The following is a 280,610-nucleotide window of genomic DNA, read 5'->3' on the forward strand; positions in this document are numbered from 1 at the left end:
CTCAGCTTCAGTGAGGAGCAGCCACCCTGACTGACCAGTGAACACAAATAAACCCTGCTGGTGGCCCAGGGGGCTCTGACAGTCAGCAGCCTTCCAGTCTGACTGGAAAAACTCCTGGGAAGTGTTTTTGGTTAAAACCAGCACAAGGCTGCTCTGTCTGCACCTCTCCCTGCTCTGACTTGTGCTGTTTTCTTTACTCTTTGCCTGTACATATTATTTGCAGCCCACTGCACCCAAAATACCAACTGGTTGCTCTCAGAGTGTGAAGCAATTGCTGAATGAGTAGCTTGGATAAATTTCTTTTTTCTCATTTAGACAGAAGAAACCAGTTCAGCTTTGACCATGCATGTTACATTTTAATTTTTTTTTTCTCATGCCAAGAAATACAAAGAAAGTATATAAGATATACCATACCAACCTGCAGAAAAAGAAACATTTGTCAGCAAAGAGAAGCACCCAGCTGCAATTCCTGGTGTGTTCATGCTGTGTGTGAGCTGTGGCTCTCCCAGTGGGGGATGGACCCTGCACTTCCATGCCAAGGATCAAGTCCTGGCACCTTCTAAGGGCTCCCAGGTGGTATCAGGGCTGCCTTGGTGAATCCTGCACACGTTCCCTTTCTGATGTTTCTTATCCTGGATGGGTATTTATAGGTTGGAATTTTGCTACCTACTGGTGTCAGCAAATGCTTTACAAATATTCCCACTTTGAAAAGGCTGCTTTCCCCCCACGCCCCCTTGGCTTGTGCCCAAGCAGGGGAGTTTTTCAGTCCAAACCTAACTGGTTTTTGCCAAAATTAAAGGCTGTATACTGAAAGGAAAACGAGCTTAAATCTGAATAATTTCAGCTTAAAGGGCAACCCTGGCCGTGGTTCTGTGACGAGTAACAAAGAGACAGGGCAAGGGTGGGGCCAGCCCAGCGGGTGCCTTTCTGCAGCCTCTGCCTGGGCTCAGAATGGGCAGAAATGGAGATTCCGTTTTCTAGAAAAGGCAGGATCTGCTCCCCTTGTCTACATGGAGAAATCTGGAGCCGGGTCAGAGCTCCCTGCCCTCCCTGCCCCCCTCCAGCAGAGCCCAGAGGTGAGATCCCATTGCAGCGAGCCCTGTCCGGGTGAAAGGAGGGGCAGAGGGAGGGAGGAAGAGCTGTGGGACAGCAAAAACCAGCAAAGAGCAGGGACAGAGGAGGAAACTAGAACAGGGTGAAACACCGGCCAGAAAAAGCAAACCCATCCTTAACAGAGCAAACTTTGAAGTCCTTTGGTGGCTTTCTTTCCCCTGGTGGTGCTCAGATCCCTTTGGTGCCTGCAGGGTGCTGCTGTGACCCCTCTGACTCGGGCCAGACCTTTCCTGACCCTGGCTCACTGCATCCCACGAGGGGCTGCTACAAAACCAAGCCAGGTTTGTTGCTGGTTCAGCTTAAAGCTTCAATCCAGCAGCCAGCAGCCCTTCTGTGCCACCCCACAGAGCCCAGCTCTGCCCCAGATCCTGGCAAAGAAGCCCAGGGACAGCAGTGCCAGGGAGGTGCCAGCAGCCCCATGCTCTGCTGGGAGGCTCCTTCCCCTGGATTTCCATCCCACCAGGACTTGTCGATTGTAACTCCCACTCCAGCTCACATTTAGAGGCATTTCCCACCTTCTCCATCCCTTCAGAGCTCTCCTCCCACCAGCTCAGCTCCCCTGGCAGGTAGGGCTGGATTGTCACCGTGCTCTCACCTTTCCTTCACCAGGGGGGAAAAGTTGGCCAGAGCCTGAGGATTTCGTGCCTGTTTTAGTTGCAAGCACGAAGAATTCTGATGTGTGTGCTCAGAGGAGGCTGCAGCAGGTGGCAAAGAGCTGGGGATAAGGAACAGGGCTGCTTGGAGGGGCTGGAGAGGAAAGGGCTCATGGCACAGCAATTGTGGTTGCCCTCCTGTGTGCTAAAAGCTGAGTTAAGGAGAGTTCCCTGGTGGCCTCAGGGTGAAGTTCTGCCATCACCAACCTCACTGAAACCCTGCTCAGGTGAGTGTGTGCCACGGGCTGGGGGCTCTGCAGCCTCCTCCTTCACAAAGAGGAGCAAATTCCACCCAAAAAGAGCCAAAGAGGGAGCTGAGCTGGGATAAAACCGTGGGGGATGGCGAGAGCAAAGTGGCAAAAGCTTTGCAAAACAGGCTGCAAAATGTGGGGAGAAGTTGATGGGGGAGCAGGGAGAGGGACTTTGTGGGTGTCCCTGGGGAGTTTATTCCTCCAGCATTGGAGGGGCAGGTTACAAGCAGAGTAAATATTTTGTCAGGGATAACTTCAGAGGGTTTCCTCTGGATATAAATGCAGGATAAGAAAAAAAAAAAAAAAAAAAAAAAAAAGCTGAGTTCAAGGGTGCAGTACAATTGTATCTCTTCAGGAAGATTTTAGAATGAAAGGGATTCAAGTGTCTTAGTTCTTCTTTTGTTATATTTAATAGTGAGGTGAGAAGCATCACCCGAGCTGTCCAGTGAGACAGGAGGCACAAACAAATCATCACCCTGGGGTTTTTGGGGAAACCTTCTGCCTTCTCCTGCATCCAGGGGAATCCTGGTACCTCCTGTGCTCTGTGCTGGCCTGGCCTGGGACCTCTCCTGGCAAGGAGCACTGCAGCTGCCTCACAAAGCCCCTTCCTCCCTCTGGCTGCAGGAATCCCATTTGGAGCCACAGTGGGGCCCAGTTTGTCTAGATCCCACTGAAAAAAGAAAAAAAAAACCAACCAAACAAACAAAAAAAAAGCCCCACCAAACATATTCCAAGGAAATCTGTGCTCATACCTGGTTCTGTTAAGGAGGAGGAGGAAAAGGGGGTTGGTTTGGGAGCTGCTCAGTGCCTGAGCATTTGCCATCCCTGCAATTAGAGCAGTAATGTGAACCCACCTCGTGGGGGGTGGCAGGGTTTAATCCTTTGGATGCAGAGAAGCACTTTAGATGAAAGGCTTTATATAATGATAAAAGAGCATTTAAATCCTTACTTAATAAACGTTCAGTGCTCTCAAGTCCTATAACTCCCTCCAGCACTTTTCCCTGAAAAAGGGCCCTTCCTGCTCAAGGAGGAGCTTCCTGGGCTCTTCCATCAGCTGAATTCCAGCAGCTCCAAGGGCAAAGGGCAGGAGATGCAGGGACAGGCAGCACTGCCCTTATTTAGCTCCAAAAAAATCCCCCAGCAAGCAGCACTTGAGTCCAAGAGTTAAAGAAAGAAGCATTTTGGGGATTTGATGGGATTTCAATAGCCCTAAGATGAAAGTTTGAACATCCAAGGGAGGGTTTCTGAAGGGCTCAGGAGGAAAAGATGCAGCTCCTGGACAGAGGATGGAGGAGGGAGCTCCCACCCAGCGATGCTCAGCAGTCCCTGTTTGCTGAACTCACAAAAGATAAATTGCAAAAGAAAAACTGCAGATTTGGTCCATTTTAGATGCCAGCAGTTTGTGATGGAGTGCTGGCAAAGGGGTGGATGGGAATGGAGCCCGAGAAAGTGCTGTGGTGATGTGCTATTGCTGTGAGCCCCTGGCATCCCTTTTAGAGGAGAGAAAAATGTTGAGAGCGTGTCTGGGGGATTTGGCTTTCTCACCCCCTGGATTCAAACAACATCTAGAGGAAAAAAACACTTGGAAGAGGAGCAATCCAAAAGGTGACAGGAGAATTTTCACAGAGATGCCCAAGCTTTGCACATTAGCTACTACAGAGTAACTACAGTGTGGATTTACACTTCACCCCTACCCTGTGCTAACCCATGTGCCCACTCAGAGCCCAGGGAAGGAGTCAGTGCCAAGCAGTTGCCGTGTTGTGAGGTTTCTTTTAGTGGATTCTCCATGTAGACAAGCCCTGGGAAGCATTGAATTTGCTCGAAATTTGGGATGTTTTTCAGGAGATTGGTGTTAGGGAGCAGAAGTGCTCTGCAGGACAACATTTCTCAGTCAGTCCCTGCTTTTAGGTCGCAGGTTGTCAGCTGGAGACAACAGAAAGGTCGGGCAGTGCAGCTCTTGGTCGTGTGTCCCCAAAGTTTGGATCAAAGAGACTCAGGGAGCCAAGGGACGTGGCCAGAAGTCACAAAGCCTGGCTGAAACAACAGGCAATGGAGCTTTGCATAGTCTGGCTGGGTGGGTAGAGGGCCAACCCCAGGAAGTCCCCACAGCAATGAGGGGAGAGCGGGGAGGAGAAGGGCTGGGGCTGGATGGAGCCTCCAGGGAGCGTGTGGGGAATGGGCCGAGGGAGCCGTGTGCTGTGGAAGACCTGGCAGGGCCTGTGGTACCTACAGACAGAGTGGGAGGAGCAGAGTCTGTTTTCTTGTTGTGTTAAATACAAAACATTAAAAAACAATACAACGACTCGAGGAACTGACCCTAGGCAGCTCCGGGGACGCCGGAGATTTTCAGAGCTGCAGAAGAGCTCCGTGAGGGGTGCAAGGAGAGGAGCAGGAGTCTAAAACTCCTTCATGGCCCTGAAAATCTCCTGGAAGGCCCTAAGCTGAAGCCTCAGAGGGTCGGGGGGATGAGCACTGGCAGTGCTGGGGGCTGGATCACGCTGAAGCCTCTGCGTGACGGACGTGCCGTGGCGTCGGGGTGTGAGTGGCTGGAAGGGGCTCTCCGTGCCTTGGTGCTGCTGCTGGGCATTAACCAGGCTCTTGTCTCAGTGCCAGGGGTGCCAACCTCCCTTTGGGTGCACAGAGAAATGCGTGGGTTCACAGGGAACGCCTGATTTCGCCTTCCTTTAAAAAGCCCACCATGGGATGGGGGTGAGGAGGAGTCTGGGGTTCTCATGCAGCAACATCCTCCTCTGCCAGCTCTGAGATCTGCCCTAAGTGGTAAAAGAGCTTGTAGGAACAGACATGGAGAACATTCCCAAAGGCATGCAAATGGTCATTGTCTCTTTTTTTTTTTTCTTTTTTTTTTTTCTTTTTTTTTTTCATCAAAAATACAAAAGCACCCACCACATCCTCCAGCTTTGGCGGCTGCGTTTCGTTCGGAGCAGAGCCGTGGTCCTGCTGCAGCTCCGCTCTCCCTCCTCCTCCGTGGAACAGCTCTCAGCTCCTGATGGCAGTTTGAGCTTTGTTTTGTTTTGTTTTGTTTTGTTTTTTTTGTAGAGACAGAGAATTTGACGATTTAAAAACCAACAACCCCCCAAAAATCACGTGACTTGTGCCAGAATTCTCAGGAGGACTCCTCAAAACGTCCCGTTCTCGCCTTGTATTTTCCTTCCAAAACCAGCTTCCTTCTGGAGACTCTCTCCTCCTCTTGCACTTTAGTTGTCTCCCCACTCCGTGAGTTCTGCTGGAGGGGAATGAGGTAGTGGATTTCCCCCTTCTCCTCTCCGTGTGGCCTCTCCCATTGCTACTCAGGGTGATTTTTATCCCATCCCTCGCACAGGCTCATTCCCAAAGGCGGTGAATCGAAGCATGCGTTCCTTCCGACGGCGCTCCAGAGCAGACTGTCTAGGGCTGCCCACCTACACTGTGACAATTTTTTGTTTTGTTGCAAGGCTGAAAGTAAAAACCCCAAAAGGAAAGTTGTCTTCCTCCTCTTCAAGGTATTTGCATGCTGAAACGTCTTCTAGGAAACTGTAAAAGAAAGAGTGGCTTAGGGCAGCTTCCAGCAGCCAACAGATGTTCCCCTTACGCTCCTGGCTTGGCCTTTGGGTGTTTCTGAGGTCCCTGTTTGCCTGAGCTGTGCTGGTCATGCTGGTTTGGCAGGTGTGGTCGTGTTTGGGAGGTTCCCAAGACATTTTGGGATTGTATTTCTGGGCAGGTTGATTTGTGTCCTGAAACCTTTCTGTTTTTACAGCACTCCACTCTTCTAAACCCAACCACAGGCTTTGCCGGGGAGGGACCTTTCCCCAGGGAGACCTTGTGTGGTCACCAGGGCCCTTTGGACAGCACAGGGAGGGCTTTCCATGCTGGTCATGTGGGCAATGTGTGTTTCCACTGGAAGGAGCCCGTTCTCTGAGGTGTTTTTTACGTGTGTGTGCAGCTGGTGATGGTGAAACCAAGCTGGGGTCAGCGCCCTCCCACCGCACTTAGGCTGGGAATGAGGGGCAGGTCTCTCCTATCCCCTGGGCTGGAGCTGGGAGCCAGGTGAGGCTCCTGCTGGAGCTGGGCTGAGGGAGGGAGAAGGAAGGGTTACCTCTGACGCTGAGTGAAATGTAGAGCACGATGATGATGGTCCCCAGCACGATGGAGACGATGCTGAGCAGCCTGGCCATGCGTCCGAGCCGCCGGGCGCCGTCCGTGTCCCCTTGCTGGCCACTGTTCCTCGACTGGGGAGACACAAAATGAGACCCTTGAGAGAGGCAGCAGCTCCAGGGGTGACTCCCTGGCTCTAGAGCCCCAAACTGAGCCCCATTTTCTTCCCTGCTCCTTTAACTGGCAATCACTTGGTTCCCAAGCACAAAGTGAGGATTCCTGGTGAGGGAGAAGCATCGCTGCTGGGGGCAGAGCCTCCTGATCCTGCTGGGAAGGATGTCCTGGGCGTCCTGCCCTTGGCTGGGGGAGCACCCAGCACTTAGCAGAAGGGCAGCTGTCAGAGGGCTTGTGGTGGAATCACTCACCGTGCGTCAGCGTTTGCTGCCAGCCCGGCCCTTGGGACCAAAAAGCCTCCCCATATTTGTGCAGTGCCCTTCTGCTGCCCCCAAAACCCATTGGGAAGGGGCTTTGGAGGGAGGAAAAGTGGGTGAGGGGTTGTAAGGCCTGTTGGTGACATTTTCACCTGGTTGGGAAAGCTTGGAGTGAGGGGAAAGAGAAGCAAGGTGGGATAGGGGAAGAAGGGAGCCCAGAATCCTTGATCCAGTGGAGGAGTTGGGTAAAAGCCCCCTAAACTTCACTGGGAGTGGGGTTTTATTGATGATTTAATGGCTTTGAAGCAGATACTCCTCCTTTGGGGCTGCTTTTATGTATTTAACACTTCAACGTGGGTTAAAGGCTTCTTTCCCTGGCCCATCCATCTCCAGCCAAGCTGCCTTGGAGGAGAAGAGGGGGATCTGGGGCAAGCTGTGGGGCCAGCAGCTCCCACAGCCCTGTGCTGTGTGACAGCTCCTCCCTTTGGAGCATGGCTGCTAAAACTGGGGAATTCTCAGTTAAAAAAAAAAAGTGTACTAGTTAAAAATAGTTAAATGTGGAAATGGATTAAAGCAATCTCAGTTTCCTTTCAAAAAATGTGTATCTCAGAAATAGCTGTCATGGAAATGATCCCCTTCCTCATGGAAACAAAAAAAAAGAGCAGGGAGGTCTAGTCCAGCTCTAGCAATAATCATGAAACATCACAGAGAATCTGAACCAATACTTGATCTTACTGCCCCATTTCCCATTCATCCTGCTTTAATTCCACTGCCTCTTGGCAGCACCAAAACATCCCCAGCCCAGGCTGTGCATGGGCAGCTGCTCTGTAGGAAAAACGCAGCTTTGGATGTTTCCATGTGCTCCTTTGAGTTTGTGTCACCACGAAAATAACACAGCAGAGCCTCAAACGGGAGGGTGGCTGCTTCCTCTGCCCCCCTGCCAACGTCCTGCCCCACTCAGGAGCCACCCTGGGCAGCACTGTCCCCACCAGTGACACCAGGAGTGCTCAGGACCTTGCTCCTCCTGGTCTCACCAGCAGCTTTGCCAGACCCGCTCTGAAAGCGATGGGATGCAGCCAAGAGCTATTTTCATCCCAGAACAGGAGGTGACAAAATGAAGCCTCATGGGTTGGTGGTGAGAGATGGGGAGGATGCAGGAGCCCAGGGATCGACAGGATCCCTGCCCTGCTCACTGACGGCTCCAGCTCTGTGGATTTGGTTTTTCAGTCTCTGGTTTTTGTAGCAAGTGTAAAATTTTGGCAGGGTGTGGGTCAGATTGCAGTGAAATTTGCAGTTTTAGCTGTCTTCAAGGCAAAATACATAGGGTAAAGGATTCAATATATTTATCACTACAGCTTCTGGAAGTGTTTACTGCTCATTTATCCTCAACAATTATGAGAAACACATCAGCATTGGCATGGGGTGTTTAGCAAGAATTTGGTACTGTACATATATTATTAATCAGTGTGGAACAGTTTGATTATAGCTCTCTAGTATCACTAATCCCCTGTTTTGCTTTCCACATAAAAACATTAACATCTTGTTTATTAATCGAGGCTCACCAAGGCAGAACATCTCCGAAAGGCTCGAGGGCTCTGGGGGAGTGAGTCACTGTGTGAGTGCCAAGGGACTCCCTGCTCCAGCCCAGAGCTGGAAAATCTGCAGGACCTGGGGAGTGGGTGCTGTTCTGCAGCAGCCGTGGGCCAGGTAAGGCTGGGTGACTCAGGAGTTATTAATTTCACCTGTTTCCCACTGCTGTCTCTTCCAGTTACTGCTCCAAATGGGTTTTTTCCCTAAGTGGCCTTGTTGCAAATGAAGGCAATTACTTTCCTGTGCTAGGAAATACACAGGGATGGGGAAGACAAATCATCCCATCCTCTTTCCTGCAAGCTTTCCCAATTTATGAACTGACTTTGGATGCTCCCTGCTGCTGTCCACCCATTACTCAGAATAAATCATTAATCCTGGACACTTGGTAGTTTTGTTGAAGGAAACATTCCAAGAGAGATATCAGTCAACTCCAGAGTGAGACAGATGACTGTCATGGGTGAGGATAGTCTGACTTCTCCCACCTCTTTTGGCAATGGCAGAAGTTATTTTGGATACCAAGTGCTGTGCAGAACCGCCTTTGATGTTATTATGTGGTGGTTCTGGCTGGATTTTTTTCATTTCCCTTCATTTATTTGGAGTTTTGTACTCTGGGATGTGGCTCCTCTGCTTCTTGCCCCACAGTGGCTGCACTTTGGTGGGAAGAGGAAAGGATTCACAGCAGGAATGCAGGGTGGGTGTGTGGTAGCCAGCCCTGCCCTGCACTCCCAGGGGATGGATCACAGGGGAGGGACACATCCTTGTCCACCAGTCCCACTCTCTCTCTTGGGGATTGACCTGAACCCTTTAGAACAGCCAGATCATCACTTGTTGGGAAAAACACATCCAAGAGTCTATGGAGAAGCCTCCAGGTAATTAATTTCCACAAAACCAGCGTGAGCAGGAATAGGCTGGGGGGGCTAGAGCAGGCTTTTTTTCCACCTCTGGCCATAGGCCCTGCTGGGATCTGGGAGCAGCTTTTGAAAAATGATTTATGAGGCACTAAGCTCAAAAGCATTCATTTACTTTCCTCTCTGGACGCTGCTTATTACCCAGGAAAAAAAAAAAAAAAAAAAAAAAAGCTTTCATGTGCAAAAGCTTTGACTCAGGCAAGAAAAGCACAATTGCAGAGCTAAAGGAATGTCAGCACATTGTGGAATGGTCCTCCTGTTTCCCCAGGCGATGGGAATCACAAAAACCTGGTTCCTGCTCAGATCTGTGCACGATCAGGCACACCTGGGCTTTACTCTGAAGAAGACCTGAGCCTGGGGGGTCACGGGGAGCTCAGTTCCTCCCTGCTGTAAGCAGGTGAAACATCAGCCCGTGCCCTGAGAGCTGCTCCTGCTGGCAGGAGGACCCAGCCAGATGTTCCCTGGCTCCTCAGGGAGGGAGGGAGGATGGATCACTCCTCATCCTGCTCTGCTGGTGCCTGTGGAGGTCCCTGGCTGGCAAGTGGGTGTGTGGAGGAGGTGATGGTGCAGGCAGGGCCGGGACTAGAAAGGGCTGTACTAATTAATTAAACCACAGGACAGAGAGTGCAGGGGCCACTGTGCAGAGGCCAGAGGATGTGCCCTGGCTACTAATGTGCTGTGTGTGCCATTAACCTTGTCCTGGAGAACAAGCTCAGCTGAATGCACCTTCTGCCTCCCCTTCCCCAGCTCTGGATGAGCCCTGGGCAGTGCTGCCGGTGCCCTTGGAAGCCGAGGGCAGCCCAATAATCTTATTGCCTTGCTGGTCCTGCCTCCCCTTGGGTGTGACAGTCACCACACCCCGGTCCCTCTCTGCCTGGCAGGATGAACCAACTCCTGCTCTTTTTCCACGGTTAACTCTTCCCCACGGGGCTCGTGTGGCCCAAGGCACACCCCCACCACCCTGGAGGCTCTGACGCCTGCAAGGGACAGTGTGAGGATCTGTTTTGCATGAAGGCTAATGTGGCTGGAAAATCCCCGTGAGAGACCTTGTTTATTACCATGGATGTGCAATACCCAGCTGCTTTCCCTCTCCTTGCAGTGCAAAGCCAAACAAGGCTGGCTGCCTTCCCTGGATGCTGCCTAAACAGGCTGTGCCACACAACTGTACTACGCAGATGACAGCTGGCACTGGCAGAAACGATGATTCCTCCTCAAAATGGAAATTGGTCTCCCTAGAGGGCTTTTTGTGGCAAGTGCCTGTGCCTGCCTTCAAGTTGTTGGTGGTTTTGGGGGGAAGTGCTGGCTGCAGGTGCCCCTCAGTGTATTTCTGTGTGGTAAGCAGGTAATGGAGGTGATTTTCAAAGAAAAGGTTTGCCTTTGTTGCAAATCAAAGGCATAGAAGGTGCTGGGTGTGTACAAGAGAGCAGCATCTGCTGGGGAGGGGGGTGGCTGTGCTTGTAGGGCTGTGCTGACTGAGCCACCTGTACCCAAGATGGGTGGGAGGCCGGGCTGGCTTCATTCTCCCCTGCTCGGCTCTTGGTGTTTTTGCTGAGGTGTGGGGCATGTTTAATGGAGGAAAATTGCTTCTCCAGGGCGACTAAAGGAGCTGCAGGTGCAGTCTGTCCCTTTGAAGTGCCTGAGGCCAGGCACCAGCCTCCAGCCAGGATCTCCCCAGTGCTGCAGGGCTGGGCTCGGAGGGGCGGAGGGAGATCCTGCTTCGCCCCGCAGCTCCTTCCCGGGGAAGCCCGCCGAGTGGCTCTGGACCGCTGCCTGGCGGCAGGGACCGCGCTTCCCGGAGCCCTGCCCTGGAATCCCACCCTCCTCTCCATCTCCATCCCGCCGCCTCCTTTTCCATCTCCATCCCGCCGCCTCCCCGCATCTCCATCTCCATCCCGCCGCCTCCTTTTCCATCTCCATCCCGCCGCCTCCCCGCGCGCTGCCCCGGGCTCGGTGCCGCTCCCCGCCCGCCTCCGCCCGCCCGCGCCCCCCGGACCCGCACCGGAGCGCGCTGCGGGAGCCGAGCAGGGCGGCACAGCCCGGCCGAGCCCCCGGCCGAGCGCTGCGGGAGCGGAGCGGGCTCCTCCCGTCTCTCCGCGCCCCGGTGCCGGTGCCGGGGGTGCAGCACCGCGGACAGCTCCGGGGCGGCCGTCGGGGCGGCGGCGGGGGAAGCCGGAGGCGAACCGGGCGGGTCCGTGCGCCCGGCGGGTCCCGCACTCACCATGATGGAGAAGACGAGGGCCACGATGTTGATGGGCCAGACGGGGCAGAAGCACGAGAAGATGGCGAGCACCAGGTAGTCCCGAGGGCGGCCCTGCTCCGGGGCCGCCGTGCTGGTGGCCGTGGACGAGGCTCTGCCCAGGCTCAGCCGGGACGGCGACAGCGGCGGCGCCTCCAGGTGCCCGACCGACACCGACTTGTAGCCGAGCCCGTGCCCGTTGCGCTCCGTCTCGCCGGGCAAGGCTGCCGTGAAGGATTTGGAGCCGCGGAGGCCCTTCTCCTCCCGGCCCTCCGTGGCCGACAGCAGCTTCTCTGTCTCCTGGAAGCGGGTGGGCAGCGCCGTGCCCGAGCCCGGGCCCGCGCCCCCGGGCGCGGAGCCGGTGCTGGCCATGGCCCGGCGGAGCGGGCTCCGGCAGCGCCCCGCCGCCGCCGCTCTGCGCTCGGGGCCCGCCGCCCCGCGGGAGGCCGAGCCGGGCTGGCCCCTCCTCCGGCTCGGCCCCCGGGGCAGGATCGGGGCCGCGGACCGCCCCCGGGGTGTCCCCGGCCCCCCTCTCCTCGCCCCCTTACCGCGCTCTGCCTCCGCCCGACCCGCTGCGTGCGGCGCCGCGGCCCCCGGGGATGCTGGCGGGGATGCGGCGGGGCGGGGCGGAGCGGTGGGAGAGCCGGGGAGTCCCCGCCGCCTGCAGCCGAGCCCAGCCCGAGACTCTGTCCCGCCCCACCGACCCCCAGCTCTTCCCAGGGGCTCCCACGGGCTCTGCTCCGCTGCAGCGGTACGTGAGAGCCCAGCCCCGACCGGGCTCCGCCCGTGCCGGCGGGGTTCGGGGCCGCCTCCAGCCCCGGAGGTGCGGGGGATGCCGAGGGCAGCGCCGTGCGGGGTGCACACAGCCCTGCTGCCCCTGCTGGCTGCCGGCTTTTCCCCAGGCGGGTGGGGGACATGCGACACGGAGCAGACCCACGAGCCCCTCATCGCTGCGGAGAGGGGCTGGAGCTGCCCTGGGTCTGGGCAGGGCTGCCCGGAGGGTGGCGGGGTCTGGGCAGTGTGGGGGTGCCCGGTGGCCCCTCTGGCTCCAGCCGCTCTGGGAAAGCATCGTCCCCGCGCACGGGGTTGGGGGAGGCTCTGGGCACGCTGTGCTGAGCTCGCCCTGCCCTCGCTGTGACCGTGGCGACACCACAGCTGGGGACAGGGACACCAGATCAGTGCATACCGCGCCCCTACACAGGACCTGCAAAGCAGAAAGGGTGCTGCTGCACTCAGTTACATCTTCTCCATCCTTGGGAGCAGGGATGATGTGAGGGGCAGGAGGGAGGGCTAAAATAACCATCATAGGCTGGATGCCCGGAAAAAATGGATGTTTTCCATCCATTGTGTATTGTGCTTCGGTTCCAAATTTGCCAGGGGTTTCCCTGGCAGTGAGTGCCATCTACGGGCACACCCAGCACCTTCTGCCTCCCCGAGAGGTGCCCGAAGAGCCTCCTGCCAGCCGGGACCTGCTGCCCAGAGCTTTATCCCCTCCTGCAGCCTCCAAATAGAATTAGGAGCTGCAGTGTGTGAATGTGGAACTGAAAGCAGTGGGGTGGCCCTGCTCGGCGGGGGTCTCACGGGGTTTTGCTTCCCTTCCACTCCTGCCTCTGTGACCATCTGTTTCCATCTGCCTCACTTCAGCTGACCACCACAGCTGGTGTGGGAAAAACAGGGAGATGCAAATTCGGGAGGAGGGTTCCTGCCTGAGTTAGGGTGTCACTGAAACATTCTTTGAATGCTGCTGTTGCTGAGCTCTCACTCCCTGTGTGACGGCTGCTGACAGGGCAGGGCAGGGCCATGCACTGCTCCAGGGAGAGCCAGAGCAGGGAGAGCCACCCAGAGCTGCAGGGAGAAGCAGGATTCCTTCAGAGGATGTGGCTGCAGGCCTTCTTCTGGCGAGGGGAGCACCTGTCGGAGGCTGAAGCCAGGATGCCTCACACCATCAGCACTTTAAAGAAGCTCCTTTGCTGAGCAAAGAGCTCTCTCTCCTGGCTGCCACCAGTTTTCCTCTGCTCCCAGACCAGCTCCCTTGTCCCACCAGGGATTAAGGAAGGAGGAGGAGATCCCGGTACTCAACAGCAGGAGGTTGGGATGGTTGTTCCAGCATATGTTCGCAGGCAGGGAGAGAGCTCAGACTGCCCCTGGAATGTTGGTAGCAGTGGGGTGGGAGCAGAGGGGCTGGAGGAGCTCTGCAGGGCTCAGCACAGTGGGAATCACACGGTGCAAATGTCCTGTCCAAAAACCTGCCAGCTGTGATGTGTGTGGCTGTAAATCCCTGCCTGATTCCTGCAGCAATTCCAGTTTGCTGCGCCTTGGGCAGGAGGGAGCCCTTGCAGCTGGTCCAAGCTCTCTAAGCCAGAAGGAAGGGACAAAAGGGACCTTTTCAGTAAAATTCCCCCTTCCTCCCCTCCACGGGACTTGGCCGGGAGCGCGCTATTGGCCTGTCCTAACAGAGCCACTTCACCGGGACCAGAAGGAAACCGCAGTCGGATGGGTGGGTTTTATGAAAGCAGACATCTGTCCCCCCTCCCGGCCTCGCAAATCTGCCAGGCACAAACGTCTGTACCAATGAGCTTAGCGTCAAAAGTCCCAGGGCAGTAACCTTTCCCTGCTCCTGCTCCCCTCCTTCACCGGCAGCAGCCAGAGCCTCCCGCCAGCCAGGGGCTTTAGCGTGATCCCCACGGCCCATCTGTCCATCCCACACATATTAACAGCCACTGCCCTGCTGCTGGGTTTGTAACTCGTGTTTTCTCGCAGAGCAAGCAAGAGAGAATAAATAACAGTGGCGATCCGCAGCAGTGAGACCTCTCGACAAGAAACACAGAGCCGGCACTTCCAGAGGACTTCCCACCTTTCCGCAGTTTTCCCGCAGAGGGGAGACACGCAGCAGGGTCCTGTACAGCGTGTCGGGGGCTCTCTGAGCCCGCCAGCATCGCAGCTGAGCTGCACATCCAGCAGCGCTTCTCTCCCTCACCCAGCAGACCCTTCCCGCTCCCCGCACTTGTCCCACGGCTCCGTTACCTGCCCGGCACCGCCCTGCCGCCCCAGCCCTGCAGGTCAGTGCATGGGGAGGCACTGCTGGTGTCCCCAGCCCTGGCAGTAGCCCAGCTGCCAGGGGACAGCCCCGGCCAGGGGCTCTTGCAGGCTGCCCGTGAGTCGCTGCTGGCCGGCGCCGCGGAGCGCGGGGTGCGGGATCCCGCCGGAGCAACAGGCGGGGCTGGGCACGGGGCGATTCTCCTTCGGGCTCTCGTAGTGATGGAGCCGCCTCTGAGGGGAAAACGCAGCGCAGAGAGGGGACGGAGGGCACCGTGTCCCTGCAGAAACGGGCTCCCAGGGCAGCTGGGGGCGGCTGACCTTCACCCCCGACTCCTGCGCAGGGACCCCGGCCCGGGCGCGGCACTCGGAGTGGGCACAGGGCCAGCAGCACCCGGCGCCGTGCAGGGACAGCGACAGAGCCGTGATCCTGTTGATGGCTCGCCGGAGGGTTGCGATTTTAGAAAGCCTTTTGCCACCGAGGTCGTGCTTGAGGGCCAGCCGCAGGGCGTTGAAGGCTTGGTTGTAGTCCAGAATCCTCTTACGCTCTCTGACGTTGGCAGCCATCCTCCTGGCCTTGGAGCGCACCGGCCTGCTCCTCTTCCTCACCTTCATCCCTTCCGTGTCCCCTGGGCTGGCGTCTCCTTCCGTGCCTTGGGAGACCCACAAACCCTGCCTGTAGCACGCCTGGGATGCGTCCCTCGCTTCCAGCTCCTCCTCGGAGCTGTCGGGCTCTGGCGCCCCTTTCCCCACGGCTGCTCCGGCCATGGCAGCGGCGAGGGGGAGCGGGAGAGGAGCTGCTGTGATCCTGCCTCCTGGGAGGTGTGGGTGACACTCCTCCAGGGACAGGCAGCCGCCTCTAAAAACCTTCAGCAGGGCTCGTCACGTGGCTGCCCCGACCCTCCTCACCTGCCGCAGGTGAGGCACAGGGAGAGAGCCCTGCCTGCCCCCTGCTCTGAGCGTGAGGCACCAGTGCTGGGGTGCCCAGAGCTTCTGGTGGGATGCTCACAGGCCCCTGAGAAAAGCACCTCCATCAAGCACACGTTGTTTTAGTGTCTGCTGAGAATCTGGGCACTGCAGGAGTTCCCTCACGCTGCTCTGCCCTCTCCTCTGCTGGGCAGGCTGGTGGCTTTACCCTGGGACAGGTCATCCCAGGGCTCTCCCTGGTGCCCTGTGGGGCATCACCACCCTGGCTCTTCCTTCCCCCTGCTCACGGGTCCTGAGCACTGCTGTTATTTCTCAGCTAAGGGAAACTGAAGCACGAAATGGTGCCATTACTGAGGAAAGCAGCAAGTCTTGTGCTTGGGTACAGGAGAAGACCCAGTCCTGGTGAGCTGAGAGCATCCGTGGGGACAGGGGGAGGTAGGGCCTGAGCAGGAGCAGACCCCTGCAGGAATGTGCAGTGCTTGGCACGCCTCTGCCCTGCGGAGCAGGAAGCAAGAATGTGGCAGGGGGGATCGGGGCAGGTGATAAAAGAGCTAAAGTGCTACCTGCCTCCAGAGCCTTCCTGTCCCTTCCCAGCAGCCTGGGGGCAGAGCTGTCTGGGCCGGCGCTCCCGGGCCTGCCCGGCACTTAACTTGGGGAAGACGGTGCTGAAAGCAGCTCCTTGTTTCCTGCATCCCCGAGCTGGTGGGATGAGGGGCTGGCCAGGTGCAGCAGGTCCGGAGGCCATGGGCAGGGCCAGGTCCCCAACCTCCGAGCAGTGGGGGACAGCCACGTGTGTTTGCGCATCATCTCATTAGCGAGCAGTTGCTAAATGCCTTCCTGTGCAAGGAGTAAGGCTTTGAAAAATGGCCCAGGAGTGGTTCTGACAAATTGTTGGGGTGTCTGGTGCAAAAGCAGAGCCCTGGGAGAACATGCCCCTCCCTCCTTGATCCATCCCTTCCTATCTGATCATCCCAGCTCTTGTTTGATCAATAGCCACAATTAGTGGGGGGCTATTTGTCTATTGCCCTTCTCCTCTCCTGGCTCTTTGAAGCTGGAGCTAATTTAGGTGCCTCTGCTCCAGGAACCCAATAAATCAGGAGCCAGGGCCTCGGGGACAGGGGAGGATGAGGCAGCAGGACTTCAAAGGCAGGTGAAGCTTGCAAATATCTTTGAGCACTCACCTGTGCTCACTATGACCCCCTTGTTCTCCCCAGCATCCCTCTCACCTCCCAGTCTTTCTCTGCCAGGAATGGAGGCTCCCAACCACTGATTTACCCAGCAAGCTCATCTCGGGAGCCAGGGTGGTTTTGGAACGCTTGAATGCCAACAGGACATAGATGTCAGACCCACCTAGAGATGTGCCTGTCTAAACCCAGCTAAGCAGGACAGATCCCTGCCACGGGGGTGTTTTTGCTGGTGCTGGAGGTCAGGAGGTGCAGACCAGAGCAGACACGGGGGTGGCTGAGCTGGGCACAAAGCCAGTCCCAGCTGGGTGGTGCCTGGGCAGGGGCAGCAGTCCCAAAGCTGTCCCCATCCCACCCACAGCCCCTGGGAGATCCTTGGGAAGCACTGCCAGGGCTTCTGGGAATCTGGGCAGCCCTGGCTGCAGGGATGCAGCCCCAGCTCTCGGAAGCGGGCAAGGCCAGACCATAAATCATGGGGCATCTGATGCCACCTGCCACCTGTAATTAGCACATCCCGCTGGGCCATCCCCACCTCGTCCTGGGCGCTTCCGACCTAGGTGCCCATTACAGGTTGGGAGGTCAGCAGGAACGCCCACCCAGGCCCTGCTCCCCGGTCCCTGCTGATTTATCACCGTGTGCTGGAGAGATTTATGGGCTGAGATGGGGAGCCAGAAACGCATTGTGAGGCTCTGCTGGGCCCGTCTGCCTGACAGATGATGAAAGAGCCGTAATTATCTGTCGCCACACATATATCAGGCCATTCATGGCACTCCCCAGCCTCCAAGGAGGGCTTTGGCCCTCGGGGACTCCCCACCTCCCAGCCTGTGTCACTCTGGACTGCAGCACTGCTGAGTGCTGGGTACCTGCCTGTTGTCACAGCTCTCATGGGTCCCACAGCCCAAAGGTGTGTTTTGGGTGTGCACCCCTAACACTGCTGCTGAGCCAGGCCTCAGCTCCTGCAAAGAGCCCTGGACTGGCTGCCACATCCATCCAGCACCCCCAAACTTCCAGGTGAGAGCTGCTGGAGCCATCTGGGAGCACAGCCCTCACTGGAGGTCAAGCCCTGATGGAGTGAAGAGGCAGCTGATGGCCTGGGGGGGCTGCCCAGCTCCTGGCACTGTCCCAGCACCATCCATCCTCCTTGGCAAGGCTGCACCGAGAGGCACGGATGTGCCGGAGCAAAGCAAGGGAAGGATGAGAGCCGGGAGAGGCGTGCAGGGAGGTGCCCATTCCTGGTGACAGGGGAAGGAGGAGGCGGCTGTTGCGACACTGCCTGGGCCCGCGGGTAAATAAATAGGGCGCTTTGTTCCTGCTGGGACACGGCCAGGTGGCACAAGGGACACGGGCTGAGTCATCCATGCCCAGGCAGCCACTCTGCAGGGCACAGGATGAGGCAGGGAGAGGCACTGAGAGGCCTGGAGGCGCCTGTGGGTGAGATCCCTGCTCCAGCACTGCGCAAAGCACCAGGGAACAGCCCTGCCCTGGCACAGGTCGGAAATCCACATCCTGTGGAGCGGGAGTGAGCCATGGGCACGTGCTTAAACACAGCACATGTGGCGGGCAGTGGGCAAAAGGCTTACTCGGGCCTTCACAGAATCCCAAAGTCATTCCAGGTGGAAAAGCCCTCTAAAAGAATCCAAACGTTAACCCAGCACTGCCTTGTTACCGCCAAACCACTAAATGCCACATCCATGTTTTTTTAACGTTTCCATCACTTTCCTGAGCAGCCTGTTCCAAAGTCTGACCATCCTTTCAGTGAAGACACTTTTCCTAATACCCAGTTTAAGCCTTGAAGCCATTTCCTCTTGTCTTGTCCCTTGTTCCTTGGAAGTAGAGACAAACCCCCACCAGGAATGGGTCAACACTCCTTTCAGGGAGTTGTAGGCCTTCGTTGCCCACCACAGGAGCCTGTGCCTGCTGCTCCATGTGCCAGGAATGGCTCATCCATCCTGAGACCCACAGGGCTGCCAGAGTTTCACTGGCCAGAGGATGAGGATAGGACACACAGAGCTCTGCAGTCAAGGCCAGGGCACGTGGCAGCTGTGGAAGGCACAGGAGCCACCCCACGCACAGGAGCCTTTAAGGCTCAGTTGTTCCTAGCTCGGGATCTCCCGGAGCACCTGGGATGGATCCTGGCACTAGTTATCATGCTGTTACTGCCCTGAGCTGCACGCACCGGGCATTCCCTCGCCCACATCCCCGTGCTCGCAGCTCCTCGGGGAGACCCGGAGAGGGCAGCGGGACTCTGTGAGCTGCAGGAGCGCAGCGCCCGCACCCCGCTGCTGTCCCCATCCCGTCCCCGCCCGCTCCCGCCGCGGGCCGCAGCCGGGGCCGAGCCGGGGGGCGGTGGCAGCGCTGCCCCCGCCCCGGCGGGGCCGTGCCGAGCCGAGCCGAGGCGGGGCGGGCCGGGGGCGGGCACCGACGTCAGGCCCCGCGGCGGCGGCGGCGGCGGCGGCGGCGGGGGGCGGAAGGCGGCGGTGCCGGGGGGTGGGGGGAAGCCCGGCTTTGGGGCGGGGGATGGCGGCGGGCGAGGCGGCCCGGGCGGACTTCGCGCGGCACTGGCAGGCGCAGTTCCCGGGGGAGCCGGCGCCCCGCATGGAGCTGGGCTCGGTGCGGGCCATGGAGCGGGAGCTGGAGCGCTGCCGCCGCCACCTGCGCCGCCTGCAGCGGGCGCTGGCCGAGGAGCGCTTCAAGGTGGGCTACCTGGAGGCGGCGCTGGCCCGGGCCCCGCCGCCGCCGCCGCCCGCCGCCCCCCGCCCCGCCGGCAGCTCCCCGGAGGGCGGCAGCGCCGGCAGCTCCGACGCGGAGGACGCTTCCTCGGCAGGTGGGTGAGGGGGAGCCGTCCCCACCCCGCGCCCCAGGGCACGAGGGTGTCCCCAGCCCCTGCGCCGTCCCCGCCGCACGGTCAAGGGCGAATGTACACGGCCGAGGGCATCCCCGGTCCTGCGCTGCCGTGCCGTGCCCGGGGCCCCCGTGCCCGTGGCTCCGTGCCGTGCCACGGGTAAAGGCAACCCCAAGCCCCTGTGCCATCCGTGCCACACGGCTGTGACTCGGCACGGGAGCCCCAGCGCGTCCCCAGCACGCAGCCGGGAGCGCCCCATGCCGAAACATAGTAGAGAATGCCCAAACTCCTTTTGCCATCCCCATCAAACAGCTAATGCCGCCCCAGCCCTTGTGCAGTCCCCGACCAACCACTAAGGTCACCCCAAGGCCCTGTCTCCTCCCTGTCCCATTCCCAGGGACGTCCCATGCCAAGGCCCCATCGCTGGATGTGCGAGGAGGGAGGGTGGCTGGCTCTCGGTGATGGGCCAGTGGCCCACGAGTCACCTCTGGGGCTGGGACGCTGCGCAGGAGTCACTTCCTCCCGGCGGCGTGACCTGGCTCACGGGAACACCTCTGCTCAGGTGACACCCTGTGACCTCCTGTGGGGAAGTCCTGGAGGCTCTAAAGCAGAAGCATGCCGGGGTGGTGACACGTCCCGGGGCGTTTCTCTAGGTGGATTGAGGACGATGTTATTTCACAAGTGCCTGGCTGTGTGGTGGCACTGAAGGCACAGCCAGCTAGCGCTGTCAGCCGTCACACTGTCCTACTTCCAGTGGCCTGGAAGTTGTTATTGCATCAGCATTAAACTCGGTTCAAACACAGTCCTGGCAATTAGGGAATGTCACTTTAAATTCTGCTAATTCCACAGCTAACTTGTGTTAATTTTGTTCTTGCTCAATTGTTTGGGGTGGTGGTTTCCCCCCAAGGCTGTATCGTGCTGGTTTAAGATTGTCTGGAGAGCAAGTGCTCTGATGTCAAATTATGCTTAATATTTAGTTCATTTATATTTATTGCATTAGTCTGCACTGCTGGAGGAAGTTTCCACTTCACCTTCCTGAGCTGCCTGGAGGTGAAATGTCCAAAGTACGTGGCTGCTCTCAGTGTTGTCACCGTGCTGTGCCAGGCTGCACGTGTGAGTATTTGTCTCGCTCTCCAGTCGGCCGTGGGAGCCTGTGCCCAGCCCTGCAGCCAGGAACAAGGACATTGGGAATGCTGCCTTCAAAGGGCTGCTCCAAGCCCCTCTCCAGCTCCCAGCAGCAGGCACGGGCTGTGGTTCTTGGAGAGCTGCTCTGTGGCTCAAGTGGCTTGAGTGCATCAGAGTGACCAAGCACAAATCCTTCTGATTTACACTCAGACCTGTGTTTTGTTTATGTCTGTGTTTTGCTCTTGGATGTTTCCAAAACCAGGATGGTGCAGGGCTGCTCTCAGCTTGGTGGGTGATGTTAAAGGGGCTTTCCTGAAGCACAGCACAAGCCCCTGAGGGTCCTGGGGCCTCAGGGGGCCCAGCCCTGCACCATCCTTTGCAGCTGGTGGGGGTGAGTCTTTTGGCAAGACTTTGAAGTCCAAGGTTGCATCAGCTGTGGTTGAATGTGGCCTCTTCCTCCTCCTCCTCTTCCTCCTCCCCTATATGGGTCTTCCTCAGGGTCAGCAGCTCCAGCTGACCAGAGGAGGAAGCATCCCCTGTGCTGAGTGCCTGGCTCCTTGCCCCGTGACACGGCTGGGCTCTGCACGGAGGGCTGGGCTCAGCCCTCCCCAGCCTTGTCCCGAGCCTTGTCCCAAGCCTGTCCCGAGCCTTTCCCAGGCATCAGCATTTTCTTTGTTGGGCGTTTTAAGGGCCCCTGTGTGCACGGACTGGGCTGACATTTTTAGAGCAGAATTTGAGAGTGCAGTAAGAGGTGTGCAGTCGTTGCCTGGATCCCCCTTTCATGGACAGCTGGCTAACCCAGTGCTCCTGTTGTTTTCTTCTCACTTCTCTATGTTTCAGATGCAATTGAAAATTCATGATTGTGGTGCTGTTTGCTTTTCTTGCCAGCACTCTGGCGGTGTGTAACCTGGTTAGTGCTGCTCTGCCTGAGTCCTTCAGTATTTTAATGTGAATTTTGAAGCTTAGTGGTGCTGTGGCTGTGGCTGAATGCAGTCAGTCCCCAGCTGTATCAGCCTTGGGAAGCAAGTGGAGGAGTGTTGAATATCATCTTTATGGGAATTACCAGGGAAACACAGTGTTTTCCTTTAAGTAGCTTGTGATTAATCTGATTTAAAGGGAGGAAATCTGCAAGATGCCCGTCTGCGGCTATCGCACGAGAGCGGCGGGTGTGACAGCCAGATACATGATCCTGGCATCTGAGATAACGCCTGTGCCAGCTCTCCGGGGACCAACGAAATCTGAGCGTCAGCGAGCAGATGGCTCAAAACGAAGCGTGGAAAGGACTGAAATTCCCCTCATCTTGGCCGTCACCTGTCCCTGTGGCTAAACACGCAGCTGGCCTCGCAGCTGAGTGTGCGCCGTGCCGGGCTGTGCCGGGGCGCAGCGACGCTCAGGCTGGGTGCTGCTTCCATCTCCTCCTGTTTGCCACGGAAAGGATGGAGTGCTGTAGGTTGGTGCCAGCCTGGAGAGGGTGAGCTGAGCAGGAGATGGTGCTGGTGGCTGAGAGGAGGACGAGGTGACGCTCAGTGGAGATGCTTTGTGCCCGGCAGCCAGGTAGCGCAGAGGTGGAAGCAACTCCGTGCTGGGTTTCCTCGCTTTGTCCTTGGGAAAGCAGAGAAAGAGGCTGGCTTTGCCGTGGAGCTGAAGCTCCTCTGGAAGGCTGTGAGGTTTGGGAGCCCCTGAGCTGCCCTGTGCAGCACCCTGTACCCCAGAAATGTGAGCTCTGGGGTGGGGAGTGCTGGCATAGCTGGAATAGTCCATGATGGCGTGAGCTGGTGGATCTGGTTATGGCAGGATGCTGCGGCTGTGAGATGTGCTGTAAGTGAATCCCCAGCCCTCTGTTTAGCTGGAATTACAGTTTCTCTCAAGGAAAGATTCTGGAGTCACGTGGGCTCTTCTCCCTGCTCCGCTGCACTGCCTTCACTGGTACCTTGGGAATGGGGAGGGAGCTGCATTGGCCACCTCACCCCTGCATGCCCAGATGGGGGCTGGATTGGCATGGATGTCATGCTGGGGGCTCCTGACATGATTTGGGTAAAGTCAGGGTTTGTTCTTGTTACTCCATCCCTGCTTTCAGCTTGTGCTGCTGCTGCAAAAGTGGCACCTCTGTCTGTCCCAGAAAAACTCCCTGCAGCTATGGAGGAGCAGCTCTGTCCTCCTGTCCCAAGCTGCACTTAGACCCTGCTTGTTCCTTGTCCCTTTCTTGGACTATTCTGCAGAAGCAGAAGGGAAAATAGTGAGCAAAGTCCAGAGTTTTTCCTGGTGCATCTCTTTCTGCCTGGGGCAGGCCATGGTGTGCAGGAGGGGAAGGAATGGGGATTCCACAGCCCAAGGAAGGTGAAATATTGCATGGTCTGTGCATCCATCTCCCCAGCCTTTAGCACCTGGATGGGATCTTGGCACCAAAGCAGGGAGGTGCAGTGGGAGCAGTTGTGTCTCCCCAAGAGCCCATCTACCACCTCTGTGTCCTTGTATTTAGTTTCTAAATTTTTACTTTGTTATATTTTCCCCTTGTTAGAAAGTGCTTGTTTGGCTCTGAAGAGGCTGGAAGTTCCTCCTCTGGCCAGGGCAGGCCAGGCAGAATCTCAGTGTTTAATTTTAACTGTTCAGGCAAGGACAAAACCGCAGAGAGAGAGTGTGTGTGTGTGTGTGTGTGTGTGTGTGTGTGCCTGCGCCTGCTGGGGACCTTTGAACTGTCTCCATCTGCTCTGGGGCCCAACAGCATTTGGGGAGGTGATTTCTCTCCACAAACCCCCCTGATGGCATTGTGACAGCAGCCCCTGAGTGATGGCAGGCTGTTTCCTCAGAGAGTGATGGGGATGGGGACTGCAGGGTTAAGTCTGGAACAGGTTGTCACTGTTAAAGAAGATCATAAATAAATGTAAAGTTTATGAGGCTGAAAAGCCTTTTAGTAGAAGAGTTGAAGTTTAAAGCTTTAAGTGAGAGCAGAAAGTGCTGCTTGTTGGAGTTTGTCCTGTGGTGGGCAAATAGTAAAGGGCTGCAAGAGCAGAGGGGGAACCTGTGATCAGCTCTGCCTGTGGGCACCACCGTGGCAGCAGCTGCATCTTCTGGGTGGGGGAGCAGCCCTTCCAGGTGCCAGGGCCCTGCAGAGAAGCAGGATGGGTGCACAGAGGGCTGGGAGTCCCTGTCAGTCTCACTGGGCAGGGGTACTCCCCTGGCACGCAGCGGTGCTGCTCTCATTAGCACAGAGATGCCAACATCCCTCCTGGAGGAGGTGGGTCTGGATGCAGCATCTCTGTGTTCTGTCAGCTGGGCACAGTCCCACTGACTGGGTTTTGGCCCCCAGAATTTGGGGCCAAGCTGATTTTGCGCTCCCCCAGCTCGGCAGCATTCAGGGCTGGGCAGTGGTGCTGGGGATGGAGTTTGCCCTTCGGTGCCACGGGCTGTGCCCACCGTGGGGACGAGCACTTCAGCACGGAGGTGGCCCCCAGGCTCTCAGTGGCTGGTTGTGCGTGATCAGTAGCCCCAGGTAGAAGCAATGGCAGCAGCAGGGCAGGCAAGAAATCCTCATTAGGTGGCTGGATAGAGCCAGAAGTGCCCTGCGGGGCTTGAATACATTTGCATTGTAAGGCTATTGAAATCTGGTTGGGGTTTGTTTTCTTTCTGTTTCCCTGGGAAGACACTTCTGTGCAGCGGGGCTCTTTGTTCCTCGGGTTCCTCCTCCCCTCCTGCCCACAGTTGGGATCCCAGTGGATGGCTCTGCTCTGTCTTCTGCTGGGTGCTGTCTGCAGCAGTGATCACAGGGAGAAGCTTTGCCCTGTGCTGGCAGGGAATTCATATTCTCTTGGGTTAGAGAAAGGAGCCTGGGTTGGCCAGGGCAGCTCACTCAGTGTCCATCCATCCCTGTTCCCCCTTGGTTCGTGGCATTGCTGGATTTTCCTCCCACTGAGGTCACCTGGAGCAGTGGCCGGGAGCCAGCCCGAGGGAACACACAGAGCTCACCCCATCCCCAAGAGACATCTTCGAGCAGGCTTGGCTTTCCCACCCCAAATGACTTGATCAGTGATTGCTAAGCAGGATAACTGGTGTGTGTGCATCGGTAGCAGCAGCACTTCTTGGCTCCCTTGGCTGTAGCTGGAGCGGAGCCTGGCCAGCCTAAGCAGAATCCCAGAGGACTCCTGCAGATCTGCCTCCAGATAAGTCCCAGCTGTAAAGTTCAGGGATTGTTTGAAGATCTGGCAGATAGGGAGACCTTTGTGCTGGGAAGGGGCTTTCTGCCGTGGACAGTTTTTGTTCCATGGACGATTTTTGTTCCGAGGCTGTGAACCAACACCTCCTCCTCCTCCTCCACAGCTCCTGTGCTGGGAAGCAAACCTGGCCCAGCCACCTCAGCACCAGGGCTGGGGGCAGAGGAGCAGCTGGGGGCTGTGGCAGACACAGCCACAGCTGCCCCCTCTCAGAAGAGAACCACAGTGCAATAGCTGGCCCAGGCCTTCACCTGAAGTAAAATGTTTTTTTCTGACCAGCCACTACCTTTCATTCCTTCTCCATCTGGTATTTTGAGAGGCCAGGGGCAGTGCTGCTGTGGCTGGCTCTCTGCCCTCCTCCCCACACTTGTTTGGCTCTGGCACCCTGTCTGGCACTGCCCTGAGGGCAGGATGCTCCAAGGGACCTCCCTGTTCCCCAGGCACCTCTCAGCTGTGCCCCAGTGAGTGCAGCTTGGGGCTGATGCAGCACAGACCTCAGGGTTTCAATTCCACTGGGAAGTGATACTGGAAGAGAAGTTCAGTGCTGGACTGAGGGCCTGCTGTGCTCCTTGGCAGGGAGGCTGGAAACATTTTCATTTATTCCTCTCTTCCCTCTCTGCAACCTCTGGCAAGGGGAGAGCTGCTGCTCTGCACCAGTGAGGGTGAGCCTGGACCTCCTGAGAGCCCAGCAGAGCAGGTGCTGGAGGAGCTGGGGAAGCCAGGCTCTCCTCTGGCATCTCCCACCTCATCCCCAGACTCTGCAGCCCTGGCTGTGTTCCTGCCGTGGCTCCAGCACACAGAGGTTTTCCCTCTCCCAAACCAAAGCACTCTGGCTGCTCTTCCAGTCCTTAGCTTCTTTAGCCTCTTGCATGGTGCTCCCCAAACTCGCTCTCCCATTCCACTCTTCCTGTGGGAAAACACCCCCAGTGCTGGAGGTGCAGGTGGCTCTGGAGCTGCTCTCTGGTTGCTGGCAGGCCTGGGTGCCCACCAGCAGCCCTGGGTGCCCACCAGCAGCCCTGGGTGCCCACCAGCAGCCCTTGCCCAGCTCTGGGCAAGCACTGGGGCTCCTGCAGCTCCTGAGGCTGCGGCTGGAGGACTCTTGCACAAGAGCCCAGAAATAGCGATGCGTGGGCTGGCGGGCAGGGGCTGGGCAGATGCCAGGCAGACAGCCAGACACCAGGCAGGCTGTGCAGGGCTGGCTGCTGGTGGGGAGGAATGGTGGAGCTCAGCTCCCGGCTCTTGCCGCAGGGATGCTCCCAGCTGGAGCTGGGGGCGGCTGGCGGGGGTTGAGAACATGGTTGGCAGCATCTCCTCACCCAGGACTGGTCTCTGTCACCGAGGGCTGATGGGTGCCAGGGTGGGGGTGGGTGCTCCCCCCAGCCAGAGGGAGAGAAGGAAGGTTCAGCTGCTTTGCAGTTTTGAGGTTTTGTTGTTGATGTTTTTGCAAAGGTGAAAAGAATATGAAAACCAAAGTAAAAATACCGCCCAGGAGTTTGGTGGGGCTGGTTGGTGTGGGCTGTGCAAGGCCACCTGCCTGGGTTAGTGGTGCAGCACGGGGTGGCCCTGGCTCGGCCTTCCCAGGACACTCACCCAGCTGTGGGGCACTTGCCCGCCTGGTCCTCCTGGCCATGGCACTGCCAGGACCTGCTGTGTGGTGTCAGGCTGGGGGTGGCCAGCCTGGGGAGGGCTCCAGGAGGTCTGGCAGCTCGTCCAAGTGCTCAGCTCGTGCCCCGTGTTGGATAAAGTAGCAGATGTGCAAAGGGGGCGGGGAGAGGCTGGTGCTGTGGGCGGGAGTGGCCAGGAAGCGTGTCTGGCTGAGGGAAAAATGTGGAAAAGCCCCTCCCTGCCTGTATGCAGGGAGCTGTGCATGGAAAGCCAGCTGCCTGCTGCCCCCGCGGCTCTGCAGCCATCGTGCTGAGGATGAGCAGCTGCATCTTGTGCTGGTGCTGCTGCAGGGCTCCCCAGGGCATCGGCGGACTGTGGTTTCCTGCCATGAACAGGGTTGATGCTCTCAGCTGAACCACTGTCACCTTCCTGGCTGGGCCTCGGGCTCTGGGGGGTGCAGGGGTGTGGAATGTGGAGGAAACTCTCCATCCCTTAAGGGACAAAGTGAGGGCATGCTGAGCTTGAGCCAAAGCAGGAGTGAATGGGGGTGTTGGTGGGGGATGGACAGCAGCAAAGGCTGTCACATCGTGGCCACCCTTGGACACTGCCTGTGCTAATGTCTTGGGGACAAGGGGAGAGGCAGCTCCCCAAAGTACCTGGGATGGGGCAGAGGAAGGTGGGAAATGGCAGCTGTAGGGCTGCACCCTGTGCCCCTGACTCACAGCCCGTGGGTGCAGGAGGCTCTGGATGTCCTTGTCATGCCAGGGCTGGCTGCAGCCCCCAGGCAGGCAGGGCTGTGCTGGGGGCAGCAGTGGCTCCTCATCCTGGGTGCCAGGTGCCAATGGCTCCCTGTGCTCCAGCCATGCCGAAGCACAGCTCTGGCGTTGCCGTGCTCCACCAAAATGCTGCATCCGAGCCTGTCACGGACATCCCTGGGAGTGGCAATCGGGTGGTGGCAGTGCCCTGGCAGGGTCCCCTCAGGTCTCCCACCCGCGTCCTGGCACTTCACGCTCCACCTTCCCCGTGTGCCCGGCAGAGCATTATCCCTCCTGCCCGGCTCCCTCTGGCCGCGGTGCCCGGTCCAGGCCCTTGCCCACAGCGAGCCCCGCGGGCAGGACGCGGCCGAGGGCGCTGCCCGGGGATGGTGCCCGCACTGCCGGGACGGGGCAGCGGTGCCGGCACAGCCTGAACCAGGGCACTCTTTGCACTTGAACGCTTGGCTGGCGCCCTGACATACTGGGGTTGATGACTCTGGCACTTCGTATTTCCTTTGGCTACATGTAGCTGGGGAGGGCGGTTTAACCCCTGCCTGCCCACGTCCTGCTCTGCCAGCCCTGCCAGTTGTGTGGGGCAGGGCTGCTCCCGGCTCCTGCAGGCCCTGGTTCCCAGAACCAGGGGGAGCAGGGCTGGGAAGAGCTGTGTCCTTCAGCCGTAGCGACTTGAGGGGCTGGGGAAGTTTTGCTGTGAAGTGGGCACAGCATCCCCAGGTCACAGCAAGGTGGTAGAAGGGGTGATGGAGCCAGCTCCCCCCATTCCCCCCTGCTCTCCTTGGGATGGTCAGGGGGGGCAGCCGCACATGCTGCTGTGCCCCCACCATCCCCTCCTTGTCCTCCTCCTCCTCCTCGCCGGTCCCCAGACCCCTGCGGAGGGTCGGCGTGGCTGCGTGCGGGGGGACACTGAGCTCGGCTCCCCCCGGCGAGGCAGGGGCGGGAGGCGGGACGCGCTGCCATTGCCAGGCGGCACCTCCTTTCCCTGGGCACCCTTGGCAGAAGCGCGGCCGTGTGCCCGGGCAGGCGGCCGTGTCCGGCTCTGCCATCCAGCCCCCGCCTGGGCCCGCGGCCCCCCGCCTCCCGCCCGCGCCCGCCGCCTTTGTTGTGAGATGAGAGCGGGCTGAGCGCCGGCACAGCCCTCCGAGCATGGAGCCGCTGAGCCACCGCGGCCTGCCTCGCCTCTCCTGGATCGACACCCTCTACAGCAGTACGTGGCCTGGGCTGGCGGGGGGGGGGGCGAGGGGGGCGAGGGGCTGGGTCGCCCCTACCTGTTGTGTAACGCTGCGTCGCGCTGGGCAGGGATGCTGTGCCGGGCAGCCCGGGCTGGGCGTCCCGGGCGGAGCCGAGCCCGGGCAGGGGGCTGGCGATGCCGGCAGGGAGTTGTGCTCCCCTCCGTGAGCATCCCGCATGCCCTGGTGGCAGGGCGGCGCTGGCCGGGGTCGGTCTGGCATCCCCCAGGCTCTGGGGACCCGCTGCCTGCTCCGGGGGCTGCGTGAGCGGGGCGGGTGGCGGTGGCCCCAGCGCGGGGGGCTCGCTGAGGCTGGAGCAGATCACTCGTGGCAGCCGGCACTGCCCGCGGGGGGCTTTGGGGATGGGGATGCGTTTTGGCCCCAGGTCCCATCGCCGTCCCCGCGCGGCGGTGGGAGGACACCTCTCCCTCCCTGCCTCCCTCAGCCGTGATGTTGGCGGCGAGCTCCAGGCGCGGTGCCGGTGCTGTGGCAACGCGGTGTCGGTACCGGGGGCTGGCAGCCGGCGGGGCCGGGGGCGTCCTGCAGCAGCCTGGGGGTGCGAACCCCCCCGATCGCACGGACGGGCAGCAGGGAGGAGTGAGCCCTGGAGCCGGGCCGGTCCTGGTCTCATGGCAGATGTCTCAGCGGCGGCTACGGCAGCCAGGGACGTGGCCAGGGGATGAGGGGGCTCGGTCACAGGGTCCCCGTTGTTATTTTGGGTCAGCGTTGAGCCGCGTGGGCATCTCGGAGTGGGATTTGGGGTGCAGTGTTGAGCTCGGAGCCTGGTGCTGGTGGGGCAGCGAGGTTTGGCACGGGTGCGTGGGAAGGTGGGATGCTCCGGAGCATGCTCCGTGCATGGATCTGGCATCTGTCATGCCCTAGAGGGAGCAGGGGCCGCCAAGGGGCACGTTGTGTAGGACTGAGCCCCCTCCCCAAGTTTTCCAGCCCAGAGCCTCTGATGTCCACAGCCAGAGGCCACATCCAGCAGCAGCAGCCCCGGGGGCTGGGGTGGCTGTGCAGGCGTTTGGGCTGGAGCCCAGGGGCCACATCCAGCCCCAGCCTCTGCACCCTCCTTCCCAACCACAGCATCTCTGCAAAGCCATGGCTCTGCCGTCCCAAATCCTGCTCCAGCTGCCCTCCCCAGGGTGTGGGGGAGGCTGCTTGGCATGCCCATGTTTTGGGAGATGCAGGGCAGGGTCCAGCCTTCATCATCACACTGAGCAAGGCAGTGATGGTGTGCAGGAGAGGCTGTTGAGCCACCCTTTAGCAGAGGCCCACGGAAGCAGGTCCGAGGCCAGCTCACACATCTGTGTTGTCATGGTGAATTTTCACCCAGGCACAGGGAAACCATGGCGTTTCCCCAAAATCTCACAGGCTCTGTGTGGATGTTGGGCTTTTCTTGGAAGTGGGATGGAGTGGGTGAGCATTGGGCTGTGCCCACACACTGACAAGGTGTCAGGGAACAGCACGTGTCCAGCTGGAAATGCCACTCTGAGCTGCTGTGACTGTGCTCTGTCCGAGCTGGGCAGGAGCCAGCTGCTGCCCTTGGCTGAGCTCCCTCATGGGGACCATCGTGCTGGCAGTAGCCTGAGAAGATGTGGCAGAGCAAAAACATTTTCCTGGGGAAAATAATCCCTCATGGGGATGTGTTCCTGGCCCTGTCACCCTGCTGGGGCCATGTGCCAGCTCACAGGGCCTCTGCACTGATGGGTGACAGCATCCCTTGGTGCAGCGTGGGCTTGGATCCAGCTCAGAGCCCTGGGGCTGTCTGTGGGGTTGGTGCTACAAGGCTGTTTCAGGTCGGGGTGTCCTTGCCCCCCAGAGTGGCTCCCTGGGCCAGGCTTCCTCCCTGCCCTCGGTCTCCATGCCTGGGGTGCAGCAGGAGGATTTCCAGTGCTGCTAAAAATCAGGAGCAAAAATAGCACTGGGTTTTGGCACGGGCACATTGCAGGGGCAATGCAGCTGTGGGGGAGGAGGGAGGGAGAAGCTGGGTTTGGGCTGCCTGGGTGGCACAAGCACCCCACAGGCAGGGAGATGCAGGGGACAACCTCTCTGTGTCCCCTCGCCCATCAGTGTCTCCCTTGCCTGTCCTGGCTGCTTGGTGGTGCTCGGTCCCCTCCCTGTAGCAGCTTCTGGGGTTGCTGGGGAGGTTCCTGTGCCCAGGCTCCCCAGGTGAGGCCCCTCAAACACTGCACAGCCTTGGGTGGCACAGCTGGAGCCGTGGGGACATGGCTCTGTCCTGGGGACAGTGCAGGGTCCCTCTCCTTGGTGCCTGTAGAACTCATCCCCAGGTCTGGTCTGGGGCTGGGATGTAGATCTGCTCCAGCTGCTAGCAACTGGAGCCAGGTCATTCCTGCATCCCTGCAGGCCATTCCCTTCCCTCTCCATGCCACCTTCTTCCCTGCACTGCTGCAGGTGTCACCTCCCAGGGTCCCCAGCTGCCTCATTAACGCTGTGTTCCTCATTACTTGGGTGCTGAGCCACTCCACCTGGGTTGCCAGGACTGCCACAGTGGCAGTGCCACTCTGGGTGTCCCTGTGGTTAAGCCTGGAGCTGCAGACCTTGGCCATGGTGGAGGGAAGGCGATGGCACCTGATGGTCTCTGAGCTGCTGGGGACCGTCAGCTTTGGCCCCTCTCTGCTGCCTTGGCTCCCCCTTAGACCCCACCTGCTGGGAAAAGGAGCTTGGGGGAGAGTTTTGGGTTGCTCTGGGGCATTCCCAGCCTGGGGACAGTCCCTGGTTGAGGGTGCTCAGGGGAGCTGTGTGGGGTGGGTGTCCTGGGGAATGGCCATCATGGGGGACACCAGTGCTAATGAGCCTTATGCTGCCATGCTCCTGGATGGTGCTGGAAGCATCACAGCTGGGACCTGTCCAGGACAGGAGAGAGGATGGACATCCCACCATGAGGAGGCAGGGCAGGTTAGAGCCAGGAATCTATTTTTCCTGGAAGCTGAGGACCAGGGGGTGTTATGGGGGGGGGGGGGGTGTGGGCAATCCAATCAGCTCCCGGGTTGTGGTGGCCCCACAGCCTCTGAGGGATTGTTATCAGCTAATTGCTAAAGAAGGAAGGTCTGAGAGGGGCTGTGGTGTCCTGGCAGAGATGGGGTGCATCTGGCCCATGTCACAGCTCTCCTCCAACCCCGCTCAGGTGCAGGATGGGACTCTCCATCCCTCCCCACTGGCACTGGCAGGGCTCCTGGCCTGAGCACGCTTTGCAGCGCTCTTTGATTTAAAGATTTATCCACTTTCCCTAGGAAGCAGGATGTAATATTAATGTGCTGAGCGGTGTTGGTGGGAGCCAGGGGAGTCCTTGTCCAGGATGGCCAGGGCCGTGGGGACATGGAGTGGCAGCGGTGTGGGGTTTGGTCTGGGGCGGCTGCTCTGACCCCAGTGCACCCTGTTGTGGCCAGGTTATCAGCTGGGGTCTTAGCTGGGGTCTCCCCAGTGTCTGTGCCTAGGAGGCCTGTGGGGATGTGGCTTCCAGGGATCCTTGGGGCTGCGGGATGGGAGGGGAGCGAGGGGGTGGTGTTGGATGTGCCCCCTGCCACTTCGGGAGCTGCCGAGGGGCTCCTGGCTGCAAACATGGGGGGGGGGGGTGCTGGGTGCACCCCACGGCCGTCCCTGCCGCAGCCGGGCTCCCTTCCCCCTCCCCTTTGTCAGCATCTCGGGGCTGCTGCAGCCACCTCTTCCCGCCGCCACCGAGCCGCTGCCGTTCCCATGGTAACAGGTTAGGATGTACCCCGGTCCCCGCTGCGCCCCAGGGCCCCACTGCAGACCCCCCAGCCCTCCCAGCTGGGGCTCTGTCTCCCCGAAATGGCTTCCCCTGGGCCTTGGGTGATGGGGGACTGTGGGTCAGTGTGGGGCACCCAAAAATGGGTGCTGTTCTTGGGGGCCTCATCCTGCACTGGGAATGCAGCTCCCCTCTATCCCCCATCGGGGAGGCAATGGAGCACTTCTGCCAGGGGGGTGGCACTGCCCTCTGTGCTGTGGATCCTGGCCCGCATTTCCACGCTCCGAGGAGTGTGGGCATGGGCAAGCAAGGAGGACGGCGGCTGTGGCTGCCAGCCCAGCTCGTCTGTCCCCGGGGATGGCACAGGGATGGTGGCCGGCGGGCAGGCAGGGCACAGCCACTTGCATGGGGCTGGAGCGTCTGGCAGAGCAGCTGTCCCTGCGCAGACGAGGCCGCCGGGCCTCTCGGTTCCGTTAATTATTCAAATATAGGGAAGTGTGTCGAGCAGAGGATGCCTGCGGGGCCGAGGATGCTCGGTGTGATGTGTGATGTCTTCTTGCCCGCTTGGCTGAGCAGGCAGCGGGGCTGGGCTGGGCTGGGCTGTCCGTGAGTGGCCCCGGGACGTGGGGTCAGCTGCCCGCGGGTAGCCACAGGCTGGGCTGGGTGGCCTCGGTGCCACACGGTGACCCTGAGCCGTGCCTGGATGCTTACGGCCACCCTCTCTCACCCCGGCAGACTTCAACTATGGTGCGGACGAATACGACGCCGAGGGCAACGAGGAGCCCAAGGCGCTGCCGGAGGGCTCGGAAACCATGCCCTACATCGATGAGTCGCCCACCATGTCCCCCCAGCTCAGCGCCCGCGGCCAGGAGAGCGGGGACGGTGTGTCACCCACGCCCACCGATGGCCTCGGCACAGGGGTAGGTGCTGGGGGCGCGGGGCTCTGCACCGGGGGCGGGGGGATTTGCGCTCTGGCTGTCCGGCTCGGCTGTCAGCGGTGTTTGTGGTGCTCTGCTGCTGCTGTGACCTGGGGGACCGTGCCCGGCAGCCCAATTTCTGCTGGCCGTGGCAGTCTGGGCGCCAGGGAGCAGCAGTTCAGGGGATGCCATGCCCGTGCCACGCCGGTGGCAGAGCCAGGAGCGGATGGGCTGGCCGGGGAGCGGGGTCCCGGGCCGGGGGCGCGGCCGGGCGTGCTGGAAGCGGGGAGTTCGCGGGTGCCCAGCTCCGGGAGCCCTTGGGGACAGGGCGCAGCGGCTCCGCCGGGCTGCCGGCTCCATCTAGTGGCACACCGCTCGGGGACCAGTCACCAGCAGGGGTGGGGACACAAGGTGCCCCCCCCCCACTCCCGCTCTGCACAACTTAAATGTAACCCCTGCTGTTCGCAGCGCATCCTTGGGAAGCCCTTTGGTTTTCCAAAAGAGGAGGAATGGCCAGAGTGCTGCGGGTGGGATCCAAAGGGAAAAAAGCGAGAGGTTTTTTTCCAGAATGAAAGTTTCCATAAAGCCCGGGTGCGGCGGGGTCCAGGCAGGCGCCTTGGCCCCTCGGGGTTAGTGCGGGAAGCACCCGCACGGCCCCGGGCTGGGGGATCCCCCGGCGCTGCCGCTGCCCGGGCCGGGAGAAGTGAAGTTTTATTTTTGTCATGGAAAGAGTTAAGCTTCTGACCCGGATGCTGAGGCAGAAGAGGGAGAGGTGTGGCTTCCTCCCCAGGGTCGTCATCGCAGCATCGTCGTCCCGGCACGCAGAACCCCTGGGGAGGGAGAGCAGGGTGCTGCCCTCTGCCACCGCCTCCCGGGGCTGTCTCTAAACCACTCGGGCTTCGGGCTCCTTGTCCGCCCAGCACAGCCCTTCGACCCCAGCCCTGACACTCCGGGGCTGGCTCTGACCCGAGGCCAGCAGGGACAGCAGAGGGTGGCCCTGGGGGACAGGGCTGGGGGGAGACGTGTCCCTGAGGGTGTCCCTGAGGGCTGGTGGGACACGCTGGGTCTGGGCACAGGCAGGAACGTTGACTTGGTTGTGACAAACAGGATTGGGAAGTGTTGGAGCTCCGTGCCAGCTCTGCCTCCCTCTCTTTATCTGGAGCTGCTTGTGCTGGGGCTTGGCAGAGCTCCCTCCAATACCAGCACTGTGTGCCCAGCCCTGCGAGGGGCACAGGCTTGTGCTGGTGGCACAGGGTGCCAGGTTCAGCCCATTGCTCTCCTCCAGTGAGGCAGGACTGGTGGCACTGCCTTTGAGAGGGCTGGAGGAGGTTTCTGGTGGGCCATCTCATCTTGCAGGCTCCTGGGGCAGCTGTAACCATGTCTGAGGCCTGTGACTGCTGTGTGCAGACACATCTTAACCCTCCCCATCCCACCGTGGAATGTGGTCGTGGTGTGGAGTTGGTGTCCCAGCCCCTGCTTGGGTACTGCTGGGTTTGGCACTGTGGGTAGCATTCCCCTGGACAGGGACCATTCCCCACTCCGGGGACTTGACCATGTTGGGCAGGGTTGTGATGCAAAGGCTGAGCTGTGGCATGGACACAGGGCTGGACACAGGCTCTGGAAAGTCCCTGTGTCCCTGCCCACATCTCACAGCAGGAGTTTGTTGCAGGCTCTGATGCGTGCAAGGAGAAGAGATGGCTCCTGTGGGCAGAGCACATGTAGCCACTGGTTCCCCTTTTGCTTCTGAGGAGCCCGGGGGAAACTGCTGAAACAGCTCTTGCATTAGTGTCCCCTCCTCCAGCCTGCTTGCCTTGTTTGCCAAGGCCCACAGTGTCCCTCACAAGCATCACAGCAGTGCTGGTGTCCCCATGCCCCGCTGCCCCGCGGTTCAGGCTGAGGTGCCAGCTGGTCCCTGCGGGATGTGCGGCAGGCAGGTGTGAACACACACGGCTCAGCTCTGTGACACTGCTGCAAGTCCCCTCTGGGGCAGGGAGAGCTCCGGTACCTTCTGGAGGTGCACAGCCGGGTCCCCGTGTGGGACCTGCTGATGCTGCTGCCCTCCAAGGTCACTTCTCGCTGGTGGCAATCCCCACGGTCCGGCTGTGCCTTCCCCACGGGACACGGGGGTCCAGAGGGCTACAACAGAAGGGATGCTCTCCCGCTGCCGGGGGGGAGCGCGGGGGGCCTGGCAGGGGACCCCTCCCCGCGGCTCTTGCTGGACACCCCTTGGGAAAGCCGGCCGGGGAAGGCGGCTGCCGCTCGCCCCAGCCTTGACCACGGGCGGGCTGCGGCGGCGGAGCAGCCCCACCTCCATAGCCGGGAGAGCATTTCCTGTAGGAGCGCGCAGGGCGGAGCGGCGGGGCCGGCTGGGGCGCAGGGCGCGGGCAGCGGCCCCTGCACCGCCCGCGGCCCCGGGGCCGAGCGGAGCCGGCCGGGAGCGGGGCTGGCCCTGCGCTCGCTGCGCTGCCGAGCCCGGAGCTGCCGCCGCCGCCGCTCGCGGGCGGCTCAGCAGCCGCGCCGGGAGCGCCCGGGCCGCCGGGGACCGGGAGGCCGGAGCTGGGTCAGGCTGGAGCACCGGGGATCCCATAATGGCTCCTTTCATCCCGCGCTGGTGGCCGGCGTCCAGAGCTGAGTCAGGCTGGGACAGCTGAGCCGCGTGAGCCCCTTGCCTGGAGCCTTGTGGGGTCCCCTCTGCGCCCCGCTGCCCGGCCAGCCATGGAGGAGGAAGAGGAGGCCATAGGGTACCTGGATAAAGTGCTGGAGGATGAAGATGACTCTGAGCCAGGAACCCCCACCAGCCCCGTGTCTCCGTTTTCGGCCGGCGACAAGGTGGGCAGCGGGGGGACGCTGCACCCGTGCTGGGCAGTGGGTGTGGGGACGAGGGGCATCTTGCTGGTGCTGGTGATGCCCAGGTGTTGGAACAGCTCCTGGGGCCATGAGGTGGGTGCTGGCGGGGGGCAGAGCTGGGAGCAGCGGGAGCATCACTGCGGCCCCACCACAGCCCCAGGACTGCCTGTGGCCAGGGGCACGGCGCAGGGCTGTGCCAGGCTCCAGGTGTGGAGGGCTCAGAGTGAGGTGACCACCCAGCTGTCCTTCCAGGGGGGTGTAGAGCCACACGTGCTGCGGGGTGGGAGCTGCGGGGCTCAGCAGAGCCGGCACCGGATGCTCAGGAAGGGGCTCGTTTTACACTCTGCCCCACTGCTCGGCTATTGGCCAATTCCCACACTCGGCCACCAGAAACGCCTAAACAGTCCCAAAACAGAAATGGGGGGTGGACCTGGGGAGACCCCTGTGCTGGCAGGTGCAGCTCAGCATCCTTCTCATGCCCACCCTGCCAGGGTGCCTGGGTGATGGAAGAGGGCTCTGGCCCTGCTCTTCCTGGGGTCTCCTGCGTGGGGCAGCCAGCCACAGTGATTAAGAGTCACTGCTCTGTGTCACGGGGGTCCAGCTGACATCGTCCCCGTGGGGTGTGTGGGCCCCGAGCATGGGTGGGCCCCTTATCTCCTGAGCTCCTGCGCAGGGCCCAGGCTGGGGAAGCAGGAAGAGCCCGTGACTAATCTGTGGCAAAGAGCCCACGAGCTCCTAGTGAATAAAACTGCCCCCCCTCCATGCGCCCTCCTGCTGCGCTGGTCACCGTGGCCCAGCCTTAATGGGGCAGCCTGGCAGGGTGGACACTCTGTTGTCACAGCAGCGCCCAGGGCTGGCTGATGGACACTAGAGTGGGGCAGAGAGATGCTGATCCTCAGCCATGCCCACCTTGGGGCTGTGCCCCCCAGGTGTTTGCAGCTGCCACCTCCCCTGGCACAGCAGCCAGGGCTGGCATGGGCACAGGTGAGACATGACCAGTGTCCTCCCCAAACCATCCTGAATGGCTCAGAGTGATGCCCCCATGGCTCTGCTTGGCCCCTGTCTGGGTGGCAAAGCCTGGTCCTCAAGTGTGATTTTTAAGAGGAGAGGCCAAGGTGTGACCCAGGATGGTCCAGGGGCTGGGGTGTCCATGCCTGGGCATTGGCAGAGCCTCGCTGAGGGTCCCAGAGCCCCCCTAGCCCGGCCATCTCCCTGCCATGAGGCTCACACCACAGGAACATCAGTGCTGCAGCAGACCTGGGTGCTGGGACATGCCCCGGTGCCACTGGGCAGTGCCTGCTGGGGTGGCACTTCCCAAGGGAAACCTCAGCCGAGGGAAAGGGTGGTGCTGCATCACGTGGGAGCCCCATCCAGCGCCAAGCATGATTTCACTGGGCGTCTCTGGACTCTGCCCTGGAGAGTCCTGCCATGCCGTGCACCACCCTGGAGCGCTGCCAGCGGCACCGGGCTCGTGGCCAGCCCGGAGCAGGGAGGGGACAGGAGCCAGCGCAGCTCGTGGCTTTCCCAGCTGGCTCCAGACGGGCTCTGCAGCCCATCGGGCACATGCCCACGCCTTGCCCCTGAGCTTCCACGACACTGGCAGGGACATGTGCCCGTGTGGGGATGCCAGGGATGGGCTGGTGGGATGAGGGGTCTCCTCTTGTGCCGCTTGCTGGCTTAGCCAGGCTCCTTGCTGTGTCCCACAGGGCGAGCGGGAGGCTGGCAAAGGCCTGGAGATGCGGAAGTTGGTGCTCTCTGGTTTCCTGGCCAGCGAGGAGATCTACATCAACCAGCTGGAGGCCCTCTTGTTGGTGAGCACGGCCCCCAGACTGGACAGCCCCTCCAGGGATGGATGGATGGATGGATGGATGGATGGATGGATGGATGGATGGATGAATGGATGGATGGATGGATTAATTTTTTCCTGGGTGGTTTCCCCCAGCCACGTCAGCCTGAATGAGAGCAAAGCTCCAGAAGCCACACCAGGGCAAGCTTTTCTCTGTCTACCCCCATCTCACCTCCCCCGCTGCCCATGTCCCTGTTGGGGACATATTTATAGCCCTGTTTCCTCTTGTGGACTTGCTGACCTTCAGGGCGAGACGCTGTTGCACAACACGGGGTCACCGCCACTGCGGGGAAGTCTGAGGATGCACGAGCCCGGAGTGCCCCTTGGTCCAGCTGCCAGCCTTGGTCCATCTGTCCTGGGCAGCCCTCGCTGCCAGCTCAGATCCTCCTCATGCCCAGTGTTCTCCTCTTAGCCCTCATCTCAAATTCTCCCTTCTTTGGCAGCCCATGAAGCCACTGAAGGCCACGGCCACCACGTCGCAGCCTGTCCTCACCCTCCAGCAGATCGAGACGATTTTCTACAAGATCCAGGATATCTATGAGATCCACAAGGAGTTCTACGACAGCCTGTGCCCGAAGGTGCAGCAGTGGGACAGCAATGTCACCATGGGCCACCTCTTCCAGAAGCTGGTATGCACCTTCCCCGGGTCTTGCTCCGCTTGGAAGAGGAGAAGGGCTGGAGTTGTGATGAGTTTGGAGTTGTGATGCCCACAGGGGCTGTGCCCATGGATGCCATGACCGTGCTGGGGAGAGGAGAAGGAGAGGCCAGGTTGAAGGGCTGTAGCTTCAGCTTCTGCTGTCCAGGCACTTGTTATCTCTCTGCTGGATTTTGGAGGTTTATGGAAGCACAGGCTGGGCAGGAGCTCCACCATCCTGCCCTGAGCAGGAGCCAAGCATGTGACCCCCAGCTGGCTGAGTGTCCTGCCAGGAGGGGACAACTCTGGGTAGTGTCACCTCAAGGGCTGCCTGACCCCTCGGGTGCTGTGGGGGGCTTCAGCACCCGGCTGGTGCCTGGCTAACCCCCACTCCCCACAGGCCAGCCAGCTGGGGGTCTACAAGGCCTTTGTGGATAACTACAAAATCGCATTGGAGACGGCAGAGAAGTGCAGCCAGAGCAACTACCAGTTCCAGAAGATCTCGGAGGTAAGCTGGGATGGGGCTGTGCCAGTGGGACAGGGCTGTGCCCGGGCTGTCCCTGCACAGGGCAGAGAACACTGTCCTTGTGGCTGAGCTGACCGTGTCTGCCCCGTGGAGATGCTCTCCCTGCCCTGGCCGGGACTGGCCCCGAGGACTGGGCCACTGAGGGCTCTGTCGTGGTCTTTTGGGCATTGCAGGAGGTTGTCCCACCTTGTGCAAGCTCAGGTTGGGCTCAGCCTGTGCTGTCACCAGCCCATGCAGTGTCGGTGGGTGCTGGGCACCTGTGGCCTATCTCCTGCTGCCTGCATCTCCATGCCTGGATCCCCTTCAGAAATGGGGACCTCCATGGCTACAGCCTGGGCGCCCTGCTCCTGTTCAGCTTGGTGGCATCATCACCATGTCCCAGCTGCTGGGCACAGCCAGAGCTGCTCCCAGCCAGGCAGGAACCCACGCTCCTTCACCCAGCAGCCGTGTGTGGCCTCCAGCACGGCCAGGCTGGGGCCAGGGGGGAGACACCAGGGTGCAGGAAGGGTGGGGGGTGCCCCATGACCTTGAGCCATGACCTTCCCCCCACCCCAGCCCCCACGGGCTGTGCTGATGGGCCTTTCCCTCCCTAGGAGCTGAAGGTGAAGGGCCCCAAGGACTCGAAGGAGAGCCACACGTCCGTCACCATGGAGGGTACGGCGGGCGCGGGGAGGGGGACGCAGCCTTGTGCGTGGGTGAATTACCGAGCCCTTTGTGTGCCTGGAGCCGGCGGGGAGGGGGGGGTCGCGGCTCTTCAGGATGCTGGGGGCGTGCGGCAGCCCCCCACCCCCTGCCCACCGCTCCTCCCCGCCCGCGGCTGTGCCGGGAGCCGTGCGGAGGGGCCGGAGCTGTGCCGCAGCCGGGCTGAGCTGCTGCGGGGCGGCAGCGATGGCTGCGTGGAGACGGGGCTGCCATGGAAATCCTCGTCATTGTCCGGCTCTGCTGTAACTGCACCTATGGTGAGGCGAGGGGGGCGGCTCCGATTTGGGGTGCCGGCAGGGAGAGATGCCGCGGGGTCTGTGCCGGGGGGTGGAGGCTGCGTCGTGCTCTGCGGGCTGAAGTTGGGAGCGTCTTTGTTCCAGGCTCGATTGAGTCATCTTGGCTCCGGCACACGCAGCCACGCGTTCGCCGTCCCCGCCGGGCAGGGGCTCGTGCCAGTGATGGGACAGGAGGAGCTGGGGTGGGCAGGGGGATCCCCCAGCCCCCCTCGTCCTGGGCTGTGCTGTGTGGGTGGTGATGGGGAGGGGTCTCCATTTGCCCCAGCGTCGTGTGGCTGGAATGTCCAGCTCTCCGTGGCTGGGGGGAGAGGAGCTGAGCGTGCGTCCCTGCCTCTGCTGCCCGTGGGTCCCAGGCTGGCAGGACTGTGTGCACAAGGAGCCCCTCGCTCCTCTCTTGTGCTGGGACAGCCCCTCCATGGGCTCCCCGGAGCTTTGCGTGTGTCTGTAGTGATGGCAGCAGGAGGGTCCATCCTTCCTGTGGGTCTAGGATGGTGGAAAAGGGGGACACCCTGCCTGTCACCTTTATCCTAGAGCAGGGTTCTTGCTGGTTGTCACAGGAGCAGGGCTCTTGTTTTACCCTCTGGCATGGAGCTGTGGGGGTGCAGCCTCTGGTTAGGGTTCAGCCTGGCATTGTCACCTCCTGAGCAGAGATCCCCTGCTCACCCTGTCCCAGGACTGGGTGCCACAAGGCAGCACCCTCTGGGATCACAGGGATGGGAACCCCCACGACTCAGCCCAGGGTGAGGAGCTGGCACCTTTCCCTCCTCTCCCATGGCCCAAAACCTGACTGCTCTCGGCCCTGGCAGTTTGGGGAAGTGCTCCAAAGTGAAGGGAAACCCCAGAGGCATCAGCCTGGCTGGAAGCAGCCTGGCGAGACATGAATGTGGCCAGGCACAGGGAGCAGCACTTGTGAGTGGGCTCTGTGCCTTTGCCTGCCCAAAAAGATGGGGAGGAGGAGAAGGGTCTGACTGCTTCCACTGAAATGTGTCTCTGAAGAGCCTCTGGGGCTGTTTCCTGCTGGGAGGGTGCGTGGCAGGAGAAAGGGGTTGTCTGTACCCCCTGTGTGTGGGTGGTTGTGTGTGAGGCAGCTCTGCCCCCTGCCCTGCAGTCAGTGGGGCTGCAGGCAGGGACATGGGGCAGGGGTGTGGGGCTGAGGCCTTGGACCCAGTGTTCTCTGTAGGTGGGGGTTTTGCTGCTGCTGGAGCAGCCTGGGCCGCCTTTGCACCCAGGGCTGGCTGGGCTGGTGCAGAGAGGTGGGTACAGGATGTCCCATGGGGTGGCAGAGCCCGGTGAGAGACAGGAGCCACAGCTGAGCTAAAAGGGAAACTGAAAAAGCTGCTGAGGGTGAGGAGCGGCTCTTCCGCTCCACAGCCACCGCACAGCAAGTGTGGGTGCAGCCCTCCCGGGGAGGCCCTGCCCTCCAGAGGGCTGTCCCTGTCCTCTGCTGCCGTAGGTGTGGTGGGACATCCTGTCCCCACTGGCCATGACCGCACACCAGCCTGGCTGTGGCTCCTGGTGTCCCCAGCACAGCAGGACACGGGGCTGTGGCAGTGCTGCTCCCCCCTGCTCCTGGCACTACCCTGATTGTCCAGCTGTGCAGGACACATCTCAGGTGCTTGCCCAGGGCTCTGTGCAGAGCAGGGGGGCTCTCTGGGCATCTGGGCTCCCGTCCTTGCCCCTGTGCTCTCTGTGACAGGTGGGAGAGGGGCCAGGGCTCCAGCCACAGGTGGTTGCTGACACTTTGTCTCTCCCCTCAGCGCTGCTGTACAAACCCATCGACCGGGTGACACGGAGCACCCTCGTCCTGCACGTGAGTGTGACACCAGTCCCACGGGGATGGTGGTGGGCTCTGTCTCTGCTGCTCCTGGGGATCTGCAGCTGTGGGGAGTGCTGATGAGGGGTCTCCAGGTTGGGTGCTTTCGAGCTGCTAACCTGTGCCTGTCTCCTTCCAGGACCTCCTCAAGCACACCCCAGCTGACCACCCTGACTACCCGCTGCTCCAGGACGCCCTCCGCATCTCCCAGAACTTTCTCTCCAGCATCAATGAGGACATTGACCCCCGGAGGACAGCGGTCACCACCCCCAAGGGCGAGGTGAGCCTGTGGGGTGGGCAGTGCCTGAGCCCTCTGCCGGCCCCTGGCTGGTGTCTCCACCCTGAAGAGCTCCTTAGTACCTGGGTAGGAGTTGGAGAGGCTCCTCCAGATACAGTTTCAGGTACAAGATTAGGGCTCTACCTGGTCCTTGCTGCTTGCTGGTCCTTTATTAAGTATAGAGGGCATGGACCTCCCCATGCTCCTGGTGGCTGAGCCACAGAGAGGGACAGGATTGTCGGCCTTTCCCCATGGATTGCTGGCCTTTGCTCCCTGCCTGCTCTCATGGCAGCCCCTCTGGCCCACAGACCCGGCAGCTTGTCAAGGATGGCTTCCTGGTGGAGCTGTCGGAGGGCTCGCGGAAGCTGCGGCATGTCTTCCTCTTCACCGACGTGCTGCTCTGTGCCAAGCTGAAGAAGACAGCAGTGGGGTAAGGAGGGTGCTGGGCACGGGGGGAAATGTGCCACAACCCCCCCTGTCCCTCAGCGAGCCGGGGGATGCGCCAGGGAGGGGGTCAGGCATCAGTGACCACCCGTGCCCTGGCTGCAGGAAGCACCAGCAGTACGACTGCAAGTGGTACGTGCCCCTGGCCGACCTGGTGTTCCCCTCGCCGGAGGAGTCGGAGCACTGCCCGCAGGTCCACGTCATCCCCGACCACGAGCTGGAGGACATGAAGATGAAGATCTCAGCCATCAAGAGCGAGGTGCAGAAGGAGGTGAGAGAAGGGTGTGGGACTTGCTCTTGGGGCGGGTGCCTTGCTCTGGGTCAGGGGTGGGTCTTGGGGGACAGGGGCACCTCTGAAAGGTCCTCTCTGCTCCCCGTCTGCAGAAAGCCAACAAGGGGCAGAGCCGCGCCATCGAGCGCCTCAAGAAGAAGATGTTTGAGAACGAATTCTGGCTGCTCCTCAACTCACCTGCCATTCCCTTCCGCATCCACAACCGCAACGGGAAGGTGAGGAGGGCGGGCTGGGGCCGGGCTCAGCCCTGCCTGCACACAGCCTGCCACATCTCCCTCTCTCTTGCAGAGCTACCTCTTCCTGCTCTCCTCTGACTACGAGCGGTCCGAGTGGAGGGAGGCCATTCAGAGACTGCAGAAAAAGGGTAAGTCGGGGGCTGCCAAGGCCCTCTTGGGCTCCTGATCCCCCCAGAAGCCACAGGGAAGTCCTATAGGATCCCAGCCTCCTGCTCTCCAGTCTCTATGACCAGCACTGGCTGCGTCCCTCTGAAGCTTCTGTCCTCTCCCAGACCTCCAGGCCTTTGTCCTGAGCTCAGTGGAGCTGCAGGTGCTCACAGGATCCTGCTTCAAGCTACGCACTGTCCACAACATCCCGGTCACCAGCAACAAGGACGGTGAGTGGCCGCTGGATCCTGCTTTGCTCGGGATGATGCCGGGCAGGAGCTGTGGGGTCCCTGAGCTGGAGCGGGGACTCTGCTGTGCAGGGACAGCTTCCCACCAGGTGGCACTGCGGGAGCAGCGTCGGGCTCCCAGGCAGCGCAATCCCAGCTGCAGCACGGGGCTGCTTTTGGGCTCTCTCCAGCCCACGCCATGGACTGGGCAGGACCAGTGTGCCCAGGGTGGGACCCAGCCAGCCCCACTGGGAACCTCCCCCAGGGCTGTCCAGCAGCAGGAGAGCTTGGGATGTCTGTCAGTGGGGGATACAGAACTTAGAGATGTCCCTCCAGGGGCTCTGGGGATTTGGGTGTCACTGCAGGCACCGTGATTGCTGTGGCAAAGGTGGCAAAGGCTGCCTTGGGGATGGCCAGCCCCAGGCCCTGACACAGCCTCTGCTCTCCTGCCACAGATGACGAGTCCCCAGGGCTTTACGGGTTCCTGCACGTCATTGTCCACTCCGCCAAGGGCTTCAAACAGTCAGCCAGTAAGTGTGGGTGCCCACCCTGCTTGGAGGGGCCGGTGGGCTCAGAAGAGTTGGGGTCCAGCCCTGCTCTGCCCACAGTGGTCCCCTGGGAGATGGTGAGGGTGTTCCTGGGGTGCTGAGCAATGTCTGCTCCCCCAGATCTCTACTGTACACTGGAGGTGGACTCCTTTGGCTACTTCGTCAGCAAAGCCAAGACCAGGGTGTTCCGGGACACCACGGAGCCGCAGTGGAATGAGGTGAGGGAGGGTGGCATGCAGGGGGAGGCTGTGCTCCCCATTTCCCTTCAACCCCAGTTTTGGAACTGCTCTGGGGTGCTGGGGTTGAGCCACCCTCCCTCCACACCCCAGGAGTTTGAGATTGAGCTGGAGGGCTCCCAGTCCCTGCGCATCCTCTGCTACGAGAAGTGCTATGACAAGACCAAACTCAACAAGGACAACAACGAAATTGTGGACAAGATCATGGGCAAGGGGCAGATCCAGGTATGCACTGGGGCTTTTGGGCATCCTCTCACCCGTAGGGGGACTCCTTAGGGCCTGGCACCTGGGCTGGGAGGGTTGTCCTGGAGTGATGCCTGGGGTGGGCAGCTCTGCTTTAGGGAGCGGGGTACAGCAGTTGTGGGGTTGAAGGCAGTGAGGTGGGTGGGCATCAGGCATGGGGGGTGGTGGTCCTGGGGCACAGTGGCTGCAGGAGAGGGTGGGACAAAGTTAGAGGGGCCTTTGTGGAGGTGGCAAAGCCAGACCTTCCCTGCAGAGGTGCATCCAGCCCCAGCTGGGCTGGAAGTGTTTCCATTCTGCTGCTCTCCGTGCTGTGGCCCTGGGGAGCTGCAGGGAGGGGTTGGCAGCTGCCCTAGGGAGGGCTCTGCATGTGCAGCCCCCCGTCCCTCCTGTGTCCCCCTCTGCCACCATCTGCCTTCCCTGTGCCTCCATCAGCTGCTGTTATGGCAACGGGGGTTTCCAGGGCAATGGCTGAGCTGCCTCTGATTGGCGGTTGCCAGGCAGGGAGGATGGAGGCCTGGGCTGCCCTGAGATGCTCCCAGGTGAGCAGGACCAAGAGGATGGAGTGGAGGGCAGGCAACCCCCAGAGCTCACATTCCCCTTGCAGCCACCTTGGCCAGGCTGCAGGGAAGCCCAGGGCAGGGCAACACAGTTCAGGCTGGGGGTGTCTCTGTGTTTTCCTGGTGGGCAGCCCAGCCTGGCTGCCTTCCTGGCTGTGCTGGGGACACGGTCACGCCTGGGACACAGCCCTCGACCCAGGGCCACTTCAAAGGGCCCCTCATGGCTGCCTGCTCCGTGGGAAAGCAACTGAGGGCAGGTCCCAGGGGAGCAGAGAGCAGCACAGAAATGCTGCTGGGAAGGAGATGCTGTGGGGAAACAGCATTGGAGGGGGCACAGGGTGGGAGGTGGGGGCTCAGCTTCACCAGTGCCTTGTTCATACCTGAAATCACCCATCTGTTGCCCTCTCCCCCAGGAAGCAGTGGAGTGGGGGTGGCATTGGGCCAAGTGGGAAGGCCAGGGCAGGGAAGGGGCTCGGTGTCCCGCGGGGATCAGTCCAGCTGCGCTCTCGGAAATAGCCTGGATCAACAAACATGAGTCATGCTGGGAGATGCGGGGGTCGGGACAGGGACAGCACAGCCCGTACCCGCTGTGCAAAAGTTCTGGGGGAAGAGCAGGAAAGAGAGAAGGCCCTGGGGCTGCTTATCCCAAGGAGGATCTGGATGGATGGAAGAGCGTCAGGGTTGGGGTTGTCCTGCTGTCACCCAGAGCCACAGCTCGGCCTCTGCCCCAGGGGTGGGCTTGGTGACAGGGCAGGACAGCTGTGAGCAGGATGGGCAGTGCTGCTTCTGGGGCTGTGGGCTGTAGTCAAGCTCCAGAGCTGCCCCCCTGCCTTCTCCCTGAGCCGTTCAGGCAGAGACGCTGCCCTGGATGTTCCTCACCCCGCTGGTCCCTGGGCTCATCCTGAGCTGTTGCTGGTTCCACATAGCAGCACTGGCTGCTCAGTGGAAAGGTGGGACTCCTGGTTGGCATTAACCCTGTTTTGTTGTTATTAACCCCATTTTCGAAAGCTGGAATATGCTGTGGTCAGGGTAGGGCTGCCCTGTTTGGCTTGTGTCCCCATGAGGGTCTTGTGTCCCCTGCACTGCAGGGCTCAGCCCTGTTCTGAGCTGTCCCAGTTGCTCCCAGCAGCTGGGCTGTGTCTGCTGGGTGCTGGCAGGGATGTGTGGTGCTGTGCCAGGATGGCAGACGGATGTTGTGGTGGGCACAGCAGGCTGTGCGTGCTTGTGCCCACATTGCAGAGGACAGAGGCTGGATGTGGCCCCCATGCCACAGACAGGCAGTGGGTGCATGAAGGGGGTCTCAGGACCCCCTTCCTCAGCCCATTTGATGCATGGGGGGGATGTGGCTGTTGAAGCAGAGCCTGTGTTGTGATGGGCACGGTGCCTGCTGTACCCTCAGGGAATAGCTGCCTGTCTGTCTGTTCCCTTCCCTGGGCTGGCAGAGGCTCTGATGGAGGAGATTTGTGATGCTGGGGCACCCCCGACCTGCAGGGAGCCAGAGTGACCTGAAGGGACTCCAGGGGCTGCTGAGGGAGGGACTGGGGGGCAGTGCAAGTTCCCCCAAGCCTGCACCTCAGCATGTCCCTCAGCAGGCAGGGACCCTTCCAGGGCTTCCCTGCCTCCCTGGCAGTGGGGCTGACAAGGGCCAGAGTACACAGAGGGGACATGGGGGTACCCATCTGTCCCTGGGCGTGACAACAGACCCCAAAAGCCTCCTCCTGCTCTCAGCAAGAGCAGGAGAGCCAGCCTGGCTCCTGCGCGGAGCCGGGAATGCTGCAGCCGCCAGCGGCGGTGCCTCGGGGGCCGCGGCTGCCGAGGCGGATAACGGCAGAGGGATAACGGCAGAGGGATAACAACAGCGGATAACGGCGGATAACGGCGGCGGGGAGCCCGGGCAGCCCCCCCAGCGCTCCCGAGCGGCGGCGGGCGGCAGGGCGAGAGTTAAACGCGTGGGGGCCGCCGGGGGGGGGCTGCCTTTGAGTCACTTCCTCGCAGGGGGAGGGAGGTTTTTGGGGCTGCCTCGCCAGCCTGGCTCACACCCTGAAGATGAGCCCTGGCCGCTCGCCGCCCCGCCGCCCCAGCAGGGCTCCCCTCGCCGGCCCCCGCTGACCTCTCGCCGCCGGCAGAAGGGATATGCGGATGCTGTGCTAACCCAGCCGCGGGCACGCTCCCGGCCACCCTCGTGTCGCCTGCCCGGAGCCGAAGCGGTCGTCGCGATGACGGAGGTGTTGGTGCAGCCGGAGGGCGGCCCCGGCCCCGGCCCCGGCCCCGGGGGCGAGCGCGGCGTGGAGGAGCCCGAGGGGAAGCGACCCCCGAACACGGGCGCCCGGCTCTGGGGCAGGGTGCGCAGCAAACTGCTCCGTCAGAAGGTGCTCCGGGTGTGGGGGGCGGCTGCAGGGGACAGTGCTGGGCTCTGGGATGGCTGCGCCGGGCTCTGCTCTGGGTGACCGTGGCTTTTTGGCCGGTGGTTTTGTGGGATGGAGGGCTGTGTTGTTTGTGTGGAGAGTGAGTGCTGTGGGGTCTGTGCATGGGGCGGGGAGATGTTTGGGAGCTTTGGGAGCTCTTAGATGCAGTTGGCAGCCTGTGAGGTGTTTGTTTTCCTCCTTCCCTCTCGCTCTGTGCTGGCAGGCTCCGGGAGGCTGAGCTGTTTGCACCGGGGGGTCCTGCAGAGGCAGGGCAGGGGACCCCTGCCCGGCCCTGGAGCTTGCCCAGGAGGCAGCGATGCTTCTGGGCTGACTGGGGCCGGGTTCTTGGGGTGCCACAGCACCCAGTGCCTGCGTCCCCCCTCTTGCAACCCGGGTCGATCCAGGCTTTCCCAGCTCACAGCTGTGTCGCAACCACATCAGCCAGTGCTGCCCGTCTTTGTGGGAACACGGAGTGCAGGGATGTGCGACAGAGGTGACAAAGGAGGGGGACGACAGCCTTGCAGGCTGTCCCAAAAGCCCCACGGGGGACTCTGGGGGTTTCCCTCGGTGGAGTCTCCCTGCCTGGGGAGCTGCTGGCTCGGCTGTGCCCGTGGGGGTTCGCCGTGGCAGCGGCGGGGCCGCGTGTGACGCAGCGGCATTAACCTCGATTCTGTGCCGGCTGCGCACAGGGGATTAAGGGGCAGCAGGGCTCTGTGGAGAGGCTGCCCGGCGGCTGTTGCTGGGTCAAAACATGCAGGGGTTTCATCTCCTGTGCCTGTTGTGGCTGCTGGCTTCCCTGCGGCTGCGGGGCAGGGTCCTGGTGGGTTTGTGGGTGCTGCTGCTGCTCCTCGGGTTGTTCTCAGTTGGGGCTGTGAAACTGCTTTTTTGGGGGGCTGTGCTTTGCTGCTGGCAGTGTTTGCTGGTTTGGGGGCTGCTCTGTCCCACGGCACCGGGGGGCTCAGGGACTGTCTGTTCCCTGGGGAGGGAGCTGCTGGCATGGAGGTCTGCTGAGGGATCTGCTTGCCAGGGCAGCCACGGGAGGCCAGGCTGGGTTATCTGTGGGTGCCACGCTGATGGGAAGCAATGCTGGCTGTAGCAGCTCCTCTGGGATCCTGCTCCCCAGGGCCCTGGCAGAGATGACCTCAAAGACTGAGTCACCGGTTTGCTCCCAATTGCTTCACCCAAGGCTGACAGTTGGGTGACCTCATGGGCCTGAGATGCGAGGAGGGGACATTCCCAACTTCACAGTCCCTGCCCCACCACAGCTTCCCAGTGTTTGGGGCCCTGGGGAGCCACCCGGAGGATTTGGAGCCCTACCAGCTCCTCACCCTGGAGCTCTGGGCACCCAGCCCTGCCTGGGTCTGTCACAGTGCCACGACCTGGACATGTCTTGAGGACAAAATCCCAGGATGTGGCCTCATCACCTCAAGTCTGGAGTTGTCCCATGGACAAGACAAGCAGTAGGAGAGGAAGGTCAATGCCAGCAGGGCCTCCCCAGAACACAGAAAGTGCTGCAGGACTGCCAGGATGCTCATTGCCTGTTCCTCTACAACCTGAGACCTTTTCCTGCAAACAAACAGCCTTGGATAATTTGGGAAACCAGGATGATGGCACATCCCTGTGGCAACAAACAGAGGATGTTTCACCTCACCGTGGATGAGAGCGGCACCACAGCAAATGCTGACCTGGGCATGGATACCACCATGGCTGAGAGTCCCTGAGGTGCAGGAGGGAGCAGCCTGGAGACATGCTGGTGACCTGGCTGAGATGTTTCCCCAGGCACAGAGGGGTGTTTGAAGCCGTCTGATCTTCCAAAGAGGAGCTGACATCTCATCCTGCACAATGCTGGCTCGAAGGCTGTTCCCCAGGGCTCCTAGCCCTTGAGTTGCCCACTGACCTGGGATGTCCCTGCATCCTGCTGGAGCAAGGCAGCTCCCTTCAGAGGAGGAGGAGATGGTGGCGGGAGCTGGGACGGGGTGTTTGCCAATGCTGCGTGGGCAGGAGCTGCCTCTGGCTCTGTGGGTGGATGCTCCTGTCCATCCTCCCACGCCTGGAGACGAAGCATTGGACATGGCTTTGCTTAAACTGGGGAGTGGCAGTGTCCTGTGCTGCTGCTGCTGCTGCACGGGGTGCTGGCCAGGAGGGTTAGAGAGCACCAGGGCCAGGCTGTAGGTGCTGCCCCAGCGGTGCATAGGGACCTGCCCTAGCTGCAAGGGGGCTCAGACCCATGGTGGCAGCAGAACTAGCCCAAATTTGGGCCCTGCTGGCTGTTGTGGGATGATTGTGCCCATGCAGGGGGAAGTGGCTGCAGGGAAGTGACGTGCTCAGGGTAAGGTCTGCAGCACTGGCAGCAGCCAACCTGGCTTTAATAAAAGCTTTCTTCAGAGCTCTGCTAAAGCCCTTCCAGATGTGAGCTGCCAGGGCCATCAGAGCCAGAGGGACCTGAGGGGTGGGGAAGGGGAAGGCATGTATGGTGGCTGCAGTTAAAATCACATCACAGAGCAGGGAGGCTCCTGACCTGGCTGGGGGATGAAGGGGCTTCACTGCCATGAGTGGGACAGGGATGTGTGGGGAAAAGGGTGAAAGTCTCTGGGACAGTGGCGTTGGCTGTGGTGGCTTCATGGCAGTGCTGTGGGGGAGCACAGAGGAGCTGGAGCAGCAGGACTGGGGTTAGCTGTGGTCTGGCTGCAGTCTCGTGATCCCAGTGTCCAGACCTGCTGCAGGGTCCCATGGGAGCCCAGGGCAGCTGCAGCTTTCCTTCTCCTCCTCCCGCTCTCCAGCAGCCGCAGGGCTGGCACAGAGGAAGCAGCGTGGCGCTCACTGGGCTCTTCCATGTGCTGGGCTGGAGCACCAGGGAGGGCTCCGTGTCAGGAGCCATTCCTGGGCCATGCTGGAGACAGCAGCATTTCTGCCTTGCTGGGGACCACAGTTTCCCCACAGCTGAGGAGATGCTTGGGCTCACTGTGACACAGGGCATGTGGCAATGTCACTGTGCTGGGTCTCTGCCAAGACCCAGGGCAGCTTGAGCCTATCTTTGGGACTGTGGAGTCTTGGTGTGCAAGAAGGGACATGAGGGACCCCACAGTGCCCCCCCGTCATGGCATGCCGTGACTTTATGGGCAGGGGAACAGCAGCTCCGTGGCTGGAGCAGCAGCTCTGAACATCTTTACACTTGCCCAGAGCATCTCCTGACCCAGCAGCTGCAGGAAGCTCCTGTGTCCTTGCAGAGTGACCCCGCGTGCCTGGTGCAAGTGTGGCCTGGCAGCTGCGTGTCCCCAGCCCTGGGAGCCCCCACCAGCTCCAATATCCCATCCTCTTCCCCAAGGGGACATTAGGACTGAGCTGCCCGCCCCGTGCATTACAGGGATCGATGGGGCTGCATCAATACCACCAGCTGGGGACCAAAAAGCACCAAAAGGCAACTGCACCCACCTCTGCCCAGCCCTGGGGCCCGGAACCCACCACGGCACGTGTCAGGGCCTTGGGAATGCCAGCACCTCTCGCTGCACCCGGGCGCCGGGGCAGCGTCACCGAGTCCCCCGCTAGCCCCAAAGCCAGAAATAGCAGAGCCTGTCATTCCCAGGGGTTATAAATAGCCTTGGCTATGGGGAAATGTTGTTTTTCTGCATGGAAAACGCTGCCCTAGTTCTGTTTCATCAATCTGCCGCCAGAAATAGTCCTAATTTCTTGGAAGTTTCTTGCTTCTTGGGTGTGGGTTAAAGCACTGCCTTGCAGGGGCTCTGAGGACAGGGGGACTGAGCCCACCTGGCTTCAGGGCACAGCCAGAGGGGCCCAGACCCCAAAGGGGAACCTCTCCATCCTCTCTGCTCATGAGCAGCATGTTGCCCAGGAAAAGCATATCCTGTGCCCTACACCATCTGCAGATCAGGGGCTTTGGGGGCCACCAGGTTGGGATGACAGCAGGGCTGGCACGAGGCTGTGGCCCCACGGAACTCACAGACCATCTCTCCCCACAGCTGGACCCACAGGCCGTGCAGACGAAAAACTGGCACATGGATGTGATTGAGATGAACGGAGTAAGTGGGGCTGGGGGACCCACAGCCCCTCGCTGTGAATGCAGCCCCTTCTTGCCTTCAGGCCAGCCAGGACTCACCCCCTGTCTCCCACAGATCAAGGTGGAGTTCTCCATGAAGTTCACAAGCAGGGACATGAGCCTGAAGAGGACCCCGTCCAAAAAGCAGACTGGTGTCTTCGGGGTGAAAATCAGTGTTGTGACCAAGTAAATGCAGGACTGTGGGGGTGATCTGCTCTGGTTCCTGTGGGTGTGGGGTTGCACTGCGTCCCCTTGCTCTCACCAACACTGGGGACCTTGGCCTTTGCTCTCTGCTGGGGACTTTCCCGTTCCCTTTGCCATTCCCAACCTTCCCTCCTGCATGCCCATCCTGCCCCTGGCGCGGGGTTTGCAGGGCTGGGCTGGCTGCCAGGGGTTCCCCTGGGAATCTTTGCTGACGGCTCCGCTTCCCGAGCCAGGCGCGAGCGCTCCAAGGTGCCTTACATCGTGCGCCAGTGCGTCGAGGAGGTGGAGAAGAGGGGCATCGAAGAGGTCGGCATCTACAGGATCTCCGGAGTCGCCACTGACATCCAGGCATTGAAAGCTGTCTTTGATGCCAGTGAGTGTCCTGGGGGAGCTTGGTGTTCTGAGACACCCCCAGCCCTCTGCAAGCCTGGGTTTGGTTATTGCACTGCACATGTGCCAGATATGACACTCTGCATAGGAAGGGCTGGGGGTGAGGAGGGACAAAAACACCCAGAGATCCCAGCCCGTTTGTGCCTCTGAGCTGCCGCCACTCCTGGCTGGCTCCTGGGAGACACTGAGTCAGGGAAACGTTGCAAATGGATTTGCAGCTCGTTGTGTGTCCTGTTGCCCAGCCAGGCGGGAACCACTCGGCTTTTCCCAGGCTCAGCCTGGCTAACGGGGCTGTGAACCCAGCAGTGCTGTCCCTGCCCTGCAGCTGGCAGCCTGTCTGGGTAGCTGGAGTGACACAGAGGGTGGAGACCCGGAGGGGAAGGAGGGCAGGAGGCGTCACATGTGGGTGCTCTCTGGACAGATAACAAGGACATCCTGGTGATGCTGAGTGACATGGACATCAATGCCATCGCTGGCACGCTGAAGCTGTACTTCCGTGAGCTGCCCGAGCCCCTCCTCACTGACAGACTCTACCCCGCCTTCATGGAGGGGATCGGTAAGGGCTCGGGGATGGGAAGGGGATGATGCACAAACTCTGTTTGGCATTGCTTGCTCTGGGATGGGAGACTCCCAAGGGTCCTTCCCAGCTTGGCCCACTTGGTCCTGGCTGTTTTTGTTGGCTCATGCTGTGGTGCTGAACACCACAGCTCAGGGCTCGTGGTGCTGCTCCCCAGTGCTCACAGACTGGCTGCTGGGAGGTATCTGGCTGTGGTGGGTCCTGCTGCTGCACCAGACCCTGTCCTGAGCCCTCTCCCTCTTTGCCTCCAGCCCTCTCGGATCCTGCTGCCAAGGAGAACTGCATGATGCACCTTCTCCGCTCGCTGCCTGACCCCAACCTCATCACCTTCCTCTTCCTGCTGGAGCACTTGAAAAGGTAATGGCTCAGGGGCTGCCTGGGATGGGTGGGAGGTGCAGGGTGGGAATGTCTCACTGCTTTGCCGTCGGGGTGGGACATGAACAGAGTTAGAGCTGCTATTTGATTCCTGTGGTGCCTGCACATCTCCAGGCTGATCCCAGACTGGAGGCAGATGGTGCTGTGCTGGTGCAGAGCAGGGCAGCAGCCAGGGCTAGCAACAGCAGCTTGGAGCAGGCATGGAGTGGTCCTTTCCCAGGCCTTCCAAGAGGGTACAGCTCCATGTGTATCCCACTTGCCCAATCTCTCTGGGCACTGGCTATTCCCCAGGCTGCAGCTTGTTCAGACCCTTCTCTGATATTGGTGTTGGCTTTCCACATCTTCTCTCCTTGGGACCCTGTAGGATGCTGGGGGGGTTCTGGAGCCGTTCTGCCCCTCCAGAGCAGCTCCTGGTGTCCCAGGACCACTGGCTGTGATGCCAGCAGGGCCTGGGCTGTGCCTGGCCAGTGATCCAGGTCAGCTCTGCAGGGAGCACATGGCCTCTGCAAACATGGAACACTTGGCTGCTGCAGCCGGTGTGCAGCTGGTTGGATGAGCTCTGCAGGGAGCAGCTGGCCTCAGCACAGGACAAGAATCAGTTGGGAGCTCTGCAGTGTCCCCCTTAGCAGGAAAACAGCTCTATGTCCCTTCCCACCAGTCCAGCAGTAGTCCCTGCCAAACAAGATGCAGCAATCCTTGTCACCTGTCAGCAGCGGGTGGCCAAGAACCAAGGACAGTCAGCTCTGTGGAAATGTCCCAGAGCTGCAGGTGACACTTCATGTCACCCGTCCCACGGTGAGTGCAGCAGTGTGTGGTGTGACAGGCTTTGTCTTGGCCCAGATCAGGTGCATCCAAACCTGGGGACTCAAGGACTGGGGGCTCCCTGAGGACCCAAAACCAGGCACAGGGCTGTGGAAGGGCAGCAGAGCAGAACACAGAGCCTGGGACTGGGGCTCACGGCTCATGTTACTTGCATCATGAAAGGTTTTTTTTTGTTCCTCTGGTTTGGCTAAAACCAAACAGAAAAAGTGATTGATGCTGGGGGATGGAGAAGGAAAAATCCATTTCCATCCTGAGAACCGGGCACAGCCAGTTCCCACATCTGCTCCCCTGGCCGGGGCTCAAGCGAGCAGCCTGTGCCGGGGAGCACAGCTGCCTCCTAACATGGCAATGTTGCGGTCCTGCTTCCCTCCATGCTGGCAGGGCTCCCACAGGGTTGTCAGGGCGGGGAGTGGGTGCAGGGGGCACGGGCTGGTGCAGGGCTCCCCGTACCCTGCAGCTCGGGAAGGGTGGAGGCCCCGCAGTGCATAAGTGAGGGCTTGGTTGCTGCCACATCACACCCGGGGCTCCGGGCCAGGCCCGGCGGCTCCGGCGGAGGCCGTGAAGGGGGCAGAGCTCCCTGCCCTGCACCTGGGTTTTCCGAGCGCTACAAAGGGCAGTGGAAAGCTGGAGGTGCCCCACTGCTGCTGGGAGAAGGGAGAGCAGCCCTCAGCCTCCACATCACCCCATGGCTCCCCACTCCTGAACACCGTTAGGGGCTGACACTGCCTCTCTCCCTGTACCCCACAGGGTGGCTGAAAAGGAACCTATCAACAAAATGTCTCTCCACAATCTGGCCACGGTTTTTGGGCCAACACTGCTGAGACCCTCAGAGGGGGAGAGCAAGGCGCACCTCACCTTGGCCTCTGACATCTGGTCCCACGATGTGATGGCCCAGGTAAGAGCTGGGTACTGGAGGGTTTCACCTGCCTGAGTAGATTTGTTACTTTTTTCTGGATGAGACAAGCTGGGATGTAGCAGCTCTTTCCCCTTCTGTAGTAACACCCCCCATTTACCTTCTACAGGTCCAGGTCCTTCTCTACTACCTGCAGCATCCTCCCATCTCCTTCAGCGAGCTCAAACGCAACACACTTTACTTCTCTACGGACGTGTAGCCTGCGGGCAGAAGGCACCAGCTGCAAACACTCCAGCTCCCTGCTGGGGGACACAGACTGCATCACAGCCCCCAAGGGAGACCAGCCCAGACCCAGGACGGTGCTGCCTGCAGCTCCTGTACAATCACGTTCCAGTGGCCCGGTCCCACCTGGTGCCAGGCCCTCTCTGTAAAGTAGTCGTGTCTTATGTCCCTTCTTGTGTTCAAGGATTGTTTTTATGTATATTTGCTCAACAGAAGAGGTAGTGACTGACAAGGGCTGTGGACACAGGCTTCCCCCTTGGCTAGTTTTCTCCTGGACTCCTTCCTGCCCGCTCACTCCTACGAGGCACCCCTCGCCTGAAGCCTGCAGTGCCCCACGAGTGCCTGTTTGCTGCCCAGCTCCCTGCCCACGCCTGCATGTGCAGCACCAGCTCGCTCCGAGGCCGGGAGCTCACGGGCCTCCCTCCCTGGTGACGGTGACAACCAGCTCTGCTTTGGCTTCGCTGCCTGCGCAAACGTTGGACCCTGTGCCTGGATCCTGCTCCGGTCTGAGCAAACCTGCGACCACGAGAGCAGAGGAGCAGGGTGCTGCTTCCTCCCTGCCACGGCTCCTCTGGGTGTTTTCAGGCCAGTCCCCTCTCCAGCCCCAGCCCTGTGTTTTGCCTGTGTGCGTGTGGCGCGGTGGTTCCTCCCCTCGCTGGATTTTGCCTCTCAGCAACGTTATGGGGTAACCCCTCACACAAGGCTGGAGCCAGAGGTGCTGTGCTGGTCTTGATCCACAGCAGGCTGAAAGGATGGCCAGCCAGAGGCAGGTTTGCTTTCTGCACCATGGGCTGACCCCACATCTACTCTGACACTGATGTGGTCACAAATTTCCCCAATTTGGAAATTTGGTGGGGAACAGGGTATCTGCTGTACAGTTCTGTCTCTGCCATAGCGAGGCACTCACGCCCCTGCCAGCCCAGCACTGCCATGAGCACTTGCATGCACCTGTGGCACAGCCTGCTGGGCCACCAGCATTCCTCCCGTGGCCATGGGGACAAGGAGGGTTTTTACCCCTTCCTTGGCCTTCCCTGCTGCACTGGGCACACGGCAGCACATGGCCCTGCCTCGGTGGCAGCCTGGCTGCCAGAGGCAAGTGCTGTGCAGCAGCTGGATGGTCACCCAGCCTGGGAACCTGCACAGAAGGATGGGAGGAGGAAAGCCTTCATGGCCCTCGTGACTGAAGGCAGAAATGCTTCATTCTGTCATTCTCCCAAAGTGGCTGCTGCTGGATTAGCCGTGCCCAGCCAGCTCAGGTCTGTTAGTGGCTCCAGTGACCCCTCCCAAGCTGATGGCTGGAGTTGTCACGCCATGTCCCAAGGCAGGACAGGCTGCCCCAGTGCCCGGCTCCCGGGATGTCCCCCACGCTCCCATGTAGGTGTTGGTACCTGTTGGGACACAAAACCTTTCGCTCTGTGAGCCGACTCCGTGTTCTTGTGGGAAACCCCCCCCATGTCCCTGACTGCGTTGGCCCTGTGCTCTCCTGTGCCAAATGGAGATGGATGAGAAGTGACCAAGCATGTCCCCCACAGCAGCGTTGCCTTTAACCTCCCAACTATTGGACTGTTCCAGGTAGAGCCCAGCCACTGATGCACCAGGTATGTCCTCAGCCACCTCCCTGGGGAAGGCAGCACCTGCCAGCCCTGCACCAGCAAAGCAACCAAGGAGGGGAGGTCTCAGTCCCCCTCCAAAGGGCTCACACTCCAGACCCTGCTCCTCTTGACTACCAGCTAAACAGAAGGGAAACAGCATTGCAGAAAATAACCAGGCGTCTGTCTTGGCCCTGGACCCAGTAAGGAGGCCGAGCTTTAGATCTGACTGCACAACAGATCCCTGTGTGTGTCTGATTTGTTACATGTGTCCAAGTCTCTGTCCACGACACAGTCATTCCAGATGGAGACTCTGTACAGCCAAATCTCCCCCTGTGACAGTGGCTGGAGGCCCGGTCCCCACAGCCCAGCACAACAGGCTGTGGCTGTCCCCATGACTGGCTTTTGCTTGTCCCTACAGGAAGGAAAAGAGGGGGGTGGACTCTTGCAGCTACAGGTAGAATAGAACTGTTAATTAATATTTGACTTTCAAAAGTTGTTAAGGATATATTTTTGTTTGTGTTCTGTTTCAATTTCTGTAGATTATAAACTTTAAATGGCTGTAAAACCTCGTGAGGAGAAAAAAATATTAATAAAAATGCAAAGGCCCGATATTTGCACAAAAGAAGCCCTGTGGTGTTGCTCTTTGCACTAACTGATCACTTTGGCATCACAGCTTCTTCTTTCTGTTGTGGAATTCTTGCTAGTTGCACTTCAAGCCAGTGGTATAAGCACAGGCATTGTGCCAGGCAATCTTTGAAGAGGCTTCTTATGGTTTGGGCTACATCCTTGCATTTTGGAGGAAAAAAAACCTGGACTGTCTGGAGCCAGCCTGTTTAATCAGCCTAGAATTACTCAAGTTTAAAATTCAGCTGACTTGCACAGCTTCTGGCCTGAGGATACTGAACAGGCACAGCAAGGGACATCAGGAGATCTGGAAACCTCATCTGATAGATCACATGGTGCTGTCTCCCCACTTCTTTCCATGTGGGAATGGGAGCCAGTGTGCCTCCAAACTGACCACTGTATCAGCCAAAACACACTGCTAGTATTGCTCTTCCAGGTCAACAAGGGCTGTCACTGTTCTGGGATGTCCAACTGTGGATGCAAAGGAGGGGAAGTGGGTGGGAGAATCCCTATTAGTTGTGTGCACTGCATCTGAAATGCCACTGCCTCAAAAAGATCAGAGGGAGTGTTTGCCTTTATGGAGTGGCTCAATGAAGGTTTAAAATGACCCTCTGAGGTCTGAGAACAGAGCTTGGTTAGAATAGCAGGAGAGCAGATAGAACACCAATCAAAGAGGCAGCAGCTCCTTGAGCTAATGAACGGATGTTTTGATTTCAGCACCAATTTTGGGCAGAAAAAACACTCACTTGCCCCTTGTAACACTGTGGTACTTGGAGGTGGCACAGGGATGTGATGGGAAGCAGGCTGTGTGCTGAGTGAGTGCCCAGTTATCTGTCAAACACTGGTTTATTCTCACAGCTCTGCTTTCTAAGTTGCACTATCAAACTGCTGGAACTAATGGGGTGAGCCTGGGGCAGTTAAAGCAGTAGCAAGATTGTACTCCCACAGTGAGGTTAAATCAGGCTAGCCAAGTGGCTACAGAGAATTATACTTCAGCAACAACCTCTTTTTTTCCCTTAAACTGTTTTGTTCATCTGCCAGTAACCACACAGCTCTAAGGCTAAGGATTCCTTTCTGCTTTTCCCTTTAAAACACGGTAAAGAAATCTGGCGCTCATCTCTGTACTTGAAATAAGACAAGTTGTACAGATGGTGGTTTGTCTTCAGATGGTATTTTAAGAAAAGCCTGGAACAAACTTATTTCTCCACAGGATCTTACCTCTCCCCAACAGAGTAGCAAGCTGCAAACTGGTGACTGTTAAAACACTTGCAGCACCTTCAAATATGTGGTAACCTAGATCGCTGCATTTCTCTTCGAAGATTGTCCTCCTGCCTTCTTTTGATGCCAGCAACAGACTTAATCAAAATCAGCCCCAAAGGATCGAAAGAGCTCAGAGTCCAGGCATGTTTCCTGGAAACTGACAGTCAGCTGATCTGTCCTGGAGATGCTGCTCTGTGCCTGGCTCCATCCTCCCATGCTCCCGCAAGCCTGCCTGCAGCAGCTTGCCAGGGCTCGCAGCCAGGTTGCTGTTAGTCATTCAGAAAGTGGCCAGCGCCACCCCGACTCCAGAGGCAGTGGAAAGGTAAGCCTGGTGGTTGTGCCGTGATGCAGGCTCTCAGCAGCAGCACTGCAACAGGGAATGTTGCTCCCGAGGGTCCCGGCTGTTACCGGAGGTAGTAATCGACTGCAGCGGAGAAAGCGGCGAATCCTCCGCAGCCGATCACCCCGGCCTTCAACCCAGCTGCAAGGCAAGGTGGGAAACCATGAGACAAAGCAGGAGAAATATTCTTCTTGCCAATAACCCCTGCTGGCTCAGAGCTCACACCAGCAGGAGCCTGGCAGTGCCCTCCCAGGGGACACTGGCACTGCCACTGCCTGATGTACAACCCCCCGGGGACAGCAGGATTTTCTCTCTGTGCTGTGTCCTCAGGCTCACCCAGGGGACAGAAGAGAACCCTCCAGTGGCCACTGCTGATTTTACTGTGCTCTCATTTGAGCCCTGCAAGTGGCTTGGTGGGGCTAGGGAGGGATAGGAAGAGCAGCCACTGCTCTGACAGCTCTAAGAGGATTAGGTCTAGGACAGACACAACTTAACAAGCTCAATTAGAAGCACTTTCAAGAGCTTTCTTTTCATTTATGCTCCATAAAACAGAACAGTTTTTTTCTTAAGGAGAGTGAGAGAAGTTTGATATTTCTGATGAGTAGAGCAGCTCTCTCTCACTTGGGCATTTTTCCAGATGTTACCACTAAAGGAAAGTCTCCTCTAGTGCTGCAGGACTAAAACCCCACTTCTTGTTCACATATAAGTAGAATTGTCTGTTTGAACTGATACATGAGAAAGGAGAAAAGCATTTTACTCATGGTACAGAAGAAGAGAGTTCTTTAGCTCTAATTTCAAAGGAGAGTTCTAATTTCAAAGCAGAGACAGTGAAATGGTAGATGTGTAGAGCTCAGTTAACACAAGAGCTTCTGTATGTATTTTTGGCTCTCTCCCATGACACCACAGAAGAGTGTTGCCAGCCACCACCATCTCCTGATTTTCTTTCAAGTGAATTTTGTTGATTTTCCTCTATGACCAACCCTTCCTTATCCCCACTTATTCTTGGAGCTGACAGTTCTGCCAGTCCGGAGCACACTCTCACGCTGGCGGCACCACAGCCCCATGCAAAGAGGTTTGTGGTGTGTGTGTTGCACCAAGAACATCGTGTGCTGCATAACCAACTTCAATCTTATCACAGAAACAGCTCCCAGCAGGCAGCACCAACCTCTGAAGCCGATGGCTCCTCCCGTGATGCAGCCACTGATAACGCTGTTCTTCCAGTCCGACTTCCCACGATACTGTGGAGTTACAAATCAGTAAGTGTGGAATAAACACTCGGTATCTGTGCTAACAGCAAGGTTAAACGACCTTCCATCCTCTTCTCAGCTGAGGATGTTCTTCCCTCTGCTCTCAGCAGATGGCCCTGCACTCCCAGACTTGCAGGGCCGGGAAGGGAGGAAGGAGCAGGTAACTGGGAGAGGTGAGACAAATCCCTATGGTGCAATGCAGTGCTGTGGCAGGGATGCTCAGGTGAGCCAGGACAGAACACAGCCCTGAGTCTAGAAGTGCAATAACCACAGGAGAGCAGCCCTGGTCCTCGGCATAGGTGAGAGTCACAGCACCTGCTGACAAAGGTGGGCTATTTCCATAGCCAGGACATGCTGGATTTTCACCAGTGCAGAAATCTCTTTGTTCTGCTCCATGGTGCAAGCAGATACAATTTTCTTCTAGATGAGTTAAGAAGTAATTGTGCCTTTCAATTAAAAGGCAGGACTCAAATTCATAACAAGGTAATTTTCCTATTTCAAAAAAAAAAAAAATCCAGATGATAGATTTACCACTGAGCTGCAAAAAATAATTTCTGACTGTAGGGGCCAGATGAAAACTGGCCTGTTACTCAAGAACTTTCATCAGATGATCCCTTTCTGCATATGGAATTTTTAGACACTCAAATTACCATGTTGCAACTCACAGTTTGACATTTTACACGAGCACTTGTAGCTAGGGTTTTAAAAAGTAATGCCTATGCTTGCCAATACATTCAGGACTTAAAACTGAAAAGTACTTTGCTATTGCAAAAGAGTTCTTCATTCTGTCAGAGAACAGCAGCTCTGAAGACAGATCTCAAAGAGATCTCAGATCTCTGAAAAACTTTGCTGGCCAAGAAAGAACAAAGCAGCCTATTCCACTGCCCTATTGCAAAGAGAATATATGTACTTATTTGGATCTAGTAAAAGATTTTAAGGAGTACCAGAAAACATTTCTTAATGGTTGAGAGGCTCTTACTCACAGATTCTACCATGCATTCCGTGCAGGAGAACATGGCACCCACGATGGCGAAGTTCTTGGCGTAGGAGATGCCTCGCTGCCCCATGTCCTTGAGCACCTCTTTGGCCGTGGGCGTGCGATAGGGATCCTTGGGATCAAACCCCACGTTGGTGTCAATGCCAGCTGTGAAGATACCAAACGCACCTCCCAGGACAAATCCTGTGAAAGATAAACAACGAAATTAACACGGCTGGGCTGGAGCAGCACATTCCCTGCAGGAATGGAGCGGCTCTGCTCCCGCTGTCTGTGAGCGCTGCGCTGTGACAGGGCAGGAATCTCTCGGTGCTATGGACTCTTGTGACAGCCCGAGCTGCGTGAGGGAAGGCCATGAGCACCTGCGCCTCTCCAAGGAAGGCAGACACAGATCCCTGCCCGGGACATGTGACAGGCACTGGAGGAAAATCAACACGGGGACTGCAGCCTCTTCTCCATCCGCCCCTTTCCCGACGCCACAGGGACCCCCGAACGACCCCACAGCCGCCTGCCCCGTCCTTCCAGCGGCCGCACCTCCCACGCAAGCCAGCGCCGCCTTGAAGGGGCAGCTCTCCATGACCCGCTCCACCATCTTCTGCTCCTCGCTCTTGGGCGGGCAAGGGATTCCGCCGAGGACGGCGGGGTCCCAGACGCGGGGCTGCCGCTTGTCGCCCACGAGGTGCTGCAGCAGAAGGCTGTACTGCAGCGGCTGCGGCGGCGGCGGCGGCGGCGCCGGCTCTCCCGGCGCTGAGGGCGGCGGGGCCGCCATGATGGGCTTGCACACCCACGGGCGCTCGGGCGCCGCGTCCGGGCCCGCTAGACCCGCCGCGGCGGGGGCGCACGGGAGTTGTAGTTCCGCAGCGGGGAGAAGCCGGCAGCGCACCGCTATGCTTTGACTACACCTCCCAGTCTGCCCCGCGCCGACGCCTCCGGGAAGAACTACCACTCCCGGCACGTTCCGCGGCGCGCCGCGGGGATTGGCCGTCCCGGGCAGCCAGGGGACTACATTACCCGGCGTGCCACACAGCAGCCCCCTGGCGGCCGGTGCGGCCGCTGCAGGTGAGGTGAGGGCTCCGGCTGCGGAGCATCCCCGAGCGCGGCGGCGGCGGCGGCTGCAGGTGAGCGCGGGGAGCTGAGGGCAGCGCGGGGGCACCGGCTGGGCTGGGGAGAACCGGCAGCCTCGCGCCGGGCATCCCCGTGCTGGGGGAGCGCTGAGGTGCCGCAGTGCGGGACCCAGTCCCTGTGCCCTGGCTGAGGTGCGGGGGAGCGGGTGCGGTGTGGCCGCCGTGTCCCCGCATCCTCCCCGCCGCTGACTCCCGGCCCCGCGCCGGTGTCTGAGGGCAACAGGTCCCGCACGGGGCGGGCGCTGCCCGCGCCCGCACGGTCCCGCCGGGGCTCTGAGGGCAGCCGGGCCCGCCGGGGCTCTGAGGGCAGCCGGGCTCCCGCAGCCCCCGCGGGGCTCTGAGGGCAGCGGCAGCCCCGGGCGGGCGGGCGGCTCCGGCGGGGCTGCACGGCCCGGGGCAGCGGAGCCTGGCAAGGGTGTCCCCGCTGCGGCACGGACACGCCGGAGCACCGGGACATCCCCGGCTGATCCCCGGGAGAGCCCGGTCTCCTCTGGCGTAGGGCAGCGGTGCTGCTGCAGGACGTGTGTAGCTCAAAAGGGCTCTGAAAATATCCACGCTGTTCCATCACAAAATGCGAACTGGGCTCGTGTCAAATCAGGCGCAACCCTTAGCTCTGGGGAGCTTGTTCTGCTTGGCGATAAGGTGAGAAATGTTGCTTTTCCTTTCTGGTAAGCAAGGTGCAGTGAGCATTAGAAAAGTCTGTGTTCCTTACTTGTGTTTCTTTTTTTCTTCACCTGTTTTGCTTTCTTGTTCTTGTGGACTAGAACCAGTTTTCATCTTCAAAAGTGACAATAGGTGTGCCTTAAAAATACTCTTCTTATTATTTGATATTTTTCTATTTTAAGTAACCCATAGGTTTTAATCTATGAGAAATAGTTGTCTTGGTTTCAATAGGCTGCATGGAATTGTTGGATTTCAGTAATTGAAAATTACTTGAAAAATTAAGTAAATGGTGCATTGGTATGAAATCTTCCTGATACCCTGAAACACGACTTTTTTGAGGTCCTAAAGTAATAAATTTTCTTTCTTATTTTGGTCCTTTTTCTATGCCTTGCTTATATCTCTGTGTAGGTAAGTTCAAATAACGATTTAAATGGATAATTTTATCACTTCAAATACTTCATCAGACGAAGTTCAACAACTTTCCTCTAAATCCCACTGCCCTCTACTGGCTGCACCAGCAGGGCCCACCGGCCCGCTGCTATTTCCTCTTTTTCTTTTTTTTTTCGTCCTTGGGGTTTTTTTAATTATGGGGTTTTTTGTTTGTTTGGGATTTTTATTTGTTTGGGGGGTATTCCCCCCCCCTTTTTTTTTTTTTTTTTAAATAAAGATCAGATCCCATGAAAAAGCAGGTGGTTAAAATCTACTACAGCAGGATCTTGACAAGGTAGGGGAGGTTGCTGGCAGGATGATCTCCCTAAGGAACCCTCAACTTAAGATTTCAATCTTCTTGATCCAAAATAACCTTGCTGGGCTGATCTCGAAGTCCCACAGCAAAACCTAATTTCCAAAGGCCTAAAGGGAAAAAAACATATATGTTGGTTTGGGAATTTCAGCACTGAGAGTTTATATGTATAGCTGAAATATTGCTTTGACTTTCTTTCCCCTTTCCCTGAGTTTTGGAGAAAATGCTGGGTTACTATTTGTTTGTAAATAAAATATTTAAGCAAGAATTTTGTAAACACGAATCTGTAAAATATACTTATTTATGGATATTAATGTGTAATTAGATGTTATTTTTCCCTTAGATATTTAATAGTTTTCTCCTCTTCCCATTCTGTTCTACGCACGAACAAATTCTGGTGCCTGGGTATTTGAATAATCTCATCTGCCTGAACAGCTTTTTCGTGTGGGTGAAATCAGATGGAGGATTAAGGGTTTGAGAGGCAATATGAGAGTTCAACATCTTTGATAAACAAGTTGTTCAAATGAAACTTTCAGCTGTTTCTTTTTTCCGAGCCTGTGAGCCTCCATCCCTGCAGGGTGATGGTGCATCCGACCCTCCTCCTTCTCCCTGGCTGCTGTCCCTAAGCCTCTCTTCTACCCTGGAGCTGTTCAGTCCGGTGCAAGAGCTCAGGTTATTTTTAACCTTGCCCACGAAATGAAACATTTTGAACTCGGGTGAGTGTGACGGCAGCAGCGGGCGCAGATGATCCCGAGCTTTTGTGCTGCTCCAAGGAGCTCGGTGTCTGTTTCAGCAGAGGGCAGCACACGGTGACACTGAATAATTGCGTTTCACTTGACCTTTGCAGTGACTCAGTGACTCCCACGCTTCAGTCTCCTCCAGACAGGGTAAATCTTGGAAATAATGAGGGGTTGGTCAGAAATCCTGGTTTTGCATATGTCTTGGTTGTAGGGTTCCCAGGTTTTGAATAGATTCTAGCAGTGCTATTAAAAAAAATAAAAATAAGTTTTCACAGTCCTCAACTTTTATTTTGTCAAACTGCCAGTTCCAGAGTGTTTGCTGAAGTTATTCAGCTGGGTAGGAAGTGACTGAAGGTGGAAGTCAACAAGAATTAGATCAAATCCATTCTTTTTCACTCATTCCTACCTGTGGGCACTTTTTTTTTCCTTATCAGAACTGTCATGATGTAGGGGTGAATGAGAAGAAGAGGAGATAAATTAATGGGTACTTTAATGAAAAAAGGAAAAGCCTTTAATCACAAGTAGAAGAAAGTGGGGCTGCTTTGAGGTGATCACACTGCTGATCTCACCTGTTGTGTACAAAGAGGTTTTCAGTGGCTGCAAAAGGAAAGGTGCTGGGACCTGCTGGGCTTCGTTTCCACCCTTTGGTATTCTCATCTATACATTAAATTTAATCCTTTCCTACTTCTCACTGACCTTGTGAATGTGGTGTTTTGTCTTTTTCTTTAAAAGACTTTAGGTTTGAAAGTGCACTGGAGAAGTGAAGTGCTTTGTGAAATAGATCTTATTTCAGTGAAGGAAAGCTGCTTCAGCTTCTGTACTTTCCTTGGCTTATGAGTTTAGCAAATTTATTTGGTTGAGAGTGCAGCTGAGCTTTTTTTTTCCCCTTCTAAAGTTTTTTTCTTCTAAAGCTTTTGGTATTGGAGAATACTGTGTCACTACCATGGCAAACAGCTTTAAAGTACTAAGAAATAGGTTAGATTAGAAGTAGGTGGCAGGCATATTGGAGTTAAAACTCAAAAGGTATCCTGACTTGCTGATTTCCCAATATTTTTTTTTGCTTTAAGTCAATATAAAATAGGCTGCAGAGAGAGATCTTGGACTAAAATCTCCTTTTAGGATCAGCAGACTCGTTCCTTGTGACTGTGCTCTGCAACTCAGAGAGAAGGAACAGGATGTGGCTTTTCAAGATGAGTGTTTGATCCTGTCTGCTCTCCCTAACGTTTTAGATCTCAAAGTCTGCACTCCTTTTGAATGTAAGGTGGTTTCTTTGTGTTTGTTCCGCTTCAGCAAAGTACTTCTTCTCCTCTTCACAGTTTGCCCAATATTACACATATTTTTGTTTTCATCTATAAAATTTAAAACACACTTGTGTGGTCTAAAAAAAGTTTCAGGCATCATCATCTCCCAGGGCTTTCAGCTGTTGCTATAGAAGCCTAAATTCTCTTTGAGAAACCTTTCCAATAGAAAGAAGTTGATACTGCAGGAAAGTTGTCATGGAAATATGCAGCAAAAAGAGAAAGGAAATCTCAGTTTGATGACTGTTACACAGGCTTAGCCAGCCTGGTGAAGTGGCTCCCTATCTGGAGATCTGCTTCTGCAGATTCTCTTGGCTGTGTTCTAGTGGATTGGAAAGCTGTGGACTCAGATCTGAAGAAATAAATTATTTAACGTGTATAGCCAAACGTACCTCTTCAACTCAGAGAACTTTATCCAGATTTGAGTTTCCAGGTGATGGCAGACCAGGAGATTCCCAGCAGCCTGGCTCTAATGGGGGATGGAGCTGTGGCACAGCTATTTCTTATCTTTCTGGCAATGACCACTCTGAAAGGATTTATTGAAGTACCACGATTGAAATGAGGTTTTCAGAACCAATTTTTAAATTGACAAACTAAAACCAGTTTATTTTGCAAGCTTCAGTGCCATCCCAGATTTGAACAGGAGCCCTTTGTGTCCACCTAAATGATGGGATAAGCAGATCCCTCCCTATAAATTTCTTACGCCATCACCAAGCCTGGTTGGCTCCCTGGTTTCAAGCTTTTTGTGCCTCTCTTACTAAAGCCTCCTGATATCTAATGAATGTGATTATGAGTGAGCTGCCTTTAAATATCTATTACCAGAGTCACCATGGTAACTGCTGTAAGAATTTCTTGCTGGTAAAAGGTTTCCAGCTCCCTGAGATACGGCAGGGCAAGATGCTTAGGCTGTTGTTTTCACGGTTTGAGTGAGATCAAAGAGGACAAAATAACATATTCCTGATTTTTGATAGCAGTGAATGGTAGTGGAACTGAAAGGAATAAGATTTATTCTGGAGCCTGTCCTCAGATCTGGGAATAGAGGACAGTTCCACAGGCAGGGAGAGCCCAGGCTTTCCTTGGACAGCAGGCTCCTGCAGGAATCGAAGATGTCACTCCCTCTGGCTGAGCCAACACTTGGCCTTTCTTTCAATACTGTCAGCAAGTGAAATAATTAACCCTAACGAAGGAGGCAAAATTGTGATAGTTCACCTGCCACAGGAGCAGAAAGAGTTGCTGAGTGATTCAGTGTGGAGTAGAAAGAATAGACATGGCTTGTGTGTTCTCTCTTTATTTCATGGTGTTCTCAAACTGCTTCGTTTTCCTCTCTGCCTTCAGCTGCTGTGTACCAGGGCAGTGGTGTTAGCTGGGCAATATTCAGAATGATTTCCCTGCTGTCCTCATTTCCAAATCTTCCTCTTCCCTTCTTTCACATCTGCTTTCTCTCCCGAGTTCCTGTTGTGTGGCCAATCAATCCTTTCTTCTGTAATGGCAGTTGTTTCTATAGGCTTCCACATGACAGAGTCACTAATGCCCCTCATGCAAACTGTCACCTCAGGGGGTTGTTTTGCTTTCATTTATTTATTTACTTATGGTAAACAGGTCACAAACTCCATAGGGCACTTCTTCCTTTTCATGCAATCTGTTCTCTTGCTTCATTGCCCTCCTACTACAGTATCTGCTGGAGATTTTAAATTATCACTTGCTTTTATAGGAACATGGAAAACTGAGCACCTATTCCTGCAGCTTTCCCACGTCATTGCCTGTGCCTCCTGCTTCTGGGCATTTAGGCCTTTTGGTAAGGGGGGCTTCTGCTCTGGTAATGAGCTGTTGGTGTGCCTGTGCTGCACCAGAAAATGAGACTTTGAGGAGAGGAGCAGTTTGCATCCACTTTGTGTGGGGGGGACAAGTGGCACAGCAGAGCCAGCACGAGTGGCACTGAGCACGTTTGATGGGAAGATTGTGCCTGCAGGGTGAGCTCATGCTAGTGAAGTGTTGGTATTTGTCCTTACCTGCCCCGTAGGCAACGTGAGCCACATGCCAAGATCTTTTTTGCTGAGCTTAAGGATGCTTCTAATTCATTTTAATTATAAGGTTTCTTCAGCGCCAGATTTGCACCAAGGGTTTAAAATCTGAAGTGATTATGATCGCCAACCAAAAGATCCAAGGAAATAATTTTGTAAGAAGTCTTGAAAGCAGAACCTGGGTCTCAGAATGGAATTTGCCTGCATTATACCACTACTTGTTTCCTAATGGTTCTTCTGTAGTATTGTGGTTAATGCTGGAAGGGTCTCAGTGTTTGGGCACTTCAAATTTTAGCTTCTTGGTTCAATTTCTCAAGTCTGCTAAGCTGATTTAAAAGTTTAAGCAGTTGCAAACATGTTTGTTCCTAAGCTGTCTAGAAGAAAGGAAATGTTGAACTTTAATTTAGATTCTCCCTTTTTTCTAAATTTTATTGCATCATCAAAGCCAAATTTCTATGCTGAATTTCTGGGTGCCTCTGTATAACAGTGTGCATGTCTGTCAAAGCTGCTGATTTACATGGGAGTTAAAATCGATGAGCACTGTAGGCCCTTGCTAATCTGTGATATTTATTCAGTCATTTAGGTGCTTTCATTTCCTGACCTGTAAAATAGATGAGTTATTAAGCTACTGCAATGATCAACTGATTCTGATCGAGTGTCTGTAAAAGCTGCAGAGAGGAAACATGAGGTGGGCACTCCAAGGCATTGTTGTGTGGGGAATCAAATCTTGCCAAGAGCCTTTTTTCTGCAATCCTGATGATTTATTAAAGAAATATGGATATTGATCTAGTACCGATATCCAACTATGACGGACAAAACTCTCTAACAGTTTAAAGTTAGAAAGTGTATGTTTATTGCGGCGCCGGGCAGCGTGCGGGACAGCTCCCAAATACACACCGTGCCTTTCAAATTATTACAGAGTCCTTTTATACAGACAAGAATTGAAATACCCAAAATACAAATACATATTCATAATTCAGTACATCCCATTCCTTGCTTTGTATGCTAATCATTCCAAAAGCTGTTAAGCATGCGTAGTTTGTTCCTTGAAATGGGTCGGTGGTCCCTTTCATGGGGAGGGGTCCCAAAATGAGGAAGTAATTGAAGTCTTCTTCACTCTGACCTTTCTACCTTTTCAATGCAAATGTGACAAATGAACCTTGGTAGAACTCCCATTCCTTGTCTTTAATTGGTTTCAGGACAGAGGAAGCCCACAATTGTCTTATGTTCCTAAAAGCTGTTTGTCAGTTTCTATATTCTTCATTACAAACCCAGCTAATTAAACATTGTGCTGACAAGCAATCAGTTATTAGTTAACTACTAACTCTTAACTTCATCAAGGCCTACTTATTTATTTTAATTAACTCTACTAAGGCTTATCTCTAACTAAAATCTTAGCTCCTCTAAAATCTCTAAATCTCTTAAAGTCTATGTTTCACTGATCAGCATTGGCAGGCTTGTTCCTCTCCTGGGACTTGAGCTCCTCGTGCTTCCCGGGTTCCCTCTGTGGATTTGTCCTGGTTTGGTTCCCACTGGGCTCCCCGTGATGCTCCCTGTGGGTCGGGGCAGATCCCACAGCTTCGCTCCTGTTCCTGCTGTCGGCACTTCCAATGTGAATCCTTTGGAGACAAAGCCGCTACCTCTGGTCTTTCATTTGCATCCCCCTAAAACGCACCGAGAAGTTCAAAGCAGTGGGACATTGCTCCAGAATCCCGTCGGGGTTTTTAATTCCGAGGCAGCCTCCAGCACACATCTCCAGAGCTTCATTTTGCTGTGCAGCTCTGCATTGTCAGTGATTTAATGGAATGTTTTTCTGTTCCAGGCTCCTTGGAGTTTCCAACCTGTTGGAATTCCTCTCCCGTTAGGTGATAAAATGCCAGCTTTTCCAGCATGAGATCCCTCTGGGACAATAAGTAAAGGGAGCAAGTAGGGTTATGCAGGATTTTGCCTGGGTAGGTAGTAAAAACTTGCTGTGCTACTTGAATATGGTAATTCTCTATGAATTGTTAATGAGTGCCACATTATAACCTATATAGCAGAAAACTAACAGCGAGGAATAATAAAATAGAAAGTTACTCCCTTTCCCCTAAGCCTTTCTTGCTTTTAATCATTGAAATAAAAAAAAATCAGTTAGCAAAAAAGAACAGTATAAGTCTTGTTGTCCTCTTTCAGGCAAGAGCACTCAGTATTGCCTTTTTTGCATGTTTAGATTTATCCACATTTTAAGTAACAGGGTGACTGCAAGAAAGCTGTCCTTGGTTGTTGATGCCTAAGGAAGTAGAGACGTTTGAAAATTGCAAAGAATAATAAACTTTGCATAAATGTGTGCAAAAGTGATCAGTGATTTTTATTTTGAGTATATGAAATATGATGAGTGTTTCTTTGCTACATAGATTTCCTTTCTCATTTTGTCTTTTTCTGTGGGTTGGCTTTTTTTTTTTTTTTTTTTTGGTAGATAAATGTGTGTTAACTCTTGAGTGTTCTACTCGGAAATTACAGAAATACTGAAAAATGCTGGCACATCTTACAGAGTTACTTTTGAAACAGGCAGTTTCCTAATTCTATTTTTGACTGACTCAGTGGCTGTTCCCTTGGAAATTCTCAAGAATTCTCAAAAATTGTTGTCTGGTCCTCTGAAATTTTGGCAATAGGCACCAGAGGAAGCTGTTTTTCTTGTCTCCTATAGCACTCCATGTTCCATAAAACATTATCTGCCTTTTGTTCACCCCAGTTTAATTATTCTAGTCTCTTCCAGCAACAAGCATTTTCTCCACTTGCAGGTCAAAGCTGGTAGCCACAGGCTGAGCCCCTCAGGTGCTGGGTAGGCACACGAAACTGTGAGTAGTCTCTTAAGAATAGGGATGGAAAAATAAATCCCAGTTCTCCAAACCAGCTCACACAGCTTGCTTGTGCTGGTGGAGCCTTTTTGGCAGCAGTTGCAGGAGTTCCATCCACCCAGTTGATCAGCAGCATCTTGTTGACTGAGCAGCAGTTGTTTTTGTCAAAATGGAAAGTGGTGCCCCATGATTCACTCTGCAAACGTCCACCAGCAGCGTGAACTTCCTGACATCTGCGCTGCAACTGAGAAAATAAAGAAGTTTGGATCAGTTATGTCCAAAAGGGAAAAAGCACGGAGTAAATGCTGTCCCAAAGCCATGGCCTGACTCCACTAATATCCCCTGTCCGATGCAGGCTTGCCTTTGTAATTGCTTTTGGTTTTCCAACTCCAGACAGCCATGTCCCAAGCCTTACAGCTGAATTAGAGACTTGCTTTAAAAAGACATTGTTATTGACATAATAGCCTTGTTTATGGAATTTCTCTCCTTTGTAATTCAGATTGTTTCATGCACAAAAGCAGTTAAATATGGCATAAATATCTGTAAATGCAAAGATATTTTAAACCTTGTTCCTTGTGTACATCTTTTTTCCACACTATGCATTTGCTTCTCAAACGAGCTGTGCCACCCAAAATTCTGCCCTTTGCTCATTTCATTAAGGTCTCATCCATACTTGTTCTTGTGGAATTGTACCATTACTGCAGTTTGCAGCATAAAGCCTTTAAATTCCTCAAATGCAGTATTTTAAAGGTGTATTAATGGTGAGGTTTGATCTTATTCTCTCATACCTTGTAGGGAAGTTGTGGGAGCAAGTGCATTTAGCAGAATGCAGGCAATATGTTCACTGTTATTTTGTCTGTCAACCAATTTTACCAGCTGGGTGAGAACCTGGCAGATACTTGAAAAAAGTTTATATTGCTACTTGAAATTGTTTTCTCACCCTGGCTGTGTGAAAGTAATTATGGTTAAGGCCCTGGCTTTCTTTCAGCCTGGCCAGCTCATTTGAGCTGTTTGTTTCTGGGCTGTTTTTTCATTAAACAGAAAGGCAATTTATCAATTCAGAAAGTTTTATGCTGAATAACACTTTGGTCTAAGTAAAGAGATCGGGTAATTATAGCCATAAGGGCTACCAGAAAACCTCTAAATAAACAAATATTCTGTCTGGTCTCCTTGGGTTTGGGGAAATTCTTCACCACTATTCCAGGCTGTCTCCCCAAGCTGAAGTATGTAAATGTTGTGACTGTCTCCTTACAGCCAAGCATTTCATTTTTAGGTTTCGGTCAAGTTATATTTATCAAATGTATCCCAAAGATATTTGAGAGTGCAATACAGGAGCTCATCTTGCCTTTCCACTCCCTCATCTCAGTTCTTTATTTCTCTTGGCTGGAGGATAGGAAAACCTATCAAGCTGCCAACACTGCTATCCCTGTGAGCCCAAACAAACTCACCAACAGTGGCAGAGGGGCAGAACGTTGTTCTCCAACTTCCTCCTTATCTGAGCTCTGAATAATCTCAAGAACTCTGAATGTTGTGTAAAAATACCGAACGGGTAAGTTCTACCAGTGGTCACACAGCCTGACCTTGGATATTGAAGAAAATGTCAAAATGGGCTGGATAGAAGGATTGGTACATTGTGGATCTTGGCAAAGTTGGAATAGCACCTGACTGAATTTAGGGACTTAAAACTAATAATATCTGCTTGAGACCTGCTAGACACAGAGCTTTATCCTGTGCCAAATAAGTCATGGTGTGCTCTTTTGTCTTGTTCTGGCATTTTAAGATAAAATCTCATTACTCTTAAGAATATCAGAAAGTTGGATCCCAAATCCATAATATTCAGAGTTGATTTGGCTTGGACTCAATCTGTTTTGTAGGTTTGGTTGCTCTATGGTAACAGTTGTGCTGCCAACACTGAGCTAAAACATAAATTTACTCTTGGCATAACATCAGCTTCCTTCAGGCCCCTTTGGCACCTTCAGTAAGGAGGGTGCAATAAGGTTGGACTATTCATATTCATCAACATCTACTGTAGTATCAGCATTACTTAAATACCAGGTTCACACTGCTGATAGGGAGGATTCCTGGTCTGTAGGAATTCTTTGGTCAGAGACACCAGAGGGTGATCAGACCCTCTCAGGACAGAATTGGACAAAAAAAGCTCTCTTTAAAACATGTTAGTTTTATGTTTGAAATTTGGATTTGAGGTCTTTTTCATCTCCTCTGTCTCCTTCAACTTGATACTATCTCTGCTTGCTTTAACTCTGTTAAGACCTCTGGCCTTTTTCTTCCTATTTTCAATCATGAAATTCTTTTCAAAAATCTTAAAGAAGAGGAACATTCTCAAGCATTTGTTCACTCTTGTCCTTTATTTGCTCTTTTCTAAATAAAGAACAGATTGACCCTTCTTGGGCAGCTCGAGTCACTCAGGACTGATTCTGGTTAGTTTTGTAAAAGCTTCTGTCTTAGTGCACCTTCCTTCTCTACACTCATATTTCCACTTTGTTGAAGCAATGATGGAGGCAAGGGAAATGCCATAAGGTGTCCTGGCTGTGATTGCTGGCACTCTGGGGGATGTATTATTGTGGAATAGGAAAGATTCTGAAAGCAGCTTCTGTGTTTTCTCCTGAAAATGCCTTTTTCTATGCCACCTCCTTGCCCTTTCTCTGTGGTTTTTGCTTAATTGGACTATGCAGACCAGTTTGTGGTTTATACTCTGCCCAGTGTCCAGTCCTGCAGTTGGGGATGATGGGACCCTCAAAGAAACTCTTTGTCTGCTTTAAGGATTGAAGCATCTCACTGTTTTGGACCTAGGCTACAAATTGCTTTCTTGCATAAATCCTCCTTGCTTTGATGAAAATATAATATTTGTCATTCCCCTGAGTAAGCGAGTGCCTGTGTGTGTGTGCTGAATGCCGAGGCGCCGGTGGAGCCAGCTTGCTTCCGTGTGTGAATCATTTCTCAAGCAGCTCTCTGTGTCTCTCTGCAATGTGGTTTTCCTCTCAGGGAAGCACTCAAGCCCTGAATTTTCAGTCTGGCTTGCACATGCTGTCAGAAGCTAGTGGGAGACACTTTTTAACGCAGAAAAGAGGACAAGCTTTTACTGTAAGTATTTTATTATCTTTTATTTCTTTTATGATGGGAGCTGTATTATCTCTAGAAGAATTCTTGGGCCAGTAATGTATTTGTAGAGTGAATGAACCTGTTTTGCTCAACAACACTTTTTTCATAGTATCTCAATGTAAAACTAAATTGAATTAATCAAAAATAGGGTAAAGACAGCCGTGTTAGCTGAAAATGGGCTGAGGATGGTCTAAAAGCCATTACAACCACAGAAAGAAATCCCCCCATGAGAGCTGGCTCCTGTATTTTCCTCTCGCTCAGCTACATTGATTTAGTGACAGAAGGGGTGAAGCTGTTTCTGTTCCTGCTTTTTCCTCTGGCAATTTACGGTTCTTCCCCAGCACTGAAATGAAGCAGGAGCACAAGCAGAGTTTCCTCTGCTGCTGCATGTGTACACAGTCCAGTCAAGGAAGGGCAGAAGGGAACGGACTGCTGAGGCAGGAGCTTTGGCAGCTCATGTCTGTGGGAGCAGGGAGAGCACTGGGGGCACTCCAGCAGGTACCTCTTACAGCCAGAGCTGGTCAGGTCCTCAGCAGGACCCTCTCATTACAGCGCCTCGGTTGTTGTCTTTAAAACTGTACTGGGGATGTAGATTGGTCATAGAAACAATTGTAATAATAACAGCATTTATAGAGCAGGTAATATGGTAAAGTGGTAAAGATGTTAATTAAGTCCTGTGTGTGTAGCAGTAAAGGATTAGTGGTAGAACTGGTTTGAAAACAGGGATTCTCTACCTTTTTCTTTTCTGTACAGTTCTAGAAATCCCCTACTGATTCTTTCTGTTTTGCATGTTTCTTTCTAAATTAAAGTGTTCTTTGTCCCTGTAACCTTGGCAGGAGAGAGGATACCTGATTTGCTCAAACAGTGTTTTTTCTGCACAATTTCTGTAACTACCACAGAAATTCCTCCTCCTAACATGCACATGGCAATGTGCTACCCCTTCCCTTTCTTGTGCAGTTCTAAACCAATTTAATTTCATTGTGTAGCCTACCAAGGTGGGTCATTCAGTCCATCAGTGGTCCCCAGTCACAGCTGCAAACTGTTGCTTAGGTCTGTTCTGTTCCTCTTTGTTATGAATATTTTTAAAATGCAGAAGTCCTCTGGTTTCTCCTGCAGCTTTGGAGTTATGGCCTCATCTTTGCAAAGAGCCCTTTCTGTCAGAAGTTCATGCTGTCGCTCATAAACGCTCAGAAGTTCCCAGTTTATGAACTTCAAGTGAGCTATTTTGCTCTTTAATGGGAGATAAATATCTCCTTAAGGGATAGCTTCCAGATCTCAATTATTTCTCTGCACTGTGATGGATGGAAAATGGGAGTCAGGGAAACATCCCAGCATGTGGCAATCTGTGAGGCCGCTCGCTTGCGTGCTGCGTGACAGATGTTGATTTATCTAATTTTTGCTTTTTTTTTTTTCTATGGGGTTCCTTTCCAAGGCAAACGAATGAGTCCATCTTCATAAATACCCCATTTAGCAAGCAATTATTATCCCATTTTTACAAATGGAAAAACTAAGGCATGGGATGATTGCCTGGCTGAGGGGGTATGATGATTCTGTGCTGAAGCTGAGGATGGAATCAGGTGGAATTCCATGGAATGCATTGCCTCTGGTATCACCCTTCCGTGCTCTGAGGGGACAGGGAAGCTGCCAGTCTCTGTACCAGTCTGTACCAGTCAGGATGACAGTGTAGCCACATGCTGTGCATCTCTGCTATTCTAAAAAAACATCCTCATTCCTTTTCTTTCTTGTAGTTGTGTCTACCCTCTATGCTACAGAAAAACGTAATGACAGGTAATTATCAGGCAAACCATTTGTAATTATTCTTAATTTCTTCAGCAATTATATAGCTCTTGCTCTATCTGAAATGAAACCTTCTTCTCTTCCTTCTTGTGGGTTGGCAAAACATGAAGTGGCCGAATGTGTCACTTGCTTTGTGCTGTATTCCCTGGGACAGTAGTTCAAAGAACATGGATTCATGAGCAATAGCTGCCTTGAAATGGCCCTAAAACATTTTTGTTCTCAAGCTGAATGGACTGAACATGAATTAAACCCATCTTTTCAGGACAGAGTCATATTGGGGAAAGCCCAGAGTGACCTAATTATTCACGATTATAACGTGGTTGTAACTTCAAAAAGGGAGTTTGGAGTCAATGCATCATTTTTAGCCTTCTTGAATATTCCTGTGCATCCTTCAGTAACATGTTGTTTGTGATTCAGAATTGCCACATCATGTAGAAAATTACAGCTGGCTTGGGATTTTTGTTTCTTTATCCTCTCATTTATAAGATCAGGGGTCGTAAGGAGGTAGCAGCATTTCTCTTGTGAGCTGTGTAATGGTGGCTGGTTAGATAATCAGTGTGAGGAAGGAGGAGGAGATGGAGAATCCATGTGCAAACAGTGTAATTCAGATACAGGACAAGCATGTTCCCAGACATCTCCCAGTACAGCTTTGGCTTGTTTTTCCAGCATCAGTCACTGTGCTGGATGACAGCAAAGATATCTGTATTTTCCTGTCTCATTAATGGCCAGCAGCATGGAACAAGGACAAGGGAAATGCAGCTGAACCAATTCCTTATCCATGTGCACACATGAGGATTTTATTGTGATTTCTGCATTTTTCTCATGTGATCTAACGATGAGTGAAAGGCTGACAAATCCAAAACTCCAGGGAGAGCTTCTGTGGAGGAGGGTGGGCAGAAGGTTTTGCAGTGCTCTCCGTGTCTGAAAAAGTCATCAATTATTCTAATGGTTGCTGTGGGAAGAGGATTTTATTTTGAATGATGTTGAGACATGGAGTTTTGCAGTTGCTGGCCTGGCCTCTGGCAGCCTTTTGGGGATGGTTTTGGAGGGTGAGTTGATGGCTGGAAACATCATGTGTGGCTGCCTGGACCTGTCCTTGCCTGGGCCATCTCTGATGTACTTTGGACATCTTTGGAACCTTTCAGTACATTTGTGTGCTACTTAATAAATACCAATTGTAGGGAATTATTGAAACACACTAAGGAAATAAGCAAGAGAAGCCTTAACACAAAAAGGTGAGCTAGTCACTTACCACTGTAACCACAGATAAACTTTGGGAAGTTCAAGGGAGTTTCCATTATCTCTTTGCATCTGACACCATGGGGGGAAGGAAAGGAACTGGCTCTGCAATAGTTGCTTATAGAGGAGAGGTAGAGCTGTGTCCCCTGGAAAAAAAATTCTCATCTGATGCCACATTGAAAGTGCTCTTTTGATGTTGAAGAGTTCTACAGAAGACTCATTAAAACAAAAATGCAAAGCAAGCTACAACCAAGAAGAGTGACTAGATATGTGACCTTGGGAATGTCTGTGTCCTCATTTCTGTGTAGTTCTGTGTCTAAAATTTAACAGCATTTTTAACTCCTTGCAAGATCACTTGGATTCTACAGCTACCTAGCTGTTTTATTACAGTATAATTTTCTTCAGTATTAAAAGTTGAAAAAAAATAATAATAGCACTAAAACATCTTTCTTGACGCATGAATAAAACCAGCAGAATCTGCCCTGCTGTCTGGACATGAAAATTTCCAAGTGATGTCTTGTCTCCTGATCCTCTACCAGCAAACCACGAAAATTCAGCTGCAAATGAGACTGGAAAGAGAGTCTGCTGAGGTAGACCAGAGGAAACTACGAAATGTCTATCAGGGGTCAGGTTTATAATTGATTCTTTTTGGACAGCAAAAGCAAGAATGTTTTTTTTGTCTGGGTTGTGTTTAGGAGGAAACAGGTAGTTTGGCTTGGTGGTTTTTTGGTTTTTTTTTTTTTTTTTTTTTCCTAATTAAAGCTAAGCTTTGTACCAGCAAGAATCCAGCAAGTGTCTGCTTGGAGGAGTGATGGAGGAAGGTTGCACTGAGAGCCTCAAATACACCAAGATCAAGGTAACAGGAATTAAAGCAAAGAGAGAATGGATAGGTACAGAAATTCTACTGAGATAAAAGGAGCAGATGCCTGAGGAAAGCTGATAAAAGTGACCAAAAACTAACAGTTTGTTTTTATTTTTTAGCCTGATCTTATTTCTAAATATAGTTTTCTCCATGCCATCTATCTCCACATTACCAATTACTGTATTTGGACTATCAGCTTGCCTGGTTTGATTCCTAATATCAGTTAAGAAATCAAGATGAGTCATATGGAAGCATCTGTCAAGCTTAAAAACTGTTGTTTAAAGTTAATTGATGTGAAAGGCAGAAAAGAATTCTATTTTAGCCCAGCTGTCTATCCTGCCATACAGCTTCCTACGTGCCACTAGAAAATGCTTTACAGTTTACTGAACTTGTTAGATATTTCTATGTTCCAGTTGATAGTTTGTCTGAAAATAGCAGAAGTTGATTAGAAGGAAAATAGTAGAAGCATGATGAAGATTTAAAAAAAAAAAAAAAAAGAAAATCGTGCTTTGAATTCATGAGTGTGTGTAACAAAGCTTCTGGAATAGTCTGACCTTTGGATGTAATGAAAAGTAACTGAATTACAGGAAAATGGCACTGGGGGACTGTGAGGTTTGACCCACTAAAGTCACACTTGTGTCCTTTGAGAGCCTTAGCTGCAGAGTTGGGATTTTGGCCTCATCCTTCAGGACTGCTGGGCATTCCCAGGTCCTGGTGAAGCTGCCATCTGGCACATTTCTCTCCAGATTCAGTGATGAGTTTTCATAATTCTTTATCTCATTCATTTTCCCAAAGCATCTTGTGCATGACTCTGCTTTAATTTGAGTGTCCTGCTGAGTCCTGACACACAGACATGGGCACCAAAACCTAAATTATATAACAATTATGTGTGGGGGTTTATGTAGATGATTTCCATCCCCAACAGGAATTTTCCTGTGTAATTTCATTTCTGCAGATATGCTAATTTTTTTTCATTTATTTAATAGTGCAACTCCTAGGTTTCTTGACTGTGAAATAATATATAATCACTCAAATCAACATATCTATTCTTTTTACTTCAGAATGAAGTAGCCTTTAATAGTCAGCAGAATGTGTGTCCTAGAAATTTATCCACAGAACTGGTGAATTCCTCTTTTGATCCACAGCCAAGTCTAAAGATCCTGGAGCCCTCTTGTTGTTTCTGCTGATGCTGACTGCCTGTGAGTTAGGATAAATTCTTAATCCAGTTTTTCTAGCCATAAAATGGGAATCATTCTAGGCTGGTTCTAAAGACTTTTATTAATAAATGCATGTGGACTGACTAATAAAGAAATGTCTGGGTTCTCAGCCTTTAATAAAACAGTAAAATTTCAAGTAAAATGGACTGCAGAACTTCTGCCAACTGCCAAAATAGTCTTCATCAACATATTCCAAATATCCTTTAAAAATACCAGTAAGAAAGGATGAACTGTATAGCATGGCCTGAATTTTTTAAAGGCTGATGCCTGCAGGGAATTCTGAGGATTACTGAGAGAAGCTGCTCTGTCAGGACCAGCTTTACATTTTTGGTAAACCTGATTATCATTTGTAGTACCTGTTTCAGAGGAGGGGTGTATGCAGACACCACTTTGGATATAAAAGATTTTTTAAAAACCAACCCCAAACCCTGCAGTCTGGAAGTGTCTGGCAATAGAACCAATTTTGCTGAGTCCTCATTTATTTCAGCATGGGGTTGCTTCCTCATTTTCAGAGTCCAGGTCCAAGCAGGGCATGCTACAGGGATTTAGTCTGGCCAGCTGAGTGCCCTGCTCTGGCTGATGCCAAAGAAGGACTTTGAATCTCAGGATGACAGTAATTCTGTTTGCTTCCTAAGGAAAATTCCCTGTGAAATATGCAAAAATGAAAAATAAAACCACACAGCTCCAGGCATTGCTTAAAGCGAGTCATTTTCCCATGAGAAGCAGCTCTCATCTGAAATTTATTGACACAGAATGGGTGTAAAACGAGTGATTTTTGTCCCTGTGTTTGCAGAAACAGCTTGGTTGTCTCTTGTGGAAAGCTGCTTCTCTTTCAACTCTCCCTGGGGGGTAGCCTGGAGATCAAATCAATCTCCCTGGGGTCCTTGTGGAAGGAAAGGCTGATATTTAGTGAAAATGCAGCAGAGTTACTTCTAGGACACAAGTAGATAAGAGCTGGATTTGATGTTTTTAATAAATGTGCTGTTTCTACACCAGGATAAGAGAAACCTCCTTGCCAGTGTTGGGTGTTCTGATTGCTGCCTGGCTGCAGACTTTTGGGATAGCTGAGTTAGTATTTTGGTTCACTGCTACCATGAGCTCCTTCCATGAGCAATTTCATGATGCTGAACTCCAGGTTTTTCCATTGTCCCCACTGCTCACACCTTCCATGGAGATTTTTTTGTTTTGTTTGCTTCATTGTAATGCAATAAATTGAATTTGGAGGAGGGGGAAAGTTGATGGTGACTCTGAGAATGGATTTTCTGCTCTCATCAAAGAACAGCAGGACTTTTTTTTTTTTTCCACTTTTTTTTTAAAGTACTTTTATTTTGCACCACTGAAGTAGTACTTCTAATAACTCAAATATGTGTCACCTACTTAGGAATGAAAGAAGCTTAGGATGTGTGCAACCTGGCTTGATGCTTTGAAGTACATATAAGGCTTGTGGAAAATCTTGGAATCCCACATCAGAGATGGAAATCTTTATCTACAAGGCAAATTCAGGTTAGCCAAATACCTGAGAAGTCTTAACTCCTTCTTTTATAAATGCCAGTTCTCCTATAAATACATGGAAAACTAATAATAAACACTAATAAATCCAGGTATTTCTTCTCAATTTTAGTTGCATCTGCTTGGTGCAGTAAAATGTTATTGAATCCGCATGGCAAATAATTCAGCTCTCTTTACATGAAGAAGCCAGTTTGCCTTAGGCTACTGGCTGGATTTCTTGAGTTGTGGTTTGGGTTTTTTTTTTCTTTAAGTACCTCTTCCTTTTAGGCCTAACATCATGGCCTAATGAGCATATCACTCCACTGCAACTTGAAAATGTCATGGATGACTCAAAATTAAATTCCTTTGGATATCAAGAAAGCATCTGTACAGCTTAAGGCAGGAAAATATGAGGTACAGTTATGAAGAAAACCAGAGGGTATAATAAAGCAGTGTATGTGCAACCACTGATCTGCAAAAAACCAAAATCTGCATAATTTGGAGATCTAATCATCAAGAGAGTTTGCATGTGTAGTTGCCTGTTCACCCATATAAATACAGTGAATGTTAAAAGCCCATTAAAAGGATTAAGAGCCTGTTAAAAGATAGGTTTTTAAGTATTGTAAAGCACCAAAGCTTGCTAAGGTGGATCGTGAGCTGTGGGAGCGCTAAATAATATCATCTATTGTAATATAGTTTACATATCTGTCAGGGCTTTAAAACAGTGATCAGCATAATCATCACCAAAGGCTCTTAATGAGATCAGTGAATGGCTCCTCACTGGATGTGTGAAGAATTTTAATGGAGTGATGCCTATACTTAGCAACAACTACTAACTTTTTAATTCCTTTATTTAGGAGCTGATAGGGAACTGCTGTGGAGAGAGCAGCCAGCCTCCTCTGCAAGAGGCACCAAGGACAAATAGAGGCAATGTCACTTGCTGGCTTTGTTCTCTGTGGAACAGCAGCTGAGCACTTGACATTGCCTTCACCTCCGTGCAGAAGCACTCCCTGAACAGACCGTGGTGGCACCTGCAAGGTGCTGTCAGTGTCAAATCCACCTTGGCCCCAGACAGAGCTGTGTCCTGGGAGTTCAGTGAATGCTCTGATTTATGAATGTGAAATCAGGTATAAAGCAAATTATGAAATGTAAAATGTGACCAGAGCACCTCCTGACTCAGCCAGGAATAAATTGTTTCAGTGTCTTTGTCAAAGTGTTGCTGTCCAAGCTCACTCTCCCTCTGAGCACATTGCCAGGCACTGGGCACTCTGTGGGTGAGAAAACTGCCTAAACTTTGAAGATGAAGAAAAACAAATGGCAAATTCTTAGTTTAGCTGATAGTTACACATGTAAAGAAATTCAGAGAGATTTATTAATGAATTTCCAGCATTCCTAAAAACCTGTGCCTGTAGATATTCTGGTTACCTGTTCAACAGACAAGTTACCCTCTGCCTACACAAGGCTGAGCCACAGCTACATCCTGTGTCTATTTTGGAAAATGAAGAAAAATGTTGCTCATATGAAGTGGGGGAGGACAGGAGATAGCAGGCCATCTCCCCTCCCTCACATTCCCAGCCCAAGCAGGATGGTGAGACTTGGAAAAAATATCCAAATAATTCTTTTATTCTACTCATGGTGTGGATTGGGTAATGGCTGGTGAAAATGTATGGGTTTGGATCTCCAGGAGTGGAGGGAGCTGTTTAACTGGCAGCTGTCAGCCTGCTGAGGGAAACAGGCTAGTTGTTCCTGCTGGCAGCTGAAATGTCTTCAGCTACATCCAAAAAAAGGAAATCATGTCTGTTTGCTGATTCCTGGCAGGATTTCTCTCTTGCATAAGCTTATCTCTGAGGAATACTGGATCTGGATCTTTGTTTGCAAGGAAGTTGATTTTTTTTTTTTTTTTTTTACTATGTTTTGTGAGTCTGGGTATTGTGGAACATCTTTTTATCACTGTGGCAACATCAACTGCTGCTCCTCTAGAAGATGCTGATAAGTTAAAGATATATTTTTCTACCCATCTGAGGAAACTTGCTTCTCATGTGACTTTCTAAAAGTGAGTGTTATTTCAGTCGAAGATTTTGGATCTAATGGTAAAATAAGTAATTTTCCTTTTATCCCAAGGTTGCTTTAAATTGCTGTGGGCTTCAATGTTCTCAGTTACTCTTTCATTGTGCTTCAGTATTCACAGGTGTTCTGCTGTGCCTGAGAGAGGTTTTGGGACTTAAACAGTCCCCAAAAAAGTTAATGTTCCTTCTGTGGTTGGTATGAAAAGTAAAAGTGGCTGTGGCCTGCTCTGAAGGTTTCTCTAGGCTCAGTGCTGATGTTTGTGAGAGAGGGGATCTAGTTTAGCATGGCCTTTTCAGCCCTTTAAACTCATGCCAGATATCTCTCTTGCCTTTCAGGTCACATAAAGATAAGTTGTATTTTTGTATGAGTGCATAAATACATAAATTTTTTTTTGTTTTTTTAGAGTCTGTAGACTGAATTACTTGGGAAGAAAATGAAGAGTAGTGCCAGGCCTTGGAGTGCAATAGCAAAGCAAGGGAGCCATGGGGTTGACAGAGGAAAACCTCTTTCCACCACCTCCACCGGAATGAAGACATCCAAATCCTCCACTTCCCTTGCCTTTGAATCCCGGCTCAGCAAGGTACTAATCCTTGGAAACTGTTCAAGCATTCCAGTCTAGGTCCAGGTCAAAGCTTTGGTTTAGTCCTCAAACTACTACACCCGCTGTGTTAAGTGTAGGGAGATTTAAGTTTTGTTGTATATTAGATTAATACACATTTCTCAAAGTATTTTGCATGCACTGTATCTGTACACTCTGTGGGTGAGGGAATTGCCTAAACTTTGAAGATAGGGGAAAACAAATGGCAAATTCTTAGTTCAGCTGATAGTTACACATGTAAAGAAATTCAAAGAGATTTATTAATGAATTTCCAGCATTCTTAAAACCTGTGCCTCTCCCTTCAAGGCAAAATATTTTAACAGAAGACATTGCAATATAACAAATGCATTTTATGAATCCTATTTTTTTTATACAGATATATTTTAAAAACCCCAGAAACTTCTGTCCAAGGAATGTTTTTAAGAAAATTGAGTAATACACCTGAAATGCTGCTGAATCTGCACCCTTGCAGTCAGCAGACAGAAATAACCTGGTCATCCAAATCCAGACCAAGGTAGTGACTTTCCAGTAATAAAGTTTAATGAACAGTAGAGAGCAGGGTACAGTATTCAGATCTCCTCTTGATTAAAACTTCATTAATTGTGACAGATTTCCAAGGAAAGGATTAATTTGTTGACCTTGCTGTGCACTTACCAATAGGGTATTTCAGTGCTCCAGGCAAGTTGTGCTGTGTGGTTGAGGCAGCATCTCTGAAGGCATGCTACTGAGGACACTAATCAGGAACTCTGGTACGATTGATTTGTTAAATTTAGTGTTAATTGTGGAGAGATTTCTTCCTAATGACAGCTAATGCCTTCAAATTGTCGTCCAGCTGCAAATGCAAAATCATCAAAAAGTGGCTTCCTTGAAGAAAGGGGGTAGAAAAGGCACCGTAGTTGCTGCTATAGGAAAGAACACATTGAAGAAATTACTTCAGAGAGACTGCAGAACTCTCTAAAGGTCAGAAAGTCAGGTTGTTCCATTCTCCTCCTAAGACTGAGCTGACAAAACCTCTGCCAGAAGGCAAAACGTTCGTTGTTTGGTATCCTGGAGCACCGTCAACACTTCAGCTATTGAAACTTATGGGCTCACAGGGTCCAGGAAACCACAGCCTCTGAGTCAGAGGAGGAGATGAAAGGGAGAAGGAATTAGAGTTGAAAGATTTCATTTTGTTTAAATGTCTCACATTCAGGAACCACTAAATAGGGGCAGTGCTTGTTGTGTGCTCTTTTCTCTTAACCCAGCAGTGGTGTTCAGCCTGTGCTTCAGGGACCCCCGGTGGCACTGGACAACTTCAAAGGAGGTGGATTTTTATTTGAGAAAACACTTTAGGTGTCCACAAACTCAAAAGTATAGGAAAACTACTGCTCTAGGGAGACTCTCCCAAGCTTTGGTCTTAAAATACTTAAAGTATTTTTCCTGGAATTAATTAGAAACTGTTACTAGAGGCACACAAATGGGAAATCAGCTGACCAAAGTTCTGAGGTAAGCTGCAACTTCTGCTTGCTGAAGCAAGATAATTTCAGTGTTTCTCTTTGAATCTTACCTTCTGCTTGTATTCCATGGGTTTCTTGAGTAGGCACTTAGAGTAGACTTGTATCACCAGAGATTCTTTCCCAAAAAGTTGCCAGTGGACCACTCCTGTAAACTGGTTTCTCATTGCCTTTCAATTATTTGCCTTTTTGAACAGTCTTTCCCATTTTTATTCTTCATTGTTGGAAAAGTGCTTTATATCTTAACCCACTTCACAAAAACTTAGAATGCAGCACAAATACAAAAATTATGTACTCCAATTATCAAGGCAATATTCCCATGGGGTTACTTTATGGAAATGTTAATTTTTTTCCAAGGAATCTTGCATTTTGAACTAACTGGTGGGAATATTCAGGGTCCTGACCTGTTCCACCCTCTGTGTCACAGCTGAAGCGGGCGAGCAGCGAGGACATGCTCACCAAACCTGGGCCAGCAGCAGTTTCAGGAGTCTCCAGGCTGAAGAAGACCATCACAACAGGAGCCATTTCGGAGCTTGCTGAGAGTCGGCTGAAGCCCAGCACAGGTAGGCACAAAGGTGCTGTGAGTGTCCTTGGTTTGCCAAGATCCCAGCAGAGTGTCCCCTATGGCCCTTGCAGCACAGCCGTGTGGCAGTCACAGGACGCTGTGCCTTGCATCCTGCACCCCACGAGCCAGGGACATGAAGTGAGAAGGGATGCGCTGGATGGTTTTAGGAGCCCGGGCAGCCCCAGCAGCCAGGCGGTGGCGCCGGTGGCCCACGCCCGTCCCGACCGCGGCTCCGGGCCGGCCCCGGCGGGGTGGACCCAGCCGGGGACCCAGCCCCCCGTCTCCAGAGCAGGACGGCAGCGGAGAGCTCGCTGCCTGAAGTTTTCCCCATTTATCAATAGCATTCTCTCTACTGAGTGAGCAGAGCTGTTTCCCCGCTGCCCCTGGGACACGGCAGAGGCGTGAGAAAAAAGAGCCAGCCCTGGGCATCCCCATGTGCAGCCTGTGCTGCTCCTGAGCTAGCCCGGGGCACGCTCTCCCCAGCAGCCTCAGCCCATCAGCTTGTTCCCATAGGTTTCAAACCTAAGCTTGTTTCGAAAGGCAGCGACACCATCTGCATACCAAGGGCTTCGGTGCAAGCGCTCTGCTTTCCCCCAGGAGCTCAGCAAATGCTTGCTTTTGTCTGCTCCCTGGTGGCATTTCCAAGGGAATGTGAGCTCTTACTAAATTTGACCATGACCTCCCTATTTGTCACAGCCTTTGCAGGTTTTGACTGTGTGACAGAACAATGTTATTAACCAGAGAGAGATTTCTGTTTTTAAAGAAATGAAATATAAAAACCTTTATATACTCTTGGAAGAAAATTATGTGCCTTGTAACAGCACAAATGTTTCATAGTAACCCAAAGACAGATCCAATTCCACTGTTAATCAGCGTGTAAATCCTCAAATTTAATAGTGACTAGCTGTATCCAAAGGAATTTGGGATTCACAAGCCAATAAAGAGGCATGATGCTTGGGAAGAGCCAGGCAGGGAGAAGAAAACCTGTACAGATGATGCAGCACAGGATCCTGGGAATGCAGCCAGGGAAACAGCACTGCAGGGAGTCCAGGATGGAATACGTATGTCAGATACCAAAACACAAGCACTGGAATAGAGAGCCCTCTTCTGCATGCAGCTGTAATAACTGTGATTGGAGGAGGGAGATTTATGATGATGACTACTTTAAATACAAAGGCTGAAATGGTTTATGGGGGTCAAGTTACATTTGGGTATTGCTTTGCCACTTTAAATTATATCATTGCATATATTGCTTTGCATCAGCATTTGTAGAAGCATAAATGGGAATATTAATGTGAAATGAAAAGAGAACAAGTGTATAGACAAACACTAAGAATGTATGTGCTACCCTTCTAAAATAGTTTTTAACTTGGAGACCTGTCTCAGCTCTTACAGGGACTGTTTTAAGTGTGTATACAGTATCTTACATGTCTGTTTTTACAGTGTTTCCATCATCCAAAAGGATGCTTGGAAATCCAGCTGTATTGTGAGAATGTGTCATTGACAGGGCCACTGGAAGGTGCTTGATCTTTTGGAGCAATGTTACAGAGCTGAACGCTTTGTCACACTGAAAAAAATACCAATAGTCCCACTAAAATGGTGTATTGTTGCTAAGAGAACTAACAGTGAGCATGACAGAGGGCACAACATGTTCTAGGGAACATAAGTAGGAAAGGAGAGAATGTTTTCAGCTGCTGTATTTTATTGCAATGGCATCCCAAATAGTCTGATTGTGATCAAGATGCGTTGCTGACTGTGGAGCTAATCCAAGTGACAACGTTCCAGTAGCTGGGAGATACAGATGTTTGTGTACTAGCCAAATGTGTAAATCTAGAAATGTATTCCAAAATCACTTTCTTTTTTTTTCTTTGATGGCCTTCATCTGTTCTGTGTTTTCCTTTCATGTCTTGACTGCAGGCATTATGACTCCCCCTTGTTTGGGCTTTTTGTTTTTGCCTGTTACTCAAGTGAGTGGTTTGAGTATTTTACTGAAATTTTATTCTATTAGTTCCAGCCACACTCTGGTGGTACACAGTTGGTATAACAGTCTGTGTGAGAGAATTTCAATGAAAAAGGTATGGAAATACAAAAGCTTAGGTTTCTTTCTTCTTTGGGTGTGACTGTTCACCATTTGTGTGTTGACCTTGAGCAGTAAGGCATGTTCCAAATGCTGCAGATAATAAATAATTGACCTCAAAGCTGGTTGTTTAAATAGGGTTGTTTCTATGCTGCCCTTGGTGGAGTTTCAGTTATTTATTCCAGCCTTTTATTGATGGAACTACCCCTGCCTGCCCTGTTTGGAGTTAACACAGTAAATCATAAACAACTTAAAGGGGGACGAGGCCAAGCCCATGTATCCATCCTTGGCAAGTGGAGTTGAGCAAATGGAGCTGGAGACTGATGCTGGCTGGAAATTCTGTGCTGTGATGTTTGGTTTTGTAACTCCTTGGCAGTTTTGAAATCCCAGGCAGTGGGAAATGACGCACAGGGGGAAATAAATGTCTCATATTCAGCTTCATTATCTGCAGTGTGATGTCTTCCCATGTGCTGTCCTGAAGTGGCTGTTTGGGTTTGTTAAATCCAAGCCTACAGAACTCTGGCATTGTTTTTAATGTCTTAGTAGATGAAAAAGAGCTGGAAAACTGGAAAACATGAGGAAGAGTTCACTAATCTTGGAATACATATAGCAAAGAAGTGATTGTAAAATATATAAATAGAGAAGTTTGTGTATTCATGAGAAACTAGGACTCCCCTCCCCTAAGGTTCAGGATTGTAGAAAATCAATGACTTCAGATTCTGCTCCTTTGAGGTCTGCAAGCCAAATAACCTTAAAAAATGCAATTTCACAGAGAATTTCAAAGCTTCTTATGTGATCATATACCTCTCAGAAAGAGCATTGCATGGCAGGACTGGTATGCAAATGGAAAATTTGAGGTTCAGGCAGATGAAATTACTTTCTCAATGGAGCCTGGAAGTCATTCCAAATCCTTGCTCTGAGTTCTGTCATTCAGTTCATACAAACTCACAGTTCAGGCACTTTCTGAGAACTTCCCTGGAGGCTGCCTGGTTTAATCATGTTCCTGTGCTGCTTTGATGTGATTTCAGTGACAGCTGCTGTTATCTGTCAGGTTGGACAGGAACCAAAGAGAGTCTGGACATCAGAAAGGCGAGAGCGCCAGGACGTGGGCACGGCACAGTCCAGTCACACATCATCCACAGGCATTGAGACTATTTCAGCCATTCCCATTTCTCACAAATATATTGATTTTTATATCAAGTGCTGCCAGCTCCAGTATGAGGTATCAGTTATCCCTGAAATGTAATTAAGAGATAGCTGTACTTTTTCTCAGGCTGCTTCATCAGCTTATTTTTTATAGCTAAATAAAGGCTAAATCTCTCTAGACATCATTTGCCTCAGAAACAATAGGAAACTGTCAATAACAATGTTATTATCACCTACCTTAGCATTTATAGAAATTCTGGTTGTTTTACTGACGAGCTCAAGTTCTCTCTAAAGCCCAAAGCAGGAGACAGGTGCTACATCTTTGGAGGCTGGGAGAAGCCAAGATGCCAGCAGGACTGTGAGGGGTGGCCTGCTGTGTCACCCCCTGCTCCATCAGAAATTACCATTTATTTTTATGCATAAAATGGGAAAGTCAATACTTGGCCTGAGTTTTCAGCCAAAATAACAAAAACCTGTTGCTTTCTGTGTGTTCCTGCTGAGTTGATCCACATCCAAGGCTGGAGATGGTGCCAATCCAGGAGCATAGAGGAGGGAAGCGCAAAGATATTAAGAGTTTCAATTATCTCCTCAGCATCTCATGTCGAGGCTCTGAACTCTGCAGGTTACCTGGACAAAAGCTGCTAATCCCAGAATGGAACATTGCCAGCATTGGAAATGAAGCTGCTCTGCAACACAGGCTGTTGTAATAAACCCAGCAAATTAAATAGGGAAACAAAAATACCAAGGGATTTGGCATAATCAGGGAAAACTGTAGAAGGGCCTGAGGCTTAAAACCTGTTGTGGCACAGTTTGGGTTGAACACTCTTCAGCTCCAGTGAGTTTTGGTGAGTTTTTCTGTGATTTGTCATTCACATTCCTGCCCAATAATCAGAGTTAATGTCCCAGTGACTAAATATGATACCTGCGTGTCTTCAATTCCTTCCTAGTGCTGGTAGAGCACATACCATTACTCCATTTGTCCATCATTGTTTTTTCATGTAGTTTATGTGAAAAGAAAAGTCCTGATTTCTCTCTGAAGCAGCTGCTTGCAGCTTTTCTCTGTAGATAGTGCTGGTATTCAGAAAAGAAAGGCTTTTACTAAATGAGGCCAACTGGTCCCTGCCAGCACTGGTGTTAGAGTTGGGAAAGCTTGAATATCACTGGTGAGACTTGTTCACCTGTGGCTGATTCCGGGGGGAGACTGGTGTGTGCTTTTATTGCACATAGCACTCATTAGATATGCTTCTTACCCAGCAAAATTGAAAATGTGGCATGCTACAGATTTCAGAGCTTCCTGCACGTTCATAGAATTGTCATTTTCTGCTTGCTGTTTGATAGTAATATATGGACTCTATCACATTTACTGTCTTCTCTCAGCTAACTTCTCTGCTTGCTGTTTGCCACTCTCTGATGTGGGGTAAAAATTTAGGTTAATGTGAAGCTAATGCAGACCAGAAGCTGTCCCTCCGTGGTCACAAAATTCAAGAAAATGTCTTTTATTTAAAGCTTTCTTTAAAAAAGAAAAAATCCTTGGGGGAAAAGAAAATCTAACTGACAATTTAGCAGTTCATAAGATGCTAATGCACCCCAATTAGGACAGGAAAAAGGAAAGTGATTTCTATTGAAGGACAGCTCTCTGACCTTGGGGCCCTTTTACTCTACCATACATCAGCTTTTGGCAGCGCCTGCTTTTTATGATCTGTCACATCAAAGCACTGCTATAGGTTTGGGAGAGGTTGCTGCACTTTGCATTCAGGCTCGTTACTGTCTCATTTTTCTTGTGAACGATAGTGCCAAGTGTGAGGGACACTAATGAGATCGGTATGTTCTGTTCCACCAGGCTCCACTGCAACCACATGGCTGAGCTCATCTGGGCTTTCCCAGGAGCTGTAAATATGCTTCAAAACCTCATCTGCAAAGCCACTTGCATTTTGCTCCCCCTTCCAGGTACAAGACACAGCCCTTGCATAATTATTCTTTCTTACAAAGAGATTCTAGTGCCAAAAGTGGTATAAAAAGGAAAGGAAGACTCAAAATATTGTTTTGTCAGGCTGTCATTCAAATTGGCAAGAAGTGCTGCAGGAATTTAACATGCAAAGCAATGGAAATGTGTCTGCATTTACATCCAGAGCTCTACACGCAGCTGGATATGCATATTGACATCTACACACACCTATAAATATATGCAAGGATGTTTAACATATTGCTAGAAACATGAACCTGAACCTCCCTGGCATTCCTTAGCAAAATGTTTCCTCTGTGTGTGATTTCCCCAGGTGTCAAGTAGTCAGACTGAGTTTCAGCACCAGTTTAGAAGATTTCACCCACTATCCTCTGAAGGGAAAGCTCAAGATTTGAGGTAGATCAAATTTGGCATTCCAGATTTAGGTTATGGCTGCTACTTGTCAAGTTTCTCTTACTTCTTCTTACAAGGATTTTTTTTTTTTTTTCTTGCCACAGCCTGCAAATACAGTTGTTGATTGCTGATGCCTTTGCTGAAAATATTCTTGTACTCTATTTATTGCTGTGTTGTTTTTCATGTTCTTTGAAGCTTTGCTCTTTCCCTCTGTAAGCCATGGGCAGTTGTGCATCCTGGAATGGCTGGGAATGGGGGCTGCTTCACATGACTGTTCTCCAGGCATCTTTTTCCTCTTTGATAAGTGGCAGTGTAGTGAGACCAATGCCTTTACAGGCTGTCTGGTAGGATTTCTGATACCTGATCCTGTTATGGATAACAGGCTTTTTGAGAGGCACTCACAGGCTGGCTGCAGTCATCTTGCATTATTAAACAAGTGGGAATTAACTTCTGCTGACAACACTGTCTGCAGAATGTACCTTTTCCAGTCTTCTTGCTGTCCTAATCTACTGCAGAATTTACATTTCCTGTGCTGAATCTGTTAACACATTCTGAGATTCTGCATTCCTCTTCTTGTTAAAACCACCTGTGAAAGAGACCCTTTTTGTCTGTGTGTTCTCCTGAGAATGACTTTGTTGGCACATGTGAGCCCCTCTGGGACCTGAGCCAGCTCGGAGGATTCAGTGTGTGGTAGGGATACTGAAATGCTGAGTCTTGAAGGCTGCAATGACTTAACTCATTAAATTGTTGACAGTTAATTGGCTCAAGGCAACATGTATAGGGAGGATTCATTACAGTTATAAGGGAACTGTGGTGATCCCAAAAGCCTTCCTAGGGCACACCTAAACAGAGGGGAGCATGCCTGGATGCTCCAGGAATAGCACAAATCTAGATCTCCCAGCTTGTTTTTATGTCTTTTCAGGCTTCTTTACTGAAGTTGTTCAGCAAAGTCAACACAACCCTGCTCTGACTACCTGCCCTAGGTTAATGATCAGCTTTCCTTCAGCTGGTTTGAAGAGAAATGATCCTTAACACAAATTCTCTGGGCCTAAATCTATTGCAGCCAGAATGTCTTGGCAGAGGGCCATTGTGTTTGCACTTAAAGAACAGGAGGGAGAAGGAAAGGAACGCAAAGCTGGCCTGGTCTGACAAGTATGCAGATCAGGGGAGGGCTTGGCATTCCTTGTAGAATTTTTTTTTCCACTGTTTTTTTGGGTTTTTTTTTTTTTGTTTTTTTTTTTTTTTTCTTTTTTTTTTTTTCCAGCAGCTTTTGGCTCACATTAGATTTTAATACTGTAGAGCAAGAGGGGAGGGATTGACAGCTCCATCTCAGATGGGTTCCTGGAAGGCTCTGGTTCTGTGCCATGAACTGTGACCTCACCAAGTATCTTCACTACAAAAAATTTGTTTCTAGCATGGTTAAAAAAACCTTTTGTTCATCTGGGATTCAGCTCTAGATGCTATATTCCTAATTCTTTGAGGCCCACTACTGGGAATAATAGACAGATTCTGAAGATTTATTTTCCTTGCTACTTAGGTACTTGGTGCTCATAAAATCTTTAGCATTAATGGAAGAAGGAGAGTGTGATAGTGTGAACTCTGGTGTTCATGATGTCCACACTTAGGGCCCATTCAGTTTAGACCAGCATCAGTATCTGTAACTTCTTTAGACCTCAGCTTTCTGGAGAGACTGTCAAGTACCTGGCCACTGCAAATCTGAGATTTGATGGCATCTTCATACTCGTTCTCATGAGCATGGATTGCAATTTGAACAGAAATTACACTCATTCATTTGCTGTGTTATGAGTAGGATGCAAAGAAAGTTATGCCTGGCAAGCAAGTCCTGCCATTTGACTAAGGAGTTGAAAGAATTATGTACATCACACCTTCAATAATTAATTCCCATTCTCACTATATAGGAAAGGAGTGTTTGTGAAGTTTTATTGGCAGTTCAACAAAGAGCAAGGGGATGAGTCAGGCTTCATGCTTAGGAAGAGACCAGCTAATCTACTTTGTAGAGCTGAAATGGATTCATTCTTTTTTATACCTTTATTACTGAAGAGGAAGGGAAAGTAATGTAAAATGTTCAGATAAGAAATAGTTGCCTAAGGATTAAGCCATGCATCTGTTGTGATTTGTTCCCTGGTCCCCATGTCATGCTTGCTGTTACTCCTTTTTCCTCAGCTTGAGCTGCAAGCTCCAGAAGCAGTAATCTCTTATCTATACCTTCTGCTCAGGCTGTAGTTATATTTAAAAATTTGTGCTTTACCTTTCCTTTTGGACCTGGGCTAGAAGTCTTCGGCCTGACATCATTCTCCCTATCATGGTGTTAGAATGTTCTGACTTACATTTCGTGCCACTGTCAAAAATAACAGATTGGTTCTTCCAGTCCTGACTCTTGTACAGTGCTCAGATTTCAGGTGTGTTTGCTCTGAGTCAGTGATTACATTTTATAATTGCTCCAGGCTTGCACCATTGCAGCACTGGGGCCTTGTTACACTATTCCCTTTTGTGATTACAGAAAGAGAAAGCAGGTGATGAAGTAATAAATGCTCAGCTTCAGGATTTCTCAGCCCAACAGACTCTCACAGCTAATGCAGCCCCTCAGGTGAGTCCTGCTGAAGAAAAGCAGAAGTCACTCTTTAGTCTATAATGGAAGAAAATCTCTATGGGAGATAACATTTCAACAGCAGTTGGAGGAAGTTTGCATCTGTACCTTGGAAAGGGCAGGCTGAGTACCCACCATAGTAAAAGACAAGATTTAAGAGATCATAAGATGACTTTTAGAGAAAGAATGCACTATCATTGAATCTTTTTAATAGAGCTTTGATGGCTTATTCATTAAACAAAGCGGTTTGTGTTTGACATGTCATAAGACAGATGAAAGACAGGAGTTTTTTAATGTCATCCAGGTATAGACAGCTGTATGAAAACTTTTCATCTATAAAGTGTCAGAGGAAGAACAATGGAAAGCTGAAGACTGACAATGAACTCATCCTATTATACTGAAAGATTAGGAAAATTCTGCTTCTATCATATTGAATGGGCTCCAGATACTTTATCTGAAGTGATGGATTCACAACTAGATAGATTAATTCTTCATGTTTTATTTTCAGGCTGTTTTGAGCCTAGGAGACACACTAGTTTATTATTTCTGAATTTGTTTTTAACCAAGACTCAAGAGGATTCTGTTAATTATCCACATAATAGAAACTGATCACTGGAGTAATTTTCCTTGTTTCCCATGTACATCAGGGCTCCATGAGTGTGGAGCATCTTGATTTTTTGGAAAGTTGTACTGTTGGCCAGGCTCTGGGTGGGCCTGTCCTGTGCAGCTGCTCTTGCAGTGCCAGTCACAGGCGAAAATATTGATGATAGAGATCCGGTGTGAAATCTGCTCCAGTTTCTGGCTGGAGGTCTAGATGTGCTAGTGGCTGTCAGGTTTGATTGTTGTCTTATTAGCATAAGGGGAAATTCAGAAATCACTGTAATAGACTTTCAGGAGCAAAACACCACATCCTTACCTCAGTAAAGAGAAATAGATTTCAGTGGTACTCATTGAATCCTGTATATTGTTTAATATAATAGGGATGTGAGCCTTCTGTGCTGTTCTCAGCACCAGTGGAGGCTGAGAGCAGCTGGGGGTGCTCAGGAGTAGCCCCAGAGGATATCAGAACAGATCTAATGGATGGGACTTGTCAGAAAGGGCTCATGCTCACAATCATGGTCAGGTTTTCAGAGGAGTCCAGTCTCCATTTCAGCATCCTTTGGGTATCTATGTTTTCACGAGATGCTGAGCATCTCTGAAATTGGTCCCCTCATTTTTGTGACTGTTAGGAGCTGCCCTTGCCCAGACATGTCACTGCTGTGCTCAGCAGTGTACATAGATCTGTGGGCAGGGACTGTTTGCTCCATGGTAAGCACGCTTCGGGTGGTGAAACTGGGGAAAAATGAACGTTGGCTTTGCTTTGGAGACATTTGGTTGCTCAGGTCTCTGCTGAGGGTCCCTCTGCTCTCCTTCGCCCCCAGCCGCGTTTCAGCGTTTTGCTTAGAAATGCCCTAAGCAAATAGAAATACCGCCCGGAAGGGGCTCTCTGCTATTCCCCGCGTCCGCCACGGCTGTTCCAGGGCAGGGGAGGCTCCGCTCAAGGCGGTGCTGGAGCATCGCTCCCTCTCGGAGCCCGCGGCTCCAGCGGCGCTGCGCGACCCCGCGGCCCGGCCGGAGCTGCAGCTCCCGCGGCGGCCGCTGGGTGTCCCCCGGCGCTGCCCCGCTCGCTCCTGCCCAGCCCGGCCGGGAGCGGGGCTGGGATGAGGGAGGAGGCGGCGCCGCAGCCGCCTCGGCGGGGGCCGCAGCGCGGCTCGGCCGCCAGCAGCCAGGAGCGCGCTGCCTGCCGCTCCCGCCGGAGCGGGCTGCGCCGGGCACGGCCAGAGGCGGCTCCGCGCTCGCACCGGGCATGAGCGGGGCGCCGGCGGCCTGAGGGGAGCTCGGGAGGAGCCGGGCGGCCAGAGGAGATGGGCAACCAGCCGGGCAGAGCGGAGGAGCACGAGCAAGGTGTGTGCGAGGGGCGGCGGCGGCACCGCGGGGATGGCGTTTTGTTCTCGGGGGCTGAGCCGGCACGGGGCTGGTGTCACAGCGAATGCTGGTGGCTTCTGACCTGCTGGGGACACTGCTGCTGTTCGCCTCGTAAATGCGCTTTATTGCCGTTCCGTACCTGAGGTCGCAGCACCGTCCTTACGGGAGCTTTTCTGAAAGGAATCCTTTGGAGCTGAATGCCTGCAAGGGAGGGACCCTGTTCGCTGACAGATTTTTTTTCTTTTTCTTGGCATAGTCTGCGTGATGCAGCTAAAAAGTTACAAAGCCGATGTAGTGATGCACATAGAACTTGTCAGGATCTGCAGCCTGGCTGTGTTAGCCTTCACCATTGTTCGTGGCCTGAGGCCTGAAATTTTCCAGGCCTTAGAATTTAAAATGATGCCTTTGTGGAAGGTCTCCCACCATTGTCCTTTCAGAAGTGTAGTGCTCTGCATGTTAATCAGGAGCAGATTTCATAGAAAGCTCGAAGCTGGTATCAGGTAGATCGCATTCCCCCTGTGCCTAATGTCCGCTCCGTACACCAGCACGGCTGCTAATTTGTTCCTGATGCCGTAGTGCTGCTTCGCTTGCCTTCTGATTTATTTTGCTTGTTTCTCAAATGCTGAGTGAGAGGGGAAACCCCGTAGGTCCACTATTTTCTGCTGCTTATTTCTCAGTTTCTTTCTGAATTCAGAACCCTCTAACACACATAAAACCGCAGTCAGTTGTATTTCCTAGCACTGTTTCTTGCTGTTGCCATGGGAATTTCATTCACAAAATCCCATTAAAGTTGTTATTGCTTGAGCAGGGGTTTCTATGACTTCGGGTCGATATGTAGGTATTGTTCTAAGAGCAAATACAAATGTACCTGATCCCTGGAATTGTTAGCCGGGGCTGCATTGCTGCTCAGGGATCTCACAATAGATCTGCCAGCGAGTGCTGGAACAGCAGTGAGGTGTAGTGAGAACTCTCTAGCACTATGTTAATCACCGGGCTAATGAAGAACACAAAAGCTGCCAGTATCCAGTCACCAGAAGAAATGCTGCCCTAAGGGAAAGTTAAACTTTAGACTGGAGAATGTGGCTGCCTACATCCCCAGCCCCTGAAATCTGCTGGCCACTGCCAGCGAAGTTTTGCTGGAGCTAAAAGTGTCATTTAGGAGGAGTAGTACTGATAATAAACTAAGGGAGAGCTGGATTATGGCCCGGGGAGATACACTGCTGACTTCTGATCAGTTGGAGCAAACAGACTCTGATTTTGCAGGGCCATTTTGAACAGCTTCTTGCTGTTAATGCAGATGATAAATGAGCGTGCAGACCCCTTGTGGGTTTGAAAAATCTCTTTTATCCTTTGTTTTCGCCTGATTTATTTTTTTATTGAAGAGGAAAGAGTTATACTTGTGTTGCACCTAAGCAGTTTTTAAACTATTCTCAGTTTTTAAGTGCAGGATGGAGTAGGTCTTGTTTGAAAGTCCTCACTATTCATAAGGTATGAGTAGGACTGAAAACCAGTGTTTTGTATTGAACTACCTGTTCAAAACGCCAATGTTTAACCATGAAAAAGAGTCAGGAACATTCCTGCTGACAAAAAGAAAAAAATTTCTGACAGCATAGTCCTTATTGTGTGTGAGAGCTCTGGCACTCAGAGATTGTGTTTTTGACAGCTAGGATGCAAAAACCTGCTGCTCACATCAGAATGTGATACGTTGTAGTATCTCTGAGTTTTTGTTTCTGCTTGAGTGAACTTAATTCAGCTCTCACTCAGGAACACCAACATCTTGAACAACTGTGGTACTTTTAAGCTTGTGTTTTGGAATGACCAGACTAAATCCCAGGAATGGGTTGCTTTATTGATCTAGCTCATGAGCCAGCTTTAGTGACAGACAGCCAATTTGACCTGTTTCCCTGAGCACATCTTGTGTACCTTCTTAGGAAACTGTATGGACATCCTATGGCTCATCTCTAAGTCTTTCACCCCAAACTTACCATCTTTTGGGGTACTGGGGGCAGCTTTGTTCCTCCTCTTGTTGTCAGTGGGCACTGAAGTCTTTAAAAAATCTGATCCTGTTATGACACAGGTTATCATTTCAAGTAAAATATTTATTTTGACGTATTTAGGTGAGTATTATGTACTTTAATGGGTTTTCTTATTAAGTGTAAATTCTGGGTGGGCTGGTAAGTGCTGTCCAGGAACAGGAAGGGAATTATTGCCTCCAAACTGAGCAGTTGAAAGTTAACACATTATACAGGAGAATCAAAGAACTGGGACTGACTGAGCAAGGGACTGTGGTGAGGAGAAGACAGAGGAAAGAAATCCACTGCTGGTGTCTGATGGGAATGTTTTGGACAGAAGAGAAAACTCTAACAGCCCAATATCACCTCAAATTAATCTCCATCTTCATAAGAGTGTCTAACAAGGATTTGAGAGGATTGCTTGTAATAACATTAAATTCTATAGGCTTTTCCTAGCGTCTAATTTAAAACTTACTTTAAACAGCTTATACAATCATTTGTGAGAACTTTGTGGTGTGTGACCCAAGTTGGTTTTCCCAGTGTTCTGAATATTTTTAAAACCAGTAGAGGTTTTAGAATGAAAACACCTATAAAGTAGTACAGAAAATTATGTGAAAGGCGAGTGAATATTGCAGCAGTTTGTCAGCAGAATTAGTTTTCTGTTTTTGAAACTGGCTACCCAGGCTAAAGAAAGAGTGTATACAGAGGCCAGAGCACCTGTGGAATAGCTGGAACATTTCCTGGGAGCTGTATGGAAGAATCTAGAATTATCCAGTGCACGGTATTTATTGGGAGAAAGCCTTTCAAACATACTTTGCCTTGGAAACAGGGAGGCCTCCTGTTATTTCTGAACAGGAGCACTGACGTTCTTTGACACTGGTTGACACGGTGATAGGGGGGTTGTTTATCCTCTAAACATCTGCAGGTGATAGATGATGAATATCTTTGGGAAGAGGTAGGGAAAAATGACTCAATACCCACAAAAACTTTTTGTGAAAGAATGGCTTGAATGGGAAATGTTAACTTCTCTTGTTGGAACAAGGTGACGGGTGGGGTTATCCAAGGGTTAGGCTTTTTTTGGGATTGTGTTTATTTGTAAAACATGCTTACATGGCTTGGATGAGAATATCAAGTGTCAGTGCATGCACTGAGTCAGTATTGATCTGTTTTCTTATGTCTGTTTTGTCCTGGCCCAGGGGTGACTTCATTTGAGTTTGAGGGAGGGATTTTTCAGTGTAAAACATAGGAAACTTTAAAGATAAGTGCTTTTGTAGAAATACACGTTCTTGTAATTTCTGTTCTTTGTTTTCAGGGTGTATAGTCAGATCTTTTCTGGGTGCTGTCTTTAGTCTCCCTCATCTGCCTCTCTGCCTTTCTCCCAAACATGGGAGCCGTTCATTTTAACTCTCTTGGATGTCAGAACACCATTTCTGCCAAGCAAGAACTCAAGAGACCAGATGAGTTTAATGATGGTGTGGGGGGAAGGGAGGGAGGAGAGAGGGCCAGCAAAGCTAATGAATCACATAACAGCTTTCATGGAAATACCGAGTGCAAGTCATGTCCTCTTGGAGCTCGGGCAGCGAGCCATAGACCTTTTGTTCCCAGTGGAGCCAACAAACCACAATTTGCTCTCCATTGGACAGTTTAATTCCTTAGTCACCTCTTCCTCCCACAAGTCATTCTTGCATGGGGGGTTTACAAATGCTCTCATTTTTCAGAGTAGTAACACACTGCTGATTAAACTGGTATTGAAGAAGTTTATTTTCCCCTGGAGAGTAATTTTTACTTGACTTAAGCTTTTCTTCCAAGGCCAGTGAGGGCCAGCTCTGTTGATTGGTCTCGTGAGGTGACTTGACAGGACTGACATGATGAAATCATTTCAGAAGGACTGACAAACACATCAGTCAGTGGCAGTGTCCCCTCTGCTCCCAGGCCAGTGAAACAGGAACAGCCACTGGCACAGTCTGGACTGACCTCTTAGAGGAATTTAGTCATTAGTGTGAGTAACTTACCTCTGGAATTATCTGAGACAGTGTTCAGTGATAACCTGAGGTCCCCTGATTCCGAGTTGAAAGGCTAATGAAGGCTAAATTAGTGGAAAAGATCATCAATAAGCTCTCCTACACTACAGGGCCTTCCCAGCAGTTTTCTGCCCTGGCTGGGAGATGTCCTGAGTGGGAGTGCTTTCTCCATGGGCAGGATGACAGCTTTTACAAGAAGAACTTTTAGGGCATGGCAGACAGCAGGATGTGGTTTATGCATTTTGTGTGAGATTAATTTCCATCAGCAAAACAAAGCCATTTTTGGATGAAGGCAGGAGCTTCTGGGAATCCTGCTGAATGAGCTGGTCAGCAAGAACTTGTCCTGTGGGTCCAGAGCTCTGCATTGTGCTTTTGCACCAGTGCTGGTGGTTTTAGGACCTACCAGTGGTGGATCTAACATGATAGTAAATGTAAAAGCTAATTTTCTTGATGATTTTTTTCCTTAGTTTAGTTAATGTGCTTGACAGCTGCAGAGTGACAAGGAAACAGCCAGGGGATGGTTGTGTTGTGTTGGTTCTGACACAGCATTAAATTACTTGAAAGAGGAGAAAGGGTGAAAGGAGAAGGGAATAATGCTGGAGAAAAAGAGAAGCTTGCTTCTTTTTGTTTGGGCTATGTTTGGCTCCTGAAGATCTTGAAGCTGTAAAGCTGACCAAAGAAATCTGAGCATGTATTGCCCCTTGGCCTTCCCACTGAAAGCTGCCAGAGCCCTGGAGGTACTGAGGAGTTTATTTGGAAGCAGACCTGTGTTCTGGACCTTCTATCAGTATTTCAGCAAAGTAATCTGAAAACATTATTTTTTTTCTGTTTCCAATTCCTCCCCAGTTTTACTAATTTACTCTTCATAAAATCTGATTTCCACAGGGAATGTAACTCTCAAAACAACATGAGATTGTAACTGAGGCAAGAGTACTTCTCTGATTTCGTTTGTACTGCATTGCTTGAGGATAACTTAATTTGATTTTTCTGCGATTCTCACAGACTGACAGTAGAAGATGGACAAATATTTAATATTTTCATTATTTTCATTACTTTCCCATTCTGTATCTCCAGTTAATTTGAGCATGATGATTGAAGATGATCTAAAACTGAGATCTCTGATGATGGCAATAGTCACTGTTAGATTTTCCATGCATCAACTTTTTTCTTCCTGTAATCCAAAGCAGGCATGTGTTCACAGATCTCTTTGGAATGTTCCATCTATTATATTTCATGAAATGTTTTTCCACAAGCATCAATAGATATGGATTGCATGTTCTGAGGCAGAGCACTCTGCCCTTGTGTGCTGTGTGATCATGGGTCGGTTCTCTCGGCTATAAATTACATCAGAGCTGCAGCTTCCTGCCCTTTTCATCAGGCTCTGGAGCACACAGCTAACAAGCTCTGTATTTTTGTCAGCAGCAAAATTTACATTGGAAGCTCTTGCAGGCAAATTTTATACTCATCAGTGGAAAAATGCACTCTTGGGAAAGCACAGGGCTAACATGAGTTTGCACGGTTCAGTTCTGAGCATGTGTAGGGGATGTGTTGGCTGAAACAGGGACATATATTTTCCATTTGTTACCAGCTCTGTAGGTTTTGTATCTTGGTTGGGATTTATTCAGTTGCTTAGGAAAAATGTTAGGAGCAAAGCAAATGTGTCCATATCCCATGAGCAGAGTTATGTTCCTCTCACATTCCTTTCCTGATGGGTGCTCTGGTGCTAAGTTTTAAAAATCATTGCTACTCAGGCAAGTAAGAATTGTACCAGCAACTTCAATGAAATCATATTTATTAATGTATGGAATGAAAATGGCTTTAGGGGCAGGGTGCAGTTAATCCTCTGACATGTTTTACTTATGTTGGATGACTTTTCTTTCTTCCCCAACTGAATTAAGAAATCCCATCCTATACTAAGGATAGAAATCTGGTTTAATTAGTCTGAAATATGTAGAATGCAAAGGTGGCTTCTTCCCTGCATCTGGAGGATATTCTTTTGTATTTTTCACACCCTGAAGATCTTTTGCATTTTGCCATTGCAGCATCTACACTGAAGATGTAGAAATCCTTGTGATACCAAATAATTATGCTCATATAATCCCTTTTATAGGGGTTATTTCCACAAGGGTGTGGATAATGATAAATTTGTTGGCAAGAACTGAGTTCTCTGCAATATGGGAAAGGCCTTCAAAATTATAAGTGAATACTTACTCTCCTAGACAAAAATGGTTATGATTCCTGAAATAAAACAGAGGTAATTCCCTGTGCTTGTGCAGAACAGGACCAACTCAGCGTGAGCTTCATTAGTCATAATTAAAAGCTGGTAAGAGGGGATGAAATTCCATGAACAGGAGTCATTCCAGGACTGGTATTCTCTGCTGGGAAAGCTCCTCCAGAGTGCAATAGCCCTGGTGTTGTCTGTCTGCAATAATGTGAAATAGTTGCTAAATTGCAGCCTGTAGAGAACGCTGCATTTTTCTTATTTAAGGCTAAATTGTCAAAATCCTGGGAGTTTGTTTTTTTTTTTTCAGAAAAGAAAAATAATTTTAAAATTCTTTGACCAAAGGGAAGTGGTTCAAAGTCTTGTTCCCCAGAGCATGCGGTGTCAGCTGTAATGCTGGGAGGAGATAAGGTGGTGGTGTCCATCCCAGTCTGGAAACATTCCTTGAATGGAATGAGTGATCCAGAAAAGTGGAGCAATTCATTTAAACCTTCAAAGGCTTTTGGACCTTTGTCTCAAGGAAGGCTGTGTGCTCAGTGCAGTCTGTTTTCAGCTGACTAGAGCAAGGCACAGAAATATTTCAAGTCAGGCCTCCTAAAGTCCATGGCAGTAACTTTGGTTAACCCAAAGCCATGGGTCCTAGGATTACAATCTATTTTGCCACGAGGTGGGAGGCACAGAGCTCTGATTATGTTTTTCCAGGCTTTTCCAGAGCAAAAGATGATCAGGATGGAGGTGTCAGGAGGGAAGAGCCCCTCTTTGAGGGGCTGAGGATATTTCCACAATCCTTATCTTCTAGATCTTGAGAAATGCTTTTGTAAAACCTTGTTGAGTTTGAAGAATGGACTAATCATGTTAAGAATTACTCCCAGCCTCCTCCACACATAGTTTCTTTGAGGCTGCTTGACTGTGGAAAATCTTTGACTGCTCTTTTAATTAAAAGCTCTTTTTTTTTTTAAACCAAGGAGTTAAAGCTCTTCCTGCTTTGAAGTGGGCAATGTTTTATAGATAAATATCTCATTATGTTATGAGCTTTCTCCTCTCCCCTTCTGTCTCATTTCTTTTCCTGATGTGTCTCATCCTGTGTTGATAGTTCTGATGATTTCAGCCCAGCTCCCAGTATTGGCTGTTCCAGCTCCCTTAGCTCTGTGCTGGGCTGAGCTAAAGCTCTGGATGAGCTGTGGAGTCCTTTCCCCACCCCCTCACAGAAGCAGGCTGGAAATGACAATAAAACTGGGTTTATTATGTGGCCATCACAATTCAGTAAACAAAAGACAATTGTAACACCAGTGCAATGCAAACTGGTTATTAAGCATTAAGCAAACAATTTTAAAAAATAAGCTTCTAGCTTTTAAGTTCTGCCCTTTTAGGGAAGGAAGAGTAACCTCCTTTCATGTTCCCATTTTTGATCCCTTTCCCCCTGTCTTTCTGGATTAGCAGGGTTTGGGAATTCATGAGGAAAGAAGTTCTTTTGGCTCGGTCAGCGCTGGTCTTTTGGGAGTGTGGGGCAGCATTCCTTGAGCTGGAGGGTTGGGATCATGGATTCCTGACACAGCACTCCACAGCAGTGCTTGGAGAGGCATTTTCAGCTTCTTTTCCTCTGTGATGGCTCTGCTCCCTCAGTGGCAAGGACAAGGAATTAGAGCAGGACCCACCTTTACAAATAAAAAGAAGTGTGATAAAGTCCCATTCAGGTCTCTCTGTCAGTTCCACAATTCAGTCCATAGCATGGCCTCCTGAACAGTTGAACAGGCTGAGTAAATGACCTGCTAATGGTGAAAATGTTGGATATTAAACATTCCCCTCTTATAATCTGTTTGGTTATCCTTCATGCTTGTGGAGAGATGTCAGATTTTGATGGTTAGAGGAGTGATCCCCAGCACCTGACTTGTCTGGAAGGAGCAGGGTTCTCACTGTTCCTTCCAACAGGATTCTTGGAGCGGGAGGTTTTAGGAAATTCCTTCATTAACTTGAGCCACAGATCACATTCAGTTGTGACAACCGCTGTGCACGGAGGAGCGCGTCTACTGACAGCCGCTGTTAAGTGAGTTGGTATGGTTGGATTTAGGGTTGGTTAGTTTTGTTTGCTTTTTAATTTCCTGTACTTCTCAAAACACTCAACGCTGGTATTTTATCCATTATAATTGTATTTTCCAGAAATGGAAGTACAGCTGTTTATCACCACTGTTAACCCAGCAATGGCTGAGTGAAGGACTTCTGGGCTAGAACAGCTGGGAAGCTGCTTTCTGAGCTGAGGAGAATTATCTGCTTGTCTGCAAGCTAGAATCAAAGAAAACCCTGGGATTCTTAGTGTAGCTAGTGGTCATTTACCTCAGGAATATTCCTAGTACAACCATAGGAGTTGAAAAATTATTTATCTGCTTTATCTTCAAACAAATCCCTGCTTTTTCTGAAAGCACGTTCTGGGGGATGTGTTATTAACTCCAAGGATGTTCCCCACAGCAGTTGCTAAAAACCTTCTGGAAAGCAGAAGCCTCAGATCTAACAGGTAGGAAAACAAAGGAAACTCCAAACTTACCAACCAGATCAAACAAAAAAACCTTGTTTCAGTGAAACAGCAGTGATTTTGTCCCTCTTCACAGAAAAATTAGTATTTATGGATATTTTTTAAACAGTTGTCTAAAAAACTACCAGAATAGAGTTTGGCTTAAAATTGATTTAGCTGTAGGTATGAGATGATTATACCTGATCCTGTCTTGTTTTTACAGGTGCATAGGCAGGAAATGTTCCAGAACAAACAAAATCAGGAAGTGTCATAGTACACAGAAATCCCAATAATTTTGGTATGCTAATGTCACAAGTATATAGAGTCAAGCCCCCTTAAGGAATATAAAAATTATGTATTTTTTTTCATAATGAGTTGTGATGGTTGTGGCAATTACAAATTCACATTAAAACCAGCAAGTAGGGGTACTTCATTTTTACAAGGGAGAATTCTCTATTTCTGTAACTTTCACCAGGATAATTTCAAGATAATGCTACACATCGAAAGTTTTAGTCATTCTTTTGTGGGGGCTAGACAAGGGGTATAACTTGGAGGTGACTAAAGTTTTTGGCAGGCTCAGTGGTATTAACAGTTCCAAAATAAGTAGTGTTGAGTTTACCGTAGGGATATTCCAGCAAGTGTAGGATATAGAGTTTCCCTGAACATTGGCTTTGGATGGCTCAGTGTTTGTTATGCCAGGTTGCTGGGTACTCCAGAAATCCAAAGCAGCTCAGGCGTAGATTCCACCCCACTTTGACCAGCACCAATGCTGGTAATTCTGTGGGTTTGTGTCCCTCATTTTGGGGGTGAACACAGCAGCACCTCGTGATTCTCTTGCTGCCAGAGCCTGATGGAGCAGTGGAGCCCCTTGGGTGCTCCTTGACTCTTGAGCAGATTAGAAAGAGAAGTTTGTGTTTGTGGGAGCAAAGACTGGGCATGCACAGAGCAGTTCTTGTTTCTCAGCTCAGCCAATTCACTTTCCTGATGGATCTTTGGTCCTGAGGTTTGGGAGCAAAAGTGGCCTCTTACAGTAGAGCCTGCACTGCTTTTGTACTTCTGTACTTTTGTACTTTTACTCAAAACAGGGATATCCAAGCTTGAGTTTTGATTTTCAGTTTAAAAACTTTCAGGAAACTCAAGTAAACAGCATCAGAAATGTTAAGAGGGACTCTTTTGTGTGGATACTGGCAATTCTCTCAGGGTAAAGAGGTTTTAACTACTCTTTCTGTTATTCAGAGAGGAATTGTCTCTGACCAGGCCCATAAAGAGCAGGAAAAGTCAGCTGAAATTCACAATGAGACTTTGTGAACAGGGTTTTGATCAGATCTCGTCTCATTTACCTTCTGAATGCGACCTTGTTTTCACTGTAATAGAATTGAGCTGTGACAAAGTGAACTTGAAATTCAGTTCTTGTGGCTGTGCCGAGCTTGGAACCAACAGATACTGAGTAGAGTTGATCTTTTTCTATTTTCATTTTAACACTTTTCTGGAAGAATTAAATGTAACTTTCTCTGCAAGGAGAAAGCAACGGAGCTGTTGATCAGGTGAATCCAACAAGCTGAAAATAAAATGTGTGTGATCATTCCTTAATTGTGCAGCAGACATTTTTCTCTCTTTTAAAACCACTTTAAAACTTACTGGGAACTTTTCTGGATTCTTAGTGCTTGTTTAGATGCTAAAATTTGAACTAAACAGTGATGCTTCAACTATAAGGTGGTCTCTACTATTTGGTTACATTCCTGTCATGGGAGAGTCTCTTCTGGTGGCCACCCTTGAAAAGAATGTCCTACCAATAGTTCATCTGCAGATTTAAACCACTAACAAGTAGTTTTGTCATGACTTAGTCTTTAAGTTACCAAAAGTACCTTTTCTTGGGTGCTTTTTGCACTCCAGATCTCTAGACTAGTATTTATAACTAAAAAAATCAGCCAACCTTTACCAAGTGTTCAGCTCAAATGTCAGGGGTCTCTGTAGTCTCAAATTAGGAATTACTCATATCAAGATGCCTATTGCTGCTTTTTCTTTTTCTTTGCTAATGTAGCTTTTTCAGTACAGACATCTGTTGTTCCCTAGTACTTCGTAATATAATTTTTATTTCTCTTTGGTCTCTTACTCTTATCCTCCATCTCAAATATCAGTACCTGAGTTGCTTTCCTACACTCTCCACGGTGATTACATAGATCAAAATCTTTACATTAAGCCTTTTCGCTCTTTCCTCCTGTTGCATGTTGTGCCTGTTCCACAGACAATGCAATCAGGGAGGCCAGACAGTCCAACAGGCCATTAAAGGCTTCAGAAAAAAAAGCTAATGTTTTAATTACTCTTAGTCTGCATTTGCTAAGTGAGTAAAAGGCCTTATTGGAGCAGGAGCTTCTATATGTAATTAGTGCTGGATTATCAAAACCACATTTGTTGTTCTGGAGCAATCTCCTTGTCTCTTTTTAAAACTAGGTGGAGTACAAGTGAACCTTCCCAAGGAGGTGCTGACCTGTGAAGGTGTTGCCTCTGTGACTAACACTCTGCAAACAGACTGATTAATTCAGAAGAGCCAGACTGGCCAAGCCTTGCTTTGCTTTGTTTGCTGCTGCATAAACACCAGGTAGCAGAGGGCATTGTCTTTCTGTAGGACTACCCTGAAAGAGATGGAAAATGGTGTGCTCCTCTGAGTTTTTGAGGATTATTCAAAGGAGTATCCAGTGCTGTTGTCATGGAAGAGTGCTGACTGCAAACCCCCTTTGTGTACCAAGCAGATCAAGCCATGATACTTTGCACAGTACAATAGTGTCATTCTTTATCCTGACTTTTGCCTAAGCTGATGGTGGAGCAGAAGTTTCAGCCATTTCACTCTCAAATATGAAGTTCTAAACAGCTCAACCAGTTTTGAAAATATCAGTAGGTGCTGGGTGGTGTCTCTTGCCACCTGCATCTCTTTGAAATTCCGGCCTTTTGAATCCAGTCCCATTCACATTTCAGCTCCCAAGAAGCTCTCAGGTCTGATTCAAATCTTTCTCAGGGCTTGATTTACTTGTGTGCATCCCTTCAGTATTTGTTACCAAGCTGTCCTGCCATTCCCAGAAGTTTTGGGATAGGAGGATTAAGCAGTGTGGCAGAACGTGCAGGGATTTTGTCTCCGGAGGTGTTGTATGAAGTAGCCCAGCAGTGCAGGTAAGGGCTGCTGTTCTATCTGCCCTACTTCTCAATGTTTGCTTTTCTTCATGCCACCGTGCAATGTGTCAGTGTGTTTCCTGTTAATTAGGATATCAGAAGATCTCTGGTCAGCAGGGAAGTTGTTTTTTAACTGTGTCATTTGCTTTAAACAAAGAGAGGGGGGAAAAAGGCAGGAGAAAATCAGGTGATTCAATAAAACAGATGTGTACAGAAGCCTTTTAATGAAAAAAGTACTTTAAAGGAGTCAAGTGTACAGCAATCCTTCCTCTGTGCTGTACAGTCTCCATTTCCCAAAGGACATCCCTCACTGACTCTTAATCAGCCTCAATATCAATCTCAGGATCAATGCTGGAACAGGGTGAAAGGGATCTGCCAAGTCCTCTGGGCTTTCAGTTAAGCTTTGAGGTCTTAGTGGCTTATCTGCTTTTGAAAAATGGATTTTAAACAAGTTAATTTGGTTCTTGAAAAATTTACTCTGAGTTGACAAAAGAAGTCAGAAAACGTGTCCAGGCTCCCTGTAACATGTGCTGGTTTTCACAGGAAGTGAGTGTGGTGACTCCAAGCTAATGCCATCTTTTGTGACTTGGCTGTGACTAAATTCACACCAATGATGTCATGAATCCCATATTAATCCATTGTGTTAAATCATTCATTGTGTAGCTGGAAATCAGCTAAAGGGAACTAGGGTGCTGGAGGAATTCTGAATGTAGCACCAGAAAGCTGCTGTTCTCTGCCTTCTAACATTGCTTTGTAAATCTGTGAAGAGTCTGCCTGTTCAGTTCAATGTCTGGTGGAACTTCAGGTGTCTTCAGACATCCCAGTTGCTCTGTCTGCCTCTGGAGCAAGGGACAAGTCTCCTACAAGTGCTGCCAAATCTTAGAGTGCAGTGAAGGTATTTGAAATATACCTAAAGTTCATCTGAAATGGCACTAGACAGCTGAATGTTGGTGTCATAGACCAGATGTCATAAACCAGATGAAATTAAGATACTCCTGTGAGTATTGTTTTACTGAGGTTTGTTTTATTGAGAAAGTGAAAGTGGTGCCAGGACCTTTCCCAGGGCAGGTATCTGCCTGCCAGGCCTGGCTGTGTGTTCCTGGTGCTGCTCTGGATCCTCAGCACATCCTGGCAAAGCCTGAGGAAGTGCTCTCGAGTCCAGGATTTGCTGAAGTCACAGCCAGAGGATGAGCTGAAAGCCAGAATTGATAAAAGAACATATTTCAGCTAAACTACAAGTGCCAGAGCACAGTAAAATTGTGTGGGGTGGTTTAATAATTCTTTTTATTTGTTGTGCAAGTGTGGGCTGTTAATATTTCCTTTACTTAGCCATGGTGCTAAATGCTTCCAGTCCTTGATTTATACTGATTTATACTTGATTTATACTGACCTTTCCCTCAAGGAACCACTTTTCTCTCTGATGCTCAGGAGTTCTGTCCAGATGAGAAATTTTATTAAAACATCCTGGCATGTGAGGACAGAATTCCAGAATGACAGAGCCACCTCTGTCTTCTGTTTCCAGGGAGGCTTTGAATAGTTAGTCCTTAATTTCTTTTTCCAATCTCTTCTTGCACTGTCCTTTCTGAGGTGGATTTAGGGATGACAGACACGGGACAGTAAAATTGCTGATCTGTTGCAAAAGCAGGAGCTGGAATGAGAGAGCTTCAACATCCCTCGTGAGAGGACAAACTTGTCTGCAGGCAACAGTTTGCCTTTCTGAAATGTATGACTTGCAGCACGCTATGAATAGCTTGCTTTTAGTTCTTGTTAGTTATCCCGCCCTTGCAATTCAAATAAGGTATCCATTGTTTAAAAACATCACACCAAAGCTGCATCTGTCTCCGTGCTTTAGTCGTACATGACTGAAATGCTTTGTGAGATGACTCGGTGATCAGTGCTTAAATTACATCGATGGTGCAGGAGGCTTAGTACCTACTGAAACTATGGAACAGTGAATTACGTGGAATTTTGAATATGTTGAAGGGAAAAAAATGTGTTTTTATTGTTGTTTGCCTAAGAGATGAGAGGATTAAAATTGAGGAATAAGGTACTAAATGGAACATACCCTGTTAACACCACTGTGGAACAGCAGAAGGCCATGGCATTAACCTTTGGGTTATTAATATGTTGGTGGAGGGAAGGATTAAGAAAAGGGCAGGTTGTGGGACACAAATGGGACAAAGGCCAGAGGCAAATCATTTTGTATTGACTCCAGTTTTAAAAAATAGATTCAAGGCAGAAATTAAAACAGTTTTAAAGGTGTTTATGTAGTCAAATGTTGTCACTTCCCAAGTGACATTATTCCTCTCTGGGACTGGGGAAGCAGGTGTTTGAACTGTTAGTATAATTAAGGGTCAGGTAAAAGAAATGTAAATTCAAGGCTAATGCTTTACTGCAGTGATATGTGCTATCTCAGAGCACATGGAATCCGAAGGCAGATAAATATATTGAATCTTCATTCCATACTGTCACACCTGTCCCCCTGTGACTGGTAAAATGTTTGCCTCCTACATCCCCTTAGCCTGCTACCAGTGTAATTACATTGGGTGTGCTGTCTGTTGTTACTTCTGAACAACAATCCTGTGTTTCAGCTTGGAGGATTGGGAAGTGTTCATAGTCCATTTTCTCCTGGTTATGGATGTCCCTATGGAAGGTGCTGAGAGCTCAGATCAGAAATGGAATATGATGTAGAAAAACTGAGGAGTAATCCTGATGCTTCTTCAAGAAACGCTGTAGTTGTGTTGAAAATGGGATTAAAATGTCAAAAGATCATCTCAAGGGATCAACTTTTATCTCATTAAAGTGATACTTTGGCTTTTGACACCAGTGGGAAGTCAGGGAGTGCTCCCTGGCAGCAAGTGGTGCATGGAAAGCTCCACAGCAGGGTATGAACCCTGTTCCTAATCCTGATTTAGTGTGACCTTGGGTGAGGTGTTTCATTTCTCTCTGCTTCCCTGTCCTGTAGCTTAAACTTAATTATGTATTTCAGAGGATTTCAGTTAAATAGGTGGTAATTTTAAAGCACTTGGAGAATTAGAAGTTCTATTTATTGTTATGGTTTAATGCCTCACAAAAAGAAAGTAAGGCTGAAAATGGAGACGTTCTTACTGGGCACCCAGGTGAGGAACACAGTGATGAGGTGACCTCCACTGAGATTCAGGGCTGATTGTTTTTCTCTCCCCTCTCAAAACCAGCAGCACTGGCCAGGCAGTGAAGTTCTGTGTGATTTCAGCCACTGAAAGCAGCAGCAGCAATCAGGGCAGTGTTGGATGGAGGCATGTGTCTGTCTGGAGTCTCCCTCAGCCCATCACCAGACTGGGGGCCAGTTAATCAGGTCACCGGGGGACTTGCCCAGCCCTCAGTGCAGCTCCTGACTGTGGAGCCTCGGGCTGTGGCTTGGCAGTCATTGGCAACCACTACACTGCTCAATTCCAAGGTCATTCAGAGGGGGCTTGCCCATAAAATAGACTTTAAAATAGTGTTTATACTTGATTTGGTGTTTTGTGATCAACATATGCACTTAGAACTTTTCCCTTTTTTTTTTTTTTTTGGCACTCCTTGTGACTTTTTAGTATCGTGTGGTGCTTGTGGAAAGTGGAGTGAGGAGAATATGCAAGTCTTTCTACATCATGAAAAAACCAAGTTGGTTAATGGTTATTGATGGCTAGCAAATGCCTCGTGATTTATGACAGAACAAGTCAGCAGAGCGTGGAGTCTTGCAAAATACAAGGCACATTGAGTAAGCCTGCACAGGTTGGCAAACTGGTGGAGTACAGATAATCCCAGTTAAATATCATTAATTGTTATCCTTATGTATATGTCTTCCATTGCTCAGGATCATGTTGCAATTGTCATCTGGTGGTGATTAGAAAGATGCTGGCATCACTACAAGTGCAGCATATCTCCTAGGAAAAGGTGGTTTCCTTAGTGTCAAGCAATTTGTACGAATGTGTAATTGCCTCATTATTTATTATAATGTACAGAATACCACCCACTATTTATGGAATACTGCTTAGTCACATACTGACCAGTTGACAGTCATGTTATTGAACCGGTTTGGGCATTAAAAAAGTTTTTCAGAGCACTTACTTTTGTCATAAAATTTTGTGTGAAAGGTAGAAAACCCTTTCAGATTGAATAAAAGCCCAGGACATGCAGAAGGCTTTAAATCACCCCTTAGGCTCCATTCAAGAACATCTCTGATCATTTGTAATGTGGATTTTACATCTTAAAGTGTAGTATGGTTGCAGCTTGTGTGAAAACTGCTGCTTTATGCTGGACACTTGTCCTGTTCCATGGTCAGGATGCATTCAAGTGCTTTCCCACCTGGGGTTCACCTGTGCCTCTCTCTGAGCAGGGAGGGGCTGTGCTGAGCTGGGGTTTCTCTGCTGGAAGTCACGTCACATCGTGGTCCTTTGTTTTCCTCCTGTCCTTCATCTCCTGGTGTTGGCTGCATGGACACCACGAGCTCTGCTCATGTGCTGAGCTCACTCTGAGTAGGTTTTATGGGTGCCAGATCCTGGCAGCTGGGTTGGGAATGGGATGATCCATGAGCCGGGGCCTGGGCTCTGACAAGGAGAATTCCCATCTCTGCTTTCCTGGTGCTTTCCACCGGAGATCCCGGAGCTGTGCTGTCCCCTCCAGCTGTAGGTGACTGAATGAAGCTGTGTGGGCCTGGCTGTCCCTGTATCTCTTCCCCAAAACACTGGAGCCTTTGTCTCTGGCCTCACCGTGCCCCTGCCATGACAGAGGCTCTCTGTGTTCTCCTGCCAGCGCTGCGCCGAGTTCAGGGGGCTTTTCTTCAGCTGCTCTTTGTCTGGGGGTGTTTATTGTGCTGCTGCAGAGTGTGTGTGTTTGAGGGGGGGGGAGAGGAGGGGCTCCTGTTTGTGTGGGCTTTATAAACCCAGTGCATTCTTCAAAAGAGATGCTGAGCAAACGGGGTGGTATTAATGTTAACCCTTCCAAGGTTGCTGTGTAAGGCAGGGAGTCTGCTCTCCTTTGCTCATAATGCTGTTTGATTTTTGTGGATGCTGCACATGTGTGTCAGCAAAGAGCCTCCCGAATGTGGGGAGATGGAATTCATTCTAGGATTTCCCCCCAGAGTCCTTCTGGAAGTTGTTTTTATTGCAAACACTGGCTCACTAGCCCTTTCTGTTTGCATAACTCGCTCTTACATCCTGTTTATGTGGCTTCATTGGACACCATCTCCTCATTGTGCCCCATCTCCACACTTTATGATCCTGTACTTTAGGGCTTTTCCTTTTGAATAAGGTCCTGAATTTTCGGGAGGATTTTCTTAAATTCACGGTGTTGTCACTTGCAGTGGCATGTCATACCTGCCCTTTGAACCAGCTTCTTTTCTTTAACCAGCTTGTTACAACTTCTATGGTTCAGATGGCTCTTATTGTTTCTTCAGTGCCTGGGGTCCTGTATTTCAAGAGAGCTTTGAAAGATGAAAATCAACAACTCATAAACTTCATTTCCCTTGTAGTCACATAATGGTTTGCATTGTTGGTGGGGAAAAAGCCCAACCAACAACTGAACAGAACAGCATCAACTCTCTAAGCTCCTTTTGCTCTTCTTCCATAAGAGGATGGGAATTTAGAACATGGAAAATCTCTCCTCCGTCTCTGCTCGAAGCTGCAGCCGCACAATTGTCTTAGTGTTGGAAGTGCCAGAAGAGTTTTATATTTCACTGAATCTGTGCTCAGCATAAAAGTTTCAGTCCTTCTTTTGTGGTGATCTGCTTAAATAGAGTATAATGCAAATAGTTTTGTGTGTGATAAAAGTACATTTTTTTCAAAGACAGTATCTTTTCTTAAGTTACTGAACATTTCCTCAGAAATGACTAAGATTAGATCCAGCATTTTACAAAGTAGTGTGAAGAACTTTTACTTTCAAATAATTAATACCCTTTTATCTTTACATCAATATAATTAATAGGGGGTTGTAGCTCATGTATTGCAGCATTTACGTAGTATATAATTACACTGGGAAACAGTTTACCAGGCTGTGTTCCTTTGCAGGGGATGGGAAAGGAAGAAATGCAGAATAATACAAGCCTTTGAAACATGAATCCACACAGTCAGTCATGACTAAACCTATTCAAACACTCAGGTGGTTTTTTCCAGGACTGCTCTAGGCTCCAGCATTGTTGTTGTGAAACTTGTTTTCTTTGTGCACTAACTCAAATTTGCTTCATCCCCTGTTCCTCAAGGAGCAGTTTCGGCTGCGAAGCGCACGGGGATCCCAGCACCCCGGGAATTGTCCTCATCCGTGTCCAGGGAGAGAGCTGTGCTGCGTGGTCAAGCCAACACCAGGAAAACACAGCCCAGCCCCACCTCTTCTGGTGCACCAACTCCTACCAAACACGTGCGCCCCACCAGCAAGTCCAAGCAAGAGAATGAAACTGGTGACAAGGCTGTTCTGGAATCTCAGGTTAAAGAACTCCTGGCAGAAGCAAAGACGAAAGATTCTGAAATTACCAAACTTCGTTGTGAGTTGAAGAAATGCAAAGAGAAAGGGTCACTCAATGCTGAAGGAATGGGTGCTTCCAACCAAAATTTAGAAACAGTATCACCTGTTGACATAGATCCATTAATAAGGACCCTTCAGGAGAAAAACAGGACTTTCCAAAAAGAGCTTGCTAGCCTGGGAGAAGAAAACCGTGCTTTGAAAGAGAAATTGCTTTATCTGGAGAACTCCCCTCTCTCAGACACAACCACAAGCAGCGGAGGCGACAGCAGCCTCCCAACCCCAACTACCCAAGAGTCGAGTTTTGGAAGCCCATCCAAGAATGCGTCGAGGGGCGAAGCGGAGGAGCACAGGCAGCACGTGAACGGCGGTGCCCTGCGCAATTCCGGCTCTTCCAGCAGCGATGTCACCAAAGCCTCCCTGTCCCCCGACGCGTCCGACTTCGAGCACATAGCAGATGTACCTTCCAGGCCAGCATCCACCAGCAGCAACCACTTCAAAGGCTCCAAGTGCTCCACTGCAGGAAGTTCTCCAAACAATATTAGCGACCTCTCTGTGGCATCTCTTACAGAGAGAATACAAAAGATGGAGGAGAATCACCACAGCACAGCAGAAGAGCTGCAGGCCACTTTGCAGGAGCTGTCGGATCAGCAGCAAATGGTGCAGGAGCTGACAACAGAAAATGAGAAGCTGGTGGAAGAGAAAGCTCTCCTGGAGACTTCCTTCCGTCAGCACAGAGATAGAGCCGAGCAGCTGAGCCAGGAAAATGAGAAGCTCATGACTCTCCTCCAAGAGCGATCCAAGAATGAAGCTCAAGAGGAGAAGGTCCTTGAACTGGAACAGAAATGTGCAGAAGTTCTTGAAAAAGCACAATTTGAAAGAGAGAAATTGCTCAACATTCAGCAACAGTTAACCAGCAGCCTGCGAAGCTTAGAAAGGGAGCATCAGGATGCCCAGCAGGTGATAAAAAGCCTGAGAGAAGAAAATGAGAAGCTGCTTAAACTTCTCGAAGTGGAACAGCAGAGCAACAGCACGCTGACAAAAAGTCTGGAGGACTGTAAAATTGCTTTGGAAGGTCTGAAAATTGAGAATGGCTCTCTCAAAACTCAGCTGGAGAATGAGAAACAAAAGGCTGCAGAAATCAACGTGATGGGCTGCACCTCTGACAACTCTGAGGTGCAGGAGATGCTCAAAGTAGCCCATGCAGAAAAGGCCCAGTTAGAAGCCTCTTGCACTGAGCTGAAACAAGAGCTGCTGAAGGCAAACAGTGAACTGAAGCACATTCAGGGGCTGCTGTCTAAGGTAAAACAGTAACAGCTCTAAAATAAAGTGGTTGTTTCTGTCCTTTCACAAATAGGTTGGTCCTTACATTGTTATAGAGCTGTTGATTGCAAGTTTCCAGGATTTAAATTGTATGATTAGCTGTTAGTAGAAGCTGGCATTATATGATATTGTCTCAGTTTCTGCTGCTCTACCCATATTTTCTCAGAAATAACTATTGGCATATCTGTATTTATAAATTCATAACTATTTTGTCCTAATATCTTCTGTAGAATTTACTCTTTCAGTAAATAGAACTGTGTCTATCAGAATTGGAGCAAAGAGCAGATCAATAAAAAGTACTTTGATATGGTGTGAACAAATAGTGTAAATCACTTGCTAATCAGATGAAGAGAAGGGCATAAATAGTTAGCTGTGAATATTAAATTCTGAATAATGAATCACAATTAATTAGCAGTGAAGTGTAGGTGTCATTGGTCATGAGAACACAAGGACATGAATTAATGCTCAGGGAAGCTGATTGGGGCAGCAACAAGTCACAGCAACATCAAGCTCCAGATGAGATCATTTTCATAAAACAAATATTTTTACAAAGGAAAGAAATGCTCTGGTTTGGGATAGGTAAAGTAACATTAAAAAAAAAATTAGAACAATTTACTTCATTTGTGAGTTCAAAGTTTTGCTCCAAACAAGGTTAAGCAAGTTACTGTCCCTGTTTTCTGTGTGATTCTGGCTGTTCAGAGGAGCTGCAGTGTGAGCCATCATTCAACAAGTGTTAATAAAGCACAAGGAGTGATTATGTCCCAGTGCTGCAGAAGGAGTGAAAGTGTGCAGCCTTTCCTGTCTGGGGAGGGGAGCAGGAGAAGAATGATAAAATTGGCTGCAGATGAAGAGAGCATTGCCAAAAAGCACCTCCGTGATTTGAGAGATTTAGAAAATCCAGATGTCCTTTCAGCTAAAATAGGTGACCACAGCAAATGGAGTTAGTAGAGGAAGCTTTCCTCCACTTTTCCCAAGTGCTTTCTGGAGCTGCAGGTCATGAAGAATAAATGAAAAACTGCTGAGTGCTCAGACTCTGTACCAAACTTTTTATTGCTTGGTTTGGAAACCACAGATTTCCCTCTTTTTACTCTTCCCTTCCGTCAAATTAAGCTGTTTTGAATCATTGGCTATTTGTGACACCCAAACAAGACCACAGGCTTCTGTAAGGCTGCCCTGCAGTGAGGCTGTGCCAGTGCTGCTCACTGAATTGGCAGCCTGCACCTTTTCCATAACTTGTTCCTAGTCAGAGAGCTCCCCTCAAACCTGGAAGCATTGATCAGTGGGCTGAGCCAACAAACTGAAGTGCAGCAGATTCCCCCTTCAGTAATTCCAGATGTCCCATACTCAGAAATACACTTATCTGCAGTAGCTGGCTCTGCTGTGTGTGTTTTCACAGTCCATTGAAAATGCACATGGTAAAAGCAGCAAATTGTTAGTGTGGATGGACTGATCATCAGCCTGGCCCTAAGGCAGTGATATCACTTTCATAATGTGCTACAGAAATAGAAGTGGAGATTTCCGGGAATATAATTCCTCTCCCTTCATTGACTGCAGAGATTGGTTTGGAATTGTGATCATCATATAGAAAATTTCATTTCCTTTGCAGCATCTTGTATTATCTTTATTGCCAGGAAAGAAAACTGACATTCATCGCTCATCTCTGCTTCCTGAGACTCTCATTTTCATTGAAACTGGGTGTACACAATGCTTAAATCCACAAGGTGCCCAGTAAAGTCTCTAATCAGTGACATCTCCTAAGAAATAAGGACAAACTTGCACCTTTTTTCTTCCCTCCCAGGCTGAGAATGAGTATGGCCAGCTGAAGGAGGTGTGTGACCGACAGGCTGAGCAGCTGAGCAGAACCAGCCAGAAGCTGCAGGAGAAGACATCAGAGAATGAAGCAGATATCAAAAACCTGAAGGAGACCATTTTTGAGTTGGAAGACCAGGTGGAACAACATCGTGCTATAAAACTCCACAACAACCAGCTCATCAGTGACCTAGAAAGTAGGTGGAGCTGGAAAAAAGGATTGAAGTGAGCTTATTTGCAGGGCTAAATTATGGCTGCAACAGGGAGGAGGAGGTCTGACCTTTACAAATATTCCAGTTTTGGATATTCCCTTCTGTTCATGCATAAAAGTACTATTTATCAGAGAGTGCTATAGATGAGACATTAGAGACAGTCTCCAAGCCTCATTGTTCAGTGAAGGAAGTATTACCCATTACAGAAATTGGAATTACTGGACTTCTAATAAAGAGTTTTTAGGGCAGAGCACTGGGAAGAGCAGTGAAGTCGAGGTTGCTGTGGATGGGGAGCTGGGAGCTGCCACCTGGTGGAACCAGTGGCTGTTCCTCACATCAGTGATCCCTCGGGATGTGTGTGCTGAGCAAGTGAATCCACGTGGGATTGTTTAAATTTCAGTCTGGTTTAATACCTGAAAATAATGACATATTTTAGAGATGCCTGAGCACCAGATCTACAGTTGGTTCCATTCCTGGTCATTGGTAGTGTCTTAATTCAGTTTAGTCTATTTTAGTGGCATTTCCAGAAGCAAAACCAAATCAGCTGCTCTGCCCTTCCATTCTCACTTTCACTGTTGCCCTGATGTGGTTAATGAACTTTTTTATCATTCCTAGGTAAAGCAATGAAGCTGGAAGAACAAAAACAAGATACAGAGAGGCAGCTGAAAGCTCTGACTAAGCAGATGAAGGTAAGGTTTAAGCTCCAAGACAAAGCTAAGCTGAGCTTTTATTGCAATACTGGCATTGTGTTTCCCTAGAACAAGAGCAGAAATTCTTTGTGCAGCCTTTAAGTCTTCATTCTCTTCACTTTGGACTTCTTGGCAATTGGAGTGGAAAGCTTAGCATGAGTTTCTTTGGCAATATTTTTGGTACTATAAAGAGGCAAGTGTTCAGTTTGACCCAGCACCGCCTTAAAATTGTGAGAAAATCCTGGTTGCTTGTGATCACTGCAATAGAGATCAATAACTAAGTGTTCAGCTCGAGTGGGTGCATTTTTACAGCAGTTTGGGGTTCTGATTGCTCCTTCCAGGAGGACACAGAGGAGTGGAGGCGTTTCCAGGCTGACCTGCAGACTGCAGTGGTTGTAGCCAATGACATTAAGTGTGAAGCTCAGCAGGAGCTCCGTGTGGTGAAGAGGAAGCTGCAGGAGGAGGAGGAGAAGAGTGCCAGGCTGCAGAAGGAGCTGGATGAAGTGAAGGGCAGCAGCAGGTTGGTTGTTTACCATTTACCAAAGCCAAGACTTGATCTGTGTGCCTGCTAACACGCATGCAAACAGTGCTTTGTCAGTAACTATTTGCTGGCTTGGATGTGCATCTCGTCTGTTTGTAACTCTTCTGGGAGATTTTGTTGTCTCTTACTCTAAGATGTTTCTGTTCTTTTTCTTTTTGGCAGTCTAGTTCTGTCAACTAAGCTATGAAGGTTTTAATCAGCAAATATTAAGTAGTAATAATTGCCAATATCCTCTGATAGCTTTAGTCTCAACATGGTGATGCCTTTATAACTCTGTGCAGCTGTATTAAACCATCTGTGGAAGGATTGGTTGGCTACAGGTATTCCAGAAGAGAACTTCTTAACCTGAGGGAAGTCAATGAAGAAATACAAAGTAACACAAGCAGTCATCTCTTCATCAGAAATATGTGTTAATTACTTTTACTCCTCTAGATTTTGCCTTTTAATCTCTCTCCTGGTAAATTCATGGCCATTGGCAGAATGGCTACAGGAACAGGGTGAATCCTGTAATTTCTTTCAGGTGAAGTAACAGTCCAGCTCTACATTGCACTTATTTGCTCGTTTATTTTCCATTCAGGAGTTTCCACAGCAGCCGTACAGTAGATGGGACTAAAAACATGGGAGCGGTTTTTTGTGGAGGTGTAGGGATCAGAATGCTTGGATTGAACAAACAGAAAAACTTCTTTTGAGAAAATAAAGGAATGTTTTTAGGCTCCAGTTTTATTAGCAGAGTCCCAAGTGGATGCAAAGAAAAGCTGTTACAGACCATGTTCTCAGACAAAATGATTACCAGACAGTACTTAAGGTTCTGGGCTCTGTTTCCATTTCTAATTTGTTCTTAATGAAATTTCTCTTGTTGAAAGCAGGGTTCCTATATGAGGGTGGGGAATCATACTCTCATAGCTTCCCCTCTGTATTATTTTGGCTTTTAAGATATATTTGGTAGTACTTCAAATGAATAGAAGATGACCTGCTAATTTGCAAACTGGAGTATTTATCTTCCATCTGTAAGGAACATGATCAGCTCTTTGGTATAAGAAGCCTGAGCTGCAAATACTCCTTTTTAAATTGAAACCCCAGAATCCATACAGCTGTAGTTCCAGGAGGAAGTGTTCAGGCATGTATTTAATGAAGTCAGTTTTGGCTTTTGTGTCTCCCTCTGTGTCACACACACATGGATGTGTCTGTCTCTGTGTCATGTTGACTCTCTGTAGCTTGCTTTGAGTATTGCCTTGGTCATGGAGCCAGATGTGCTGTCTGCAGTGGGCAATATTGATTCTCTTTCAAAGGCAGGTAACAAAACCAAATTTTGCATCTGTCAGGATAAGTAATTTGACTCTCAGAGTGTGCAAAATGTCTGTACTGAGTGGTATGGGGAACATAATGAAGCCTGGGGAAGTCCCTGTCTAAACAAACCAGTGATCAGCAGCTAAACACTGGAATTTTAAAGCTCTACTGACCTATGAAACAAATTCCTGAAGTCGCCAAAGCTCCTGCTGAGAGCCAGTTCTACACTTCCAGATATTTTTGCGTTCCTGAGGTCTCTGTCTCCCCCAGCACCTTGGCTTCTTTCACCTAGGAAATTCTGGGGGTATTCTCATCATCACTTTGTCAGCTTTCACAAATGCCACTGCTCAGAATCAGCAGTGGATTCTGGTGCCTGTGGTGATTTTGATGTGTGCTCAGCACTGGTGGAAGCAGTTTGTAGCATGATACTTTAACAGAGTCTATAAAGTATTCCTCATGTTTGCTAATGCTGAGCAGCTGCACGCTCAGCTGAATGTCTGACAGTCCCTAGTGAAAGTTTCTTGTCTGATTTTTAAGCTCTTATTGGAAAATGTACCTTCCAAAGAGCTTGCTACTCAAAGGTTTTTGGCAAAATCTCAGCCATCTCTTGAGGGTCATTAGGCTCCACCTCATAAATTCATCTTGAAGCCAATTTATCTCCTACGACATCCTGCCATTTTAATGTTTGCCTGTGGCTGCCTGAGTTCCTGCCTCCAAGTTTGATTTCACCGTTACGTTCTTCTAATCAGACAAAAAGTCATTTTTGGTTTAGGATCAGCCCAAGAACTTGCAGAAAAAATCCTGATGAGGTCATCAGAGTTCAACTGAATGAAGGTAAGAGCCTCCCAAGGGCATCTTTAACACAGATTAAATGTCTAATTCTATGACTGAGAATGTTGGGGGGGAGGTTGGACAAGCATCGATCAAATGAAATAAGGGAAAAGGAGTTAACTTGTCCCAAGTTAGTATTGGTGAAACTACAAATTCATTAACCCATGCTTCAGGCAGTCTTCTATGATTTTTACATCCTAATTATTTCTCTGCACTAAAATGCAGAAGCTTACAATCCACTGTTTTGTAGCTGTCTCCTCACAGGTAGTGGAAATTTGAGTTAAATAGTCTCCATCCTTGGAATTTTTCAAATCCAGACAGGATAAGATCCTGAGTAAAAGTTTCAAGGTCTTGTTTTGACTCTTTGGCTTCAAATTGTCAAAATTATTTTGACACTAAAGCATTTTGTGCCTTGAACTAAGAACATGGAGGGAAGACAGTTGGGCCAGGAGTAGTACTTAGAGAAATGAAATCTGTAATTAAATGAGCGACTTCTTAGAATAATAAAAAAATTAACCAAATCTTCAAACGGAAGCCTAAACTGAAGATTGTGATGCATCCCACTAATTTGCTTCTGTTTTTCCTCCTAAAGTCTCCAATGCCACAGCATGGCAGTGTCACATGCTTTTCTCCTGGAAATGAGCTTGTACTCTGTGTATTAAACCCTGCTGTCAGTCTGTATGTGCTGATGTGCTGCTCATTTGTGCCTGTGTTTGCAGCTGTTCTGTCTCACAGAGGTTTGAGAGTTCACTCTGCTCTCACAGCAAGCAAAGGAGGATGGCAGAGCAGGGCTCTCAAAGCAGTGTTTGTTTGCTCCTCACAGTTGTTTGGTGGGGGGGTTGGGTTTTTTAGGGAGTTCCTGGTGGGTTTGGTTTTTTTTACATTGGCTGAAGCTATTCCATCCCCTCTAGTGCAGGGACCCTGAAACTCTGGCTGAGGTAGAGCAGCTCAGCTGCCTGGATGGGTCCATGTACCCTTTTGAATGAATAATCTGAAATGAGCAGAGGAGAGGAAAGCCAGGAACACTACCATCCCTGTCCTACATTAATTCCCTGGCTGTAAATAATGAATTTCTTCCTATCTGAGCAACACAGATTTATTCTGTGTTTTGTACTGTTATTGCTCACCGTGTCTTAAAGCCAAATTAGTAGTGTTAAGGTGCTCCTTTACCTGTCCCAGCCACACCACTGACATTTCCCTGACTCCCCCTAATTTAGAGATGATGGGATGATGTAAAATAGAGAGCTGTACCTCGGGGTGGGCATGGTGTGGCTTTCCATAACCTCCCCAACTGCTGTGTGTCTCTCCACAGGTGCCTGATCTCTGCCAGCTAACACAGCCCTGAAAGGAGGCACAGCCAGGCCTGTGAGACACTGTAGGACTTGCCTTCAACTCCCAGCTGAAAAGGGGAAGTTTCAATACAAGAAAGCACCTCTGGTTTTTTTATTACCCTGCAAAATTCAAGTGTATTGCAAAGTGTGAATGCTCAGGTCCACCTCTTCCCCATGGGCAAGAGCCTCTCTCTTTGTTTCAGAAGGCTTCTCTCTTCAGAAGACACCAGGAGGCAGAAGAAGTTCTGAATTACTCTAAAGCCAGCTAAGCCATAAGAAGTAATCACAGAGATTTGGGGATCTGAAATAACTGGGAACTTTATTTTGGAGGGATGGGGCTATTTTCCTCAAAACAGGCATTCAAACATGCCATTTTAACCTTAAGCAAAAATTACCCTGAGTGTGTATGTCTGATTTGTAAAATTTAATGGCATATACATAAATTCTCCATGTAATATTATATTCTATGATCTATCTCTGTGTGTCTAAATACATGCAAGAGAGCAGATGGTTTATACAGACACACATACTTGATAGATCACTGAAATCCAGCAGCAAAAAACACGGATTTACTCACTGGTTCTCAGCTGCTCTGCTGGTTTCAGATTTCCACTCCTGCATTGACAAGGCGCTCGCCACTGGGTGGCACGGCCGACCCGGTGGTGCTGGGAAGGGACAACCACGGAGTGTGTCCTGCTGTGACCTTCCCGGGGAAAGTTCCCTGCGAGGTTTGTCCTCCTGTAAGAACTGCAGATGGAGAGAACAGAAGGAAAAGAAAGGAACATATCAAGCCCCCAGTAAACACCCTCTCAGAAAGGAGTCGTTCTCATGCCTTTAACTCAGGTGAAGTATATGATGATCAGGGAGAACTTGAAGTTCAGCTCTGCAGCTGGAGACACCTGGAGAGAGCTTTCCATGGATGCTGAGGAAAAACTCAGATCACCATCTCTACCAGGAGATTCTCACGATTTGTTCCAGGACTGGAATTCTGTGTTTTGACTGTGGGATTTCTGTCCTTTTCTTCTGGATGTGAAGACCTAGCAAGGACCTGGTGTTGGGAGCAGGCTGAGCTAGTGGAGAATTCCACAGGATGTCCTGGCTTTGGCATGGCCCCCACCTTTGTGCCGTGCTACTGGAGTGTTTGCATATATGCACACTTGTGTTGCCTTTCTCTGCTGTGCTGGCAGCTGTTGAATGTTGGTTTTTATGTTTAAGAAATATACATTGAAGTGCCAAATAAATGTTTTAAGTGTTTGGAATTGTCTGCTGCCTGCCCTTGGCCTCTCTTCTATTCTGTGCAGCAGTAGCTGTGTGTTTCTTTTTTGTGTGCCTTGGAGTTCAGGAGGAGTCACAATGACAGGAACTGTGTCAAAGATGAGATTGGGGAGTTATTATTTCTGAAAATGTGGTCCTGTGGTCTTAGGCCTCCTGTAACAGTCATCAGAGCAGTTTAGAAATTTTACAAACGTGAGAAGGCTGAGTTTGCCAAAAATCTGTACATTAAGCCCAGAAAGACTTGAACCTTGTTATCAGTCAGTTGTTCACATGTTTCAAACTTAGAAAACAAGGAGACTCACTCTTGCTGTTAGAGAAAAGCTCTCTGCATCTATTTCTCTCACCAGTGAATGAATGAAACTCAGCAGTGGTTTTGTGAAAGGGACTGCACATTTTAATTCCTTTGTGGCCTCCAGTGCTCTGCTTCCTCCTGGAGCTGCTCCACTTCAGCCAGCTGCACGTGCAGCATTTATCTGTGTGAACCATTCATTCTTGTTTCCAGGAAAGCATACAGCACTTGGTGACATTTTGTTCAAATCCCTCATTTTTGTAGCAGAACTTGTGTAGTCTCTTGGATGGCCTAAGATGTGCTAAGCTGAAGAAATTCTGTGCATGAGGAGGAGTCATTTTGGGTTTGAAGTTTATCATTAAGCTTTCTAGTTTGTGCTCTGTACTGTCCTCCTGAATTAGCTACTGCGAGTTAAGCTCTTGCTGTTCTGCTTCTCTCTTAAGAAGCCCATCTGTGTACACACGTGTGCATCCCCCTGTCATACAGATTTTTCTTTTTAAGGTTAAGTGCTTACCAATTTCATCTCTCCATTGCTTGTTGGCTGGCATGTGTTGTTTCAGTTGAAGCAAGTGGCTCTCAGGACTGTTTTTACCTTTTATGCCAAGGTTTGCAGCATGGGAGGCCTTGCTTTTCTGTTGTGATTGTGTTCAATCAAGGAGGTTGTTTCAGGCTGCCTATTACAAATATACAGATGGAAGATTACAGGAAGCATCCTAAAAAAATGGAAACTGGTTGTAACTCCAGCACTTGAATCCTCATAATGACAGAATAATGGCACCTGAATTCTCAATTGACTCTTCTGTGGCACAGGGGCTGGTCTAGTTACTCTTTTTTAACATGTTTGCATCCTTCTGCAGTCAAAGGCCAGACTGAACATGTAATAGATTGCACTGGGTGGTTTGGGGTCTTGAGGCAGAAATTTATCCTCCCTCCATACTTTGCAGGGCTCATTTAGCTTTTGTGGTTTGTGTAACTCAGGTGCAGATGCTGTCACATGCTGATTTGTTGTTCATGGTTTATGAACCACAGAACAAGAAGTCAAGGCTGGAACTTAAGGCTAGCAAAACACTGTCTCCTTCAGAGCTCAGTGAATCTTCCCCAGTCTGCCTTTCCTCCTTATTGGATTAAAGGAGAATGGAACTGAAATGGCTTTTTCTCCAGCCATCTGCCTCTGCCGGCTCCCCTGGCACACAAGGAGCTTCAATGAATTAAAGAAATAGCAAAAGTCTGCTTAAAGACAGCACCTCCTTAAGCCCTGCCAGGAATAGAAACTTGAGTCACTCTTATTCTCTTACTCACTGACACCCTTTAGCCGTTTTCATTTTCTGATGGCAAAAGGGAAAGGAAAGAGCTCTGACTTCTCTTTTTGGCTCACAGAAATTGTTCAACCCCATAGGCACTTTCTGGATGGAGTCCTCCAGGCACCTTATGAAATAATTTCTGGTTTTGTGTTCACGTGGCTCTTGGTGTGTATCAAACACTGTAAATACAGGGAGATGTGATAGCTCAGAACCTGCTGCTCAGCAGCTCATGTGCAGGTTCTGTGCAGGTGGGAGAGGTACAAATAATCTCTTTTTACATTACTAGACTTTATTTGCTTTCAGCTTTCTTAAACTAAAGCTAGGTAATTGCATTCCAAGTCTGCCTGAGAAATATAGGTAAGTCACTAAGCAGTATCATGTAAAATATATCCCTAGAAGCAACTTTCACTGTGGGATTCTATTTGATGTTTAACACAGCTCTGGGCTTTCCTGTAAGTCCTGCACTTTATCTTGACTTTAGAATTTCTTTTCAAATTAGTAACTTCTTTATCATCCCTGTTAAAATATGAAACCTTTTCTATTTGGTTTGTTTGTCTTCATTCTAGCCATTGGATTTTGGCTTTCCCATGTCTGCTAGGATGAAGCACTTACAAGTTTTATTCCCTGTATAAGTGCTTATGAATTGTGATTGAGAGTTCATTTATTTAGCAGATGCCTCTGTTGATAAGTTTTGAGTTTTTACTCTGAGGTGTATTTGCCTTTTGGTTCCTTTCTTCACTGTAAACTAAGAGCCACAGCAGCCCCTTGGCACCTGTGTTGTATTGAAAACATATCTTCAGGTAATTATTGATAATTACTCAAAAGTCTCATCAAAATGCTTTTATTTTCCAATGAAAATCCTCCTTCCTGTGTGAGGTTTGGGAATGGGGATGAAATAGTTAACAATGCAGAAAACTTTGTCAGACTCAGTGATTTAGTGTTTGCCAGGCACTGCAAGAAAAGGACCTGAATATTCTAAGAGCGGTCCATATTCTGGGCATCGCAGTAAAACCTGCTTATTGCTGCATTTGCCTTGCTATCAGTGAAGACCTTTAATCTGTGCTTGCACTTCCCGTTGGCCCTGACTTTGCTGTGGTTTGTGCCTTGCAGGCTGGCAGCTGAAGAGGTGGATTCTCTGGAGTCAGACACAGCCAGCCGCTGGCAAGGGGTCTGCCTCAGCAGAGCATCTCCCACGCCTCCAGAATCTGCAGCCACTGTGAAGTCACTGATAAAGTCATTTGACTTGGGATGCTCAGGTATTTGGACATTGCACTTTGTAGTAAAAAAATTTCTAGCAGTGAGCAGGATCTGCCTCTTGCTTCTGGATGGGTGTTTTCTGTCAGTGCTTGGTGCATAAATGTGGAATGCCACTACACAGTGATTCCCTGATCTGACAAGAGAGTGATAGTTGGGTTTGAAATCCAGATGTTTCCATGATTTTTCCTTGCAGGTAGCAGTGGACAAAATATCCCAGTTCAGAAGGTGCCCAGGAGCCCTCTCAGTGGAATTCCAGTGAGGACAGCCCCAGCAGCTGCTGTTTCCCCAATGCAGGTACAAGGAGCTCTTCTGTCCTTGTAGATTCAAGAGGTGGACACAGTGCTGGCTCCAGCATCTGCTGGCAGGGGGAAGGGGAAACTCACCTGTTCATTTGCTGTGGAACATCAAATGCTGTGGTCCTAAGAAAAAGGATCAAAGTGAGTTTGTCTTGACTTCAGCTTAGAGGTCTTGGTGGATGGATGTGAACTCTGGAATACAATTCTGAACTTTTATCACCATGGACCAGAAGAGAGGTTTCAATTATTGGGAGTGAGATAGAAGAAACATCACACTGAACTAGGGAGCTGGCACGTGAGTTGGAAGACAAGGGGTTGAAGTTCCCAAGATGTGTGCTCCCTGTTACCCAATGAGGTCTGGGAACTGTGTATTGATGCCTGATGATGGGATATTAATTGAAAACTGGTGCTGGGGCTGCAGAGACAAGAATTCTCCTGACATATGACTCAGGGTGTTGGGAGCAGAGTCGGGGTTGGGAACAGGCATCCAGGTTTGTGACTTTAAATTGTGTTTGGCAAGAGAAAAATCATACAAATAGAAGTGTGAAGTAGTTCAGGAACCAATGTATTGCCAGATAAAATATTGTCCCTTTGTCCTTTTATTTTTCACAGTTACTTATCCAACTGTAGGTGCAGCTGATACCCTGATGAAAGGTTTCTGTATCCCTCCATGTGCTTTGTGCTCTTGAGATAGCAGAAATTTCTTCTTTCTGCTCACCTGTTAAAGCATGATGACAAATACTTCTTCAATTACCTTTTGCACCTTTGTTTCACAGAGACATTCTGTGTATAACAATGCCAAGCCAGCCAGCAAGGGCATTGCCAGACATGCAGATCTGTCAGACCTCCCTCTGGCAGGTAAGTTGTGATAAATGTACAGATACTGCCTCTTTTTTGTTAACTAAACTTGTTATCAACTGTTGGCCTCAGCCTGGGCCATTTTTCCTCTTCTTACATGGTCAAAGGAAACATGGAAAGTGCCTCCAATATCTTTGTTTTACAGAGCTTATTAATTTTGTTGTGCTTCTGTTGCCATCCTGATCATAACTAAAAAATAGCTGATTTATTGTGGTTTGCCAACACAAACTCCCCTTCTTTATTCTGAAGGATCCACGGCACCTCTCTAATCCACACTGTGGAACTGGAGACAGTTGGGTTTTGTTCAACATGTATGTCTCTGGAACAAGCCCAAAGCACTGTCTTCTGAGGGTTTATTTGTTTTTAAAATGAGCTTCATTTGAAATACATCAAACATTTCAGATACTTTTGTGACTGTTTTAGGAGCAGTCGTATTTGGGCTGGAAATTGTTTTGAGTGTTCTCAAGAGATGAGTTTGTTTTCATTTCACACTTTGCTTTTGTTCTCTTGTCATTTAATATTCTTTCCTACCAGTGTTTGTTTCCCATTTTCTCTAGGCCCTTTTATTTTGATTATCTGGTCCTGAATATAGTTGTTGCATTGTAATCAAAGTTAGTAACAACAGATTCTAGAATTTTTAAGGACAGATTAAGTGTTATGTTCCTGTAGTGAAACTTCAGGGAGGGACAAAAAAACCCCAACAGTCAGTCACAGCTTCTTGATGGCTAGACTGGATTTTCTGGAATAGTTTGCTAATACAGGAGAGAAATTAGAACTTGGCTAAGCAAGCAGAAGTGTCTGCTTCTGTCTAGGGAAATGGACAGGGTTTATTTACTTTTATCAGTTGGTTTCTAGGAAGTCTTGCATGAGTATTTAGATCCCAAACACAACATAAGACCTTTTTAATCTCTACCAGTTTACTGTAGAGTGAAATAATCTATCAGCTATGTAATATGATGCCAGTCCTTAACAATAAATATCTCACTCTGGGCCATGGATAATTTCTGTTATTACCCATAGACAGGTCTGTGAAAATCTGTTAAAATCAACAGATATAATTTATAAGCCATTGTATGATAAAAAAAATTATGGCTGCTTATCTAACAAGTTCCTGTATTTACTGCTTCTCTTTGTACCTGGATTTAATTTAGTTCCAATAATCCATAGCAAAGGCTTACTCACTGTAAAGTTGTAACAGCTCTGGTTCCAATCTAAATAATCCTAGAAGGCAGCTGATCCAGACCCTATGCAAACAGCACTGAATCAAAAATTATCCCCAAGGAAATTCAGACTGAAGTAGTCTCCATAATAAAAATCTTCTGGCTGATTCCATCTGACCAGCGTCACAGCAGGGTTCTGTGATGTCCCTAATGTGACCCAAATGTTACATAGTTGGAGAGGAGCATGGATTATTTCACTCAGAGCTGCTCTTTGGCTGTGATCTTTGAGAGTCAGAGGTTTACTGGCTCCATCTGGACTTTCTAGCACCCAGAAATAAGTCAAAGGGAGCTGAAGCTGAGATAAAAAGGAATTCACACCTCGATGATATGGCATTAATTGATAATTATCATAGGGATGTCACTGAAAAAGAGGTGAAAAAGTTGGGTTCTGCATTCAGTAATTGGTGATAACATGATGTGCAGTCCTGGCTTGTTACATCACCTCTTGTATTGATATGCAATGATTTTCTTTTGACTCTATAATAATATATATCATAAATACATTCTATAAATTACATCATGTGTGTAAGAAAAATACAGATGTATCTGCTGTGAATATATTGAGCCTTCTCAAACTTATGTCAGAGTGGATGTCAGGGAGAGTAAGTGCCTTTCCCTGCATTCAGGAGACATTCAGGAGACAAGAGGCAGAAAAGAAATCATTGTACTAGGGCTGCTCAGTCATCTGGTGAAAATATCTGGTGCTCAGCTTTTGAACCTTTGAGACTGTAGATTTTGGTATTTCCCTTCATTCACCTGAGGCCCCTACCCCCCAGCAGGAGTATCAATCACAGGAAACCAGGCAGCCTGTACTGTTGAAATCATCAAAGCCATTCCTTGTTGTGGTCACCTCTAATCTGCTCAAGGTTTCCTAGCCCCATGTGTGTTTAATGAACAAATGAGTACATTTGTTTAGAATCAAAACAACAGACTACATATTGTGTGCTGGGGTGGCAGGACAGTGATTAATCAAATTCTTCAGGCTGCAAACTGACAGCTTTTTTTGAATTCCCACAGACCTTTTGAAGGGGAGAAATGAAGAGCTGAAACCAGACCATTACCTCCGCAAAAGCCCCTCCCTGGAATCCCTGAGCAAGCCCCCAATGGCCTTCAGCAGCAGGATGCTTTCCTCTACCCCCAGCTGCTTGAAACCCCAAAGCAAACTCAGGTATCAGCCCAGTTTCCTGGGAAAAAAAGGACAGACCAACAGCATTACCTGGAACCATGATAAATTAGTTAATCTGGAGGATTTATCTGGAGGATCTCTTGTCTCCAGAGCAGATTCTGCTGGCTGGTCTTTGGGAATTACCAGGCTCCATTAGATCCAGATATGAAAATTCAGATTGTAATGATCACAGTTATATGGGAAATGAGGCTAGCAAGCTTTCAGGAGCCACTGAGTTGTACACAAGAATTCCATCACGTGTACATGTGGTCAGCCCTCGTTATCTTGCTGTCATTTTGCATGTTGTGGTGAGCTCAAAACCAGAGGCTCTGAGGGCTGAAGGAAATTGGACGCATAATTTTCTTCTCTCTTGAGAAAAAAACATATATTTTCCTCTGATCTCCACCATTATTTCCACCAGTAGAAGCTGTAGAGTGGAGACAATGTGGGTGTTTTGGTTGTTGACCTTTAAATGTTCTCAGCTTTCACTTTTTTTTTTCAAGAACTTGTTTTGCAGCAGCTCAGCTGGGTGTGAATTTAGTGTTACAGATTCTCTCAGGCAGTTGCTTTCAATTTTACACCTCAATCCTACTTTTAAATAGATAAAATGAAGACATGACTTGAAATTTGTGTAAGTAAAGTTGATTAAAATAATAGCAGAAATGTTTGGTTAACACATACCACTGGATATCACAGGTTCTGTTTTTTCAGCTCTTCATGTGCAGTGACACCACCTTGTGTGAAGGAAAATACTAATTGCAAGCTCCAAAAACCTAATTCAGTTTGGTTTATGTTCATGTTCTGTGCTGCCATTCTGCTTTGTCATACAAATATTATTTACACACTGGTAAAAATTAAAGATATTTCCAGTGTCTTTATTGTCTTCTCCCTTCTTCCCTGGTTTAGTGTGGAGAGGAAGGACCCCCTGGCAGCCCTGGCTCGGGAGTATGGGGGTTCCAAGAGGAATGCTTTGTTGAAATGGTGCCAAAAGAAGACTGAAGGTTACCAGGTAAGAGAGTAGGTACCTTTTTACTTTAATCACTTTCCTATAGTATGCAGTAAGCAGTCACTTCAAAGAAATATGAATAATACTGTATGTTGATTTTTGCATTTTATGGGCTGTTTCCATCCTCTTCATACAGAGTTCTTTAACACTGCATTCCCCAATTGTCATAAATAATTTGTATACAAACCCCAAAATATTTACTGCACTGAAGCTTGCTGATGGTGAGAAACAGAGTGTATATGTGCAGCAGCCTCAATTTAACATCAGTTTTTGAAAGTACGTTCTAATATTTTTTTCTGTAGGCTTCTGTGGGCAGTACATTATTGTGTGAGTTTTTTTTTTAGTCCTGTCTACAAAACCAAAGGAATATTTCATTGTGTGGCCTTGACCAAATGAAGTTTGCAGCTTGATTTTACAAAGGCTGCCTGAGACTGTCTCATTTCTTTGCAGAGTGATTTTCACTGTTAATCAGGGATAATGGTTTATCCAGGTCTTGCATGGCCATTGCTGTGCTTTCCTGGCTGCTGTTGGTTGCAGTTGAGTTAAGCCTTTGGTTCTGCAAGGGAGGAAGTTACAGACAATATTTCATCTTGTGGCAGATGCTGGATGTGCAGGAAGATCTTGGTTTGGTATCATGTTGGAAGTTTTCTTTCTCAGGAATAATATTGTTTGTTACTTGGAGCAGAAGACAAAAGCAGTTATCGCCACATGATGTGCACCCTGGAGCAAGTCTCTAATAAAAGCAGATTCCATCTTTTAAAGTCAATAATAATTTTTTTTTTCCTTCCTGAGCATTTCTTTATGAAGCATTAGCTGCAGGGTGCAGAAGTTTGGAAGAGAGGACAGTGGCTTTCCTTTCAGTTGTTTCTTAACACTGGTGTGTTCATCTGGCTTGCAGTAATTTCCCAGAAGGAGGGTGCTGGAGACAAATCTTGACTTTAGACACAGCTTAGAAAGAATAAGGCCAGGGTTAGTGTTTAGCCTTCAGTTCTGTGATACTGCCTCAAAGACTACAGTGAAATTGTGTGTTCTGTGTTGTGTTGATTTATTTTATATCTCCTCTGCTAAAATTCTCCTGGGCTTGGATTTGAAAGTATGTGGGAACATTCCCACGCAGTCCTCAGAAAGCAATTAACAAAATACAACTTTCCTAAGTCTAACTTCTGCTAAGCCAGCAAACCCATCTCCAAAGTAATGCTTTCTCCTGGCAGTGTTGCCCTTCTCACTGTTAGAAGTGTTCTCTGAGCATCAGCCTGTAGGTTTCTTTATCTGATTTATACCCAAGTTGAACTAAACATATTGCTTTTAGAAAAAAAGGATGTGGCTTTGCAAATACAGAGGCCTGTGTGACATCTCAGGGTAGATATTAAAGTCAGAAGAACCAAAGCACAATCACAATATTGATTTATGGTGAGAATTTTGCCTCTCTATCTTCACTGCTTTGTTTAGAGGAATTCTCTCTTGGACATTCTTCCTCAGCCTCTCATTCCCATTGCACTCTTTGCTGTGCATTCACTAACTCATCATGAACTTGCTTTTCCCAGACCTCTGCACTCCCATGGTAAGGCTGATGTTAAGCTCCACAGGGAGTTTTTATCATCCTTGAGTACAAGAAATGGAGTAAAGAACGTCACCCTCCTTCCTGCCTCTGCCACTGCAAGGGTGGAATGAGGTATGAACTCCACAGAGCAGGGCCCTGATGACGTGCATGACTTCTTTTCCAGAGATAACACCCCTGTGAGGCATCATCTGTGCAAATTCCAGGGTAATCTGTCATGTCATTCCTCTCATGAAGCCAGAACCAGGGAGAACTTGGGATGCAAACTCTTTTCAGCTCTGTGACACAGCAGAATGAGAGCATTAAAAACTTGCTGCTTGGCTGCCTAACTTCTCTTTTTGGTGGCAAAATGTGTGATAGCAATTCCTCATCTGAGCTGGGGGGGAAGAGGGGATTCCTTTCTGTTTAAGTTATGATTTCATCAAGCAGTATGAGCAAAATGGATTAGAACAATTGATACCCTCAGTAGCAGCTACTCCCCATGTCCCAGATTTCCTGAGGAAAGCTGGATGAGTGACCTAGGAAGGTATCTGGGGATGAGACCTAGGGACCAGCACACAGAATTCCACTTTTTAAATGCTTTAATTCATACAAAACTTAAGCTGGTAGATAGAAATTTTCATCCTGCTCCTGGCAAATATAGAATCAGTTAGTTTAATTTAGTTTAAGACCAAGTCCAACCATAAACTCTCCTTGCATGGACTACAGTGGGAACATTCCCTGGCCTTGAACTTCAGTGTGTTCCCCAGGAGGCAATCTCATAAAACAAACCAGGGACACTGAGGGGAGTTGGGGGAAGTGCAACACAAATTAGCAGTGGCCTGGAGGGTTTTGTTTGCTTTTTAAAAAAAGAAATTGCATGAGTTTACAGTAACTGAAGGGAAACATGAAAGCATCTATGTTTCTGTAATTGGCTATGTCAATTCTAAGATCCTTATTTAAACAATGATTTGATATCAGAAAGATTTGCATACTAAGAAAAAAATATTGAGAACATGAAAACAGAATCACTGGAGTGGAAATAAAGTGGGAGTTCAGTTTAAGGACTGGGAGAAAAGCATATGAAAGTGGGATTGCATAAACTGTGACACAACAGATCATATTATTTCAATTGTCATGTTTTGGTGCCCAGATGAATGTTATCTGGAATTTTGCCCACTGATTCTGAATAACTGTGCAGGGGAGGTGCTAAAAAGTCTCAGTAGTAGCAAGAATTGTGAGTGAAATCAGGCTTTGGACTCAGTGTCTTGGTGCAAAACTTCCTGGTGGAAAATCTCCACCTTAAAAAACCAAATCTAATGTATGGTTCCCTATAAGAATTGTGCAGTGGCACAGGCTCTCTTCTGCCAGATACACAGTTCTGCTGTTCCTTCTGCCTCTCCAAGTTCGTTGACATCATGGTGTGTAATGTAGGGCCATGAGGTGACCAGGCTTGAGAAATGCTTTTGTGGCTCTGAAACTCATTTACCACAAATACTTCAAACCACAAAGCCTGCTGAGAGTAAGCTATTTGTGTTAAAATAGCTTTTTCTCTGTTGTCTTGGGGCTTTTTTTCATCTATTTAAAAAGATGATACGTCCTAGCAGCAGCCTGAAGCAGGAATTGGGTGCCTCTTTTCTAACGGGCTGATTCCTCTGAGCTGCAGCTCCTGGAAGCTGCTGAGTCATTCTTGTTGCATTATCACCTTCCATAAATCGTGTCATTAGTGGCTGTGGTGTCATTTAAGTGCCCAGATTCTCTTTGCTCTCTGTGGAGACCATTTGTCAAGGGGCCAAACCTCTCTAGATTAAAGTCTATTGCTATTCACAGATGTATTGTGAAAACACAGAACTTTAAGAGGCACTTAACCCATGATCATTAGAATTGAGGATTATTGTTTCCACCACACATGCTCTCTCTAGAGAGAAGAAGGAACTGCCACCATGTTAATGAATATGGAACTATTTTCATGCTCTTCTCAACCACTACACACCCTTCCCGTGGCCCAAAAGATCCTGGCTCTTTCCTCCAATACATTTTCATAGTTATTCTTTTGTTCAAAGTGATGTTTGGTTTAACAGGACCTATTTGGGATCCACCACTTGTTTAAGATCCACCATCTCTTAGAGTAAAGCTCTGTGGTTGTTTTTAGCAGAAGAATGCTAAGTAGGAGCAGACAGGGAATGTCCTAGAACTGATAAAGGGAAATGGCAGCTGTACCTCTGAAAATGTTTGTATTTCATGTATTCTTGATCTGTGCTTTCAAGCCATTGCATAGTATCACCTCCCTGACTATGGCAGTGTCAGTGCATCAGCTGTGGATCAAGGCAGCTCTTCATGGAGCAGAGATGCAAAAGCTTAGGGAGAAAAATAAAGCTGTTGCAGTATTTGCTGTTTGTCAAGTAATTATAGCAAGAGACTGCTCAACTGGTGGTTTGGCAGTGGATGTAATATAAAGCTCTTTATCCTTTGTGTTCAATTTAAACTCAGACTAATACCAGCTTTTTGTTTACGAATTTGTGGCTTTCTTTTTCTCACAGGAATCTGCATTTCTTTTCTCGTTGTGCTGGGCAGTATTTCCTCCAAATCTTCCTCGTTCTCAAGCCCTATTCCATGCTGTTAGCCCCTGCTTTTTCTGATGCTTTTTTTTTGCCTGGTTTGCTGGCTGGATGAGATCCAGCACGGATTAAGTGTGACACGAAGATGGACATAACATATTCCCTTTGGTCAGGTGGTCACGGGACCATTCTCCTTTGGGAGATGGACTCTGCTGGGACACACTGCCAGGATGCAATTTTTGGACTGCAGGTGCATTCCTGGGGCTGCACTTTCTGAGGACGTGCTTTATAGAAGATCTCAAAGCTCCTTCATGGCCAGTTGTACTTCAGCACATCCATGTTTGAAGGTTTCTTCTTTATTCTGGAAAATAAGGCTATGTTTAGAAAGAAGAAGTCTGTTACTTCTTTGTATGTCATTAGTGTGAGCAGTTGACATTCTCTGTCTACTTAAGCATTTATCTTTTCTAATTGTCAGCTGAGCACTTTACCTCACTGACATCACTTTGGACTGCAGAGAGTAAATAGAGCTGTGTAAATTATGTTAAAAAAATACATATGTATAAAATATAAATGCTACCACAGTCCTCAGGGTTGGTACTCGGGCTGGTAATTCCAGCAGAGTTGATTCTTCACCAGAATTAGAGCTGAATGGGACAAAACCCAGGATCAACACTCTGAACCTGGTCAGAATGTAATACCTAGGACTTGGCTTGCTCAAACACTTCCTTTGACACATATATAATGGAGCTTAGTTTTGAAGCCTTGAGAATCCCAGCACAGCTGTGCCTTGTCCTAAGGAAATACAGGAGAGAACCCAGTGGTTTCTTAATCACCAGCTGTGCACTTTCTACATTACATTGTGTGTGTCAGCAAGTAGCCTAAAACTGTTTCAGTACATTCCCAAATTTTATCACTCTCTCTGTCTAAACTAACCAGGTTTCTGTCTAACTATTTCACTGGTCAAGAGAAGGAGCCGGGCTGTGGCATTGCCTAATTCAGCAGCAGCACTGAGGAGCAGATGAACAGGTTCACTTTTCTAAGCAAGGAACTAAATCCCATCTGCTGTCCTGCAGTTTATGTGCAGCCTGGAAAGGCTGGAATTCCCTCAGTACTGTGGTCTTGTGAAGATTAACAGCAAAACAAATAATTCCTGGGCTCTGTGGTGGGGGTGAAGAAAAACACTGCACAAAACCCCTCCAGATTTGCATGGCAGCCATCCATTCATTCTGAGCAGTGTTCATGGCAGAATCTCTGCTCTGGGCAGGACTGGGGAGGTTTCCCTGGTGCCACACCAACCTGTGTGCCTGAGATCAGGGCCTGCTGAGCCAGAGGAAAAAGCATTGAGTCACACCAGTAACACAGGCAGGTTTGCTCTGTGGACAGTGACACGTCCCCTGAAGTCCCAGCACCAGCCCTTCTGTTCTGAGAGGCTGCACAAGCTTAAAGAGCTCTGAGTCCACAGCACTTGTTGCATTTTGATATTTAGAAGCAGGATATATGAGCAGTGAGTTTTTCTCAGGCAGTTATTACTCTATTCTGTGAGCTTCTGAGAAGTGGATGAAATTTCTGGCTCTCTCTGTGTTTCTCTGATCTTTGATGAAGAGGAGGATGTTGACTTTTCCTATCTGTACAAAAGTTGAAAGGAGTTTTGCTAATAGCTCTTGAGATAGGAGAGATTATCCTGTGTTTAAATTAAAATTGACAATACATTGGTCAGGAGTTTTGTTTCTAAGTCTGGACCATCTTTGTGACCTTGGAAGTCTTACATTATAGCATTGCCTTGATCTTCCTAGCAGTTATAATATAGATCACAGAATCATATAAACTTCAGAAATATTTGGAAAGATGCTTTGATAAAAAGGGCAATCTTGAGAGATTTTAATTCATGAGAACACAGGCTGAAAATGTCAAGATAGTCCCAATTTTCTTTGCAGAATCAGAGGCCGCTGGCCAGAGCCTGCTGAGCAAGCAGGAAAAAGCATTATTTTCCTAAATAGAAATACTTATGGCTGAATGTGTACATGCAGCTTCTCTGTATGTCCCAGCTGGACCCAGGATTGGTGTCTGGAATTAAAATGCAGCAGCCAAATCATGGCATGTGAGGAATAACCAGGAATTATCAATGTAATCACCCCTTCTCAGTGATGCCAGTGCACAGACGTGCTTCCCCAGAGGAGCCAAATAACTTGAGCCAAGCTCTACCTTTTTTCACATAGAGGTCTTTATCCTTTAAACAAACACAAGTCTCTTGATTGGAGGGATAAAATAAATGCAGCTCTCTCATGCATAACTTTCTATCCTGCTGGGTCATTTTAAAAATAGCATTTACATTCTGTCCATCCCAAAGTCCAAGACACTTCCCTTGTGTTGCCTGGATGCACTGACAATCAGTGAAAACACTGAATTAATTGGTCACCAGCTGGAACAGCTCCAAACTGGGAATTTAGCTGGCAGGCAGCTGGGCCCTGCTGCTGGTCCACCAGTAACCTTTGCTGGTGGGACCTCTGCCCACCTTGTTTCCATCCTCCACCCTGAGCCTGCTGCAGTCTGCAGCCTGCCCCTCCACCCAGGAATTCCAGGGCATGCCTAATCTCTGAATTCTCCATACAGATAATTAGAAAGAGCTGTGGGAGCAGCCAATGTGGTCATTAGCAATTCTGCACCAGGGCTCCAGGCAGGAAGTAGCTGTGCTGCTGTCTTGGACACAGAGTGGAGCTAATTCCTCCCCCTCTCTCCCTCCCCTCTTCCCCAGAGTATCTGTGTGGTCCCTGAGCTGTGCTGCTGTATCTTCACTGCTGCAGCCTTGGGGATGAAGGGACACAGCCCAGTCTGTTTCTTCTCTGTGGCATTCAGCACTGGTGTCATTTAGAGGAGCTGCTGAGAAAACTGATGGAAGTGGCAGTTGTGTGGCAAGCAGGGACTTGCCTTTCAGCAAGGGAGCATAACAAGGGGAATTCAGGCTGAAAAGAGACATGCAGAGCAAAACCAAGAACTGATCAGTGTCTAATTGGATTATTACAAGAGGGAAGAACTCCTTAGTCCCTGGTTTTGGTGTGTAATCTGCCTCTACAGACAGAAGTGACTCCTGCTCTGCCTTCTCAAGGAATGTGACTGGTGGAAATTACAGAAATAACAGTCACACTTGATAAATATCTCTTGTCACCATTACCTCATCTCTGAAATGACCCAGACACATCCATAAAATTGCTTCTGCCTAGACCAGTTCTCATTTGGTCCTGTATGTTTAACAACCAACCAGCTCCTTGTGAACTTGGTTTTATACATTTTCTCTCTCTCTTGTGCATAGCAATAAATTAAGACCCAAACTGAGGAATATGTACAAACCCCTGTAACTTTACTAACTTTTAGTGAGACCTTTGAAGTTGGTAACTTTTAGTAATGAGGATATTTGGGGGTTATTTGCATTCAAAACAACTCAGATTGTTTGCTAGGGAAGGTTCAAATTCATCCACTGTGTATTATATGGTGTGCCAGCAGCTACTCTCAGCCTGTGTTCACTAGAACTTGTTTTGATTATAAAAAGTCAGTCTTTATGTATAAAAATGCAAACAAAAGGAGCAGTAAAAGGCAGCAATAAAGCTGTTTGGCTCCTTAGGCAGGTTGGTTGCTCACTGCATGGTTGCAGGGATGGTTTCAGTGTCAGTAGAATCTTGCCTTGCAAGCAAAGGAAATGGGAGGCTACATAATTACTTTATCACTATTACCGTAACTGTCTCCCATTTGCTACTACTTTCATTTTTATTCTCATGAAAACTTCAGCCATTTCAGCACCACCTCTCCCTTGTAACCACAGTATCAGAACAAAGCTGCCTTGAAGAGGTCCTGAACCACAGGAAGAAAGAGCTGAGCTTGAAGAGTGCACAGATTGTTTTAGAATGGCTTTACAATTTACTCTAAACAATGTCTGTAGGACAACTCCTGTCCAGATGAGCTTGTTTTAAACACAGAATTTTAGAGAGTGGCATTCCACCTATTCTTGCCAGTCTGCCTCAGATAGGAAAGTTAATATAAGAAAATTGGATCTGCCTGACTTTTTGGTGTCTTCTCTGGTTTTTGAGATGGAAATAGTTGGGAGCTGAAACATTTTGTGTAGGATGCATAATATCCATTTAAAATTTCCTTTATTTAAATGTCTCTGCTCTATGTGAATTCTATAGCAAATTGATGTTTGATGCTTTTGCAAAAAAAAAAAAATACAGCCATGAATCCTCTAGTATCTTGTCTTTGCTAAAGGGCTCATTAATTCACACTTACTGAAGCAAATGATGAATGGTAAACCCAAAGCAGCACCTGTGGCAGCAGTGGAGAAAGGAGCAAACAGAACCTAAAAATGTGATGGGAAGCAGGGATTCTTTATAAAAAGAAATCCAGTAAATGGCATGACTTTTAAAGAGCTGGCATCAGTTCCTTTTCAGTTCATAGTGCTGTTATGACATGATTTAACTGCATTTTCAGAGAGCATTTTGTGATCTGAGCTCTGCTGTTCCATGCATGTGTAATCAGCAATAAGATGCATGGCTAACTGACATGCTGAGAGAAGCATTAGAAATATGGATTATGGGATAAAACCACAACGTTTTAAAGAAATTTAAAGTAATTCTTACGGAGACTGCAGTTGGCTGGGCCATTTGAAGCAGGGATATTAATACAGCCTGGAGGATAGGAGGTCACCTGGCTTCCTTCCCAGTCCTGGCTACCCACTTAATCTCTGTACAATACATTGCTGGTTTGATTTCTTTTAATCACAAGGCATTACTTTGTTTTGTATTCCATTTAAGAGAAAAAGATTGGTAAGAGAGTTCAGAAAGCTTCCTGGTAGTAGATGGACTAAATGTGATGTACAAATCACTTCAGACTTGCAGCTCCCCATTGAAAATAGCTGTGTGCAGTTGTCATCTGGGTGTACCCTGCAATTACAGAAGAATCCAGGCAGCCTTTAATTTCAGGCATTCATGCCTTTCATCCCTGTTAACTGGACTTGACCACACCTCTCATTCACCCATAGTTCCAGTAGATTGCCCAGATGTTTCATATCTTTGCTGGAGCATTTCGGATGAACTGGAGTGTTTTGTTTGTTTAGAAGGCTGAAAGGAGCCATCCTTTCTTCATGTTACTTCTTAAGAAGTGTTTGGAACATGCCCAGTGAGAGCCTGAAGATTCCTTTGAACAGAACCTCTTTGGCTGAACCCTGTTAACCTGGCCCCAGCCAGTTAGGGTGTAATAAATCAAATTAGAGCTGTAGTTTCGTGCAGCAGTTGTTAAAGATGGGTAGGTTTGGGTCCTCTTTGGAAGTTGCCTGTCAAGGTACCTTGATCCATTTTGCATTAGAAAGGTCAGAGTTCAGATGTGCAGAGCTGTGGCTTCTGTTCAGACATGTGTTTAAATATATCCACATAAAACCAATGAGCTGTTCAAGAGGAGCTGTGGGGGCCTGGGTAATGATGAGCTGGATGAAGCTGAGCCACTGGAAGGAGAGCTGCTATTAAAAACAAGGCAATTGAATAGATTCAATAAATTGAATCTATTTGCTCAATAGATTTATTTTCAAGTATTTAATTTTATATTCTGCATGGGCTGAACCTCCGTGATCAGCCACTCTGGCAGGTTCCTGGTGTGCCATTCCATACCAGTAACCTGGGAGAGGCAGGAAGGGATGCTGGATGCTGAGAGAATGGAATAATGATGCTCAGGTTGTATTTCTTGCAGGCTTTCTTCCTCAGAGTTCCAGGCTAGCTTCAAGCTGATTCATGTCTGTAATTGATAATTCTGGCTCTCAGGGAAAAAATTATGACTCAGAGCCATTGCTGTGGGCACAGTAACATGTGCATAGTGGGAATATCTTGTATCAGGATTTTAACCTACTCAGAGTGTAATGAAGAGTGCATGATGTCATTGTTGCTTTTTGCTTGGAGTCAAAGATCGAGTGAAATCTAATGGGGTGGAGGTTTTTTCCTCAGACAAACAAAGAATTGTTTTTAGTGAGAACAGTTCACACAGATTTCCCTGGGTGTCTTGAGCAGGGCTCCCCAAGGGCTCTGTTATCTGCAGGAAAGGTCCTGTTCCTGGAATGGGGGTCTAAGGTCAATCACTTCCAGGTGTTTTGTGTCTTTTAGGCTTGACCTGACACTAATATCCTAGATTATACATTTGTTATCCAAATAACATTGCCTGGATTTTTTTTTTTTTAATTTTACTTTAATGTTCATAGAAACAGACCCTACTGGGTACTTTGATAGCTGTGCTCCCTGGTGTGCTTCCAGATCCCAGTGTCTGAATTGTTTCCACTGATTGGTGACACTGCAGGAGTGCTGAGGACAGACCCTGGGGTACCACTGACCACAGGATGTACTGTGGCCATATGACAGCAAATTTTTCCCCCCTTCCTGGTGAATGCTGCAACTCAGTTTGATCTGAATCCCTGCTCCATTTTCCCATTTCTCCCTGCACTCATTCTGGTGGTTCAGAGTGTTTGCCATCCTTTCTGGGTGTCTCATGAGAAGCCATGTGCAGTTTTTCAGAGCTTGGGGTGGGGGTTCTGCCGTGAGCACACTGGGACACAGAAATCACCCTCCTGCAGTTTGGGATTGTGCATTAACAACCAGCATGGACACAAATAGCTCCCATATATTCAGGGGCTGTGTCTTGGGGAATAGGGAGAGAGGTGTGGCAGCAAGACTGAGACGGTTTCTGCTGCCAAAATAATCAAGAGAAGGGAATAGTTTCCGAGGTGTTCATTCCCTAAATTGTTTTCTTTCTTTCTTTTTTTTTTTTTTTAATGGCTTCAGGGGAGCCAGAGATCTTACGAGAAATCAGAGTTGTCTCTATTTTGACTTAATTCTTCTTGGTGTGGTGGAGTGGGGAGGTACTACAAATAAAGCTGCAGTGTAGCAAAACACAGATCACTTTTCATTTACCATGTCCTTATATCCCAAACTGAAAAGCATCTAACACAGAAGCCAAGATGAAGTGCCAGGGAGAGGGGTTTGGACTGTGTATGAAATGGAAATGCATTTGTTTAAAGAAAAAAAACCCCAGCATTCATTGATTCTTGCTAGATGTAAAAATGGAACTAAGTGGGCTTGAGCATACCTAGGTATTTTTTGTTGTACTGTGAACTGAACAGTTGAGCTGAACCTTTGAATGTTCGTTTTGGGTTTGCATTTAGAACAAAAATTCAGATTTGAGTTCGTTTTGGCTGTTGATTGTGGCAAACCACTTTGCAGCAGATTTCATCTGTGGTTCAAACATGGTCAGCAGAATCCCATCCTTGAACTTTTGCTTGTTTGTAAGACTTAGATCCAAAAGTTACTGAGGGTGACTGGCTGGACAGCACTGTTGGGAGATGAGGATTTTTTGACCTAGTTTTGGTGTAGACATGAGCACTTACATGTAGATATTGTGATTTGGGAAGAGGAGAAGAGCTTTAGGTGTATTTAAAATGATAAAGGTAAGTAAAATTATTAAACTGATTCTAGGATAGTGAAATACTGTGTGAAGGAGCAGTTTTGTATCTCACATGTCTCATAGTAGCATCATGAAAATGAGGATAGATACAACATTCCTACACAAACAAGCTTTGTCTTTTTGTCTAGTCCTGTTGCATAACTAAGGCTCTGTTTGTTCCTGTTTCCATGGCCTTTGGGAAAGAGGAGGAACAACCTCCATTTTCCATTTCTATCCTACAGTATAAAATGAGAATATTGGCATTTGCTGATAAGCTATTTGCTGATAAAACATATTGGCCTCAGTAAAAACACTTCTGTAACTTGGCAGTGAGTCCTTTCCCACTAACTGCAGATTGATAAATAGAAAGGAACTTGTTTGTCTGGAAACTTCAAGAAAGCAGAATAATCCACCTCAGCCAATTCTATACACACAAAGTTGGACTTCCAACTAAAAAGTTGGAACTTTATGGAATAGGCAATGCCCAGGCAGCTTTCAAAGCAATTTTTTTTTTCTTGTGGCAGTGTTCAGCCAGTGCCTCATTTTTGTATTGTCTCCACTGACAGATGTTAATAGAGCCCTACAGCGTGATGGTTGGTGCAGTGTGGGGGTGTCAGCTGCTTTCTGAGCCCATTAGAGTTGTAGATTTATTACAGACAAAGTATTTTAACCTGAAATATTCTCTACTGCTTCAATTTGAGTCATGTTTGGTTATGGACATTTATTACTAACTGGAAATCCTGTCTGACTGGACCAAGTCCAGGTTGGATAACTAATCAGTGAGGCATCAGAAGCAAGGAGCACATGCTGAAATAATTCCTGTCTGGGCTTTAGTGTCTGCATCAGCTGTTGTATGAGAGATGCAGTAAAAGCCTTGTTTTGGGGGAGCCTTGAAAGAAATGAGAAAATAGCTAACTAAAGAAAATGCAGGGGTGGGGAGTGTGAACTGAAGCTGAGCACACAGGAGGATGTGGCTGCTGAGGAGGGTTGGAGGTGACTCCACACCTGCAGGAGGCTGGGAGATGGTGCAGCTCCATCATGTCCCAGAGCCTCCCTGCTCCAGCAGCTCTTGCTCTGTATCAGTTCACTGTTCTGGTTTTGGCTGCTATTTGCAGCTGCTGCTACAGCAGCAAGACTTGGCCATGGGAATTTCTTCGTGTGCTGGTATGGCCAGGCAGTGCAAACAGGAGCATCAGAAAGGTCACCTTGTTCACAGGAGCAGAACTGGGCCATGGGCCGGTCTTTACTGCAGCTGTGGCCCGTGAGAGCATCCAGGGAAGAACCCCAAGTGCACTCTGTATCCTCAGAAATCTTGTGTTTTAAAGGACTTCTCTGCAGATGGGATGACTTCAAAATACCATTTTCTGTTTCTGTAGTCACTGCAACCCCATGGTTCTGGACCTCAGCTGTCATGAGCAGGGAAACTGTGAAACTCTGTGCACCTGAGTGCAGCCTTGTAGTTAGAGATGTGCCTGGCAAAGACCAATGCAAGTGTCTAGAAACAAGGCAAGGAAGATGGTTTTTGTCTGTATAAACTCCCAACTCTATTAGACTACTTCTTTGCAAATTTTTCTTCTTCACCTCCCTCCTTTTGGAGGTGGCGGTGGTGGGAGTGTCACCACCATTTCTAGCTCAGCTCTGGGTTTTTTGTTCCATGGCTCCATAAAAACTATTGTTTGGAGATTTTTTGTTGTTGTTGTTGTTGTGTAGCACTGTTCAAGGATGGCTCATGTTTTCTCTTTCAGAATATTGATATTACCAACTTCAGCAGCAGCTGGAGTGATGGGCTGGCCTTTTGTGCTCTCCTGCACACGTATTTGCCTGCACATATTCCTTACCAGGAGCTCAACAGCCAGGACAAAGTAAGTTGTGTAGTACATTTGCAGAATTCACAGTGAGAACAGAATGGATGAAAAGGGGAAGGAAACCCACAGTGAACTCCCAGAGAGAAATGCAGGGACTGAGTCAGTGACAAGTTGGCTGAGTCCAGTGAGTGCTGCAAATAAACACAAAGACAGTATCTAGCACAGTAAGAATTATATTATGTACAGGAATGCCTTATATTAATTAAAACCTCTGCAGAAACCTTTCACTCAAAGCAAAGACAGAACTTCAGTGGGTTTTCCCCCAGTGGTAACCGGTTTCACAACAAACTATTTGTCAAAAACAGAGGGTGTCACTCAGGCAGAAGTAGATGAGCTATTCAAAGACAAAACTTGTGAGTGAATAAGACTCAAAAAAGAGTCTGCTTGTCTGCAATTATGAATCCAAGGGTTTTGTTTTCAAATATACCTGCTCGTTTAAACTTACTGGGTAACCAGATGCAAGGAAAGGTTCAGGAATAGTGCTTTGATGTTAATCCTTTTGGACTTCCATTTTTACAGAAGAGAAATCTGCTGTTGGCATTTCAAGCTGCTGAAAGTGTGGGCATCAAACCCAGTCTGGTGAGTAATCTTTTAGCAAGGGGGCATTTGCTGCAAACACCATTCCAACACCTTTCCTTGTTGCTATGTCAGTGACCTTGCACTCAAAGTGTCACACAGTGCTGGGGAGGGCTGCACCACCCTCAGGATGGTGTTAGTAGAACTTCCAGAAAGAATTTGTAGAATCACAGAATAAATACAATTCGGAGGAACTGCTGAAGGTCATCCAGTATTGAAATGAGGGTATGGATTATGTCCTTCTTTTGGATGCCAGCTGCAGATTATTCATAATGTTATGCACAGACTTGCCATATTACATCATTACGTTAATGGTTGCACCATTTTGTTTCCTTTTGTTTTAGTGCTTTAAGTAACAGAAAGATGTTAAACTGTTTGTTAAACTGTTCAAGAAACCTTTTCCAAAATTACCTCTATGACAAGGGAGAGAGAAGTTTAATGTGAAGGGAAAACTATTATGGGGTTCATGAGTTAGATTCAGAAGCAGAGAAGGATCAGCTTAAATGAAGTCACATAGAGAACTGATCTTTGACTGCAGATGGAAGAAATATTTTAGATTGTGGAATGCATTAACAGATTTCAGAATTGCACTTGGCCAGTGGATCATTCCAGTGGTCCTGATGGCTTTAAGGGGCTCAGGAGTGGAAGCAGGGGGCTCAGGGGAGCCGTGCTGGGGTTGCCTGAGCGTGGTGCTGTGTCTGTGCAGGAGCTCAGCGAGATGATGCACACGGACCGGCCCGACTGGCAGAGCGTCATGCAGTACGTGGCCCAGATCTACAAGTACTTTGAGACCTGAGCTGCAGAGCAAGAGGTGGACACAAGTGGGGAAGAGAACAAAGAATGCTACAGATGCACTCGATCACTTTAAAAACCTGCGTGCTCCTCTTCCACAAGCAACCTAAGCTCTTAGTGTGAAAGGAAGCTCTTCCGTAGTTTCGATTCCATCTGGGACTGCAACCAAATAATTCCCTGTTGTCCACCTTTGCAAACCAAATCCATTGGTCAACTTACTCCCACGTGGAAATTGCAAAGCGTTTTCAAGCACACATGGGATATTTCTGAAGAGGATCCCTTGGGCTAACAACATTTGCCTTGACAGGAGACCTGCTACACAATGAAGTTTTAAGTCAATGTGGACTATGCTGGCACTCAAGGGAGGCTGGGAGATTAATATTAATACAAAAGCTCACAAAAATGCTCTTCTTGCCAAAACATGCTTAACTCATCCCAAGTACATGTTGTTTTCTTGCCTCCATGTATTTTATAAAACACCTTGACAGATGCACTTAAGTTGTAGAACCTTAACCTGAGTTACTTTCACACATCTCACCCAATAACAGCACTAATTTACTCATAGCACAACCAGCAGGATGGTAACAGGATCATTTGTAACTCAGAAACCACCCTCTGTTCATCACCAGTTAGTGAAATAACTCTGAAAGATCCTGTTAGGTGCTGGGACTTCATTTCAGCTCAAACAGAAATAATCTCTCTGAGGAAAAGCAGGTTTATTACTCCAACTTCATTACTTGATTACTCTGGGAAGCCAGAGCTTGGTTTCCTGGCTGACTGTGCAGGCACAGTTATCACAGGAGCATTGCAAATGCAGTTTAATAGCTTTACTTTGGAAGGTGCCAGTAATCAGGTGAGCAGTACAGTGACATCTCATATTTTTTATGGATTGAGTGGAGTAACTTCTTCCTTCTGTGTTGCTCCTGTCTGGTCAGCACAGCTGTGTCATTGCTGCCTAGAGGCAGGAATCTGGAGACAGCCTGTGCCCTGGGCCATGAAATACAGCCCATAGGGCACTGGAACGTGCTTGGAAGTGATGTTGTGCTGTAAAGGAACACAGTCATATATCAGCACCAGTGGAAGGTGCAGCTTCACTCCACAGATGACAGCCAGTGTAACTGGAGCCCGTCTGTGCCACGGAGCTCAGGCGCCAGAGAGCAGCTTCCCACCTCAGTAACACTGTTAGGGAAATGCCTGACAGGCACTGTTAAATGGCCATTACTCTGTTTCTCTCATTTCACCTGATGAAGTTAATTTTTGTGTTTGTCTCCAAGGATGGAAGCATCCAGCAGGCTGCTGGATTTGTTCTAGGAGCAGGTCTGGGAGAGCATGTAAAGGCTGCCTGGCTGTTTTAGGGCATGCTGGTAGGAGAAAGTTGGTGTTTAGTTACTGTGTTTAACCCTGATGCTTTGTGGACATTAGTCCTAGGGAGCTAGGGATCATTTCTCTTGCTCACTGTTCCTGCCTCCTGGAAAAAGGCTCATGAAATGGAAACGAGAGATTTCAGAGAACAGAATTGGTTTCAGGCTTTCAAGGGCTTTGCAGGTGGCTGATCTCAGCCTCTGGTTCCCCATAGTGTTTTGTTGTTTGATTTGATTTTACTTTGTAATGCTATTTAATTAATAAACAACATATTTCAGACTTTGTGTTCTCACAACAAAATACAGTACTCAGGAATAGATGGTAGACCCCAAAGTTGGGGAGTGCTTTGAACAAAGAGGATGCTGGAGGAAGGCAGTGTGTGCCTCTTCTGGGGGAGGAGAAAATCATCTCTTGCTCTTGGTTTTAGTCTGAAATTTATTCTAATCCATTGCCTCTGGGAAAGTCCGGTTCCAATCTTTGGAGGGCTGTGTGATAAAAATGGCCAGGGAGAGCACTGACAGTGCCCCTGCGTGCTGGGTGTCATCCTGCAGTGTGAGAAAGCAGCCGAGTGCTGCCACAGGCACTTCCTAGCAGGGGAGCCCTTTCTAGGTGGAATTCACTCTCCAGGATTTCTCAGCACACCCTGCTGTCCATAGAGAACCCGAGATGAGTTGCTCTAAAATACAGGATAAGATGGAAGAGGAAAACTCTGCTGAGCAGAGCACTGCAGGGTCCTGTGGCCTCGTGGATGCAGCAGCTCTTTTCCCTGGAGGTGTCCCTTGGCAGGGATCCCAAATCTCTCCAATGGGCTGGAGTTCAAAGCTGGAGTGAAGTCAGCACAGAAAATTCCATATTCCTCAGTGGGCTTTGGATTGGGCACTTGCAGGGATGAGAAAAACACTTTTAATTCCCAGTATCTGGTAAACATCTCAGAGTAAATGATGTAAAAAAGGGAATTTTAACCCTGTGGCGTGGGTCCAATGTGGCTCAGTGTCTGCTGGGTGTGTGTTACCTCCTGTGTGGGCATCCTCTGCTCCCAGGGCTCTTCTGACACTGCTCTGTCTCTCAAGGCTCACTTTACCCTTACAGACCATTCTGGGGGATCCAGCAGTTTTATTGGGTTTTTTTCCCAAATGTTTTGTGCAAAGCAATGTTTCTGTCAACTCTTTGCTGCTCGTTCTCCTATGCCCCCCCAGTAGCATAGACCAAACACTAATTCTACCCAGTTCTAGTGGTGTATTCCTATTTTTTTTACTTAGCTAGGAGTTAGAACACAGAGTTGTAGTAGGGAAGAAGATACTTGTTTTACCTTTTCTTCAGCGTTACTGTTCTATCCTCAAACCTGCAAAACATCTCATTTTGATACTTTGAGAGACAGTTTTCCAGATTATTTTTTTAAATTAAGGATATTGCTTATTTGTTCATTTAACTGTTACAATACTGGGGAGGGGGGAGGTTCTTCCTTTTAAACCTTGCACAGTTACATTTCTAGACCTTGATTTTCACAAGTTGCTGTTGTTTTTTCACACTGCCTTAAAATTTCAGTATCAATTTAAATTTATCCTACACAAGATGCTACAGGCCTGGTTTTGAGAGGCTCTGCAGGCCCTTGTGAGACATCTCAAATTGGAGCTGCAAAAACTAAAGTTCCAGCTGCCTTTAAAGTTAGGAAATTTAATTAAGTTAAGCAAGAGGGTATATGGATAGACTTTACAGAAGTTCTGAGAATTCTCTGAAAATGTCCTGAATGTGATGATATGACAGGGATGGTGTTGAGCAGTAGGTTTGCCTGAACTGCCTAAATCCTTTCTGACTTTGCCTCTTGGGAGTAATGGATCTTTCCCTGGTGTGCAGGCAGATAAATCTTGTCCCTTGCTCCCTAAATTGTCAGTCACGGGCACCACCTGGATACCTGGGGAGCCTGTGGGACTGCAGGGAAGCAAAGAGCTGATTTGGGATGAGCACGTGAGAAGAAGGGCTAGGAAGGGGGTTCCAGTGACATTCCTGGAGGGATGTGGCAGCGTGTTGTGCTGTGGTGTCGGAGAGGAAAGGAATTGTGAGAGGCGCAGTCCTGCTCCTGGGATTTCGGGTGAGACAGAGAAGGTACAGATTGTTTCGTGGCTTGGGAAGGTACAGAGGTGTGAGGAGTGAGCCCAGCCCTGTGAGGAGGTTTTCTAGAAGGGCTGAAGAGCTTTTCCAGAAGGTTCCTGGTGAGACTGAGGGAGAGGCCAGCGTGTGAGGAGAGGGACAGGGCACACCTGGGGCTCTTTGTCACAAAGGACATCAGAGAGTCTGTGTGGACTGTCAGCTTGAGGGGCATTCCTCCTAAGAGTGCAGCCTGGGGGTCTCAGCAGGTGAGGAGAGGACACAGCACAATTGGCTGCCCTTGCCAGGCTCCCCTTCCTGTGCCCGTGACAGCCATGGCAACACGAAGGGGACAAAGACTTCCCCTTCTTCCTGCACTGCAGCAAGGCAGCAGTGCTAAGCAGAGGGATTTGGGCCTTATGCAGGGTCCCTTTGAGGTTTAGCAGTTTTCTTTCTGTGATTTGAAGTTGTTTTTTTACAGGTTTTCTCTCTTGTTTTGTACATGCAACCAGTTCTGTGCAAGTTTTCTGTCCAAACCAAGTGCACGTGGGCAGAATGATTGGTTCTTCCCAGTTTGATTCTTCACCTGGAACTCTTCAAAAATCCACCTTTTGGCTTCCCTGACTTTCCCCCTTCCTTGGCAATGACCACACGAGCCTGGGCTCGTTGGTTTGTTCATCCCTCCCTCATCCTGCTGTGCTGGGGGTACCAGCAGCAAGGATCTGACTGGGCCAGCTCTTGGCAAAGCTGAGCCTTGTGCATCTGATCACAGGCAGGGGCTGTATGGGATGAGATTATGCATTTTCCTGTCACAAGAGGGCTTTTTGCCTAAAAAAGACTCAGGGCATGGAGCATTAAGACATTTCTAAACCCAGCAATAAGTTCTACTATGCTCAGCTGTGTTGGTTTGTACCAACTCCAGTGCCATCGACGCTCGCTCACCGACACAGTGCAGAACCAGCTTCTCACTGAACTGCAAGTGACTTTTTATTCTCAACTGATGGTCTCTCCATTTTTGACTTGCACGTGTGCCAAGTCCCATTGGGCAGAGCTGGACACAATGTTTTTATTGACTGTTGGTCCAGGCTTGAGTTTGTCATATGGGATGATCACCTCTGACAGTTTTAGCTTTCCCTGTTGGGTACAGATGTTACATCATAATCTAATTTATACAAAGAGCACATTAGAATGTACATACTAAGCATTGCAGATTTGGACATGCTAATATTTAAATATTAACATTATTAAAATGTATGATGCAAAATCTGTGTAATATTTCTAATAAATCTTTTTCTGTTTCTGAGGTTTGTTGAAATGTTTCAGTTACCTACATACAATACAAAATCCAAAGTATCTCCCATCCCTGGAAGTGTTCAAGACCAGTTTGGAGGCAATCTGGAAGGTGAGATGACAGCTCCCACAGTTCAAAGCACCTGGGAGGCAGTGACAGAGCATTGCAGAGGGTGAGCAGTGTGTGCCAAAAACATCCCTTGGAGTCTTCTTCAGGCACCATCCCCTCCACCCACAGAGCTTTCAAAGGTGCTGAGTTCAAATTCCAGAACACTTTCACAGAGGCTGCTTTTGTCTCACAAAGATGGTGGCAGCAATACCAGAACAATCCAGCTGCTGAGTCAGCAAAGAAAACTGAGATGATAAAAGAAATGGGCATTTAAAGCTCTTCAGACCTCTCAGGTGTGTTTATGTCCAGCTGGGCAGGTGAAACCGTGTGGGAAAAGTTGTCATTTACATAACCCAAGCTACTTTGCCTTTCCTCACCTAAGTACTGTGTTTCAGCCCTGGATTTGTAATGCTGAGCATTAAGTGATGCCCCCAGGCTCTGCTGTCTCTTTTCAGAGTACACTCCTGGTGCTTTGATTCATTGGTGGGGACAGCTGGATTCTCTGTGGACATGGCCAGTGAGTGAGAGCCATGCTTAGGTCTGGTTCAGCAAGAGACTGAAAATGAAAGCTGAGGCAGATGTTTTCCCAGGGTGATTTGTGGGTGGTTGTAGGTGGGGTGAGAGGACAAGATCCAGGGCTGCTCTGTGGCTCAGTGTGCTTTCAGAGCCAAGTGACTCCTGGCGCTTGGAGAACGTGGATTGGCATGGAAAGAAGAATTCCCTTCCTGACTGGTGAAAGGTGGAAGCCAGAACAGAGGGAAGAGAAGCATAAGCAATGTGAGTAGAATAAAGAGTCTTCCAGATGGGCTGCAAAGGTCAGAAGCAGGTGGTTGGAGCCTCACAGAATTATTCAGTTTGATACTGGAATGGAGCAGGACTCTGGAGTAAATGTCACCCAGGAGAGTCAGGTGGTGGGGGAGTCACTGGTTTTATTGAGCATAACAGGAAGAAAATGAGGCTGTAAAATGCCAGCGTGGGTAAACATTATTCACACATCCAGAAAGTGACCTGCTTTCCCCTCTTAAATACACAGCAATGACCGAGGCTTCATCCTCAGCCCCTCAGCAAGAGTTTAAGCTGGTTAAAGAGAAGGTAACAAGATTAAGAGACTTAACATGGGAGCAAATGCCTTTCTTAACCTGCTCCGCACAGCTGCACACCTTCTGTGCAAAGCTCCTGTTAAAACTTCTCTTGGCTAAAAAAAAAAAAAAAAAAAAAAAAAGAATTTATAGCAGTTCAAACCTTTGTTCCACCTTGATGTGCTGTAACTTTTGCCTCCTCGGTCAGCTCATCCTTTGTCTCACAGGAAGCCACTCCCAGGCTCTAATCGTGGAGACAAAGGAGCTCCCCAGGTGAGCGATTCCTCAGGACATTCCCAACATTCTCCCAACAGGATGAAACTCCTGGGAGGTGAGGCTGCAACCATGACTCTTCTTGGTTTTTTTTTCAGTTATAGAACATTTGTTACTTTCCTAACCCAAATTTGAACTTACAGCCAGGACAGGTTCAGTGAAAACTGTGATTGAAGGTGTTCGGCCCAGGCAAACCAAATGTGTCTGAATAAAAATAATTTATTCATAAATAATAATCTCTGCACAGCCTGGGAGCCCTTCTGGGAAGGGAGAGCTCTGTCTGAGGCTTGCAGAGGGGTTAATAATATTAATAATAAATAATATGCCATGGGATAGTGCAGGCCAGTTCTTCCCTTCAGCTGTGATTAGACTCTGCTTTCAGAGGGACTGAGCTCAGAGGGTTTTTGATAGAGTCCTGCAAGGATGGAAACCACATTAACCAAGCTCTTGGGCTTTAACAGCACCAGGTTTCCTTTTGCCAGTGGTTGTAGAGCGTGGATGAAACAAAACCCTCATCTCTGATGGAGCAATGCAGCAGGGGCTGTGTAATAACGACCTTGGGGGTCAGACAGGCTTTGAGTGCAGATTCAGTGTTTGCTGCCAGCTGCCTGTGCACAGGAAGGTTGGTCCTGGTGCTGCCCCTGCATTTGCTCATTTGTATTTTTGTGTGTATTCTGCAGTTTCCCTTCACCACAGCTAAGCTGCTCTTTAACCCCTGGGTGACCTGCCTGTGAAAGCAGCCTGATTTTTGGGGATCAAAAGTGGTTTCAGAGCTCTGGCTGGGACCTGGAACACCAGAGGTTTCTAAGTCCTCTGACAGCCACAGGTGATCTCAATAATAATAACAGATACTTGTAAATCATGAGCTCATCTTGCCCAGAGAAAGCTGGCTGAGGGATTTGAACTAAAGCTTGCTTTTCTCCAGTATTTGAGCATAATTCCATATTCAGAGCAGTTGTGGTGCACCCATTCAAAACCTTTCACTGCATTAATTTGGAGCTCCAAATGTCACATCTGTACATGAACCTGAATTGCTGTAAAGGCTGGGGCTGAGGACTCATTTCCCTGATGTCAGGGCTTGGCAGGGAGCAGAACCACTTCTCCTTTTGCTGTGAAGTGTTGATTGGGAGAGAGGAGGACACTCGGCCAGTTCTGGGTGTATGAACTCGTGGAGGTTCTGCCCAGGAAGCAGCTCAGCTCTGAATGAAGCAATCACAGCTTGTTTGAATTGCAGAGGGTATCAGTGCCTGTCCAGCTTCTCCGGAGCTGATGTTGGCCTGGAAACACAACGATTTCTCGGGCAGATTGGCTGTACCAGCCCCACCAGCATAAAGGGGACGCTGGGAGCCCCGTGCAGGGCTCAGCACTGCCGGGATTGAGCAGCAGCTTTGCTTCACAAATCCTGCTGGAAGAGGCACTTGGCTTTCCACCCCAGAAGCTGGTTAGTACACAAAACCAAACACAGAGAAAAAAATGAAAAGCTTCTTCAAAATGATGTTCTCATACCTTGGACTCCGCTCAGCCAAAATCCTTCCTTTTTAATTCAACTGCTTTGGTGGAGCCGTTTATGGTTTATTTTTTCTTTTCAGTCCTATGGTGACTTCTTTGTTTTCTAATGAAACAATTTCTAAAGAATTCACACACCTGCATTGTTGTGAGATGAGTTCTTGCAGATAATTTAAAGCACCGGTTTGAGATTCCAGGATAATACACACTTATTATCTGGCAATGACCCTGGGGACTAGGAAAATCCAAGTTTGTTCATCCACAGTTTACAATCTTAACGAAGTTTTTCTGTTTGGTTTTCCAAGGGTTTTGCTGAATGATTGAAATCTCCAGTATGGAAATAGCTTTCCCTGGAATTTCACTCTTTGTTTTCCATCTCTTCCAGCAAAATGCCTGCAGCCCTACAGTTACCAACCTCACCCTGGGCCATTCCTCTCCTCATAATTTAATTCATGGCTCACCAGGAGCCTTTGATGTGCTAATGCTCAGCACAATGTGGGCAATAAACATGCAGAGGTGCCTGCAAGTTATCCAAAACCATCCATTCCTTTCACCTGGCTTGGGCAGACCGGGCAGTTCAGCCTGTCGCTGGCAGCACCATTTCAAAGGCGGTTTTTGGTACCTGCTCTGTGGTTTAGGGGTTGCGTTCTGTCTTGGGAATCTTTTCTTGGAGTCAGGCTCAGGACAGGCTCTGTCTTGTCCAGGCAAACAGCTCAGAAGTACCAGTGGAGGCTTGAGTGGGGATGGGGCTCTGGAGGCAGTGCCAGCGCTGCCAGGCTGGTGGCAGTGCCTCTGTCTCTCCTGATTCCCCCGGGTCGCGGGCAGTTTTGGGGTGGAGCTGCCCTCCACGGGAAGGGATGGATGATAGTTCCTCTGCTTGAAAGCCACCAGTGCTGGGCTGATGCCCTGCACCACCCCAGCGGCAGCTCTGCCCACTGCTGCAGCACTCACAGGTCGATGCAGGGCTGCCAAAGCCAATATGATGATGTGCCTGAAGCAGCAAGACAGACGGACTTCTTATATGGCATCCACCTTAGTTTTTGATAGCCAGACCATATCTGTGTCCCTTTGTAGCAGAGATAATCCCACTTCAGTGCTTGTTCTTTAACTCTGTGGGCTTAGAGAGGAAAATTTGTTGTTGAGGTTGCTGAGGAGTGTCTGAGCTGGCAAATCTGGCTGCGGGACCAGCAAGAACATCTCAGCTCTCACTGGCTCGGGAGATTTCTTTGTGCTCAGAGCCTTGCCCCGTGGGCCGGCCGGGCCCTGGCCGGGTGTGTGTGCAGGGATGTGTTGTGGGGCTCCTCTCCAGCTCTTTGTGGCTGGGCCAAGAGCGCTGGAGGTGTGAAGGCACAGCTCGCTCGGGAAGTCCTCGGAGCGGCCGGAGCAGGAGAGATCACAGGGGCTGCAGGAAGAGCTCGGCCTCCGAAGCGGCAGCTCCGCTCCCCCGGGACGGCAGCGACAGAAGAACAGCACGTACGAGGCTGGAGGGCTCCTGCCGAGCCGCGGGGCCAGCGGCCGCGGCCGCCCCAGGGCGCCGCTCCCTTCTCCCAGCGCAGCTCCGCTCGCAACGCGGGATCCCTTTCAATCGCCTTCCCTCGGAACAAAGGAGCCGGGACACTTCTTGCACTTGAAAGCAGCAGACTGGGGCTGCTGCTGTTCCCTACGTGAGTGTTGGGAGGCGAATCCCTGGAGGGAAGTGGAATCCAGGAAAATAATAGTAGTGGTGATTCATCTGTGTCTGACATCGGAGCATCCAGCAGGGCTCCGGTGCTGCCATGGTGCTGTTGCACTCTAATTCTTGAATGGATTCATCACCTGTCATGCTGCCGGCTCTGGGCTGTGTTTACCTCGATGGTTCTGTGATTTCCTTGCTCCTTTACAGATTCCAGAAGATAAATTTGCAGCCTCTCACCTGTGGATGCCCCGAGCCCCGGGAGCTGCGCACGTTCAGTTGGTGTTTCCTGGAGGGTGTGTGATGCCAGATATTTTAAGAGGGCTCAAAGAGCACAGCTGGAGGGCAGGATCTGGGAATGGGCTCATCCCGTTCTTCCTGCCAGCGGGATTTAACCACGTTTGGTAGAACAGAGCTGAGCACACTTGTCCTTGGCTCCCCTTGCAGCAGTTGTACTGGGAGGAAGCTCAGCTGCACCAGTTACTGCCAGAATAAACCACTGGACCTTGGCACAGGTTCTGCTGCTTTGGAGAGCCATGAATCTCCCTGTAATGCAAAATCCACAATATTCACTGCCTCGCTACCTGTCTCACAGAGACCTTGCCCAAACAACCTATTCATCAGAACCTGAAATAATGGTTTCTCTGTTCGTGTCTGACTTGACAAACCACAATTTCCCTGGGCTCAGCCTGTAATAAGTGCTTCCATGATCACAAAAGCAGATCTTTCTCTAATAAAATGTATCCACTGCAGAAAGTTAATTCTGGTTTTGCTGAGGTGCTGTAAAGCAGCAGAAGGTGGCTGTTGGCACATGTTCCTGCACTAGGAAAACAATGTGTGTAAAAACCCTGATGTAAATCCATCCCTTTGCGGGGAAAAGTGCTTCTCTGTGATAATTTACATAATTATAACAGGCTCTGCACGAGGGAAGCTGTGCACATCCCAAAATAATAAATAAACCAAACCAGTGTGGGCAAGTTCAGGATCCAGCCAGTGATGATGGAGCAGCCAGACCTGGGGCTGTGAACCTTGAGCTCACCTCAAACTCTGCTGCTCCTTTCAGGACACTTCCAGGCAAAAACTGAGGTTTGAATCCCGGGATTTAAGGGCTTCCCTGTTCATGCCATCATGGGATTGGTTCTTCCCTGTGACAGCAGAGTGCCTGGAATGCAAAGTGCAAACGTGGTGGTGGGAGTGCAGAGGGCAGCACTGTGATGCTCCTGTGTGCAGATCCTTCTGTGTGTCCCCATCAAATTAAACGTACCCCTGGCACAGCTTGCTTTCAGCATCCTGAGATGTCCAACTTGATAAAAATTACTTTGTTCAATATAAATTGAGAGTCCCCTTTGTATCTGTCTGACCCAAAGCATTGCTGGTCAACAGGAGAGTTTCCATTTGCACTACACCCAAAGGAATAATTTCAATCTTCTTTTTCCCATATGTTTTTTGCTCTGATTTAACTCTGGATCCTCAGAAAACATTCCCTTCTGCAGGATTTAGTTTACAACTTTGTTTAAAAAAAGAGAAATCAATGGCAATTTATTTTACTTTCCGTTTGCTACAGGACAGGTTTATTTTCTTTAATTGTTTGGATTTTTTTCCACTTTCTACCCCGGGCTATTCAGTGCTGCTGGATGCTTCAGCAGTGGTGTGAAATTCAATCTCTGTTCTGTGTTTTGATGGTGAACACAATATAAAGCATGAAACCTGTGATGAAAAGGTAACCAGTTATTAAATTACCTCCACCTTCCCTGCTGGTTTAAGATCCACCAGAGCAGACAACCCCTTCAGGTATAACTTTTTTTAAAGCTCCTTAGACCGAAACTCAACCACTTGAGCCCTGTGAGTAACAGCATTTGCTAATCCGTGGTATTTTGCCATTTCTTACAACAGGAAATGCCCCGCTGTGCCATAACCATACAGAGACCGAGCGCTGCCAGGATTTTGTGAAATCTCCTGCTTTGGGTCAGCGCTCTGCTGGTGGCGAATTTTATTTTCGGCGCGGCAACTCCGGTGTCCCGGAGCAGCAGCAGCATCTCGACTTTGGCGGCAGCGAGGGCAACTTTTGATTCCGAATTGCGCGAGGCGGTGCCCAAAACCTCCGGGGAGCCGCACAGGCCGGGCCGGGGGAGCCGTGCCGGGGCCGGGGGAGCGGGAGCGGGGCCGGGGGAGCGGGAGCGGGGCCGGGCGCTGCGGGGGCGCGGTGCCGGTGCCGCCGGGTCCCGGCCAATGGCTCCGCGCCGCGCACTCCCCGCCCCGCTCGCCCCAGGAGCAGAAATAGCCCCGCCGCCGCCGGCAGCGGCTTTTCCGCGGGCAGCGGGCGGCAGCGGCGGAGCATCCCCGGGCGGAGCAGCCCCGGGCGGAGCAGCCCCGGTCGGGCCGGCCCCGATGGCCCCGCGGGCGGCGGCGGGCGGGCGCTGAGCGGGACCCGCGGATGCCGGGCGGGGGCCGGGCGCTGCGGGCAGCGGGGGGCCGCGACCCGGGGCTCGCCGCGCCCCTCCGGCCCCCCAGGGCCGCGGGGAGCCCGGACATGGGCGTTCGGCTGCCCCGTGGCGTGTTGGTACCTGCGGGAGGGCGCCCGGTGGAAAGTCCCTTCTTCCCATGAGCAGCGCCTGCTCCCGGCGCTGGGCTCTCGCCATGGACACTATGAAAACCACCTACATCGTGCTGGAGCTTATCATCGCCGTGCTCTCCATCGCTGGCAACGTGCTGGTCTGCTGGGCTGTGGCCATCAACAGCACCTTGAAGAACGCCACCAACTATTTCCTGGTGTCGCTGGCCGTGGCTGATATCGCCGTGGGGTTGTTGGCCATCCCTTTCGCCATCACCATCAGCATCGGCTTCCAGGTGGATTTTCACAGCTGCCTCTTCTTCGCCTGTTTCGTGCTGGTGCTGACCCAAAGCTCCATTTTCAGCCTGCTGGCGGTGGCCATCGACAGGTACCTGGCTATTAAGATCCCACTGAGGTAAGAGGTTGCAGTGGGAGCGGGCAGCCACATTCCCTGACAGCCCGGGTCTGATCTTCCTGCTCTCAGCGTGCAGGAACTTCTAATCTCTAGTGCTGCCCCGAAAGTTTTGCTGCTGACAGGTGATGGAAATTACAGAAGTTTGTCATTCGCTCGCTGGGATCAGTGTCCTACTTCTTGCTTCAGAGTACACCTGGAAGTTCAGTTTCTTGAGGATCTTTGTCTTGGGAGGGTCAGGGGTTTCTCGGACGGGCCTGCAGTGATGTAAGGCTGTGTTTGAGATGGTTGTGGCTCGTCTGTGCAGGTATTTATACAGCCCCTTTATTGCGGTGCCCAGGCATCTCCCATGTAATTAAATAGAGGAGCAGCCACTCTTTCTCCTATTTCCTACTGTGAAAGGAGCAGAGGGGAGCAGAAAGAGTCACACGTCAGATTTTAGAGTTTTACAGTTCAGTCTCATCCAAGTGCAGCATCTAAAACATTAATTGTTTTCCTTCTAATTCATGGTAACTGAATTAAAATGGGGAAAACTGTATGGAATAGAAGTTACAGGCACCTCTCCAGTGGGCTGGTGCAGCAGCTTCCCTAAGCTGAAGTGCACCAAACCCCGAGCTTTGCATTATGAACCACCTGAGTTTGCTCATCTCAGTCTCCTCCGTGTCTCAGTTGTCCTTCCCTGGGAATAAGACACTGGTGGAGCCCCCCGGGAGTCCAGGAAGCTCCAGGGACTGGCCGGGAGCAGAGGCTGTGGGGAAGCAGGGCAGCTGTGGCGCAGGGACCTCAGCTGAACTCCGCAAAGCCGCAGCTTCCCTGGATTCTGCTCGTCCGCGGCATCTCCCGTGCGCGAGCAATGAAGTCACCCTGAAATGACTTCAAACAAGAAAACCCTTTCACCCTGTTCTGGCACCTTGGATCTGAGACCTCGCATAGGCTGAGCAAATATTAATTAGTCATCAGGCGGGGTGGAGGAGCGTGGCTGTGTGTCATGCGAGCGTGGAAATTCCGGGTGTCGCGCAAGCGGGAGCGGACCTGCAGCACAGCAGGGACAGGGACAGGACAGGGACAGGGACAGGGACAGGGACAGGTTGTTTCCAGCATCCCTGACCCTGTTTCAGACCCTCCCGGCCACCCAGCCGGGCTCACAGACCCACCCTGGCTCCGGAAAATGCTGTTGTGTCTTTTCCATCCCTTCGTTCGGGGCTTTCCCGGGATGGTGGGGCAGCGGCACAGCAGCAGCTACAGAAGCAGGTCAGATTTTTGAGTTTCAGTTTAATCACACCCCTGGACACAAGCTGTCAGGCAATAACTCTATTTTTGTACACAAACACTTTCTGCAGCTGAGGAAACTGTGGTGAGGGGTTTGTGCTCTGCTCAGAGAGGACCAGAAATGCTCTGAGGGATCGTTCCTGTGCTTGCAGAGGGAAGTGGCTTTGCCAGCTGATGAAACTGCCGGTATTTCCTGCACTCCTTTTCCCCCAATCCTGGTCTCAGCAGGTTTGCTCGACTCCATCAGGGCAGTTCATCCCAGGGCAGTTTTGCCTTGCTTTGGGATTCTTTCCCAGCTTCGCTTTCCTCGCCCCGTCTGACGCCAAATCTTTTATTCCATTTGCACAAATATCTTTATTCCTATGAGTGCTTTTGAGCTGGACACAAACGGAGACCAAGGAGTCCCATCCTAGGCTGGCTGAAGTGCGAAATTTGGGTTAAACTCCATCTTGGCACTGAGGCCTATTTCAGTGCTCTCAGAAGGCACCAGCAAGTAAAAAACTCCTTCCAAAGGAGGGGGGTTCTCCCTGTGAGGAGCAGGACAATGGACAGGCCTCGGTGACAGGAGATTTAGGGACTGATACCGAAAGGCTTTTTTTAGTTGTACACCAAGATCAAAAGGAGGTTATAAATCTACACAGGCAAAACCCTTCTGGACAGCACCAGGGTTTTCCCAGCAAGGCTGGGTTGGAGTTTTCTCTTCAGCATCTTTATTTCACAGTGCTGCTGGCAGGGAGGGGGGAGGAACTTCTCCCAGCACCCTCCCTGGGCAGGAGGGCTGTGCTGTGGGAACAGGAAGCTGATCATCAATTTCTAGGAATGGAGACTGTAGGAAAAGCTTTTCTCATTTAAACACCCATTCTGGAGGCCAGTGCAGAGGCTGAAACCAGGCCATGAAGTATTAAATGTTTAAGAAAATGATTTGTGCCCAGCCCTGTCCAGCGATTACCATAAGTAATGTGGTTGTTGCAGAGCAGATGAGTGTCCTTGTTACATCCAGTGCTCCATCAGCTCCCTGTGGAGAGCTCTGCAGGGACATTAAGGACTGGCTGTGCCACATTATTTAATACCCTTTCAGAGCTGTTTGAAAGGCTGGGCAGGCCCGTGGGCTGGGGTGCACAGCAGAACTTTGCATTACAGCCAGGCTAATAATGGATTTTTCAGCTCTGTGGCTGAACTAAGAAATCCCATGGGGAAGAGGAAAATTGTTTCAGTGAAACTGGAACAGCGATGTTGGGAGGTTTCAGTGGAGCAAAGTGATCCTGACCAACCTGGCAGATTTTGGGTTGAGTTGCCCAACCCTTCCGATGTGGCTGTGCTGCTCTTTGAGGTCAAGACCTCCTCACTGGGGAAGGAACTGACGACTTCTCATCTGGAGAACAGCAGAATAAAAATCTTATTTTAAAAAGGGTGGTTTAGAGCCCTCCCTCTTCTGGCTAAAAATATTTGCTGAATTTGACCCGAAGCCATGAATTCTTTCTGTCCCTCGAAACTCGTATTTTGCTTGTTTGCTTTTGATGAATCCACTGTTTGTGGAGAAGCCCCCACCCACGCTGCCCGTCCTGTGCAACTGCAGCTGCCAGCCCTTCCCTGTGTCCCTCCTCCCTTGGCCATCACCTGGATGCAGCTCCTTGTCCTTGGACACTCTGTCCCCTCTTCCTGCACCCTCCTGGCTGCTGCCACCCCTGAGTGCCCATCCCTGTGCCCAGGGACACAGCTCCATCCCAGCTCTCCTCTGCCAGCCTGACCCCCCCAGCACTTCCTCCAAGCAGGATATCCAAGCCAGGGAATCGAGCATCTCTCAGCAGCAGCAAATCCATCCTGCAGAGAGCACTTGGCACAGAGGCTTTTGCTCTCTGGCTTCCTCCAGGGCTGGATTTCACCCCACAGTCCCGTAGCTGGGAGCCAAAGAAGATTTGTAGGTGGAATAAAACAGTTTCCTTTTATTTGCATTAACCCAAATCCTTTGGCATGGTGAAGAATTGTTGGTAGGGATGGATGCCTGGAACAAACGTGTCAGGAATTAGGGAGGGAGAGGAGAATCTGTATTTAGAGAGCAAAAGGAGAGTGGAACACTGAGCAACAGCACACTGTGTGTGTGCCCCTGTCCACTGGTACCTCCTGCAGGACAGTGAACGTGGTGCTGCTGCCTGGCAAACACCCCAGCTGGGACCTGCCATGGGAAAATGATCCCCTGTTCCCTGGGATTTGAGCTGATCTGCTGCTTGTCCTGGGTTTAGTTCTCTCCCATCTTCAGCTTTACCCCTTGCAGATGTGCAGGACTGATGTTCCAGGGAAGCTTTGCTATGAACTGGAGCAGGGTCCCAGCCACATCCTCTCCCTTTCTGCACATCTTGGAGCCCTTGCTGCCCCTCCTGCAGCCAGAGGATCCTCATATGGATTCCCAGTCACTTAATGGGATCAGGATCTGTTAATGGTGCTGCCCTGATCTGCCTCTGCTCCTGCCGGTGTCCCACAGGAGCTGCTGCCCCCCTTGGTTTTCACATGAGGAATGCAGGAGTGCAGCTCCTTCCTGCTGCTGTCCTCGTGGGACAGATTAAATTTGGGTTGTTGCTGTTTTTTCCTCATCCTTTCCAGAGGTGGCCTGGCTGATGCTGAGGCTCTGCTCCCCTGTGCTGCAGAGGAGGGGTTCCCTCTGCATTCCCCTGCAGGGATTTGCTCCCAGATCCCTGTCAGCTCCCAGCTTGCTGCTCAGCAAAGCAAACTGGTGGGGTTTGATGTCAAGTGGGAGGGCTGGAGCCACTGGGGAGCAGAGAAAATCCTCTTGGTGTTCACCTGCCACTCTGTGAGTGCCATCAGCACACAGAGCTGCAGCTGCTCTTCCTCCCTGTGCCCTTGCCTCATTTCCTTTTGTCCTTGCACTGCCCTTCATCCACACCCCTGGGCGAGTTCTGCTGCTCCTCTGTGGCTCCCGTGCTGTGCCCACTCCCTGAGTATCCCAATTCCTGCTTCCAGAGCCTCCGACCCCTCAGGATGCTGTGCCTGGCCTTGGTTATCACTGAGTTATAAACTGAAGTGCCACAAACCCAGCAAGGGCAGGAGGGCTGGGCTGCTCACTTGAGCAATGGAGCTGTCACATCTTTAGGGAAGTTTGTGGCAGCCAAGCTGGGCCCAGGGGATGTGGGAGGCCCTCCCAGGGCTGCCACTCACTCCAGCCTTTGGATGCAGCCAAAACACAACAACAAAATCAGGAATAATTACATGTGCCCTCGTGGCAGTAAAGTAGAGAGGGGAAATCACAGCTATTTTGAGCTGTGAGCAGCCTGGTTTCCTTAAAATGCACGTCCCAGATTTTTATATCTTTTCCGCACCTCCAAGGCCACTTCCCTCCCGAAAAACAGAAGTCCTGACAGGAAAAGGAACTGGGACCTCTTTGGGACCTCTGCCCCCTCTGCAGAAGCTGGGGGACAGCAGGGATGCCAGGGAGCATCAGGGATGTCAGGATTGGCTCCAGGCTGTTGGCTGAGGGCACTGATCTCCAGGCTGAGTCAGAACCCAGATCTTTGCATTTAGAAGGTTTTTATTCTGTTTTGGCCAGCTCAATCTGTAAAAATGCAGATTCATTTAAATTTTTTTTTTTTTTAAAAAGGAACCTTTGAAATCCAGCAAAATTTTGCTCCAGATGATCTTTTGACCTCTCCCTGCAAAAAATACACGAAACCAAAATGTTTTGGCAGAAACTGTTTTATTTTGAAGTTGCAAGTTTTTGCTTTGTTAGTTATCGAGTTGCTGCTTGTGATTTTTATGAAATTTGCTGTTTGCCAGAGCAATGAGCACAGACCACAAAACTGAATCTTTGAAGAGTGTTCTGCCCCAGCCCTGGGCTGCCCCAGGCAGTGACCACGCGGGGTTTGGGGACTCCCCTTACTGTGTTTGATCCACAAGATGCCAGGAATTCGTGACTCCAGCTGTGCCTACAGATGTGTCAGTCCTGTCCCCACCCCACCGGCTCTCAGGCTTGCAGACTGGACTGAGTTTAGGGAATTTGTGCAATCCAAAAAGAGGATTAACTCCTAATCCAATGGATGACATGAGGCCTGGGCATGAGCCACAAATAACCTGGGAGTGCATCCGTGGGGGTGTGTCCCTGTGTGTGTCCCTGCTCTTACACCCCGCAGTGCCCTGTGGGCACTGGTGCCACTGGGACCAGAGCTGCTGGACCCACTGGGGACAGGGGACAGAGCACAGTCCCTGCAGGAGCTGTGGGAGCAGCTCTTGGCCATGTCCCCCTTTCCCAGTGCTCAAACCTTCCATGGGATGTGCCCCTTGTGCTGGCACAGGGCTGGGCGCTCTGTCCAGCCTGGAAGTGCCCGGGCAGGGAGGAGAGGACGGGCCGGGCTCCTGGAGCTGCTGGGATGGGCTGGGATGAGGCGCGGGTGGGCTCGGTGCTGCCCCTGCCCGGTCCCGCAGCCCCGGGGCTCTGCGGGCAGGGCAGCTGAGCAGCAGCTCCGTGGGGCTGCGGGGTGGAAAGGCAGCGCTTTGGGAACTTTGGGAAGGGGGTTCCACCCCTTTCATTGCAGAAAGAGGGACCCAGCAGAGATCTGCCATCGCCCACCCTGCTCTGCTATCGCAGTGAGCCGGCACTGGGAGGGGCAGTGGTCAGCGCTGGGTGGGACTCGGGATCGACCCCAGCCCCTATCGCACCTCTGCCAGGCACCTTTAACTCAGCCCCTGGTGCTGCACAGCCAGGCCTGACCCCCGGCGGGTTCGGAAGGACAAAAATCCCCAGCCCCAGGCCCCAGCAGGCGATAAGGCTGGGCTGCAGAGCCCGGGGGAGCTGAGGAGGAGCTCAGGCCTTAAAGAGGGAACTGCAGGGCTGTGTTCTAGGCCTGGCTCAGAAACACAAAGCACCGGGACCACGCTGGTTCCACACCAGGGTCACAGCAGTGCCACGCTGATTCCACACCAGTGTCACACCAGGGTCACACTGGCTCCACACCAGTGTCACACCAGGATCACGCTGGTTCCACACCAGGGTCACACTGATTCCACACCAGTGTCACACCAGTGTCACATTGATTCCACACCAGTATGACATCCTCCTGCAGGCACAGCGCCGTTTTGGGGCAGCTGCTGCTGTTTGGAAGTCGGGGGCTGCTGGAGCGTGGGAGCAGCGTGCAGGGCGAGGGGCTGAGCTCATTTCCTTCCTGTGCTCCGGGGCTCTGCTGGCCTCTGTTTGCCCCAGCCCGGCTCGGCCCAGCCCGCCCCGCTGACACCCCCGGTGTCTGAGCTCGGCTTTCAGCCGCTGTTTCTCACCCTGCCGAGCAGCGAGCACGGGCAGATCTCACACGCAAACCCCTCGGGGCCCCTCGAGAGGCGAGAGGCGCTCGCACCTCCCCGGCAGTGCCCAGCAGGTGCAGGGCTGCAGGTTCCCGTGCGACTCCCCACATTACCCGGCCATGTGCCATCTGCCGGTTTTATTCCTTTCCCGTGCTCCTCCTCCCCACACTGCCGCACACCCCGTGCCCCGTGGCTGTCCCTGTCCCCAGGCGCTGCGGGGACAGCAGTGGCCGAGCTGAGGCAGGGGTCCCTGTCCCGGCTCCGGCGGCACCCCGGGGTCCCGGGAGGGGGGAGGGCACGGATGAGAATATCTCGGGCAGGTTTTAAACCTGCAGGTGTTCGACAGCCCCGGCTCGTGGCTGGGGACACGGGGACCCAGGGAGGGCACGCTCCTTTCCACCCGAGAGGGCTGCGTGTGCCTGTTCCTCTGCTTGTCCTGCTGCTGGCCCGTGAGCTCACCTGAGCCGGGGCTGGCGGGTGGCAGTGTGACACTGTGACACTGTGACACTGTGACAGCATGAGAGTGTGACAGTGTGACAGCGTGACAGTGTGACAGTGTGACACTGTGACAGCATGAGAGGGTGACAGTGTGACACTGTGACAGCATGAGAGTGTGACAGTGTGACAGCATGACAGTGTGACAGTGTGACACTGTGACAGCGTGAGAGGGTGACACTGTGACAGTGTGACAGTGTGACAGCGTGGCAGTGTGACACTGTGACAGCATGAGAGTGTGACAGTGTGACAGCGTGACAGTGTGACACTGTGACAGCGTGGCAGTGTGACAGTGTGACAGCGTGAGAGGGTGACACTGTGACAGTGTGACAGTGTGACACTGTGACAGCGTGGCAGTGTGACAGTGTGACAGTGTGACAGCATGACAGTGTGACAGTGTGGCACTGTGACAGTCTGACAGTGTGACAGTGTAGCAGTGTGACAGTGTGACAGTGTGACAGTGTGGCAGTGTGACACTGGCAGTGTGACAGCGTGGCACTGTGACAGTGTAGCAGTGTGACACTGTGACAGTGTGACAGTGTGGCGGTGTGACACTGTGACACTGTGACACTGTGGCAGTGTGAGAGTGTGACAGTGTGACACTGTGACACTGTGACAGTGTGACAGTGTAGCAGTGTGACACTGTGACAGTGTGACAGTGTGGCGGTGTGACACTGTGGCACTGTGGCACTGTGACACTGTGACAGTGTGAGAGTGTGACAGTGTGACAGTGTGACACTGTAGCAGTGTGACAGCGTGACAGTGTGAGAGTGTGACAGTGTGACACTGTAGCAGTGTGACAGTGTGGTAGTGTGACACTGTAACACTGTGGCACTGTGACAGTGTGACCATGTGGCGGTGTGACACTGTGGCAGTGTGGCAATGTGACAGTGTGACACTGTGGCACTGTGACACTGTGACAGTGTGACCATGTGGCAGCGTGACAATATGACACTGTGGCACTGTGACAGTGTGACCATGTGGCGGTGTGACACTGTGGCACTGTGACACTGTGGCAGTGTGACACTGTGGCAGTCCTGCCCAGCGGAAGGCCGGCAGTGCTGCTGCTGTCCCCGCACACAATGGGGACAGATGTAGGAGGAAGTGATTTGTCTGCCCGGGACAGGGACACTCGCAGCTGTCCCTGTTCCCCAGCTGATAGCGTTACCACTGATCACAGCTCCGGCCGCCAACTCCTTCCTGGTTAAACAGCACAGCTTTTTCTTTTTATTTCTTTTTCTTTTCCCCCTCCTCTCTTAGGTGTAATTTATGATTCATGTAAAATGTCCTGCCAGGATATTTCAGCTGCTGTGTGATGTCCGTTCTGTGGCTGTGCATGGAGCACAGAGGCAGCAACGGTGCTTTTTTTGTTAAAGCTAGAAAAAAATAATAAAAAAAGAGCAAGATACAAAGTACAGCTGTGAGGAGGTGACAAGGACACAATGCTTGGCAGCCGAGCTGCTCTCACCCCTTGTGAATGGAGGTGTCTGTGTATTTCCCTTCACACTTAAAATAGAAATACATGAATTGTCACTGGCTGTTTGTACCAGAGCACCTGCCTGCTCCCAGTTCTGCACCCTCCATCTGCTCCTCCCTGCATCCAGCAGCCTGGGCACGGGGCAGGGTGGGGAGGCAGCTGGGGAGCAGAAGCCATGTGTGAGTTTGGAGTTTAAGCTCTGGAATTGTTCATCAGAGGCTGATCTTGCTCTGAGAGAACCCAAAGTCCTTGAGGAGCCTCTGCTCTGGCACAGGGACATGATGGACAGGCCAGGGCTGTGTGGCACCACCAGGCTTTGATGTGGGACAGGCAGGATTCTCCTGCTCCTGCTCTCTGACATAAATCCTGTGGCAATGACAACCCCATTCCAGAGTGTTCCCTCCAGGCTGCCCCAAGCCCTTCACCCCAAAAGCTGAATTTCTCCTGCTGCGCTTTCCTTGTTTGACAGAGCTGAGGGGCAGCAGGGCTGGGGTGAGCTCCCCGGGGTCCGGCAGGGGCTGGTGGGCCGATGCCAGGGACGTGCAGGACATGAATCAGTTCCTGCCTTTGGGAGCCAAACTCCTGCGAGGCCGGGCTGGCAGCATGTCCTGCTCTGTGCCAGCTGTGCTCAGCACCAGCCTGGACCACTTGGCTGCTTCCCAGCCCCAGGAAATGGCAGCAGAAATGCAAAAAAACCCAGCCCCGAGCATCCTCCAACACGCAGAGCGAGATTTCCTACCAGAACTCGCTCTTCCGGCGTTTGCTGTGCTGCTCTCCCAGGAAAACTTTGGGTTTTGGAGGGGCCACGGGGGATGCCTGCTGTGGCAAGGCCACCAGGAACAGGGGACACCTCGTGGAGCCCTGGCTGGAGCCTTTGTGGCCGTGTGGGTGAGGGCACAGCGGGGACAGCCCCAGCTGCCCACGGGGACGCTGCAAAAGCTGAGCTCTCCTCCAGCACTGTCGCCCTGCAGTGACACCGGTGGCCCGTGCACAGCTCCTTCCATCAGGACAGGAGCCTGACTCAGCCCACCATGGCCTCGGGGCGGTAATTAAAGCCTTCATGGTGATTGCACCAGTAAAGAGACTTTGCCTGGCAGTGGAAAAGGAACTAACACATTGCCAGGTTATTTAATTCCAATAAATCATTTAAAAATATTCAGCTGTTATTTACATTAAGGCAACATTTGATGCCTCCAGGGGGAAGCGTAGAGATGATTCAATATTTGTTATACATTAGTTGAGCAGACTTAGGTGAGTAAATTTATTTAATAGGTGGTAGGTTTTTTTTTGTTGTTGTTTTTTTTTGTGTTTTTTTTTTTTTTTTCTTTTTTGCCTAATAATATTAAGACTAAAAGAGACTGAAGGAGGGGTTTGCTGGAGAATTCTGAGCTGTGAAAATCTGTTGGTTCCTCACTGTCTGACCCTGTTTTATGGAGCTTAGGAAAGAGCTTGTGAGACTCCATACCTGGATCTGGTGGCATTCATTATTTTTTTAAGCGTGTACTTAACTTGTGTTGACTTAAGGGCAATACAGGCAGGGTCCCACAAATAAGTGTATTAAGGTAATAACAAGGTAATTAATGAAAAATTCTAGGACATCAGGCTGTTCCCAATTTCACCTTGGGCTCTTCTGGCTGGCCACAGCAATGACCATCAGCAGCACCTGCCATCAGCTGGATGGAGAGATGGTGGGAGGGCTTTGCAATGCAAATTCTGGGGAAATGAAGAGCTCCATTTCTGGGGAAATGAAGAGCAGGGCAGTTGTTCCCTGTGAAAAACCATCTCCACCTCTTTCCTGGGCCTCCAGCCCTCCCCATTGCTCTGCTCTGGCTCTGGCAGGCTGAGAGCCCAGGATGTTTTCACATCTTCTCTCAGATGTAGAAGTGCCACGGTCCTTCTGCAGCTCCACTGGGAGCGCTGGGAGGAGCCAGCAGCTCTAAAATAAACAGGCCACGAGGACAGCCACTGGAACATCAAGTGGCTTCTTGACTGGTCTTGTAAACCTTCAAGCCAAGCCTTATCTTAGCAGAAGAGTTCAGAAGAGCAGATGGAAGAAGCCTTATCTGGGGCCAAGTGTTTCCAGCAAGAGGCAGCACCGAATGTCACCAGCCTGGGACCTCAGCATGGCCACGGTGGCTCCTCCTGCTCCTGAGCACACAAAACCCTCCATTCCTTCAGTTTCTGTTTCTAAACTATGGGCCCTTTGACATTTCCCAGTCTCACCACGGTACTTTTTGGGATGGAGCACCTGGAGAGGTCCTCTTAGCAGGGCAAGCATGAGCCACAGCTGCAGTGTTCCCTTTCCACTGCAGAGCTGAGAGAGCAGCAGCTCCTGGTGCCTCTGCAGCACTGACTGAGCTTGGCCAGGGCTGTAGCTCAAGACTCAGACTTTGCCAAGAGATTGGATTTCTGTCAACTTCTCAAATCTCAATGATTTCACGTCCCACAAGCCCAGACCAGCTCCAGCTTCTGAAAACTTAATGTGGGGTCTCAAAAGCAACAGGCTTGGCCTCACTGATGCCCTATTTGAGAACTTCTCATCTTCTAAGTATTGAAACTTATTAAAAATGAGAGAAAAATGCAGGAGAAGCCCCTCAGTGGCTGGATCTACCCTTCAGACACCAACCCATGGACTGCTGACAATTCAGCAGCACCTAAATGCGGCTGCTGCTCCTGCATCCTCCCAGCCAGCCCAGCTGATGCCTGAAGAAGGAGCTGAGGGCTCCCCCAGCCCCTCTTTGACCCTCAGTTGGTGCTGGCAGACCCCCACTGTCCCCCCCATCCTTGCAGGAGGAGCAGGAGGCTCAGCTCACACGAGTGCAGTGATTCACAGGCACAGCTGCAGTTCTGTGGGAATAAAACCCTCCCCTGCCTCACGGGCCGGAAGAAAATCAGAACAAACGTTCTTAGGGAAGGAGAAGCAGGGCAGCCAAGCCAGAGTAAACAAGCACTGAGAGAAGGGTGTGGGAAGGAGGGGACGTGTGGCAGCCAGCAGACTCTGACTGGCTGTGGAGAAGACAGGAATGGGTTTCTCATGTTGTCTTCTGGCTGGTCCTTCCTATCTCCAGACAGGGATCTGACTGATGCTTTGATTTTGGCAGCTGCTCTGCTTGCTCCCAAACCAGACTTTTGGCTTTTGCTGCTTCAGGTTCCAGCTCTGCTTGTGTCTCTGAGCATCTGAGGGCTGGAGGGGCCATGAAAGGACTCCGGGATGAGGAAGGTGTGGGGCAGCACCAGGCTCAGCACTGCACCAACCTGTCCCTGGGCCACGGTGGAGCTTCTTCATGACCCATGCGGGATTGCAACATAGAACTGGGCACCAGCATTGCCCCAGCTGGACGGGGTCAGCCCAGGAATTGGCCTAGCAGCTGCCCCAGCGTGCCCAGCAGCGGCTGCTCAGAGGCAGAGAGCATCAGCCCCAGGGAGCCTCCCTGTCCGTGCCCTGCTGGCAGTTGGTGGTTTAGGATCACGCATTGATAAAGCCTTTTTTAAGCCTCCAAGTCCCTTCCCTCCCCTTGCAGGGGTAGGCTGTGGGCTGGGGCAGTGCCTGGCGCCTCTCAGGAATAGTAAATGAGTCACCTCCCCAAATCACGGTGTGTGGGTGGAGACACAGGTGAGAGGTTTTGCCCCTCGGGCGGTCAGAGAGGTGAGGCCCCCTCGTGGGTGTGGGTGTGGCTTTTGCCTCATTAACCAAAACACTGATGACTTTAACTGCAGGGAAGCCACCAGTGCTCATTTATATAACATTTGCTGTGGTTTTGTCCCGGGGGCTGCAGGTACAACAGCCTGGTGACCGGCAAGCGGGCCAGGGGACTCATCGCAGTGCTGTGGCTCCTGTCCTTTGGGATTGGACTGACCCCACTGATGGGCTGGAATAAAGCCATGAGTGGCTGTCCCAATGCCACCAACGAGACAGGGACAGACCCCCACGGCTGCTTCATCTCGTGCCTCTTTGAGAACGTGGTGACAATGAGCTACATGGTCTACTTCAACTTCTTCGGCTGTGTGCTGCTCCCGCTCATCATCATGCTGGGGATCTACATCAAGATATTCATGGTGGCCTGCAAGCAGCTGCACCAGATCGAGCTGATGGGCAACTCCAGGACCACCCTGCAGAAGGAGGTCCATGCAGCCAAGTCTCTGGCCATCATCGTGGGGCTTTTTGCCTTCTGCTGGCTGCCCCTGCACATCTTGAACTGCATCACGCACTTCCACGAGGACTTCTCCAGATCCAAGCCCGAGTGGGTGATGTACGTGGCCATCATCCTGTCCCACGCCAACTCTGTCATCAACCCCATCATCTACGCCTACAGGATCCGGGATTTCCGCTGCACCTTCCGCAAGATCCTCTCCAAGATCCTCTGCAAGGCCGACGACCTCCCCAAGTGCCCCTCTGAGCACAACCAGCACCTGACTGTCATCAACATCAGCTCCCCCGCGGCCTCGGTGACCGTATGACCCTGCCCCTGCTGCCCCTGGGCTCCAGCCCGTCCCTGGCACTGCCCTTCCCCGTGTGAGCAGTCCCAGGAGTGCTCAGAGATGACCACTATGCACTCGTGCAGCTGTGTTTTTATTTTTATTTTTGTAATTAACGTCGTGCCTGGTAGAGGAGTGACCTGAGCGGGGACACTGAGTGCAGCTCGCCCTCCTCTGTAGCCCCAGGGGGACTGAGAGCTGTGATCCTGTTGTGTTTCCTTTCCAGGTGTTTCCTTTCCAGGTTGGACACTGACTGGAGAAGACTCACCTGCTGGGGGGGTGTTTCCCCAATTGTGCTGCTCATGTCAAGTCATAGGATCTTTATTTTAATTATTATTATTATTATTTTTTAATATTTCGATTCATTTAGGAGTAATAATTTTGTGTCTGTTTTTTGAGTTGTTCTCTAAGTTCATACTTGACAGCACTTTGGTAATACCCTAATTATTCCATCAATTGTTTGATGCAGCTTGTATTCTCTGATGGGAAAGAGTCTTACTTAGCCCAGTTGCTGGTGTGAAACTGAATCTGTGTTCCAGGCACTGAGGGGAGGGACTGTGAGGATGGGAAAACCAGGTCAGAACTGGCCAGCCCAGCATGGAAATCCCATTTACTGAAAGATTTGAGAAAAGACTTGACCAAGGTTTTAGGGCAGAGGTTTTATGGCCTTTAATTCACTTTGGTTCACAGGACTGTGCAGCCCAGTGCTTCAGGTTTGCTTCCAGATCTGTTTCCAGCTATCAAAATGCAGGAGGCAGAAGTGCCCCAATGGTCCTGGCTGGTCTGAACCAGAGCCACCAAGGCCAGTGTCACTCTGCCTTGGGGACATGAGTTCCACAATTGGGTTTTTGCCCTGCCAGCCTTGCAGAGCTTCCTCAAGTGCAGGTTTTAGCTGGGAGAGGTGGATGCTGCAGCTCACTTGACTCCTAAAGCTTGGTCTGGCTGGGGCACCCCTGCAGCCCTGTAACCCCCAGAAGCTGTGAATGCTTTTTTTTTTCCCCTAACAGTAATTTTTATATTTTTATTCCTGAAAAATTGTACTTGAATCACACAGAAATCAACTCTATATTTTTTTTTAATTCTGTTGCACTAAAAGGGGGGTGCAAGATCCCAAGAGTTTCATTTCTCTGGCATATATAATAACAAATATGTGTAAAATCAATTGAAAAACTGAAGAAATCTTGTTCCTGCAGCATCTCCTCTGCCAGCTGGCAAGAGCTGCAGGCAGCAGCTGCAGGAATGACTCTGGGTCCACCATGCACAGGGAATGGTTCCCTGGGAGTGCTGGATTTCACTGCAGCTCAGCCCCAGACCTGGGTGAAATCACCCGAGAGCTCTGGATGGGTTTGCACATGTTTATGCAATGTCCAAATTTAGCTACAGCTCAGTGTCTCAGATATGGGCACTTCCAGCACGAGCCTGAGCAGTTCAAGTCCCTGTCCCAAGTGCTTCTCCTTTACCAGCCCCGTTCAGCTTTGCTGCATCTGCCTTGCTCAGGGGCCAGCTGACCCTGGGCCACCTCCTGCCATCTGGGCAGGGCCTGGCTCTCTCCTCCCTCCATCCCTTCCCCTCTGTGTTATCTTTGGCCGTGTTCCTCCTGTTAATCAGGGCTGGAAACCAGCAGGGTTTCACCTGCAGCCCTGGCAGTGTTGCCAAGTGGTTGCAAGCCACATTTATCCTCACAGCAAAGGATGGAATCTCTCCCTTTGGCTGCCTGAAACGGACCCAAACTCTCACAGCAGCAACAGAGTGAAACTCTCAGTGCTATAACACCAACACCTGTCCACATGTGAGAGCTTCCAGTGCAGCTCAGTATCCACCACTGCTCCCTTCCCATGCCTCTCATGAGCCAGAATTCCTGCAGATGGACGTGGAGCATCCTTAGGCCAGCTGTGCCTTTGGGCTGTCAGGCATTAACTCTGGCCCAGGTCATGGGCACTGGGCACAGGAAGTGCCTTTGTGGATCTGAGCCAAAGACATTGCAAGGCAGAATAAAAATAGAACACCTTCCTTGCCCCCCTCAATTAAAAGCTCTGAAGGTTTCTATAAAAATGTGAAGCAAAAGCAGCAGAGGAACTTTCTGTAGCCAGTGCAGCTGTGGCCATTGAGCTGTTGTACATGGATGAAAGTGTTCTCCTCATGTTGCTGAGATTTTGTATTTGCAGGAACTGTTATTCACATACAAAATGCTTCATTTACCACCCACACCACCTGGCTCAGCCTGTGCCCCATTATTTCTGGTGGCTGATGCAGCACCAGAGGCCACACTGCCCTCAGGGGGCACAGAGCATGGACAGGGAATCACAGCTGGAAGGAGCTGGCTCCCAGGGAAGCAGCCTTGAGGTGCTCAGTGCATTTGAAAGTGTTTGATTTAAAGCACAGCAACCACCTTGATGCTTCCAAGGATCCTGTTCCATTGGAGGCACAGAGCTGTCACCAGTCTCAGGGTGCTGAGGGGTCCCTGCCCTAGTCCCTGGACCAGGTTTGCCACTGAAAAATCAGAAATTCCTCTGAGCTGCCACCTGCAAAGAGCCACAGCAGCTCTTTAATCTGTGGATCACAGACACCTGCAGGTTTGCAACCTCACATCACAATTATTACAGATTAGTTCAAACATCTTCAGAAATCCCAAAAACAGCATAAATAAACAATACTGAAGTCAACACAGGCCTAATTAATTAATTTATCAGTGGCAGGCTGCTAATTAATGTCACACTTGGCTGCAGCACAGGAAGAAATCTACCAGCCTAAATGAGCATTTGACAGCCTTGTAGATATTAAAAATGCCAGGAGTGATCCAAATCCTTCATCCTTCATCCTCTTCCTCAGCCAGGAGGATGTTTGTGAGCTGCTCCTCAGACACAGCCAGCTCCTGGCAGGCTCCCATGGCCTGGCTGAGGTAGACAGCCAGGATGTGTTTGCACTGCAAAGGTAACAGCAGGAGCAAGGCTGGAATGCCAGGCTCTGTCTGACCAGGAACCCATCCTGGCCAAAATGTGTTCAGTGAAGTGCTCAGCCCCCCCAGGAACGTGGTTCCCTCCTGGCACAGCTGGCGCTCAGTGTCCCCAGTTCTGCCACCAGGACAGTGCCATGCAGGGAGCTGGCACACAGCTCCTGGCTCCTGGCACCCTCCCCACCTCTGCTGACCACCAAAAGCCCTCCCTGCACCCTGCACCCAAAGTCTGGGGCTCTCAGAGGCCACACACAGTGGTCAGGCTCAGCCTGCGTGGCCAGCTCCACACTCGTGTTTGGTTGGAAATTTGGGGTTCAAGGAGCAGGGCAGAGCCTTGTCCCCTCCCCATGCCAGCCCCAGGCTGGGGCACAGAACTCACCAGAAGGCTCTCACTCTTCTGCAACACAGAAAACCCAAAGGCAGGGCAGGTGCAGAAGTGGCAGGAGCTGTAGCAGGTGTAGAGTTTGCCTGAGCTCCCAAGGACCTGGAACAGAGGCAGATGAGGAGTCAGAGGCAGGATTCACTTTAATTTCTCTGACTCAGGCTGGGTCTGCACTGCCCCAGCAGTGAGGGGGAGATGTCACAGCACAGAAGTGTCCCCAAGCACTGCAATGACCCACTTAAGCTTGAAGCTCCTCAGGTTTCTCATGGTCTCTACAAGCTCCTCTCCCTGCAGGTGAGGGTGTCCTGTACCTGTGCTTGCAGCAGATCCAGCCCCAGGGACTTGGCTGCTTTAAGGGACCAGGAGAGGGGTGGTGGCACCACTCCCTGACCTCCCATCGAGTGCCAGCCCCTCCTGTGAGCTCCCTGCCAGCCCTGGCAGGCTCAGAAGTGGAAATGACAGAGACTCTTGTCACACACAGCCCAGGTGTGACCCCAGAGCCACCACGGGCCTGGGGACAGGAGAGAGCAGCACTGAGCACTTGCAGGGAGGCCTCTCCTTTCCCAACCACTGAAGGCTGCTCTGCTCTCAAAACCAGCTGCAGCTACTGGAATCCAGATCTGCCTGAATAAACAAAGCAGAAGTCTCCAGAGAAGCCTCCCTGCTCCATGTCTGCTTTGGGAACAGCACTGCCTGCCTTTCCCACATGCTGTTCCCTGCAAGGCTGGTACTGAGGCACCAGGGTGAGCAAACAGGTGAGGGAAACATTTTTTTCCAGCATGGAGCAATCTGTGAGCTGCTGGAGCTGACTGCAGGATGTAGGAAAGCCAGCCCATGGATTATTATTTCTCTTTTGGTCTCCTCAAGACTGGAAAACAGCTTTTAGGAAACTACTTTAAGGTCCCAGCCTATGGGAAGGGAAGGATCTGCAGCAGCAGAATGCACTTGCACAGGGCCCAGGGCTCTGAGGGCACATCACAGCCCTCTCCACTCTGGCTGGGTTTGTGGCACACACACCCCCAAATCCAAAGATAAACACAGAAAGTGAAAAGGCAGTGGAGCTCTGCAGAGTGCTGCTCCTCTCCAGGACATCCCTGGCATTCCAAGCCCCTCCAGAGGAACATTGTCCCTCCCTGTCCAAAGCTGCACTTCCAAGGGGAGCCTTCCTCTGTCCCCTGGAGCTCCCCCTGCACCCTCTGCCCAACAGGGAACATCCAGAAGTTTAGGCTCTCCCACAGAAATGCCAATGCCTCAAAGTCCCCCTCACTCCCAACAGATCCAGGACACAAAATTCACATTCCTATTTCAGGGTAAACCTTTTTTTTTTTTTTTTTTTTTTCTTCAGTCTGGCCTTTACCCTGGGTCCTCCTTTTACTGCAGGCTGAGTTTGTTTCACTTGTGATAAGTTTGTTTTCCTGCAGCCCCTTTGATTGTTTTTTCCAAGATGAAGTATTCTGATGGTGCCTTCCCTTCAGAAGTGTTTTCCTTTGGGGAGGGGGGGAAAGCACAGACAGACACTGCCAGATTTGGGCTGAGCTCAGTGCTCCCCCATCCTGACCTAGATGGCAAGAACACAGTCTCTGCCTAATAAAGCAAAATCTAAAATCCAAAGACTGGGAGAAAAAGGTGCCTCTGTTCCTGGCCAGCTGCAGCCCAGCCAAGCACTGGGGTGCTCCCCTGGCCCTGAGCTGAGATTTCCTTCTGCTGTCCTCATCCCTGAGCCTCAAGGAGGAAAAATCCCCCTGGAGGTGTCCCTGCCAGCGTGTGGGAGCACAGGAGGGTCAGCTGAGGCACCAGCACAGGGACAGACACAGGCAGCACCACAGCCTGTGCCAGGGCCTGCTGCTCAAACCCTTCACTGTGGAGCATCTACCACACAGTTCTGGGAAATGGATGAAAAAAGACAAAATAAAAAAGAAACGAAATGCAGGATGTGAGCAGTGCAGGTGCCAGCTGGCAGGGCTGAAGCACTGCCCTGCTTCACTGCCACAGCTCAGCATCAGCATCTGTGCCACTTGGGCAGAGCCCAAGGGTGCCCCAAATGCTGCCAGGCCAACACTGCCACATCCAGCACAGCTCCACCATCCCTGCAGCAGGTAGGATTTATCCCTGAGCTCAGCATGGCAGGTATCATCCAAGCTCTCCTGGGATGATTTCAGCTCTGAGACACCCAGCCCTTGGACACTCTGTTAGTGCCACTCCTCTGTTAAACAGCAAGGGCATTAAGGGGCAAATCACAGCTTTCATTTCACTGAGGGCTCCTTCTCCCATCTCAGCTCCTGAGAGCAAGGGCTGCCCATACTACAGGGCCTGTCTGAGCAGAGCCTTCCTCCCCTGAAGCAGGACCTGAGATGTGCTGGGCGATATGCAATTATCACCAGCTCAGATTTGGCTATAATGACCCAAAGGAGTTTCACAACAGAACCAGCCTCATGGCCTCAAAGAGTTCTCCAGAGCCAGCTGCAAGTGGAAGCACCACCTCACATTCCAGCTCAACCACATCTGGGTGCAAATGGCAGGGCTGACTTTGTGGGGGATAATTAGCAGGGATGATTGTGCAGTGTCCAGGCAGCCATGGATGCCCTTCTCTCCAGGAGCACAGCTGGGGGACATTTCCACACATTCCTGCAGCACACAGGAATGAAGAGCCAGTGACTCCAGTGCAGTGTCCCACCCAGGGCTTGGGTTTCTATGACCCCAGATGTGTTCCTGTCACTGCTCCAGCCCCAGGGTAGACTCTGCTCTTTGTTTCTGCATCTCAAGACAGCTGTCATGAGGGAGAATTTCACAATGGCACCAACCTCACACCCCCAGAGAAAATATCTCTTCAGATTCCTCTGTTAATGAACTCATCAGCATGGCCTTAATCAGCAATCAAGCTCCACTGAAGAGGAATGCAGCTGGAGGCACACAAGAACCTCCCTCCTGGAGGTTTGTCCTGCATTAAACTCCCTGACCCTCCTGTCCAGGGCTTCCTTCTCCACAGGGAAACCAGAGGCTCCCTCTCCCTGCAGAGGCAGGAAAGAAGTTCTGACACTTGTTCCTTTTCAGTGTACACCAACTGAGCCCTTTATTAATATCAGATTATTAACTGATGCCCAGCAAAGCTCTGCCTTAGCCTGCAGGGCGTGACAAAGCTCTGCTAGGAGAATGTGACCATTCTCTGCCCAGTGGCATTTTCAGACAAACAACAGTAAAAAAGGGAAATACTTTGAGCATTCAATTAATCAGGAAGGCAGCTGCTGTCTAAGGGTGCTGGAAGCTTCCTAGGCTTTACCAGACATCCACAGGCAAGCCCTCAACTGCAATCCAAGGCTGTTCTTGAGCCCTGGTTATGATTCATGTCCCTCTGGAGGTGTCCTCTCCATGGCCCTAGAAGTGATAAAGGCTCCACGTGCAAACCAAGCAGGGCGAGCTCTGAACACGTGAGAAGGGTTTGTGCCAGCAGCCAGGCCTGACTTCACAGCCCTTTTCTCACCCTACAGGACCCCAAAGCACCTCCAGGGGAGGAGAAAAGGTCCTTTAAAGGGGGGATACTTAGAAATGTTCCTCTTGGGTGCTACAGCACTGAGCAAAGATATTCCCCTTTCTCTGGTGTGTGTGTAACAGCACAGAAACAGGCCCAGCCCTGGATGGGCTGTGCTACCTGAGGCTTTGGGAGTGCTGAGGAGAAGGAATTGGTGCTTTTTGACCAAAATCTTTAGGGCACAGGGTCCCAGTGCTCAGTCAGGGCACAGCCATGGGCTGGATGCAGCTGGTCAATGGCTCACAGCATGGACAGATTGTCCCAAAAGAGATGCCACCAGTGCTAGGGGACCAGAGAACAAGGAATTGTGCACAGTACAGAAATGTGAGAATGAAGTACCAATGGCTCCTCACCTCACTCCCACCCTGTGCTGTAACTGATCTCAGGGCTGAGGTGAGCTCTTCTCCCCAAAATGCCATTTCATGGGGATGTGTCTGTGATTCACAGCCTTGGCTACATTGAACCAGAGTGAAACCCACAGGTTTGGCCTGCATTGCTCCCTCCCAGGCAGCAGAGATCTCCTGCCAAGCAGAGGTCATGACAGAAAGAAACGCAGTGATGGCAGATAATGATGAGTTGTGTGCAACCGGTCAAGAGGAAGAACTTCCTTTGCTGGAGAGGATGGGAGTAATAAAGCAAAATTAGCAATCCCTGGAAAACTTCCTCCTGACTGTGATGCCCCAAACACATAAATTGTCTCTGGCTGGCTGGGAGCCACAGAGAAAATGATTCTGAACCGTGCTGCTCTAATTCTAGCCCCTGGCTGCTGCTTTCCAGTGTCACTTCAGGAGTTTGTAAAACACTGGTGTCCTCTCTGTGTTTATCCATGCTCTGCAAGTCAGGAAAACACTGTCTCAGATGCCAGCTGGAAACCATCAGAAAGCAAGAGCAAAGAGAAACATGTACCTGGTAGAGAATCCTTCCACTGGGGGACCTCATCCGGGTGACAGAACGCTGATCCACCAAATCCAGAGCTGGGACTGCAGATGGGCCAAAAACGAACTTCAGCCTGGAAGAGAAGGTGTCTCTAGTTAGGTCACAACACAAAGGGCTCAGCCTCAGGGCACAGAGGAAGCCCTGAAGAAGCCCACTGCAAAAAGTAAGACATTTTTCCTTGCTGCAGTAACTGAAAATGTCCCACGAGTACAAAGGCACAACCAGGGATTTTAGTGGAGCACATGGAGCCAGACTTGCCAGTGCTCAGGGCAAAAGGGGCTCGTGCTCTGGGGCTCCTCAGCTCTACAGCCAGGCTGTCCTGGATGTGCTGGATTGATCAGCTGGTCTTGAATCCCACCTCCAGGCATGGAGCACACAGCTCCTTGGAGAAAGGGGAGTGCAAGGATGAATCCACAGCTCCTGGAGCAACAGGAACTGGGGCTCCTTCCTCATCCCCTGGAGATCGGTTCAAACCCTGGGGAACAAGTGAGTCATCTTGTAGTGATCACATCTCCTCCATCACAGTCACAACTGAGGGATAAATTATCCTTTCTCTACCCACCAAACTGCATCAGGAGGAAGCTGGAGAACATCAGGGAATTACTCAAGACACTCCACTGCACATGGAGACACCAGATAGCATCAGTTTTACATCTGTGACCCAGCTACGAGCAGGGCTCAGAGACAGCCAAGTAATTCCAGATAAACACCCAGGGGCAGCACCTGCCTGAGGTCCCTCCACTGTCCCTAAAAAACCTTTCCCTTTCAGGGATGCACAACATTTATGGATGAGGGAGTGTCTGGGATGAGGACCACTGCACATCCCAAAGTGTCTCCTGCTGGTGCTGTGCAGGGGTACAGGATAAGGTGTGTGTTAAATATGGACATCTGCACCTTCAGCCTATTGTCCAGAGAGCTCATGGGCTCCAAAGTCATCCTAGACCAGTAAATCCAGCTGCTCTGAGTGTTTCCAAAGAGCTCAGGGGCAACTCAGTTAACTTTACCGACCTTTCACCAGCTGAGAAAAATCTGTGTAGTCTAGACTGGTTCCAAGGGTAAACAACAAGGAAATCAGCAGTGATCAAGAGATAGCACCAAACTGAGCAGGAGACCAAGAGAAAAGGGAAAGTTTCCAAGTCCAGGGAGGACAGAACAAGGCAGACCCCAGGAAGCTGAGTCAAGCTTATTGATAAGCAGCCAAGCAGACAGACAGATTCCAGGAAGACCAAAACTTGCACAAACTCAAGGCAAGAAGGGCTGGCTCCATCTGAGGAGGTGGGTGGGGAACACTTAACGTAAGACATTCCTTCATGATTAGGTTTGGGACTATAAGGGGGCTGAGTTCAGTGAGTTTCAGGAACTCTTTTCAAATCTAGGGAATTCTTTTCTTGTGTATATAATTTGATCAGTTCAACAGGAAATGCCCACAGGAAATTCAAGGACTTTGGAGATTTGGAAGAGATTGGGAAATTAAATCAGAATACTTCTGAGCTGCTGGATGCAGGGAATTGATGGAAATCTGGCTGCCAAGAGTTACCACCATTATTAAACTTAACAAGGGAATTTCTTTCCTCCTCTTTTCTGAGGAGAAGGAAACAAAAGCTTTCAAATCTGATCCCACCTTTCAAAGGTCACTGTGGTCCCAGGAGAGGGAGTCAGCACACCTTTCACAGGTGGTATGTCAGATAACTTTAACACAAAGGCATCAAGGCCTGGAGGGTTCCTGGTGATCTCATCCCCTGGCAGGCAGGAACACAAGGTTAAAGATGAATCTGAAAAGTCTTTTTCACTGTGACAATGCCTCTTCTCCACCTTCAACACCAGTTGCTGAGGGCTGAAGTTGTGAAACTTGGATCTCTTAGGTCACTGCTGGGAATGATTAAAGTATTCGCAGGGTGACAAAGCTGACCTGAGCCTGCCCCAAACAGAAGAAAACTCTCAGTCTCCAAGTTAACATTTCCCTTGTGCAGGGTGATGATCAGGACACTTCTCCCTCTCCATCACACGTGCCCATGACTCAAACAGCAGGAGTGAGCTCAGGGTGCTCACAGTGGCAGGAAGGCAGGGGGATGAATCACCCTGGAACACAACCCACTCCCACAGCAAACTCCTTCCAGACCTGAGGCTGGACTCAGAGCTCAGGTTAAATACCCTGGGTTTAAATTAGAGCAAGTCATCACAGGAGATGCTGTGATACAGAGATCATTTTGTGAATCTCTGGAAAAAAAACCCGTCAGAACCTTCATTTGCAAAAACCACCAGCATTTTTGTGTTTCAGCAGCACTTGGTCAAACACAGGGGAAAACCAGGATGAGAGCTGACCACCAACTGCCCTTCAGCAGGACACTGGGGCAGGAACTGAAGCAGAAGACACTCACCCCAGCAGCAGGTCATCAGGCACTGCAACAGAAAGAAAAGGGAATGTGATTTTGCAGAATTTCACATCACAGGGGGGTTATTGTCCCCCCAAGGTACCCCCAGAGGCCACACAGGACTGCAGAGATCTCCACATCCTCTCTAGCCACCAAAAAAGCAACAAGGAGCAGCAAAATGATCCATGATGGCAGTGCTAAGGCACTTATCAAGCACAGCAATCACAACCACAGGGACTAATTTTAAAAAGAAAAGCAGAAGCCCAAATGTACTTTCTTTTATGACATCCTACTTTTAAAAGCACCCAATAAAAGGCAGGAGTCCTCAGCATCTTACTCTGTCACTTTAAGAAGCTGGTTAAAAAAATATATATATATATTATTTTCCCCGAAACTCTCCTGGCATGAGTTGAGAACTCAGGCATCACAACTTTAAAAATGTTGTTCTTTTCCCAGCAGAGTCTTGCAGGGCGCCACTGGTTTATGGCTTTTACTACAGCCCACTGAAACATTGTGTCTTCATTTATTGGAACTTCTCCTTAAGATGGAAAGTTACACTCAAGCAAATTGTGTTTGTTGGAGCTCACTGCTCAGGCTCTGCTTGTCCACTCTGATCCTTCTGTTATCACCCAGGGGACACAGTGTACTCTGTCTCCATATCCCACTGGAAGATCTGGATTTTTGACTTTAAAATAATTTTCTTCCGACAATTCAAAATACGCTCTATGACCTGCAGTGTTGGTTTGAATTTTCCAGCTTTATTTGAATTTAATTCTGCAAAGGGATCAATCAGTTTCTCTCCACAGCTCTGTCTCAATGTGTGCTTTAGTACCACTCTGCTGCTGTAAAAAGGACGTTTTTAAAGGGATGTGAACTTCTTTTTGTGCTTAGTTTACAACAGGATTTATAAAGCTCGCTCTTTTAAAAGTCACATGTAGATTTTGGATCTATTCTAACCTGACAGAAGCCACAGTGCAAGTGTGCCAAAAAGCTGTCACTAGGGTCACTGTGACAGTTTAGACATGAAGTTTCTGCCCATTCCTCACTCCCGTGTAGTGCTCAAGACAGATTTATCTCAATTCTTATTTGTTTGGATTTTGTGCAGCTAAAAATATTCCTTCAGCAGACCCTTATCTTGGGAAGAACCATTCTGTGCAACTCATCCAGTAAACACAAATACTAATATTCTCTTAGCACAGATCCAGCAAAGGTAATTATTCTTAACTAGCTGCTGGAATTGGCCAGGATTTCAGTGCTGGCTGGTGCTCCTTTCACTGAAGCACTGGGAAGTTGTTCCTCGCCCTGGGATCAGCTGCACACCCCCTCTGCCGGTCAGTCAGGACACGGCTTTGGGAAATTCTCCCTTCCAACCCCAGTTTTGGGATTGGTGAGTCTGTAGAACCACCAATGCAGGGCACAGCAGAATTCCTGCCTGGAGGCATTAATTTATCATCCCTCAAGTGTGATCATGTGCACCAGGAGCTCTAAGAAGCAGCAGTACCCACAAGTCTCACATTACAAAGAGTCCAAACTGGTGTGATTTTTGAATTTGACTTCGAGGAGGGGCTGCTCCTCCTTATCTGTGCTTCACACCCATCTGTTGTCACAAAAAAGGGACATAAAGGTCCCTGAGACAACAGGGTCTGGTAGAAACGGGGATGCCAAGGGCCCTCCTCACTCGCTGGGGGTGTGCCAGGCCATTCCTGCTGGGATCCTTCACATACCCTGTGAGGTCTCCTGAAAAGCCTTTTTGATCTCTCTCAAGAGCTCTTCTGCCACAGCTGGCAAGGTACTCCCGTCCATCCCACTGGCACGGGATCATCCCTGGAAACGAGACAGGACAGGAGACAGAGGGAAATCTTTAGGGTCACCATAGATACTGAGCATCGTGGGGGGGGGTTATCTGGGCACCCCATCCCAACCAAGGAATGGCACCCTTTAAAATGTTTCAAAACAACTTCTAAAATGTTTTGTTGTTTTTTTTTTTTACACGTTCTGGGAACAGGATTCCCCACAGACACACGGGTGTCTCTGAGATGCCCCCACACAAGCACAGGTCCCTGGAAAGGGCCGCGCACGGTGTTCCTCACCTCAGGGGCATCCCCTGGCCTTCAGCTGCTGCCCGGTGCCACTGCCGGACGGGCAGAGCTCGGTGCAGCCCCTGCCACCCTCCGCAGGCATTCACACACGGGTGAGATCCCCTTTCTGCCGCCCCGGCTCCCTCAGCCTTTCCCGGGGGCTGCTCCAGCCCCTTCCCCAGCTTTGTGCCCCCGCTGTCCCCGCTCCGTGTCCTGAGGAGCCCGGCACGGCCGGGGCGCTGCGGGCGCTGCTCACCAGGGCGAGCAGAGCGCCGGGACCCGCTCGCTGCCCGCTCCCGGTGCCGTTCCCGAGCCCGGCCCGCTCCCGGTGCCGTTCCCGCTCGCTGCCCGTTCCCGGTGCTGTTCCCGCTCCCGCTCCGGGAGTGACGTCACGACACCGCCCCGTGCCCGGCGTGACGTCACGCGCGGCGCGCGCGCGCTCTTAAAGGGCCCGCTCGGGATGGCGGCGGCGGCAGCGCTGCCGCGGGCGCTGTCCCGGCTGTGCCCCCGGCGCTGCCCAGCCCTGCCCCGGCCCGCCTGGACAGCGGGACACCGGGGACACCGCGGGGACAGCGGCACCGGCACCGCGGGGCGGGCGCGGCCGCGCTGGGCACGGCCGGCCGGCGCTGCGCTGGCCTTCCTGGGAGGTGAGAGGGGCGGCGGGCACGGGCACCGCGCAGCCGGCACCGGGCACCCACCGCGCTGTCCCCGCAGGGTTCTCCCTGTTCCCGCGGGACGACGAGGAGGACGGCGAGGACGCCATCGTCCTGCTGCTGAAGAGAGCCAAGGTGCGGCGTGGGCGGTGCGGGCGCGGGGCCCGGCGGTGACCGGGCCCGCTGCCCACGGCAGTGACCGGGCCCGCTGCCCACGGCGGTGACCGCGCCCGCTGCCCCCGGCGGTGACCGCGCCCGCTGCCCCCGCAGCTCAGCGCCATGAAGGGGGAGCTGGCCGAGGCCGATCAGCTCCTGCACCAGGCTCTGCGCCGGGCGCACCAGCAGGAGAACAGGCAGGCCATCATCTACACCTACAGCATGGTGAGTGAGAGCCGGGCTTGGGGCACTTCGGTGCTGGAGGGAGAAGGAAAAGCGGCTGGGGCGCGTCCGCATCGCCTTGGTGGAGCTTGAGCACTGTCTTGTCTCTTCCAGATGGGGAACGTGGCCTACATGCAGGGACAGCTGGACAATGTGAGTAACTCTGAGTTTTCGCTCTGAATTTTTAGAAGTTGACATGTTGTGCACGGTCTCAGGTGTGGGGTGCTGGCACAAGCTGCAGGCTCAGAGCTGTGGGGCAGAGATGTCCCAGAGCACAGCAGAATGATCCAACTCAGGACTGCAGTCCCATGAGCACACCAGGTTAAGAAAGGGGCTCTCACAGTTAAAGGAGGGAATACTTCTTACTGTGAAATGCTGCAGTTGAGCACAGAGATGCTCCAAAGAGAATCTGGGAAAGCCCTGAGCTCACAGACAGGGTAAAGGCCTGGCTGCTGCTGCAGTGCTCAAGGAGAAACTGAAAGGACCCACTGGTTCAGTACCACTGGGCTCTGGTCAGCCTTTCACTTCTAAGAACTGTGTTCTTGCTGTAGTGTAAATGCAACAAATTTGAGCCAGTTGCCTCTGTGTAGTTTGCCTCTGTTTTGTTTTAAATGCCATCATTTCTCAGTATCCTCTTCAAAATTCTTGTTTCAGGCAGAAAAGCTCTACAAAGCAACTATGAGCTATATGCTTGCAGGGGACACAAAGGAGGTATGTTCTGAGACAGGCTCCCAGTGGTGCCCTTCTCTTTACCTTATTTCTTGTGCTGTAATGCCTCTTACTGGAAATTGGCAATCCTGTAAAGGATGGCAGCACTGGAGGCAACAAGATGTGGATTTTTAATGTCTAAACTCTCTGACAAAGCAGTGTTTCTGTTGGGAAGGTACAAGAAGAGTAACAGTTACGTTGTGTGTCCTCCTGGCAGGATGACAACGCCATCCTTGAGATATCCCTCAAGCTGGCCAGTATCTATGCTGCTCAGAAACAGTGAGTTCCCAGCTAGAGGTGTCACCTGCTTTCATCTCAGCTTTGCAGTGCTGGTGGCGTGGCCAAGCAGAGGATCTTTAATGAGGGATCCTTCAGGGACAGAAGGAGCTTTGCTTTGCACTTTGCAGGCACAAATTAGCCGTAGCTGGCTACCAGTTCTGCATCCTGACCTTAGAGGAGAAGATTGCCAAGCAGAAGGACTTGCCTGAGGATGTCTTATCAGGTGGGCAGCCTTGTCTGCCAAAGGCTTCTCATCTTTTCTCCATTTCGCTGTCCTTGATGTTGTTTCTAAGTGCCATCTTCATGTCAATCCATTGTCTGTCCACTGCCTGAGTTTCTGCTGTGGTAGGATGGGGGTTCATACTGAATCCTGTGGCAGTGATCACTTCACTCCTCTCTGTTTGCAGCTGAAGAAAAGGCCAACACCCAGCTCCTGCTTGGGATGAGCCTGGACTCCTACGGCCGCTACCTCCTGAACATCAACGAGCTCCCAGCAGCACAAAAAATGTATGAGAAGGCTCTGCAGATATCAAATGATGTTCAGGGAGAGACTCATCCACAGGTGATTTGTAGAGCAGTAGGACTCCAGGGAAGGAAAGGCTGATCTGTGGGAAATGAGGCAGCCTTGGAGCAGCTCTGCTGCCATCAGACATGGCAGGCACTACCTGAGGCCGTTTTCCTGCCAGGAAGGACGAGCATGCAAATACAGAAATAAAGGTCACTTCCTTACTGAATGCTTCTTTGGGAAATACTTCTTTAAGTGGTGTGGCAGGAAATGAATGTGGTGCTTCTGCTGCCCCAGACTGCTCCACAGGCTTCCCTTTTCCCTCCTGGTGCAGAGTGTGGTGCTGATGAATGACCTGGCGACGGTGCTGGATGCTCAGGGACGCTACGAGGAGGCGCACACCTACAGCAGGAGGGCAGCAGAGCTGGCAAGGGTCACGCAGCACCCCGAGGAGCACATGGTGCTCAATAACCTGGCAGCAATCCTGATGCACAAAGGTCAGTGAATACATGCCCAGCCTGTCACTGAGCTTGTGCTGAGCGCAGAGATCTGGATCTGTGTTGTAGGGCTGAACTAAAGTGCTGGTTTGGGGTTATGAGTTTTACTTTAGGCAGTAGGTCTGACTTTGAATTGCTTTCACAAACTGACCCAAAAGGTTTCCAGGGGGTTCTTGTTTCCCACGTCCTTTGTGTCCAGTAACTTTTCCAAAAGGACAGAAGACATGCGTGAGATTTGTTTCTGTGAGAGTTTAATGCTGAAGCAGCACCAGGTCCCATCATCACTGCTGCTCTCCATCACCAAGCTCTCAAGAGCTGGCAAGCTGGCAGGATGTTTTCTGAGCCTCCCTAGATCTTGATGTGTTCCAAGTAGTCCTTGTCCTTTGCATGGGATCAGCATCAGGAGGGGGCTCTGAAAACGGGAGATGGAACTGGGTAGCCAAGCCTTTTTTCTCTCTTGCTACAGAAGATTTCCTGCAAGCAAAACAAGTGTACAAAGAAGCTCTCAAGCAGGCACAGCAGAAGGGAGATGCTGCTTCTGTCCAGCATATCCAGGAGGAACTAGCTGAGCTGGCCAAGAGGAGAAAGGGCTCCAAATAAGTTTGACCACAGAGTCCAACCTTGAGGTGACTGAAGGCAGCAAGGGTTGGTCGGCACAGGCAGCCTGGGAGCAGCTCGGTGCAATTCTCTAGAGAAACAGCAATGAGGAGTTTCAGGACTGCTTAAGAGGAAGGGCTGCCACTGCCTAACAGCCCAAAATAAAGGTGTGAAATCTTAACTGTGTGAATTTGTGGTGTAGTCTGTGGTTTGACTGACCTACTGTGCTAAGTGGTTTAATTTTGGCTGCCTGAGTGCAAGTCTGGTCTGGTATTAATACTGTGTTAGAGTCAGTTTGCTATTCCTGCCTTCCCACAGAAGTGTTCAGGTTCAAAACACGGCTGTCCCAGAGCAAGTCTTGAAAAGGAACAGGCAGGAATTGTCTCACTCTTTACATGTTGCACAGCACAACAGGGGCTGCACTTCTATCAGTGCTGCAGTTCAGCATGTTTGAACTTCAGCAGAGCATTCCCCAGGCTGTACCTGCCCTGCAAGAGAGCTGCAGCTCCCTGTCCTGGTCCAACAGGCTGTGTGAAGATCAAATGTATTTCTTCGTTTAGCATCCAAAGATAGAACTTGTCCTCTCAGAGGAGGGGTGAGGCTGTTAGCACACAGAGCTGCTGTCAGAAATAAAACACTTGGCTCCAGTGGAGAGCACACGAATGCCAGAGTTCTCTTCTCTCTTGGATAGGTCAGTGCTTGAATGCTGAGGCTTCCTGTTGGAAAAGATGCTGTGTACAAACCCAGCTTTGTCAGCTACGTGCCTTCATGTGAATCAAGTATGAACAGCTGCTTTAGACAACAGAATTTCTCAGTTCTGCCCTGCCGGGAAGCCTGATGTTAAAGAAAGAGGAGAATTAAACCAGAAATCACCAAATCCATACTTAGGATAGTAGAACTAATTCTGTCACTATCCAAGCACAATTTTAACTTCTCAGTTGTCAGAACTGCAGCTGGTTGGTACAACCCTCAATGTAATGACATCATTATTAATTTACTTACAGTAGCAGCTTCATCTCTGAACTTTGAGCTAAGAGGAAGAGGCACACAGATTTTCTAGAGTAGAAGTTCATTGAAGCTTCGTGGAAACCTTCAGTCACATACAGAGCTTTGTTCTCAGCAAGCTAGGAAATAAAAACAGGGCTGTACTGACAGAAAGGCTCTGGCACATTAGAACCAACCTTCCCTCAAGTGCTGGGTTTGGGGTTTGAAGCAGCAGAGCTTGGAGGGCAGCAGGGTCACCTGGGAACCCTGCAGCACCCTGGGAGCAGGGTCTTGCCTGATGCTGCAAAACAAAAGGGAGACACAGGAAAAGCAAGTGGAGAACTGATCCCCTTTATTGATTGGTCTGAATCCAGAAGTCACTGTCTAGTGAAGACATTGTGTGGAAATTATGATGCATGGGATTTTCAAGTCTTAAATGATTTCATATCAGAATCACGAACCATATCAAGATGAAAGCATTGTGAAAGCGCTGATCAGAAATCAGGTAAAAATTTGTAGTAAACTACACTTTGTAAACATGACTTACAAACACCTTCCTGTTTAAAACAGGGTAGATGTAATTCCATACTTGAAGATTACTGGAATTGTGGTAAACCCTAACTTAGGCTCTGGAGAGGTTTTTACACTGGAGAAGTTAAAACTGATAACAAACAAAAAAAAAAAAGCAGCAACATTTTTATGTGCAAATGCCACTCAAACTGTATCTCAGGAGATTGTGACTATCCTACTTTGGATATCTTGCTGCTGCTGCAGCAGTAACATGAAGCTTTGCAATGAACATGCTATACTTACTGTACAGGTAGCAAAGACATTTGTCTGTACATGCCTCTTTCACATTGTATTTGTTACACTAAGAAAGTGAGAACAAGTGGGTTTAAGAATGGAACTTAACTCTCCACTCCAAATTCAAATCTACAAAAAGGGCAGATCAATTCATTTTCCAGTATATGTTGCTGTGGGAACCAAAAAAGAAAGTTAAAATAAGAGCACAGGTCTACAAACAGGATGAAAACTTCACTGCTTCAAGCCAGAAGGGTAAAGGAGGGGAGGATGAGAGACATCTTTCTCAGAGAAAGACTGCAAGGAGATTTAAGACTGCCAATGGATCTACTGTGATGCAGTTTTTTAAAAAAAGTAGCAAAATAGTTCTGTATTCTCAACAGTGTCAAGTTTCCAAATGAGTTCCTTTGGAATTTTGTTTCCCACACTTGGGGAAAAAAGGCTTTCCTTAAAGGACTGAAAATAAATTTGCTATTGATAAATAGTTCTGTGCTTCTTCCTGTTTGTAAGTGGACCGTGACAGTCCATGGGATGCAGAGCTCACACGACTCAAGGTTACACACTGCATTACACCTTCCATACAACGCATCACAAATACAGCGGCAAAATCCAAAATATTTTTCACTGGAAAGTAACTCCAAGGCAAAGACCCTGTTGATCAATGAGATGCAAAAGCAGTTTGGAATCTGACAGACCACGCCACCCCCCAGCTCAGTGCTATCTGTGAATCAGTCCTTCTACCCCGGAAGATTTGAATTCACTTCCTGAGGTCAGTGCAGCATAAAATGAAGATGCTTTTGGAGATGGATGTCAGGACACCCTGTGACATCAGGGCCCAGATGGATGTGAACATGAGCTACAAGCATATCATAGCAAGCATTGATAGATGAATGATTACGGAGACTCTCCTAGTACCATATACAATTTAAAAATAAAAATCACCCTAACAAGTATTGCACACTTCAGGAGCTAAGCCAAGCATTTGTAAGGACTTCCACCAAAAGCTTGCTTAGAGGGACAGGGACTGGGACGCAGACTTCAAAATAATTATTACATAAAGATTTAAAAATCAGATTGGAGGAAGGTAAAAATCACAGTACCTATTTCAAACTGGTTGTAACAGAAGCCAAGTAGTTGACTCGTGCGTTGCTCAATTAATCTATAAAAGCACTTTGTTTTATTTAAACTTGGGATGTGGAGGTTTTTCTTCTTAAAGGATTTATCAACCCACCCAGAGCCTCTGTTCAGAAAAGCCATTTGCTGTGGTTAAATATGACAGTAAAATTTAGTAACCTGTTTTGACTGCATACAATGCAGAAACAGAGAACACTAAGAATAGGCTTTTAGGGCACAGTTAAAAGTCCCAGTGTGCATAACAGTGAGGTATGCCTCCAGAAGCTGTTCTGTTTTTGTTTCTTTAACCTTTTAAAAATGAACCATTACATACCCATGCAATAATATTTCTGCAGTGTTGCTAAATAAAACCAACTGCACCAAAAATTTACAATGTGGCAGAATTTCAAATTCCAAAGAAATATATCATCTTATTCCAGCGAACTGGAGTTATGTTAATGTACAGAATTCACTAAGGGGTCAGTCTTAAAAATCAACATTTTCACAAGAGCTTGAACACCACTGAGAAAGTGTTTCTAGGGAAAAAAAAATTATATAAAAGCACAATGCCTGCAGGAAGTGGCACGGCATTAAATGGGCAATGATGGTTGGGAGGTTGGGGTTCTGGTTAGGCTAGGCTGAGAGGAAGGCTAGGGTTATGAAGAGTATTCTACACTGGAGAAAATGCTTAAAAAAAATTACAAAATGACCCCCAAAGTTTAGGCAATGATTTGAACATAAGTACACCAGATACTATAGCAAGGGAAAAAACACTGCAAAAAGTACTCTCTATTTACAGAAGAATGATTTAAAAGACATTATGGTTTTCTTTACAAATAGATGTAGAGCAGGAATAGTCCACATTTTTAAAAACTCTTTACATATTTATCTTTAGTAAGTCAACCTTCTCGACCACAATCCTCCAACACACAGCCTGTGCAGAAGGCATTTCACAGACTCTCCAGCAATTCTTCATTGTGTGGCCCTTGCTCTCTTGGAAAGTCTCTGTGGGCACAAGTCAAAAATAGATTTCTTTTTGACCCGCAAATTAAAAAAAAAAAAAATCTGCATAGTTCAGTCATCACTGTCAGACAGAGTCTCATATTGTGCTGAAAGCAGTGGTGCAGGCTCTCGCTCCCAGATCCTGTTCTGTGGGTGAGTGGTTGCTTGGCTCATGGACGGGGGGGCACAGGCGATGGAGGTTGGGGGGGTGCTGCTCAGCATCCTCATGGTCAGAGGGTTGTATGGAAACTGGGTGGAACCTGCATCAAAAGGGAAAACACAAGCTGTTCTGAGACACCTGTGCTGGCCTGGGTTGTGACAATTAGCAGAAAATCCATTGCAGAAATCCCATGCTGGGAAATTCTGGCCAATATCCAGCATTACAGTGCAACATCTGAGACTGGAAACACCTTTGAAAGGAGCCTGTTCCTCACCTGTTGATGAAGGCCTGTCTTCCCAGGCCCACACTGGAGTCTGTCTGTGGTAGTCCCCTTCTGAGTGTACAGATGAGACAGAAGAAGGTCTTTCAGTTCCCAAATATCCCTGCCCAGGAATTGGAGACTTTGACTTCCTACTGTTTGACTTGCCGATGAGCTTCTGCTTGCTGACCGCCCCACCTGGCAATCAGAAGGGACAGATTTCACCAACCACATTTTAGCCTCTGTGGGTTTGTTTCTAGAAATTATCAAGTAGCATTTAGAAGCTTTAGGTATCCAATACATCCTGTTCTCCTTTTCCTGTTCCATCAGTGTTGTTGGAAAAGTCAGGATGATAAATGCAAACACCACCTCTGCCAATTACAGAGGAAAGACAGTGGATCTTCAGCGATACCACGTTATTCAAACCCTTGATTTATTTATTTTCTTTAAGGCCCTGGGATATTTGGGAGCTGCAGTACCTGAATTTGGAGATGGATTGGCTTCTTCCCTACGTGTCTCGTTAGTCGCCGGTACCGCGGCGCCGGAGCTGCCCGGAACCACCGCAAGAGGCTGGGACATGACGACCCCGTGCTCCTCACTCTTGTCATCAAAGTTTCCCATCAGTGCTTTCCTAATAATGTCTTCCAGACCCAGATTACTGGCAGGATCTCCAAAGGAGTGACCCCTAGAACTGACTGCACCTGGGAGAGAAGAGAAAACAGGGAAAGGTGGGAAGGGAGGCAAAAGGTGTATCTCAGAGAAATTAAAAAGGGGTGTGGGGAAAGATTTGGTCATTTTGCTTTTCCTTATGGTGCAGGAAATAAGTTTTCATATAGGATACTAGCTTTTAAATTTGCACCATTTTCCTCTTTTACTGGACTCCCCAAAGAGTATAAATTTAAGATATTAAAGACATTACATTTTTCTGGAACATATTTTGTTTCTTTTATTGAAGAACTTACCTGAGGTAGTGACTGCTGGCAAATTGAATATTTCAGTCCCTGGCTGAGCAGTTGCTGCAATTAAAACACAACATTTCACTGAATTTTTCAGTACTCATAATCACTAAGTGATCAGCAGTAGCCCTACTGCACAAGCAAAAAGCAAAAATATAGTTCTAGTATCATATTCCACCCTGTCAGTGTTCCTTACTGGAACTATACTAAAAATGCTGTTTAAAAGACATAATCATAAAGGCCAAGAAAACACAAACAATTTCATTTCAAGACACCTTTCCAAACAGGAAAAAGTGTAGTATTGATATAAAGCAAATTACAGACACAGTTAGAATAATGTGGTTTTCACCTCTTAAATTACGTATTAAAAGGATGTGACAGTCCTACATACAACAGTATATAAAAAAATCTAACCTTCTAGTTCTATGATCATAAATCATTGTATGTATTTTATATTAATCATTTTATATTAATAGATTTATATTAATTTTTATTATTTGGTCATATTTAGGTCAGGACATCTGCAGGTGGAAGTCACATGAAGCTTAAGCTGGAAAAATTGAGTGAAAAGGCAAGTCCTGCATACCCATGTCAGAGTCACCTCCACCAGATGAGTTCAGCTTTCGAAATATCTCCTGTTTCTTGGATTTTACCATTGGTGAAGTGTTCTCAAGTTTGGTGAAAAACGAAGGCAGGTAACTGATACTGCCTGGAGAGCGAGAGTCAGTCCTGCCAAGACCAACATGTGTCAAAGAGACAGAACTTGTAAGATGCACATTTAAATCTTCCCCAAAGCAGTCAGGCAGAAACCCTTCACAGTCACAGGAGCACTGGGACGCTCAATAATAACTGAGTTTGCCTAAGCAGCAACAATCTGTCAAATAAGCTTGAATTAAAAAACCAATCAACTCGTACATAAATTAAAAAATAATCTAAAAATGAAGTAAAAAATAATCTAGCGTTCCTAGCCCAAGATCCTTACATTTCTAAAAAGTGCAATATCCCCTGCCATGTCCCTGAAAATCCCTTTGCATCTACTTAACATCCATCATGGACTCTAACAGCCCTGCAGCATCTGCACAGTGGAAAACCCCAAGAAAACCAGAATCAGTTTCATCAGCATGAAGCTTAAATAAGTACTTTGGGTGCTCTTCCTTCCTCAGCAGGGTAAATACAGGTGCACCCACTCCAGTGTGCATCTCCCACACGTTTGCAGACACCAGCACTGCCAGGGAGCCCGTGAAGGTCCTGTGCAGTTTTATGGTGCAGATCTGACAGAGTGGGACAGGGCTGCCCCATCCATGGACACCCCACTTCACTCCTCCTGGAATCTCCTTAGCTCAGTGATATTTCAAGTGATTATCTGCTCCAGCACCATGAGTGCTGGAAGCCTGGGTTCCTCCCCTCTCCACCAGGACAGTATCCAGGAATCCAACCAGGCAGAAGAAGACTGAATGATTTAATAAAAACTGTGACCTTTCTCAAAACTCACTTCAGTTTTACAGAACTGGCAAGCACAAGGAGTTTAACATTCTCTCAGATGTGACATAGAACACTGCTTGCACCAAGAAACTTAAGACAGAGCACCAACATGTGACCTTTCCCTCAGCCTTCCCAAAGCACCTCCCAAATTGCATGTTAGTGCAGAAGGATTCACAGTGATTAACAACTTGCCTGTGGCACCAGAGGAAGGTCAGTTGAGCTGTTCTATAATAAAGACAGAGTTTGCAGGACAAATATTCAGAATTATGTTTTTAAAAGTCAGTTTTACACCTACCTCTGTTCAGTAGGCTCAGTTCTTTGGGAAAGCAAAAGAACATTTTCCTGTTTCTCATGTACAACTGGGACCTGAGGTGGTGAGATTGGCTCGTAGGGCTCTGAGGGGACATGACTCCTCTCTGGAGATTTTCCAGGCCTACATCCACGATTCAGAGACAGATAATTACTCTCAATGCATGTACAGCAGTAGTTAACTCATGTAACTTTACAGTTCCTACATAACTGCTTATGTGTAGTTATATGTTACATGCTTTAGTAAGCTTGGTGATCTTAAAAAAAGATGACTATGCATTGTCCATAATAACTCTGGTAAGTTTTAAGTTATTACATGTTTTCAGCCCTCTAAAGACTGGAACTTAAGAGAAGTAGCAAAGGGAAAACAGTTATAAGTTATGTTATGGAACCAAGCAATTGGCAAAAGAGTAGGAGACAGACTTTGCCTAAAAATAAGATCAAAAGGCACATTTATTTCCAATCTACACCAAGGTTACTGCACTATTTTAAATCAATATCATATCTGGGCATCAATTAAACTTGCAGTTAGACTGAATCCCTGCATTACCTTCCCCTGGCCTTGTCAGAGAGGTTCTCAGGGGACACTCTGGCCCCTGGCCGCTGGTGGTGCACGGGCTGTGGCTGCGCCTCGGGGCTGTAGCGGTTCGAGGTCTTTGCCCGGCCAGAAACAGGCGTTGGAGCAGGGGTGGAATTCTGGAATGTAGTGGTGGGAGGCTGCAAAGAGGCCTGAGAAGATGCTTGGTTTCTAGCAAAGTCTTGTGTGATAATTTGCTGGATGTCACAAAAAGAAATAGAAAAGAGATCTTGGTTAGACACTGGCCACAGTGTAGGTATTCATGACCTAGATGAGCCTGATGGCAACAAATGAGGTTATAAATTCAGATATGGTATTTTGTAATACTCTCAAATAAAAGGCAGAATTATAAAACCTACACAGATGTGATCAGCAAGGGTGATGAGCCGATGGGTCCTGGGCACGTGTGCCATCCCCTCTGCCTGGGAAGAGGGAGGTGGAGGTTGCTGGGGTGAGGGGGGCTCCTGTTGTGTCCTGTAGCGGTGAATGGGGCCCTCGTACGGCCTGTTGGGGTCAGCTGGTTGAAAAAGAAAAGGTCACTCTGTTAAGCTTCAAGGTCTGACACTTCTGTGCTTACAAATCTAAAAAAGGTTACCACATATCCACATGTATTTCCACATGCAGATGAACTTACTCTCTGCCTGGCTTGGTTTGGGTGTCTCTTGTTGATAGGGCTGCAGCTTTTCTTGAGCAGGTACAGGTGAATTTGCAGGGCTGATCACCTCAATGGCATCTCCAGGAGCTTCATACCGGTGTGAGGACACTGAATATCAAGCAAAGGTTGTGGAATAAGATGTAAATATGACAGAAAATTTTTGTTGCCTATACTTAGCAACACCAGTGCTTCCAGTAAAATGGCACCAGTGAATGAAAGTCAAACCATTGTTGCCTTCTCATGATAACCATGGTGATACAAATACTTCCATGAAACAGTGTTCCAGCATAAATCAAGTAATTTTCAGTTTCCTGACTTCTGAAAAGGTTACTCTTATGATCCTGCATTCATGCTGTAGCATGGAATCTGAATAAAGCAAACTCTGATTTTGCAAGAGTAACTATATGCAAAAACTGTATTTGTCTATCAAGTGTTTCTGCTTTGCAGAGTTGAATATTTTATCATTAAACATCTGAATCATTTCACATAATTTCCCTAAAGGCTAAGACAGACAGCAAAGAAGTATAGAGTTACTAAGATACGTACAACTACTGGAAGAATCTGAACTTTGAGAGCCCCTATCTCGAGCATCCTTGTCTGAAGCAATCTGGCGAGTGATGATCACATCTATGAAGTTAGCAGCAGTAATTGTGGTCTTTCCTCGAGTTCTCAGCTCTTCCTCGTACCTGGATTTAGGAGGAGGTCCTTTCTCTTTACCAGCCTCTGAATAGACTACTGATGAAGTCTGTGCCTGGGACTTGCCACCAGAGTAATTTGCAGATGTATAGGGGCACTGCACAGGCCTCTTTTCTACCTCCAGGGTCTTCTGCTCCATCTGCTGCTGGTCAGTCACCACAGCTGACCGGCGTCCCATGTTCTCTTCTATCCTGGTTCCTTCGTGCTTGTTCTCCTTTGCTTTGGCAACTTCCATCTGAGGAGCAGAGGCTGCAGCATCCACGAGTGCTGCCAGGGCATCAGCAGCAGTGTTGTAACGGGAAGCTGGCAAGCCTTGAGTGATAGAGGGAGCTCCAGGGGTGAGCTGCCTGTGGCAAACATTGAATAGCCTCAGTTACATCACATGGAAAGAACTAGAGCCATGAACACAATAAAGCAAGGCTTTTCTGACACTAATTTCTACCCAAAATGCACTGATGAAAATGCTCTGATATATCCAGTAATCCACTATATTTCATATAGTGAAATATCCTTAACCCTAAATGCACTTTTTAATAAGCTGAAATATTAGAACAGATATCTGTGCCACATTAACTTCTAAAACCTACATGATACGTAGCTGAGCAGCAGGATCCAAAGGTGTGATTACGCTTGTCCCATTGGTTCCTTGGAATATACTTGGCCTTTGCTGCAGAATGTTTTCCTGGCTTCTGACAGAGGGGGATGGGGACCGGACGTATCCGTGACTGCCGGGTCTGCCAGGCTGTTCTGCACCTGCAGGACACAGTGGAGGGGAACAAACAAAAAGAAATGATTACTCTTACAACAATGTAGCACTGTAAATCAATGCTGTCTCCTCCACATCCCTTCCCAGCTGTCTCCACCACTCTGGATCTGATGGTATGTATTAAAGATTTAAATCTGTTCGCAATGCTCTAAATGTCATGCAAGCTGTGCCAGTGACAACTAGAATTCACTCCTCTTTAGGTGCTACACTGCTTTGAGAGAAACTTCAAGAAGTTGCAGTTATGACCAGAACTGCTGGGCAACAGGAACCTGCCTGAAGTGCGGAGTAAAAGCAGACTGTAAATGGTATTTGCTAACAGTGACTGCATAAAATGAGCAGTTACAGTGTAGAAGACAAGCGATCCAAGTGTATCCATGTGCCCTCACCTGGTCGGAGATAAAGTTCAGCAGGGACTGAGGTGATTCTTTCCCTCTCTCGTTCTCGTTCTCTTTCCCGCTCTCGTTCACGTTCCCTCTCCCTTTCCCGTTCCTTCTCCCTTTCCCTTTCCCGTTCCCTTTCAGCATTTGCAGCTGCAGAAGCTGCCAGGTGGGTGGGGTGTCCTGGAAGGTCCACAAGGTAAAATGAAGGAGCAAAAAAAATACCCTTAAGCGAAGCATGATAATGTAAGCTCTTGCCTATATATTTTGCCATACACTTGCAGCAAAATTTCCCAAATACATTTTAATTCCACTCAAGACTGTCCACTTATCTAGGAAGACAAAAGCTTAACATACAGTGACAGTGGAAGGCTAAAAAGCCTTTTACTGAAGTGGTTGCTATACAGTTAGAAACTACACAGCTTATAGACCCCAGTTCTACCCTTCAACACACGTAAAATGGGGTTAGTGAATTATAATCAAATTACTACAAATAAAGACCTGACAGAATAAGGCAAATTCAGAATTTGACAGTGCTTCTACTGTAACTACACAGGATATCATCAAAACCCCTTTGCATGCAAAAAGCATCTCCTGAGAAAACATCAAAACATGGCATTAATGAAAGCTGAATAAAGATGGTCAATTCTCTCAGCATGTCAGCTAATTAGAGCCAGCACCAAGCCATGAGAGCTCTTACCTGGTGACAGAGAAGCAGGGTTGTAAGGCCTGGGAGGGAAGGTAAGCTGGGTGCCAGGGATGTATGTGATTCTCTCCATGGGTGGGGTGCTGGTTCCTCCAGGATGAGGCACTAAGATAGTGGGGGCCATATTGTTCAGGTCAATAATTCCTGTCAGGAGATGACACATGTGAGAATGGCCACTCCAGGACATGGTCTACACAGTCGGCAATGAATGTTTGGTGGAGAAAATACAAGAATAAGGCAATTGTAGAGCTATATTCCAGCTGGTTATACTTTCTTAGATCTGGCAATCAGCAATTTAGGAACATACAAAGTCAGAATTTGCTTTGGAAAAATGCACTTCACTTCTACTCAATAATCCCACCTTTTAGCAATTTTGGGTATTACCCAAAAAATAAAACAATTAGCATTGTTATCACAAACATGACACTTCTGGCTGTTGCTTTTATATTCTTTTTGAAGAAGTTATCATTTTGATATAATTCTCTTTTCTGAAGTTTGATGGTGAGCTAAATATGGTTCTGATCATCAATTTAAATGAGTAGAAAAAAATCTGGCTCTTGAACACCAGTAACTCTCAGAGACTTCTCCTTAAAAATATTGATTATAGAAGTGGTTTTCCTTTCCACAAAAGGCAGTTTGCAAATGAGTTGTCAGACATCCAAGATCACTACAGGATGAACACATTTATACACATGGCCTTGTATGAGCACATCCAAACCACAGCTGGCACAGCCAAAACACACTTTTCAGAGGATTACAGAAAGAGAGCCAGGCCCACCTCGTGCTCCTGCATAAGGGAGTGCTAAAGTTTGCTCCCTGGGGGACAATCCCCTGGTGACATCGGGCCTGAGGTTCACTTGCATCTGCTGGGAGGTGATGTAGTCGTTGAGGATGGTCTGGCGCGTGTTCTCCATGGCGTACAGCTGGTACTGGCTGGGGTACCCCGGCGTGGGGGACAGCTGCCTTTGGAACAGGTAAGCAGCAGCAGCTGAGGGTGGAAGGAGGAAAAAGGAGGCATTTAGGAAGCAGGATGATTCTGGATTAAATAAGACTTTCAGGTGTTTGTAAAGCTACAATGAGAAGTGCTATCAAGTCTCGCTAGTTGGTGCCAAATGAGTGAAAATAGCATTTTAATACTGGTGTTTTATGGAATCTCTGCACTGCATGCACACTGAAGTGCTAAACAATCCAGACTTCCAGACTAGAGAGATGACTTTAATAGAATTATAAATGCTGAAATTCTGAAAATGTAAAAGGCTGAAACACCTAAAGAACTTAGAAAATACTTCACAGAAGTAAACTGAGGGATAGGTTAAAAGGAAGTCACTGTATTTAATATCACCTGATAATCCTTCAGTGAAAATAATCAGTCTTGAACATGTAAGTCTATGTATAAATATATAGAATTACACTTTAATTCTCTAGCCTCTTCCACATCCTTCTTTGCAAAGCTTTCCTGAAAGCTTTTAATACATTCCATGAATACTTTTCTATAAATACTGTGAACTTTTTAACAAAACAGAAGCAAGTTGGCAGCTCTGAAGGGAAGTTACAGCATTATACAATACTAATTTACTAAGTATCTTGGTTAGATTTAAATCACCACTAAACTGAAATCAAATCATAGCCATAAATACTTACAACCTTATAATTTATATCTGGCCATTGATAACTGCCTTATAAAGGTATCCTTTCTGTGCATCAAAGATCACAGTATTTCTAAAACTAAAAAAAGCCAACACAAATGTATTTACCAGGATCCAGAGCCCTGTGAAATGGCATAGCAGGATCTAAATGGGGAGGGAGGTGACCCCTGTAGACTTCAGGAGTTGCTCCTCTGTGGTGAGGGTCAAAAGGACTGTGAGCCACTACAGGATCAACCCCTGGGACTGGAGATTTTGCTGGCACACTCTCCCTCTGTGTTGGAGTGAGTGTGTTCTTCCTGTCATGATTTGCTGACTTCCCAGAAGATACTCCAGCTAAAAGGAATGAAAAACCCAAGTTAATAAAATGCCTATTTCTCTGTGGAAAATTTAACTGTAAAAATACACTGGTTCCCAAGGAACATTTTCAGTGACTGCAATACAACAAAGCACAGAGAATATTTTATATCAAAAACCACTTCTGCTGAAAAAACTGTACTTTAAAACTAAGAGTATTTACACTTCACTAAAACATCTTCCTCATCTAGACATTTTAAAATCAGGAATAGCTTCTGCCCTTAAAACATTATCCTTGTAGGTACCACTTTCAATGTGATCCATAATCAAAAGCAAATTGAGACTGAATTGCATTCCCACTTCTCTCTTCTATTATGGCAGAATTTCATTTTCTTATTTCAATTAACAGCTTACAGCCTTCTAAAATTCATTCTAGCCAACTTCCAAATTGAGACAAGCCACTAAAATAAAGAAGAATGGAGTACATAAAAATTCAAATAATAAAGCTTTTTGTCTTACTGTGGACAGGAATGACATACCCTCACTAACTCTATTCATCATAGGTGAACTCCTGGACATTGGACTCTGATAGTTCACAGGTGTCCTCCGAGCATTTGTATCATCATAAATCCCAGGGCTCAGCTGTGATTTGGGAGTTTCATGAAGGGTTGACCTGAGAACAGAGGGACCAGAGCTGACTACGGACGTGTGACGGGACCGCACGGCATCCCCGGTCTTCACATCTTCGTATTTTCCTCGCTCCACCACCTTCACGTTTTCTGGCACCATTTCCAGCTGAGGCATTCCCCGGGGCAGCTTGCTTGGTCCAGTGATTAAAGATTTTACATTGTGTTTGATGGCAGACTGGCCAGAGTTGCTTTCATATTTTATGGGTGTGCCCTGAAGAGGAGAAAAAGTTCAGGTTAAAGTCACATTGTGGAAAAAACTTGCACAGCCTGAGCTGTGTGAATATAACAGTGCTTTCTGTATTTACCTGAGATATGGAGCCTTCTATGATTGGCCTGGTTGTCTGCACTATTTCAGGAGTCTTGCGACTCTCTTGGCTTAAGAGGTCCTGCCTTGGGATCTCATGGATGGAGCGACCCATCTCCTTTATGGTGGTCACCCCATCGTAGGGTTTGCCCTTGGTGATGGCTCCTTCAAACGTCCTGATGGGAGGTGACTCTCTCTTGATCTGCTTGGGATACTTCAAACCTTCCTCAAAACTTTCAGCTGTTGCTCTTGGTGTGCCTTTTATAGAAAGAAAGGGTCACATGACTGGTATTTATAGCTGCTAAGTCACTTTTTTCATAAGCAGAGTAATTACATATAACAGTGAAACTTTGGTTTGCTGTAGTCTGTGGTAAGATACTCAAAGACTAAAAAAATCATCACAAAAATAATATTGAACAAGATATTAAATAAAATAAATAAACCTCCCATGTTATTTCGGATGCTGAAACAAAAGAAGTAAATGCATCTACAGATTTGTTAGTGTTCATTAAAAAAAAAAGTGCTAATTACCAAGTATTCATATTAAAAAGTCTGTTTTCCAGTAAGAAATAAAATTTGTGTTTACAGCTTTGAATACAGCATATCAAAAAGCTGCTGATTTATGCTCTGAAAATTTTTCATTAAATAAGCCCCACCTTTAACACAGCTCCCACAGTTAATAAGAGCTTTAAGGTTCAGAAATCCAGATTTTTGAGGATTAATTAATGCTCCCCTTTTTAAGCCTGCAATACCTCACCTTGCATTATAGAGCCAGACAAGACTGTTCTCTCCTTTAGTTCAGCATGTGGGCTACCCCGAGGCAGCGCTCGGCAGATTAAACCTAAAATTAAAATGAAGGTAATTTAGAGAATTAAACAAGTGTTAAAAAAAATCCAACCTCCAAACCAACAAACCCCCTCCTTCTTACAAATGAGAGATGGTATCTGTACCCTGGCAGTGCCCAGAGGGCCAAGCCTCAGTATGCCAGGCATTGCAGCAACATGTTATAAACACCTCCTGCCCTAAAAAATAATCTTTCACTTCAAGTATTTGTGCTATTGCATAGTTGCAAGTTTTAACATATTTAGAAAACAGGAGGTGTTTTTAATAATTAAGCTTAACCTTTGTTTCAAAAGCAGTCACTGCTTTTCTCACACTCCACTTTCCTTGCCTAGAAAGAAAGGTGTTCATGGTGGGAAGTGGAACCAAGAAAAAAAAATCCAAAATATGCCTCAGCATGCTCCAAATTATCCAAGTTTATACTGAATCATTGGGGAAGAGATTAATTTACTGTGTCTACAGTAAGAATCTAAACAAAATGCTCAAAACACTCATCATTTTTCACAGTTTGAAGACAGAAAATGTGTCACTGATGAGACAAAGCATGGAAGTACCAGAGCAGCAGTGTAGAGGCAACACTGAATTCCTGTGTGTAGCCTACAAACCATCTCATGGACATGTCCACAAAATATCCTCTAAGGCCTACCCAAAGATAGGACAAAGTGCTTTTAAGGAGCCAGGCTCCATGGTTGAGGCAAGAAATATTTTCTTGCATTTGTATTTTTACAAAACAATCAGAAAAGTTATATAATGACCTGCCTTGGCCTCTGCAGGCTTTGTTTGATTACAGTTTATTAAAACAGCACAGCACTAGGGATGCCCTGAAGCAGGATTTTGCAGTTCAAAGAGGTTTTTTGCAGGAATGCATAAGGTCAGGGCAGTGTGATACCAATATTTAACTAAAGGGTGTGGCAGAGGCTGTGCTGGTGTGACCCAGTGTTTGAGCTCCACAGGACCACTGGGATTGTGGAGAGCCAGGGACATCTGTCAGATGTGCTGAGAGCAGGAAGTGCCACCTGCAGCAGCAGCAGTTGTGGTAAAACAGAAAAGAAACCTGGGATCTACTCCAGTCCTGTTTCCAGCATGCTCTAACTGCAGTGCTATTGCATGGATTTGGTCATTTGTGTGATTTAAATCTAACTTCCCTGTTAGTCTGCACCCTAAGATAACTCTAAATGCTCTTACATCAATGGATAAAAGATAAACACCTTGGAAGCAGCTGTTTTTACCTTCCAGTGGTGCAGACCCTGGAGACTCCCTCAGTGACATCCCCTGCTTTATATTTCCTTCCATTGTATCATAGGTTCTCTTTAAGCCAATTTCATGAGCAGTTCTTGGACTCCTTGTTCCTTCACGGACATTTTTAATAGCTGGCAAAATGTACAAGAGTGTGGTCAGGAAATGTGGACAACACAAAAGGAACATAAATATTACATTAATGAGACTACAGGTCATTAATATTTAAACAACACAACTTCAATATAATATTGTAACATTAAATATCAATCTTAAAAAAGATGCTTTATAATTTGTCAAAAAGTTACTTGTTAAGTTACTCATTTATCAATATTTCAACTGAAGTTTAAAGTTACATAATACATTTATTTTTTATTTTAATGTTACATGATACATTTATTTTTATTTTAATACAGGTAATTTTAAACCTGGTTATTTACCCTTTCACAATACAAACATTCAATGACAAATAGGAAATGAATGGCAAAGGAACAGTTGAACTATATTTTAAACACGCATCTACTTGGAAGCAGAAACACTTCAGCTATGGATTATCACAGCAGAACCTGACTTTGATCAGGTAGAATACACAAATACTCACCATCATAAGATAGAATATGCCCACTTTTGCCTTCATAAATGACATGGCCCTTGGCTGAGGCCTCCTCCCTGCACTTCTCTGGGCTGCTGTCCTCGGTGGCCAGGCGGGTGATGGTTCCCTTCAGCAGCGCATCGGCGGCGATGCCGGACTGGGACAGAGCTGGGGTACCCTGTGTGCAAACCCAGCACAGCAATAAATTCACAGCTCTGAGTCATTAGAGAACAGGGAGGAGTGAAGGGGAAATACAACAAAACCAAAAAAAAAAAGCTTTTAGGTCTATAAAACCAACGAATTTGTCAAGTATGGCTTAAACTTCTGCCTCTATTAGAGACACTTAATCAAAATATGAGTAAGATTATTTCTGCTACCTTGTTAAACAACATTACCAGAGTATTTCACAACGTGGAACATTTAACCTATAAATACCATTTGGGGGGAAGATAACATATACCACATGGTGCCATTAGGTTTTATTTCTGTCCAAAGCAATGAAACCTCCCCTTCTCATCTCAAAGCAGAATTAAGGCAATTGCTTTCTGTACAAAGGAATGCCAAACCAACCAAAACAACAGCATTTAAAATGGTAAGACAAAAGGCCTGAATTTCCCTTCTTGGATTTAAGTAGAATCTGCACAAGACTGGTTACACTTGGTTTGAATATTTGAACTCAGGTGTGATGCAATTTTCAGGAAAGTTGCCCTCAGATAGGTTTAGCAAAGGTTCTGGTATTAATTAAAAGGTTTGAAAATTCATATATATGAAGATGAAACATGGTAATGCTGACTTCAGCAATAGTGGGGTTTGAACATCTGATTGGATTGAAAGTTCTTTTTTCAAGGCAGTTCCTACCCTGTGATAATAATTTACTTTTTCAGACATGCAAATACATTCACAATGATAGTCTGAAGATGAAGATCTGTTTTGCTACAGCCTTCCCAGCAGTAAAAGGTAAAATACCTGAGTTATGGAGCCTCTCAAAGAAGGAATGGTCTCAACGGAAACTTTATTGGTTGGAGTTCCTCGTGTTATACTCCCCTCCTGTATTGTTGTGGTACCTGATTTGAAATAAAGACATCCTGATAAATAAGAGAATTTTTAAAAATCTACTCCATTTGAAATAATTAAAAATTCTATTAAGAACTGTTAGTTTACACTAAAATACAGGGGAAAATTCAATTTAACAGCTGGCATATGAGGCAGGCTATTTTCTCTTTTAACATAGCCTTTTACAGACCATAAGTATTTTACAGCCTTAACTCACAGCAGTTAATTTATTTTGTTTTGATGGATTTGCTGTAGTGAGCAATTTTATTTTGAAATTGGCATGGCCCGTAACAAATACTTTTAAGTGAACCATGCAGACAGGAGGAGTCAGCTACAAATACACATGCCTTGGAAAACAGAGAACAAATTAATCCTGTAATCTTATGATACTTATATAATCATAGAATACTTTAAAATAACACTTCAGCAGTTAATTCTCTTGTTTTTTTCAGGCTCTGACAAGAGTTTTTTAATTTCTGTGACTTTCTTTACCTCGCACCACACTTTCATGTTGTGCCCTGACCAGGAGTCCCTCAGGTTGGGAATTCTGGCTTCTGGGTGAGAATTCTTCTTGTTTGATATAGGGCAGAGAAGCTATTGAGGAGAAGAAAGAGAAAAAGGTTGAGTTTTTTAAAATTTCCTGTAATTATGGATCATTAAATAGTCTGTATAAAACATGTCAGCTTTTCTTTCCTTACCAGATTTGGCCGACTCTTGCTGCCTTGGCAGCCCAAGGGATATAGAACCCACTGATGGCTTTGCAGTTTCTGGGGCATAGGAAGCTTGACTGTGGGATGTTAAATAAGTGCCAGGTGTTCCCTGAAACAACAAATAGATGTTAATTCTTGTTTCTGGAATGAAGACTCACATCTCTCTTTAAACGAGAATGCTAAAACTACTATGATCCCATCTGGAAAGGCTACAGTGCCCCACTGCCATGTCCCAAAGCACAGAGCAGCAGGAGTGGAGTGTCACTGGTAGTTTGGAGATGCAAAAACTGGATACCCATGCCTTTAAATGTGAGTAAATATTCCATTTCTAAAGCTCCTGGAATTCCTGGACTTTTAGAATTATATGTACAGGTAGGTCTTAAGAGTTAATGCTGTGACTCCATAACTGAGTACAAGAAATAGAAGATAGGAGAAAAGGAAAAAAAAATTATATAAGACAGATTTTCAAATAATAATTCTCTTACTTGTGAGATTGAGCCTCCCATGATGAAGGAAGGTTTTTCTGATGGCACACTGGTTTTGGAGGATGGAATGAGAGGTGGTGGTGGTCTGGTGGGTCTGGTTGTGGGCAGGCGAACTCCTTCAGGAATATTGGTTATCACCTGGTGAGGGGCTGGCTGGAGAACTTGAGGGGAAAAATTGTACATTAAACATTGCAGTGTGAACAGAAATAGCACAATACAGCCTCACTGGGCTAGAAAAACACTGAGCAGCTATTCACGTGCACACACAGAAAATTATCTTTCTTCTATTAACTCATAAAGTGTTCAGGGAATAATTTGATCCTCCAAATCTTTACCTGGAGGGACACTGTAGCGAGCTGCATTCATCTCAGGCTGGGGAGAGGCTTTATTGACTTCTCTTGGAGATAACCTGTAGGGTGATGCTGACCTTGTGGCTGGATTTTGCACTTGTGCTTCCTGTTCTATTCTCTTGACCTCAGCATAAGGCATATAGGCCACGGGTTTTCCTGGGAGGGTTGAAGTAATCAGAAAGAGAAGAACCCTGGGTTAGAAATTGGAGTCAAAAGGTCCAATTCACAGCACAGTTTTAACAAAGGGACTATTCCAATGCCACACACACCCATCAGGTACAAACAGTGCAATTAAAAAGAAGTAATGTGAACTTTTGTGCCCTGTTTCGGTGCTCAGTGTCCAAGTATGAGCACAGTCAAGATGAATGTTTTACTGCACAGAGTACACATTCCCACCTATACCTTAAGCTTCTGGAAAGGCCTCCCCTAGAACAGAATCATCTGCTCTTTTCACTGGCATGCTCCATCTTTCTCTGTAGGAACAACTCATTTTTGGGTTTGACCCAAATGGAACCAGTTTTCTGCCTTTATATGAAGGGGCTACATGGCAGAGCGGGCAGGTCCCTTCCAGCAAGCAGCAGCTCATTATCAGCTCCTTATCACACAAAACTGTCACTCTCCAATGAGGCAGCAGTGTAACACACAGACACAAAGCACAGGGTCATCCCAGCACAGCTGTGGGAACACCAACCTTCCCACTCCACACTGGGGCTCTTGGAAGTGCCACAGGGGCTCACAGCGCTCCGATATTCCATGTCCAGCTGCTCCTGGCGCTGCCGCTGCTCCTCCAGCAGGGCTGACTCGTGCATGGCCTTGATGTGCCGCTGGTAGAGGGCATAACCACTCACTGGGGTGCCCACGGGGACAGAGCAGGGGCTGCAGGAAACCTGGGGACAGCAAAGGGACAATGCCAGGGACACCCTCACAGGCACTTCCTGGAGGAGCTGTGGAGCTCAACTACCCCCTGCAGTCTGGGTGTTTCAAAACACACCTGTGTTTCAAAACCACACCTGGTTTTAAGCTATTTGGTTTATACTTGGTTGTACTTAACCTATTTTTCCCCTGAAAAATACAATAATAAAGCAAATAATATTTTTCTTAATTTAACATTTTGTTTCCTGACTAGATCTAGGGGTAACAAACACTCCTTCAAACAGCACTGAAAACTGCCCATACCATAGGTGGGATGACAGCAGCTCGGTGGTGAAGCTGCTGCAGGTCCATCTGCCCTTGCTTTATTGTGGATGACACCAGAATTGACCCAGTGGGATTTAACAGGGAGGGCTTTGACTCTCTGCTGAAGATACTGGAAAAAGACATAGAGGGAAAAAATATCACCAAAAGGACCAAGATTATACATCTTAAAAAATTTACAGCCACAATTCTTAAATTCAAAAAACCAACACATTTATCAAACTGGACAAAGAGCTGACCATGTTGTGTTTTGTCCCACAGCACATATGGTAGAAGAGGCAACAGATGCTGCTATATTTTTATAATACACAGAAATACCAAAATAGAGCTCAGAATCTCCCACATCAGAAATTTATGCGTGCAGTACTTGCATCAATGCAACCTTCTTTGTAGAGAGCGCTTTGGAAAACCACAATGGATAGGAAGGGCTACATGTATTTAATCCACAGAAAATAAATAGTCTACAATAAAATGATTTCACATGGAGGGCTAAGACATTTGTGGAAAGATGATGTTTGAAGAGGCAAGGGAGTGCACAAACACCATCACCTGCACTCTTCCAAAGCCCACATGCACTCCATGACACTGGATACTTTTGACATTTAAACATCTATCCCTGGCACTGTGTGTATATTAAACCACTGAGAGGGAGGGGGGCACTGGCTCCAGTGCCACTATGGGGTGACAGAGGAGCTGCACCAACAGAACACTGAAAAGACTTCAAACACCCTCAGTGGTGTCAGCCATTCCCAAAAGAGAAACAGCTCCAGAGACTGTCCATTCAAAGCCCTACTCACCCCTGCCTGTCAGGTTCTCCATCAACTTCCTCATCAGCACTGCAGGTGGCACTGGAGTCATTATCTGAATGGGATTCTGGCCTGGCTGTAGTAACTTGCTGGGACAGGCTGTAGTCCATTTCCTCTGGTTCTGACTTTTCCTTGGGTTTCTCCATCTCTCTCTCTTTGGTATCACTCTCTATTTTCACTTGAATATTCTCTGGTAGCCTCATTTCAGTCTCTACAGGTTCTACTTTGGTATGAACTGGAAGAGTAATCACAGGCTTAGCTTCAGCTGAATGGCTTCTACTGTCCACCTCCATAGGCTCTTCAGCCTCAGTGTTTATTTCTTCCTTGACCTGTGGCTCAGGGTTCTGAGTTTCAGCTGTTGTTACACTTAGGGCTGGTAAGGAGGGAGATGTGCTGGCTGCAGGTTTTATGGCAGATTCCTGCTCTGCTGGGGCCTCAGTGGTTACTTTTGGAGCAGCAGGCTCAGATGGAGTTTCTTCAGTTGGTTTAGCAGGTTCTGCTGGAGTTGGAGATGGAGCACTTTCTGTATCAGAACTATTTTCAGCACCTGGAGAAAAAATGTTTTGCCATGAAGGTTCAATCAATGAAATCTGACAAATTGGGTGCAATAAGGATCCATCAGTTTTAACCAATCCATCTGCAAAAACAATTTTGACTTATTATAGAAATGGACAATTGGCTGAATTACAGAAATACTGCAACTAAAAAATCCCAACTACTTAAAACCCAACACTTCATCTTCTCTCATTCATTGTTTATGAATTCTATTGCCTTTTGCTTCACAAAAGACCAGCCAAGATTAACTGATGTTGAATGTCTATAAATAAGCAGTTGCAACCAACAAATACATATAAAAAAACCACAACAACAACAAAAAAAATACCACTTGAATTTGTTTGTCTGAAGCTTTACTGAGACTACCAACTACCAAAGGTTACATTTATTTGATTCAACTTGTTTCAACACTCCAGATGACAGCATAATCAAAGCATCTCAAAATACTGCAGCAGCAAACATCTTAAGGCTGCTAAATTCTAAAAATGCTGCATCCACTCAAGTGAGTTCAAATTGCTGAAATTCAACTGAAAGAGCATTTGAGAACAACAACATCATGAAGTGGAACACAGCTTTCTGAGCATATAATTAGCACAAAACATAGGCTCCTTTCTGTGCACACACCACCTTCCTTCCCAGAAAAGTTACCTTCACTGTCTTCTGGGTTCTCTTCTTCATTAGATGCTTCAATATCTTCATCCTCCTGAGCTGACACAGTGGAAGCCACGCTCTCACACTGTGACACATCTCGCTCCTCTCGGGGCCTTCGCGAAGACTGAGGAAGACACAGCATTGACAATGTACTGAAAATTCACAATTACTGCCTTTTACCACATTCCCATTTACCACTCTGAGGTTGAAATGAAGGACAGAGAATCTCTATTTAGCACAGTCATTCACAAGGGGGCACTCTTTCAACTTCAGCCCAACTTTTGTTGCTCCTGACCAAAAACAAGTTTGGGAACAAACCACGGTCTCACGGTATATTTGGGGGACAACAGAACAATGGCAGCAAACAGACACTGATGTTCTTGACCTCAGTGAGAGAAGACCAGGGTAGCACTGCAGCTTAGAGGATTCCAGCACACAGCATTCTACTGTCAATGCCCCCAGACTTTCAGTTCCTGGACTTCTACCACATCTCCTGCTCTGTTTGGTAAGGTCAGTGCTTGCTGTGTTTCAAGGAGTTGTTGTACATCTACAGCTGCTCATGCACTGGTGAGGAACGTGGTTTTCAGAGCACTGGAGAACTCCTCAGGCTCGAGTGTTTTACCTAGTACAAAACCTTCTATTGCATTTTAAAGCAAGAAGTGGTTACTGTCACAGGTCAATGAGCACTGGCCACTCTTTGTAGGAGATTTATGTCACAACACAAAAACAAGTAGAAAAGGAAATGAGTGGAGATTGCAAAACAGCCTTAGTGAAGTGTGATGCATGACTTCAGAAAGATCCAAGTTTTCTCCTACAAAATATTCAATGTCCACAGCACTCACCTTCTGTTTGTGCTGTTGGAGGAGACTGTCCAGGTTGTGTCTCCTTTTGTAGTTGAAGTAGAAGTTCTTACACTGAGCTTCACTTTTTGTCCCAACCATTTTGGCAATCGCTGCCCAGTTTCGCCCGTGTTCCACTAGACCTGGTCAGACATAAAAGAACCAATATTTACTATGATCAATAACTCAGCTATCCAAACCTCAATAAATGGAACAACAATGCCTATGGGAAGGCAAGACAGAGAAGTACTGCTGTCCAAACAGTTCTAAGTAACCCACAGGAAAAGAGTCAACATCAGTCTCAAAAGATGATTTTGTCTGTTAAAGCTGCTTGCTTTTTCTTTTTTTTACAAAAGAGCCAACAGCAATTTTCAAATCAGCGTAGTGTTGGCAAAAGTCACAGCAAATATATTCAGTGATTCAGTAAATCCTTGGAATTTTGTAAATGCAAGTCTCCAGAAGGAAGTCAAAGGCTTTACAAGGTTTACCTTTCTTAGCAACTTCCATTTCTTCTTCTGTCCAGCGGGATGTCTCCACAGGCTCTGTAGAAGCTGAAAGAGAAACAAAGACACTGAGCAGAGAAAAGACCAGGATTCATTATCATGGCACCAATTATGCATCCCATAGTCAAGAAATCTATTTACATTATGGCTTGCTCAGGCCACTGGGGAAAGCTCTCTTGATAGAGGGAAGCAGTCAATCTCCATTAAACCAAGTCAGAGATACAGAAGGAACCACCAAAAGCTCAGCAGAGAAAACTGTTCAAAACTATTCTGCCTACAAAACTGGGATTAATTGTCTGTCAAGGAAGATTTCTAAGTAACTTAGATGTATTATCACTAAAAATTTATTTAAAATGTCAGTAATTACCATCAGCTACTAAAAGCAGCAATCCAACATGCTCTAAGCTAGCTCAGTGCTGTCTCACTGCTGGAATGGTTACTTATTGGTTAGTGGGTGTCAAGAAATCTACTGTTCCTGTATTAACTGAGTCTCCAACTGGATAAATGGACAAAAAGAAAAGAAAACAAAAAGCTCCAGTAAGTAAAAGCAAGCAAGAAACTAAGTATGATTCAGTACAAAGTACTTTGCATTCACTCCTCTGGATCTCGTATCATTCTGTATAAATTTCTGAACAGCACTGAGCTGCACCAGCCTCCATTTCCTTTCTATAAAATCTGCCATTATACATAGTATGTAACAAAGACCCTGCAACAGCTTTAACAAATCACAAAAGTAGGACACTAAAGTATCTGATCCACTGAAAAACTATTTTGGGTTTTTCAGAAAACCCTGCAAAAAATGGTTTAAAAATAAAACAAAAGCAAAACCCACTATCGCTTTGGAATTATAAAAACCCACTGCTTATAAAACCCCATTGTATCAATGGAGCAAGAATGTTTCTCACAATCTCTGTTGTTTACAGTTATAAAAGACCTGATGTGCCCACTTACTCTGTTCTTTATGGGCAGAACATGTGAGTAACAGAAGAGCTGTTACAAGCTCTAGAATAGCAGCTGGCCTGTAACTGCCCAGCTGAAGCATGAGGAGCAACAAAATTTGCCACAGCAGAGCACTGCAAGAAAAAAACCACAACCTGCCCTGCCATCCTGGATAATTATTTACCAGCCACAAGATATTCTGGTATTTCTGCATCAACACAAAGTAGGTCAGCCTTTTCCAAAATACACTCAGAGACTGCGTAGTCTTCTTTAACCATATCAGCCAAGAAAGTAACATTTCATTTTAAAAAAGCCTCTTGCCATCTAATGCAGAAACAACAACTTGCCAAGATCTATTTCAGCTTATGAAACTCCCTGAAGTACTCAAATATCAGGCCAATTATTTAACAGCATCCTCAGTGAGCTGCAGCCTGTAAGTGAATCTGTGTCAGAGGCACCTGGATCTCTGCAGACCCATCACGAACCTGCCCAGGGAGACAAGGTGTTATCACACAAGGGCTGAACTGCTTTTTCTCCCCTCACATCATTCTAACAGTCACCTGATGGCACATGCACTATTCATGAAGTTACACTTGTGAAGTTTAGCAGTTCCACACAGTCACAAAATTATAAGCAGGGCTAAGAATAAAGCTGGAATATTAAACAGGAAAACAGAAGTGCGCTGCATGCCTGGAAACAGCCCGGTGTCAGTGAGGAGCCTACGACCAGCTGGGTCCCTGGGAGTGCTGTAAATGCTACTCACAAGGTTCTGGTGGGGGTGGCAGAGGTGGTGGTGGCTCTTCAGTGGCTGCAGCTGCAGCAGCATTTGCTTGTGCAGCTTCATTTGTCATTGATCTGGTGATTCTGCCCTTACGCCGACCTTGGCTGTTGGCGGTTTTTCGGCCCCGAGGAGCTGCCTGCTCCCTTTCCTCTGTTTCCTCTGGTGCAACTTCAGTTTTGTCCTTTTCTTTGGTATTCTCTCTGGGAATAGGTAAAATATAATTCAGTCACATTCAGAGAGCCATTGTGAGCAGATATTCCTGAATATCAATGGACAAAGAAACCCCAAACCCCACAAACAAAACTCCATGAACTCAAAAGATGTCTTTAGTGAAGCAGAATTCACTTATTGCCCACAGCTTCCAGTTGCCAGACAGTAACACAGATACATGATTTTGTCAACTTCAAAGAAAATATGAACACTCCATGTGTGATAGAACGTATGAGAAAAGCCCAAACCAACAAGATATGGAAATTATTACATGTGCAAAGTAATAATCACGTTACTTTTTCCACTGATCTGATTAGCTCAGCAAGACAGAGAAATTTGTATGTACAAAAAAATTGTTTCATACACAAAATAAATAGTTTTCAGTCCAGATTTCACTGGCAGGCTAATGCAAATCCTGTTCTGTTCTTTGCCAAAACCTGCAATCTAGGGTGAATTCATGCATTTCAGCACATACACACTTACTTAGATTCCTCCTTCTCATCCTTCTCCTCCTCATCTTTCTTTTCCTCCTCTTTTTTTTCTGATTTGTCTGATTTTTCCTCTTCTACCTTTTCTTCTACCTTTTCTTCTTGAGAAGGACGAGCAATCTGTTGCTGAAATGAAATAGGATTTAGATGATAACTTGATCACATAAAGGTGCAGCATCTTGGCCTCAGAGCAGCACAAAAACTGATGCTGCCTTACTTCCCACTTGATAATATTTTAAGTTACAGGCACTGCACAGTAGTCAGCATAAGAACAGAATAACTCTACTTTATATGATATAAATTCTATGGAAGTACAGGAGGTTTCTGCAGCATGAGCATGGAGGTGATTGTGTACAATCACACACTGGCTGCTGTGTGCCCCACTAAAAATGAACAGCTATGTTTTAAAAGTGCTTAGGGAGGTCTGACCATGTAGTGAGGGTGCTGCTCCGCTCAAATTTTACTTTTAACTTTGTGCATTTTATAGCGAAACACAATCTTACAAGTGGGGAGCAGAAGGTCTTGTAGCATGAAAGTTATCAGCAACTCCCAAGTCGCTTTCTCAAAACTGTCACTACTATTTAAGAAATATAATTGTTTAAAAAATTGGGTTGGGAATTTTAGACTTACATTTCCAGTGAGTTTACAGAAAGAATTATTAAAAGAACCAACAAAAACTCTTTTCTCTACTGAGATGACAATTTTACAAGCACTGTGCTTGTCTCAAACAGATACCCAGAGTACATTTGGCAATTCATGGAAACACAAGGACAGAGAACGACAAGACAAGGACAGATAATTACAAGATTGCTGTTCTAGCACTTGAACTCGGATTTTACAATCTACTGAAAAATTCCTCAAAATAGGCTTTTCTTTTTCACAGAGGAAGCAACCTCCCTATGAGTGCAGCAGCAGGTGTCACTGTTTCACTAACTAAACTGAGGCTGGAAATAGTCACAAACTGACTTGGTTTTGACATTTTAACAATGTGAACTGGAGCACACTATCATCTTGCTGCAAATTATTAGCAATTAAGGTGCTGGTTACTGATTATGCAAACACTTCCTTCAAGCAGGATGTCAGAGACATGCTAAGATAAATTATTTCCACCTTGCTAGACAGACTGACCTGAAAACAAGGAGTTAAAACTGCGTTAAAAAAAATTAAAGAAAATTATTTCACATCTAATCTATTTAGAAAACAGTTGTTGAAAATCCTGCTCTTACCAGGCCAACTTAACTTCACTTGGTTCTCTGTTACCCAGTAACTTTATTTAAGCTGCATAAGCAATGCATAAACACAAACCTTAAAGGAGTCGAAGGCTCGGTCAGCGACGTTCCTGCACATTCATCTGCTGATTGCAACTTTTACTGTCCTCACAAGGGGATGGGCTTGAGCTCAGGGCACGGCTCAAAAGGGCAAAACCCACCCCAGCAGCGAAATCACAGAGCTCCTTAGCAGAGGCTGCCTGACCCAGCAACGTGTTTATTCCAGGAAATTGTGTCATTCTGCCACTTAAGCCGCCTGCAGCAGTGCTGCCCCTCTCACACAGCACCTTCTAATCTCCCCGGAGTCACCAGAGGTGATCCCCGTCACACGCAGGCGGTGAATTTCTGTCTGCTCACATCACTGGCCTCCCACCTGCTGCCAGCCATGGGCTCCAGCCACACACACTGCAGGGACACAGCCAGCACTGACCACTGCTTGGCCACCAAATACATTTAAAACTTCACTTTAAGAAACCTTCTTTCAACCAGTTATTTAAGGAATTCTCTGTAATCATAGAATCACAGGATGGTTTGGGTTTGAAGATCATCCAATTCCAAACCCCCTGCCATGGGCAGGGACATCTCCCACAAGACTAGGTTGCTCCAAGCCCTGTCCTGAACACTTCCAGGGATAGGCAAGTTAAAGCACCATACAGCCATGGCTTTCTCTCAATTCTATGTTAAAAACCTGCTCTATATTTGACAAGTGTTGGTTTAAGACACATTTGTTCAGTTGCCTCTGTGACACTCTAGAACAGTTCAGGCAGCATTTTATAAAAAGCCCTTTCTAGGCCTATTTGAGGACAAGCACACATCAGAATTTTATTAGCCTTGTACCTCTTCACTTCACATCCTTGATCCAGCACTCAGCTTCTCTCAAGTGGAAGCCCCCACACTGAAACTTGAGCCATGTTGTGCTCACTGCATTCTCTGAAGGACTTCAACGTCCTTACCATGATTAATATCTCCTCCACTGCAATATTCCACTTGCTTGCCTTCTAATTTACAAAAATATATGAACTATTAAGAGTTTAAGCTGAAGCACCTGTTATTGGCCTAAGCCCATCCTGGAGCACCTCATAAATCTTACATGACTTGTGTTTGCCAATCAGCAAGAAAGTTTCAAGTTGCTACGGAGAGATATGAAAAATATCAGCTTCAAACAAAGCTGGGGCACAGGAGGGGGAAGGGGTGAGCTGCTTTCTGCAACTGTAAGATAAAAGTTCTGGCAAGCCAGGCAGTTCAACCCTCTCAAGTTCTTTTTTTACTAGCTGTTATAGATGTTGCTAATTAATCATTAATAAAATTAGAAACACAAATATGATTTTTGGCACCATGTAGATCTTTACTATTAACATGCTAACTGCAATACTTCTGAATTTAAACTTTCATAAGTGGTAAAATTTCCCTTTTAGAGTGCTGAGAGTATTTCCTTGAGTTGGCAAGTCCAGCTCAACCCTCTCCAGAGCTAAAAAACTGGCACTTTCCTGCATCCTTCACAGAGCACTCATTAAGCTTGGCCAGCAGTTGCCCAAAGTTTAGGGATCTGCTGTAGCACTTAAAAGTGGATCAACAACCAGCAATTACAGAGTACAACTCTGCTGCAATTCCAAGAGCAAGTAATCTGAGCTGAACAAACCTTCAGTGTTCCAACTGATGTATTCAGTTACTCACATATAAATCATCACTCACAGGAGCAGTCACAAAGTCAGGCAGAGCACCTTGAGCTGAGTTCACCAAGCAAATCCATGCCCTTGTGTCTAAAGCTGGAATTAAAATCTTTCTGTTCTATATACATTATCCAAAGTAAGCAGGCATTTATGGACAGAAAAGCCCATCCAAATTTTGAACTCTAACAGTTCCAATATTCTGAAGTTTAACAATGTGGAAAAGACATTTAAATATACAGTAATGACTTTCTAAATATCTCAAAATCTCCAATTCCACTGCACCCTTCAACATGTGACACTTCCCATGACCACACCAACCTCATCTTATAATGGCATAAGGAACTGAGCCACTCCAAATGGCAGCACTACCTCTGCTCAGTGTCCACAGTGACTGTCCACATTTGGACAATCCTGTTCATTTCCATCTTCTTTTCATTTGCCACACATCCAGACTTTAAGAGCAATCATTCCCCAGTCACTACTCCAACAGCAATAACCTTTCCTATTAAAAAGGATTATCAGGCTTAGAAATTCTAACAGAAGTCCTGGCAAAATACAGGTTATTTCCAGTGATTTCTCCCACCAGAGCAGAAGCTCTATGAAATCCTGTGCACAATGACCTTATCCTAAGCAATCCATCATTTGTGGGGTACAGACAAGGTGCTCTGCCATGACAGGACTCTTCTGGTAGAACACCAGCCCATAATTCCAAAGGTTAAGGTCAACAGCACCACAGAAGCACAGCCCCGTGGCTGTTTCTACTGAACAGGATCCACTCCTCAGTTGAAGCTGTTTGCAACAATTTTATATTAAAAATATACATTTACTGTGACTCCTAGAGAACGTTCAGTATTTGTGTATTTCAGTGCAATATTTACTGCATTTACTGGCTTGCAGAGCAGAGTTGTGCAGTCCCAAAGTTTCAGGGTTATTTTGTTTTCCAATACCCACATTAACCCTGCTAGCCCAGCACATGTATTTATAAGCTTTTGGTACATAAAATGCTGTTCTTTTTCTCTCTGAAGACTTCCAAAGGAACACTCCTGAATCAGCAGGATTTTTTATTCACATGCATTAAATTGGTCTCTTTCCCCTGGCTCTGAAGTTCCACTTTGACTTTGAGCCTGACCACCAAATAAAGATCACTATTAATTTCTGCTTTTTGACAAACACTGACATTATGAACTGATTATATATTTTCCACTGCAAGTCACATGCTAAACCTAATTTCTCTTGGCTCCAGCATAGGATTTAGTGATGGATTCAACCTCAATGTCTGTGGCAGAGTCCTCAAAGAAAATGAATTGTCATATTAAAACAAGTAAGAAATGTGCAAAGGAAGAAGATATTTCAGAGAATTAAAACCAAACTAATCAACAATACCCTTGAGGTCAAGACCACTTAAATTTTAAAAGGGCAACAATACAATAAAGGAAAAATAATTATTTCTCCCCCATGCTTACAATATGTTGCTATCTCAGATAATGAAACAGTTGTAAATATGAAGCAATAAACTAACAATACCCAAGTGCTGAATAAATTCAACGTACCTGGTTTCTTCCTCTGCGTTTGCCATAATTCCTTCGCACAAGGGCTTTATAATTTTCATTTTTCTTGGTCAAATAATAATATAATACACAGTCAGGAACATTCTGAAGTGAAAAAAGCAGGAGAAAGTAGGGTTTAATCCTAATGAAAAGATTTGAGTTTTTAATTTCTCCAAACACTTAAAGCTATTCAGTCACCAGACTAAAGTAAAAAAGCTTCTATTTATTATTATATTGAAAAGTTAAGGATCCCACCCTAAATTCTATTTATATTAAGAAATGTCTTACCTTTCGTTCCAAGTAGGAAGCAATTAGACCAAAATTCTTGGGATGTTGGACAAACCTTTTAGAAATCAGAAATTATTTCAGTTTAACAACATAATCCATGATCAAACAAGCAAAACAATCCTGCAAACAATCTGTTCCATCAGCAAGCCCTTCATTTACACAAGTGAAATTAGCCAAAAAAGCCCAGTTTTCAGATTGTGTAAATTTAGAACTGAGCACTTAAAATGGTAAAATGAAATTCCTTATCTACACTTCTCATTTTAATCTTAGCACAGAACTAAAGTACTTTTGAGAAAATTTTCTATTTAAGGACTAAATGTATGTGAGCACACTCAGATGAAAAATAAGTCAAAATCTTTTGCAGTATTTATTACAGCCAACTGAGAACATTATCAAATATTATTGCAAAAGCTTCAGCATTCCTGATTTAGCTTTATGGGGTTGGGCATTTAACTGTTATTCTGTCATTTCAATGCAATAAAAAGAAAAGCTAAGAAAGGCCATTACTTTTCCTTAAAAATCTCCTTCTCGTGGTCTGTCCAGACATTCATGAACTGCCTGTCTTTATAAACTTTCATGGGATCCTCCATCAGCCCGTTCATGTTGATGAACTTCACCCTTCTCTGCTCTGCATCGAACATCATGGGAGGGATGACAGAGAGCTGGCGCATTTGCTTCTCATTATTCTGCAGAACAAAAGACAAAGTAAAGAACACCCAAAATGCTGCTACTGATGTTTACAGTTCATGAATTACACAGCTCTTAAAGCTCCACAGTCAGCTTGGAACTTCTTTTTGTACACAACTCTTGCAAAAGTTGTCACCATTGCAATGAACACTTATGGGCAGCTAAAGGAAATAGTGTCACAACTGGTGAAACACCAAAATGATGGAGGGTTTGAGTGAGAAGAGGAAGAGTTTTCACACGTTTGTTACAGCTGTAAAAAACTAGGTTGCAGCAAGCCTGCAATGAACACGAGAAAAATCTAGGGCAGATACAATTACAAAGCAAAACCCTCAAAAGAAAAGTGTTTGTAAGATCTGCTTCAAGCCACACTTCACACAGATTCTCTTAAAGAGAGAAGAGCTTTCTCTTCTCAATGAAACAAACCCTCTACAAGACACCTTGCACTGCCAGTGAAAAGATATTTATTGGCTCACCTCCTGCTCAGAGAGCCCATCGATGATTTCTGAAATCTCGTGTTCACTTCTGGCAATGGTTGCTGAAAGGCCAGCGCCTCTTTGGCCAACTCTGAAACGAGGGGAAAACAGAAGGAAAAAGGATAAAGTGGAAATTCGCTCTATCTGCAGGTTTTGTACACCACAACAACCTCCAAAATTCCTTATAATGCTGTTAGCAGTCTCCCAAATCAGCTAGGACTGGTCTTTCTTTCTAAGGAGAGTCAGAGCACAAACTCTGTCATGTCCTGCTTGGCTTCACAGTGAGCTTGCAAAGCTCAGCAGAAAGGGCACACAAAAAAAAAAAAGGTGTTACCACCAATTCCACTGCAAAGTAGGTGCTTCAGAGAAATGTTCAGCTTCTGCTGAGCATGAGAAATGTTCATCAGTGGCACAGAAATGATCCCCTTAATTAGTACAACTGATACACCTTGAAAGAGCCTTTTTTGTTTTTTTTTTAAGAAAACCACACTAAACTTGCCCTTTATCAGTTTGGTCAAGTTACTAATACAGCACTGAGATTTGTTATGACAAAAGAAAATTTTCCACTTTTGAATTGATGGGGAGAGCTGTAATTTGGAAGAATTTTTCAGCTTGTGATCTTTACCCTTAGGAACATCATAATAATATACTACAGCATGTGGGTCAAAAAGCATTTCAGAGATAAAAATCACCACTAAATGGAGAGAGAAAATACTTCAAAGATTTTACTGAATTCATCCATTTGCAAAAAATCTGAGTAAAAATCCCTTTATTTTTACATGGCTTAGAGCACAGCTATGGACAGAGAGGCCATTATTTTACAGGATGTAAATTTAATGCAAAGAGATGACCCCTTCCCTAGTCTGCAATTACAAAGACATGAAATATTCTTGAAGTGAAACTTCTTATGTATGAGTGCTGTTCCCATTCTAAAATTTACTTTCTTCTTTTCTTGATTCCATAAAATCTTGCAGCCTCTACAATGTATTGCAAACTCTCTGCTTTCCCCAAGTTTTATGACAAAAAGGTGATGTGGACAGATGGTTACAAGAGATGAGATTAAATCTTTATGGGGTTTGAACTCTCCAAGGTGTATTGAAATGATTTCAAACATCAGATAAACAGATTTCAACACAACTGAATCAAACTTGACCTAATTCTAATTTAAATCCTATCTCTCTACCTACAGTACTGTAAGGTGAACTCTCAAGTGAACTGCACTTCATTCCTTTTAAGATTCCTTGTAGTTTCCATCTAACAAATGTCTGATAGATTAAAATTAAATAATAGGGCCTTAATTGTCGCACCTTGAATATTTTAAAATGCAAAATTGTCTGGAATAAAATTACCTGGCAAGTACAACAAAGGATCAGTCAAACTGTTAATTAAGAAGATAAATGGTTTTTGAGTGTGGAGGCTAATGAATACAGGGATTATGAAACACAGGAGTAACACAGACAGTGACAGAAAAATACCAGTGCAAATTAGGGTGTGTGCCCAAAATGAACAGGCTCATGGCAAGCTGATGCTCCAACTGTCCTCAGAATTCCACAAACACCTTTTTGAGCAGCTTAACTCTCCTCATCTCACTGACACCACAACCTAAGCAGCCTTTGCTAATTGGCCCTTTTTCTGTGTTCCTTTTGGAAAATATGGGGTTTGACAGCAGATCTGAAAAGGGACATGGGAAAGGAACCCCATGGACATCACCACAGCAGCCTGAGGGGACACCAAGGGATGAGGCTGGCACTGCTGGCACAGCTGGAGGGGAGGGACAGCAAAGGGAACATTTGTGACAGTGGACAGATAAAGTCATGGAGATCCTTAGGATGAAAGTGAAACTTGAGCTCAGTGCCCTGGAAACACAGTGAACAAAGGGAAGAACATTTCACTTTATACTCTGTGACACACTAATATTCTTTTTAAAGCAATAAACTCATGAACATAAAACTTAATCATTAAAATTAACTAATTTTATTGTAAAGAATTTTAAAACTTAAGACTGAAGAGATATTTTGCAGGAATATCTCAAATCTCCAGTAATACCTTTGGAATCTTTCTTGCTGTTCTCTCTGCTTCCTGATTTCTGGGAATTGTTTCTCATAGTACTCCCGTGTTTTGCTCTCCTTGGCTTTCCTGCGTGGATTATTTTCTATCCTGTCCACTTTCTTCTCCCATGCCTCCATCAGCTGATCATAACGTTGACAGATTTTCTGTTCCTGTTAAATTCCAAAAGCAAACCTTGAACTAAGCAAAATACACCAAGTGATCAGTACATGTGACATGGGCAGGCTCCTGGAATGCACGGATTTTTCCTGCTCCAGTCCCTTTCATGCTGAAGATGACTTACATCACAATTCCAGCACAGAGAAGGGGAGGAAGTGGATGAAAAATGCAAATTTTGAATATTATACACTATTTCTTTGCTTTACACATCCTAGTGGTATTTGGTAATTTTCATTACTGCCTTCCAGAAATATTCCACATTTGTTTTAGCTTAAGGTCTTCTTTTTCTAATCAATATTTTTAGGAATGTAAGACAAAGGTCCAGACAGAAAACCAGCCACATGCTCCTTTTAGAAAATCATGGTATTCTTACCCGTTGTTTTCTTGCATGGTTCCTTCTTTTAAAGAATAGGATCAGCTTTTTCCTCATCACCTGGTTTCTGGGAAACAAAATTAGGGGAAAAAAGTGAACTATATAAAAATCAGCACTTCCAAACTACTTAACAAAACCCATCTCAATTCTAGATGCCAGATTATTATTATGAATAACAGTTTCAGGGTAAAAAAAAGGGAAAATTCCCAATGAAATTGAGATACCTAAATCACCTAATACTGTATTTTTTCAGAGAGGAGATTCTTGAAGATGGCTGGAATAAGCAATTGAGACACAAAAGGTTCCAATTTCAAGGCAGGTGCTCTCCTTTGTCACAAGAGAGATAATATGTTAAAATGAAAAAAAAAATTGGTTTAAGCTATTATGCTTTTATGGGGGATAAGTCTTTGCAATTCAGCCCTAAAGTTTTCCAATGTATTATTCAAGAAATAAGTACTTTGGAACTGCTATACAAATCTATTTGATGGAGTGGAGCAAGAATTACTTTTTTTAAGAGAAGTTTTTAAAGGATAGCCAACTTAAGTTTTATTATTTATTTTTGTCTTTAAATGAAGATGGAAAGCCAGGACTTCCCTCTCCCTTCAGCACATATAATGCACATCTTGCAGAAGTGTTTTATAACAAAGAAATCAGAAAGTTACATGGAGTGGAAGCTTTTAATTATGGTTTAAACTCACACATCCTATTTGGAGATGACAGCAATGAAAAATGGCAGGGAATGTTCAAGTCCAGATGCCCTGAATGGGACAATGAGGGGGTATTAAAGCACTCACGTTTTGATGTTTTCATGGTAGACCTTGGTGTCTGAGGGTTGGTTGTAAAGTGGCTGCAATTTGGGATGAGAAAGGAACACTTAACACTTTGCAAAGCATGGAACTGTAAATGTGATGCACCACATTTAACAATATTTTAGTATTCTGAGAACAGTGCACTCAATCTGAGATGCAGCAGAGCTGAAGGGACTATAAGATATTCAGCACAAAGCACAGATTTCATTACTTAAAATTGGATTATAATTACTTATGTATATAACAGTACTTCATTTCTTCACACTTCAAACTGTTCTTTCAAATAGATCAAAATCTACTTTAAAAATCACACTTACATAGCCAATGAACTCACTCAAGCCCCAACTCACCAGTGCATTTAGATACACATTTCTTCCATACATACTCACAGAACTGCAGCTGTTCAGCACAACAGAATTAGAGCAACTGGCAACACAGAAAATAGTACAAAAGAAAAAAAACTCAGAATTCCACAACTTACCAATTCAACTTTTGGACCAAGACCTTCAAAAATCTTGTGAGCTTCTTCTGCTTTTTTCTGCAAGTAAGATTTTTTTGGTATAGTCTGAGTAAATCCTCTGAAGTTCATGTCAAATGTGGATCTGAACTCTATGTTCTCTGCTAAACCCCTGCCTGAACACACGAGATCCTTCTTAACCTACTTCTGCAACGTTGCCTCAGCAAATAAAGAAACTTGTACTTGAATTGTTTAGTAGTGACTCTGATCTCCCAGTCTGGAAGCTGATAGAGCATAAAAGCAGAAACTGACCTCTGCAGTTCAAAAAAAAAATGCTTTTCATAATACAGCAAATAATTATAAAAAGAGAAAGATGTCCAGTAAAATAAAGTACAATTAGCTTTGAAAAACTGAATTAAGAGACTAAAACTCTCCAATTGCCAAATCTGGGAGTTTGAATCCATGTGTACATAAACACACTAAGTGTGTCAAAGGTCCTTCATTCACACCAGCTGAAGACCACAAAATAATTCTGACCCCTCCTTCCATGCTTGAATGCTTGGGACATAGTTGTACTGTACAAAATCTAGCATTGTTTTGCAGGAGGTTTTTAACTCCTCAAAAAAAACCCCAAACTATTGTAATAGAAGTTAGCTGTTCCTCTAAACTACAGAACAAAATTGGGAAATTAAACAAACATATACCTCTCTCACAGAAGATCACAATACTTTCAAAACCCCCAGATATCTGACTCCCTGATCTCAAACTACCATGGAAAAAAAGGCAGGAAGCATTTTTGCTGTTACTGTTGGTAATATTACTGAGCTCCTGAACTTTTCTCACCACTTAAACAACACAAGCTCATAATTCACCCATATATTACTACTTCATATCTGTTCATTTATCCAAATCTTAAGTGCCAGAAGTCAGAGTTTATAAAGAAGGCACAAAATCCTACAACATATGCAGTTTTTTCTCTTCAGCTCATTTAAAAGTAGAGTCTTCAGCCAAGTTTGTCAGCTCACGTGAGGAACAGGGAATTCAAGATGAATTTCTGAGGCATTTTTCATATCACACACTTAAAAGGATATATATGTGTGTTTATATATATCTAAAATTCATGCATCTCAGCACAAGGGTCTAAGGATGAGACCCACAGCTCAGAGTGCTTACGAGATCGAAGGAAGATTCCCGTGATGGAGAACAAAAATGTCATTACAATGTCTTTCATTTAAAAATACAAATGAATAGCAATAGAGGGGTGGGCAAATCAGTGAAACAGAAAAAATTGTCCCATGGAAGTAAATGAAGACCTAAAGAATGTGAGCACAGAGCCAGTGAGAGGCCCCTGGGTGAGGTGCAGAGGACTCACCCGATTCTCATCGTAAATGATCTGGACGATGCTGCGGTGCTTCTGCTCCACGGGAGGAGGGGACACCGGCCTCTCCGGCTCGGGAGGCTTAGCAGCTTCTTCTTCAAGTTGTTGCTAAGAGACCAAAGAAAGAAAATCAACCATCCATGTTCCCCCCACCAGTAATTAGTCACCAGAGATAAAATACACAGCTGATCAGCCAGCACTGCCTCTTATTTCGTTTTGCACTGACAAGGAATGAATGAAATGGTTTTAATGCCCACAGGGACAATAACAAGACTATTTTTTGTACTATTGGTAACTCAGATTACCTGTTTACAAGACTCACCTGCCTTGAATCAGACTTGTTTCAGCTTGACAGTTAAAGCCACTGTCACTTTGTAATTTATCATTATTTAACTTTAAACAAAGTATCAATTTTGGAGAACAGTTACACCAGAGCCACCTTCTCACAGTGGAAATAAATCACAGAGCTGCCTTTCTGCACTGTAGATGTTCAAGTATCACCATTACTGCTGTCTTATGGCTTCAAAAAGTACAAAAGTCCTTCTCAAACACCACAGACAGCATCATTCTAAATGCATTCCCAGCAAAAACAAACCACCCCATATGCACGAAAGTTCCAAGACTGTTACAATACCAAAAAAGCAAAAACAAAAATGCCAAAAGCAAAAAAACCACCCTGTACTCCTTTCCTAGCTAACTACAACCTTTCCTACTAAATCTACTGCTGTGATTTACTTTCAAATCAAATAAATCTGGTTCAGTGACATCTTCATTTTTTTAAATATCCTTCACCCATGCCTGCCACAAATATACAGCAAAGAACTTCTGACAACAGAGATCCATCCTGCTTTACAGTCCTGGTTAAAATGTGCTTCATTGCTGTGCAAGAATTCACAAAAATATGAGCAGAATGCCCTAAGACCTGGGCTCAGTTATTTCAACAACAACTTTATAGTTTTTTTTAAGTCAAATCACAGACAAATGTGCACAAATAACCCTTCATAGATGAGTTGCACAGCACTTGCTGATTTTGTGGAAAAGTGCACAAAAAGATAAGCATCATTAACACACAAACAGGTACTCGGTGACATCCTTTTTTGTTTTTCTGCTGGAGGTCACTTTACAGCTCATTAAAACTCAGACGTAATTAAACGCTTCCAGACCATAAATAGTCTGTTTGTTATCCTGGACCTACAAGTTAACAAATCCTACAGTGTAACTCTCATTTCCTCCAGAGTTCCAACTAAAATAAGAGTAAAGCTGGCACTTTTTCTATCTGGATCTTTGAAAGTCAGAAAAGGAAAAGGAAACAAGGACTTTGTTTTTGTCAATGACTAACAGATGCCTCGATTGAAGGGTGGGTTTACTTGGCCACAACACCTACTGGGAAAGCAACAACTTCTGCCAGCAAACACTTCCTTTGCTTCCAGTGGCTGAAGTGCAGATCTCTGATGCAAAGCCTAGCCAGGGCCATACAAAAAGCAAAGTGATATTTCCTCCTTTATTTCTTTGCTCTCTGTGTTTATTTGCACCCCTCCTAATGCACTTCTCCCCAAGTCTGACCTTAGCTTCAGATGTGAAGATCTCTTGCCCTTGGGAAAGCAGATGAGCCAGGGGCTTTTCTACAAGCTCTGGTTTTGGAGATGCATGCAAGGGATTCTCCCCTTGCACAGACTACGAAAGAAGAAAGATGATCCTCCCCTCAGCCAGCAGGCAGCTCTGAAGCTGAAATTACAGTCACAGTACCCTTGTTTCACAGCAGTTTCAAATATAAACCTGACTACTGCTGCTGCTCCTATGTGGCTTTCTCCTGCTTTCAAAAATGTTTAAAACTGTGTGACGTCCAACTTATTCTAAATAAAATCGCACACATAACCCTTCCTTTTCAACTTCCTCATCTGATTCATGGAACCAAAAAATTCACCATCACCAAATGAGGTTTTTCCACACCTCTTTCACAAGAAAACAAGAGCAGTGCCTGCTGTGCTTACTTGCTTTTTCTTCAGTTTCAGGATTTGCTGTTCCACTTTTGCAATTTCACGATCTACGCGGTCCATGCTCTGTATCAATTCTTCCTTTGACAGCTTGGAAGGTGAAGCATTTTGGTCCTCCCCACAAGGCTGACCAGAAATTGGAGAAGATGGTCCCTCATGCTTTCCTCCAAAAGCTGGGTCCTTCCATGGGGACAGCAGATGGTGGGGAGATAAGAGAGGAAATCAGTCATAACTTGGGAATGAGTGCTAGTAACCAAACACCCAGGAATTAACAACAATTTCCAGTTATCCATATCTCTGTTGAGAAGTCAATTAAAGTTTTCATAATACTCTAAATCTTTTATGATACTGTCATTTCAAAATTTTTGAAAATTTTTAAAAAACATCATACTGCAATATTTATCTTGTAAAATAAGTAAAATAAGACCCAAACACCTTCCTTTTAAAATACATCTTCATAAATGTAAACAGTAACTTTGATTTTTAAAGGGAGGGTTACTTGAGAGCCACTCCTCAATACTCTGCACCTATACTGAGGAGGATATTCTTGGAGATAATCATGACCAGCCTGATAAAGCACATCTGGAGTTAGTTGTGGTTATAAATGTGAAGTTCTCTTGAATTTAGCTCTAATATTCAATATCTAAAATAGAAAATACCCACCCCAAAGTAGATTGTCCTAGATTTAGCCAAAATGAGACAGTGACAAGTATAATTAGTGTTATGTAAATAAGCAGATTCATTTCAAATGCTTAGAAGGGAAAAGGGGGCGGAAGGAAGTACTTTGACTATTCAGTCCCAATGTTAATTACAGGAAAAAATGGACTTGCATGGATTTGATGGCAGCTTTCAGCTGAAAAGCAGAATTATTTCATGCACTATGCTACAATCATTTTACAACTGAGGTTTGAGTGACTTAAGAGTGTAGTGGCAAATCAGAATTCCAGTCTATTTACTGTGTTTGAGTCAGACTGTGTAAGAGAGTAACACTGACTCATGATCACAGCTTCTGATAATGTGTAAATTTTTGGGATTACAGAAAAAACCTAAACAAACAACAAAAAAAAAGCCTAACAGAAAAAATCTGATTAGCTCACTGCAACACAGAAAGTTAGATCCTTCAGCACTGTAACAGCAAATGGCTTTACCTTCTTAATATCTGCAGACCTCAACCCTTCCTGCAGAGGATGCACTAAAGGCAAGACAGTGGCTGCACTGACACGCTGGAAATGGGAATCAGACACTTGCTCAAGACGTGGTCGCTTCGATTCCAGTGAATCATGATCCGTCTGAGATGGACCTGGATGGAACTGCTGTTCATATCCAGTTCTCCTTTCCTGAGGCCTATACAGAAGAGATTGACTGTTAAAAAAATACATTTTTGATATTAGAAGAATCTTCAATGCTTTTTAATTTTAAAGGAGATATCATTTGGTGAAGCTCCTTCTAAACACTAACGCAGATAAATGCTTTTAAATATGACTTCAAAAATACAAGTTAAAATCCATTGGAAAAGAGAAAGTGAACTTGAATCTCAAATTAAAGGCACTCCTGTAATTACCCAACCTTAAAGAAACTCAGCTCTGCTACAAGAATATTGCTCAAATCAAAGCTCTGATTCAAATTATAAACACACCAAAAATCCATGAGAAAAACACAGTACTATATTTCACTGAAGATGGCCACAACAGCTCCATTATTGAATTTTTGCAGCCAAATAATTTTTAAATATACACGGAACACTTGAGATGAGCCATGAGTCTGTTTGGAACTTGATCTCTACTAAAATGCTACTCTGTGACAGAAGCAGTCATTGATTCAATCCGTGAGTCATTTAAAGACTCTTCCTTCTCAGAAAAATGCTCAACAGTTATCACTTGCTGCTCCCAGTGCAGTGCACAGGATGTCCATAAAAGACCCTCATATGCTTCAACATCTTCCTATGAAGTGCCACTGAAGAGATGACAGCAGCAGTTTCCTGCAGTTTGCCAGAACTACCAAATAAGCTTTTACAAATTTACAGTCTGGGGTGGGGGGTGATTTACTACTGCTATAAACTCAATTTTGAGAACTCTAAAAGCTGCTGTGATTCTCAGCATTAAAACAGAGCCTTACTGACATTTTGCTGACACGAGATGAAGGCAATATGGAAGGCCCAGATTTCACTATCATCAAGTTATTTCTGGGAATATCCTAATGAGATTTTAAGCCAGACCAGTATTTACATAACATTCATCATGGGTATTTGTTCAGAACCAGATCAGTCAGTTACAGCCAAAATAAACCTCCAGCAGTAATCCTGCATATAAAGTTGCTCCTAGCAGATATACTCACTAAGAGTCCAAGGCAAAAGAAGGTTTTTACAAGCAGTAAGTGCAAGAAAAGAAGAGGTTGTTACAGGCACTAACATTTACTTACGAATATACACCAGCAGCCTTACACACTAAAGAATTGAGTGTATAAATCATATTATAATCTCTTCCCTAAAGAGAAGCATGTTCCTGCTAATTTACTGCAATCCAGTTAATATTATTCTGATCTGTAGTGGGATTTTAATCTCTGAATTTGATGTTCAGAGAACATTCAGTGCTCTTCAAATGGATGCTTGACATTGTCTGAAAACCTTCCTGAACCTACCAGCAGTACAGCAATGATGATGTACATTGATCATCCCTCAACATCCCCCGTTTCATGGGAAGGAAGACATTGGCAAACTGAAAGTAAACTCCAACATCTGATTCCCTGCTGCTGTCCACTCTGCCTGTCCTCAGGTCACCCCAGAGCAGCTGCAGGCACGAGACTGGTGCTCACACCCTTCCCAGTCAGCCTCCTCACCTGTCAGAGCCTGGGTGGAACTCGGAGAGCAGCGAGGGCCTGCGCCGGAGCTGCTGCTGCTGCTGCTGCTGCTGCAGGAGCTGCGTGGCCTGGCTGACCTCCAGGTGGGACGAGCGATAGTCGGGAACGGCAAATTCCTGAGGGGAACACCTCTCGTGTTAACAGGTACAAAAGCATTCAGTGACCATGATCATTTCCAAAGGTATTAAATACAGAGTAACACCAGATCAAGAAAGTCTTATTCCAGCTCAAAAAATGTTTGCAAATGGCAGTTCTGAGATTTAAATAAACTTTAAAGAGACTAAATATTTATACTAGGGATTCCACCTAATTTATTAGCAACTTCTAACAAAACACAGATGAGTCAGCAGCAAGCAGATGAAGAGCCTTTAAAAATAGCCTTTAAAATCAGTCTTGCACATCCATCTGCAAAGTGGTAAAATGAGAGCAACCTCGAGGCAATTTCTTTTGTTACCACCTCAAGACATTTTCATATCAGACATTATTAATCAGGACTGAGAGTCACACAAGATGCATCTTACAATTGCTACAATTTACAATCAAAGTGAACTATAAGATTATTTATTTGTATTTTTGTGTGATCAACCACTTGGTTTTAAAAATTACATGCAGCTGGCACTAACTGAAGAAAAGCTCTACAAGACATGTAATAGATCATCACCCATGAGATTCAGTTTTCATAAATTATCTAAAAATAAACACAGAGCAAGCCAGAAATCTTCAGTTTTTTGAATCTCCTTTTGCTAACACGGAAGTAGAAGAAAGTATCATCCATAGTACATCCAAAGTATCTGCAGCAGGAGGAGAATGTCATGAAAATAAGGGAAACCTGAACTGTTGTAAAGCTGGTCCTCCACAGCACAGAGCACTGAATGGCAGAATAAAAGCTTGGCAGAAATGAGCAAGTTGGATATCCTTAGAAATTCTTTATTCCCATTCTGGCCAGCAGAACTCAGCTGGCAGCACTGGTACAGCTGCTTTAGAAAAAAAAATCAGTGTAACACAGGTTTTTACACATTCTCTACCTTGCACAGAATTTTGACAAGTACCACATTTAACTTACAGAGATTCTAGCCCAATACTGCAACAGAAGTTTGGGAACACAACCCCTACTGAATTTATTCAAACCATGAGAAACCAATGATAAAACCAGGACGTTTGTATTAATAAAGGGCAAGGAGGGCAAAGTAAAACAGAAGAAGCCACCCCACAAGTATTTAACTAAGCAGACTGGCAGCAGCTCTCCCAACAGGGCACATGGATGTGTTTTCAAATGTGAACGACTGGTGTTATCTTAGTTTAAAAACCAGAATGAATCCCTTTTTGGCAGGGCAAACCCTTGAAGTGCAGCCTGGCTGCAGCCCAGGCTCTGGGTGTCCCTTACCTGCTGGTGGCGGGTGCTGGGGAAGGTGTACTGCACAGAGTGGGGCGGGTACCGGCTCTGCTCCGTGCTGAAAGCTCCTTGGTTCGGAGGGTAGCCTGAACTTGACATTATCAGGGAAGGAGTCTCCACAAAGCTGTGAGATCAAGACCAGCAAGCAATCATGTTTCTAGGAAACCGCCTAAAGGGAAAAAGATCGCTGATAAGCACTGAAGTACCAGATGTACTCACAATACATTACAGCCATAGTCACCTAAGCAAAACAACCATTACCAGTAAAAGCTTTTTCCTGATGTATTTATTTAATAGGTTACTCCAGTCTGAAACATGTTAACGGGTCTTAAATGGGCTCAAAATGAGACGTGTCAGCATTGTCTACACAAAGATTTGAGGATTATATTGTGGGAATACATGAATACATCCTTTTACCAGTTACCAGTTGACTTAGAATTTGATAAGAAAAGTAGGTCACTTTAAATAAATTTTAAAGAGGTTATAAATCTATAGCTGGATTCTGCATTTACATTAAATTTCCTTAGCACAATATGAAGTTCACTTTTGTTTCTTCTACAAAGTTTTTGAATTCCATGAACTGTTGCTGCCTTTCAGATCCAGGTAAGTCTTAGGGCTGCACTCAGTGTCACCTACAGTTCACTAAATCCCAGTGCATTAGTCAGGCCCTGAATGCCATCACCATCCTACAGCAGCTTAACTCAAGCAGTCAGTAAAAAAGGCACTCACAAGCAGAAAACCAGCTCTGCTTCAAATGCCAGCATAGTTTGGCTCCTACAGGATGCCAGAAACTGAATATGCTATAAAGCCTTGAAACAATCCTGCTTAGATGACAATCAATGGCTACTTTGCCTCTACTGCATTCTCCAGCTGCAGATGGAGAGCAAACACTGAACTGCAAACTGATCAGGGAAAGATTTTCAATACTGCAGAAATCCAGACAAGTTCCCTAGCAAAGTCTGAGCATGCCTGAGGCTGGGTATAGTTCCAGCTGCTAAAGATCCAAATAAACTGATTCAACCCTGCTCCCTCATCAGTTTTGAGGGGGTAAATTATGGCTCTAAGCAAAAAAAGTAGGACAAATATATTTTTAATAGAAAATATTTTTCTCTGATAGCTCAATAGATGTAATCCCAGGAGCCTGTGTATTAAATCCATAATTCTATCAGATGTGGAGCAAATTCTCAACCTGCTGCCCAGAGCCCAGCAGACACATCAGACCTTCAGATAAACAGTTGATCTCTGCCTCAATGGCTACATTTCACAGCACATTAATCCACAGCATTTCACAGACATCACCTATAAAGCTATACTTCTGAACTGCATTTTCCATTATCAGTCAATAGACAAAACCAGCTCAGCAAAGAGCAAGCCATACAAACAGATCTTAAAGTATATCTGACATATTTTATCATTTCTGTTCTGGTCAAGGGATTTTTCCTCCTTAACTCTCCATCAAGCAAAGTTTTACATGTTGGACTACCAGAATAATGAGACAAATTTACATTTACCTCTTAAACCTGATCTTCAGCTATGAAAGATCAAAGAAAAAGATAACAGTTTCTCTTTCAAAGCAACACTATAGATCACTAGTGTCGCCCTGATTTTCAAGAGTTCTCTAAAGCCTTCTGAGTTTACATTCTTGTAGAGAACTTTCCCACACAACTTTCTGTAAACAACCTATTGTTTTGCATTCTTTCATAGAGGCAGATAAATTTAATGTACAAGTAGTTTGTCCAGTGTCATTAGAGAAGTAGCACGTTCACCCTCCAATCCACTAGCACCTTTTGAGGACTATAAAAGATTGGAGTCAGAGAAAATAAATTAATCTCTTCATCGTAACCAAAACTGTAGTGCGTCATTTTTCCTTGTGTCATCTAGTGACACACTAGTAGTGTGCTTTATAGTAGCTATACATCCATTATAGTACCTATAATTCATATCCAGGTGACAAGCTGTAACAGAATGCTTCAACATTAACATTCACTATACCTCATCCTTCACACTGCATTCATTGGAGTACAGCTTTACCTACTATGTGATGGTCTAATGGCTCTGAGTCATCTGATTTCCATTTAATCAAGGCACAGTGTCACAAAGCCAGCAGGCAGTGAGAGCAGAGAGCTGTCCCTGAGCACTCCACAGCACCCCTAAACCCCAGCCCCAGCCAAAAGAAAACCTCTGATTTTCTTTTCTTACATGGACTTTCACAGGAATGAAAGCTCTGGCACATAGCTATCAGTTCCATCCAATGTTTGCTGATGGGATAACTCCTCCTGTCACAGGCTGGGGCACATCCATCAATAAATGAACTGGCTCCATGCTATAAAGATGCTCAAACACTTTAAGGTTATGGAAATACAAATCTTAGTTTGATGAATTGCTGATGCTCCAGCCTGTGCTCCCTCAGCACCTTCGTGTGCAGAGATCTGAAGAATCTGGGGATGCAGAGGGGATCAGGAGAGCAACCACTTGAAAATCACACACAAATACAGGCCAACCACTGCATGATTCAAGGTCCTTCCCAGTTTCTCTCTGTCAAGCTACATCTGCTCCTTATTCCCACAATATTCAGTCAAGCCCACAAGTTGATCATTAACCCAGGTGCTGAAAGTTCAAGCCATGCTCACTTTCTATGATGCTATAAAAGCCACTTCTCCAGTCACTAGAATTTCAGTGGACACAGTGTTAGGTTGGTGATCATCCTGAAATCTTCCACAACCAAGTGCAGTGAGAGGGCCTGGCCATCTCTCCAGATTCTGCACTGGACATGGAAAGATGAGAGAGAGAGGGCATGGAGTACAAGAATGAACATCCTGCATCCATCCAAAAATGTCAACCTAAACCCCCTGATAACTACAGGTTTTACATAATAAATAGGACAATATTGAATCTGATGACTTTCCTATTGAAAACTACAACTGCGATCATGTTCATAGTGGAATTCTTTTTAAAGGGGAATAAATGAAAGTTGCCAGCAGAGGAAAGCAGCAAGGAGCATTAGAGATTACAATCGTGGTAAATATGAGAGGTGAGAAGCACAGAGAGGAAAAAAAAGAAAACAGAAAGTTATCAGAGGTGGGGGACCATTCTTCCTCCTCCCTGAGGGAACTGGCAAAACAGCAGCAGAGATAAGGGGGTAACAGTAGAGGAAAACATGTGGTCACATTTTGGCAATTGCAAGGTGGGGAGGGAACTGAAGGATGAGGATCCTGTGTGGGATCTCATTTCTTTCAAGATAAAATGAACCCTGGAGTGCAAACACGTAAAATGACACTGAAGTACAATATTCCTTCCCTCCTTTTCCTGTCAGACACATCCACATGCCTGCACACTCTCCTGATCTGACCCCTCTACGTGCCCTGCAGACCCCCTAATCACCCAGGCTCCTACAGCATAAGCTTGTTTACCCTCTCTGCTGGGAGAGGGGGGGGATTTTTTCCCAATTTTTGCCAGTAGAATTACCACCAATATTCTGCTCGTTTCTCCCTGTCTGCAGTTGTGGATGGAGGTGCTTGACTTCAACTCCAATTTCTCTGCAGGCAACCTTATGACCTGTCAGCCAAAAGCATCTGCCTCCTTCTCTTCAGCATCTGCTCACACATTTGCAGCAGACACAGATTATTCTTCATCAATCCAGTTCCTGGGCAGTGAGGGCAGTGCCAGCTTCCTGCTGTAACCTCTCCAATTTCCATACATCCAGATTATGTTTAAATACAGCCATCCTTTTGCATAAAACTGTAACTGTGTGTGCAGACTGTAAACAACCTCATCCGGGCTTTCCTCCCTGCTGTATCCTTTCATTAGTCATGACAAACCTCCTCTTGCTCTACCCAAAGCCAACCAGAATCCTCCTGGAAAGTTCCTCACTATTTATTAACTCTCTCTGCCCCTCTGATCCTTGCACTGCTTCCCTATCCCCTGCCAGAACAGAAGCTGCTAATTTTCATTTTCAGCACCCCTGATAAATTACAACACCAGAAATCAGCTTCCAACCCTGCTCAATGACAGCAAGATTCTATTTTTCAGACAAGTATTTTTGTACCTTTTCATATAATTCTGCAAATTTCAGAGGCTAAATATATAAACATTTAAAAGAGCTGTTACAGACTTTGGAATTCTGCCTCATGTCTCACAAAGATAAAGTCAGGTCATGAATACTTTCATACAGCTGCCAACCAGGCTGGCAAATTGTCTGTCTCATCAAATATTGACAATTAGAAGGGGCAGAAAGAAATATTTCTTGTTTTGCAGTTCAGAAACCAGAAATTGTGCTATAATGTCCCATTTCACTGACACTCCCAGACTCTATATAGCAAAACAGGAAACCAGTAGCATCAAATGGATAATGTTTAAAAAAATAAAAATTACAGGACTCATAGGAGCAAAGAATCAAAAAAGAAGCAGTTAAGTGAAGATACCCAGGGAAGAAAAAGCAATGACAAGAGTAATGGATTAAGGAACAGTGAAGAGATACTTGGCCTTGTGTTAATTTGAGCTTCTTGGGCAAGGAAATGATTTAACAATGTTTATTTCTAAAGGTATGATGATATTTCTGTCTTTGGCCAGCTCAAACTACTGAACAGATCCAATTCAGAATTCCCTTAAAAGCTGCTGTTCACACTTACATTCACCATATGCAGGGAATTTTGAGTAAGTTTGAAGTAATTTGGAACTGAATATTATAATGGCAACAATCACGACATAATTTCAGCTTGATCTCCAGAACTCAAAATGCTTCAGAAGCAAAAGTACAAACTATCTTCAGCAGACATGTGGGAAAATGAGTCACAGAAAGGTTAAAAAATCTATCAAAGACTCCCTAGGAAATAGTCAAAGTCTGAATCAGAAATAAGACTCGATTCTTGCAGCACTTTGAAGGCACTGCCTGAGTGAAGCAGTTCTTCACTTGGAAAAACACAGCAGGTTAAAAACTGGGACTATTTTTAGCAGGCCAGTTCCCCAAACCCCTTCACTGTGTGGCCACACAGACCTGACAGCAGCTGTCCCAGGGCAGGGCAGTCACCTGCTCCATTGCTGGAATATCCTGTCTCCAACTCTCACCTTCATGGACAAAAGACCAGTCTCATGGGTAAACTCAGTTTTCCTTCAGCTATCCAAAACAAGCTGACATTTCTGCATTTTGAGTAATTTTCGTGCCATCTTGAAGTGCTTAACCAACATTTGCTAATTAAATTTCACATCCTTTTGGGAATTTTCCTCATCTTGTTTTTGAGCAAACTAAGTGTGATATAAAGAGTGCAAAGAATGAGATTACAGTCTAACCCGAGTTGGGGGATTTTGTTTTTAAATCAGCAGCTTTAGTAAATTGAGCTCTGATGTAACTAACCCATGGCAGAGCAAGGGAGGCTCTGCCTTGCACAGAGGATCTACAATGAATCACAAAATTAATTCAGGGATATTTATTCAAAGTTTACTCTGGCAAGAAAATGAAGAGTGAAGGGAGTGTTTCAGCAGTTGGTTCGAAAGGCTTTATCCAAGGCATTACAACAATACTTGTGAATAATTATTTCTGTGATTTCATTTCATAACACGGTAATGAAACTACCTCATGGAAAAACCCAAAATCAGGCTATATTTATGGACCAGTCTATTAAGTCACACTGACCAGACTTCATGAATTACAGACCCTTCAAGACACAATGCTTCAAATGGCATAAAACAAATCAGAATTACAAGTCAAGAGTCACATAAACAAAACCCTTCTGAGTATTGCTAGCTTTGCAAAACAAACCTTCCCAATAGTATTTTGTTTTACCGGGTAATCATTAACCTGTTCAGACACCCAAACAAAAATATAAACTTTGTCTCCTGGGGATATGCCATACACCAGAAAACACTAATATGCCCATTCAAGACAGATTGCTAAAAATAGCTCAAAGGGTCAAATTCCATACAAAAAGTTATTTATTCGAATTACTGGGCACAGTACAAGGCTGAGTATCATCTCCCATCTGAAATCCCTGTGCTCAGAACATTACCAGTAGGGCTGCAAGCTCACACTGACTTAACAGTCTAGAAAGTATTCCCTAAAAAAATCACCAAACACTTCTAGAGCACTCATCAGTCCTTCAGGCACTCCTCAGTGTCCACTCATCAGCGAAGTCAAATGACATTTATTCAGATGGCAAAACATGATGGGATGGGATGGGATGGGATGGGATGGGATGGATGGGATGGGATGGGAGCTACAAGATCAGTAGATAGGACAATCCTCAAAGATAGAAGGTTTTCATTCAAGAACCTACCAGAAGGTTGATGTCTGAGCAGATTTAAGATAATTCTGTGCTTTAAAATGGAAGGACCTGTATTCCAGCTACAATGGAATACAATTCCAAGCTTACAGATGAGGTGTACTGCAAAGTATGAAAAGCTGCTGGGTATACCCTCCAAAAGAAGAAAAATTCTTTGTGTGCTACAAGCAAAAAAAAAAAAGTACAAAGGTCAAAACTAAAATTAAAGACAACTTGAGTAATGGTCATTTAAATATGCCCCAGAGTACTGTGCTTCCCATTTCTGCAGAACACAGACATCATCCTCAAAGCTCAGGGCCTTTTCCACACTTTTTCTAATCTTTCTTTCACTCTTTTTTCACTCAGTTTTATGCTGCAGAATACTCAAAAGCTTGTAGTCAAAGCACAAGGACATCTGCTATTGGAATGAACAGAAACAATGAATGTATTTTCTCCAAGTTGAGAACAACTCACTGCTGAATTTTCCAAGACAATTCCACATGTGCAAATGCCTTCTCTTCTTCTGTGACAGACAGAACCATAAATTCCCAAATACACCATAAATTCCCAAGAACTTTAATCTCATTCAGTTGCACTCCCTCTACTCACAAAGTTATTGATGGAAAAATCCCTATTTCTATCCCTGCTAGAAATATAGTAAAAAAGTTACATCTGTAAGGCTGTGTTTTACTACCAACACTCAACAACATTCTCTTCATCAATTATTAACATCATATAAATCAAGCAAGAGGAGTATTTGAAAAATAGATGCTAAGAAAAGCCCAAACATCTGAATTCAACCCTTTTCACGCCCTGAAATTTCCATTAATGTACAATATAATCTTATTTCTGAGCATCCAAAGCTCTACAGTGCCTGACATATTCTCCATGACACATGGTAAACTTTAATTTAGCCAATTACAGACGTGACACAAGTTAAGGAGCATTACAGCTGTCAATTCAAGATGTCACATTGACTCTGTACTAGGAAGACTTTTCCATCTCCATCAAGGGAGCCAAAAAATTAAAATAGGTTTTTATACTCCATATTTTAATAGGAAAAGATTCCCCATTCACAGTAACCAACTGCTTGAAGTACTTCAAGTAATAGGTTTTGGAACACTAAATAATTAATAAGTATTTAAGAGTCATTCAAAGCAATTTTTGGTGTGCTATAAGCAAAAAAAAAAAAAAAGTTCAAAGGTCCAAAGATGAAAATTGGTTGCATCCTTACACATGTAATTTACATCCAAATCTCAGGATCACACTGTTATACTTCATCTTTAAATAAGTTTCTTTCTCTCTCTTTCTCTCCTGCTACAAATACAAATAGAATTTCTGCTCTACCAAAATGGGGTTGATCAAATTCAGCTGACAAGATACTCTTCTCCTGGAAATTCTATTTTAATCCCTCTTGTAATTTATGATCTCAAAGAAAAGTTGCTAATACATGATTTCAGGGCCCAGGCCATACACAACTTTGGTGCATTACAGGGGGAAATAACAGGAAAAACTAAGATCACATCAACATCTTTGGAAGTTTCTGACAATTATCCACTTGCCTACCAAAAAATAAAATACAAATAGAGAGATGCTGAGCACATCCACTTCCAATAAGAGTCCAGATGTCCAGCATCCACTCACCAGTTACCACGTAACACCCTGGGACACAGAGAATCCCTGAGGGAGGAAGCCTCCTCCTGGATTTTCATGGAGGAACAGCTCTTACACCCTGCCATGGAGCTTATCCAGATCTCCTCTGCCAAGGAGGGTCACAATAACACCAAAACCAGCCAAAAGAGGTAGGAGGAAGCCATCCCTTCAGAAATGGAAATTAAGGATGTAGACATTTCCTTGACTAAAAATACCACAGAGCGATGACTTAAAACTGAGAAGGGTACAAACATTACAGGGTTTTCTTGTTTTAAAAGAATGTCATAGAAATAAAGATAGCTTATTTCCTAAAAACATTTTCCAAGGAACACCAGATTCCTGGTTGTCCCAATATGGTAAATAGCACACAGTTAATGCACACCATGAAAAAATTTCATGAGCCAAAGAACTCAAATCTCCAAAAATTAATGTCCAAGCAAACCCTACAGAGGCCAAACACTTCAGAGGGAAGGACTCACATTCCCAAGAGGAGACAGCTTTTTTCTGAGGTGCCACCAGCAGTTCCCAAATCCCAGACGTCTCCCTCACCCCTTTTGAAGGGCCCTATCCCTGCCACAGGGTAATTCCACTGGTTCTCAAACATCAACTGGAGCATTCAGACTTCACCCTGAAAACTGCAGTGTGAAACAGAAACCAGCCCAGGCATCCTCCAGCGCAGCAGGCAAGAGAACCAAGAGATGCTACACAAACCACAGTGATAAGAACTGCAAAAAACCCCCCTCAGCAACTCATCCTCACTCACAAGTGTCCAACAACTCACTGAGGTTTGCTCCAATTCACCTCTTTCCTCATATTTCATTTATGACTTAGAAATAACCATACCTCAAACTTCATATGCATCACACACTATGCATAAAATATTCTCACAAAACAATAATTTTTCTTCTCCTTTTTTGGACTGAAAGTGTAGACAGCTCAAGAACAGTTCCTGCACGTGAATTTACTCCTTCACCGTTAATCCACCTGCAGATAAAACTGCTTTTGACGTCACCTAACAGCCAAGAAATTCTGTGGTCACAGTTTCCAGGATCTTCCTGTAGTTCACTGATTATCAAAAGTGGATCTGCAGTGACAGCTTTTAAAAACAGCTTTGGTTTGGGAAAGGAAATATAACTTGACTAATCCACAAACTATGATGGATTGTAAGAAAAAACACTTATAAAGAAAGGGTCAGGGCAAACCAAGTATCAGCCTCATAATTCCCCTCAGCTGACTAAGTTCAGATAAAATCAAGTCTAGATTTTAACTAAAAAGTACAGAAAGGCTAAAATAACATTTTTTTTTACTGTAAGAACAATGACTTGGTCCATTGTGATACTCCACAGGAAATGCACCAGGGCTTTCTGGAAACAAAGTTTATTGCTACTACAGTTATGGTTACATTTAAGATACGCTATGTCACAGAAAATGCAACAATATATAAAGATATAACTCCAACTGGGAGTCGCAAAACAGCCTCCAAGTCACAGAAAAAGGCAGGGAATGAAAGAGATCTTGAACTATGAGTGGTATAAATAATCCTTTAGATCTGGAGTAACAAAACCCAAAAGCAACCCAGAACTTCAAGGTTCTAGATATGTTTAAGTCTGATCTTTGAGACCACGGAGAAACATCAGCACCTATACAAATAAAGGCTGTAATGGAACAAGTAAGTGACATTTAGCATGACAGGTTTTGGATACAACATTCCAAGACAGCTAAACCATGAAGTTACAATGATTATATGGGAGAAGTCCCACTTTGCAAACACCCCTTCTCTGCAAATCCAGCTTTTCAGATAGAATTAAAACAAGAGTTGAAAAATATGAACCTGATGAGACAAAACTCCATAGGGTATATACATTTTTTGACTTACAGTAATTCATCATTTTGCCCCAAAATACTATTAATGAGGTGAAGAGTGCAGCTGATCTGAAATCATATACCTGCCTCATTTGCTGAGCAGCACTTGAACTTGTCATGAACTTGTGTGTTAACTCTGTAACACTGACAAACAGGACAGGAATCAGTCTGTTCTGCAGCTGATTTAGATTCACATTTGTTAGACGTGTTCCCTGAAACGTGAACGCGTTTTAATCCCTTCAGGAGAGCATTTGCTCCTCCAGGCAGCCCCGGGCTGTGCCCAGGAAGCCCAGCAGAGGTTTCACGTGGAGCTCTGTGCCCCTCAGCCAGGGAATGCTCTGGGCTGTTTGCAGCTCCCGCACGACCAGAGCTCTCTGACATGGTGAGGACATAAAAGAGAATTACCCAAATGTCCTGTCCCAGCAGCACGAGGCACAAGCAAGTAAAGCATATTTTACACTTAACATCATCCCTTCTCATTTATAGGTGTCCTTTTCCTCAACACCTTTGTGACTGTATTTTCATTTTCAGTTTTACCCAAGAGCAGTCACTCAACATGCACAGAATTTTTAAGTCCTGGCCAACAGTTTGTCCAGGTAATCCATCTGCATGAAACATTCATTTCTACATTTTTTTACTGCTGAAAGTTATGAACAATAGTATTTTTCAGAGAGGGTTGATGCATCTTTGTACCAAGAGAGTATCTTAAATTTTGCAGTAACCTTTGCAATCCTAAACAGGTGAAGCTGCTGACTTAAAAACTACATAGACCAACATCTTCCTCGAGCCTGAAGGAAAAAAGGAGGTCTGTCAAGACAGTCTGGGAGGGGCAACACTATGAGTGGTTTAGATGTAGAGCTGGGCAAGGACATGGGAATATCTCTTAGGATACTGGGCAGAAACACAGCTCCAAGGTAAGACTGAGCCCTCTGTCTCACAACTCCCTGAGCAGAGCCCCAGCAGGCCCACGCTGTGATTTAACAGAGGGTGGGAGAGCACTGAAGGAGAATGGAAGGGAAAGGGAACCTCACAGAGGTTATTACTAGAGGGAGAATCACTGAAAGAGAGAGACACTGAAATGGAAGATACATTCAGCACTGTCCTGGCTATTTGCATGATTTAGAAGTATCACAAAGTAAATATTTACACACAGCAATCCTGCATAGGTCAGAATTTTTATCTGGACCAGTTGCAGTAGGGAGGGAAGGTACCATGTTCAATTAATAGCCCAACATTGAAACACTGATTCAGATTTGACTAAAGAACATAAATGACTTGAAGAGCTCAAGCCTGGCATCCAGGAAACGTTTGTTTGCATTATGAAACCACTGTCTGGTTACAGGTCTGTTCTTGAGATTGGTCTGTGCTGCACTGCACCTGCACGAGGAACAGACCCCTTCCAGCTCCAACAATTGTTAAAATCTTCAATGTAAGTCACTACACACACCAGAACTCTAAACAGTATTTTCAATCAGCCAAGAAAACCTTAATTTAAATAATTTTGTATGCAAAAGGCCATATAGAGGAATAAAATATTTCACCAGAACTTTTGCAGGGAGCTTTGAAAGAGCATAAATTTCTTATTTATAAGAAATATTGTTCTCTACTACAGAAGATTTTTTTTTTCAGTTGCTTTCATGCATTTACCAGCAGCTGAAGCAGAGGCAGCTTTCCTTCCCTGTGAGCATCTCTCATTCATGCCACAACTGAGAAATGAAATAACTCAGAAGATGAAGCCAGAGGAGCACAAGGACTGTGGAAAGGGACTTGAGGGGGGGAATTGGAAAGGAGCTTTAGGGTCTGTCCCTACTTCTATCACAGTTTTTGAGAGTTTTGTAGATCACAATGGAAAACAGGTCTGCCCCGAAAGAGCAACTAAAACGAGCGGTTGTAGGAGACAAAGTGTATTCAAAACAAAACAGCAGCATCACAATGTAGCAAAATGAATATATTCTGATTCTGTGCATGTAATTTCAGTCTGGAGAGTTACTTTTAATTGATGGGTGCAATTATTAAGAAGCTAGAGAGAAGCAACACTTGTGGATGCAAACACTTGTAACATCCTCTCCACACGTTAAAAAACACACATTATAACTCCTAGAAAGAATATTCCAATATACTGCTCTTTCCCACATTTCAGCAACAAGTTTGGGTATTTTAGTGACCAACATCAAACAGTGTATTTCAAACAAATTGCCCTGCACATAAATCACAAAAGAACTCTCTTTCTTCAGCAGCCCATACCATATTACAAAGAAAAGCGACGTAAAGAAAAAATTAACCACGCTTTCACAAAAAAGGGTCACGGCAGTTGGCTTCTTTCCCCTGAACTTTTGAATCCCTGGGCTAAGCACGAAGCTCTTTCATCCCCCAACACAAGACACCACATTTCAGCTAACTAGAAATCCACTTCAAATATTCCAGACTTCCTTTCCAAATGTCAAGGTTGTTTAGTTAATCAGGAATAACAACATTCTGCGGAATAAAATTCCAGTGCAAAACTGCAACAGAGCTGCACGGTCCTTGTGTGCAGTGACATAATTGTGCCCACTACTTCAGGCACTTACACTGTGCCATCCCACTTACCACCACCAGCTTTTGTTATAATTGCACTGGATTTTACCTCTCAAATCATCCTGCCTAGGATAAAAATCCCTATCTAAGCTCAAACAGTTCATAACTATAGTGCTGTATGAAAATTAATAAAAGAATACTGCCACAAAAATCAAGACTAGATATGCTCACTGTAGTAAGTCGTCCCAGGTTACACCAATATTTAGAGTCCTAAAAAGGTAACAGACTTGTTAAAACCATATCTTTGAAACACGAAGAAGCAGGTTTTGGACAACAGATTGTTCACAATATCTACTTGCTTACTTGAGCCTGTTTAGCACTGACAGTTCATACATCCACCTCGAATCCTGCCTAACTGCAACCAACTTGACACACACAGCTTTTCTAAGTACAGAAAAATCAGCAAGCACGAAGTTCTTTACCATCAAGTCAGAATAATTCTAGCAAAAGCCACTTCCATTGTGCCCTGCAGCAGCCCGGAGATGACAGAAGCCGGGGATGTTTACAGGTCCCATATGAATAATTCAGCGTCAGCATCAGCAACAACTCCCCGGCACTGACAGCGGCCGCGATGCTCGCCCGACACGGAGCTGTGGCCGCAGCACATCCTCAGGAACTACCGCGCTCCTGGCCGAGCCTCCAAGGGGACGATTTTGAAAAACTGACCCTTCTTTTAATTTTTTTTTTTTTTTTTTTAACTTGCACTTCTCCTGCCCACAGCGCAAGGATGAACACCCAGCGCGGAGATGCTCTGGGATTTCTGCAAAAACTTCCCAGCGAGGGCCACCCCTCGGTGCCCCGCCATCCTCCCGCGCACCCTCAGCGTCAATGGGGGAGAGCCCCGCGGGCACCGGGCACCCCCCGCCCCTGATCCGCCAACCCCCCGCACCCCCTGCGGCTGCCCCACGGGCAGCCCCGGCTCCAGCGCCCTCCCCCCGGAGACCACAGGGCTCCGTCCCCGTGAGGAGGGAGGAGGACGGGATGGCCGGGCCCCCGCCTCTTCCCCCTCCTCCCCTCCTCCTCCTCCTCACAGCGGAGGCGCTCAGCCCGCTGTCCCCGCGGCGCCCCGCCGGGCTCTCCGCGCTTACCGAGGCGCGGCGCGGGGGCGGCCCGGGCGGCGGGTGCCGGCGGGTCCCGGCGGGGCTGGGCGGGCGCGGCGTCTCACCTCACCCTCAGCGCCGCCGCCGCCGCCATCTTGCCTCCCCTCCCCCGGCCCCGCGCGCTCCGCCCCCTCCCGCCAGGTCCTGCCAGATACCGAACAAGCCTCGGCGCCGCGGCTCGGTACCTTTCACGGGCTACGGTGGCTCTCCCCTTCCTCAGGCCGTGCGGGTGTGTTTTGAGGCACGGGCAGCAACAGGCCGAGAAAAGCCACCGGAGAGCGTGGCGGTGGGAGGGTGGGGTGCTATGCCCCTTCCAGGACCGCTGGCCGGTGCGGCGGGGAGGGGCTCCTTCCCCCTCCCGCTGAGGGCCGGGGGGGGCGCGGCCGCCATGAGGCGAACGGGGCCGGGCCCGTGAGGGGCTCCCGGGGCTGGGAGCGCCAGCGAGCCGCAGCGCCCCGCTGGCCCCCGCCGCACCGATGTAAATTGATATTAACCCATAAGGGGCCTGGGCCGCGGCCGTACCGATGAACGCGGCCTCAGGAGCCCCTCACGGGAGCACCGCCCGGAGCCCGTCCGGTCCCGCAGGGCTCTTCCCGCCCCGTCCGCGGTGCTTCCCGCGCTGCCCCTGAGGCCGGGCCCGTGCCCCGGCGATGAATGACTTCCGAAAATGTGAGAGAGGTTTAAATCTCGTTAAATGTGTGTTCATTCCTCCCCCAGAATGAGGAGTGTGTAACTCCTTCCCTGCCTTCTCAGGAGTTTCAAATCTGCACAGCCTACGTGCAAATGTGTAACTCAGGATGTGTTAAAATCACAAATTAATCTCTAATCAGGTTTACTATGGGAAAGATAGAGCATTAGGCAAGGTTAGATTATTTCATGGTCACAATTTCCATTAAATGGAGAAGTCGTGCCCACATTTGCAGGATGGGTGCCCACACAATCACTGGTTCAGACTAAAAAAGCTGGGGCTCACCTTGCGGCAAGCAGGATCACTCAGAAAACACGTGTTGTACCAAGGGCTGTGTGATTACAGTGGTTAAAAGTGCCACGCTATGGTGACACGGCAAATCTCCAGGCTGATGTTGGCAGTCTCTAATCCCAACACAAAGCCAGTGACTCTCGCTTGGAAGCACTTGGAAGGTAAAGGATAAGATGTAAGAGCCAGGGAAGGCCAGTCAGGCATACACCTGCTGAGGTCTGAGCTGCTCCTCAGAACTCTTCGGAACTGTGTTCACCTTTTATGCTTTAACTCGCCCAGCTCCCACACTCCACCATTGCTCTGCCTGTTTGGGAAAGTAAAGTACCCAAGCCATCGTGCCTCTGACTGCCTGTTTCATGTTTATTTTAACACTTCCTGTCTCCTTCTGCTCTGCAGCTTTCTCCAGTGGTTGACTTCACTTCTAAACCATACCCAAAAGTTTCCCCCGTTTGCAGCCACGCTCGGGATAGCCCACAGAACGTGTCTGAAGACAAGCTCCTCCTGCCCTGCTTTTGAGCTTCCCCTTAACCCACGTCTCTTGCACAGCAGCCCAGCAGGGATAAAAGGTACCACACGCTGAAAAAAAGCTCGACTTTCTCACTGTGAATCACCACTGATGTACCGGCAGGGCAATACGGCTTTCGCCCAGGGGCACAGCCCGTGCTCAGTGCACAGCCTCGGGCCCCGCTCTCGGCTGAGACCCGCCAGGCCCGGTCAGGGCAGGGCAGGGTCCCCGCTCCTCACGGGCGGCCCTGGGGCGGCAGCAGCAGCAGCAGCAGCGGGACACGTTTCCCCGGAGCGGCACGGCCCGGGCCCCGTTTCCGCGGCAGCGGCCGAGCGGCCCCGCCCCGAGGCGGGGACGGGAGGGCCGTGGAGCGGGGGGGGGGGGGGGGGTGGGACCCTTTCGTGCGGCGGAACCTTCGTGCCGCGGCTGGCGTTTCCGGGCGGTGCGGCGGCGGCGCGGGGCGGTCGCCATGGCAGCGGGCCCGTGGTGCTGGGGGACGCCGGCGGCGCTCGCGCTGCCGCCGCTGCTGCTGCTGCTGCTGCTGCTGCTGCTCGGGGGCGCGCGCCGCCTGCGCCGGGGCCGCGCGGGGTCCCGCGGGTGCGCGCGGGGCGGGCGCGCGCTGGTGCTGACGGCGCACCCCGATGACGAGGCCATGTTCTTCGCCCCCGCCCTGCTCGGCCTGCGCAGCGCCGGGGCCGCCCCCGCCGTGCTCTGCTGCTCCGCAGGTGAGCGGGGACCACCCACGCACCCGCACCCCCCCCACCAACCCCCCCGGGGCACGGGAAGGCCGCCGTGGTGGCTCCGCACGTGTGTGGCCCTCGCGCCGTGACGCGGGGTGGAATGTCCCCGGCTGTGGGGAAACTGAGGCACGGTGCGGCCACTGCCCGCCCTTCCCTGTCCCTCGCCTCCCCTTTCACAAGAGCATGTGACGGAACAGAGGGGAACGTGTTCAAATTGAAAGTTGCGCCGCTGAGGCCCTTTCAGAGTGCATGGCGGTGTCAGTGGGCTGTCGAAGGTGCTGTTTAGCACGGCCTTTTGACATCTCCCTACAATTCTCTTGTCTTGCAGAAGACTTGTTCGGGTGGTCCAGTTTTAGTGTCGCGATACATTCACTGTAACACATCTAAAATAGCCCTTGCGGTGCAATCCGATCTCGGAACAATAGCCCGGAAGGGAATGCGAGGCCGTGCTGTCCATCCGTGCTGGCCTGGAGGCAGCATCGATGTGTCTTCATTTGCTGCAGACAAATGTTTGTTCTCCAGGATGTCCGGGGAGGTGCCTCAGCCTGTGCGGTCTGTGTCGGTGCTGCTTTAGCTTTCCCTCAAATCACTTTTTCCTGAGTCACTGGTGTAATTTAAGCTTGTTTGTTTATTTTTTCATGCCTGACAGGAACATGGAAATCAGAGTATCCCTTTGTAACGGCCTCTTACATATTTTAGGACTGTTATCTGCCTTATCTTCTCCAGACTAAACAACCTGATTACTTGCAGTCTTCCCTCCTAGATCATGTTTTCTAAACCTCTAATCATTCTCATCACTCTCCCTTGGACTCTTTGGTTCATGTAATTTTTGGAAGGCCAGGGATGACAAACTGGAAGCAGCACTGCTGCTGGGGCTGAATAGAGTAGAGAGATTCTTACAGGCTCCACTGTTTGCCCAGAGCAAGAACTTTTCACAGCACATGACACTTTTGTGTTCTTCTTGTGATCTGCTGAAGCTCCAGATTGTTCTGCAGAACTGACACCTGAGCAGTTACTCCACTGTTCAGGTTTCTGTGCATAAGAAACAGCCTCGTTTGAATTGATCTTTCAGACCATATTGCAGTACCAGAATTCTTACACTGAGAGCTGTTTAGCTTTGGGGAAGAGCTCCCTGTGCCTTTGGCACATTTCTGTCATTTCCAAAGCTTTCTGTCCTGCCAGACCATCCAGGTGAGAAGACAGGGATTGAACTATTGGAGTCCAGTGGTTTGGTGGCTTCACTGGTGGCTCTGCAGCTCCCATTCAAGGTTTAGTGCAGAGCTTACATTGCCTCTGCTGAGGGACAGAGGTCTGTGCCTCCCATTTGGCTTCTCCACAGCTGTGGGGAGATTACTGAAATGCAACTCTGCCATTTCAGTTTTAGGGACTAATACATTGCTGCTGGTAGAGAAGTTTCCAAAGAAGTGTTGTGTTTCTGTTTATTTTGTTGAATTTTCTTTTCTCTTTACTCCTGATTCAGGGGCATGACACATTCAGTGTGTTTGATGTTTCCTTCTAGGTACTTTCTCACTTGTAAGGAAATGTAGAGGAGAGCACCTTTATGAGCTAAGAGATTTTTATTTTAAAAGCCTCTGATTAGTCTTGGGGGTGATCAGATGGTTCATCCTCTCATTGTTTGAGTGATTGATGATGACAAGTGAGTTGATCAAAGACACTGCAAATTGTTAACACTGAGACAAAATCATTACTTAAAAACCATTGTACTTGCAGTTTTCAGTTATCAATCAATTTGAGTTAGAAATGAGTTAGAATTACAGCACTGGGAAAAAGAAATCAGTCTTTGACACGCTGAATAATCTTAGATAGAATTAATAACTCAGTCTAGATGTGCTTTGCTCTCTGTAGTAGCTGGCTCTGTTGTGAGTGCTCCATGGATGAGGTCCAGCAGCTTCAGCCATTCAGCTGGTTTTGCTCTCAACAGCTGCCCATTCCTTCTGGTGATCACTGACATACTCCTGGTGTCCTGACACGTTTCTGCAGCTCTGGAGCTGTTTCTTTGAGTTCAGCAGAAGTCAGGTATTTTGAGAGCAGTGGGAGTGTTTGGCTAAAGCATCACCTGCAGTCTGCTGTGACACTGCACTGCAGCAAAAGCTGTTACCTTCCAGCACTGTGTTGGTAATGGCCTGGTAAAAATCAGTCTGAAATGAACCCTCTTGTACTCATTCAGTCATTCCAGACAAGCTGCACTCTTCAGTTCATTCTGCTGGAGCTGGAACATGCAATCCAAGGTTCATCCCACAGTCAGTCACTGTCAGTCTCCCAAAATCATTCAGGCACAGGCTGTGGGAAGAGGCTTTTTTTTTTTTTTTTCTAGTTACTCCTTCCCTCTTTGAAAATTTTACAAAGCTCGCTAGTGATGGCTCAGATTGCAACACTGCTCCAGAGAAATGCTAGATTTAGATGACTCACATCCACAACAATAAAAAGTTCTAGTGTAATTCAAGACAGCTGACTACAGACTTGAATCACGCATTAATACTCAACTGTATTTTTTTCATTTTATTACTTCAAAGTTAAAATTGAGTTGCAAGTATTGCCCTGCATAGAGCAACATTCTGGAAGGGGCATCACAGCTCTGGCAGGGACTTTGCATGGCTGATGCCAAGAAAAAATAAGGGAATGTCAGAGCAAGATGAGAGGAAAATAATTCAGTGAAGAAGCAGCCAGTGTTTTAAGATAATTAATTCCATTTCCCCGTTGTTCATCTCTGTTACAACTTTCCCCAACTGCCTTTATCTTGATTAGGTTTTCTATCTTCTTTTGCCTCTGTAAATTTTTGCAATTTTGCCATATCAGTTCTGCCTTAATTTCCCTGTGAATGGAACAAGGAAGAAGATGCTGAGCTGTTTGGACCCCTCGATCTGAACCTAAACTGAGTTAGATGGTGTTGGTGTGTTTGCTGTTTTCAGGAAATTATTACAATCAAGGAGAGATTCGTAAGAAAGAGCTGGAACAGAGTTGTTGTGTCCTGGGGATTCCTGCTTCTGATGTCACAGTCATTGATCACAGGTAACTGGTTTTCCTTTCCAGTAGAATTCCACTGCAGTTTTAAAGGGGGTTGAAGTTCACTTTTACATTCAGGAGAGCTGACTGTGTCATTCCAAAAAACTTGAGGAATCTCAAGAAAGACAATATTAGATATTTTTGTTAATTCTTTTCATAAATCTAATTAATGCAGAAGACAATTCTTTTGCATTATGGGGATCACAGTTCCTAGGTGAAGCTCTGTTCATACAGCATTTAGAATAATGATAACCACACTTGCTGGGATCTGGCACCGTGTGTCTGGGCAGCATGATCACATTTTGTTGTATAACAACTTATTGCAGTGTTAGACAGAAATTCTCTGAATTGCCTGGGGCAGGTTTGTCTGCAGGTGGTCTTTGCAGGGTTAGTGTGGAATTCTCTTATATTTACAATCTGCTTTAGACTAAAGACAAAAGTGAACCACAGTACTAAAGACGGTCCACAATAACATAACAGTAAGATTCTTCAAAATTAAGCCATGCAAGATCTGTTTTTCTAAGGTGTGGTGTTGTTTCAGCTGTGTGTAGCTGCAGAGGATGGCAAAGTTGACACTTCTCTGTGCAGGAACTCTTCTGGGAGGGTGATTTAACACTTTGAATCAGTAAAACTTGGAACTAATGTTTTAAAAGCCTCTCAAATTGCCCAATCACTGTCTGTGTATAAGATCTGAATGAGACACTGATTGCTAGGAAACACGATACAAGTGGTTGTTTCACTTGTAAACAGCTATCACACAGCCCATAAAGAATATTTCTGTTTATGAAGAAATAATAGCAACATATTGATTTATAGTCACTCCAGCTAGAACAGTCAGAGTTGAAAAAAACTCCAGCTCCAGGCAGGCCCTTTTCCCATGACCATATTTTCCCTTGAGCTAAGGCAGCAGAAACCACAGTCCAGAATATGAATCTTTTTGAGTTCTTTGCTTTTTTTAGCTCTAGGTTTCTCTCCAAGTTTTCAGCTTGCTGAGGAAAACAGCATAAAAGTTGTTTTTCCTTTGGAATGAAAAGAGATGTTTCCGTTCACTTCTCATGAACTGTCTTTGGGTAACTACAAGCTCTGTAGTACAAGCATATGACAATGCCCAAAACATTCTGGGGAGGAATAAGGAAAAAGCTGCTCAGCTTTGCTAAGCATAAAGTCTGCTCGATGAACCATCTTTGACATTAAAGCCCTGAAGCCACTTGGCCTTTTATCCTCTAAAGTAATGTGAGGTTGGCTGGTGAGTGATGCAAGTTCTGATGCTGCTCAGTCACCCCGCACACACAGCCCAAGGGAGCTGCTTGCTGCAAGTCAGTCTTTGGAAGGTGAGGGCTATTTCAGAGAAATCTCTTGGCTGGTTCCTCTTTCTTACTTTATTGTTATTGCACACATCTCTGAACTGATCTGTGTTTCCCCCCTGTGAAGGCAGTGCCTGAAATGACAGAGCCATCCCCTTGCCCAGAGCTGGGCTGGAATGTACACCATTGCTCCAAGAAACAGGTTTAGATTCCAGGTCTTTATCTCGGAGTTAGATTGCTGTGAGATAACCATCAAACCCTTCAACTTTGTTGTGCATTCAGGGAGTAAATGAAGTGAAGTTCTTGATGAATTTTGCTCCGAGGTTGTTTACACAGCAAAGTTAAGTGTGTTTACAGTGCATTGTTTACTGTGCCATAACTCACCATGTGGATGCTCCTCATGAAACACATCTGTGGATCAGGTGTTAGCAGACTGGTAGAGGATGAGGATTCATTTCTAGACCACACTGAATTTCTAGTGTAGCTGATTTTTAGATAACTCTTTTCCAGTGGTTTAGACAAAACACTAGGACTCAGGGTTTTTGAAACTTACTCGAAGTTTTTGGATTCTCTAAGGTCAATAGTTTCCCTGTGTCTCTTAAGACTTACGTAATTTACAGGCTATACAAAAATATTTGCTGGTATGACATTATGTGAAACTTGCTAAAGTAATTCATTATTTACCCCTAGATTTCAATGTAAATTCGTGCCTACAGAATACAGCTCAGGAGGCTGTTCCTCCTTAGCATTTTAAGATCAGAGCCCTTTGGCTCCTTTGCTCCTTGCTGAACTCTTCAGAAGATGATTTGCCATCAATGTAAAGAAGGAGCACATTGCTCTGGGAGAGCTGCTGGCCTGCTGCCCATCTCCCATTGCTTACACAAACACTGCATGCTTTACATTAGCCAAGCTGCAGCTTTGTGTTTTGGTAAGGAAAGCCCAAAGGATTGCAAGGCCTGGATCTGCTCCAGCCATTGTAGTTTGGAGCTGAGTCATGCTGCTTCCTCTTTCTTTGTGTGATCTACAAGTGAGTGAGTAGAATTTGCAAGATGTAAAAGGGGAAATAGATTTTCAAAGCCAGGTGATTGACTTGCTCTGTCATCTCTCTGGGCAGGCAGGTGTAAGATCCACATGACATTTGGGACTGTGTGTGAACTTGTGAAGAGAAAGCTCCAGTCAGCCTATGATGAAATCTGTGCTAAACACCAAATCCTTCTTAAGCAGTGCCTTGCCTTAAACAATGCCTCTCTCAAGGATACCCAGCAGGACCAGTTCAGTCTCTATCACACAACTGCTCTGCCTGGATCCTTCAGGAGCTGTGTTTGATGTTACCATTGTGTTTGTTATCTCACTTAAAGACAACTCAAATCTGCACAAATATGGCCCCAAACTGTACCCACATTTCAGCCCTAGAGATCTGAGATCACCACACATTTCCTGCAGAAAAGTTCTTTGGTCTATGGGACATGTCCAGAAGTGGGAAGGGCAGGAATGTCTGGCCATGCACATTTGTTCCAGACTAATTTAGATTTGAGCTCTGGACTCTTCCAACTTGTGACTAGTACAGGTCAGGCACCAGATTTGCAGAGGTGTTCTCTGAGCTGCCATGTCATTGTCACAGCTCCCATACTACACCAACCAGCTGCACTTAGGGGAGAAAAGTTTCACAATCCACTTTTGTTACCATTCCCACACAAGGCTCAACACTTGGAGCAGCCCAGCTCAGAACTTGGGCTTGTGTTGTTCAAAGTTAATTTCTGGACTGTCACAATTATTCCTGCTGCTGAGTAAGGGAGGAGTAGCAAGAGAGTGAGTTCTGAAACTCATGTAAGATAAAAGTCACTTCATTATTTGTATAAATGTTAATGTAAACTCAGTGCTTTTGGTATATTTTTATCTTCTTATGTGCTTCAACAGCAGATTTTCCTGTGAGTTAAGCTCCCATTTACAGTGGGCACATCTGCCAATGCTCTGGCTGTCTATTAGTCTGAAACAATGCACATAAAAAGGACATGATTTCTGATCTGCCATCTTTTTCTGAAAAGAAGCAGATAAAAGGAAGCCCAAATTATTCTTTTTTTCTAATGTGTATTTTGGGTTCATGGAAAGATAAATATCTGATGTTTTACTGTGGATTCTGAAGCTTTTGTGCACAGTTGTTCTGGACAGAAAGTAAAACTGATTATTAGCATCTTTAATATGACAGAAAATATTTGGCCCAAGTTTGCACTGCAAAGAAAATAATAGCTGAGATCTATGTAAACTGGAAAATTTTCCATTCACAGTCGGACGCTTACGGCAAACAATGTCACATCTCTTTCCAAGTTTCCATGGAAATTGCACTCCCTTTGCTTTTTTATTATTATTATTTCACTGAAGTCCAAAAGGGCTCTGATCAGACACTGCACAGGAGAGAGGACATCTGCCCATGCACTATCACAGGCTATTTTTATGAGGCTGCAGAGAGCCTCAAAATATATATTTTTTTTACATTTTTTATGTAATAATTCTGTGGTGTTGGACTAATTTTTTCCTCCTATAAGATAAATATGCTCTATTGCACTTCCTCATACTTTACTTCTAACAAACTTCCTTCCATGACCTCTCCATGACAGAGAAATGAGTCTGTAAGGTCATGGGAAAAATATATCCTTAAGTAAATAGTGTGTGTGTCTGGTTGTGGTGATCACAAAGATACAAAAACACTCAGGCCCTTCAGAGAACAAAATATATCACTGGAAATCTGAGGCTTTTTATTAGAATTTAGAAGCACAATCATTACATCCATCCCATTGATCCAGTTTGGATTTGCTGTCCTTGGGTTTATTGATGGAGGGTGCTGAGTGCACAGAGCTGTGGGATTCTAAAAAATGTGTTCCTCTTACTTATTATGTGTTTCCATCACAAAGGTGATATTATTGCCTAATATTTCTTCTTTCCCATTCTAATGTTTCATATTTTGGGATCAGTAGTTAACAGTTTTAATTCTGCTGGAGTAATTGTGGTAATGAGTTACATTTTGTCTCCCTAAGTTCCCCGTGGTATCATAGTTTGACATTTTATTTTATTACTAATTCCAAAAAGCTGATCTGTATGCTGATTAAAATTACTGCCATGCTTTATTCTGGAAGAGCTGCTTATTTCAGGAGTGAATGATGGGATTTTCTTAATCTTCCTTATCCCAGCAATGCTGTAAAGGCCTTTTTTTTCCCCAGAATTTTCTGTAATTAAGAACGACATCTGTGGGACCAGAAATCTGACATGTAAATTGATCACATGCTCAGTGTGTATTGCAGGGAAATCAGCTTACATCCCTTGAATCAGCCAAACACACTCAAAAAATCCTGAACACTAACAAGCTTCATCATGACAAGAAGGCTCTTTGTCAGTCAGGTGGGGATCTTGATATTTATCAATCTGTAGCCGAATTTCTGTTTAGTGTAATTCTGGAAATGTAAATTGTTTTCTTTCTGAGAAGACAATGAAAGATTAGGCCACCTATTTGTATTTATATTTCTAAATAGATAATTTTTTCAAAATGCTTTCCCACATGGCAGTTCCTGCTGGCATTTTAGGACCTCAGAACACTTGATAAAAAGGATTATATAAAAGTCTGCCTTCAGGCATCTGCTTTTATAAGTGTTGCTCTATGCAATAATTTAAGAGGAAATTCTTCTGGGGGTTGAGCTGTCTCACAGCCCTCCAGGAAAGCTGCTTTCTGAAACAAAGCCTTGTATTGCACTAAGTGAGGTTTAGCTATTTTGTCCTGAGTTAGATATTTTTGTCAATAAGGAAATCTGCCCTTTTTTCCCCCTGGGGCTGCCATGAACCAGGTTCTTCCTCAGCCTTCCAGCAAAAGGAGCTTCCTTGCTGTCCACCAAGGGGGAAGGGGAAAAAGATCCTTTCAGAGCCTGGGGGGCCTGGATTCCCTCAGCAGGGCAATGAGCAGTGGTACCTTTGGAAACACTCGAGGATTCTCCCTCAGATGTCAACAGAGACCTGTCCCAGCACGTCAGTGAAGTCACAGCAGGGATTGATTGAGGGACAGAGCCTGGCCAGAGAAGCCAAGGGCTCAGAATAAATGCAAGGGGAAATGAAGGAGTACAGCTAGAGGACAAAATGGTTTATGGAAATCAAATCAAAATACTCTGCATTGAAATTTATACTTTGAATTCTCAAGATTATTTTAGCAGAATAAAAACTATGAAATATTGATCTCAAAACATGGAAGATGAGAAGAGGGATCCCAGCCATCCCCTGAAGCTGATGAAAGCTTGATTTGACTTAAAAACCCATCAACATTGCTAAGCTTATAGTAAGAAAAGAAATAAAGCTGTGCAAAATGGCTGCATTTCAGGAGTCTGGGGCTGAAGATAGGGACATGCAGGAGAACAGGAAAATCCATTACAAGGACTTTTTTTTTCTTTTGTTCGTTCTTAGTTCATTCAGAACTGCATTTGCTACTCTTTCATGAATGATTTTTGAAAGTCCTCCACATACATTAAAGACAGGCATCATCTTCAGAGCAAAGAAAGCTCCAAGGAGCCATCCTGGATTTGCAGATGGTTCTTGTCCCAGCTTTGCTGTCTCCTGGGGACACAGATTTCCTGGCTGGGAGCCATTCTGTCACTAGAATACTTGTGTCCAAGCAGAAGGAAGTGTCTTTGGGTTTGCTGATTTCCTGTTAAAACATTTTGAATGGACTTTCTTCATGGTTCCAGGAAGCTATAGAAAGATACAGTCTTTAGATTAAAGCTATTTTCAAGTTATACCCAGGAGTCCCCTTTTAAGAACAGCAAACTACAACAACCTCTTTATTTTGCTGGTAACACATGGAACAATTCAGTGTGTTTTGCCAACACTGACCCCGAGGAACTAATGGAGAATGACAGGCACTTTCCTTTTGCTTCTGAAGGTTCCCTGCTTTGATAGCCCAGCAACATCTCTGTTAGTCCCTCATTTGAACCTGCAGCTGTTAATTATATGCAGACACAGGTCTTTTTTCAGAGAAATGCTTAACTCTTACCCTTAAAGAGTAACAATTATATCAAATAATCACAGCAAGTTAAAAAGGAGGAACAAACAGAAAAAAAATCTAGCAGGGATTCTGCTTAAGCTTTTGAATCTCTGCATTCCTCCAAGCTTACTCGGGGAAAATATATTCCTATTTCTGCTGGGAATGCTCTTAAAAGCCTTCTCACAATAATGGATCAGGCGTTAATGCTGTGATCACAAGAACAGTGTGGTTTCTTTGTGGATTCTCATCATCTTATTTTAATTGTAGCTACAGTAGAAAATATAAGCACCTCAGTTAAAGTAAATCTGTGAGATCTGAGCCTGTGACGTGCTTTGGAAACATCATCCTTTGCAATGGACCTGCATTTTCTGCAGGTAATTACTGTATTGGAAAGCAGAGGAGGGGATTTGCAGTCTCTCTTGGGCAAACTCCTCCTTGGGATCCAGTCTAAAGAATTTCAGTTCCATCAGTTCCAGTGTGGGGTTGGCCATTGACTTCAGCACGCCCAGGAATTGTCACTGAAACAGTCAACAAGAGAAGACAAAGTCTTATTAAAAAAAAATGTTAGTATGGGGAAAGTTGGAAAGGGAACTGTACAATGGGTGTTGTGTAAAATGTGTTTTCTCTTAATGACCTTCCAGTTCAGATTGGCTCTGTTTACATACAAATCAAAAACTGGTTTGTCTCCCTGCCAGCACAGCAAAGCTCAGTCTGGGATCTGAGTTTCCAGCTGTGTCTTTTGCCTCTGACATCCTCCCAGTAATAAAAGTTGTGTGGCTGGGATTTGGCTGGAACTGCAGATGATATTGTGAGCCAGAACTGAGTTCAGCCTTCTCTTCCTCTGCAAGACAATAGAATTTAAAGCTTGTTTGTGTCAATAAAAAAAGCATGTACAACTCCTAAGCCCTCAGGGAGCAGATATGATGAATAAGACGCTCTTTTTCCATCATCATCTTTCTAATCCTGAACAATGTTAGTAGTAAGTCTGTGGGAATTCAAACTTCTGTCTTCCTCATTTCCAAGGTGGAGCAGAAGCTTTTGTGGAGTTCACCTGTGAAGATGCAGCTTCCAGAGAACAGATATAGTTACATAACCTTTGCAGTGTTCCTTAATCCAGGTTTTTTGTTCTTCACTTCAAACTCCCTGGAGGGTACAGTGTATTAAGTGCTGTCTTTACTCTGTAAGCCTTTACAGCTTCCCTGCAGAGACTGACAAAGTGGCAGAGACAGCAACCTCTTCTCAGGTGAAGTGGCATTGCTGACATGCCTTGTAGTTGTCACTTTCCTGTTTCCTTCTCTTTTCAAACGCTGTTGTAGGAAACTCTGGAGTTGTTCCAGGTCCTGGGTGCTGTCTGGATGTAGGCAAAGCTCTCTCAGTTCATACAGGAGCAACAAGTGTTTAAATTATTCAGTGCAGGGTCCTTCTTACAGCAGCTGAAAGCTCTGGCTACAGTCAGCAATTCTACTTGCAGGTTGCACATTGGTCACCTCATTGTAAAATACCCATTTGTAAAGCTCTATAGCAGTTGTTAATCGCCACTCTTGTGTTAATAAAACCCTCTTTGAGACATGTCTGAAAACTCCTCCAGTTGACAGTGTCAGTGTGAGCCAGCAAAGGTGCTCTCAGCAGTCTGGAATCTGAGGCTCCCCAGCTGCTCCTACCTGACTGCAGTGGGTTCTGCTCTGCAGCAGCAGCATGATCCAGAGCTGCCTTTGGAAGCATCCTACAGCCAAAGAATTCCCATTTGTATATTCTTGGCTGAGTTTGTTGCGACATGCCCTGTTATTTTTTGCATTCTGGGTGCATTCTGAAGTTCCCCCAGGCATCCCTTCAAATGAAACATTGCATCACTGAGGAAGTGAAGCCATTACAAGGGAGCACTTTCGCCAGACACTTGGAGCAGACACAATCAGCTCTCATCTTCCAGAAAAGGACTTGCAAGTTGACATTGCAAAATTTGGGAAGAACAATGGTCCTTTCTTGAGTGGTTTGATGCATTTTTTCAAAAAGCAGAGCTGTGCTGTTGTTTTTTTTTTTTGCCACATCATGAACAAAGGTTTTATATCTGCATAGAAGAAATGTTAGAAACAAAGCAGTTGAAGCACGGAGCTTCAAAATCCTTTGGAAGGAAGAGAATAATTTCTCAGCTGAAGTCTGCTAAGGTCTCTGACCTTCTCTGGGTCTTACTTTCATCCTGCAATAACCCTCCCTTTTTGCAGAGCTGTGGGGATGGAGCAGTTGCTGTTTCCATGCTATTCTCATGGTGTGAGATGCTGTATGAGTGTTGAGGATCATTATTAGAGTTTTCCTTGCTAGTCAAAGGGTTAATTTCGAGATGTGATTTAGGTTTGGCACAGAAGGAGGGGAGACAGAGGATTTTGTTCTGCAGGAAACTAGGTCAGCAGGTTTTTATTATTGTGCTCGACAGCCCAATGTGGTTTGCATTTAGGAATGAACTCGGCTGACATCGTGGATGGTCGCTTTCCCCTTCCCAGGACTCAGCTTCAGCCACTGCTCCATACATTACAGCTTCCCCAAATGGAATGAAAGGGAATACTCAGCTGAGGAAGCTCAGGCCATTGTGAGTTTGTCAGTTATCTTTTCAGAGCTGTCTGTCAGGAGTGCTCAGGAATATGGGATGAGGTCCAAGAGAGGAAGAGGAGAGGAAGAACAATAGCACTGGAATATTTTCAGTCACTGAAGTGCATCGGAATCACAGAGGTCTCCATTGCTTTCACACCCCATGGACTGCTGATTGTTCTTACAGCCTGTGTGGCATTGTCTGGTTTTTGTTTGGATCTGGTCAGATCCTGATCTTGGTCCTGCCAGTGTAAATTTGGAGTAATTCCCTTGCTTTCTCTGAAGATCTGCTGTGTGTGGCTGAGATCACTGTGTGGTCCTGCAGAGATAACCCTTAGGTGGGGAGATTTCCATTGTAGCTTCTGGATCATCGTGACTGATGAAAGATTTGAATAATCCAGAATCTTTGTCACATGTCCCAGCTTTCTTGGCTGTATCTCCTGTTGTGTATTCTCTTCCCAGGCAACTGGGAATACCTGTCTGTTCTTTACCTCTGCCTGAAGACCAAATTGTGGCAGACGTCACCTATATTGGACAATTCAGGCTGCCTTTCTTTACAGATTATTTTCACTTTACTGAATGATGAGAATCCAAGTAGTTACAACTTTAAAAATTATTCCACCTTGTTTTTATTGTAAAGATCAGATGAGGATGGTGGAGCTTAAAAAGATTTAAGGTGGATCTTAAAAAGACATTACCAAAAAGATTGGTAATGCCTAGGAAAATTTCTGAGTAATAGGATTTAAGGCTGAGCATCTATTTCCAGTTTTATGCTCTTGTTGTTTTACAGACTTTAATGTGAGTTAATGGCTTTTCAGCATAATAAAACCATCTAATTCTGTCCTGTTCTACTCTTTATTCAGTTCTGGCATCAAGAAACCCAGACATTTTTGCAAACCGAGTTTGGCTTTTAAGGCTGAACAAGGAAAATACAGGCAATACTAAGAAGAGCAGACAGCAGTAGGTTTGCCAGCAGTTCCTGGAAATAATGGAGTTTCACAACCATTGCCTGTGGATTGGACATTTAAGGAGGAAAAAAATCCTTGTGGCTTGTATGGATGGAATAATGAGAATGCAAAGTCTGTTAAGAAAGTTTATTATGGTAAAAATTCAGATGCCATTCTTGGGTTTAAACCAAAGAGTAGCATATCAAATGCCTCAGAATGATGACAGCATAGAAATAACACAGGTCAGAAAATTGCATATGGTCTCTCCTGGATTGCATTTTTTGCTGTGGTGGGCTATGCATTTTTATTGTCCAATTTTGAATCTCTATGAAACAGTTTCAGCTGCAAGAAATGTGCTCACAGAATCATCTTTAAAATGTGAACATGTTAAAGAGGGATGAAGAAAGGAGGTGTTTCTGCAATACCTTTGTGCTCTTCCCCTGCTGTGAGTGAGAGCCAAGAAAACGCCAGTGTGTGTCAGAATGAGAGGCAGTGACAGGACTTGTAGCAGGCAGACACGTCCACACAATAAACAGCAGAGCTGAGGCAGCATTCTCAAAATTGCCTCCTGCATAATGAAACAGAGGAGTTGTGGCAGAATCTCCACAGCTTCATTCAGAGTTGGCAAATTATTTCATTCAAATGTGCAGCAACTCGGGAAATGTCATTGTGCTGCTGGAAGACTTGGGTTGTGTTTCCTACTCCTAAATTGAACTAAGTTCAATTGAGCTCTCAGCTCAAGAAATGAGAGATGAAAAGCCTCTCTCTCCCCTGCAGTGGCTCTCCAGAATGTATATTATATCTCCTGAGGCTGTCAGCCATGTGAAGCCTTCAGGATGTGACTCATAGGATAAATAAGTTTGGTCATTCTTGCTGTGAATAGAAAAAGGTAAAATCTTGTATTTTTACAAAAGCTTTTTCTTCCCTACATGAATTCAGAAAACATCCCAAGTCATTAACATGCTGGAGCTGTCACTGAAAATCCAGTAGCTTCAGGGTTGAACAGAACTGTTAATAGAGCTCAGTGATGCCATGTGTGTGAAATGCGTGCTGCTGAATATTTGTGCTCTTTCAAATGGATGAACTCGAGTTCCCAGACTGCAGATGAGGGTGGCAGTGCAGAGGAGCAGCTCATGTGTGTCAGCAAAGGAGCAGATGCTGGCAGGAGAGCGGGGGATAAACAGATGCCGAGTAATGCTGGTGGGGGGAATGAGCCGTTTGTGCCCGTTTGGGAGCTCTGCTGCAGAGAGGATGCAGCCTGCAGATTTAAGTAGGTTATGATGTTCTCCCCTATGGCTGGGGCTGGAGGCACGGCCAGTTTTACTGCAGAGTGTCACTTTGTGGTACAAACATCAAAAATCATCTTTCAGAGAGCAATGGCTTCAAATGGGTGCATTCCTTTTTTGTTTTCAAATGTAACCCCATCTTTACCAATTAAAGTAACTATTCAATGGTTAGAATATGATCTCTGAGCTATGAGCACAGATCCTGTTTATCCCTTTTGTGGGATAAAATATATTTAGCTTTGCTGGATTTGTAGTTACTATTCCTTCTCCGTGTTTTACGTGGCAGTTAACCCTCTCCTTTGATAGCTGTTTACAGCTGGGAGCAGAGTGACAAGAATGGTGCTCTTTGTTCTGCAGAAAGCAGGGAGCTGTGCCAGGTGTCCCGTATCTGTTTCCCAAACTCAGGTAACCTTCTCCTGGAGCAATCCCAGTACCAGGAGAGAGGGAACAGCAGTATTCTTAACATGGCTGCTCACTGCCAGTCTTTTCAGAGAATGGGAATCAGCTGATTAATTTTATTGACAACTTATTGCAAGCAAAAGGTGCCAGGCTGGATGCTCTGGTGACTGGCAAAGGCTCCTCACAGTAACTTTCACACCAGGGTGTGTTTGTGCTCTTCATCATTTCTGCAAGTTGATTGCTTGTATCTGCAAGAAGATTACTGCCCACTGTAATACAATTTCTGGCCTCTTTCCTTGAATGCCAACAAGAAGATTAATTAGAACTGGGTTAAAAATGTATTAGTATTTAAGGGAGATATTTTTTTCCTGTGCTGCCTCATCTCTTATTCCACCCCAATCCATTACATGTTGTGCTCAGAGTCCTCACGCAGCTTCTGCTGTTTAGTGCCTTCTGTACCTACAGGGAGGTGAGGAAGGACTTTCTGTCTCCATCCTCATACTGCTTCTTCCAGGAGAATGTGTGAGTTCTGGCAGGAGCAATCTGGAGCCAGCACAGGATGTTGGATACAGGACACACTCAACACCCCCTCCTACAGTGGCTCACTGTGGGGCCACCACACAGCTCACAGGTGCTCTCTGCTTCCACAGCAGCTCTAAGACTGAAGTAATTTCCAGCCAGACTTGGCAGTTGGACTTTCCCAGTGATCTGTATAAACCAGAAGTGTCTTGGGAGGTTTCCCAGTTGCACCATCCTACTTTTGGTGTTTACAGCTACAGTAACTAACTTCTGACATTTATCCCCAGCTGGTGCTCTGATTGCTGAGCTCGGTGCCTGTTTGCACATGGGGCCTTCTGATAAGGCAGGCATTTGACCTTTCTATTCTTAACCCATTAACATTTAGAAGAGTTGCTCTCCTCACCTCTCTAAGGCTGTGTTCCTCCCCCAACCCCCCTGTTCCTGCCAGATAAGATTACTCCTGGGTTATGCATTGATCTAAAAGCAGAGTGCCAAATGCAGCCCACACCAGTTCAAGGGCAAACACTGAACTCACTGAATCCCCATGCTCAGCTCACTCGTGGGAAGGAGGTGACCAGAGGCTCTTTTTGCTCTCTCAGCAGAACCTGGGGACAGGCACAGGGCTCTCAGTTCTTCATTAAACCACCAGCAGTAGGACCAGCCCAGTTTGCTGAGGCTGCACCTTGGTGCTCTTTCCTCTTCTCCCTCTGCCTGTGAACAGAGAAGGGGTTGAAGGGGTCCTTCCACAGGATTATCACACACTCATTTGCTGGGGGCAGTGTATTCAGGAACCTGAACATGCAGATGAGAGCCAGGAGTCCTTTGTTTTAAGCCAAGCCCAGCTCAAGGAATGCTGTACTGTGACACTCACCTGTGCACGTGTATTTCCCAGTTTTTGGATATCCTTACTCTTACTGGAGTAAGGACCTGTTATTGCTTCTTCAGGTGTTGTTTGAGATTCTCTTGTTCTAGTTCAATATCTTGGTGTAAAATACTTGGAAAACTGCCACCAGAATGATAAAAGAAGTGGAAAACAAGCCTAATAAGGGATGTTTAAAATGCTTGAGCTATTTGCTTTATCCATGAGATGACTTGATGGTCATGCAGGAGGACCAGCACTGGGAAGAGATTTGGTGGGTGGGGTCTGTTGAGCTGTTACACACATTTTGCATGAGAGTAATGACCAGAGTGGTCCTGCTGGCTTTAAAAGCCTATGACACTGATAATAACTACAATCAGTCACAATAATTAATTAGCTGACAGGCCTGATTTTCCCCTGTAAAACCAAAAGCCACTGGAGCAGTATGGATCAAAATTTATTGCAGTTATTAATATTTTATTATGTTAAATTCAATGGTTTAAAATAAAACATTGTGATTTAATGTGCATTTATGACCATCTGTACTAAGAACTAAGATTCATATATTCTTAACATGATAACTTACATGAAATTAAAGAGGCAGGCACTGTGCTTTTTCCTGCCACTGTTTAAGAGAAAGTAAAACTACAGAATGGAAGGAGTCCTCTCACTTAGCACTAGACTATTTTAGAGTGAGAGACTCCTTTTGAGTTGTCTTATCAGACACTCAGTAATTCAGAGTTGAGAAGCTCATTCAAAACTGAAGGAGGAAATCCTTTTTCATCTTGTGGTCTGTGAATAAAAATAGATGTGAAAGTCTGCTCTACTAATTTTTTAGATGCCTCAACAGCATGTGTGATCCAAAACCAACTGCTTTATCTCCTTAACTACAGTTAATATTATCTTTGTTTACTGCATGTGTTAGTTTTTAATACTGTGTTTTGATAAGCTTTTCCATTATTTCTGGAAATTCTGATATAATTTACCCAGTTGTTTGGAAACAATTATAAAATACTGTTATGATTTGGAGCTCCAGCTTCCATCTCAACTCAAAATTGCACAAACCATGACTAAAAGTTAATTTAGTGAGGAGAAATGCATCACTCCATCCCTATTAATACAACAAACTGGGGAAATTAAATTCTATCCTTAGAGAGAGAGTTGTTTTAGAAAGAACTAAAACACTTATTTAAAATGAGTGGGTTATCCTGGGCTGCAGGAAGAGGTAGGTAGGAATTCTGCTGGCTTGGCCTCACCACAGCCTGGTTTGATTTTGTGTGTGGCACTGTCACTGTTGTGGTGTCACCAACACTCCCTGGCCCTTGGAGCAGCTGAACTGGCAGGGACAGGACCCAAGGTGAGGAATGCTCCTGCCACTTCTTTGAATCCTGTTTTCCAGGCCTGTTTTTCTTTTTTTTTTTGCCATTTCAAATGTTCCATGAAGTAAATTTTTTATCAGTGACTCAGAGCAAAAGAAAATTTCATATTTTTATGATAAAATATTAGATGTCTGGGCAAACCTTCAACTGTAAATGGTTTTTTGGCTTATCCAGCTTACTGTACTTGCTGAGATGGGAGTGTGTGAGCCTCTAGTTATGATTAAAACACCAAAAGCATGAACGTAGGAAGCAATAAAGTATTATGTAGGAGAAGATTCATCATCTTTGTGATTTTGTTTAAAGAAAGCCCAGATGTGGGAGCAGATACCTACTGAATCAATAATTTTCTAAGCCACAAATGACCAGAAAATTAATTAAAAAGAAATAATATGAGGTGGTATTAGAAAAATAAACCTGCAGAACTTAATGTTTAGACACCATTGCCCAGACTCATTTGGTCTTCAAGTGATCTGCATTAACAGTAATTGTAATTTATTTGGGGGTGTTTAACCCTCAGGATGTGCATTCAGGGGATTGTTCAGTGGTTTCAGGGACTGGATTGCTCCAGTTTGCTTCTGCTCCAGAGTTTGTGTCAGGAAACAGAATTTCTGCCTTTGACTGCAGCTCTGCCAGGATTTTTCTGAGGGGGTGGGATGGGTGAGGGTGGGATGGGTGAAGGTGTGGGATGGGTTAGTGTGGGATAGGTGAGGGTGTGGGATGGTGAAGGTGTGGGGTGGGTGAGGGTGAGTGGGTGAGGGGGTGGGATGGGTGAGGGTGGGATGGGTGAGGGTGTGGGATGGGTGAAGGTGTGGGATGGGTGAGGGTGTGGGATGGGTGAAGGTGTGGGATGGGTGAGGGTGTGGGGTGGGTGAGGGTGTGGGATGGGTGAGGGTGGGATGGATGAGGGTGTGGGATGGGTGAGGGTGTGGGATGGGTGAAGGTGTGGGATGGGTGAGGGTGGGATGGGTGAGGGTGTGGGATGGGTGAGGGTGTGGGATGGGTGAGGGTGTGGGATGGGTGAAGGTGTGGGGTGGGTGAGGGTGTGGGATGGGTGAAGGTGTGGGATGGGTGAGGGTGTGGGGTGGGTGAGGGTGTGGGATGGGTGAGGGTGTGGGATGGGTGAGGGTGGGATGGATGAGGGTGTGGGATGGGTGAGGGTGTGGGATGGGTGAAGGTGTGGGATGGGGAGGGTGTGGGATGGGTGAAGGTGTGGGATGGGTGAGGGTGTGGGATGGGTGAAGGTGTGGGATGGGTGAGGGTGTGGGATGGGTGAGGGTGGGATGGATGAGGGTGTGGGATGGGTGAGGGTGGGATGGGTGAGGGTGGGGTGGATGAAGGTGGGAGCTGCTCAGTGCTGATGCAGCAAGATTGCTTTTCTCACAAGAGATAATTATGCCATTAGAGTGCAGATCTCTGCACCTCCCTTCTTTGTGAGCTTTAGACATGTTCTGTGTGGTCTTGTGCGTCTGAGACATGCTCAGAAAATGTTCATTTTTATCTTATGTTAGCAACAGGTGACCAGAAAAGTGAAATACTTCAGAATACTTGGACTTGCAGAACAGCACCAGGGTCAAGGTATTTCCTAAGAGCTTAATAGAATCTCCTTTAGTAATACCTAATAAACTTCCCTGGCTTCCTGGCCTATTTACAGTGCTTGTCCTTACCCCTAATCCATGTCAGAAGTTGTGTTTCCATTTTGACTCAGGGATTGCCCAGCAGGACATTTGTCTCAGCACACAGGGACAGCTGTGTTGACAGTCTCAGTGGCCTCGGGGCATTACAGGCTCTCTGTAATCAGATGAGACCTGTACATGCTTCAGTGCCTTCCAGTGAACTGAAACAACCTTGGTCTGCTTGGGATGATGAAGGAAGTGACCATGTTTAGGGGTTTGGCTGTCGTTTTGTGAGACCTTCTAAAGGGTATATAAACTGCAAAGTGAAAGGTCCAGGAGTCAGTGAACTGCAGCAGTTCATCAGGCAGCATGAAAAATGGTTTAATGTTGGAGAAATACATACAAGAAATGCAGAGGATTCAAAGTTAACTTGTAAAATTATGTTGAGTAATTTTTTATATAATATCTGTCCCCTAGATCCCTATCCAGTGTTAAACACTGTACATAGCTATTTTTCAAAATATTTCTTTTTCTTTCTTTGTACTGTGTGGCAGAGATAAATATGCAACTCTTTCTATTTGAGGAATCCTAGGAGTTACTGGTAACAACAGTAGGTAGAAGTTGGACAGAAATGGCATTTTTCAACTGCTGGCACACCATTTAACATGCACCTTGCATAGCAATAACAATGACCAAATAAATCCCTGTTGAACACTGGCCAAGAAAATCCATCAGCATGTTTTATTCATGTGGTGTGACAGTGCAGTTAAGTCTGTATTGATTCTGTTTATTTCAATTTAGAGAACATCTCCACTGAACATTCCATGTAATTATTATACAGACAAGGAGCAACATCTAGAGCTGACAGCCAAGCATATAAATACAAATCTTTTGCAAAACATTCTGTCATGCTGCTTCTGCAAGGAGAACAGGTCAGACTTAAACAGAAACAGATTCTGCTGTCAAGATTTTTGCTGAAATTGCCTTTCCTCCAGCTCTGCTATGATTATATCAGGGCACCATTTGTTTTAGTCTCCCAGATGATCTCCACAGCTGCATGGCTGTACAGAGAGAGAAAAAGAGGGCTTAAACACACTGAGTAGGTAAAACATGCACTTTACATTGTAACTAACAGTAAAATCCTCTATATTGACACAGTGTAAATAGGACTTTATAACCTGCTGCTCCCTGAGACCCCAGCGAGTGTGTGGGTACTCAATAGATACAGAGTGCACTAAGTGCTGTAGGTCATTTGGTTGTCCCAGGGAGGTGCACAATCAGAATAGTTTGAATGCTTAGGCAAGTCGAAGGTTGTGAATGTGAGGCACAGGGAACCTACAGTAATTAGCTGTGCCACTTGTTGCAGTTGTTTCCTTCTTAGGATGATTAAGTCACACTGATCTGGTCAACCCAGGTCAACCACAATGTTACCAAGACAACGAAGTAAACTGGTCACTGCCCTTGAGTCTTGCACAGCCCCTGAAGTGGCTCACAGATCCTTGCTCTATCTTTGCCCTGATGCTGGAAAGGTGATGTGGTGGAGCACAACCTCAGCTCCTTGTACATACAAACTCTTCATAGAGCTGGAGGGTTGTTCAGCAGTGGGTGAGATGCTCAAAACTGAACTGGACACACTCCATCCCATAACAGTGTCCCATTGAAACATCCCTCTGTAACAGTCCCAGTTCCTGCCTGCCAAGGATTTGTTTAACATCTACTGTTAGGCTGGAAGGGGTGGGGGAAGGAGAGCCTTTGCTGTCATTAAAAAGGAAAAGGGAAAAAAAGTCTAATCAAATAAATCCCTGTAGTTCATTTCCTCTTACGAGCTCTGTGCTCTGTAATTATATTACCAGAGAAGTCTTTCTTCTCTGAGTTCACGTGAAACCTTAATGGTTTTATTCCCCTTGGCCCTAGTTCAATCAGTATACATAAAATGACAAGGTTTTTCTGTTCCAGTGTAAGATTGAATTAGAAGGTGGTGGGTGTGGTACTTCAGATTAGAACAAACTATTAAAAAGAATCAATTCCTTAAAGGACATTTGCTAGGTTGAGAGTACATTTAATATAACCCCAATACCATAGGAATTTTGTTTAAGAGAACCCAGCCCCACCAGCAAAGAGTGCCAGCAATGCAGAATGCCCAACACACAGCAACTGTGAATAGAATAAGATGTTCTGATAGCAGGTAAGTGATGCTGGCAAATGGTTAAACACTTTCAGGTATTTTCATATAATGAGTAAAAGACTGTAAAAGATACACAGTATCTCAAAGAATTCAATGAATTTTACTTGTTTGCTCATGGAGTTTTAGGTTGCTATTGGTAGAGATACTGAAGCCAGTTTTGAAGACTTTAGATAATTTGTTCTGAAGGAAATGCTGTTCAGATGATGCAACACCAGCTTTTTGAAAAGGAGAAAACAGAACTTGATGAAGCAAATAGGAAGCTAATGTTTTCATTTGTTGCATATTCACCTTTTTCCTAATGTGCAATAGATTAGCAAATGTGGGTGGTATTTTATAATTTCAGTTTTATTCCATCAGGAAGAAGGGAAATTAACTCTTTGCTAGACATCATTGAGCATCTTTTGCCTCTTGTAGCTTCTTAAATCCATTTTGGTTAAAATGAAAAAAGTATTTTTACTGCAGCACAGGAAACTGAAATGCCTTTTTAGCAACTGAAGTGGGATTTGGGTGAATATTTTGTTGCTTGATCCTTCTGTGCCAAGTGAAGCATTATATGAAAACATTTTGATTTACAGTTCCATGCCAAGTCATGCCCCCTCTTCTAACCAGTCACATATTAACTCAGTCTCATTGTACCTGCAGACTCCTTGTGCAGTAGTCTCAGGGTTTCTCATTTCAGTGTTGCAGTCTGTTTCTCTGCAATTGCCATTTGCACTGAAATAATTCATTGCACATCCTCCCTTCCATGCACATGCATTCTACATTCTTTATGTGTGACTGTAAGCATAACAAATCTTGTCTGAGTTCCATGCCATTTTCTCATCTTTAATTGTTAATAATTAACTGAATTTTCTTAAATGTAGAAATGCTCAGTCTCTTTTAGGATGAAGGATGGATATTTTCCTATCAATCAAGTTTTTAAATCTGAGCACTGAAAAGTCTGACAAACAGTGCTTGAAAGAAGCAAATTTTGTTCCTGTTTTGGGGTACAAAATGGCAGGTGATAAAAGGGGGCAATTCAGAATTGAAGTTGGTTGAATTCTTCATTAAGTCCATTCTACTTCTTGTCATTACATTGCATCAGCAAGATTTAAACCCTTCATTTTGGAGAAGGGTCACATCTGTAATAAATTATGGTCTCCATTATTTAAACAGTAGCATTGTTATAAATATTTTCTTCCTGTATTTCTGTTTCATAAGCCAAATACTCAGCATTTCTCTTCTTCTTGTAAGTAGCCACACCATGGGCTGCCAAGGCTGGTTTATCATTTGCCTTGGGAAAGGCACTGTATAATATTGCAGGATAAAAACATTTGCAGGCAGAGGTTTGACCCGTGGGGGAGAGAGGTGAGGGCTTTGAGGATTGGTGCCAAGGGTCTGAGGCTTGGAGAACTCCCACAGCTGCTGTCACCAGTGAGGGTCAGAGAACTGCAACAGCCTGTTCCTGCAGAAATGAGACTGGGCCACTGATTTAAACTGAAATTTGTGAGTGTCAAGGTTTTTAGCCAGACCTAACAAATTTCCTTTCCATTTTTTCTAATGAAACTTTTATATTTGGATGTAGGGATAACTGGATGAACATGTGAAAGGCAGTTCTGGTGTCAAGGCACTGCTTTTCAGAGCTGTATCTGCAAAGTCCATTCTCGTGGACAAGTTCCAAGGAACTTGTCAACACAGCAAACAAGAGAAATACACACGACCTCTTACTGAGAGTAAGCAAGGTTTTACTGGAGAATACAATATTTTAGGGCAAGATATGAGTTTTTTCCTAAAAGGAAGAGCAGCCAGGAGTATTGACACAAGGACTCATCCAGGGCTGTGTCATACAGAGCACAATTAGGCGACGCAGAGGTCACACTTTGGCCCCTGGCAAGTTTTGGGGGTATGTTTAAGCAGCTCCTTTGATGTTGGTGGTAATGGTGGATCATTTGCAACTATAAATGTGTTTTCTGCTCAGTCCAAGTGCCCAGGAATACAGGAGGCTCTGCAGAGCACCGGTAAGAGGCCTGTTGAAGATTGGATTGTTGTTTGCCCCAGGCAGTGAAACGTATTCCTGAGTGTGTGTGGGTGCTGCAGCCCGAGCCGGGCTCAGGGCTCCGTTCCAGGCTCTGCCCCTGACTCAGCTCTGCTGCCTCGGGCTCTCCAGCGAGAGTTACCTGAGCTCTTAATTCTCTCATTAGAAAGTGTGGAGGTTATTATTCGCTCACTTCCCCATACCAGCCTCACAGGGGTGTGAGTTAATGAACATCTGTTAACGTGTGGAAATAAATGCAGTGGAAGTGCCGGAGCTGCAGCAGCGCTCACACAACAGGTTGGGAATCTGCAGCTTTTTCCTACGGGATTGTGCTGTGAGACTAAATCGCCATTTTAGCAAGGCACCTGTGGAGCACAGCATCCCTGTCTCCAAATCCCCCTCTGTGCCCTGGTAAATGCTCCCGAGCCCAGGGCTGGGACAGTTCTGTGCCACTCTGGGAGCTCTGTGCAACCTCGTGTAACCCAGGTACGTGCAGCTCATGGCACACAGCTCTTGACGAGTGTTATGTGCCCAGCTCCAGTTCATTATCCTCACTCATCTGCCACTCATTAAGGAAAGAAAAAAAGATACTGTTGTCTGCAAAAATCGGATTTGTTACCCGATGTGCAGCAAACCAATAATGGCACACTCAAGACAGACATTGATTATTTATTTCAGAGCTGCCAAGCCTGGGTGCCAGGTAGAACTCCACAAATCAACCGTCAGAACATTTTACTATTTGTACATTTTAGCAAACAAAGGGATTTTTACATATTCCACACTTTGCAACAATGCAGTTCCCTTGTTTAAAGCTTCCTGATTTCTCTCTCCCCTCGCTGGATGCTCAGTGGGTTGATGTCGGGAGGATGAAGGGCTCGCTGCCCCGTGCCCTTCCCTTCTGCGGGGCGCTCCGGGCGGGCCCCGCAACTCGCAGGAGTGAACGGCTGCCAGCCTTTGGCAGCGCTGGCCGGTCCTAGAAATCCGGCTGGCTGCCGGAGCCGCTGCCAGGAGCCTCCCTCGGGCCGTCATGTGAGCGGTGTAAACAGCCCGGCCGGGCGAGTGGGCGGCTCGGCGCTCGCCAGTGGGGCAGAGTTCAGTGCCTGCGGCGGGGTTACTGCCGAGCGCCCGGGGTTGCCATAGCGAGCATTGCATAACGCTGGCAGCGGCCCCGGCCACAAAGGGCCCCGCGTTCCTTCTGCTCCGTTTGTTCATTGTTGCCGAGGCCCACTTTGCTGTCGCAAATGGAGTTCCAGGCATAGTTCCTGGCTGGGCTGCTGTGGGAGGTTTCACCGGGAGCGGGGAGAGAGAGGAGCTCGCTGATGGAGCCCTGTAACTGGGGCATGCACAGTGCCTGCAGGAGGGTTGTTTGCATGAGCAGAAACTTTGCATGCCGGTAAAGTTTGTGGGAGTAAGAGAGGTGTTTAACTTCCTGATACATTGTCTTCTGAAAGGAAGTGACTTGATGTAGGACTGAAATTTGCACCTAGCTAGAGAGCCCGGGGCATCAGAACATCAGCATTATGTGGGTACAGCATGACTGCAAGAATTAATGCTCCCATATCATTGCCTAGATCAAATGGATTGCAGGAGATGGGAGTTTGTGGGAGGCTGAGAAGTCAGGAAACTTTTTGGGTAGAATTGGTAGAGGGAAGTTGGAATGTTGCAACATGGGAAGCTGCATTTGGAATCGGGCCATCATCCTCTGGAGATCTCTGCTGAAGTTGAATCTGCATTTACATAAGTTTTGGCATGAGAAATCAATGTCCATGAAGCAACTATTCTGTGTTTTCCCTTTCTAGATGATTAATTAAAGTGGCTGAGGGATTGATTTGGCTACAAGCTGTCTCCTGAGGTTTCTGACTGTAGTATTTTTGTTATGTGGGAAAGACCGAGGTCTATCTCTTTGGCTGGAGTGATTATGTTTCTGGCTCTCCTGCTTTTTGAGGATCTGGCCATTGAGTCAGTGGCAAAGTCCTGTTTGACTTCCACGGGCCAGAATCAGAACTGCAGTTTTGCCTACACAGTGTGGTGTATTTATCGTTCCAAGAGCAAACAGATTTAATATTAAGGTTGTGGTGAAGGGTCACCAGGTTTATTTGGCATATGAAGGTTGTGGTATTTCAGTCATTTGCCTCTGAAAGATTTTGCTGGCTGCTGTGAGAGACTTTTTGTTCCTTCCCCTTGAGATTGTACCTTTTCCACTGTGAGGTCCTGGGCATGTTAGGATGCATGTGTGACATTTGTGTGGCAGAACTGCAGAGCAAACCTAGCTAAGAACAACAGGGTGTTGCCTTCTACCTGTGCTCTTGCAGCTCTTCTGCCAGGACAGTGAGACCTCCTGCCCCAGTTTGGAACTGGAATCTGTCCTTGAGCCAGTGGTGCCAGGACTCGTGTGAGCTGGACATGGCTTCTTGGTGAATGACTTAACACACCCTGTCCCAAGCTCTGCCCCACTGAGCTGTTCCTTTCTTCAAGCATTTTACAAAACAAAATAAACTAAAGGAGGAGTGAAGTCCTGTGGTCTGCTCCTCAGAGACTCCTGGTTTTGCTGGTAACTTGTATTTCAGTTTTAAAACATCAGTGGTGATTGTGGGATTGCTGGGCTTTTTGTTCTCAGTCAGGGCAACTTAGACTGTCAGGGCCCAGATGAATTCCGAGGCACTATGGCAAAGCCAACAATAACAATGAGGAATGATCTGGGAGCTATTCTGGGTCCTGCCTGATCACTTCATCTGGGCCTGGTGATGCTCATTCCTCACAGTGCCAATGGTGCTTTGGGCTGTGTCCGTCCCATGTTACTGTCTGAAATACCAGAGTGACCAGAGGCATCCCAAAGGGGTACATAATGGAGCCCAGGGAGTTAGTAGAGACCAGTCCACCTTTTTTGGGATCAGGTCAGTCTATCCCTCCCCTGGGAGCTGACACAGACAAGAGCAGATGGTTCTGAGAGTGTGCTCAGAACTTCCCAAAGGCCACCAGCTGCTGTAGTTCATGTCTGCTGTTCAGGCTTTCCACTGAGCATTTCCATCCACCTTCCTGGCCTTAGGAAGGAGCTGAACTGAAATGCTGCTGTTTTGCCCAGGAGCTGTCCCTCCTGGAAATGGTGTCCCTCAGCTGCAGCAGAGGTGACACCTACGTGACCAAAGCAAGGTGCCCAGTATGTGACACACCCAGCCCCTGTCACGTGCTTTGGCAAACGGGGTCTCCATTGTTGGGATGACATTTGGCCCAGATGTCTCAGCTTTCTTATTTGCTTTGGAGAGCCTGGGGAATTTTGAACTTTAAATATTACTGTGTTTTCTGCTTAAAAGGACAGGTTCCCAGGAGGATTCCTGGTATTTGCAGTTTGTGATTACTTGATTTGAGGGCCCATTCACTCTTTGGCACCAGCCTCTAAGGAAGTCCTGACTGCTTGAAATGTTACTCTTGTTGCAGAGATCTGCAGCTCCAAATGGACAGAACTGTTCACCATACTCATAATTTTGGAGTTTTATGCAGTATTTTATATATTTTGGGTTAGACCTTCAAGTCGAGACCAAGATGTTCAATACCCCATGGGAAGGCAGTACAAGGAGTAAAGGGTTCCCAGTACCCAGGATTGCTGAGACACGCCTTAGATTTCCACCTAGAAATCAGAGAACAGACAGAACACTTTCCTTAGAAGGATTCCAAACTTCTTTACATAGGGGTAAACATATAATTTTTTCCATTTCACTGCTGTGAAGAGCAGAAGATAAAAATACTGTGACTAAATATCAATTCAGAAATAATTGAGTTGAATTTTGTTTCCTGTCTTACACAGCAGGGCCTGATGCCCGCTCCAAACTATTTTTTTAAAGTTACTTTTTAAAATTAGCTTTTGCCATCATAGCTTCTATGTATTTCTGGTCTTGAAAGGAACCATCAATTGTTTTTGTTTGAAGACATTGAATATGAACTTGTTCCTACAGAGCTTTGTGCTGTAATTTATCAACAAGGCGCTGAGGCACAGACGTCAAATGAATACCAGATTTCAAATTATGATAAGCAATTGTGTCATCCCTGTGAATAGACATCAGTCTCTGCTGAGAAATCATCAATAATTCATTAAAAAAAATAAATTAGTACAGAGCCATTTGGATAGGTCTTTGCAAACAACCAGTCCTGTGTTCTGTCATAATTCCTGTGAATTTAAACTCTAAGGATGCTTATTTTTTAAAGAGAAACACATGATCATGCCCAAGTCAAAAAAATGTGTTCCCTCAGGACCTAATTACCATTTGTCTTTGGGGAGGTATGGAGGAAGCTGGAGTGTCACCTGTCAGGGGTGCTGGGTTTGTCCATGGCTCAGTGGGAACATCAGAACTCTCCCAGAGTACTGCTGTTAATATTCCAGTCATTACATCTTCCCCACTTCCTTTACCCTCTACCTACACCAAACCCTAAGATTATTATTTCCAATCTTAAAATACAACTCTCAGAATAATTTGTATTTCTTTACTATGAGGAGAGGGAGGATGCTGCTGGTTTAAAAATTTCTTGAGCTTCCCTGTCGTAGGTGGCTTTTCATTTGACAGTTGGCATCCTGCTCGAGTCCATTTCTCTCCCAAATTGGAGGTTGTTACATTCCAATAAGCACACAGCATCTGTTCTCTGTAGAACATGATGTTGCAAGATTCTGATCATTTATCTAAGTGGGCTATTTTCAATTGAATTGGAGATGCAGCCTAACAGCAATAATTCCCTCCTGTCTGTAATTGCCCATTATAGGAAGAGGAATTTATAAATAGTTATAAAAGTCAGGATTTAGAGGCTGTGCTTCAAGACCTAGGGCTAGCCGGTCTTAGCTTATCTTAGCATAATCTCAAAAATAAAATTCTCTGCTCTGCTTTGGAGAGCATGAAATAATTTCTGTTTACACATTTTTTTCAATTACTTTGAAGCTGTGATATAAAGGTCACTGATTGCCTCTAGTCATCACATGGCTTTTTCACTAATTGTGCACTCACTTCATTTTGTTCTGTGGGATCTTTTGCTTCTTGATCCAGTTTCATTGCCCAGATGTTCATTTCATACAGTTATAATTTTATACAAAGGGCATCCTCTGTTCCAACAAACACATTGTGGTCGTTGTTCCCAGCTGGGAGCCTCGTGCACAGCAGCTCACCTGCTTCCACCATCAACCCACTGACCTTTGGGCTGATTGAATGTAAAATCAGGCACTGGGGATAAAGAGGAGAATTTATGCCAAAAAGTTTCCTGTTCCCTGGCCTTGGACTGATTAAGGTTGTGCTGCAGGATAAAAAGGCAATAAGAAATGGGAAAGCTCTTTCATCCTGACCCTTTTGGTGTGTAGTGGGATGGAAAATCACATGGGCACCTTGAAAGTTTGGCACTGGTGTTTTGGAATGTGTAAATGGAGACCTTAACATCTCCAAGAAGTCACTCTATCGCCTGCTGCCTGTAAAAGCCACCCACAAAGGTTTCATGTCAGGGCAGAGAGGTCCCTGCTGGTCCCCATGGGGTGACTCTGGGGTAACCAGAGGCCCCCAGGGCCTGGGGATTTCCCAGCTCACAGATTTCCGGAGGGTCAGGTCTCAAGGTTATCCCTCAGCCCATTTGCTGTTTGTGGAGCCACGTGGCCATCACACAGCCCAGCTGTTGGGTTTAACTTAACCTTTAGAGCAGTCACGAGAGCTTAGTTCGTGAGCAGAATAAATTACATGGAAGGCTTCAAGAGAGGATTGTCCATCTGAACGCACTGGCTGCTGCTGAAAGCTCTGTGCAAGATGAGCAGTGGAAAATTGGACAGGGATTGAGCAGTCTGTCATGTAAGGAGGGTATAACTTGGCAATATATATCTGTGCAGGTTTTGAAATCTCTACCTTGGCCAAAAGTGACCTCCCAAATGACAGGAATCTGGTCATCTTGAGCACAAATGTTCCTAGAAAGATGAGCCTACAAAACTGTGCTGGCTGCTGGCAGGGCCAGCAGGGCTGGCAAAGTGCAGCGTGTTCCAGGCTGAGGTGGGAGAGCAGCTCCAGCCCAGGGCAGGCAGAGGAGAGCCCTGGAGAGGAGCTGGCGCCAGGCAGTGATTTTGGACATCTCTCATTCTCAGCTGTGAGGCTGCTGGGCCAAATCTGCACAAGGTGGGATGGTGCCTTATGCTGATGTGATTTGCTGTGAGCCCTTCTAGCTCCCCACAAGGGAGCTCCAGGATACCCAGGACATCCACTACATCCTTCCTGGGCAAACTTTGGGAAGGGCAGCTGCAGATGCCAGTGTCTGCTCTGCTCAGCTTGGCAGGGAGGAAAGCAAAGGAGTGAGGTGGAGAAAACAGGGGTCCTGTCTGGTTCTTGCTGCCAGTGGATGGATACATAGGAAGGTGCAGGATTTTGTTTTCTGAACATGATGTTTCCTGTGACTGCTGAAATCAGTGAACAGAGACAGACCCTTCTCCACACTGCAGCATAATTCTCCATTTCCCTCTCTTGAGGCTGCAGATCCCCTGGCACAGCTGTAAATTCCCTGTACAGTGCACAGCATGGGTTTCACTGACAATTCCTGGGAAAACAACTCTTCTGGAGCCTTATTCCATTCAAAATATTTTTTTCCTCCTATGCATCTCCCCATTTTTCCCTGCATCCAGGCAGCCACCTGCATTCAATATCAGACACGTGGAATCCCATAAACATCCCTTCCAGACCATAATAGTTTGATGGAAATATGGCCAAGTGCCCAAAGCCCTGTGCCCTTCCCACAGCCCCTCCAGCAGCATGACCTGGGAGGCCTCCGGTGCAGGATTTGTGTCCTGGTGGGTGGCAGTGACTGACAGCAGCAACAAGGAGCTCTCTGGGGCAGAGGACAGGGAGGGGAATGGTGTCTCCTGGGATGAGCTCCAGTCTGCTCCAGGGAATGTGCTAATTTTCACTCCTTTATAGTCCTTTATCTCAGCCCTTCGACCTTGAGCTCAGAGGCATTATCAGCCTAAGCCAGAAAGGCAGCGTGCAGTTAACCTTCGAAATGCTGAATGTTTCTCATACAAGGTCCTGAAGGTAAAAGCAATCAAGGCAGCTTATTTTAATAGTGCAGCACCTCGGGGGACTGTTCAGGTTTGGGCAGAACCTATTTATAATATTAGGAAAAATATTTTTTATCATGTATGATTTTGTGAGCATTTTTCGAAGTTTGATGTCCCTTCAGAGTTTCCTGGGCATGTGGAGACCTCCTGTAAGCCTGTCCTGTGTGCATGGCTGTGTATGAACTCAGTTTTCTTCATCACCTTTTCATCCTTCTTGTACCCAATTACTGATATCCAGAGCACAGACAGAAAATTACTGGTCCCATGTTTTCTGTGGCTCCCTTACTATCATGGGAACACGTTTCCAACTTCATAAAGTATTATACAAACTCTTACCATAAAAGAAAAGTCACCTCCTGGTGCAGTCTAGATGAATGTATTTATTGCCAGTTCTGCTGCTGACTTCCCTGGGTGACTCTGGGTTTGTCATTTAGCTGTGTGTAAGGTTTACAGAACGAGCTGGGAATACTTCCATGGGCTATCGTGGCTATTAATGAGTTAGGAATGTGCTTCTGTGCATGTGTCTTGTTTGGCAAGATCAGCTTCTCTTCTTTACCTGACAAATATGATGCAAGAAGAATATTTCCTTACTGTCTGTAAGTGGTCTCTCTGTGACCAGCAGTAACTGGGTAGAAGGAGAATTTTGTGTAGAATATTCCTGCTTAATCAGTTCAGTGTTGATGGAGTTAATTTGCTCATGCCTTCAGATTGTTTTGTTTCCAGGGATTCTAAACCGTTGCCTCCAGCTGTTCATTTCCATTGACGAGGATGATCTTTATCTGTCTAAACTAGTTAAAACCTGCTCCACTACCCAGCAGCCTTTTTGGAAACAGCCCAATAAAACTGAGTGCGGTGGCTATGACACCAAAGCCTCCTGGACATCATAAATTCCAAGCCCTACTTTTTTTTCCTGACCTCTCACTGTTGGAGCACCCTTCCTGTTTTAATGGGACTCTTCACTTCCTCCATTTAAGCCTGTCCAAAAAGGGGAGTAATATTTGCACTGCAAGTGATCAGTGTAAGAATCCCTGTTAGATAATTTGCTGCTTTAATATTGTCAGATTAAGGCTTGACAGACCTCGAAGGTATCATTCAAACAACTGAAGCACTGTCACACTTGCACTTGGACTCAGTGTGGTTGTTTCTTGAGATGTTTTAGGTGACTCATATTTATAAATGTGCTCAGTTTAAGGCTTGTTGTGACATGCTGGGACTAGTCATACCTTCAGGGTCACCTGGGCCACTTCCTCCTCAAACAGGAGGTGTGCAAGTTTGTGTGAAAGATGCAGGTTTGTTAAGCTGATGAGGCAGGCACCAGATGCACCAGGGCATCCTTCCAGTGCTGAAATTCAGGTGTCTGGTGTCCATCAGGCCGAGATGCTGTCTGTACCAGAGGGAATTGCCAACAACACAAAACTTTCTGTTGCTGTAGTGTTGCTACAGGGACCAGAGCTGGAATGTGTAGCCTGGTGTAGGAACTCCTTCCCTTGTGCTGGGGTTTCTAATTTGCATTATTTGGGCCTGAGCTGAACAGGAACATGTAACACAACAGGGAAAATCTAATGGTCAGTTTGGACATAAAGCTCTTCCTTCCACTCCAACTACTGTTAACAGCAGTGGGAAATCTGTGGCCAGAAGACTTCTTCTGAAGACTCAGGGTGAGGTTTATTTTGGGATGTGCCAAAGAGACTTTTCCCTGTAGTTTTGTTGCAGATGTTGCTGTCCCTGCAGTCAGGGAGGGAGCAAGGCCTGAGCAGTGCTGGGATGTGGCTCCTGCTCTCTGCTGCAAACAGCTGGAGCAGTTCAGCTCCAGCCCCTGGGTCTGTGGGAGAATGCTGTGTAGTCATTTTGCTGCTGAACCACCTCACAGCGATTATCAGACTTCCAGAGCAGGGAAAAAGTCTGAGAAAAAGACCAGTTTAACATGTCATTGTTGGGTTTTAACAGCTGTGTGTTATCCTTTTGTTACTAATAACCTTTGCAACTTTGTGAGCAATGTTTTCTTGGCATCATTCAAACATAATGACTGGGGGGTCACATTCAGCTCTCAGTTGTGTAAATATGGAATGTTCTCTTGGCTGTCTGGTGCTATTTTGCATTTGGCTAATGGTCCCTGCCCCTAGAGTCCTGCAATCCAAAATACCCAGGCAGGGAGTTCAGTCACAGTATGCTCTGCATACCAGCTGGGTATGCAAAGCACAATAAACACATGAACAGCTACTATCAAATCCAAACCATATAATTACAACTCTACTGTCCTCTGGTTGTGGTTAGTGGATTATTCCTGAGTAAATGACAACAGGAGTTTACTTGCAACCTTCCCAATGTAATTCACCAGTAGATTATGATTGGGAAGTCTTTCAGAAAAATGTGTTTTTAAAGGGGTTTTAAATTTGATTGGGATAAATCAAGAATTAACAAAATAGATGTTGCTTGAGGTAAAGCAGTCACAAAGTCTGCCTTGATAGTAAGAGGAAAGGGAGACCTTGACAAATCCACGAGGAGGGTGTTGGAACTGCTCTTTCTCTTTCAACCCTCCAGTATCCAAACTTGTAAGACTCTTAAGTAAGGTTCAGTGGTTTTATATGGTAAATGAATTTATCTTGATTTCATTCTGTGATTAAGATGATCTCTCTGTTCCAGAGTTGTCTTTACAAAGTTCTCAGCAGTGGAGTGACTGATGGCCCTTCTCATTTCCAGGGATCTTCCAGATGATCCTGCTGTGGAGTGGGACACACAGCTTCTGGCCACCCTTGTCCTGAAGCACATAGAAGCCAAGAACATCAACCTGGTAATGTGACACTTTCTGCAGCACAGGCAATTGCCACATTACTCCTGAGCTAGTGTTCTGGGCTTTGCCTTTCCCTCTGGGAGCTTTCTTTGGAGTCTCTAAGGTTAGGATGTATCTTTTCTCTCAGGAGAGCTTTCTTTGCTTCCCAGTGAAAAATGAACAGTGGAAGAATTTCACTTTTCTGACTCTTCAAATGGTTTCTGTATTTTAAAGTAACCATGTGATGGAGAGAGCCAATTTAGGCTTTAGACTTAGGTTTAGGCTTAGATTTGAAGCCCATTGGCAGATGTGTGTTAGAGAGCTTGATTAACAGGGTTATAGGTCAGGGTTGAAGAATATTAACTTGGGAGATTTCCTGGCACTGGAATAGTTTGGGTTTTTTTTCCCACAGAACAGGAATAAGGGCCTAAGCATGGAAAGGGTTGTGTTCTGTTCTTCTCTGTTGAACCCTGCTTTGATCAGGCATGACACTGTCTCACACTGATTAGCAGCAAAATCACGAAACTCTCAAAGCCTTTCAGCACTTCACAAAACGAAAAACCACATCTCCTGCAGCATGAAAGCCCCACGAGCACTAAACCAGCATCATGCATCCAACTTTGTATTGATTCTGAAGCTAATTTTCCATGAAATTCATTGCTGTGCACAGAGACAAATGCAGTTTTCCTGGACTCCTTTGGTGCCTTTTGGCCCTCTGAATAGATAGGTTTTAATCTAATCTGAAAGCTCCAAACACATGAGGATTTGTATTGCATGTTTGTGACTCTCAGGGGCGCAGGGACAAGTGCACCAAAACCCCAGAAGAAATTCTGAAAACACCAGAACTCCTCTGGATGGTTAGGAATGATTAGATCTTTGCCCCAGGGAAAATTAAACTCCAGCTGTTTGTGCTGGGGGAGGCTGGAGTCTGCCACTGACAGAGCTGAGCTGAGCAGGGAAATGTGGGGTTTGCAGAGCAGGGAACGTTCCTGGGCATGGTGCTGGCCCTGGCAGGATGGGAGCCCTGAGCAGCACCGAGCACAAATCACTGCAGCAGGACACAGCAGCAGCACCAAGGGCAGCTGGAGCAGCTTCTCAGGGCTGCTGGTAATGAACTGCTCTGGAAATGTTCATTATTTGAAGTGTCCCAAGCAATCACACAGCTCTCAGGTGTTTGCTGTAATAACATTCATTTAGGAGCAGACTGAATTTGCCAACAACAGCGAGAGAAGAACATAATTACCTTTGTTAAACATCCTGCAATTTAAAACTTCAGAGCTTGCTCTCTGCGATATCTCTGCTGTCCTAAACCAACAGCCTTGCCTTGAAAGGTAAACAGAGTCCATTTTTCACTAATGTTGAAATTGATAGAATTGGCTGAATGTGTTAAAAGGACCTTGAAAAAACCAAAAACTATCAGAGTTTCAGACCAGCTCAGTGGAGTCAGCATGACTGGAGGGTGTGTATTGTTGTAGCTATCCCAGTGGGAAAACTTTCCCCAGTTCTCCCAGTAGTCACTGCATCGACAGTGGTATCTTTATTATCTTTATTTACAGAACATGTTGTGTGCCATCTGGCAATGGAGCAGGAGCTGCAGTTCCAGCATGTCTGAAAGGAAGGATTGCAAGGCAAGGAGTCCCACATGTTCTGTGTAGTTTCCTTCCATTACATGGTTACTCATTTGTTCAATTGCCCTGGAAGTCCAGGAGCAGCTCAATCTTTTTGGGAGCTACAGGGACATATTTCATCCAAGCTCTACATTCAATAGTGCAGACACAGAAATTAATGGTTGGTGTACTCAAAGCCAAAACCAATTTATAGACTTTGGGAATTATTTCCTGCCTGCTGGATTTCCAAGCAAAAGCCAGTGTTGCAGGGAGAGGCAGCCAAGGCTGCTCTGTCTTGATCCAGATTAGAAAGTGTTTGGTGTGTAAAAAAAGAAGTTACATAGTATTGTGTGAGCTCCAGGCAGGCTCTTGTTGCTCCTAAATCAGACACAAAAGACATTTCCAAACTCAGAAGAGACTCAAAGGGAATTGGTATCTCCCTGGCCTCTGGGAGTGCAAGGAGAGATGCTCAGGGGAAGGCCATGAGAAGTGGAGTCGCTTGCTGTGGCATTTTAAGGGATGGCTCTTGTTAAAAAGCAGAGACCTTTGTGTCCCCACAGCAGATGTGTGCTGTGTTTGAAGCACTGTGTGACACCAGAGAGAGGAGGAGAACCTCAGCTTTGAGGTGTGAGGAGGGATCATGGACTCCAGACCTCTCAGGAGTTTTCTCTTCTGCTGGTAATTGAGTAATTTCCTCTGTGCTCTCCCCTCTCCGGAAGGGATTTCTGGACCTGTTTGTCTTGGCTGCTGCTCTGGTTTCCACCAGTGAAAGCTCCATTTCCTGAATACCAAGGTCACCCAGAAGAAAAACCAGCAACAGCAGCAGCTCCCATTTCAGAACAGGTGTGGGGAGGGAACTCCCTCTTGCCCTAAAGATTTCATTGAGCAATAATTTCCACATGAAGTATATTTATGATCCCAGCCTTTTGCTCCCAGAACTGGCTAAGCCTGTTTTTAACCCAGACACTTTCAAGATGTTCAGGTTTTCTCATCCTGTCCTGATTGTTTGCTTGATTTCATCATCAGCCTGGTTCAGGCTGGGAGCTAAAAGCCAGCACAGCAGGAGCTGCACTGTGTGGAAGGAGCAAAC

General features: G+C 47.6%; 10 protein-coding genes across 33 annotated transcripts in view; 5 read left to right on the forward strand and 5 right to left on the reverse strand.

Annotated features, from left to right (window-relative positions):
• Positions 1 to 329: 329 nt before the first annotated feature.
• TRARG1 (trafficking regulator of GLUT4 (SLC2A4) 1) lies at positions 330 to 11,688 on the reverse strand. The gene is made up of 3 exons (XM_053961587.1): positions 11,257 to 11,688; positions 6,111 to 6,243; positions 330 to 5,548 (listed from the first exon to the last, which is right to left on the reverse strand). The coding sequence occupies exons 1-3, from the start codon at positions 11,644 to 11,646 to the stop codon at positions 5,541 to 5,543; spliced, it is 531 nt and encodes a 176-aa protein (XP_053817562.1). The 5' UTR covers positions 11,647 to 11,688; the 3' UTR covers positions 330 to 5,540.
• A 2,646-nt stretch (positions 11,689 to 14,334) lies between these two features.
• BHLHA9 (basic helix-loop-helix family member a9) lies at positions 14,335 to 15,078 on the reverse strand. Its single transcript, XM_053961586.1, has one exon. It carries the CDS (start codon positions 15,076 to 15,078, stop codon positions 14,335 to 14,337), a length of 744 nt encoding a protein of 247 aa, XP_053817561.1.
• Positions 15,079 to 19,001: 3,923 nt separating this feature from the next.
• On the forward strand, positions 19,002 to 56,897 carry ABR (ABR activator of RhoGEF and GTPase). 4 transcript variants are annotated; one of them, XM_053961057.1, is made up of 23 exons: positions 19,002 to 19,245; positions 32,666 to 32,850; positions 37,401 to 37,505; positions 37,984 to 38,169; positions 38,575 to 38,682; positions 39,294 to 39,354; positions 41,456 to 41,508; positions 41,651 to 41,791; positions 42,097 to 42,218; positions 42,338 to 42,503; positions 42,617 to 42,739; positions 42,813 to 42,888; positions 43,033 to 43,137; positions 43,590 to 43,664; positions 43,803 to 43,900; positions 44,012 to 44,143; positions 51,101 to 51,160; positions 51,254 to 51,363; positions 51,615 to 51,754; positions 52,193 to 52,327; positions 52,600 to 52,705; positions 54,293 to 54,440; positions 54,568 to 56,897. In XM_053961057.1, the coding sequence occupies exons 1-23, from the start codon at positions 19,017 to 19,019 to the stop codon at positions 54,655 to 54,657; spliced, it is 2,754 nt and encodes a 917-aa protein (XP_053817032.1). In that variant the 5' UTR covers positions 19,002 to 19,016; the 3' UTR covers positions 54,658 to 56,897. The 4 variants fall into 4 exon arrangements, with proteins under 4 accessions (XP_053817032.1, XP_053817033.1, XP_053817034.1 ...); XM_053961058.1 differs by lacking the exon at positions 19,002 to 19,245 and adding an exon at positions 27,974 to 28,178; XM_053961059.1 differs by lacking the exons at positions 19,002 to 19,245; positions 32,666 to 32,850 and adding an exon at positions 35,368 to 35,676.
• A 1,150-nt stretch (positions 56,898 to 58,047) lies between these two features.
• TIMM22 (translocase of inner mitochondrial membrane 22) lies at positions 58,048 to 61,552 on the reverse strand. The gene is made up of 4 exons (XM_053961061.1): positions 61,272 to 61,552; positions 60,727 to 60,923; positions 59,662 to 59,734; positions 58,048 to 58,637 (listed from the first exon to the last, which is right to left on the reverse strand). The coding sequence occupies exons 1-4, from the start codon at positions 61,504 to 61,506 to the stop codon at positions 58,561 to 58,563; spliced, it is 582 nt and encodes a 193-aa protein (XP_053817036.1). The 5' UTR covers positions 61,507 to 61,552; the 3' UTR covers positions 58,048 to 58,560.
• A 183-nt stretch (positions 61,553 to 61,735) lies between these two features.
• On the forward strand, positions 61,736 to 149,391 carry SPECC1 (sperm antigen with calponin homology and coiled-coil domains 1). 9 transcript variants are annotated; one of them, XM_053961151.1, is made up of 17 exons: positions 61,915 to 62,503; positions 78,326 to 78,379; positions 79,779 to 79,900; positions 82,356 to 82,532; positions 84,471 to 84,606; positions 112,903 to 114,461; positions 116,281 to 116,488; positions 117,119 to 117,192; positions 117,534 to 117,712; positions 125,158 to 125,303; positions 125,498 to 125,598; positions 126,377 to 126,458; positions 128,696 to 128,846; positions 129,750 to 129,852; positions 143,154 to 143,270; positions 143,793 to 143,852; positions 144,556 to 149,391. In XM_053961151.1, exons 4-17 carry the CDS (start codon positions 82,386 to 82,388, stop codon positions 144,643 to 144,645), a joined length of 3,153 nt encoding a protein of 1,050 aa, XP_053817126.1. In that variant the 5' UTR covers positions 61,915 to 62,503; positions 78,326 to 78,379; positions 79,779 to 79,900; positions 82,356 to 82,385; the 3' UTR covers positions 144,646 to 149,391. The 9 variants fall into 9 exon arrangements, with proteins under 9 accessions (XP_053817129.1, XP_053817133.1, XP_053817134.1 ...); XM_053961153.1 differs by lacking the exon at positions 78,326 to 78,379; XM_053961154.1 differs by lacking the exons at positions 61,915 to 62,503; positions 78,326 to 78,379; positions 79,779 to 79,900 and adding an exon at positions 61,736 to 61,855.
• Positions 149,392 to 156,454: 7,063 nt separating this feature from the next.
• Positions 156,455 to 170,312, forward strand: ADORA2B (adenosine A2b receptor). The gene is made up of 2 exons (XM_053961148.1): positions 156,455 to 156,983; positions 169,299 to 170,312. The coding sequence occupies exons 1-2, from the start codon at positions 156,619 to 156,621 to the stop codon at positions 169,978 to 169,980; spliced, it is 1,047 nt and encodes a 348-aa protein (XP_053817123.1). The 5' UTR covers positions 156,455 to 156,618; the 3' UTR covers positions 169,981 to 170,312.
• Positions 170,313 to 171,055: 743 nt separating this feature from the next.
• Positions 171,056 to 182,626, reverse strand: ZSWIM7 (zinc finger SWIM-type containing 7). The gene is made up of 6 exons (XM_053961149.1): positions 182,502 to 182,626; positions 181,892 to 181,991; positions 180,174 to 180,195; positions 177,766 to 177,868; positions 173,331 to 173,435; positions 171,056 to 172,921 (listed from the first exon to the last, which is right to left on the reverse strand). Exons 2-6 carry the CDS (start codon positions 181,968 to 181,970, stop codon positions 172,805 to 172,807), a joined length of 426 nt encoding a protein of 141 aa, XP_053817124.1. The 5' UTR covers positions 181,971 to 181,991; positions 182,502 to 182,626; the 3' UTR covers positions 171,056 to 172,804.
• A 60-nt stretch (positions 182,627 to 182,686) lies between these two features.
• On the forward strand, positions 182,687 to 186,043 carry TTC19 (tetratricopeptide repeat domain 19). Its single transcript, XM_053961147.1, has 10 exons — positions 182,687 to 182,892; positions 182,960 to 183,033; positions 183,169 to 183,279; positions 183,391 to 183,429; positions 183,931 to 183,987; positions 184,202 to 184,263; positions 184,392 to 184,486; positions 184,671 to 184,825; positions 185,103 to 185,265; positions 185,732 to 186,043. The coding sequence occupies exons 1-10, from the start codon at positions 182,706 to 182,708 to the stop codon at positions 185,863 to 185,865; spliced, it is 1,077 nt and encodes a 358-aa protein (XP_053817122.1). The 5' UTR covers positions 182,687 to 182,705; the 3' UTR covers positions 185,866 to 186,043.
• A 1,138-nt stretch (positions 186,044 to 187,181) lies between these two features.
• NCOR1 (nuclear receptor corepressor 1) lies at positions 187,182 to 243,740 on the reverse strand. Of its 4 annotated transcripts, none has more exons than XM_053961130.1 (47): positions 243,707 to 243,740; positions 229,281 to 229,458; positions 227,876 to 228,012; positions 226,189 to 226,384; positions 225,038 to 225,220; positions 223,041 to 223,154; positions 221,693 to 221,749; positions 221,197 to 221,249; positions 220,403 to 220,469; positions 219,850 to 220,022; positions 217,804 to 217,894; positions 217,151 to 217,329; positions 216,644 to 216,698; positions 216,359 to 216,460; positions 211,866 to 211,996; positions 211,155 to 211,372; positions 209,438 to 209,500; positions 208,953 to 209,092; positions 208,108 to 208,234; positions 206,896 to 207,451; positions 206,081 to 206,210; positions 205,596 to 205,791; positions 204,890 to 205,060; positions 204,555 to 204,715; positions 204,058 to 204,178; positions 203,852 to 203,953; positions 203,273 to 203,370; positions 202,316 to 202,484; positions 201,708 to 201,848; positions 200,396 to 200,479; positions 199,640 to 199,896; positions 199,185 to 199,545; positions 198,460 to 198,684; positions 197,484 to 197,693; positions 196,700 to 196,849; positions 196,009 to 196,182; positions 195,444 to 195,609; positions 194,707 to 195,203; positions 194,140 to 194,268; positions 193,865 to 194,022; positions 193,479 to 193,702; positions 192,915 to 193,052; positions 191,724 to 191,866; positions 191,144 to 191,197; positions 190,661 to 190,882; positions 190,197 to 190,379; positions 187,182 to 190,022 (listed from the first exon to the last, which is right to left on the reverse strand). In XM_053961130.1, the coding sequence occupies exons 2-47, from the start codon at positions 229,386 to 229,388 to the stop codon at positions 189,835 to 189,837; spliced, it is 7,602 nt and encodes a 2,533-aa protein (XP_053817105.1). In that variant the 5' UTR covers positions 229,389 to 229,458; positions 243,707 to 243,740; the 3' UTR covers positions 187,182 to 189,834. The 4 variants fall into 4 exon arrangements, with proteins under 4 accessions (XP_053817105.1, XP_053817103.1, XP_053817104.1 ...); XM_053961128.1 differs by lacking the exon at positions 243,707 to 243,740 and adding an exon at positions 242,799 to 242,816; XM_053961129.1 differs by lacking the exon at positions 243,707 to 243,740 and adding an exon at positions 242,722 to 242,772.
• A 946-nt stretch (positions 243,741 to 244,686) lies between these two features.
• PIGL (phosphatidylinositol glycan anchor biosynthesis class L) overlaps positions 244,687 to 280,610 on the forward strand; it is a 53,448-nt gene continuing 17,524 nt past the window's right edge. For 2 of the 10 annotated variants that reach the window (XM_053961138.1, XM_053961135.1), the window contains exons 1-5: positions 244,787 to 244,942; positions 247,888 to 247,987; positions 263,780 to 263,846; positions 277,844 to 277,934; positions 279,470 to 279,541. In XM_053961138.1, coding sequence (XP_053817113.1) covers positions 244,859 to 244,942; positions 247,888 to 247,987; positions 263,780 to 263,846; positions 277,844 to 277,934; positions 279,470 to 279,541 — 414 coding nt within the window. In that variant the 5' untranslated portion in view covers positions 244,787 to 244,858. Of the gene's footprint in view, positions 244,943 to 245,085; positions 245,233 to 245,266; positions 245,510 to 247,887; positions 247,988 to 263,779; positions 263,847 to 268,771; positions 269,477 to 277,843; positions 277,935 to 279,469; positions 279,542 to 280,610 lie in introns of those variants that run through there. The other 8 variants (XM_053961136.1, XM_053961142.1, XM_053961137.1 and 5 more) reach the window with 8 other exon arrangements.

Source organism: Vidua chalybeata, chromosome 20 (assembly GCF_026979565.1).
Source record: "Vidua chalybeata isolate OUT-0048 chromosome 20, bVidCha1 merged haplotype, whole genome shotgun sequence".
In the NCBI taxonomy this organism is placed as follows: domain Eukaryota; kingdom Metazoa; phylum Chordata; class Aves; order Passeriformes; family Viduidae; genus Vidua; species Vidua chalybeata.

What these genes read in the sequence shown, in the direction of transcription:
- ABR (XM_053961057.1), top strand. Translation starts at nt 19,017, where the DNA reads ATGGAGCTGGGCTCGGTGCGGGCCATGGAGCGGGAGCTGGAGCGCTGC. An exon ending in CCGATGGCCTCGGCACAGGG is followed by an intron (nt 32,851 to 37,400) that starts GTAGGTGCTGGG and finishes TGTGTCCCACAG; the next exon opens with GGCGAGCGGGAGGCTGGCAA. An exon ending in CACGTCCGTCACCATGGAGG is followed by an intron (nt 39,355 to 41,455) that starts GTACGGCGGGCG and finishes CTCTCCCCTCAG; the next exon opens with CGCTGCTGTACAAACCCATC.
- BHLHA9 (XM_053961586.1), bottom strand. Translation starts at nt 15,078, where the DNA reads ATGGCCGGAGCAGCCGTGGGGAAAGGGGCGCCAGAGCCCGACAGCTCC.
- NCOR1 (XM_053961130.1), bottom strand. Translation starts at nt 229,388, where the DNA reads ATGTCAAGTTCAGGCTACCCTCCGAACCAAGGAGCTTTCAGCACGGAG. An exon ending in TGAAACTGAAGAAAAAGCAA is followed by an intron (nt 223,155 to 225,037) that starts GTAAGCACAGCA and finishes TTGGTCTCTTAG; the next exon opens with CAACAACTTGAAGAAGAAGC. An exon ending in GATGAATAGAGTTAGTGAGG is followed by an intron (nt 198,685 to 199,184) that starts GTATGTCATTCC and finishes CATTCCTTTTAG; the next exon opens with CTGGAGTATCTTCTGGGAAG.
- TTC19 (XM_053961147.1), top strand. Translation starts at nt 182,706, where the DNA reads ATGGCGGCGGCGGCAGCGCTGCCGCGGGCGCTGTCCCGGCTGTGCCCC. An exon ending in TTGCAGGGGACACAAAGGAG is followed by an intron (nt 183,988 to 184,201) that starts GTATGTTCTGAG and finishes TCCTCCTGGCAG; the next exon opens with GATGACAACGCCATCCTTGA. An exon ending in AGGGAGAGACTCATCCACAG is followed by an intron (nt 184,826 to 185,102) that starts GTGATTTGTAGA and finishes CTCCTGGTGCAG; the next exon opens with AGTGTGGTGCTGATGAATGA.
- ZSWIM7 (XM_053961149.1), bottom strand. Translation starts at nt 181,970, where the DNA reads ATGGACGGGAGTACCTTGCCAGCTGTGGCAGAAGAGCTCTTGAGAGAG. An exon ending in CCTGATGACCTGCTGCTGGG is followed by an intron (nt 177,869 to 180,173) that starts GTGAGTGTCTTC and finishes CTTCTCTTCCAG; the next exon opens with GCTGAAGTTCGTTTTTGGCC. An exon ending in GTGGAAGGATTCTCTACCAG is followed by an intron (nt 173,436 to 177,765) that starts GTACATGTTTCT and finishes CCTCTGTTCCAG; the next exon opens with GTCCTTGGGAGCTCAGGCAA.
- TIMM22 (XM_053961061.1), bottom strand. Translation starts at nt 61,506, where the DNA reads ATGGCGGCCCCGCCGCCCTCAGCGCCGGGAGAGCCGGCGCCGCCGCCG. An exon ending in GGCGCTGGCTTGCGTGGGAG is followed by an intron (nt 60,924 to 61,271) that starts GTGCGGCCGCTG and finishes TATCTTTCACAG; the next exon opens with GATTTGTCCTGGGAGGTGCG. An exon ending in AGGAGCCATCGGCTTCAGAG is followed by an intron (nt 58,638 to 59,661) that starts GTTGGTGCTGCC and finishes CTTGCCTTGCAG; the next exon opens with CTGGGTTGAAGGCCGGGGTG.
- ADORA2B (XM_053961148.1), top strand. Translation starts at nt 156,619, where the DNA reads ATGAGCAGCGCCTGCTCCCGGCGCTGGGCTCTCGCCATGGACACTATG. An exon ending in GCTATTAAGATCCCACTGAG is followed by an intron (nt 156,984 to 169,298) that starts GTAAGAGGTTGC and finishes CGGGGGCTGCAG; the next exon opens with GTACAACAGCCTGGTGACCG.
- SPECC1 (XM_053961154.1), top strand. Translation starts at nt 82,386, where the DNA reads ATGAAGAGTAGTGCCAGGCCTTGGAGTGCAATAGCAAAGCAAGGGAGC. An exon ending in TTGAATCCCGGCTCAGCAAG is followed by an intron (nt 82,533 to 84,470) that starts GTACTAATCCTT and finishes TCTGTGTCACAG; the next exon opens with CTGAAGCGGGCGAGCAGCGA. An exon ending in AGAAGACTGAAGGTTACCAG is followed by an intron (nt 129,853 to 143,153) that starts GTAAGAGAGTAG and finishes TTTCTCTTTCAG; the next exon opens with AATATTGATATTACCAACTT.
- TRARG1 (XM_053961587.1), bottom strand. Translation starts at nt 11,646, where the DNA reads ATGGCCAGCACCGGCTCCGCGCCCGGGGGCGCGGGCCCGGGCTCGGGC. An exon ending in CCCTCGTCTTCTCCATCATG is followed by an intron (nt 6,244 to 11,256) that starts GTGAGTGCGGGA and finishes GTGTCTCCCCAG; the next exon opens with TCGAGGAACAGTGGCCAGCA.